At 52.8% G+C, this 286,045-nt stretch overlaps 3 protein-coding genes across 3 annotated transcripts; 2 read left to right on the top strand and 1 right to left on the bottom strand.

Moving 5' to 3' along the window:
• Positions 1 to 52,796: 52,796 nt before the first annotated feature.
• Positions 52,797 to 157,928, top strand: FAM131A (family with sequence similarity 131 member A). The gene is made up of 5 exons (XM_048506945.1): positions 52,797 to 53,210; positions 123,447 to 123,546; positions 128,609 to 128,686; positions 150,966 to 151,094; positions 153,387 to 157,928. The coding sequence occupies exons 1-5, from the start codon at positions 53,109 to 53,111 to the stop codon at positions 153,917 to 153,919; spliced, it is 942 nt and encodes a 313-aa protein (XP_048362902.1). The 5' UTR covers positions 52,797 to 53,108; the 3' UTR covers positions 153,920 to 157,928.
• A 2,878-nt stretch (positions 157,929 to 160,806) lies between these two features.
• On the top strand, positions 160,807 to 166,050 carry HSPB7 (heat shock protein family B (small) member 7). Its single transcript, XM_048505439.1, has 3 exons — positions 160,807 to 161,000; positions 163,882 to 164,036; positions 164,292 to 166,050. The coding sequence occupies exons 1-3, from the start codon at positions 160,856 to 160,858 to the stop codon at positions 164,463 to 164,465; spliced, it is 474 nt and encodes a 157-aa protein (XP_048361396.1). The 5' UTR covers positions 160,807 to 160,855; the 3' UTR covers positions 164,466 to 166,050.
• A 4,581-nt stretch (positions 166,051 to 170,631) lies between these two features.
• Positions 170,632 to 284,929, bottom strand: CLCN2 (chloride voltage-gated channel 2). Its single transcript, XM_048505440.1, is given in 23 exon segments — positions 170,632 to 172,035; positions 175,071 to 175,157; positions 176,439 to 176,543; positions 180,919 to 180,957; positions 188,876 to 188,952; positions 190,646 to 190,751; positions 192,384 to 192,565; positions 201,124 to 201,257; positions 202,095 to 202,308; positions 204,244 to 204,354; positions 207,477 to 207,546; positions 208,186 to 208,341; positions 211,409 to 211,493; positions 216,164 to 216,243; positions 216,748 to 216,863; positions 217,231 to 217,355; positions 221,417 to 221,496; positions 223,056 to 223,133; positions 223,562 to 223,695; positions 225,355 to 225,483; positions 227,564 to 227,695; positions 241,421 to 241,577; positions 284,539 to 284,929. Coding segments are annotated over 23 exon segments (2,646 nt in total). The 5' UTR covers positions 284,593 to 284,929; the 3' UTR covers positions 170,632 to 171,840.
• Positions 284,930 to 286,045: the final 1,116 nt, after the last annotated feature.

The raw sequence follows: 286,045 nt of genomic DNA, 5'->3' as shown, positions 1-286,045 counted from the left end.
AATCTGCTCTTCACAATTTGCTAGCCTTTAATTCATCCATTTTGTTGCTAAGAGATCGCGGCATTAGTAAGAAAATGCTTGGAAGTGCAGACTTGAAACTACACCTTCCCAGCTTAGTAAAAACACCAGCCCGGCGCCTCTTCCTCCTTCTATCCCTCGCTTCGTCTCAACCTCCTACCAGGAATTGTAATCCAGGGTTCTCTGTCCTAGCTGCCTCTGCCGGTATATTGTGAAGGCATATGAAATCTTCCGTAATAGCCATTTCACATTTCAGTCCAATTTGTATTAAGACTTGCCGACTATAAAACTCCTTGCTCCACGTAGCATGTTTAAAGCTAACAAAACACAGCACAAAAACACAAAACACAAAACATCCACACTACATCGAGGGAAAGCAACCAGCCGCAGCAGTTTCCCTCACAGCCATCCCTTCCTGGGGACCGGGAAGCTAAAAACCTAATGGCAGGTTGAGTTGAAGAGTTGAGACGCAGGCGTTATGGAGAGGGTTGAGGCGTTGCCAGGCTTGAGGGAACCTCCGATGAAACGGGACTTCGCTTGCCGCCTCCTCAGTTTGAAAACTCCCGGCTACTATGACTCCGCGGCTCTGGGCGCTCGCCCTCCCAAGTTTTGGAAAATGGGAGAAGGCCGCCCGTCTCTCCCACGCGGCGCACCTCTCCGTCTCTCCCAACTGGCGCCTGCCGTCTCGTCACAACCCGACCCACAGATGAGCCTTGCCTTTTTCTTACTTGAGCTTAGAAGCCCTTGAGTTTAGAAGCTTCTAGTTCGATCCCCAAAAAGGAGGAGAACGGCAAACTCCAACTCTCCGCCGCTTGCGGAGCGTCTTCCCCCACCGGAAACCCCACCGGAAGGTTGGGGAAACAAAAAGCTGGGAGGGACCTCAAGGATCATCTAGTCCAGGGGTAGGGAACCTTTAACACTCAAAGAGCCATTTGGACCCGTTTTCCACGGGAAAAGAAAACACTTGGAGCCGCAAATAATTTTTGACATTTAAAATAAAGATAACACTGTATATATTGGGTATTTTTTACCTTTTACTCCACTCATTCTGAGAAGCGCAAGGATGGGGCCAGCGGCTTAGCCTTGCTGGCCGCCGGGAAAGCGCCCGCCCCACTTGAACGGGGTGGGCGAGAGGGGAAGCCCGTGGCACTGCCCAGCCGGCCATGGGCAATTGGTGTGCCTGCCCTGCTGCCTGCAGGGCAGGCAAGGATGAAGCCGGCGGCTTGGCCTTGCTGGCCACCAGGAAAGCGCCTGCTCTGCTCCAATGGGGCGGGCGAGAGGGGAAGTCCGCGGCGCGGCCCAGACGGCCGCGGGGCAATTGGTGCGCTCGCCCTGCTGCCTGCAGGGCGGGCAAGGATGAAGCCGGAGGCTCGGCCTCGCCGTCCACTGGGAAAGCGCCCGCCCCACCCCAACGGGGCGGGCGAGAGGGGAAGCCCACGGCGCAGCCCTGCCGTCCGCGGGTAGTTGGTGCACCCACCCTGCTGCCTGCAGGGCAGGCAAGGATGAAGCCAGCGACTCAGCTCGTGGAGCCGCAGTGCAAGGGCAGAAGAGCCGCATGCGGCTCTCGAGCCGCAGGTTCCCTACCCCTGATCTAGTCCAACCTGCTTGCACAATGAAAGAAACTCACCGCTACCCACCCACCCCACTCTCCCAGTGACTCTAGGCCAGTGATGGTGAAGTTTTTCAAGACCGAGTGCCCAAATTGCAACCCAAAACCCGCTTATTTATCGCAAAGTGCCAACACGGCAATTTAACCTGAATACTGAGGTTTTAGTTTAGAAAAAACAGTTGGCTCCGAGGCGTGCGTGACTCAGTCGTAAGCTTGGTGGTAGTCGGTGGCTTTGCTTTGAAGCGACCGTGCAACTCTTCCAACGGGTGAATCACGACCCTAGGAGGGTTTACTCATAAGCAAGCCCCATCGCCAGCAACTGAGCTTACTCCCAGGTAAAGGATTGCACTTTTGTACTTTGCATGAAAATCAGTGGGGTTTAACGGCGCTTAACAGGGTTACCTACACTGCTTCCCCAAAACTAGGGCTCATTCCGCACATGCAGAATAATGCACCTTCAAACTGCTTTCAGTGCTCTTTGAAGCTGTGTGGAATAGCAAAATCCACTTGCAAACAGTTGTGAAAGTGGTTTGAAAATGCATTATTTTGCGTGTGCGGAAGGGGCCTAGGTCTTAGGTTTAATGCTAATAATCGAGCCCAGCGGCCCAGGCCGCCCTAGATGTGTGAGGGGGGGGGCACTCTGCATGTTCCCACAGAGAGGGCTCTGAGTGCCACCTCTGGCACCCGTGCCATAGGTTCGCCACCACTGCTCTAGGCCCATAAGAAGGCAAAACCCCTCCAGAGTACCTGGTCATTCTCAAAAGCTTTCAAGACATCATAAGTCTCTCCTTTTATTTCTATAATAAAAAGTTTGCAAAGTCGTGCAATGTTCTGTTTGGTATCCGGCAACCTAATCTTGTGGCTTCTCGGAGCTGCAGCCAGCTCAAAGGTAACCATTTATTTATTGTAGAAAGAGGCGCGGATTTCCAAGAGCAGAACTTGTCCATTTGGCCACCCTGAACATGGGCGAATTGTGTTTTCACAAACACAGTTCGTCAGTGCCGAATTTCCACAGGATCTGGGGCTGCCGTCACAATATAGAAACGAATTGTTGTATGAACCGCAATTCAAGAAGAACATTGTCAAGCTGGAATGGGTCCAGAGGAAGGCATCCAAAATGGTCAAAGGTCTAGAGCAGTGATGGCGAACCTTTTCGAGACCGAGTGCCCAAATTGCAACCCAAAACCCACTTATTTATTGCAAAGTGCCAACATAGCAATTTAACCTGAATGCTGAGGTTTTAGTTTAGAAAAAACAGTTGGCTCCGAGGTGCATATTACTCAGGAATAAGCTTGGTGAAGCAATCATGCAATGCTTCGAATGGGTGAATCACGACCCTAGGAGGGTTTACTTAGAAGCAAGCCCCATTGCCAGCAATTGAGCTTACTCCCAGGTAAAGGATCATGCCCAGGCCAGCCTAGATGTGTATGTGTGTGTGTGTGGGGGTGATTTTCCACCTCCCCCACGATGAACTCTGTGCGTGCGTGCTCATAGAGAGGGCTCTAAGTGCTACCTCTGACACCCGTGCCATAGGTTCGCCACCACTGGTCTAGAGTCCATGCCCTATGAAGAGAGACTTTGGGAGCTGGGGATGTTTAGTTTGGTGAAGAGAAGGTTAAGAGGTGACATGATAGCCATATTTAGATATTTGAAGGGATGTCATGTTGGTGAGGGAGCAAGCTTGTTTTCTGCTGCTCCAGAGACCAGGATCAGGAGTCATGGGTTCAAGGGGAAGGAAAAGAGACTCCACCTAAATATCAGGAAAAACTATCTGACAGCAAGGGCTGTTTGACAGTGGAATATGCTGCCTTGGAGTGTGGTGGAGTCTCCTTTTTCGGCGGTTTTTAACAGAGGCTGGAGGGCCATTTGTTTGGGAGTGCTTTGATTGTGTGTTCCTGCATTGCAGGGGGTTGGACGATGGCTCTTGTGGTCTCTTCCAACTCTTGTGGTCTCTTCCAAAAAACAAACTTGAAATTTTTGCTGCCCCCCGCCCCCCCGGTGCGTGCCCGGTGCAACGCGCACCTCCCGGCCCCCGTGTAGCTCCCGCTCCGGGTGTTGGCATTAACCTACAGGGTTTTGTATTTTTTAGTGTTTTTCAGATTTTGGCCTGCAGGGGGCGCAGTTTTTAGGCCGCTAGCAGCACCGAAATTTCAGGGATTTCTCAGGAGACTTTCCTGATGATACCACCTGAGGTAGGTGAGTTTTGGTTCAGAGGGTCCAAAGTTATGGACTCCCAAAAGGGGTGCCCCCATCCCCCATTGTTTCCAAGTCTGACTCTATGATTCTATCCTAAAACTGGCTCTACGAGATCTAAGAGCCACTTTGACTACTGTTTCTATCTTTACTAGTGGAGACCCCAATACTTGCAGAGGGGAAATCCCTCCCTCCATCACTGCTGATTCCTCACACCCAATTTCCTCCTTGCTGCTCAGTTGGGGGTGAGAGACTTGTGGGGCTGGGGGTGGGGGATGACAATGCACTGCAAAATCGGGTGTGGTTCCAGGCTCCAGTACAGCCAGAGCCCCGAACAGCTCCACTCAGTTCTGTTAAGTGCATTGTCTGCATGTGCACAGTCAACGTAAAGGGGTTTTTTTTTGGGGGGGGGGGGGGGGGGGATTTAAATCTCAGATATATTGTTTTATGGTTGATTTCAGCTTTTTCTGCAAACATGGGGAATTCCCCAAGTTGAAGAAACATCTTTTAAAGGTCAGCATAGCCCCTAGATTTAGGTATCCACAGGGGAAGGTCAAATGTTGCTATTAGATATGTAGATTTTCCCGGAGGCTATTGGGGAAGACCAGTTGGACTCAGCTGCACTATAGAGCTAAATCACTTTCCCATGCAGCAACAACCCTGTGAGACGGTGCCTACGTTTTCTGAGAGCATCCGATGCTAAGCAAGGTTTGGGTAAGAGTGCACTTTCTCTCCATGGCCACCAGATGGAAGCAAAGGCTAGTTCCTTCGGCACCGTCAATATTTACAGAAGAAGAAGAAAAAGAAGAAAAAGAAGAAGAAGAAGAAGAGTTTGGATTTATATCCCACCTTTCTCTCCTATAGGAGACTCAAAGGGACTTACAAACTCCTTGCCCTTCCCCCCCCCCCACAACAAACACCCTGTGAGGTAGGTGGGGCTGAGAGAGCTCCGAGAAGCTGTGACTAGCCCAAGGTCACCCAGCTGGCGTGTGTGGGAGTGTACAGGCTAATCTGAATTCCCCAGATAAGCCTCCACAGCCCAGGCGGCAGAGCTGGGAATCAAACCTGGTTCCTCCAGATTAGATACGCGAGCTCTTAACCTCCTACGCCACTGCTGCTCCTAGATTCTGTATTTGGTCCCCTTTCTGATTTCCTTGGACCAGAATCTACTTAAATCAGGACTCCTTTATCATCTAACTTCTTGAGCATAGATCTACTGTTGTCTTCTCCCAGGCTGACGACTTTCATTCATTCATGACAGCCCTGTTTAGATATTTGAAGGGATGTCATGTTGGTGAGGGAGCAAGCTTGTTTTCTGCTCTACCAGAGACTAGGACCAGGAGGCATGGGTTCAAGGGGAAGGAAAAGAGATTTCCCCTAAACATCAGGAAAAACTTCCTGACCATCAAGGCTGTTTGACAGTGGAATTCACTGTCTCGGAGTGTGGTGGAGTCTCCTCTCTTGGGAGGTTTTTAAAGAGATGGCCAGGAGCAGCAGTGGCGTAGGAGGTTTAGAGCTCGTGTATCTAATCTGGAGGAACCGGGTTTGATTCCCAGCTCTGCCGCCTGAGCTGTGGAGGCTTATCTGGGGAATTCAGATTAGCCTGTACACTCCCACACACGCCAGCTGGGTGACCTTGGGCTAGTCACAGCTTCTCTGAGCTCTCTCAGCCCCACCCACCTCACAGGGTGTTTGTTGTGAGGGGGGGGGAAGGGCAAGGAGATTGGAAGCCCCTATGAGTCTCCTGCAGGAGAGAAAGGGGGGATATAAATCCAAACACTTCTTCTTCTCTTCTTCATCTGTCGGGGATGCTTTGATGGTGTGTTCCTGCATGGAAGGGGGTTGGACTTGATGGCCCTTGGGGTCTCTTCCAACTCTATGATTCTATGATTGGCACTAAAGGCAATATTTTGTCAAGGTGTTTGTGGAGTCCTTGCAAGATCTGAATCTGTCATCGCAAAATTCAACAAGCGTGTCACGGCACCTTTTATTTTTGCGTTCAGCTTTTGCAAAATAGGTGCTCCATCTTTAAGATCCCCCAAGGTGGCTGTTAGATTTACATCGCAATCCTACAGAGAGTCACTCCAGTCCATTTCAATGGGCTTCAACTGAAGTAGCTCTGCATAGGATAGCGCTGTTGGTTTCTGTTAAGCAAATAGTCACAATTTCTGCCGGTGGGAAACAGCTCACTTCTCGTTATGGAAAAACGGTAACCCACCGATAACTTGTAGCTCTGTGCTCTCTTCCCGGGGAACCTGTGCTCCTGCCACGCACTGAGTCACAAATCCGACCAATTTAGAATTTAAGATCTTTGTTAGGATTTCCAAGCATCCAAGGTGAAATTCGGGTAATTGATCACACACACAATAGTTCTCGGCTGTGAAAATGCCTTGGCGAAGGCACAACAGAGCTCCCATGAGTCACGATTAATCCATCAAGAAATGAGCGAGGAGAGAAAATTCATTTTCCCCTTTAATCCCCCTGTTAACGCTTAATGGACTGTTAACAACCTCCACATAAAGTAGCGATGCTTCAGTTAAAATAGGCCTGTTAATGTTGTCACCCGGTAAGGAGCAAAATGATAATTCAAAGAGAACAGAATTTTCCCCGTCAGACTGAGGGAGATTCATCTTACCATGGTGAGCTGACTCAAGTGTGGTGCCGTGGTTTGGAACGGTGGACGCTAATCTGGAGAACCAGGTTTGATTCCCCGCTACTCCACCTGAGCAGCGGACTCTTAACTGGGGATCTGGATTTGTTTCCCCACTCCTACATCCCTGCTGGGTGATCTTGGGCTAGTCACAGTTTGCTCCAGACACTCTCAGTCCCAGTGTAGGGGTCTGTTGTGGGGAGAAGAAGAGAAGGAGTTTGTAAACCAGGGGTGGGCAATTATTTTTTCCATGGGGCCGCGTAAGAAACAGAAAATATTGTGGAGGGCCGGGCCAAAAGGCAGGGGGGCGAGGCGCTTTTGAAAGCCCCGCAGAAGCCAGCAGCCGAGTCAACCGGCTTCTGCGGGGCTTTCAAAGACACCTCACTCCCCAGCACGGCAGGGGGGCCAGTCAGGGTCATCCGGATGTGGCCCGCGGGCCGTATAATGCCCAGGTCTGTTGTAAACTGTCTCGAGTCTCCTTGCCGGAAAGAAAGGTGGGTTATAAATCCAAACTCTTCTTCAGAAGACAGCTGTTTGTTCCATTTGCTGTCCAAGTATAAGAACCTGGTATCAAAGTTTACTGCCCTTGAACACGGAGGTTTGCTATCATAGAAGCTGATTAGAACTTTGGGACACCCAATGAAGCTCAGAGGCAGCCATTTCAGAATATACATGTGCCCTTGACGTGATTTCAACTTATAAGACCAATTTTTCCTCTTGTCAAAACATAGAAATGCGGATTGAATTTTTTTAAAAAGCACATGCAATTCAGATTAACAAAGCCAGGACAAACCACCATGGGAACCTGTTACTAAAATTTTTGGATCCCACCACTGCCCAAATCCATTTACCCCTCCCCTGTTTTTTCGAGGGTTTCAATAAGAGTTGGACAATGTAAACACACATTTTAGTAACAGCTTCCCATGGTGGTTTGTCCTGGCTTTGTGTGTCCACATTGTGTGTCCACATTGTCCAACTCTTACTGAAACACTCAAGCATATTTTGTTCAACTGCCCAAAATATAAGCATCTCACGGATGCTTTATTATTACAGACAATGTTACAGACATTATTACGAACATTGTAAAACTATTGAATAGTAACGATCCTATGGTGCCGGGAAAAATACCCCAGTTTCTACTACAGGTCTTGATGGTAAGAAATATTTAACCTATTTTGTTTTGATTTGTTCATCTTTCCCTGCTGTGATTTTTGTCTTTTATTATTATAATTTAGATTATTATTGAGAAGGGAGAGATGAACTCCTTGGGCAATAAGCATCCTTTTTAAAATAGATTACCGGTACTGGCATCATAGAACTGAGAATGTCCCAGTAATAGTATGGAAACTTACCAAGTTATTTTTTTTCAGGTTTGTGCTGAAATGGAATTGTATATGATGTTGTTATGTAAAGGTTGCTAGCCGCCTGGCTTGCGCCAGAAAATGGCAGGATCGTAAATCGAATAAAATGGAACAAAATGATAAGAATACATTTTGCTCTATTTTCTTTGTTTCAGTGTGGTGGGTTCCGCAGACTTCTGCAAAATAACCCTGTTCACTTTCCAGCCAGCCGAATTATTGCAGTGAACACCTCGTCCCGACTAGAGAAGGCGGAGCCTGCAGAGAGATTCTTTTCAATTGGCTCTGTGGATCTTGATTAATTGAGATTGGTCACAGGCAAATGTAGAGGTCCCTACCTCAACGTCAGACTTTCTATAAGTGTTTAAACTGTACTTTGATTCTCGGGACACTTTTAGAGAATGAACTCTGTTCTCCTTTGGATGGTTCTTTGTGCCGACAATAAGCCTCCTATATATTTTTTTGTTTCTGAGGACTTTTTATTCTTACCTGGGCAAACAGGAAAACACCCTAAAATAGGCAATCAGGACTGAATCTGCTTAGAAGAAGAAGAATTTGGATTTATATCCTCCCTTTCTCTCCTGTAAGGAGACTCAAAGGGGCTTATAATCTCCTTTTCCTTCCTCCCCCCCCCCCACAAACACCCTGTGAGGTGGGTGGGGCTGAAAGAGGTGGGCGGGCCACTGCGAGTAGCAGAGAGCTGGACTAGATGGAGGCTGGTCTGATCCAGCTGGCTTGTTCGTATGTTCTTATGTTCTTATAGCACAAGCGAGGCCCCACTTGGTGGGATGCAACGAAGGGATGCTCGCTAATTCTAGGTAGAGGCTGAAAACGAAGCAACCAGTGCCGTTGAGAGACCGTGCCGTGCAGGCCATGCAAGGTGGCACCCGATTAAGGCAAACACAAAGGTAGTTTACCCTAAGACGGTTAGCGCTCATAATGAGCGAGAAAACCCAAGTCTTTGTTCAAGCCGAGGAAGAAAACCCAAGTCTTTGTTCAAGCCGAGGAAGCGGGGGAGGTCACGTTAACCTCGCAGAGTTATTGTGAGGACAAAAATTGGCAAGGGGTCAACGCACTGAACTCTGGGGCGGAAGGGCAATTCAAAATCGCAATAATGAGCCAGCTCTCACTTATAACTGTGTTTAGAGGCCTGCCAGAACTCATTAAAGGGCACACGTTCGCCGAACTACTAATTTTACTCAGCCCACAGTTCTTGTTGGGGGGGGGGGGGGGGCTCTGGCTCCTCCCTTCACTCTGATCATTTTCTGGCTTGCCTCTGCTTTTCACATTTGCAAATCTGGCCAGTTTGGTGGTGCCTGCTGCTAGGATTGCTCTGTGCAATACATACAGTTGCCAATCCCCAGGTGGGGGCTGGAAATCTCCCAAAATGACAGCTGATCTCCATCCCACCACCTCCAGCCCACTGTTTCACGACTCTTCCTGTAAATGTTTTCTCCTAATGTTCAGTTGGAACTTTTCTCCCTATAATATAGAGCCGTTATTGCTGCCAAAAGGAACAGCTCCCTGTTCTACCTTAAGTTACCACCCTCCAGGTGGGGCCTGGAGTTTGCCCACAATTGCGACTGATCTGTCGTCTAAGGTAAGGGGGGATGATGGCAAGGACTGTTAGACAGTGGAATAGGGTGCCTTGGAGGGTGGTGGAGTCTCCCTTCTGGAGATTTTTTAAACAGAGGATGGATGGCCATCTGTCGGGAGTACTTGGACTGTGTGTTCCTGCATGGCAGGGAGTTGGATGACTTTTGAGGTCTCTTCTATCTCTATGATTCGATGATTGTATAAACTTCTCCTCCTCCTCCTCCTCCTCCTCCTTCTCCTTCTTCTTCTTCTCCCCCTTCTCCCCCTCTTCTTCTTCTTCTTCTTCTTCTTCTTCTTCTTCTTCTTCTTCTTCTTCTTCTTCTTCTTCTTCTTCTTCTTCTTCTTCTTCTTCTTCTTCTTCTTCTTCTTCTTCTTCTTCTTCTTCTTCTTCTTCTTCTTCTTCTTCTTCTTCTTCTTCTTCTTCTTCTCCTTCTCCTTCTCCTTCTCCTTCTCCTTCTCCTTCTCCTCCTCCTCCTCCTCCTCCTCCTCCTCCTCCTCCTCCTTCATCATCAATTGTCTATCTATGCATGTTCAATTCCCAGTGCTGTGTTCCAGCTCTGCCCTTGCTTAGATAACAAAGGGATGCCAAGAGTCCAAGATAAGGCAGGAAGGTAGCAGTGATGGAAGGAGAACGGCAGGCGGCACGAAGGGGTGGCTGGACAGATTTTTGGACACGTTCCGGTGCCCAGTTCGATTCCAGCATTACCGCACAGCAGGGAGGCATTACCAAACCCCACAGCCGCGCACAAAATCCCTTAATAGCAGCATCATCTGTGTTGCCCTGAACAACAGCACAGAGCAGGTGTTAGAACCAGGGAACGCGAGCAGACGCTTGACTTTTTCAAACGTGTTCCTGATCCAATGTGGGGGTGGGGTGGGGACAAATTAAGCTGAAAGCTGGCATGTGGGGCATGAAATCTACATCGCGCCTCATTGGAGATTTTAACAGGGGAAAGAAATTGGGATCGGGGTGGGAAGAGGGCCATGCAAACTCCGTCGCATAATGAGGATTCCAGAGGAGGGCAACCAAAATGGTCAAAGGTCTGGAGTCCATGCCCTATGAGGAGAGACTGAGGGAGCTGGGGATGTTTGGTTTGGTGAAGAGAAGGTTAAGTTGGAACATGTTTAGATATTGATGTTGTGTTGGTGAGGGAGCTAGTTTGTTTTCTGCAGCTCCAGAGACTAGGACCAGGAGTCATGGGTTCAAGGGGAAGGAGAAGAGATTCCACCTAAACATCAGGAAAAACTTCCTGACAGTAAGGGCTGTACGGCAGTGGAAGGCACTACCTGGGAGTGTGGTGGAGTCTTCTCCTTTGGAGGTTTTTAAAGAGAGACTGGATGGACGCCTGTCAGGAGTGCTTTGATTGTGTGTTCGTGCATTCTTCTTCTTCTTCTTCCTCCTCTTCCTCTTCCTCTTCTTCCTCTTCCTCTTCCTCTTCTTCCTCTTCTTCTTCTTCTTCTTCCTCTTCTTCCTCTTCCTCCTCCTCCTCTTCTTCTTCTTCTTCTTTTTATTTATTTATTTATTTATTTTTCAAATTTATATCCCGCCCAACCCCCAAAGGGGGTGCCGAGCCATGTTATAATTACACACTTGTCCCTCCTACGGATGCTCAGACACCCACTGCTTCAGCCGACTGTCTGTTTGCTGCTTCTGCGACGGCCAGTTTGCTGTTTCTGAGCCAGCTTCATCGTTGTGTTACTTTTCAATCAAGAGGCAGTGTGGCGAAATGGTTAGAGTGTTGGATTCAGCTGTGGGAGACTCAGGTTCGAATCTCTACACTGCCATGGAAGGTTGCTAGGTAACCTTGGGCCAGTCATACACTCCCAACCTGACCAAGAAGAAGAAGAAGAAGAAGAAGAAGAGGAGTAGTAGTTTGGATTTATATCCCCCCTTTCTCTTCTGCAGGAGACTCAAAGGGGCTTACAATCTCCTTGCCCTTCTTTCTTTCTTTCTTTCTTTCTTTCTTTCTTTCTTTCTTTCTTTCTTTCTTTCTTTCTTTCTTTCTTTCTTTCTTTCTTTCTTTCTTTCTTTCTTTCTTTCTTTCTTTCTTTCTTTCTTTCTTTCTTTCTTTCTTTCTTTCTTTCTTCTCCTCCTCCTCCTCCTCTCCTCCTCCTCTCCTCCTCCTCCTCCTCCTCCTCCTCCTCCTCCTCCTCCTCCTCCTCCTCCTCCTCCTCCTTCTTTAGAACCACTGTGCTATAGAGAGTGTCTTAACCTACTGCATCTGTGTATGGTTCTCCAGTTGCACAGTGGCCGATAGGAAGGCGCTCCAAAGGGTGATCACTACTGCACAGAGGATTATCGGCTGCCCTCTCCGCTCCTTGGAAGAACTCTATCATTCCTGAAGCCTTAAAAAAGCCCAAAAGATTCCGAGAGACCCGTCTCACCCAGCACACTCTCTTTTTGAACTGTTACCATCCGGCAGGTGAGACAGGTCTATCAAAACTAGGACAAAGAGGCTCAGAGACAGCTTCTACTCTAGAGCTGTGGCGATGCTGAACCCCGCGGCTTGTGTTGATGTGTTTGGGGCTGTGTAGGGATGGGTGGAGGAAGGGGAAAGTGAGGATGGGGTATGAGTCTGAAATTGTGTGCATCGAGGAATGCTACTGTAAATTTCGTTGTGCGTGCACAATGACAATAAAATGCTTAGGCTTATGCTTATGCTTGCCTCCATTAAATATGTGGGAGGGATTTTGAAATCTGAAGAAGTTGAATCATAGAAGGTTATGCTTATGCTTATGCTTGTGCTTCTTCTTCTTCCTCCTCCTCATCGAATAAGCCTTTCACGGACAGCCGGGAAGATGTGCAGATCAGGACAAGAGGCCGTGCAGAGTCTGAAAGCTTAGCCAAGCAACTCTTTAGAGAAATTATGTTCTGCTGCCAATTTGGGGATGCAGCTGCTCTGCGAACAATACAGCCAAACGAGACAGAACAACCTTCTGCTGATCGCCATAATGCCAGTTTGGGGATATTTTATTCTTTTTTGCAAAGCCGCCTCCTGCTATCGATAACTTGCAGAGAGTTCTCCGCAGTGGTGACCCTCTGATTGACACAGGGGAAGATCTCTCAAGAAGTAGATCCCAGGTGCGCTCCTTCAGTGGGGGGAGGTAGGGTTGCCAGCTTTCAGGTTGGCTCTGCAGGAGATCTCCGGAAATTGCAACTGATCTTCAGACTACAGTGATCTGATCCCCTAGAGCAGTGTTTCCCAACCTTTTCGACATCACAGTACCCTTGACCTCACTCTTCAAATCTCATGGTACCCCTGCCACCCCCCACCTTCTCTCCCAGTGCCCCTGCTTGCCACCCCCCCCCACACCGTCCCCTCCCAGGGTGAAAGGACGCACGGGGGGGGGGGGGATTGGCTGCTGACCTTGCAGCAGGCCCTGCCTCCTGGGCCAGCTCCATGTCCTTGCTGGCACCGGCGGGAGACACCACAAAAGTGAGGGGAGCTGGTAGCGTTGCCGCGGCACCCCTGGGTCATGCTCACGGCACCCCAGCATACCACGGAACCCTGGTTGGCAATCGCTGCCCTAAAGCAGGGGTCTGCAACCTGCGGCTCTCCAGATGTTCATGGACTACAAATTCATGGCCATGCTGGCAGGGGCTGATGGGATTTGTAGTCCATGAACATCAGGAGAGCCGCAGGTTGCAGACCCCTGCCCTAGAGCATAGGTGTCAAACTCGCAGCCCTCCAGATGTTATGGACTACAGTTCCCAGCATCCCCTGCCAGCATCCTGCCGGCAGGGGATGATGGGAACTGAAGTCCATGACATCTGGAGGGCCACGAGTTTGACACCTGTGCCCTAGAGAAAATGGCTGCGTTGGCAGGTGGCTTTTACAGCAGGATACCCAGCCAAACCCCTCCTTCCACAGTTCTCCAGGAATCGACCAACTTGCAGCTGGCAACTCTAGTGGGGGGAGAAGGAGGATCCCAGTGGCCCTCAACTGCTGCTCCCCTTTCTGAAGCCCCAGCAAAGGGATGGGGAATATGATGGAGCCTGTGGGGGGTTTTCTTCAGCCATTTTCTCCAAGGATCTCTGTCACCGTGACTTCAGTTCAACAGAGATAAATGCAAAATACTGCCCTTAGGCAGAAAAAAATGAAATGCTCAGGTATAGGATGGGTGTCACCTGGCTTGGCAGCACTACATGCGAAAGGGATCTGGGAGTCTTAGTAGACCACAGACTGAACATGAGTCAGCAGTGTGATGCGGCGGCCAAGAAAGCCAATGCGATTCTGGGCTGTATCAATAGCAGTATAGCGTCTAGATTGAGGGATGTAATTGTCCCTTTCTATTCTGCATTGGTTAGACCTCACCTGGAATATTGGGTACCGTTCTGGGCACCGCCATTCAAGAGGGATATTGACAAGCTGGAACGGGTCCAGAGGAGGTTGGCCAAAATGGTCAAAGGTCTGGACATGTCCTATGAAGAGAGGCTTAGGGAGCTGGGGATGTTTAGTCTGGAGAAGCAAAGGTGAAGGGGGGGACATGACAGCTATGTTTAAATATTTGAAGGGATGTCATGTTGGTGAGGGAGCAAGCTTGTTTTCTGCTGCCTCACCAGCTAGGGCACAGAGTCATGGGTTCAAGGTGCAGGAAAAGAGATTTCATGTAAACATTAGGAAGAACTTCCTGACAGTCAGGGCTATTTGACAGTGGAATGCACTACGTCGGAGTGTGGTGGAGTCTCCTTCTTTGGAGGTTTTTAAAGAGAGGCTGGATGGCCAATTGTCAGGAGTGCTTTGACTGTGTGATCCTGCATTGCAGGGGGTTGGATCCCTTGGGATCTCTTCCAACTCTATGATTCAGTGGTAACAGGTGAGATCTCCAGGCGCCACCTGGAGGTTGGCAAACATGACAGGGAAAGAAAAAGGCAAGACGCTTTGCAGGAATGCTGGAAGCCAAAGGGGAGGGGGGGGGGGCAGCTGGGCTTAGAAGCTGATTACCAGCCAATGGTCTATTTATGAGCTTTCAGAAATAGAATTTTTTCCCCTTCCATGATGACTCACAAGATCGTACGTCGGAGATGGCACAGGGGCTACGCGACCAGCTTGTGCCGAGCTGCTCAAAATGTTGTTTGGACCTGGCCTTCTCTCTGCACCCGCCCAGGAATGAGTGCCGGAGGAGAAACGAAGCCTCCATTCAGTCGTCAGCTGCTCCTCTCGGAAGATTTTAGATGCTGTTCGGAGCGCCAGCGTGGGATACAGAAAACAGCCCGCCGATAGGGTTCGATCCAGTATCAGGGACGGGTTGAGCAGGCTGAGCCTTTCTTGTGCTGTGCGGAACGGACAAAAGAGACTTATATTGTTCCCCTTGTCTCCGTTTTAACCTCTCCACAAGCCTGCGGGGTAGGTCAGGCTGGAAGTGTATGGTCGCCACATCTCAAAAAGGATATCGAAGAGATAGAAAAAGTGCAGAGAAGGGCAACGAGGATGATTGAAGGATTGGAGCACCTTCCTTATGAGGAGAGGCTGCAGCGTTTGGGACTCTTTAGTTTGGAGAGGAGACGGCTGAGGGGGGATATGATTGAAGTCTATAAAATTATGCATGGGACAGAAAATGTTGACAGAGAGAAATTTTTCTCTCTTTCCCACAATACTAGAACCAGGGGGCATTCATTGAAAATGCTGGGGGGAAGAATTAGGACTAATAAAAGGAAACACTTCTTCACGCAACATGTGATTGGGGTTTGGAATATGCTGCCCCAGGAGGTGGTGATGGCCGCTAACCTGGATAGCTTTAAAAAGGGCTTGGACAGATTGATGGAGGAGAAGTCGATCTATGGCTACCAATCTTGATCCTCCTTGATCTGAGATTGCAAATGCCTTAGCAGACCAGGTGATCAGGAGCAGCCGCAGCAGAAGGCCATTGCTTTCACATCCTGCACATGAGCTCCCAAAGGCACCTGGTGGGCCACTGCTAATAGCAGAGTGCTGGACTAGATGGACTCTGGTCTGATCCAGCAGGCTAGTTCTTATGTTCTTATGACTGGCCCAAGGTTACCTAGCAACCTTCCATGGCAGTGTAGAGATTCGAGCCTGGGTCTCCCACAGCTGAATCCAACACTCTAACCATTACTCCACACTGCCTCTCGATTGAAAAGTAACACAACGAAGAAGCTGGCTCAGAAACAGCAAACTGGCCGTCGCAGAAGCAGCGAACAGACGGTCAGCTGAAGCAGTGGGTGTCTGAGCATCCGTAGGAGGGACAAAGTGTGTAATTATAACATGGCTCGGCACCTGTTGCAGATGGCTCACTTCAGATGGTGCAGTGGAATTAGCTGCCCTTCAGATGAGGCTGCCCACTGAAACTCCGGATGAGTCACTGTTCTGGACCAGACTGAAAAAAGTGCCTCACACAGATATATAGGGAAAGGGCTCTTCTGAGTGCGTAATTCTTACTCATTTTGACTCCAATATTATTCCACGAAGGATGAGGAAACTGATTTCAGTTCAGAAAAAAATGAGCCCCAGTCCAGATATTCTACTCTTTAAAATCCCTTTGTGCCAGCCTTCTGCAGGAAGCCAGACATAGGTGTCAAACTCACGGCCCTCCAGATGTTATGGACTACAGTTCCCATCATCCCCTGCCAGCATGATGGGAACTGTAGTCCATAACATCTGGAGGGCCGTGAGTTTGCCCCTGTGGTAGAGTATCAGACAAGGATGTGGGAGATTTGTGTTCAAATCCTGACTCAGCTATAGACCCTCGATGGGACGCCTTGGCCCATTTAGGCACTCTCAGCTTAACCTACCTCACAGGGTGGTCGTGAGGAGAAAATGGAGAAGAGGAGAACGATGCAAACCACTTTGAGTCCCCAACAGGAGAAAGTTTGAATAGAAATGTCAAGAATGAATCAATGAATGGCGCCTGATCCTGAGCCAATGATGTCTTAAAGCGGCCATGAGTTCAAACGGTGGCCACTGATGCCATTTTAAATAAGGATCTGACACTTCAGAAAAAGCTGTGAGGATCTCAGGTTGGGATTGGGGAAACTGCCACTCAGGTCTTCTGCAGCTACTGGCAGAGGGTGTGGAGGGAGGGTTGCTAGCTCCAGACAGGGAAATTCCTGGAACTTTAAGAAGAGTTTGGATTTATATCCCCCCTTTCTCTCCTGCAGGAGACTCAAAGGGGCTCACAATCTCCTTGCCCTTCCCCCCTCACAACAAACACCCTGTGAGGTCGGTGGGGCTGAGAGAGCTCCGAGTAGCTGTGACTAGCCCAAGGTCACCCAGCTGGCATTTGTGGGAGTGTACAGGCTAATCTGTATTCCCCAGATAAGCCTCCACAGCTCAGGCGGCAGAGCTGGGAATCAAACCTGGTTCCTCCAGATTAGATACACGAGCTCTTAACCTCCTACGCCACTGCTGCTCCTTAAGGATGGAGCCAGGGAAGTACAGGACCTTAGAATCATAGAATCATAGAGTTGGAAAAGACCCCAAGGGCCATCAAGTCCAACCGCCTGCAATGCAGGAACACCCGTTCAAAACCTCCAAAGAAAGAGGCTCCACCACACCCCGAGGTCATGCATTCCACTGTCTAACAGCCCTGACAGTCAGGAAGTTCTTCCTAATGTTTACATGAAATCTCTTTTCCTGCACCTTGAATCCATGACTCTGTGCCCTAGTCTCTGAGGCAGCAGAAAACAAGCTTGCTCCCTCACCAACATGACATCCCCTCAAATATTTAAACAGGGCTATCATCCACGTTTAACCTTCTCTTAACCTTCTCTTCACCAAACTAGACATCGCCAGCTCCCCACGTCTCTCCTCGTAGGGCATGGGTTCCAGACCTTTGACCATTTTGGTTGCCCTCCTCTGGACCCCTTCCATTATACAGTATTGAGGTATGATGCCATAGAACATAGGTGTCAAACTCGTGGCCCTCCAGATGTCGTGGACTACAGTTCCCATCATCCCCTGCCAGCATGATGCTGGCAGAGGATGTTGGGAACTGTAGTCCATGACATCTGGAGGGCCGCTAGTTTGACTCCTGTGCCATAGAAGGAGAAGGAGTAGGAGTAGGAGTAGGAAGAGTTTGGATTTATACCCCGCCTTTCTCTCCCGCAAGAAATCTCCAAGCGGCTTACAAACTCCTTTCCCTTCCTCTCCCCACAGCAGACACCTGGGGAGGTCAGTGGGGCCGAGAGAGTTCTGAGAGAACCGTGACTGGCCCAAGGTCACCCAGCAGACTTCATTGTGAAGGAGCGAGGAAACAAATCAAGTTCCCCGGGCAAGTCTGCCACACAGGGGGAGGAGCGGGGAATCCAACTCGGCTCTCCAAATTAGAGTCCACGCTTCAAGGCGCCCGTTGTCTCAGGGGGACTGACTTCTGCCGTCGGGCGATGAACTGTAATTCTGGGGGACCCCCAGAGCCCACCTGCAGAGCCACTATTGGCAGCTTTCCAAGGCCTGGCAGCTACTCATTACTGCTCCGAGGCCGCCTGCTTCCCACACCAGAAGAAGGAGAAGGAGAAGGAGAAGGAGAAGGAGAAGAAGAAGAAGAAGAAGAAGAGGAGGAGGAGGAGGAGGAGGAGGAGGAGGAGTTTGGATTTATATCCCCCCTTTCTCTCCTGCAGGAGACTCAAAGGGGCTGACAATCTCCTTGCCCTTCCTCCCTCACAACAAACACCCTGTGAGGTGGGCAGGGCTGAGAGAGCTCTGAGAAGCTGTAACTAGCCCAAGGTCACCCAGCCGGCGTGTGTGGGAGTGTACAGGCTAATCTGAATTCCCCAGATAAGCCCCCACAGCTCAGGCGGCAGAGCTGGGAATCGAACCCGGTTCCTCCAGATTAGATACTCGAGCTCTTAACCTCCTACGCCACTGCTGCTCCTACACCACACAGAAAACCTCCTTGGGCGGCCATGAGGGTGCCGCGTGGAGAGGTACTGTTTGTTCCCAAGCCTCGGGTACAAGCCTTCTGCTAATACAATCGAAAATAGCAGCGCCCTTTTCCCGTCGCAGCGTCAGTTTGTTGACTCACGTTCTGCCTGCCAGCCAGGCTTAACCCCTCCATCCTTCTCAGAGCTGTAGCTGCCGATCCAGTCGGCCCTCCGCCCCTCCGTGGCAGAGGGCCCAGAGAGGGGATCGGTTGACTCAGATGTACCTTGAACCTGAAGTCCTGCGCAAGTGTGGGAGGAGGGCGTCTGAGCCCCACGCCTCCCACCGCACGTGCTTTAGAACATGTGCTGTACACAGGTGGTCTGATTTAGGCAAGCTTAATCATGAAAGACAAAGCAAGAGGTAAATGTTATGTATACCTGTCGTGTGTTTATCCCACCAAGGAGCTCAAGGGAACGTTCATTGTTCTGTTGGTTCATGGCAAGACAGAGGTGCCTGTATTGGTGTCAAAGGCAGTTTAGGCTAAGTTGGAGGCTACATTTTAATTCTGGACTTCGATACTTCACCTGAACATGTTTCTTGCTCCCAATTGCTATGCATAGCAGCGAGCAATGTGTTCCCTGCAATTTTGACCATTGCCATGTGGATAACGATAGCCTAGCCCTGGGAAGGGTACACCTGCTCATTAGCCACAAAGGCAGAGATGGAATCCAGCAGGTTCTCACAGGTTCCCAAGAGTAAGTTACTAATACCATCAGGACCCACTACATCTCCCTCCTCCTCCTAGAGGATTAGGTTTAGGCGGGATACAACAACTGCTGTTTTTATCATAATTATGGAAGTGATTACGATGATTTTATGTGGTTTTATGTTGTACACCGCCCAGAGCCCTTCGGGGATGGGGTGGTATATCAAATTAAACAAACAAACAAACAAACAAATAAATATTTGTGTGTGCCGAGAGGGGGTTACTAATTGGTGATTTTGCCACGTGATTTTTGCCTTAGTTACGCCCAGTGGTGGGATCCAAAAATTTTAATAACAGGTTCCGATGGTGGTGGGATTCAAACAGTGGTGCCGCCGCACACCTTTACTCCCTATTGGGCAGGGAGGTTGCTTTAGTAACCCCTTCTCGGCACTCAGAAAAAATTAGTAACCTAGAGAAGTGGTGAGAACCAGTTGGATCCCACCTCTGGTTACGCCCCTCCTCTCAGCAGTAGCGCGCAGAACTTGAAGCAGTCTAGCAGGAGGTGCACCGGCGTGCGTGGCAGCCTGCGCCTGCGTGCATTCGTTTCCTGCCCGAGGACTGGCGCAGCAGCTGCGTCCTTGCCACAGCCCCGCCCAGTAATGCCCCGCCCCCGTCATGCCCCCCCCGGCCCCATTGGTGCTATGCCACAGTTTGAATCCCACCACCATGGGAACCTGTTACTAAAATTTTTGGATCCCACCACTGCGCAAGGAAATGCAAATACAGCCTTAACTCAATCAGCTTTCCTGAGTCCTTTCTTCCCTAGCTGATCCACCCTTTCTGTCCAACTACAGGAGGACGATCAAACCTCGCTCTTAACTGTTGTAAGTTCATCAACTCCAGCTAAAATCTAATCAAAACGGAATGCTCCCCAGCTCTGACTTCTGAGCCATTATCCACTGTATTGTTCTCACCTGAGAACAGGAACTCCATTTTGTGAAGGTAGATTGCCTCTCTTAGCATCACCAGAGGGTCAATTTTTCCTACATCCAATCTGCCCATACAAAGGGCCCTTGCCCCAGTGTTCTCTGAACTACCTTTGGTTCACTTACACCATGTGCCCAACATCATTCTTCCTTCTCTACATCCAATGGGTGGGTTGGATTCTGCCCCTGTGGACCTTCTTCTCCTAGATCAGGCAATTATCATCCATCCCACAATGACCTCTTCTATTCCAAACCTATCTTTAGCCTCTATCTAAATCTTAGGCCTCTTGAATCTCTTTCTCTGTATATTTTTTAATGCCAGACTGTGTGTGTAACTTTTATTATTTTGCTTTTCAATAAAATTGTTAACTTAACCAAATTCTGGTTTCCTGCAGGTTTCTAAGAGGGGAAACCCTGATATTAAATCGATGGAGATCCCATGGCCCGTCCTCTCACATCACAAGGTCTGTCCCCCACTAATCCCCCAACTCAGAGGCAAAGCAAAGAGGAAAAGTGCCCGGTGCACTGAACATAAGAACATAAGAACAAGCCAGCTGGATCAGACCAGAGTCCATCTAGTCCAGCACTCTGCTACTCGCAGTGGCCCACCAGGTGCCTTTGGGAGCTCACGTGCAGGAGGTGAAAGCAATGGCCTTCTGCTGCTGCTGCTCCTGAGCACCTGGACTGTTAAGGCATTTGCAATCTGAGATCAAGGAGGATCAAGATTGGTAGCCATAGATCGACTTCTCCTCCATAAATCTGTCCAAGCCCCTTTTAAAGCTATCCAGGTTAGCGGCCATCACCACCTCCTGTGGCAGCATATTCCAAACACCAATCGCACGTTGTGTGAAGAAGTGTTTCCTTTTATTAGTCCTAATTCTTCCCCCCAGCATTTTCAACGAATGCCCCCCTGGTTCTAGTATTGTGGGAAAGAGAGAAAAATGTCTCTCTGTCAACATTTTCTGTCCCATGCATAATTTTATAGACTTCAATCATATCCTCCCTCAGACGTCTCCTCTCCAAACGAAAGAGTCCCAAACGCTGCAACCTCTCCTCATAAGGAAGGTGCTCCAATCCTTCAATCACCCTCGTTGCCCTTCTCTGCACTTTTTCTATCTCTTCGATATCCTTTTTGAGATGTGGCGACCAGAACTGAACACAGTGCTCCAAGTGCGGTCGCGCCACGGCTTTATATAAGGGCATGACAATCCTTGCAGTTTTATTATCAGCTCCTTTCCTAATGATCCCCAGCATAGAGTTTGCCTTTTTCACAGCTGCCAGGCGTTGAGCTGACATCCCCATGGAACTATCCACTAAGACGCCCAAATCCCTTTCCTGGTCTGTGACTGATAGCATTGACCCACTGGTGCATCCTCCGCCTCCATCCTGCTTCGGAACACCCCCATCCTGCCCCTGCCATGCCCCCAGAATGCCCTCATCACACCCCCACAGGGACATGCACCCAGTGTGTCGTGCCCCTCCTGTCCCCTTGGAGCTACGCCTCTGTTCCCACCTAAAACAGGATGGACCCCACTAATTTGGGTTACCTTTATTCTACCTTCAAAGCAATCCTGTGAGTCTGGGGAGGATGCAGTTTTGTGGAGGGAGCTCAGGAGGGATGTGACTCCAAGAGTTCTCCTTTGGAGCTTCCTTTTACTCCAGAGGACCTCATGTCTGTACCGATATCAGCTGTAATTGAGGGAGAACGCAACTGAGAGATGGAAACTCGACCCAAGATGCTTGAAGCAGTGCATTTGGTTCTCCTTTCACTATGCTACCCTCACACACAACAGGCTTGCAAAGTAGGTTAGGGAGAGAGAGAGAGAGAGAGAGAGAGAGAGAGAGAGAGAGAGAGAGAGAGAGAGAGAGAGAGAGAGAGAGAGAGAGAGAGAGAGAGAGAGAGAATCGATGCCTCAAGGTTACTCAACATGGTTTATGAAAGAAGAGTGATTTGAACCCCAGTTTGACTTCAATCAATCAATCAATCAATCAGACCTTCACTGGGCATCAATAGTACAAGCTAAATAACAAACCAAAACGTTTGAACCCTATTAGTTCATTAATACATTACTTTAAAATCCAGCTACCAGCTCTATTATCTGTGCTGACCGATTGTCCAAAAGAAAAAGTACCCAAGATATTGTAGGGCAAGGGTAATATACTAGAGAAATCAGGTCTATAATCAGGAGCAGCAGTGGCATAGGAGGTTAAGAGCTCGTGTATCTAATCTGGAGGAACCGGGTTTGATTCCCAGCTCTGCCGCCTGAGCTGTGGAGGCTTATCTGGGGAATTCAGATTAGCCTGTACACTCCCACACACGCCAGCTGGGTGACCTTGGGCTAGTCACAGCTTCTCTGAGCTCTCTCAGCCCCACCCACCTCACAGGGTGTTTGTTGTGAGGGGGGAAGGGCAAGGAGATTGTAAGCCCCTTTGAGTCTCCTGCAGGAGAGAAAGGGGGGATAGAAATCCAAACTCTTCTACTCTTCTTCTATAATAAGCATGTTAGGACAAATGCATAAAATATGTTCTACAGTTTTAGGAACGTTAAAGCAGTAAGAGCAAATCCGTTCTTGAGGGGGGGGGGTAATCCTTAAAAAGCACCCATTAAGGAAGGCAGAGGGAAAGGAATTACATCTTACCCTCGTGAAAGCCCATCTTCGTTTAGGATTTATCAGTGCTTTCAAATAGCATGCCATCTGGGCTCCCCCTAAAGCAACACCATGATAAAGAAGGGTACACGAGGAGCCTGTCCGACTTTCTAGCCTAAGTGGGCTCCCCCTCATCTTAGCTCCAGCTTCTATCACTTAGATCTCCTTTCCTGCCTGCACTGTTCACAGAAATCTTATTCCTCAGGGGGATGGAGCAGGCAGGGAAAATGGGAGGGTTTTTTTTGGGGGGGGGGAGATACTGTAGCATAATCCAAGATCAGGCACAGTTTCCCACCCCCACAAGTTCTGGGCCAGCCAGGTGCCCCCAGGCAGAAGCGACACCAATTATGTGTCAAGTTGTTTGATTGTTGGATCTAATAAATCCTTCTAATTTGATTTAGGAAATGCAAATTCTCTTCGGCATCAGCAGAAGCCGGGAATCTGCTTGGTTGCTCGAGACGGTGTATCCGTGCAAGGTCAGAGCCAGGAAAGCCGCACAGCTGTGCAAACTTGTGTGATGTGTACATCCCACTGAAATCAACAGGCTTTGCCTCCCAGTCACTGTACACAGAAGCAGGAGTCAACGGAACACTAATTTACTGGGTGTTTAAAGCTTCCACATTTCCCCCCAAGAAATCGGGAAAATGGTAAATTCCCTGAAATTGGTTCCTTGGTCCAGTGCCCATGGGCACCACGGCATCCACGATACTCCGTCTCAGAAAAAGATATTAGTATGGACAGTTGAGGGGCAATGGTGGAGAAAATTGTACGCTTCTGCTTCAGAATATAATCCTGAACGAATTTGAGAATTATCATTAATGTTAATGCACTGCCTACGCCAAAACCATTATTTTGCGCTTTATTTATTTAATGTTTGTCAATATCTCATCTTTCGTGTCATTCTCCTTTCTTCCATTTTATCATCACGACAACCCTGCGAGGTAGGTTAGGTTGAGAACATGCGAAGGGCCCAAAGTCACCCAGTGAACTTCCGTGGCACGTGTAGGCATTTGAACCCAAGTCTTGCAGGTAGTAGACCAACACAAGAAGAAGAAGAAGAAGAAGGAGAAGGAGAAGGAGAAGGAGAAGGAGAAGGAGAAGGAGAAGGAGAAGGAGAAGGAGAAGGAGAAGGAGAAGGAGAAGAAAAAGAAGGAGAAGGAGAAGGAGAAGGAGAAGGAGAAGAAAAAGAAGGAGAAGGAGAAGAAGAAGGAGAAGGAGAAGAAGAAGGAGGAGAAGGAGGAGAAGAAGGAGGAGGAGGAGGAGGAGGAGAAGAAGGAGGAGGAGGAGGAGAAGAAGAAGAAGAAGGAGAAGAAGAAGGAGGAGGAGGAGGAGAAGAAGAAGAAGAAGAAGAAGAAGAAGAAGGAGAAAAAGAAGGAGGAGAAGAAGAAGAAGGAGAAGGAGAAGAAGAAGAAGTTTACACAATCATCGAATCATAGAGATAGAGTTTGGATTTATATCCCCCCTTTCTCTCCTGCAGGAGACTCCAAGGGGCTGACAATCTCCTTGCCCTTCCCCCCTCACAACAAACACCCTGTGAGGTGGGTGGGGCTGAGAGAGCTCCGAGAAGCTGTGACTAGCCCAAGGTCACCCAGCTGGCGTGTGTGGGAATGCACAGGCTAATCTGAATTCCCCAGATAAGCCTCCACAGCTCAGGTGGCAGAGCTGGGAATCAAACCCGGTTCCTCCAGATTAGATACACGAGCTCTTAACCTCCTAGCATGGTGCAAATATAATTGAGGGGGCAGAACTGGGGTGGTGGAGTTAGAAAGACTTCTCTACTAGAAGGCTGGTGCTTCCCTCCATCCAGGGGCGTATTTGCTAGAGGGAACATTTTGAGGCAGCAAACAAAATGATTTTGAGGCAGCAAACAAAATGATTCACACAAATCAGGAGCCCAGACGCAAAAAGAAGAGAAAGAATGAGAGGAACGGGAAAAGGAGAGAAGGTCTTTCAAGTGGGATGAAGGATGCCTTTGGAAAAAAATTCTCATTCAACCCACTTATAGAATAGAAGAAGAAAAAACTCTTGAAAACCTCATCCCCAAACAAGAAGCAGTTGGTTTGGGTAATAATGTACAGGATTTTGATACAGGAACGGAAAATGACAAAAAATGAATTGAGAGAAACAGAGATGCAGTCTCGAGTAGACGTGAGTTTGGAAAATGGCAATAATCTTGTAGGCCTTGACTTTAACTGCGACACCACTGAGTTTCCATCTCAAAAGAAAACAGAGAAGTGTGTTACTCATGGCCACAACTCACAACCCAAAGCATTTCTGATGGGCACCAGCAATCAAAATTTTTCCACAAAGCATACTGAAATGTTGACATGCCAACAGGGCTGGAGAGAGGGGGAACTGCGCCCGGGGAATGCATGCACCCCGCACCCCCGCCACCCCCTGTCACCCCTTCCGCCACGCCCCCACCATGCCCCCACACTGGTGCATGCACAGTGCATCATGCACCCCCCTGTCCCCTTGGCGCTACGCCACTGCGTGCCAATGGAGAGACTGGCTTGTCTGGAGTCAATGGAAACAAGCATTATATCTTGGTACATCACTAGCAGCACTGGGGGGGGTAGCCCTATCCAAAAGGGCCAAGTGGCCCCCCCGCCGTTCCCAAGGGGTCTTTCCAACACATGGGGAGGCAAAGAGCAAAAAATCCCACTCCCCACTGTCAGAAAGCCCCACTGGGCTTAATAGACTTACGCCACCAAAAAGATGGCATAAGTCTAAAGCCCCGGCCGCCAGCGTAACAGGAGCACTGGCTGGGTGAAAGCTGAATAGTGTCGGCCCCTATCCAGTCCTTCCCTCAGCCTGTCCCCACTATGCCAGTGGTGGCAGCAGGGCCGCAGGGATGCTGGTGCAGCATTCAGTACAACAACCCTGCATGGCAGATCATGGCGAAAGTGTGGATCAAGGGCACCGCGAGAGCTTCATAGCTGAGTAAGCATTTGGAGCCAGATCTCAGACTGGCACTGTAAACCTGGGATCCCCGATCTTCTTAAGTCCGCTCGCACTTCTGTGATTCTGACAAGGTGTGGTGGGCACAGCCACAAAATGGCTGTTGCAGATGACCTGTAGACACACACTGAAGATTCTCACGCCGTGGTGGTAGCTGCTGCCCAAACAGTGTTTTTAAAAAAATCTGCTTAGACAATCAAACGTCAAGTGGCCAATCAGAAACCCACCTTGCCCTGCCTTTTTTATTAAAAAAAACACTCTATGTTGAGATAGGACTTATAATTTCAAGACATTCCCTTGTATTAGCTTAATGTGTAATTTGAAGACTGTCCCAAAAGTCATGGGTTCAAGTAGGCCTTTCAGTTAGTTGAATAAGATGAAAAAAAGTTTGGCTTTATACCCCACCTTTCTTTCCTATAAGGAGACTCAAGGTGGCTGACAAGCTCCTTTCCTTTCCTCTCCCCACAACAGACACCTTGTGAGGCAGGAGGGGCTGAGAAAGTTCTGAGAGAACTGTGGCTAGCGCAAGGTCTCCCAGCAGGAATGCAGCAGTGTGGAAACACATCTGACTCACCAGATAAGCCTCTGTCGCTTGTGTGGAGGAGTGGGGAATCAAACCCGGTTCTCCAGATTAGAATCCACCTGCTTTTAACCACCTGAACCTGCATGGAGTTGCTGGAGTTGCTCCTTAGATTAAAACTTTGAACTACTCCTCATTCTTCGGGTGTCTGTTTTGGAACCCAGAAACGTTACAGGCAACAGGACAGTGTTTATTGTTGTTGTTGTTGTTGTTGTTGTTGTTATAATAATAATAATAATAATAATAATAATAATAATAATAATAATAATAATAATAATAATAATAATTTATTTATTTAATTAAATTTCTATACCGCCCTTCCTCAGGGCGGTGTCCATCATTCAAATAACAGTTAAAATCCATTTCACCCCAATCCCAGTTAAAACCACATACAAATTATAAAATTAAAAATTCAAGGATGCCACGGCGCTGTGTTGGGACCACTGTCTAGAGCAGGGGTCAGCAACCTGCGGCTCCGGAGCCGCATGCGGCTCTTTTGTCCTCGTACTGCGGCTCTGCAGCGGCGACACCAACGACGGCAAGTTGCACTTGGGACGTGGTGAGCACGCCTCCTTCCCCACCCCCTCCTTCCTTCCTTCCTCTGGCATCCTTTTCCCTCCTCCCCACATCTGGCACCTGGGAAGGAGAGGCAAGGATGCCAGAGGGAGGGAGGGAGGAAGGAGGGGACGGGGAAGGAGGCGCGCTCGCCGTGTCCCAAGTACAACTTGCCGTCGTTGGCATCGCCGCCGCTGTCTATCCCACCCGCTTGTCTGAAGGCAGGGCTTGGGGAGGCCGGGGGTGGGGGCGGGGCTTGGGGAGGCGGGGTCAAATGGCTCTTTGGGTCCTAAAGGTTGCTGACCCCTGGTCTAGAGTGGTCCACAGATTCCCTTCTCCAAAGGGTGCCTTCCCTTGCTGATTTTCAGGTGCCTGTGCCAGAAATGCGACTCCTGGAAAGGTGGGGGAGGGGGAGAGCTGGCCCTTGAAGATGGCCCCCTTTGCCGTCCTCTGCCACAGGCAAGTCAGATCAAAGTGGCGAAGAACATGTGCTTTGCAGCCGAGCTCATTTGGGGCTGAGATTTGCTCGCTCAGATGCCCTCTTATTGAAGGGAACGCCGGCACTCCAGGCCTGTTGCCTGTGAGGGTATTCCTCCATTAAGAAGAGCCATCCAATTAAAGGCCCTGTGCTGTAAAGTGGGTCCCGTTAAGTCTTCTCCTCTCAGGCTAGGCTTCTGAGGCCAGGCAAATCCGGAGAAGGGCTTTTGAAAAAAGGCGTCTTCTTTGTCTGAATTCCCCTCATCAAGGCGGGAAGAATGGGCCTGCGGGAGGAAAGTACATTTGATGGGGCAGCAGCTTATGAGCAGGGCCTGAAAGCTCAAAAGCTTTCGCCTGACAACGGCCACTTAGATGCCTTCCCTAGGGGCAAGGGCGGGAGAGGCCATAGCCTGAAATAAATGGCAGGAAGTGCGATTGCCCAATCAGCTCTCCCCAGAGCAAGGTGTCTCTTGGAGGGGGTCTTGAAAAAAGCAGAGGTCTGCAACCTGGGAAATAGCAGCAGTGGTGTAGGAGGTTAAGAGCTCGTGTATCTAATCTGGAGGAACCGGGTTTGATTCCCAACTCTGCCGCCTGAGCTGTGGAGGCTTATCTAGGGAATTCAGATTAGCCTGTACACTCCCACACACGCCAGCTGGGTGACCTTGGGCTAGTCACAGCTTCTCGGAGCTCTCTCAGCCCCACCTACCTCACAGGGTGTTTGTTGTGAGGGAGGAAGGGCAAGGAGATTGTCAGCCCCTTTGAGTCTCCTGCAGGAGAGAAAGGGGGGATATAAATCCAAACTCTTCTTCTTCTTCTTCTTCTTCTTCTTCTTCTTCTTCTTCTTCTTCTTCTTCTTCTTCTTCTTCTTCTTCTTCTTCTTCTTCTTCTTCTCCTCCTCCTCCTCCTCCTCCTCCTCCTCCTCCTCCTCCTCCTCCTCCTCCTCCTCCTCCTCCCGGGATTTTCATTTGCAAATTTCAGGGTCAGATTCTCCCTTCACGCTCTCCAGAACGTGCAACTAGGAGGGGAGTTTAATGTCAATATTCGTCATTCCCAAAACGTAGCGAAAGTTGTGTTGCTAATTGCCCGGAGTAAAAATGTCCTGTCCCCCTAATGGAGGCTTAATGGGATGTTACTGACAGGGAGGTCATCATTACCTCCACGGTCTGAAAAGCTTCGCTGCCCATTCCAAGGTATTAAGCCTCTGTAAGGCCCCTTTGGCACTTGCAGAATCATGCACTTTAAATTCACTTTCAATGCATTTTGCAGCTGGATTGTAGTGTGCGGAAGAGCAAAATGCACTTGCAAACATTTGTGGAAGTGGATTGAAAGTGCATGATTCTGCATGTGCTAAAGGGGTCTTAAATGGGCAGAACATTTTTTCCCTCCAGGTACGTTGGCAATTCTAGTAGCAACCAACGGAAGCAATATGGTGTAAGGGTCTGAGCGCTGAACCACTAACTGGCAAGACCTGCGATCGCATGTCCTTTTCAGTTGTGAAGTTTACTTTGTGCAGAGAAGGGCAACAAGGATGATTGAGGGACTGGAGCACCTTCCTTATGAGGAGAGGCTGCAGCGTTTGGGACTCTTTAGTTTGGAGAGGAGACGTCTGAGGGGGGATATTATTGAAGTCTATAAAATTATGCATGGGGTAGAAAATGTTGACAGAGAGAACCAGGGGGCACACATTGAAAATGCTGGGGGAAAGAATTAGGACTAATAAAAGGAAACACTTCTTCACGCAACGTGTGATTGGTGTTTGGAATATGCTGCCACAGGAGGTGGTGATGGCCGCTAACCTGGATAGCTTTAAAAGGGGCTTGGACAGATTTATGGAGGAGAAGTCGATCTATGGCTCCCAATCTTGATCCTCCTTGATCTGAGATTGCAAATGCCTTAGCAGACCAGGTGCTCAGGAGCAGCAGCCGCAGCAGAAGGCCATTGCTTTCACATCCTGCACGTGAGCTCCCAAAGGCACCTGGTGGGCCACTGCGAGCAGCAGAGTGCTGGACTAGATGGACTCTGGTCTGATCCAGCAGGCTAGTTCTTATGTTCTTATGTTTGTGACTCTAGACCAGTTTCTGTCTGTCTAAAGTACCTTACATGGTTTTTGTGGTGGTTAAACGGGAGTACGTGCTGCTCTTTTTAGAGGAAAGGCAGACTAAAAAAATTATTGACAGTAGCTGTTATATAGCAGGTAGCGTTTGACTGCTGACTCAGCACTGGTTTTACAACATCTATTTTTTAAAACTTATTTGTATCTGTCTTTTACAGGGCTGTCGTCTCACTAGATGGGGCTGTAACATATCTTGGTAGGACTAGTCACTAGACCATCCTCAGACAATTTCGAGGGGTAAAATACACTGGTCCATTATGCGTGGAGCATATGGACTGTGTTTACCGAGTGGTTTGTCACCGATGTCCCCTGTCGCCTACACTTTATCCCCAGCAAGCTGGGTAGTTATTTTCTCGACCTTGGAAGATTGAAGACTGAGTCTACCTTGAGCTGAGAAGAAGAAGAAGAGTTTTGATTTATATCCCCCCTTTCTCTCCTGTAGGAGACTCAAAGGGGCTTACAATCTCCTTGCCCTTCCCCCCTCACAACAAACACCCTGTGAGGTAGGTGGGGCTGAGAGAGCTCCGAGAAGCTGTGACTAGCCCAAGGTCACCCAGTTGGCGTGTGTGGGAGTGTACAGGCTAATCTGAATTCCCCAGATAAGCCTCCACAGCTCAGGTGACAGAGCTGGGAATCAAACCCGGTTCCTCCAGATTAGATACACGAGCTCTTAACCTCCTACACCACTGCTGCTCCCTGAAACTGACTACCTGAAACTGACTTCCATCAGGATCGAACTCGGGTTGTGAGCAGAGCTTTGGCTGCTGTACTGCAGCTTGCCACACTGCACCGCAGAGCTCCTGTTAAATCATTTTAGCTGTATTTTAATTGCTTTCCTGATGGCCAGCCCAAGGCAGTGCCCCCAGTGGCCAGAGGTGGCACTGCTCCCCCCCCTCCAGAGGGCTTTCTGGCAGTGCGGATAAGTGCTGCCCCTGAAAAGCCCTCAGTAGGGATTAATGGACTTATGCCACTCAAAAGGGTGGGGTAAGTCTAAAACCTGGCCGTGGCACAACTCGCTGCAAACCCGGGGTGGAAGCGAACAAGTGTTGGCTCCACCCCCAGAAACACCCAGGCCTGCCCCCATCACCAGCCAGCATCCGATTGGTATTCAAACGCAGCTGTGGGGTGGCTTGAACTTCTGGCTTTTCTACTATGGAACTGACGGGCAGTTGGTCACGGGTGCCTTCCCCCCTCTGCTGGCACAGGGGCCCTTTACGTTGGTGGAGGGGGCAAATGTGCCAGCACAGTGCCCGAGACCTCCTCAAATGAAATGGGTCCCCCCATCTGTATTGGGCTGATAGTGTTTTTATGTTTGCTACCTTGTGGACCGCAATCGGGTGGAAAGGTGATGTAAAAGTGTTTTAAATGCATAAAAGTTGTCTTGTAATTGGCTTACTGACTGGCCAAATGGCTCTATCATTCTTGTAATCTGATGAGTCACAGAAAGAAAGGCAGGCTATATATGAAAATAAAGATCTAGGGTGTTGTGGGTTTTCCAGGTTGTATGGTCGTGTTCCAGTAACATTTTCTCTTAAAGAGAAACTGCCAACCTCTGGTGAAAGTGGTTGTTTCTGGAAATTGGGTCCCATTCTTTCTTTTGGGTCCCGTTCTTTCTTTTCCTAAAGGAGAAAATGCTACTGGAACACGGTCATCCAACCCGGAAAACTCACAACACCCTTGTGATTCCAGCCATGAAAGCCTTCGACAATACATTAAAATAAAGATCACAAAGATGCTTCAAGGTTCCAAAGCTCTCTTTTTTTTGTAGAAGGGAAACATTTTGCAAAATCAGCCTGGGGCCTCCTCATGTGCAAGGAAAGGAGAAGAAATTATCATCATCATCATCATCATCATTGTCATCTTCCTTCCTTCCTTCCTTCCTTCCTTCCTTCCTTCCTTCCTTCCTTCCTTCCTTCCTTCCTTCCTTCCTTCCTTCCTTCCTTCCTTCCTTCCTTCCTTCCTTCCTTCCTTCCTTCCTTCCTTCCTTCCTTCCTTCATTTATTTAACTTAATATACCAATTTATTCCAAAGACGTTCTCTAGAGACTGTGTCAAAAGCTGCCTTCAAATCAATGAAGGCAGCATAAAGTTTGCTTCTTGGACTTTTGGAGTATTTATTAACCAAATGCATAAGAAGCATAGCATGGTCTAACGTGGATTTCCCCCTCGTGAAGCCTATTTGCTCTGGGCCAATGATGTTCTGATGAATCGTCCAGGCCTGTAGTTTGGGTAGAAGTGTCTTAGCATATATTTTCCCAATGACTGATGTCAAACTAATTGGGCGGAAGTTGGCAGGATCCGATGGGTCACCTTTTTTATAAATAGGTACAATGACTGCAGATAGCCAAGGCTTAGGAATGAGGCCTGAGTCATTGATTTGGGTGAATAGATTGGCCAAAAGGGGTGCCCACCACTCTATATGCGACTTCAGTATCTCTGGGGAAATTATATCTGGGCCAGAGGCTTTACGGGGTTTCAATTCAGTTATTAGATCCATGATTTCCTGAGTTGTAACAGGAGGCCATTTGGAGTCATCTAATGATGGAAATGGATGATAAATGTTACTGGTCTCTTCCTTTTGGAACAGCTTCGCAAAATGATCTATCCAAACCTCAGGGAGAATAGAAGAAAACGCCCTCATTTTATTGGAGTCGAGTCTGTTTGTCAAGGCCCAAAACTGTCTTGAGTCATTGGAGATTACAGCTTGATATAAGTGATCCCACTGATTCTGCGCATACTGGACCTGTTTCTCTTTCATTAAAGAATGAAGAGTAGTTTTATATTGAACTAGCTGATTGCACGACACAGGATTTCTAAATCTCTTGAATTGTTGGTAAGATGCACGAATTAGTTTGTTTAGTTCATGGCACTCTTTGTGTCAAACCAGGGGCACCTCTAGTGCTGTATGGAGGTTTCTGTTTAACGGACTTTACGAGATAGTCTGTGATATACTTGATTAATGTTTCAAAATTGCCAATTGCCACACAAGGCGAATCTGCCTTATAAAAAGCACTTAAGAGATTACCTAGATGCTGAGAATTAATTAGCTCATTGGCGGTAAGGGCCAAATGGGATGTCCAGAAAAGTGTAGGTAAATACTCTTTAGATGTATTCATAGGAACATCCACCCCCTCTTCCTGATGGAGAACAAGGTTAAGTGAGAGGTGATCTCCTAGTAGAAGGTCTCCTATCTGAAAAGACTGGACTGAAGTTCTTAATTTTGGTGACATAAAACAATAATCTATAATACTGTTTCCCAGCCAAGTGCATTTCAACAAATGTGAAATTATTAGAACAGTCGTGAGCATTTTAGACCATTGAGCCCATAACATGTTATGTTTGATAGCAAATTTGATCAGATTCCTAGCAGTGTAATTGGTCTGGGTAGCCTCAGAATGACGCTCTGATGGAAGTAAGAGTGAATAGACATAATCGTTATCATCATAACCTTCACGTTCCAAATATGAGGTTAGATTATTACCCACTCTCGCATTGAAATCCCCCAATATAGTAATTTCGGTTGAAGGATATTTTAGTTCTAGCTCCTCAACAAATGAGGATAAATTCTGCCACGGGTCATCACGAACGCTATTATTCGCACCAGGGCGGATATACGTATTAATGAATATCAGTGATGATTTGCCCCAATTAATCAGCAATGCTTGAATTAAGTGGGAGGGGGTTGATAGAATTTTTGCTGGCAGAGAGACAGAAATTAAAATGCAGAGACCACCAGAAGGACGGCCGGGCCCATTGCATTTAATTGCTGGGGAGCAGAAGGCCCTATAGCCCTCAAAATCTATGGGATGATATAGCCAAGGAATAGACAATAAACTTCTTTTTCTAATCAGGCAACTTTATACCAACACAAACTGCAGAGTTAAGTGCTCACGTGAAGGTCTCATGACTGATTCTATTTCTACCTTTAAAGGTGTGAGGCAAGGCTGTGTGTTAGCACCAACCCTTTTCAATTTATTTTTGAGTGACCTTCCATCAGCCTTATTGGAAATTAATAACCATGCCCCTAAATTAGGCTCCAGGCATATTCCAATACTTCTATATGCTGATGATACCATCCTTCTATCTCGCTCAAAAGTTGGACTTAGTCGACTGCTGAATAGATGTGGGCAGTACTGTACAGATAACGGACTAGTCATCAATTATCAAAAGACCAAGATTTTGATCTTTGCCAAACAATACAAAAAACATAACTGGGCGATTAATAAAGTGCCAGTGGAGCAGGTTAACCAATACAAATATCTTGGAATTACATTTTCTTATAACCTCTCCTGGTTACACAACAAGAAAGGTGCTATTGCAGCTGCTACCATCAGTTATTCTGCCATTGCACACTTCTTTATGGAAAGGGCCACTCCCTTGTCCCAGCAGCACTAAAAATCTTTAACTCTAAGATAGAAGCGCAGTTACTTTATGGAGTACCTATCTGGCTCCAAGCAGTTGATCGACTCTTTGAATACTGTCCAATCCAAATTTTTCCGTTAAATTATGGGCCTGCCAAATTGTGTAGCGGCCCTCTGTTTAGAACTGGGCCAAAATTCATTAGTTTATAGGGCTTGGTTGAGAGCTTTTAAATTTTGGCTTCGCCTGCATTTCGCGCATGATGAGCACTCGCTGATTCACCTACTTTTGTCTGATACTCAGGCTAATCCATGGTTCTCTCTGATCGAAAGAAAGATTGAATCACTTGGTATATCTCTCGACTCGCTTTTCCTGCTATCTAGTTCAGAATCCTACAACTTGTTAAAACAAAAAATTGTTGGAAAGCGAATGGATTAATTTATTTAGGGCTGCTATGAAAACTTGTTCACCCTTACATCTTTCAATACCCCTATATCAAAACAGGATGGCTCCCTATTTGTATTTTTTTGACTAATCCAATGCAGAGAAGAGCCCTCACACTTGCTCGCTTCAATGTTTTCCCCTCCGCTTTATTGCGTGGTAGATTTAACAACTTGGAAATGAGCGAAAGGGTATGCTCTTGTGGTGAACAACAAATTGAAACATTGGCACATCAACTGCTTTGCTGCCCTAAATCTGCTAATATCAGATCAAAATATTCCAATATTCTTTCTAGGATACCTAGTGAAATGGGAGAATCAGGTAGACTTCCTTTCCTTCTGGACAATTCTGACAATGAAACTTGTGAATTGGTTGCACAATTTTTACTGGAGGTGATGCACAATCAATAATTTATATTTTATCCTAAACCTTTGTATTTGTATACCTTTTATCTCAGGTTTTTATTGTGTTATGATTATTGTTATGCCAAATAAAGGCTTATTATTAAAACTTAATATACCGCTGTAGTCAACCCCGCAGGGTCGTCGCTAAGGAATAGGCGAGACGCGGAGGAGGTTTCATCTGGCGGAGAGCGTCAGCAACAGGAAGCGCGGGTTTTCGTGATCTTGACAACTCTGCCCTGTGCTGGTCTCTCGCACCTTTTATTAGGGTTTCATTGTGGGCGTGTAAAGGAGGTGGGTAGGGAGATGAGCGGGAGACCGGGAGACCTGGAGATCATCATGTGATGCATGATCTCACCTGGCTACGTGCGGAGAGGAGCGTAAGCGTCTGAGCCTAATCCTCACCTGGGGGCAAGACCATTGTCCCTGCGCCCGGTGACTGAGCCAGACAGTTCATGACCCGTGACTCATAGGGGGGGGATGAGGGAGTGGGGGTGCGGTCGCGACCAGCAAGGCCGCCGTAGGTCCATTGGCGTCCCAACGTTCTACCACGGTGCTGCTGGGTCAGCAGTGCAGCACTACATCTCCTCCTTTTTTACATTTTAGAAAAGGGGAGACGAAATGCTCAGGGGGCGATTTAAAGGGACGCTTGTCTCCTCCGCCATCTGGTCAAGCTGACCAAGCTGCCTGTGTAACATTAGAACTTGGCTGCGGGGTAAGGGAAATTCGAGGGGCTTCTTGCACACGTTACAGGCAATATTAGACACACATTGAACGAAACAAGATCCGATAACGAGGCACACAATTAAACCAATGCAGAGCTGTACAATAACACTCAACCATCCTCCCGGCAGCCAGCTCCAGAGGGCTGACCACCAATGGGGCAAAACATCATACTTCAGATTAGATACAACTTCTTGCAGCTCACGTACTTTCATATGAATCAATTGGGAATTATCAGAAAGATTAAAACAACACATATTATGTACATTCTCACAACCTTGGTGATGTAATAACAATAAGTAATCAATAGCGACACGATTGTCTAGGGTCGCTTGACGAAGTTCCTGCTGCTCGGAGGCCAGAGCGTCCAGAGCAATGGAGGTAGAATTGATGGGCTTCGCATAGGGCACAGGCCAGCCGGCCAATAGTCTTGGTGTTACAGGAAACAAGTCCGGGGGCTCCCACAAGGGAAGTTGCGAGGGGGACAGGCTCCGCTTTGGAGAGGGCGACCGCGTCGTTTCGACAGGAGGGATCGAAAGGCAGAGCGGAGCGGCGGCGGCGGCATCCGGGCTCCTGGGGTGGAGCCTGGGGTAGCAGAGAGTCCCGGCAGACAGACAGGCGGAAATGCAGCAATAACAAATAACATAACTTCAAAAACTAGGGCATGCAATAAATTTAAACAACAAAACATGGCTAAACGATACATAGGCTGGATGATGGGCGGAAGGAAGGCAACCCGTGGTTGCATAATTGTCCAATGCATGGCTCTTGCTGTTTGACTACCAAAGCTACAGAGCGATGACGTTAGAGTCCATGGATTTCTCAAGAGCGTAGGGAGAGCTACTGATAGTCTTTAGCATTGCAGGTTCAGTGATTCTCACACGAAAGCAAGGTTGTGAGAGAAGGCGTGTTCCAACAATTATTCAAGCGGCTGAAAACAGCGGAGAGTTCCAAGGGTTAATCTATCAGGAATGTTCCTGGCTGCAATTCCAAGTTTCAGCCAGGGGCGGCAGAGAGGGAGAGAGAATGGCGGCTGTAGATGAGGAGCAGCGACACACAGCGTCAACCTTTGAGCCATAGCTGGCCCGAATGGCAGCCTGGGTTGCGATCTCCGTGGAAGAATGGGTGTACTGGTTCCAGAGAGGTCCCTCCCATCTTGGCCCAAGCTGGAGGGTGATCGGAGAAACTCTCTCAACAGAGGCGGCGGGTCGGATCCTCCAGGGAGGCCCCGCTCCATCTCGGGATGGGGCTGGCCTGGCATGGCGAGCTGGACTCCTGTATAGAAGAGAAAAAAGAGGCGACGCGTTGCCCCCGGGGGTTTTGCGTGCTGGCTGAGTTAATTCGTTCTTATAGATGACAATGGAAAGCCCGAGCCCTGAGTGGGGGGGGGCGGGCAATTTTTGATAGAGAATAGAGAAGAGTACTTTGGATATGGTCTGCTGGATGAGACCTTGATTGGGTCAAAGGGGAGACTACTCCCTTTTTTTCGTTTGTTTGGCCAAGCTTTCGTTCGCCGCAGTCGCCCCATTCCGCCCACGCTCACCTGCAACATTCAAGGCGTTAAGAGATACAAGGCAGGAATTGCCCGAAGGCTTAGGAGAAGGGAGAGCTCCTATCCAGGTCAGATGTTTGTTTGTAAAACAATCCCAATCACCGTCTAAGGTGTGGGTTTTTTGCAAAGCAACTTGAACAATTCACAATTATAGTCATATCGTAATATAGCCGTCTATAGGAAAGATATAGAGAAGATGCAAAGAAACAGTTCCTGGGCTTGAGGTTTGATCACAGGAGCAAATTGAGAGGGGTTTGCAAACCCCTTTATCAGATCCTAGATCTAGAGGTGGGGTGCGTCAGCCCATTAGAAAGAGGGAGGGTGTGCAGAAAGGAAGGCAGGGGGGGGGGGAGGGTTTGGAAGTCAGCGCTACCTTCCCCTCCCGTAAGAGGACTTTGGCCGGGTTGAGCTCGCTTCCTACCTTCACAACGGAGTCTGGGGAAGATGGGTGTGACTCAGAGACCCCCCTTGGCACTGTGACTAGCCAGGAGCCCTCAGCAGAGAATGTGGGAGCATGAAAATGATTTTGGCTTCATATGTAAACTTGCGCCACGCCAATGTGGCAGTGTAGGCTCAGATGGACGAAGGAAAAGGTTCTCAAGGAGAGGTTTGAAGAAAAGTTTTGAAGGTTTAAACTAAGATGGAGGCGGCTTGAAGCAGGTCCCATCGGTATCCAGGGGAGCACGCACGAGCTGTGTCCCGTTTAAGGCGGATGCTGTAATGGGCGAAGCCTTTCAAGGCATTGGCACACATAATCAGAAGGAGAAAAACTTTAATTGAAGCACAAGAGCATAGCTTAGAAGCAATGGAAAAAATCCCCCCTATGAGGGGAAAACTTTAGGGGTCTCTTGAAAGGGGGCAAGACATACAGAACATACATAGGCATACAGAGCACATATAAAGTAACGAGGAGGATTGCAACTCTGATTTGAGATTTTGCTCTCTCTGAGGTGCTGACGATTTTGCTGCCACTGGGAGCTTTGAGCTTAGGGCTTTGCACAGGCTCAGAGGCTATGAGATCTGGTTTGAACCTTACAGCTGGAGAGGGCCAAGGGGGCTTCTTCTTCACGAAGGACTTTTGGCTTAAGGCCATTGTGCGAGCATCTTCCCCTTTCCATGCCTCATTGTCCTGTAGATTGGCTATGGGGCATTCTGAGGAGGGCTCAAAACGGCAGTCCTCTTCCGTCAGCATTCCTTTCTGCTGCAATTCAGTGACTGTGGACTCTGCAGAGATTTTGAAATGCGTGCCATTCTGGGGGCACTGGCGGAGGCATGGTGACTTTGGAAGTAGAAGGGGCTAGCAGAGCAGGAAGTATAGACGTAGAGGGGGAGCGAGCAACGAGATTTAGATTAGCTGAACTTAGATTAGACTCAAGTGAGAGCATAGAGGCAGGGTGTTCCGTGAACTTGGCAGTTTCTGCAGGATGTTTGTCCATACTTGGATGTGGATGGCTCCCTGGTGCATGGGGTCGATGACCCCTGGGATGATGAACAACCCCTGTTCAGCGGCGGAAGCTTTTGGCAAGACCAGCCTAATGGTCTCCGTGGGGATGGGATCACTATACTGAGCTGGAGCAGCGAAGATCTCATGGGGGAGCTCCGGGGGAGGGTTTGAGGTGCGGATCTTGGTTCCGGGCTGGGGAGATGCCGGGCGCCTGAGCCTTCCCAGCCGGGCATTGGGAGCGCCCGGCCCTAGACTTTCCTGGGGGGTCTTCGCCCTCTGGGGAGAGACCCTCCTCCGTCAGGGTTGTAGGCTCCCCCGCCGGGCAGCCTACAATTCCTCCGAAATGTCCTGGCTTGCCGCAATTGAAACACTCGTCTCGGGGCTGCCTCATGGCAGCCCGGAGAGGGCGGCGACTAGAAGGCTGGCTTGATGGGCGAAAGACCCGATATCCTGGCAAGCTTTTGAGCATGTCGGCCAGCTCGGGGTTCCTTCCCTAGGCCCGTGATCGCTGCGGCACTCAGCGGAGGCGCTTCTCCTTGGCAAGGCGCTTAAGGAGTTCGCCCTGGGCCTCCTCGTTGTCAACCTGCCTCTTGAGGGCCTCCTGGAGCCTGTTCACAAACTCAGCATAGGGCTCTTGAGGCTTCTGCCGGGTGCTAGAAAAACTTTGGGTTGGCTGTCCGGCATTGGGGACTTTCAAAAACGCCTTGTAGGCGCATTCAGAGGCGCCCGGAAGGGTGGCCACCGGCAGGACGATCTGATTGTTGGGGTTACTGAAGGCATCAAAGCCGTAAAGCTGAGCGGCTGTGTAGGCGCCGCCGGAGGCGGCTGCCCTGCTAAAGCATTGCCGGCGGAACTCGCTCTCCCAGATCACAAATTGTGCAGGGCTCAGGAGCATGCGGAAGGTGGTCTTCCAGTCGTCCGGAACCATTAAGTGATTCCTCGCGACCGCCTCTAGCATGCCTCTCTCATAGGGAGCGGTGACTCCTACGTCCCGCACCGGGCTTTGCGGAGCTCAGTGAGGATGTTATAGCTTAAAGGGCGGTACTCGACAACCCGCCGAATGACGCCACCCTCCCCCTCAGTATCTGTGAAGTGGACGGGGCACAATGCAAGAATCTCGGCATCGTCTTCCGTCAGGGTTTCTTTCTTCTGCAGATCGTGGCTAATACGTTCTGCGAGAGTTTTGAAACCCGCGCCATTACGTGGCGCTGACGGAGGTGCAGTGGCTTCGGAAAATGAAGGCGGAGCAGGAGGGGGGCGGCTGAGCCGCGGGAGAGTTTGAATTGGGTGAAGGAGCGAGGGGGGCAGAAGGAGGACAGGCGTCCAATTTAGTGGATAGAGCAAAAGCCGCGGCTGAAATTGAAGGTGAAAGATCGAAAGGAGGGCGGCCCACAGCAAGGGAGCCATAGGTCTGCAGGCTGATGGCGACAAAACATTGCCCCCCCGCCAGTAGCAGCGACATCGGAGCGCGAGGCTCTGTGCGAAGAGTGCGCCCGATGTTTTCCCAGTCCTTAAGATTCAATGTCCCCCCCCTCTGGGTACCATGGACACTGAGCTTCAATCTCCTCAACCAATTTGCGCAGCTCCCTTCTCTTTACGGGGACCCTGCCGCATTTCGCTAACGCTTTCAGGTCGTCAACGTGCTTGTCATAAGCCCTCCTTTTGCAAGCTCCCATACTCCCCGGTGTCCGGTCGGACGGGAGAGTGTCCTAGGACGCGTGTCTCTGGATGCGCCGATCCAGAGGACAGGCGATACCGAAACGGTGGTCCCTGGATGCGCCGATCCAGCGGACTTCGGTATCGCGGCCCTTCCCCAGGCGACGGTGAGCAGGGTGGAGGTTCGAGGATTCCCGGGTTTCGGCACCAGCTTGTAGTCATCCCCGCAGGGTCGTCGCTAAGGAATAGGCGAGACGCGGAGGAGGTTTCATCTGGCGGAGAGCGTCAGCAACAGGAAGCGCGGGTTTTCGTGATCTTGACAACTCTGCCCTGTGCTGGTCTCTCGCACCTTTTATTAGGGTTTCATTGTGGGCGTGTAAAGGAGGTGGGTAGGGAGATGAGCGGGAGACCGGGAGACCTGGAGATCATCATGTGATGCATGATCTCACCTGGCTACGTGCGGAGAGGAGCGTAAGCGTCTGAGCCTAATCCTCACCTGGGGGCAAGACCATTGTCCCTGCGCCCGGTGACTGAGCCAGACAGTTCATGACCCGTGACTCATAGGGGGATGAGGAGTGGGGGTGCGGTGCGACCAGCAAGGCCGTAGGTCCATTGGCGTCCCAACGTTCTACCACGGTGCTGCTGGGTCAGCAGTGCATCACTACATACCGCCCCATCCCGAAGGGGCTCTGGGCGGTGTACAACATAAAACATCATACATAAAACATCATAATATATTGGCTAGAGGAGTGAATCAAAATTATAATTAACATCCACGCTCCATCACTATAAAAACCCATTTAAAACAGCAGTTATTTCTTAGTACAGGCAGCCCACGAAACCCTTACTTAAAACCTAAAGCCTCCCAGAGAAGGGGTGGGGGGGAAGACAGTGGGTCCCGGTGATGTTAAGGGCCCCTATATGGCAGAAAGGAATAAAGGGGGGCACACTCAGCGGCTGGTCTCTCCAAAGGCCCGGTGGAACAGCTCAGTCTTACAGGCCCTGCGGAAATCGCCGAGATCCTGCAGGGCCCGGACAGCTGGAGGGAGAGCGTTCCACCAGGCCCGGGCCAGAGCCGTAAAGACCCTGACCCGAGAGGAGGCCAGCCTTATCATTGAGGGGCCGGAAATGGGAAGCCTTTCAGAGTAATCTCAAGATTCCAGCCCATAGTCAGCGGCCGGTCGGCATGCTTCACCAGTAAAGAGATGCCCTTCATTCGCACCCAGGGGTTAGCCCAGGCAGGGCATGAAAAGGCTCAGTCGCTTCCTATCGATCATCTTCCGAGCGATTGGGAATTTATGACCTGTGGCAAATAGGGGGAACTTTGTACTCATGATGAGATGCTGAACCGGCCAACAGTCGATAGCTTGTGAGGGATGGTTGTGCGTAAATCTTTGAGCTGCTGACCTCTGGAAACTGGGTACCATTCTTTCTTTTCCCTGCTGCCAACCCAATTTGCTTCCTGATGTCCACATGCATGCAAACGTACATACTCATTAGGGCAGACATTCCAGGGGTGACCATTTCTGAACCGGAGCTCCCTTTCAAAAATTTTCTTTCTCTTCTTGAGCATCAGTTTGATACAGCCAACATTTCTCTGATCTCCCGATCCTCTGTGTGTGTGTGTGTGAGAGAGAGAGAGAGAAGAAGAAGAAGAAGAAGAAGAAGAAGAAGAAGAAGAAGAAGAAGAAGAAGAAGAAGAAGAAGAAGAAGAAGAAGAAGAAGAAGAAGAAGAAGAAGAAGAAGAAGAAGAAGAAGAAGAAGAAGAAGAAGAAGAAGAAGAAGAAGAAGAAGAAGAAGAAGAAGAAGAAGAAGAAGAGGAGGAGTTTGGATTTATATCCCCCCTTTCTCTCCTGCAGGAGACTCAAAGGGGCTGACAATCTTTGCCCTTCCCCCCTCAAAACAAACACCCTGTGAGGTAGGTGGGGCTGAGAGAGCTCGGAGAAGCTGTGACTAGCCCAAGGTCACCCAGCTGGCATGTGTGGGAGTGCACAGGCTAATCTGAATTCCCCAGCTAAGCCTCCACAGCTCAGGCGGCAGAGTTGGGAATCAAACCCGGTTCCTCCAGATTAGATACACGAGCTCTTAACCTCCTACGCCACTACGCTCTCTCAAGTCGCAAAGGATTTATTTTATTTATTTATTCTTTTTTTAATCCAGCCAATCCCCCAAAGGGCTCGAGGCAGCTTACAAAACAATTAAAATATAATTCAGTAGTTTAAAAACAATACAACAATATAGAAATATAGACATCTTAAAACCAGTTTTAAACAAGATGGCAAAAAAAATTCAAAGACATGAAAAAGCAGGTGTGCAGCACCCAGTCGGAGGCCGGAGGATGATTTTAAGAAGAGGGGTGCCCGGCTGGCCCGACAGAAAAGGCCCGGCAGAACAACTCTGTCTTGCAGGCCCTGTGGAACTGAGATAACCTCTGCAGGGCCTCGATGTCATTGGGAAGTGCGTTCCACCAGGCCGGGGCTAGGGCCGTAAAAGCCCCGGCCCATGTTGATGCCAGGTGAACATCCCTGGGGCCCAGTACCACTAACAAATTCTCCTCCACAGACCGGAGGGGTCTGAGGGAAATAAGGGGAGAGGCGGAGCAGCAGTGGCGTAGTGGTTAAGAGCAGGTGTACTCTAACCTGTAGGAACCACTCTGCCGCCTGAGCTGCGGAGGCTTATCTGGGGAATTCAGATTAGCTTGTGCACTCCAACACATGCCAGCTGGGTGACCTTGGGCTAGTCACAGTTCTTCTGAACTCTCTCAGCCCCACCTACCTCACAGGGTGTTTGTTGTGAGGGGGGAAGGGAAAGGAGTTTGTAAGCCCCTTTGAGTTTCCTATAGGAGAGAAAGGGGGGATATAAATACAACAACTCCTCCTCCTCCTCCTCCTCCTCCTCCTCCTCCTCCTCCTCCTCTTCTTCTTCTTCTTCTTCTTCTTCTTCTTCTTCTTCTTCTTCTTCTTCTTCTTCTTCTTCTTCTTCTTCTTCTTCTTCTTCTTCTTCTTCTTCTTCTTCTTCTTCTTCTTCTTGCAGGTCCAAGACAGTTCATGGTCTTAAAAGTCAACACTAGGACTTTGAAGACGACCCGGTGCTCGATTGGCAGTCAGTGAAGTTCTTTTAGGACAGGTGTTATATGCTCCCGGCTAGAAGCTCCTGCTAGGAGCCTAGCAGCTGTGTGCTGTACAAACTTCAGCTTCTGGATCAACCTCATAGTAGACCAACATAGAGCAAATGACAGTAGTCTAATCTAGAGGTGACTGTTCCATGGATTATCATGGCTAAATCTGCTCAAGAAAGGTAGGATTCTCAAAGGAGCAGATGTTCGGTTTTGCCACAACTTGCCTCCATGTAGGCTGGGAGAATTCTGAGAGAACTGTCGCTGGCCCAGATCACCCAGCAGGATTGATGCAGAAGAATGAGGAAACAAACCCAGTTCACCCGATGACAGTCTACTGCTCATGTGGAGGAGTGCGGAATCAAACCCGGCACTCCAGACTAGACTCTGCCACTACAATTCAAGAAGGATATTGATAAGCTGGAGTATGTCCAGAGGAGGGGCAGCCAAAATGATGAAATGTCTGCAATCCATGCCCTATGAGAAGAGATGAGCTGGGTATGATTAGTCTGGAGAAGAGAAGGTTAAGGGGTGACATGGTAGCCATTTTTAAACATTTGAAGGGATATCATGTCGAAAAGGGAGCAAGCTTGTTTTCTGCTGCTCCAGAGACTAGGACCAGGAGTAATGGGTTCAAGGTGAAGGAAAAGAGATTCCACCTAAACATCAGGAAGAACTTCCTGACAGTAAGGGCTGTCCGACAATGGAATGCACTGCCTCGGAGGGTGGTGGAGTCTCTTTCTTTGGAAGTTTTTAAACAGAGACTGGATGCTTTGATTGTGTATTTCTGCATTGCAGGGGCTTGGACCTGGAATTATGTAATCTTTGGATTCTTAGAAGCCCCTTAAGTTTATATCTGGATTCACTGTATTTTTATGGATTCATTTGCATTCAATAAATTTTGCCTTCCTCATTAGGACTGCAGGCAGATTACACAATGCAAGTCAGTGTAATCGATAGAACGAGAGATCTGATAAGTGGATAAGGATTGCAGAAATCTGTAAACGACGCATAAGTGTTAAATGAGATATGTTAACAATGCCAAAAGGTGGAATTTCAGAGGTAGATAAGAATGTAGTGAGATCAAGATAATACATGCAGCAAATAGATAATATATGCTCTATACCAGTGGTTCTCAACCTGGGGGTCGGGACCCCTTTGGGGGTTGAATGACCCTTTCACAGGGGTCACCTAAGACTCTCTGCATCAGTGTTCTCCATCTGTAAAATGGATAAATGTTAGGGTTGGGGGTCACCACAACATGAGGAACTGTATTAAAGGGTCACGGCATTAGGAAGGTTGAGAACCACTGCTCTATTCCACAATACAGCATCCTAACCCTTAGTCCTCTGCTGCCTTGAACCACTGCATCATAATCTAGTCCTACTCCTAAACAATTCTGTTTCCCATTGTTTGCAGAATGCTGGAAGTGTGGGAATCTTCCTGACCTGCTCAGGTAAGTCATTTTGCAAGTGTGGAATGCATGTGGAAAATACATGTGTGTGGGAAGGTGTATAGTGTAGTGGTTCAGAGTAGTTGACTCTGATCTGGAGAATGGGGTTTGATTCCCCACACCTCATGAGTGGCGGACTCTTATCTGATGAACTGGATTTGTTTCCCCGCTCCCACACATGAAGCCTGTTGAGTGACCTTGGGTTGGTCATAGTTCTCTCTGAACTCTCTCAGCCTCACCGGCGTCACAAGGCATCTGTTGTGGTTGTTGTTCTCCTCCCACTCTTTAATTTATACGATTGGTTTATGCCTACTCCTGTGTGTCGCATGGGGCTGGAAAGAAAAGGTGGAAGTGGTCGTGGTGGGTTTTCCGGGCTGTGTGGCCGTGGTCTGGTGGATCTTGTTCCTAACTTTTTTCCTGCATCTATGGCTGGCATCTTCAGAAAGTATATCACAGAGGGAAGTCTGTTACACACTGTGGGCTGTGTGGAATAGCTAAAGTGTACAGTGTGTAACAGACAGTGTTGCACCGTGTGTAACAGTCTTCCCTCTGTGATACACCTCTGAAGATGCCGGCCACAGATGCAGGCAAAACATTAGGAACAAGATTCACCAGACCACGGCCACACAGCCTGGAAAACCCATCACAACCAGTTGAATCCGGCCGTGAAAGCCTTCGACAAAAGGTGGAAGGATAATCTCTATTATAATGTTCAGAAGCATGATTTTTTGTCCTCTCAAAAGTGCCAGGCCAAGAACAGCCATTGCCTGAATAGTATACTGTTGAAGTGCCACGTTCATGACAGGGTTTGTCTAATAGGAGGATGCTATATATTGGCCCGAACGTCATAACAACAACAACAAACGTAATAGACGGGGGTGAAATAGAGCGAGACAGCGGGACGGCGGCTCGAGATACCTGGACTTTCCCGTGCCTCTTCTTGTGCTTCTGCCCCCCCCCCCTCGACTTCTTTTGCCTCCCCTTCTCTCGCCTCCCTCATTGCTTCCTTTGTGGTGCCTGCTTCTCCGGATTTGGGTTGACGAGTCGGGACGGAGCGGCTGGGTGGCTGTGAGGCTGGGGCTGCGAGGCCGGGGGCTGGTGGCAGAAGCCCCCGCCAGCGTTCTAGCCTGGACCCTATTACATCGAGGGCCCTGCAGCCGGAGAGCACTGGGTGTGGCTTCCGAGGCTTCCGAGGCTGGAGCTGGGAGATCGCAACATCGGGGGTCGGTGGCAGAGATTTCCCTTTGTTCTTTGGCTTTGACTTTGCCGCCTCGGGAACCCTGCTGGAGGAAAGACCTGGGCGTGGCGGCTGCACTGGGGCCTGCTGTGAGAGTCAGTGAGGCGGCTGGCCCTGCAGGTGGCGCTGCGGAGGCCGCGCCTATGACGCGACCATCTTTCCAACGAATACGGCTGAGAGGATCTGCCCTGGTGCAGCAAAGGCCATGCCTATACACCCATAAGCAGCAGAAGGGAGAACTGGGGATAGATCGGGAGATTGGATGCCCCCGACAAGACTCACTTGAGAAATTGATCGAGCGGGGAGGAGTTGTGGGGGAACCGGAATTGGCACTTGATGACATCACCGCCGGCCTTATGTCGGGCAAGTCAGCCGTGAGAGGGCTGAATGAACCACGCTTTGGCAGACGACCTCTGAACACGGAGTTCTTTACCCGAGAGCTGATTGGGGTGGCCGGTGGCAGAGGTACCCCGGCTGCTATTCGAGTTGTATCCTCGTACTGCTGCCCCCTAGGGACCCGTCTTTCCAACTCAGACGTCCTGCACATGAACAGTTGGGTTGGGTGGTGTGAGCCCCATACCCACTGCTGGTGCAGTAGAAACTATTTTATTGCTTCATTGACTCTACCGGCAGACCAAAAAAATAATAACACCATTATTTCCACAGAGGGCACGGAGATCTGGTGGCAGCAGCTCCATTTTGCCATCTAGTGCCCCCTGTTGGCTTATTTTCTTCCTAACTCCTTGATTGCATTTATAATCTAGACGAGTGTAGTAAAAGGGTTGTATAGTGGAAGTGTAGTAGTTTACTTGTTTAGGTTGTATTGATTGTATAATTTGTTTTGAGTTGTGGGAAAGTTATCCAGTTATTTAACACTATACTGGACATATTTAGTAGCCCGGCCTGGCTGTAGCTTAGGTGTAGCTTAGGTTAGTAGAATACTTTTAGTTGAGTGTGTTGTTCTCGTTGGTGGGGGTTTAGTCAGGCTCTGGGTGGAGGGAGTTGACAGAGTTATGGGGGGGCATAACGTTGGGGCTGGGGATCCCTGTGCTTATGGGGCCAGGGGTAGGTATTGCGGTAGGCGGTGGCCATATGATAGAAGACGCACGAGATACAGTTATGCTCGTCCGCCTTCTGACCTCCGACCTATCCCGAGGGACGATGGTGGCTGGGACCAGGGATACTCTGCTTCGTCTTTGGTGTTGATTAACGCCAGGTCCATCAATAATAAGACCAGGGTGCTCCAGGATTTTTTTGGAGCCCAGCAGGTGGACCTGGCGTGTGTCACCGAAACCTGGGTGCGCGAAGGGGAGACCGTCGCTTTGTGCGAGGTCGCGCCGCCGGGGTTTGCGTGCCTCCACCGATCGCGAACACAGGGCCAGGGGGGTGGAGTGGCTGTGTTCATCCGTGAGTCTATTCCCTTCAGGGCGGTCCCCGTCCCGGAGATCGCCGGCATAGAATGTGTCGGCCTCGAGTGGTTGGCCTTGGAGAGACTGGCCGTTCTTCTGGTGGCCCGGTGCGCCTAGCGCGCCGGGAGACGGCCTGCCGCGGCTGCTGGAGGTGGTGTCAGACTGGGCGTTGCGGTTCCCCAGACTTATCGTCTTGGGTGACTTCAACGTCCATGTCGATGCCGCCTCATGCTCGGCGGCCACGGAGCTGGTGTCATCCATGGCGACACTAGGCCTCTCCTTAGTAAACTCTGGCCCCACTCATGAGGCCGGGCATACGCTGGATTTGGTCTTCGGGTCGGGGGTGAATTTGGTCGTATCCTCTGTTAACAGAGTGCCATGGTCCGACCATTATGCCCTGAAGGTCCGGGTGGACTCGCCTCAACACCCCTGTCTAGGCGACGGGCTAATTTATGCCCGCCCGCGGAGACTTATGGATCCACTTGGTTTCCTGAATGCTCTGCGGGACCCTGAACCCGCCGGCACACTCGATGAGCAGGTGGAGGACTGGAATTCCCGGCTCTCCGATGCCATCGAGATTGTTGCCCCAGTCCTCGCCCCGTTCTCGGCGCTCTCCATGGTATACAGAGGAGCTGCGCCGTATGAAACGGGTGCTTAGACGTCTAGAGCGAGTGTGGAGGAAATCTCGTGACGAGGCTGCGCGAACATCTTATAGGACGTTTATGAGAAGCCTATGAGGTGGCGCACGAAGGAGGCCAGAAGAGGGTTTCTTCTCCTCTTCTCTCGCAGAGATCCGGGCTTAGCTCCCGCCCAGCACAATTATTTACATTATAATTAGGTTCCTTAACCTCTCCCTGTCGGAGAGGTCCACAAATTCACAATTCGAGTATTAGCTGTGAGGCTTTTATGAGCTTCTTTGCGGATAAGGGATTCGCGATAAGCGCCTTCCGCCAGGACCTTCCCTCCACGTTGACAACAATTCAGTGAACCTAGAGGGCTCCCTTGCCGCTCTTCGGGCCCTTGTTTGGCCCAGTTTTTTCCCTGCTCTCCGAAGCCGCTTTCGTTAGGACAAGGACCTTGGCTGCTGTTAGACCTACTACCTGTCCTTCTGGATCCGTTACCCCTCACTGGCTAGTAAAAAAAAAAAAAACTTGCAGAGGCTGGAGACTACGACCCCCCATCTGTTGGAAGGTATCCATCAATGGCTCCCTTGAGCAAGGAGTGCTTCCCAGATGGAGTTGAAGGAGGCTGATGAGGTCCGCCCACTCTAAAAAAGACCATCGTTAGATCCGAGAGATCTGGCCAATTACCGCCCGTTTGGCGAATCTTTCGATTCTCTGGGGAAGGTAATGTTGAGAGAGTGATGCTGGAAGGCAGCTTCAAGGCTTTCTGGATGGCGCGCCGGCTTTTACGACCCCTTCCAGTCCGGCTTTCGTGCTGGACATGGGGATCGAGAGACTGTTCTCGTCGCCGTCACAGATACACTTCCGATATTCAGCTTGACTGAGGCGGATCGGCGCTGCTGGTATTGTTAGATCTTACCGCAGCGTTTGACGTGAGTGCGATCATGACCTTTGACTCCACCGCATACTGCGCCTCCGGGGTGCGCGGGGCACCCGTCCCTTCGAGTGGATGAAAGCCACGTTTCTCCGGGGTCAAGCTCAGCAAGTGAGGTGTGGGGATCAGGCCTCCAGGGAAGTGCCCGCTTGACTGCGGTGTACCCCAGGGGGCCTTTACTATCCTGGCGCTGCTATTTAATAATTCTATATCGCGATCCCTTGCTCCAACTGGAGTGCGGAGTTTTTGGGCTGACTTGTCACCAGTACTGGATGATGACATCTCAGCTCATTCTGTTGATGGAGGGGGGATGCGGTCGCCCGCCGCTCTGCGGCTCTCCAGCATTGTTTGGAGGCGGTTTGGCTGGTTGGATTCGCTTGGCAGAGCAGGTTAAAACTGGAACCCATCGAAGACGGAGATCCTTTTGGCTTGGCCGCGGGGGGGAGGACAGGATTTTCCACGCCGCCGGTGTGGGAGGGGGTCACGTGGCGCCCGACCCCTCCGATCGCGCCGAGGACACCTGGGGGTCCCACCTGGATTCATGGCTATTCTCTTTCAATGGAGACCCAGGTGGCCCATACTAACCCAGGTTGCTTTCTTCCATCTCCGCCAGGCCCGACGGGTTGGCTCACTTTTCCTCTCCCGAGGCGGACCTAGCCACTGCTGATCCCATGCAACGGTCACCTCCAGGTTAGACTAATTGTAACTCGGCTCTACGCGGGCAGCTTCCACTTGCGTCTGATTCGGAGGACTAAAACTGGTTCAGCATGCAGCTGCGCGTTTGCTCACAGGGCATGCCGATGCCATTTATGGATCATATTCCAGCCTGTGCTTACGCATGCAGCCTGCATTTTCTACGGCTCCCAGTAAGGAGGTCTCGAATCATTTTCAAGTGTGCTTGGTGCTGACCCAGCTATTCAAAGGCCTTACGCGGCCTGGGACCCCTGCGTATCTTCGGGAGACCGCATCACCCCATCTGTCCCTGCACAGCCTCTCCACGTTCTGTGGAGGCCAATTCTATTAGTGGGTCCCTGGCCCCTCAATGATGCGGCTGGCCTCCACACGGGCCAGGGCTTTTACGGCTCTGGCCCCGGCCTGGTGGAACACTCTCCCTCCGGCTGTCAGGGCCCTGCGGGACCTCAATGAGTTCCGCCATGGGGGCCTGGTAAAAGGCACGAGCTGTTCCGCCGGGCCTTTGGAAGGACCAGCCGGGCTGAATAGGCCCCCCCCCAGTTGGGCCCTTTTACATCTGGGCCTGTCATCTTGGGACCTGTCCTCCTCCTCCGGGGGGGATTTTTTTTTAAAAAATGGGGTTAGTCGGACGCCTCTATTATTATTGTTCTTATTGTTGTTACCGCTGTTTTAATGGTTTTAGTTATTTATTTGTATTAATATTGTATTCATACTGTACACCGCCCAGAGCCCTTCGGGGATGGGGCGGTATAAAAATTTAAACAATAAATAAATAAATAAATAAAATAATTTGGCCCTGAATTGGATGACCCAAGCTTGGAAGCTAAGCAGGTTTGACTCTGGTTGGTACTTGAATGGGAGACCAGCAAGGAAGGCTGGGGTTGCTATGCAGAGGAAGGCAGTGGCTGTTGGGGGGCACAGCGCCTGGGAGGCTCCTGAGTACGGCAGCCATTCTGCTTGGAAAGGGGTCTCACAAGCTTCCGAGGAGGGCTCTCTTTGAAAGTATGGCAGCACCTTTGCTGTAGCGAAAAGGACCCCCCAACATCCAGAGGGGTTGTGCCTGAGTACAGCAATAGACTGCTTGGAAAAAGGCCTCTCACACGCAACTGACCTTTCCTTCCCAAAGGTGGTTTCGAAGAAAACTGCTGACATCGCAGACTCTCTGGCCCCAATATGTGTACGTGCAAATACTTAATTCTCTACTCTAACCCCCGTGCTCTTTGCTCTCTCCATTGTGCCTGCCCGCCCTGTTTGTTTTTCCACCTGTAACTGTCAATAAAAGGGCTGGGAGAAAACAGGACGGCAGAGTTGCCCCCTGCATCTCTCACTGGCTGAAACGACATGCTGCCTCAGTTGCTGTAAGACAACAAGTGGCAAACGCCCTCTGAACTTCTCTTGCCTTGAAAAATCCTCCAGGGTTGCTGTAAGTCAACTGTGACTGGACAACACTTTCCCCTGACCAGGCTAGCCTGACCTTGTTAGATCTTGGAAGCCAAGGAGGGTCGGCCTTGGATGGGGAACCACCTGAAGATCAGGGCTGCTGTGTAGAGGCAAGCAATAGCAAACCACCTCTGTTTATTTTTTGGCCTTGGAAACCCTGTTGGTACTTGGCACACACACTGGCTCCCTAAGTGGAAATCACTGGCATGCCGTGAGCCACAGAATCAGGGAGGTGAGAAATAGCTGCCAGCACCAATATTATTTTAATATTCCGCCAACACTGCCTGACTTGCAAAACCTCATCGCCATGCAAATGGAAGAGTCCAATAGATTAAGCTTTCGACCTGACGCTCTGCGGAGTCAGCTGCTTGGCTTCAGGTGTGAACAGCCTGTGGGGGACTGTCTCGGCCTGGTGATCTTTCTGACTGATGTCATTTTCATTGAAAGCTTGGCCCCGGGTAAAGAAAGAGAACAGAAGAGAGACGATAGGATTGCCAGACTATTTACTAGATGCTGTAGGAATCCTGAGGTGCCTTTATATAAGCTCATGCTTACACCATTGCACCATTCGTGCCATATATTTCTTGTCTGAATGGGAGCCACATCGTATACAACTAGGATGTAAGATTACAGATGAGTCTGCCAAATGAGTAAAAAAAAAAGGATGCAGGAATTCCAGCAGAAAAGGTATGAGTCATAGGCTTGGAGGTAAAGGTTGCTCGGGAGCTCAGAGGGTACTGTTAAGCCTGTTGCGTATCCTTAACACCTTCCTGTGGGCTAATCTGTCATCTTCAAGGAATTTTGGACCTGCATTTCCTCCACAAAAGAAGAGTTTGGATTTATATCCTGCTTTTTTCTATCTTTTTTATTTTAATTTTTTAATTTGACTTAATACCCTGCCCTCTCCGGCTAAAGGCTATGCTTTAAGAAGTCTCAAAGCAGTTTATAAACTCCTTCTTTTCCTCTCCCCACAACAGACACCTCATCAGGTAGAATTGGGCCGAGAGTTTGAAGCTTGCAATGAGAAGAACTGCATGATCAGGGCCCTGCCAAGACTTTCACGAGTAGCAGGCTCTCTCACGTGGAAGAGCGGGGCAACAAACTAGTATCATTGAAGGCTTTCACAGCCGGATTCAACTGGTTGTTGTTCCCTTCTCACTGGAGACAGTGTGTAACAAACTTCTCTCTGTGATGCACCTCTGAAGATGCCAGCCACAGATACAGGCGAAACGTTAAGAAAAAGATCTACCAGACCACGGCCACACAGTCTGAAAAACCCACAACCAATTGGTACACTAGATTAGAGTCTGTCATTCATGTGGAAGAGTGGGGCATCAAGCCCGGTTCTCCAGATCAGAGTCCACCTACTCTTTTCCGCTGTCAATGATAACATAAAGGGGAGTTTAAATTTCCCATGTCCATGTGGCATTTGTAATTTGTCATACATATGCAGGATGGCAACCCGAGTCCTGCAAACTATCATTTTTTTGCATCCATAGAAACCTGGTTCCAAAATCTGGTTGGGTTCAAACTTGGGTGGGTGGCTCCCCGCACCCACCCAAACTGCTGCTGTCCATGGTGCTGAAATGGGCAACCAGTCCACTCGAAAGCTGCTGTCCATGGTGCTGAGATAGGACCCACACCATGAAAAACTGTTGCTGCTCATGGCGCTGAAATGGGCCACACCCCCCCATGCTGCTACTGTCCGTGGTGCTGAAATGCGCCCCATCCTGGGCTGCTGCCGCCCATTGTGCTGAAGCAGACCCCGCACCCTATTCCTGACTGCTGCTGTCCGTGGTGCTGAAATGGGCCCCACCCCCATCCCAGGCTGCTGCGGTCCGTGGTGCTATAATGGACTCAGCGCCCAATCCTAGGCTGCTGCCCCTGGTGCTGAATTGGACCCTGCGCCCTATCCCAGACTGCTGCTGTCGGTGGTGCAGAAATGGGCCCTGCGCCCCATCCCAAGCTGCTGCTGACCGCGGTGCTGAAACCAGAGTGCTGTCCTCGGTGCTGAAGCCAGCCGCCTGTCTGCCTTTCTCTCTCCCTCTCCCTCTCTCAATTCTCCGCCAGCAGCAGTGACGTAGGCGAACGTGCAAACGGTTCAGCCCCATGTCCCTGAGACACTCGCTTCTCCAGGGGCCAGAAACTGAGAAGGAGGGGAAAGGCAGCTAGAGCGGCTGCCTGAGACCGGCTTTGGGTGTTTGGGATTTTTTCCCCACCTCCTCTTTCAGTTATTTATTTATTTTTAATTATCCTCCTTCTTCATCTTCCCTGTGTGCGCCGTCAGCTCCGCTCTGGGGACCAGAGAGAGGGCGTCTCGCTTGTGCATCGCCTGTCTGCCCGCCAGCTCGCAGCCCATGAGGTACTGTGGCAATGTGTGCGGTCTGGAGGAACGGTTTGGTGCCATCCTAAATTGCCCCCGTCGATTATGGGCTGTATTGGCTCCAAAACCACCATCGGTAAGCCTGGGGTGGGGAGAGGCAGGGACTGCTTGTGGATGGGGCGGGAGGGGGGGGAGGTAAGGAGCGTTGCTGCACTCCCGAGGTGCCGGGAGCAGCCAGCATATAGGCAGATGTAGGTCCTCGGAGGCCTCCCAGAGAAAGAGGGAGGGGGTGTTGAGGTCCCCCCTTTGAGTTGTTTGTGCATTTTTGTGCTTGGGGGAGGAGATGCGGGCAGCAGGGAGCGCGATCCTGCAGACGTCGGAAGGAAGAGGGTGTGTGGATGCATGTTTGTGTGGTGGGGTGGGGGAGGCGATGTGCTCGGCCAAGCAGGGGATGGGGGGGGGAAGCATCCACTTGCGGAGAGGAAGGGCGAGCCCCGGCGCCGCGGCTGGCTTGGCATGGAAATCACGGCCGAGGTGCGCCCATGGCTCGGTTGGGCTCACGGGGGGTGCGCTCGGCGCCGCAGCCCTCCAGCAGTCCTCGGGTTGTTTTTCCTCCAGAGCTTGGAAACATCCCCCCCCCTTTCTCTTCGCTCTCCCGCCCGCACCCCGCGCCGCCAGCCACGGCCGGAGCCCGGCGCAATTAGCATGCGAGGGCAGACGCTCGGTTGCCAAGGAACCACTCTCCTTAGCAGACCTTCAGCCTCCCCCTCCCTCCCTCCCCCCCCCCACCCGCCGCCCCAATCCCAATTCCCACCGCAGAAACAGGACCAGAGGGGGGGCAGTCAGGATTGCCTGGGACAAGAAGGCGGTTACTTCTATCTGTTCTGGATGGAGGGCGGCCAGGGGTGGGGGAGGAAAGGCTGTGGATCCATGCGCCTGTGCCCGAGATCGGTTTGTGCTCGGGGTTCTGCCCACCCGGCTCTGCAGAGAGCTGGAGAGAGTCAGGAGTCGGAGGTCGGTTCATCACCAAGTCAGCAGGGGGGCCAGGAAGCCTAGTGCAGCATGCGGGGAATGTACTTGGGGCCCTTGTTTGGGGTTTTCAGAAGTGGAGGTGGGGCTAGAGAAAGGACCGGCCGTGGGTCCCAAGCTGGGAGGGTTAGAGGCGGTTTCTGATCAGCTTCCTCGTTGGGTCTCCAGGCTAAACTCAACTCTAGATATCAGGGCTTGTGAGGCCACCTCTTGGAATGAAGCCAACTGCAGGGAATCCAATGCTGGTTGGGGACCAGCGGAAAGTTTTCCGGATGGCAGCTCAGGAGACCTGTAACCTAGCAGAGTGCTGTGTCTTGCTCGGTGCAATCCTATGCAGAGTTGCTTGAAATGAATGGGTTTGGACTGGAGTGTCTCTACTTAGGATTGCACTGTCTGCGTATCTGAAAGAGAAAGCGTCTGATCCAGACAGCATCACTGGTGTGGCAATAAACAAGGGGTGAGTTTCAGACGAATTCCCTGGGTCCTTTTCTTAAGATCTCCCCCACCGTAATTCAGCCGCCTGATCTTAAGACTTGCACAGAAACATAGGAAGGTGTCTTAAGCAGACTCTTGGTTCCCCAGGGCCAACATTGCCGGTTCAGAATGGCAGAAACTCTCCTGGGGTCTTTTACATCTTCGACTGCCTGGTCCTTTCAACTGGGTACTGGTCAAGGGACCTTCTGCATGTGGACCAGGTGCTCTGCCACAGAGCCGTGCCCCCCTCCCCAGAAACATATACCAAAACATATACCTATATAGTGTCAAAGGCTTTAACGGCCAGAATCACGAAAGTGTTGTGGTTTTTCTGGGTTGAATGTCATTTTCTCCTGACGTTTCACCTTCGTCTGTGGCTGGCATCCTTGGAGGATCTGAATCCTCTGAAGATGATCCTCTGAAGATGCCAGCCACAGATGCAGGCGAAGCGTCAGGAGAAAATGCGACTGGGACATGGCCATACAACCCTGAAAACCCACAACACTCACATACCTACACTTATACTGGATCAGACCTCTAGTCCTCAAGGTCAGCACCATCCCCCTCAGACTGGTGTTCCCAGTCAAGATCTTTCCCATGAGCCGATCCTTAACTGGAGATGGGTTGAGTCTGGGGCCATCTGCAAGCCAAGAAGAGGCCCTTCCACTGAGCCACAAAGTTTCCTGCCTTCCTGGACCATGCCAGGTTCTGCAAAATGTTCTGAAGCGGGTTCCAGGTTCGAAAGAAAGCAGATGTCTGAATAGCAGGCATCGTGCACAAGCGGCCAAGTGAGAGAGCTGTGGTCCCTATGCTTGGATAGCATGTTGGTGGCCACTGGCAGAGGCGTACTGCCTAGGGGGACATACGGGGGTCAAATGTCCCTGGGCTGTGGCCATTTAGTAATGTGGGGTGCAGAAAATCACCCCATGCCCCCTCCTCCTTCCCCCAGGGTCCGTACACTGACCGGTGCAAAAAAAGTTGTTTGGTCTTGGTGGGGGAGGGTGGCTGCCCGTATGGGAAGGTGGGGTGGAAAACTCAGGTTTTGCACAAGGCTACATTTTCCCTAGATCAGCGATGGCGAACCTTTTCGAGACCGAGTGCCCAAACTGCAACCCAAAACCCACTTATTTATCGCAAAGGGCCAACCCGGCAATTTAACCCGAATGCTGAGGTTTTAGTTTAGGAAAAATGGTGGGCTCCGAGGCGTGCGTCACTCGGGAGTAGGCTTGGTGGTAGTCGGTGGCTTTGCTTTGAAGCAACCGTGCAACTCTTCCAACGGGTGAATCACGACCCTAGGAGGGTTCACTCAGAAGCAAGCCCCGTTGCCAGCAACCGAGCTTACTCCCAGGTAAAGGATCGCGCTTTAGTTCTTCGCATGAAAATCAGTGGGGTTTAACAGCGCTTAACAGCACTTAACACTGCTTCCCCAAAACTGGGTCTTAGGTTTAATGCTAATAATCGAGCCCAGTAGCCCAGGCCAGCCTAGATGTGGGGGGCGGGGGGTGACTCTGTTTGTGCGTGCCCACAGAGAGGGCTCTGAGTGCCACCTCCGGCACCCGTGCCATAGGTTCGCCATCACTGCCCTAGATACACCTCTGGCCAGTGGTAAGGGAAAGAGGGCTGAACTAAGATGGAGCGGACCCAGCATGGTCATTCTTGGGATCTTGTCTGAGATCCTTGCAGGCCAACGCGGTGAGCCGTCTTTGTTGGCGCTCAAGGCTGGGACTTCCTGTAGGGTCTGTTTGGATCCTCGTGCGCAGCTTTTCCTTGTGCGCAGCTTAGAGTCCTGTGTCCAGTTCTGGTCGCCGCATCTCAAAAAGGATATTGAGGAGATAGAAAAAGGGCAGAGAAGGGCAACAAAGATGATTGAGGGACTGGAGCACCTTCCCTATGAGGAGAGGCTGCAGCGTTTGGGACTCTTTAGTTTGGAGAGGAGGCGGCTGAGGGGGGATATGATTGAAGTCTATAAAATTATGCATGGGGTAGAAAATGTTGACAGAGAGAAATTTTTCTCTCTTTCTCACAATACTAGAACCAGGGGGCATTCATTGAAAATGCTCTGGGGGAAGAATTAGGACTAATAAAAGGAAAACACTCCTCTTTCACGCGAACGTGTGATTGAGTGTTTGGAATATGTTGCCACAGGAGGGTGCAGTGATAGCCCACTCTACCTGGATGATAGCTTTCAAAGGGGCTTGGACAGATTGATGGAGGAGAAGTCGATTTATGGCTACCAATCTTGATCCTCTTGGATCTGAGATTGCAAATGCCTTAACAGACCAGGTGCTCGGGAGCAACAGCCGCAGAAGGCCATTGCTTTCACATCCTGCACGTGAGCTCCCAAAGGCACCTGGTGGGCGAGTAGCAGAGTGCTGGACTAGATGGACTCTGGTCTGATCCAGCTGGCTTGTTCTTATGTTCTTATGTTCTTATGTTCTTATGTTCCTTGCATACCTGGTGGTGAATACTCCAAACAGCCCTCCCTTTAGCAGCTGCATGATCCCCGGGGCTGCTAACATTTTTGTCTTGCTCCACTGTGCGGTCTTCTGTGCCACCTGCCAGGTTGAGTTCTGGAGTCTGTAGCGCCTGAAATTATATTTACTCAACTGGTTGGGGTGGGCTTTCCAAGGTGTGTGGCCGTGGTCTGGTAGATCTCATTCCTAACGTTTCGCCCACATCGGTGGCTGGCATCTTCAGAGGTGTATCACAGAGAGAGGCTTGAGTCTGGCCATGAAAGCCTTCAACAATACATTTATTTTGTCGAAGGCTTTCACGGCCGGAATCACTGGGGTGCTGTGTGGTTTCCAGGCGGTATGGCCGTGTTCTAGCAGCATTCTCTCCTGACGTTTCGCCTGCATCTGTGGCTGGCATCTTCAGAGGATCTATCAGACTATCAGATCGAGATGTCTGAACTTGATGGCTGACATCACAGATGCAGGCGAAACGTTAGGAGAGAATGCAAGCCAGAACACGGCCATACAGCCCGGAAACCACACAGCACCCCAATACATTTATTTACTCAGTTGGAGTAAATAAAAAAGAAGGATTTGGGGGTAGGGCGGTTTCTACCAAATCCAGATAAATAGGCAAAATAAATAAAAATAGAGGCAGAGGCGTATCTGGTGAAAATGTGAGCCTGGGGGGCAAAATCTGAATTTTCAGCTCTCCTTCCCCCCCCCCGCAGGCTGTGGGATACTGCTTTGGGGTTGGCGCCAGATCTCCTCTTGGGAGCCAGTGAGTACAGCCCAGGCCGGCACCCCATGTGATTAGATGAGGTGTGGCATACAGGGACATGTGATACCTCATGTCCTCTATTAAATCAGCCCCTGGATGGAGGGAAGCACCAGTCTCTTCTAGTAGAAGTCTTTCTACCTCCACCACCCCAGTTCTGCCCCCTCAATTATATTTGCACCATGCTCTCTTTCCATGGTGCTCAAAGGTAATATTTATTGGATCCTCTCAGGAAGGTGTTTATGACCAGTCTGAGCAGCAGTGGCGCAGGAGGTTAAGAGCTCGTGTATCTAATCTGGAGGAACCAGGTTTGATTCCCAGCTCTGCCGCTTGAGTTGTGGAGGCTTATCTGGGGAATTCAGATTAGCCTGTGCAACTCCCACACACGCCAGCTGGGTGACCTTGGGCTAGTCTGCAGCTCGGAACTCTTCAGCTCCCCACCCACCTCTACAGGGGTGTTTGGCTTGTGAGGGGAAGGGCAAGGAGATTGTCAGCTCCTTTGAGTCTCCTGCAGGAGAGAAAGGGGGGATATAAATCCAAACTCCTCCTCCTCCTCCTCCTCCTCCTCCTCCTCCTCCTCTCAGGAAGGTGTTTGTGACCAGTCTGAAATTACTTCTGAGGCCTGATTATTGATTGTTATTGGGTGGCAAGATAAATGCACTCTGTACCCTCTCAGAGGCACTCTAACCTATTATTGGCCCATGTGTTTCGGAGCTGACTCCCAACCAGTTGTTCGGATGGGCGAGTTTTAGAAAGAAGCCCAAGTCCCATAAAAACTGTAGCCCAGTTTCTCTGTGCCAATTGCTGGATGTAGGGTGGGTAAGAGAGATAGCAGGACCCATATAAGCTGTGGCAGCGCCCCAGTTTCCGACCCTTTAAGATCTTAACATTTTGGATATGGGAAGGATGCAGTGGAAGCATCTTGTACAAATTCTTCATCCTGCACTCGGAGTATTCTCCAGCGATACTCACTCCCCTATTTCTTGAAGGCTGAGGTCGTATCTATGCCAGGGGCATGCAGTCCCCGAACATGCCTATTCAGAAGTTAGAGCCCGTCAGTTTCTAATGTATGTTGGATTGCAACCATTAATTGGTTTCAGAGGGCAGCTGTGTGTGTCCGAAGGTGAAGAGTTAGCATCAAGACCATTCGCGTCTTAGAGAACAATCAGATTTGAAGGCTCCATAACGCAGGAAATTTGATTCTTGAACGCCTCGGACCGGAAGGAAGTGTATCAGTCTCGAAGGTGCTGCTGCGCTCAAAGCTGGCTCTGTTAATTGGGTCTGTGGTCCTCCCCGTCCCCAGAGAATCCTGAGAACTGTACTGTGTGACGACCAGGATCTTCAACAGAGAATTCTCAATGACTTCCCGCCTGCCCCATGCATGCAATTACAATCTCTAGGATTCGGGGGGCGGCGGGGGGGGGGGGAGAGTATGGCTGGCACAAGTTTACAGAGTAGAGAAGAACACTTGAGAATGCTTCCTTATTTCTAGAGGTGAGGTAAACATTGCCTGCATATCCTGTCCTTTGGATTTGAATGATCATAAGAACATAAGAACATAACAACTAGCCTGCTGGATCAGACCAGAGTCCATCTAGTCCAGCACTCTGCTACTGCGAGGGCTCCACCAGGTGCCTTTGGGAGCTCATGTGCAGGAGGTGAAAGCAATGGCCTTCTTGCCAGCTGTTGCTCCAGAGCACCTGGTCTGCTGAAGGCATTTGGCAATCTGAGATCAAGGAGGATCAAGATTGGTAGCCATAGATCGACTTCTCTCCTCCTAAAATCCCATCCAAGCCCTTTTAGCTAACCAGGTTAGTGGCCATCACCACCTCCTGTGGCAGCATATTCCTGGATTTATGAAAGAGATACGTAGTTTCTTGTATCTCGATTATTATGCATTGTATTCAGATTTAATTCAGTTGCCCCTGCCTGTTTTACAAAGATCATGGGGTTGTCACACGACTGCCAGTTCATCCTTTCCTGCCGGTGGCTTCCAGGGGTTGACTTGCATGTGTGAATGATCAGACTGTTCCCTACAGGCCGAACGGCGATGTCACCCGACATCAACTCAGAATACAGTCTGGGGACAGCTAGGCCAAATTCCCACTGGAAACTTAATCTAGATACAACCAAGGCCTTTTCCGTTTACATAAGAAATAATGCATTTCAAACCACTTCCTGGCGCTGCTTTTAAGTAGCTTTTGCTATTCCGACTTTTAACTTCAAAGAACACTGAAAACAGTTTGAAAGTGCATTGTGCTACGTCTAGAATAGGCCAGTTCAAAGACTGGCACCTTTTCATCAGGTTCCAACATTCTCCTGCATGTTTCTAGTGAAGATGTCTGGGCCTGCCCTTGCAAGGTGCCTGCTGTCGGGAACAGCTTCATTTAAGCTGGCAGCACCAAAGGCTCAGAGTATCTTTAGGAGACCCTCAGTGATACCACCCAGGTTTAGTGAGAAGTTTAGTTCATGAGAGACCCAAGTTATGCACCCTCAAATGTAGCCCCATCTCTATTAACTCCATTGGAGGGTTTTTTTTTTTTCCAAGGTGCATATACAAGCAGGTCCAGGAAAATCCCGTGATGCGGGGGTGGGGTGAGGGGGGGGGGACAGAAACGGGACTGATCTGTGTTGTGCAGTTTGGCAGTGGGGAGATTGCGAGGAAACCTGGATATTTATTTTGTTGCTTTATTATTTAAATGTAAACCACCCCATCCCAGGAGCTCTGGTGATGCACAACAATATCGAGTATGTATACAATGTGTCACAAGGGTCACAATAGTGACCATGTTTACTAAAATCCATTAAAAACCATTAAAAATCATTTAAAACAGCAGTCAAAACAATAATAACAGTCCCATAGCCAATTCATTAAAACCTCCCAGATGGAGGAAACGGCGGACTCCTCCCTAAAAGGATAACAAATATACATACATGAATGGAATTGTAAAAAAAAAAATAAGGGGCAAAAGGAGCAGAACTGGAGGGCTATCCAGAGTTAATGCATGAATTAAGAGCCTTAACCCGGACAACTCATCCAGAGGAGGCCAACTCTACGCACTCTTTTTTAATTAGCCATTTCACCTTTCTCTAAGGAGCTCGGATTAAATTCTCACAACAACAGTGTGGGTTAACTCAGGTTAAAAGGTCATCTGGTGCCTATCCGGTGGGGAATGGGGAACCAGGTCCTTACACAAGTTCTGAAACCCGAGATGAAAAGAATCAAGGCTCATGCAAGAGTGAACCAGAAAAGCAGCCAAAACCAATACAGGTCTCGAGGCATCACAAAGACAAATAGATTTATCGACGTGTCAGCTTTTGTGGGCTCAGACCCATTGGGTCAGCTGCTGGCACCGAATTGCAGGTGTATGTGTGTAAATATATTGACATTATCACAACCAGTTGCTGCAGATCAAACAGCTAAAGGCAGAGCTGTAGTGAACGGGCCGAATTTGGCATCACTTTCCGCATGGCAGTGACTGGTGACAGACGCCAGAGGAAAAATGTCACCTTTGACAGGGATTTTGGCTTCCCTCAAGTCCCCCTTTCGGAGATTTTTAGAGCCCTCGGGACAGTTGTTGTGCTTTCTCATCAGCTCACCAGCCCTGTGCCGAGCCCAAGAGTGACTTTTGCCTGCCAGATATAGCCTGGTGTACTCCAAACTGTGTTCACTTGGGAGCACATCCTATCGATCGGAACGGGGCTTGCTTACATCAGAGGGAGCGTGCTCGGGCGTGGATCTGATCTGGGCAGCCCAGCCTCTGCCAATTGAAGAACAAGCCCGAGCATTTTCAAAGGCAGCTCTCCGGAGTGTCCGAATACTTTGTCAGCCTTCATTCAGTTGTTGGTGTTGTGTAGTTAAGTGTCAGACTATCTGGGGAGCCCAGGTTCGAATCCTCACTGTGCCATGGAAGCTCGCTGGGTGGTCCTGAGCCGGTCACACACTTTCTGTGTTTGAGAGCCAGCGTGGTGTAGTGGTTAAGAGCAGGTGCACACTAATCTGGGGAACTGGGTTGGATTCCCCGCTCTGCCACTTGAGCTGTGGGGGCTTATCTGGGGAACTAGGTGAAGCTTGTGCACTCCATTTTATGCCAGCTGGGTGACCTTGGGCTAGTCTCAGTTCTTTAGATTTGTTTGTTGTGGGGGGGGGGGGGGGGGGGGAGGGAAGGAGGGTGTAAACCCCTTTGAATCTCCTTACAGGAGAGAAAGGGGGGATATAAATCCAAACTCCTCCTCCTCCTCCTCCTCCTCCTCCTCCTCCTCCTCCTCCTCCTTCTCATTAGAAGAAACCACCCAGTTTCTGGGGCGAGAACAAATACTCTGTTTTTCAAGTTCTGTTCTTTGGTTTTTGCTGCAGTAACTTCTGGGGCAATCAGAAAACCTTTTTGGAAGCAAGGCCCTTTGAATAGAGATGAGTAGGATCCCAAGCAGATCCATTTAGGATTGCTCTCTTGCAGCACAATCCTATGCAGAGTAACTCCAGTCTAAGTACATTGAAATGAATGGGCTTAGATTGAAGTAACTCTCTTTAGGATTCCACTGCTAGAGACCTTCATATCTCTTATAGATGCATAAGAGGGCTTTGAGGAATCTCTAACCCATTTCTTTCTTGGCTGCGAAGAGTCTGACGAGAGAATTCCTGCATTAAACATGTTAGGAAAGCGGATTCCTGTCTGTGCCTTTTCAAAATGGTTAGTTTTTACTTTCATCATAGAAAGTATCCCATAACGGTATAACAGGAGAAGTTTTCAGCAAGCATATCGAGTTATAAAGGGAGAGAACTACATGCTCTATAAACACTGTAAAGCCACAGTAATGCCAAGAGCCAGTGTGGTACAGTGGTTAGAGCATTTGACTAGGAGTTGGGGGGATTTTGAGTTCGAATCCCTGCTCTGTCATAAACACTTTGGGGGTGACCTTGGGCCAGTCACATGCTCTCAGCCAGGGAAAGGAGAATATTCAAAGCTAACATACAGAGGTGGGATCCAGCAGGTTCTCACAGGTTCCCAAGAGTAGGTTACTAATTATTTGTGTGTACCAAAAGGTTGTGGTGGTGATTTTTTGCCATGTGATTTTACTTTAGTTATACCCCTCATCCGGCTCCTCAGCAGAAGTGTGGCATGGGAACCCCAAACAGTCCTAGCAGGAGGTGCACTGGCATGCGTGTATTACCACCCTGCATTACATTAGTTTTCTACTTAGGGACTGCCTGGCTCGTCATACACAGCCCGCCCAGCAATGCCGCCCGAATGCCCTGTCATGCCCGTCATGCCCTTAGCCCATTCGTATGCCACTGTTTGAATCCCACCACCATGGGAACCTGTTACTAAAATTTTTGGATTCCATCACTGCTAACGTATTATCGAAGACTTTCATGGCCGGAATCATTGGAGTGTTGTGGGGTTTCCGGGCTGTATGGCCGTATTCCAGTAGCATTTTCTCTTGACTTTTCACCTGCATCTGTGGCTGGCATCTTCAGGGATCCTCTGAACATGGCCATACAACCCGAAAACCCCACAACACTCCATATTCAAAGCTAGTTTGGATCTTCAGTGGGGAAGGAGGTGGGCTATAAATGAAGTAAAAAATGGATAAATAAATAGACGGTGGCAAAAATATCTTCCATGTGAAAAACAAGTTTACAACAGTAACTGTAGCTATATCCTTCTAAGTCAAAGAGGCTTCAGAAAGGTGTAATTGCTTCGGATGGGGCACGTTAAACTGCTAATATATGCGTCTTACTATTCTCACTGACAGGATTCCAGTTTTTTCTAGAAACAAGGAGTCAGTTTGTCTCAAATTAGAAAAATGGAATGTGTGGTGTCGTGATGGCAGGTGAGATTTATGCCAACAAGGGATGAGTTATTTCGCTAATACAGGCAACCACTCTAGGAATGTCTCCCTTTCGGTATTTAGAATTCTCTCTGCCTCCATGAGGACTAGAAACTTGCTTAAAGATTAGGAAACAACCCCCTGCTAGCACCCTATGCTACCAAGACTGTAGGCTGAGAGAAGAGTTTGAATTTACGCTCCACTTTTCTCAGCTGGAAGGAGTCTCAAAGATCTTACGTTCGATCCCCAGCAACTTACACACTTCTTCCCTTCCTCTCCCCACAACAGACACCTTGGGAGGCAGGAGGGGCTGAGAGAGTTTGGAGAACTGTGACTAGCCCAAGGTCACCCAGCAGGCTTCATGTGCAGGAGCGGAGGGAAACAAACCTGGTTCACCACAGTAGAATCTGTTGTTATGTGGACAAGTGGGGAATCAGACTGGATTAGAGTCTACTGCTCTTAACCACTGTACGACATTGGTACGACCCTCCATTGGTCCATAACTGACAGTTTGCCAAGTCTTTTAAAGTTCTGAGATCTTCTGTGATGTAGCAGTTTGTGTCTGAGTAGCAAATGGGAATCCCAAGTTGAGGAATCCTCCCTCCCCCAGAAAAACCTCTGCATAAAGCTTGATAGGTAAAATTTGAGCCAGTTGAGATCTCTCTCTCTCCCTCTCTCTCCCCTCTCCCCCTCTCCCCCTCTCCCTCTCTCTCTCCCTCCCCTCTCCCTCTCTCTCTCCCCTCTCCCCCTCTCTCTCCCTCTCGTCCCCTAACCTACCTCACAATGTTGTTGTGCATGCCAGGCGCCTGAGTAGCTTGGGTGGAATGAAAATGAGCTAAATCAATACATCAAGGCAGATGGATGGGATGTTGGAAGCATGCTAAGATTACCCAAATGGGGGTGGGGGGTGGGGTGGAGGAGGACCGTCTGCGCACATTTCACAGCACAGAAGCTGCTGGTGCATTGCTGGGCGTCGGAATTGTTTGTTTGTTGTTCCAATAAATGCAGTTCTACACCCCCCCCATCCTCCCCCCCCAATATTTCTATTTGGGAGGAAAGAAACTAGAAAACCAGTCCCAATTTTTCTGCGATAAAAGTCCAGGGAGTCTGACAGTGCAGCCTTAAGCAGCGCTACTCAGAAGTAAGTCCTGGTTTATTGAATGGGACTTCCTCCCAGAAAGGTATTCTTGGGCGTGCTGGGGTTTCTGGAACACACGAATTCCGTGTAGCGTGTGTTGTTTGCCTCTTGGGTGGAGTGTGAAAATCTCATGAGCTAATGAGTTTGTGAACACCCTAGTGGATGACTAGTTTTCTGTGGGTTGGTCACTTTGAACAGGGAATGGGGTGGGTGGGCAGGGCACGAAGCTAGGGGAGGCACCATGGCTCAGTGGAAGAGCATGTGCTTGGCATGCAGAAGGCCCCAGGTTCTATTCCTGGTATCTCCAGTTAAAAGGATCAGGCAGTAGATGATATGAAAGGTGTCTATTTGAGCCCCCGTTGGGCTACTGCCCATCTGATTGACAATGCAGGCTTTACAGCCAGAGGCTCCTTGACGGAATCACTGGGTGCTGTGTGGTTTCAGGGCTGTATGGCCGTGTTCATGCTCTCCTGGCCTTTATATACCATCTGTGGCTGGCATCTTCAGGATCTGAGGATCACTAGATCCTCTGAAGTCTCCAACCATCCTGACTTAACATCCTTGACTCCCTCAATGACTGATGGAATATGGTCTGATTTAGAATAACAAAGAATCATGGAATCATAGAGTTGGAAGAGACCCCGTAGCCAGTCCAACCCCCTGCCATGCAGAACACAGAATCAAAGCACCTCCTGACAGATGGCCATCCCAGCCTCTTTCAAAACCTCCTAAAGGAGACTCCACTTGCCTCTGAGGTGGTGCATTCCACTGTCCGAACAGCCCACCTGACTGTCAGGAAGTTTTTCCAGATGTCGGGGCAATCTGCACTCCCTTCTGTGAACCCATCACTCCTGGTCCTAGGTCTCTGGGCGGCAGAGAAAACAAGCTTGCTCCCTCGTAATATGACATCCCTTCCATTATCAAACATGGCTATTGTGTCACCTCTAGACCCCTCTCTTCACCAAACTAGCGTCCCCAGCTCTCTTCTGCGTGGGGCATGGATTCCCAGACTTTGACATTTTGTTTCCCTCGTCTGGACATTCAACTTGTCAAAATCCTTCTTGAATTGCGGTGCCCAGAGCTGTACACAATGGCTAGGTGAGGTCTGTCAAATGCCGAATAGAGAGGTACAATAACATCTCTCGATCTAGACACTATACCAGTGGTGACGAACCTTTTTGAGACCGAGTGCCCAAATTGCAACCCAAAACCCACGTTTTTATCGCAAAGTGCCAACACGGCAATTTAACCTGAATACTGAGGTTTAAGTTAGAAAAAACAATGAAGTTGTGGCTCGGTGCGTTACTTCGGGGAGTAAGCAGTGGTAGTCGGTGGCTGTGAAACCATGCAACTCTTCAGGTGAATCAACCCTAGGAGGGTTTTGCTCAGAAGCAAGCCCCATTGCCAGCGGAAACACTCCCCAGGTAAAGGATCGCACTTTGGTTCTTCGCCTGAAATCAGTGGTAACAGAGGCTAACAGGGTTACCTACACTGCTTACCCGAGGAAACTAGGTCTTAGGTTTAATGTAATAATGCGACCCCAATGACTCAGGCCAGCCTAGATGTGTGTGTGTGGGGTGGGGGGGGGGGGTGGGGGGGACTCTATTTCGCGTGTGCCCAGAGAAGGAGAAATACAGGTGCCACCTCTGGCACCACGTGCCCATAGGTTCGCCACCACTGCACTATACTATTGACACAGCCCAGAATCGCATTGGGTTTCTTGGCTGCAAGTTTCACCTGCATTCTGACAGGATCGCCATTCTCCTAAACCAGCATCGAACCTTGCGGGGCAGAAGGCAGAAAGGGGCATGAGAGTAGAACAGTGGGAAGCGTGCTCGGAGCCTACAGGTGGGTACAGCAGGTACAAAGGTAGGACAGACCCGATGTTGTACACAGTGGAGCATTCCCCTTCTGTTCCTGGGGGCTCTTGTCTGCATCTGTGTGGGTGGGCAGCCCGCTGTTTCCCGGGCGGCCCAGCCCTCGCGGTAGGCCAGCCCTGCCTGAAAGCCACTCCTGAAAAGGCCTTCAGGCCAACCCCTGTCAGAACGTGCCTGGCTCAACCCCTTAATCGTGGGGGAGTCGAAACAGCCCCTTTTCCCCCTCCCCCCCCCTTCAACACCCATTCTCTCGCCAGCGGAGCCGGGAAGCTCGGCCTCCCTATCAAATCCCAGCCCCTCTGGCCTTTTGTCCTTCTGCAGAGCCGGCATGCCGGGAAGGGTCGCCTCCCCTCTCCTCCGCTCTTGGCTTCACTTGTTGCACCTGGTGGGAAATCACTGGCTTCTTTTAAGGAGGGAATTGGCGCATTTGCGTGCGTGTGTGTGTGTGTGGGTTGTGTATTTCCCTCTTGGGCAATCGGAGTTCTCAGGACGATGGGAGCACTAACAGCGATGCAGAAACCTGGCCTCAAGAGGCCGAGGGTTTCCTCTTTGCCAAGAGCTGGTTTCCCATCCCTTGACCTTCCTCACCAGGCAAGAGGCAATCCATCCCTCGCCCACTTCCATTTTGATTTTTTTAAAAATTCCCCTTGGACCAAGGAGCCGGTTCTGCTGACTTCCTCTCCCCTTTTGCCAAGATTTTCAGCTGAGTCTCTGCTCCCCCCCCCCCAGCTGCTGCCCCCCCTGCGTGACATTGTCTTTGGGCTCAGTTCAGCTGCTGCCCAGCTTTCCCCCCCATGGAGTGGTGCCCGTATCTTTCTAGGCTCGTGTGCTAATGGAAAGCGATGGGAGCCGCCGAGCTGACAGTGTTGCCAGCCCCAGTTTGGGAAATACCTGGAGACTGAAGCTGTATGATATTATACCTTGCTGAGATTTCTCTCCTCCCCAGACTCCATTTCCCAAAGCCAGGGGCGTACTGCCTAGGGCCGTGGTGGCGAACCTTTGGCACTCCAGATGTTATGGATCACAATTCCCATCAGCACCTGCCAATTGGCCATGCTGGCAGGGGCTGATGGGAATTGTAGTCCATAACATCTGGAGTGCCAAAGGTTCGCCCCCACTGGCCTAGGGGGACATATGGGGTCAAATGTACCCGGGCTGCAGCCATTTAGTCACGTGGGGAGCAGAAAACCTCCCCCCCCCTCTCCCAGGTCTATGCACTGACTTCAAGACCTGGTGCAAAAAAAGTTGTTGGGTCGTGGGGAGAGGTGGGGAGGGCGGCTGCCCATGCGGGGGAAGGGGGGGGGGCTCAGATTTTGCACTGGGCGACATTTTCTGTAGATATGCCTCTGTCCAAAACTCTGTCCCAACCCAGTGTTGGGAATGTGGGAGTGTCCTGCATCCTCCTTATCAGCTCACAAATCCACGACGGCCCAGCTATTGGGCCCCCTTGCCTTTTTCCAAAGGCAGGCCTTGAAGATTATTTGGGGGTGCCCCTCAGGGGCATACCAGCCAGGGGGACATATGGGGTCAAAAGTCCCCAGGCTGCGGCCATTTAGTCATGTGGGGGACAGAAAATCACCCCCAGCAGTGGCGTAGGAGGTTAAGAGCTCGTGTATCTAATCTGGAGGAACCGGGTTTGATTCCCAGCTCTGCCGCCTGAGCTGTGGAGGCTTATTTGGGGAATTCAGATTAGCCTGTGCACTCCCACACATGCCAGCTGGGTGACCTTGGGCTAGTCACCATTCTTCTGAGCTCTCTCAGCCCCACCTACCTCATAGGGTGTTTGTTGTGAGGGGGGAAGGGCAAGGAGATTGTAAGCCCCTTTGAGACTCCTGCAGGAGAGAAAGGGGGGATATAAATCCAAACTCCTCCTCCTCCTCCTCCTCCTCCTCCTCCTCTTCTTCTCCTTCTCCTTCTTCTCCTTCTCCTTCTCCTTCCCCTTCTCCTTCTCCTTCTCCTTCTCCTTCTTCTTCTCCTTCTTCTTCTCCTTCTTCTTCTCCTTCTTCTTCTTCTTCTTCTTCTTCTACTTCTTCTTCTTCTTCTTCTTCTTCTTCTTCTTCTCCCCCCCCCCCCCCGGTCCATACACTGACTTCAAGACCTGGTGCAAAAAAATTGTTTAGTCTGGGTGGGGGAGGGCGGTGGCCCATACGGGGGAGGGGGGTGCAGAAAACTCAGATTTTGCACCAGGCTACATTTTCCCTAGATATTTATTTATTTATTTATTGATTGATTGATTGATTGATTGTTTGAATTTGTAGACCGCCCCATCCCCGAAGGGCTCTGGTTGCCCCATGACACCCCCCCCCTCCACCTTGAGGCTGGTTTCTGAACCACCCATGTAAAACTTTGACCTCTGTTAAAAAAAATTGAAATATTAAGGAGGGCGAGAGAGAGGGATTGCGATAGTGCGGCAGAAGCTGCAGGGGACGGCAGCAGCGCTCAAGAAAATTAATGGCTCCTGCGTTCGGAACGCTGTGTCCCTCGCCCGGGAGGGGGCTCGTTCTGCCGGATGCCGTGTCTTCTTGGAAGGAAATCCTGGCGAGAGCCGCATTTCCTTCCCTTCTTCTTGTCTGCCCCTCCCTTCATCCCCACCAGCCCAGAACCCGTGGAGATTTTCATAGCATCCTCGGACCAGGAAAGACCAAGAGGAAAAAAGAAAGAAATGGGGGGAAGCTATACCTGTCGTGACTGCAGACAACAAACTCATGTGTTGGAATTCAGTCACATTTGGCAGATGGCTTTTCGAAGGCAGGAATCGGGAGGAGGAAGGGTTGCCAACCACCAAGTTGGGCCTGGATATCTCTAGGAATTACAGTTCATCTTCAGAGGACGGAGAGGAAGAAGAGTTAGGATTTATACCCTGCCTTTCTCTCTTTTAAGGAGTCTCGAGGCATCTTATAAACCCTCAGCAGTGGCGTAGGAGGTTAAAAGCTTGTGTATCTAATCTGGAGGAAGTGGGTTTGATTCCCAGCTCTGCCGCCTGAGCTGTGGGGGCTTATCTGGGGAATTCAGATTAGGCTGTACACTCCCACACATGCCAGATGGGCGACCTTGGGCTAGTCACAGCTTCTCGGAGCTCTCTCAGCCCCACCGACCTCACAGGGTGTTTGTTGTGAGGGGGGAAGGGCAAGGAGATTGTAAGCCCCTTTGAGTCTCCTGCAGGAGAGAAAGGGGGGATATAAATCCAAACTCCTCCTTCTCCTCCTCCTCCTCCTCCTCCTCCTCCTCCTCCTCCTCCTCCTCCTCCTCCTCCTCCTTCTTCTTCTTCTTCTTCTTCTTCTTCTTCTTCTTCTTCTTCTTCTTCTTCTTCTTCTTCTTCTTCTTCTTCTTCTTCTTCTTCCTTTCGCCACAACAGACACCTTGTGAGGCAGGTGGGGATGAGAGAGTGAGGAGAGCACTGTGACTAGCTGAAGATCACCCAGCAGGCTTCATATGGAGGAGCAGGGAAACAAATTCAGTACAGCAGATACGAGTCTGCTGCTCAGGTGGAGAAGTGGGGAATCCAACCCAGTTCTCCAGAACAGAGTCCACCACTCTTAACCACTTCAGCCCGCTGGTTCTCTGGCTCAGCGTCCTCCAAAAATGTCTTATCGTTTAGATATTTGGGGATGGTTTATAGAAATTTACATGTAGATCCGCCACCAATGTTATATTTTTTGTCATTACTTTATGAATAGTTTTTATCATTACTTTACGAATAGTTTTTTTTGTCATTACTTTATGAATAGTTTTTAAAATGTTTTTTTTCTTCTTTTTCTGTTTTTTTTAATATAAAAGGGGGACAAAGTTAAAAACAACCATAATTTATTCCAGCATACTTTTTTTTTTTGGTGAGCCAGAAGTCACTTCATCAGATGTCTAGGGCACCCGTCCAAAATTATGCTTTGGATTTCAAGGACGGAAAAGGCAGGGGAGAGGAAGAAGAGTTGGTTTCCTATACTTTGCTTTTCTCCATCTTTAAGGAGTCTCAAAGCAGCTTACAAACCCCTTCCCTTCTCCTACCTTCAACAGGCACCTTGTGAGGTGAGAACTGTGACTGACCCAAGATCACCCAACAGGTTTCACTTGGAGGGGTGGGGAAACAAATCTAGTTCACCAGATAAGAGTCCACCCAGAGGTGGGATCCAGCAGGTTCTCACAGGTTCCCGAGAGTAGGTTACTAATTATTTGTGTGTGCCGAGAGGGGGTGACTAATTGGTGATTTTTGCCTTAGTTACGCCCTTCCTCTCAGCAGTAGCGCGCAGAACTTGAAGCAGTCTAGCAGGAGGTGCACTGGCGTGCATGGCAGCCTGTGCCTGCGTGCATTCGTTTCCCACCCAAGGACTGGCGCAGCGGCTGCATCCTTGCCACAGCCCCGCCCAGGAATGCCCCGCCCTGGAATGCCTGGCCACGCCCCTGGAATGCCCCGCCCAGCCCCATTGGCGCTACGCCACAGTTTGAATCCTACCACCATGGGAACCTGTTACTAACATTTTTGGATCCCACCACTGAGTCCACCTCTCATGTGGAGGAGTGGGAATCAAACCCGATTCTCCAGATCAGAGTCCACTGCTGTAACCACTACACCACACTGGCTCTTTCAGTTTCCCTGGAGAAAGTAACTGCTTTGAACAGTGGATAGTTTGTCATTACATATTCTTAAGGTGCATCCCCAACCCAAACCCTGCCCTTCTAGGCCTCACCCCAAATCTCCAGGAATTTCCTTACCTGGATGGGCACACCTAAGGGTAGCAGAAAAGGGCCATAGTTCAGGGTCAGAGCGCGAGCCATAAGTTTCCTATCAAAGCAACTTCAGATTTTAAGGGGAGAATGTGAGGATCCTCCCTCTTTTTCTGTATCCTTAAATGTGAAGCAAGCATTCCTGCAGTCTACAGTGGCCCTGGGGCTTGTCTGGAGAAAGGACAGGAGGTTCAACACTTTAATCTTAACCCATTTCTGATATATGACATAGGGGCTTGCCCAGTGGTGGGATCCAAAATTTTTAGTAACAGGTTCCCATCGTGGTGGGATTCAAACAGTGGCGTAGCGCCAATGGGGCTGGGCGGGGCACAACGGGGGCGTGGCCAGGCATTCCAGGGCGGGGCATTGTTGGGCGGGGCTGTGGCAAGGACACAGCCGCTCATGCCGCGAGAATCCTTGAAGTGAGAATGAATGCACGCAGGCGCAGGCTGCCACGCACACCGGTGCACCTCCTGCTAGACTGCTTCAAGTTCTGCGTGCTACTGCTGAGGAGCGGAGGAGGGGCGTAACTAAGGCAAAAATCACGTGGCAAAATCACCAATTAGTCACCCCCTCTCGGCACACACAAATAATTAGTAACCTACTCTCGGGAACCTGTGAGAACCTGCTGGATCCCACCTCTGGGCTTGCCTCATTAGCACTGAAAGGGCAGGGAACGTGCGCTTTCAAAGGGCGCCTCTTTCCCCCATAAAAACACTAACAGCAAAGTCGGGAGTTGTGGTTTAGAATGGCAAAACCAAGCGGGAGTTGAAGAGTTAAACGCCTTTGCTCTATTCCCTGCACAGCCCCAGGGCAAATTGAGGCGTGCTTGAGACTGCAGGTTACATTTTATGGCTGGAACTATATGGACATTGCTCTCTATCTGAATTCTCACTCGAATATTCGGAAACTATCTGAATTCTCACTCGAATATCTGAATTCTCTATCTGAATTCTCACTCGAATATTAGGAAACCTTGGGTGTATGTTTTTTTGTTTAATGTAGAGGAGCATGCAAATATGCTCCTCCCTCTCCCAAGCGGTGTGAAGAGGCATGGACCTGGTCTACTAAAATGAGCCCACTGCATAACTGTTGATAATGTTCAACAGTTTTAAATCTCTATGGTTTTTGACCCCTGAAAGTGATTTGAAGCAGATTTTGCTTCCCATGGTGCTCACGCTCTGTTCTTCAGGACTATTGTCTCATTTGGTCAAATAGGCTTTTGGAACAAAACCTGTCACACCTGTTTAATTAGAGGTAAAATGGAACAGGAATACAAATCTGTCAGTCACAAGCTGCAAACCCCTTTACAATAGGCTCTCTGGGTTCAGGGGGCGGCTTGTTTCCATCATAAGGTAGAGTGCTGGGAGCAAACTGAAATTGGTAGCGGATTGGTTGCGTCTGTAGATTTATTGCCTGTTGTGGTTGTTACGTTGCTGGCGTAGGGTTTCCGTGCTCCTGCTGTAATGGAAAGTTCGCCGGGTGACATTGGGTTGCTCTCTGCCCACCTACCCTGTAAGATTGTTGTGAATATAAAATGAAAGAGAGGAGAATGATGTGTAAGAAGAAGAAGAAGAAGAGTTTGGATTTATATCCCCCTTTCTCTCCTGTAGGAGACTCAAAGGGGCTTACAATCTCCTTGCCCCTCCCCCCTCACAACAAACACCTTGTGAGGTAGGTGGGGCTGAGAGAGCTCAGAAGAACGGTGACTAGCCCAAGGTCACCCAGCTGGCGTGTGTGGGAGTGTACAGGCTAATCTGAATTCCCCAGATAAGCCTCCACAGCTCAGGCGGCAGAGCTGGGAATCAAACCCAGTTCCTCCAGATTAGATACGCAAGCTCTTAACCTCCTACGCCACTGCTGCCAGCGTGGGTCCCCACTGGAAAGAAAAGAGGGGTTCAAATAAGAAAGAAATATTGATGAGATTCATATAATAGGAACAGGGAAGGGCTAAGATCTCAAATAGGCGGGTGGGAATGAGTGAAGAAGAGGGAGGGAGGCAGGTGGTCCGATGCCAAGAAGAAGAAGAATTGGTTTTTATCCCTTTCTGTCCTCTACCTTTAAAGCAGGGGTCTGCAACCTGCAGCTCTCCAGATGTTCGTGGACTACAATTCCCATCAGTCCCCGCCACAGTGGCCAATTGGTCCGTGAACATCTGGAGAGTCACAGGTTGCAGACCCCTGTCTTAGAGTCTCAGAGTGGCTTATAATCACCTTCCCTTCCTCGAATCACAGCAGTCAACTTGTGGGGCACGTGGGGCTGACACAGAGCTCAGAGAACTGTGACTGGCCAAGGTCACCCGGCAGGCTTCAAGCACAGGAGGTGGGGAATCAAACCTGGTTTTCCAGATCGGAGCCTGCCGCTGGCGGGGAGGAGTGGGGAATCAAACGTGGCTCTCCAGATTGGAGTTCGCCGCTCGTAACCCCATGCGACGCTCCGCCCCTATGCTGCTCGCGATACCTGCCGGAATGCTGGGGAACAGCGGTCACTTTGAGCTAGGTGTTGCATTCCGGTTGGCGAATCTAACAGGCATCCAGCGGGAAAGCGGCGAAGAGGTTATTATTATTTGCGGAACGGGGCACAACGCAGCAGCTACAGGGACATTTATCTTACGGAACGCTTGGAGCAGTGCAGCTCCGCGGATGCTGACGGCTGCAAAATTCCATATACTCTGGGAGCCAGGAAATGTATGCCGTTCCCCGCATGCGGCAATGTCCTTACATTTTATTATTCATGCGATTGAGCCCTCCTCGCAACCCCCAGGTGGTTCCGCTGCTGTAATTAACGGGGGGAGCTGCCCCTAGGAGTAACAAGCCGATAGAGAAACCTGCCCCCCAAAATCTCACTGCACTAATGTGTCAGCTATCTATCTATATATAAAATCTAACAGTGTGTTTGTTCATGATGGTCTCCCTCAGAAGCTGCTGGACAGATGGCCCCCAAATTTTCACAGGACGTCCTTCCCTGTTGCGGGTAGGCAACTGGACCTTCAAATCGCTAAAAGTCCATACCTGAGCTAGGTAAAACGTCTTTTTCCTGGCGCACCAGGCCATGAAGCTGGCTGTGTTTAACTGTCACCCTTAGAATGTTCGTGCAGCCTGTCTGTCTGTGGCCTGAGGGCTTGGGATGAGGGCTTAGGATGTTCGCGCAGATGGGCAGAGATGAGCAGTGAAAACGGTAAATAGGTAATACTGGTAGGTAATACGAGTGGAAGTGAAACACATACACACTTTGCCGTGAGAGACGTCAGGTGGGGTTCCCCTCCCCCTCACATGCAGGTAACTTTCACTCTCTGTGCCTCACCCACTGCTACCTCACAATGCACATCCAGCTCATCCTCACACACCTCACTCTGCCCTCCCTCACATCCAACCACCACTTACCCATATTCGCCACAGCTCCCTTTTACTAAAAGCGAGCTGGAGTTTGCCTTTTTCTTCTAAGAAAATCCGCGAGGTGAGGGCGAACCAACACTACCGGCTCTACTTCTTTTGCACATGGCCCTTTAAGAACCCAGGGAGCTGGCCTCGATCTGAGCGCCTCACCCCCCTGCCTCTGCTGCCTGACTGGGATAGCCTCCTTGCCCCAGTTCTGCCTTCCCCAAGCCAGGACTGTGCGTGTCAACCAGCCTCATGGACAGCGGGATTCACACTCTGGACAGTTCCGTTGTGGAATGGAAAGGGTTACCTTATACTAAAAAAAACAAGACAGCACCATATAACGATGTGCATTGAAAAGGGAAAGAGGGATTCCATTTGACCACCCCAAAAGGCTACATTGGGGACCTGCATGGACATCTGTGTGGCTTGCGGACTGTGATGACAAGGACAATTGCCACAGCAACGCGTGGCTGGGCCCGCTAGTATGACTAATAAGCATAGACAATGAACAGAGGTATGTTCTACACTTGAATTCGCGGCCCTCCAGATGTGATGCCAGCATGCTGCTGGCAGGGGATGATGGGAACTGTAGTCCATCACATCTGGAGGGCCACGAGTTTGACACCTATGTTTAATGTCCGCATGCTCTTCAACCACGTTGCAAATGGCTCAGAACAATACGTTTTGATAGAAATAAGCCGTATCGTCTAACATTTTTTTTACATGTGTGCCAACAAATAATTTGATGGAGCGCAGTCACGAAGACGTGTTATACATACAACAGAAATTATACGATCCCGGAGAATCAGGCTCAACTGTAATTAGGCCCAATTAGTGCTAAAAATAAAATTCTTAAGAAGTACGTTGCGGGCAATCAGATTGAGTTTGGTTTGATGTCGGGCAGCTTCCAAGCGGCATTTGTGCAAAAAGCACACGTATAGTTATAGGGTTGGCACACGAGTGCGGAGAGATTTTGGGGGACAGATTTTTGTTTTGGCTTTTTAACCTCCAGGCTGGAATTCTCTCGCTGTCGCAACTGTTGGCCTAGTGCACAGCGGAAGGACTAGGTGCCAACTCACCCTTGCTAGAACAGGAGGTAACTGCTTGCAGTATAAGAAAAAGAAACACTCAGACAGTAGATTTAGTTCCAACAGGAATACTTTATCTCTTGTTTCTCAAAGGAACAAAAATAACAATAACTATCCACTCTCTACTCTGACAACAAAAAAATCTGGAGCCAGACCGCAGAAGGTGAAGGGAGGTTACTGAGTGGGTATGCAGTCTTCTTATATAGTTTTTGTCCAGCAAATCATTGTAGATGATCTAATCATCCTGGCCTGTGACCTTTTCACTTCTGCTGACTGTTACATGCCAATCACTGCAATTGACAGAGGCTTGACCTTTACAATTCTGCTGACTGTTACATTCCAGTCATTCCTATGAACCAGCATATGACCACCTTGCAATTTTCAATATCCTGACACTTGCTCTGTATCTGGTTGGAATGTTGCTGTTCATAATATTTACAAACAAAATAATTACAAACAAAAGATCATTTCACGGTATTTACCTCATTACATAGTTGGTACATAGTCAATTTTTACAGGTTATGGCTATACTTTGTACAAGAGTCCTTAAATTGTACATCTGTAAACCCAAACCAAACACCAAGTCATTATGTTTTTTGTGCTTGGTAATGAAAACTTTGTTAAGATAGGCTATGTTGCAGATGATTCACAGTGCACAACAATCATATTTGACTGTATCAGTTGTTTTACATTTGGAATTTCACAGCTACATGTTTAGTCACGACTTTTAAGGTTTTGCGTTCTCTGCCATGGCTATACATGTCTGTGAGTCTTCAAAACTGTTATAGGTTGTTCACATTTCTCACCCAGGTCTTTTAGCAACTACGCAAACCATTGTAGCTCATTGCATGCCTCATTAAAGAACCGCATGCTCTTCTCGAAAGCAGTTGAAGTGGCAACCGTTGTTTGTTTCGAGATCTCAACAAATGGGATGGCTGCCATATTGCATGTAATAACCACTCACTGACTTACATCCACAGGTCCTCTTGATGACTGTCCGCATACGCCACTAAGTCCTTAATGTTTTGGTTAGAAAGAAGTGTAAACCATGGTTAGCAGTTCCCTTCAAGTAACGAATTACTCTTTTAAGCCTGCCAGTCTTTCTCAGTAGGTTTTGCAACTGTTCTCTTAATAAACCTACGGCAAAGCTATGTCTGGTCTTGTAGTTAACCCAATGTGCAGCAGGCTGCCAATGAGAGCGATATAGGTCTTGCCTTTCAAATGCTGTTATCTTGCTTACAAAATCAATACACCATTGGGGTTTTGTGCCACTTTGGCATCTTGCGAATACAACTTTTGTACTTGGCCCGCCCTCTATCTTTGTTTTGTGTCGAAACACATCCCCTTCTTCCAGCAGATTTACTGGCTTGAATACCCAGGTATTTGCTTTAGATACCCAAGTCTTTTCAGCAAGTGTTTTTCAACTCAGTGTAAAGTTGTTTGATTTGGATTTGTCTGTTTTTGCAACCACACAGAGATCATCAACATAAATCATCAAAATGATACATTCATCACCAGTACCTCTGGTATATATACCGTTAGTACACTTTGGTCAAATTTCATTTCACATAATGCTTTGTGTATGCACCTGTTCAACTTATCTGGCTGACTGTTTCAGCCGATACCAGAAACTTTGTTGAGCTTATAAACTTATCAACTTGTTCATGCTCATAACCTGGTGCTTGCTTCGTAATATATGGTCTCTTGCAAATCTGCATTTAAATAAGCTGTTTCAAAATTAAAGTGCATCTTTTTAAAGTCTCTTTGCTCAGCTAGAGCAATGACTAATCTCATGGATTCTGTCTTTGCAGTAGATTGTAAGTCTGATCATAACTGTCAAACTTTGTTTGAGAGAAGCCTTAATCTTGACTAATCTTACTTTATATTTACCAAGTCCCTTCAGAATATGGGGTTTACACCTGTATACCATCTTGCACCTAATTATTATCAGTAGGTTTATCAGCTTAATGTTAAACACTTTTAAGTTCACCGGGATTCAAACTCATTGTCCATAGCCTGATTCCATTTTCCTGTTCCTCAGGTGGACATTTCCAACATATCATGGAAACCTTGTGGTTCTGTCCCCTAATTAGCACACTCACTTCTTGTACCCTTAAACCTTTTGTGGTATGCCTTTATTTGCTCTTTCTGATCTCTTTGTTGGTATAGCTTCTATTTCTCCAGTTTGCTCAACCCCCCCTCCTCCCTGGCTTCCCTTCCTGATCACTATCACTGTTCTGTTGTTTGCTTAAGGCTCGGAGCCAGATGTGTGACCTTGAACAGAATTGGGAGTTGTGTCTTTAATCTCACTAGGTACTGTGTCTGGCTTACTGGTGGTAAGAACACTTCTGAAGTTTTGATGCCACATGTTCCCCAGCCTGTATGCTTTTCAAAGTTGGCACTCTTGTGAATAGCATTCTTCCATGACCCAATGAAAATCATAGCCTTTGGGTATTCTGCTTATCCTACAAAGCGGTCTCTTTCTTTGTCCTTTTCGTTGCTGTCTGGGAATGAGGGGCCGTTAGCAAAACTCCCAAATATTCTAAGTTGTTTCGGGGAAGGGCCTTGCCAAACATTCTGAAAAATGGTGTTTCATTGATAGCAGAACTCCACAACCTGTTTATTACATGTGTGTGGCAGCTAAAGACAATACTCTCCCCAAATGGAATGGAACCAGCATCATTTATCATACAATCCGCATTGTTTGAAGAATGCCGTCTCCTCTCCCAGGCCGCTCCACAATTTTCAACCCGGGCTGAAGCCAGTTCTCCTGTGGCTATTACCTTTCTGTAGTCAGCCATGTTTGGAATTTGTTCCCATGAACTCACCGCCTCATCAGATTGCAGGCAAACCACTTGTGAGGAACCTCAGATTTCAATCAGTAGAGACCCATTCCTTAAACCTTGGCAGAAGCTTCATCCCTTGAATTTCAACAGCAAGCAGTAAGAATATCTGCTATAATCAATGTTAATCAGCAGAAATATATGCTCCGTGCACCCCCCTTAAGCTTGATTGAAAGGACAAACAGTCTGCATGGACTAGTTCAAATGGTCTTTCCATTTGTCTCAACAACTCTTTTGGGGATTGGATGATTCCCTGCAACCCCACTACAGACTGAACAGTCTAGGAGATGCTTTGCAGGCTTTACACTCCAAATCCATACTTTATAGCTTCCTTGATGGTGGCAAAAACTTGCATCTAGGACTCTCATGTGAAGATAGTGCACACAATCATCATTACTTAGGCTTGCTGGAACTTGAAACATTCTATTTACATTTCATTTTGCCTTTATCGAGTCTTAACTTATACATTTTTGTCGCAGAGTGTACCTTTGCACACTCTATGTCATTCTGCCATACTGTACAACCTGTCATCAAATATAGTTTGTACCCTTGTTCAGCTAAACTTGAGACTCAACAATAAAAATCCAGTCAGGAACACACAACACATTTACAGCTTTTTACCTAGGCATGGGTATGTAGGCAGTTCCTTTGGCGTAACAGCAGCTTCAGTCCATCGACCAAGCCTGACGCTTCGCTTGCCTTGGACTCTCAGTCAATAGGTGATGAGCATTTACGACATGCTCTGAGCAGGCAGAGTCAAGAGCCAGATGGGTTGGTTTCGGACATCGGTTCAGCAATGCGATCAAGTAGTGCTCCCTTCTTTCCTCTTCCCGTTGTCCTTCTTTGGCCTTCTTCTCCCCTTCTGTGGGCATTCTCGGAGAAGATGATTGGTAGAACCACAACGAAACAACGGAACTGCATATGACCTTGGACAGTTCAGGAAGCTGGGTTCACTTTTGCCTCTGGAAACAACGAACTTCTCTTATTTTTTTTTTTTTTTTTGTGGCTTCAGGCAAAACTCTCTTGTTTGGAGCTCAAGCCCGTTAAGTCATAGTGAGTCAAATCATCTTCCTTTGCTCCATACTATAGACAAATTGTCCCAGCTATCATCTAGGGAAGATAGTACAATATAGGCCCTATGCTGTTCAGTGAAAGTCATGCCTCCTGTCTTCCAGCTCGGCGAATGGGTATGCATGGCTGTTGGACATGGTTATTACATTTCACCTCCTTTCAGCTTCAAATTGTATAAGCGTCTGGTCAAGATTTGCGCGGGCAACAGTCTGCGTCTAATTGGGTCCTTCAACACCTTCCAGCAGTCAAGCCTTCTCAGCCCAGCCCGTAGATAGATGGGCTGGAGTTTTCCACAGCCAACATTATGGGCATGGCTCTGGCATCTAACCCTCTGCTCTGCTGCTGTGCCTGGAAGTTGGTGGGTCTGACTACAGCCCTTCAATCTTCCATTATGAAAGCTCTGCATTTTCACCTCCATGCTGAGTAGTTCCCTGCAGTCAGCCGTTCAAAAGGCTAACTGCATGGTGGATGTCATCGTGTCACACTGCTCTCGACACTCTCTAGCTTCAGTGGATTTGGGATACTGGGTATAACCAAAATTGTTGGCCCTGAGTGCAGCGGAAGGACAAGTGCCAACTCACCCTTGCTAGAACAGGAGGTAACTGCTTGCAATTATAAGAAAAAAAGAAAACACTCAGACAATGATTTAGTTCCAACAGGAATACTTTATCTCTTGTTTCTCAAAGGAACAAAATAACAATAACTATCCACTCTCTGACAACAATCTGAGCTTGAACCTGAAGGTGAGAGGGTACTAATTGGGTATGCAGTCTTCTTATATAGTTTTGTCCAGCAAATCATTAGCTAGATGATCTAATCATCCTGGCCTGTGACCTTTTCACTTCTGCTGACTGTTACATGCCAATCACTGCAGACCCAGACAGAGAGGCTCCGACCTTTACAATTCTGCTGACTGTTACATTCCAGTCATTCTAGACCAGCATATGACCACCTTGCAATTTTCAATATCCTGACAGCAACTGAGCTCCAGGTGACAGAAATCAGTTAACCTGTTTTGAAAGGTGGGCTGTATGACATTGTACCCCTTTGACGTCCCTCCCCTTCCAAGTTCCCCAAGTTCTTTCCAGACCCTGGGGTATTTCCCAACCTGGAGCTGGCAACCCTACGGATCAGCAAGGGGCCTGCCCCACAAAAAGTCTGTGCTGCTTCTGCTAGACACCCCTCTCTATTCTAACAGTCTGGATGTTGCTACAGGTGATTGTGCGATGGTTGCTCTAAAGCCCGGGACACTGGGGTATTTGACCACACATCACGCTGTCTTATGTTGAACTAGCGGGGCCCAGCCACTCGTTGCTGTGGCAATTGTCCTTCTCATCACAGTCCACAACCCGCACAGATGTCCATGCAGGTCCAATGATCCGCAGCATAGCCTTTTGGGGTGGTCAAATGGAATCCCTCTTTCCCTTTTCAATTCACATTGTTATATGGTGCTGTCTTGTTTTTTTAGTATAAGGTAACTTTTTCCATTCCATAGCGGAACTGTCCAGAGTGCGAATCCCGCTGTCCATGAGGCTGGTTGACACGCAAAGTCCTGGCTTGGGGAAGGCAGAACTGGGGCAAGGAGGCTATCCCAGTCAGGCAGCAGAGGCAGGGTGATGAGGCGCTCAGATCGAGGCCAGCTCCCTGGGTTCTTAAAGGGCCATGTGCAAAAGAAGCGGAGCCGGTAGTGTTGGTTCGCCCCCACCCCGCGGATTTTCTTAAAAGAAAAAGGCAAACTCCAGCTCACTTTTAGTAAAAGAGAGCTGTGGCGAATATGGGTGAGGAAGTGGGTAAGTGGCGGTTGGATGTGAGGGAGGGCAGAGTGAGATGTGTGAGGATGAGTTGGATGTGTATGAGAGTATGTGTGTTGTGTGGTAGCAGTGGGTGAGGCACAGAGAGTGAAAGTTACCTGCGTGTAAGGGGGGGACCCCACCTGACATCTCACATGGCAAAGTGTGTATGTGTTTCACTTCCACTCGTATTACCTACCAGTATTACCTATTTACTGTTTTCACTGCTCATCTCTGCCCATCTGCACGAACATTCTAAGCCCTCAGGCCACAGACAGACAGGCTGCACGGACATTCTAAGGGTGACAGTTAAACACAGCCAGCTCCATGGCCTGGTGCGCCAGAAAAAGATGTTTTACCTGGCTCAGGTATGGACTTTTGGCGATTTGAAGGTCTGATTACCTGCCCACAACAGGGAGGGACGTCATGTGAAAATTTGGGGGCGATCCATCCAGCCGTTTCGGCGTGAGGGCATGTCTAACAAAGTCACTGTTAGCTTTATATATATAGATAGATAGATAAGACTGTTGATCCCTCAAAGTTATTATTGTCTACTCAGACTGGCGGTGGATCCCCAATGTCTTGGACTGAAATCTTTGACATCACCTAGCCAGCCTGGCATAGTGGTTAAGAGCAGGTGGATTCTAATCTGGAAAACCGGGTTTGATTCGCCACTCCTCCACATGAGTGGCAGAGGCCTATCTGGTGAACCAGATGTGTTTCCGCACTCCTACATTCCTGCTGGGTGACCTTGGGCTAGTCACAGTTCTCTGTGAACTCTCCTCAGCCCCACCTGCCTCACAAGGTGCCTGTTGTGGGGAGAGGAAGGGAAAGGAGCCTGTAAGCCACCTTGAGTCTCCTTACAGGAGAGAAAGGGGGGATATAAATCCAAACTCCTACTCCTGCTCCTTCTAGTGCCAGTTTCTTTACCTGTTGGGGATTGAACCCGGCCCCTTCCGCATGCCAGACAGATGATCTACCACTGAGCTATGACTCCTTTCTTCAATATTGTCTGCTCAGGCCAGACAGTGGTTCTCCAGGATCTATGACCAAGATTTTTGACATCATCTGCTGCCTAGTCACTTGAACTGGAGGGTGTCGAGGTTCGAACTTGGGACTTTCTGCAGGCCAATCAGATACTCTGGCACTGAGCCACGGCCCCTCCTTGTATTCCTCTTCCATTCCATCTCCCTATCTTCCTCCACGTCTTCTCCGACCCATTAGAACTGCCTTTCCGGATTAAACAAAACGTTCACTGAAGTACCCCTTGTGCCTCCAGGGAAGCCGAGGAGCAGCGCATGGAACTGACAGCCGCCCTCCCCGGGGTCTCCAGTTGCCACCTGTCAGAAACGGACTGCCTCTGTCCATGGAGGCTCGGTCCCCACGATCCCGTTAGCAAGGCCGGCTGCTGCAGGCAAGAGACCTCTGGAGCAGACAGACGTTTTGAGCTGATGAAACCGGGCAGCTTTCATGTTCCGCAATAAGAGCCGATGAATCATTCGGCAGGGCCCAATCAATGGCCACTCTGCCGGGCGCCCGTAGCCAGACCGGATGCCTCGGAGGTGTTCACAATCAGGGGGCGATCGGAGCTCGTTCCTCCTGTCAATAGCCTATTTTTCTGCAAAACGGAACATAATTTGGGCCACTGGCAAGCTGTGTCCAGCAACAGCCTTCTCTTTTATAGAAGAAGAGGAGTTTGGATTTATATCCCCCCTTTCTCTCCTGTAAAGAGACTCAAAGGGGTTTACAATCTCCTTTCCCTTTCCCTTCCCCCTCACAACAAACACCCTATGAAGTGGGTGGGGCTGAGAGAGCTCCAAAGCACCGTGACTCGCCCAAGGTCGCCCAGCTGGCATGTGTTGGACTGCACAAGCTAATCTGGTTCCCCAGATAAGCCTCCACTGCTCAAGTGGCAGAGTGGGGGATCAGCTGGCGTGTGTTGGACTGCACAAGCTAATCTGGTTCCCCAGATAAGCCTCCACAGCTCAAGTGGCAGAGCGGGGAGTCAAACCCGGTTCTCCCGATTAGAGTGCACCTGCTCTTAACCACTATGCCACACTGTCTTTATTTGTTAATTGAGCTTCACAAATGCTTTTTGAAATCTGTGTAAGACAGTGGCAGGGTTCCAACCCTGAAGTGCAGACTGGAGATCTCTCAAAATTGCAAGAATAAGAGTTGGATTGATGCCCCATTTTTCTCAACCTCAAGAAGTCTCCAACAGGCTTTTAACTCATTCCCTTCCTCTCCCCACAACAGGCCTCTTGTGAGGTAGGTGGGGCTGAGAGAGGGTTTGAAGAGACTAGTCCAAGCAGGCTTCATGTGGAGGAGCAGGGAATCAACCTGGTTTTCCAGATCAGAGTCAACTGCTTTTAAGCATGATGCCACTCTAGCTCTCAACTGATTTCCACAGAGATTAGTTGCCCTGGAGCACAGGTGTCAAACTCGCGCCCCTCCAGATGTTAGGGACTACAGTTCCCATCATCCCCTGCCAGCGTGATGCTGGCAGGGGATGATGGGAGCTGTAGTCCATAACATCTGGAGGGCCACGAGTTTGACACCTCTGCTCCAAAGCATCCGAATGCCACTGAATCCAGGGGTATCCAGCTCTGGCGCCCCAGATGTTCATGGACTATGATTCCCATCAGTCCCTGGAGGACTGGAGTTGGACACCCCTGCTCTAAACCATCTCTTTTCTCCAGGGGGGGGGGACTAACCTTTGCAGTCTGGAGGTGAGTCGTGATTCCAGGGGACCCCCACGTCCCCTCTGGAGGCTGGTGTCTCACACCTCAGAGATTTGGGGAGCATGAACTCTCAAGAGTTGTATCTGATGAAGGGAGCTCAAAAGTTCATACCCTGAAAACCTTGTCGGTCACTATGGTGTCACTGGACTCAGAGAAATGGCTGCTCCAAAGGGGGATCTCAATGGTGTTATAATGCACCGAGAGCCCTCTCAAACCTCACGTTGCCCAGGCTCCAACCCCAAATCGGCCGCAATTTTCCAACCCAGAGGTGGCAGCCCTAGAACCGGCTCTCATGTCGCCATGCAGGCGGCGGCTGAGTGATAATAATTTGGGTTGCCAGTCTCCAGGTGGGCCCTGGAGATCTGCTGCTATTACAACTGCTCTCCAGACAACAGAGACCAGTTGTAGGAGGAAATGGCTGCTTTGGAGGGTAGATTCTGCGGAATTAAACCCTGAGATCCTAACCCTTCTCAAACTGGGCCCTCCCCAAGCTCTGCCCCCCCCCCCAAATATCCAGGTACTTCCACTTGACGCCCAGCGGCTAGCGGTACAAACATCCCGGATAATCTCTGAAATAAACCAAACTCATTCTTGACACAAACCGTGCCTTCCAACCTCAATTTTCATTTAAACCAAGTACAAGCTATTGCTCTAAATTATTCACTCCAGGTCCTTGACGCAAACCGTGCCTTGCAATCTCAGCGAAGTCTAAACTTGTGCTTGAAACGAGTCCACGTATATGGGGTTTTCTTTTTAATGCTCAGTGCTTCAGGCTAATCGGCCGCTGGCTTAAGACCTGACCTCAGTGCCTTCTTGGCTCTCCGCCTCTACATGGAGAAAAACTTTTCCCACACCACTATGTTTACGTAGTTTCATCTGGGATGGCATTTGGGCTGCGTCCCTCACCAAACCTGCTCATGTCCTTATCGCGGTTGAGTGAAAAGTGGTTGGTTTCCAAGGCTCCAGGTGATGGCTGGAGATCCCAGAATGACAACTGGTCTCTGGCTACGAGAGAATGGGGATGCTTTGGGAAGGGGCCTCTAAGGTCGAATCCCCACTACCGTCTTAGCCAGGTTTCAGAACACAAACTCCCCACCCCCCCCCCCCCCCCCCCCCCCCCCCCCACCCCCCCCCCCCCCCTGCCCCACCCCCCCCCACCCCCCCCCCCCCACACCCCCCCCCCCCCCCACACCCCCCCCCCCCCACCGCCCCCCCCCCCCACCCCCCCCCCCCCCCACCCCCCCCCCCCCCCACCCCCCCCCCCCCCCACCCCCCCCCCCCCCCACCCCCCCCCCCCCCCACCCCCCCCCCCCCCCACCCCCCCCCCCCCCCACCCCCCCCCCCCCCCACCCCCCCCCCCCCCCACCCCCCCCCCCCCCCACCCCCCCCCCCCCCCACCCCCCCCCCCCCCCACCCCCCCCCCCCCCCACCCCCCCCCCCCCCCACCCCCCCCCCCCCCCACCCCCCCCCCCCCCCACCCCCCCCCCCCCCCACCCCCCCCCCCCCCCACCCCCCCCCCCCCCCACCCCCCCCCCCCCCCACCCCCCCCCCCCCCCACCCCCCCCCCCCCCCACCCCCCCCCCCCCCCACCCCCCCCCCCCCCCACCCCCCCCCCCCCCCACCCCCCCCCCCCCCCACCCCCCCCCCCCCCCACCCCCCCCCCCCCCCACCCCCCCCCCCCCCCACCCCCCCCCCCCCCCACCCCCCCCCCCCCCCACCCCCCCCCCCCCCCACCCCCCCCCCCCCCCACCCCCCCCCCCCCCCACCCCCCCCCCCCCCCACCCCCCCCCCCCCCCACCCCCCCCCCCCCCCACCCCCCCCCCCCCCCACCCCCCCCCCCCCCCACCCCCCCCCCCCCCCACCCCCCCCCCCCCCCACCCCCCCCCCCCCCCACCCCCCCCCCCCCCCACCCCCCCCCCCCCCCACCCCCCCCCCCCCCCACCCCCCCCCCCCCCCACCCCCCCCCCCCCCCACCCCCCCCCCCCCCCACCCCCCCCCCCCCCCACCCCCCCCCCCCCCCACCCCCCCCCCCCCCCACCCCCCCCCCCCCCCACCCCCCCCCCCCCCCACCCCCCCCCCCCCCCACCCCCCCCCCCCCCCACCCCCCCCCCCCCCCACCCCCCCCCCCCCCCACCCCCCCCCCCCCCCACCCCCCCCCCCCCCCACCCCCCCCCCCCCCCACCCCCCCCCCCCCCCACCCCCCCCCCCCCCCACCCCCCCCCCCCCCCACCCCCCCCCCCCCCCACCCCCCCCCCCCCCCACCCCCCCCCCCCCCCACCCCCCCCCCCCCCCACCCCCCCCCCCCCCCACCCCCCCCCCCCCCCACCCCCCCCCCCCCCCACCCCCCCCCCCCCCCACCCCCCCCCCCCCCCACCCCCCCCCCCCCCCACCCCCCCCCCCCCCCACCCCCCCCCCCCCCCACCCCCCCCCCCCCCCACCCCCCCCCCCCCCCACCCCCCCCCCCCCCCACCCCCCCCCCCCCCCACCCCCCCCCCCCCCCACCCCCCCCCCCCCCCACCCCCCCCCCCCCCCACCCCCCCCCCCCCCCACCCCCCCCCCCCCCCACCCCCCCCCCCCCCCACCCCCCCCCCCCCCCACCCCCCCCCCCCCCCACCCCCCCCCCCCCCCACCCCCCCCCCCCCCCACCCCCCCCCCCCCCCACCCCCCCCCCCCCCCACCCCCCCCCCCCCCCACCCCCCCCCCCCCCCACCCCCCCCCCCCCCCACCCCCCCCCCCCCCCACCCCCCCCCCCCCCCACCCCCCCCCCCCCCCACCCCCCCCCCCCCCCACCCCCCCCCCCCCCCACCCCCCCCCCCCCCCACCCCCCCCCCCCCCCACCCCCCCCCCCCCCCACCCCCCCCCCCCCCCACCCCCCCCCCCCCCCACCCCCCCCCCCCCCCACCCCCCCCCCCCCCCACCCCCCCCCCCCCCCACCCCCCCCCCCCCCCACCCCCCCCCCCCCCCACCCCCCCCCCCCCCCACCCCCCCCCCCCCCCACCCCCCCCCCCCCCCACCCCCCCCCCCCCCCACCCCCCCCCCCCCCCACCCCCCCCCCCCCCCACCCCCCCCCCCCCCCACCCCCCCCCCCCCCCACCCCCCCCCCCCCCCACCCCCCCCCCCCCCCACCCCCCCCCCCCCCCACCCCCCCCCCCCCCCACCCCCCCCCCCCCCCACCCCCCCCCCCCCCCACCCCCCCCCCCCCCCACCCCCCCCCCCCCCCACCCCCCCCCCCCCCCACCCCCCCCCCCCCCCACCCCCCCCCCCCCCCACCCCCCCCCCCCCCCACCCCCCCCCCCCCCCACCCCCCCCCCCCCCCACCCCCCCCCCCCCCCACCCCCCCCCCCCCCCACCCCCCCCCCCCCCCACCCCCCCCCCCCCCCACCCCCCCCCCCCCCCACCCCCCCCCCCCCCCACCCCCCCCCCCCCCCACCCCCCCCCCCCCCCACCCCCCCCCCCCCCCACCCCCCCCCCCCCCCACCCCCCCCCCCCCCCACCCCCCCCCCCCCCCACCCCCCCCCCCCCCCACCCCCCCCCCCCCCCACCCCCCCCCCCCCCCACCCCCCCCCCCCCCCACCCCCCCCCCCCCCCACCCCCCCCCCCCCCCACCCCCCCCCCCCCCCACCCCCCCCCCCCCCCACCCCCCCCCCCCCCCACCCCCCCCCCCCCCCACCCCCCCCCCCCCCCACCCCCCCCCCCCCCCACCCCCCCCCCCCCCCACCCCCCCCCCCCCCCACCCCCCCCCCCCCCCACCCCCCCCCCCCCCCACCCCCCCCCCCCCCCACCCCCCCCCCCCCCCACCCCCCCCCCCCCCCACCCCCCCCCCCCCCCACCCCCCCCCCCCCCCACCCCCCCCCCCCCCCACCCCCCCCCCCCCCCACCCCCCCCCCCCCCCACCCCCCCCCCCCCCCACCCCCCCCCCCCCCCACCCCCCCCCCCCCCCACCCCCCCCCCCCCCCACCCCCCCCCCCCCCCACCCCCCCCCCCCCCCACCCCCCCCCCCCCCCACCCCCCCCCCCCCCCACCCCCCCCCCCCCCCACCCCCCCCCCCCCCCACCCCCCCCCCCCCCCACCCCCCCCCCCCCCCACCCCCCCCCCCCCCCACCCCCCCCCCCCCCCACCCCCCCCCCCCCCCACCCCCCCCCCCCCCCACCCCCCCCCCCCCCCACCCCCCCCCCCCCCCACCCCCCCCCCCCCCCACCCCCCCCCCCCCCCACCCCCCCCCCCCCCCACCCCCCCCCCCCCCCACCCCCCCCCCCCCCCACCCCCCCCCCCCCCCACCCCCCCCCCCCCCCACCCCCCCCCCCCCCCACCCCCCCCCCCCCCCACCCCCCCCCCCCCCCACCCCCCCCCCCCCCCACCCCCCCCCCCCCCCACCCCCCCCCCCCCCCACCCCCCCCCCCCCCCACCCCCCCCCCCCCCCACCCCCCCCCCCCCCCACCCCCCCCCCCCCCCACCCCCCCCCCCCCCCACCCCCCCCCCCCCCCACCCCCCCCCCCCCCCACCCCCCCCCCCCCCCACCCCCCCCCCCCCCCACCCCCCCCCCCCCCCACCCCCCCCCCCCCCCACCCCCCCCCCCCCCCACCCCCCCCCCCCCCCACCCCCCCCCCCCCCCACCCCCCCCCCCCCCCACCCCCCCCCCCCCCCACCCCCCCCCCCCCCCACCCCCCCCCCCCCCCACCCCCCCCCCCCCCCACCCCCCCCCCCCCCCACCCCCCCCCCCCCCCACCCCCCCCCCCCCCCACCCCCCCCCCCCCCCACCCCCCCCCCCCCCCACCCCCCCCCCCCCCCACCCCCCCCCCCCCCCACCCCCCCCCCCCCCCACCCCCCCCCCCCCCCACCCCCCCCCCCCCCCACCCCCCCCCCCCCCCACCCCCCCCCCCCCCCACCCCCCCCCCCCCCCACCCCCCCCCCCCCCCACCCCCCCCCCCCCCCACCCCCCCCCCCCCCCACCCCCCCCCCCCCCCACCCCCCCCCCCCCCCACCCCCCCCCCCCCCCACCCCCCCCCCCCCCCACCCCCCCCCCCCCCCACCCCCCCCCCCCCCCACCCCCCCCCCCCCCCACCCCCCCCCCCCCCCACCCCCCCCCCCCCCCACCCCCCCCCCCCCCCACCCCCCCCCCCCCCCACCCCCCCCCCCCCCCACCCCCCCCCCCCCCCACCCCCCCCCCCCCCCACCCCCCCCCCCCCCCACCCCCCCCCCCCCCCACCCCCCCCCCCCCCCACCCCCCCCCCCCCCCACCCCCCCCCCCCCCCACCCCCCCCCCCCCCCACCCCCCCCCCCCCCCACCCCCCCCCCCCCCCACCCCCCCCCCCCCCCACCCCCCCCCCCCCCCACCCCCCCCCCCCCCCACCCCCCCCCCCCCCCACCCCCCCCCCCCCCCACCCCCCCCCCCCCCCACCCCCCCCCCCCCCCACCCCCCCCCCCCCCCACCCCCCCCCCCCCCCACCCCCCCCCCCCCCCACCCCCCCCCCCCCCCACCCCCCCCCCCCCCCACCCCCCCCCCCCCCCACCCCCCCCCCCCCCCACCCCCCCCCCCCCCCACCCCCCCCCCCCCCCACCCCCCCCCCCCCCCACCCCCCCCCCCCCCCACCCCCCCCCCCCCCCACCCCCCCCCCCCCCCACCCCCCCCCCCCCCCACCCCCCCCCCCCCCCACCCCCCCCCCCCCCCACCCCCCCCCCCCCCCACCCCCCCCCCCCCCCACCCCCCCCCCCCCCCACCCCCCCCCCCCCCCACCCCCCCCCCCCCCCACCCCCCCCCCCCCCCACCCCCCCCCCCCCCCACCCCCCCCCCCCCCCACCCCCCCCCCCCCCCACCCCCCCCCCCCCCCACCCCCCCCCCCCCCCACCCCCCCCCCCCCCCACCCCCCCCCCCCCCCACCCCCCCCCCCCCCCACCCCCCCCCCCCCCCACCCCCCCCCCCCCCCACCCCCCCCCCCCCCCACCCCCCCCCCCCCCCACCCCCCCCCCCCCCCACCCCCCCCCCCCCCCACCCCCCCCCCCCCCCACCCCCCCCCCCCCCCACCCCCCCCCCCCCCCACCCCCCCCCCCCCCCACCCCCCCCCCCCCCCCCCCCCCCCCCCCACAAAGAAGAAGAAGAAGAAGAAGAAGAAGAAGAAGAAGAAGAAGAAGAGCAGGAGTTTGGATTTATATCCCTTTCTCTCCTGCAGGAGACTCAAAGGGGCTTACAATCTCCTTACCCTTCCCACCTCACAACAAACACCCTGTGAGGTAGGTGGGGCTGAGAGAGCTCCGAGAAGCTGTGACTAGCCCAAGGTCACCCAGCTGGCGTGTGTGGGAGTGCACAGGCTAATCTGAATTCCCCAGATAAGCCTCCACAGCTCAGGCGGCAGAGCTGGGAATCAAACCCGGTTCCTCCAGATTAGAATGCACCTGCTCTTAACCACTATGCCACTGATTAACATATTTCTACACCACGCTCCCAACTCAGTTCTCCAGGTGCGTTTCCCAGGGATAAACTACATCAGAGCAAGAGATGTAGCGAAAAAGCAATCCGGCCAAAGGCAGCCTTCAAATCGATTTAAAACAGTAACCATGAAAATAGTTCTCGAAAGTAGCTGCAATTTTAAAAAAGGAAGGGGAAAACCCTCACAGTAAATACCCCAAAAAATAAGATAAAGCAAAGCACAAAAACATAGCCAAATAAATGATGCCAAAATTTGTCATCTTCAAATGCTTGGACAGTTTTGGCCAGGTGGGTAAGTCTTCCCAAGGTAAGGAGCCACTACAGAAAAGGCCCTGCCTTTTGAAATTACCCTACCCACCTCACATCCAAAAACAGGAGAAGAAGGTTTTTATACCCCACCTTTTCGCAACCTTTAAGGATTCCCAAAGCGGTTTACAATCGACATCCCTTCCCCTTCCTATACAGATCTGGGATCTTCACAGACATATGGGAGCGGATAAATCTTGAGACACACCCAGAGGTGGGATCCAGCAGATTCTCACAGGTTCCCGAGAGTAGATTACTAATTCTTTGTGTGTGCCGTGCCGAGAGGGGGTGACTAATTGGTGATTTTGCCACGTGATTTTTGCCCGAGTTACGCCCCTCCTCTCAGCAGTAGCGTGCAGAACTTGAAGCAGTCTAGCAGGAGGTGCACCGGTGTGTGTGGCAGCCTGCGCCTGCGTGCATTCGTTTCCCGCCCAAGGACTGGCGCAGCGGCTGCGTCCTTGCCACAGCCCCGCCCAGGAACGCCCCACCCCTGGAATGCCCAGCCACACCCCCGTCGTGCCCCGCCCAGCCCCATTGGTGCTACGCCACAGTTTGAATCCCACCACCATGGGAACCTGTTACTAAAATTTTTGGATCCCACCACTGGATACACCCAGATCACAATTTCAGTGCAGCACGAAACTGTCGAAACCACTGGGTTTAGTGGAGAAACTCTGCCAGACTTTGGAGGCTTTGAAAGGCAAAATGCAGTGTTTTGAATGGAGCCCACAAACGAACACTTAACCAGCTAAACTCCGGGGTGTAGCAATCGTGCCTGATTTCTGTCACAATGTAATCCACCATTGGTCCAGTCGGGACTGCTCTCCTTCTGAGAACTACCTAAAATGTCTAGCTTTTGGGAGAACTCCCGTTCCGTGAAAAGATACTGAGGAGAAGAGAAATGAACCAGCCGCAATTTCTGTCCTTGCTGCACCTGGAAAAACACCATCTCGGAACATTCTGCCATCCACTCAACTCCAAAGACACTGGAAAGGTCCAGAAATAGTATCTCTACGCCAGAGGATTCTCATTCAGATAAAGATGACTAAGGGCAGGCATAATTGTGGTTCATAAAATGACTCGTGTTCAGTGGCGTAGCGAAGGGGGATGCAGGGGGATGGAGCTCTGGGCGCCACTGCCTGGGGATGCACTGCAGGGCCGTCCCCCACCCCTCGCAACTGTGCCCTGGACAGAGAGAAATATCTCTCTAATGTCTAGAGCTCAATGTCATCCATTGAATTCGGTTTGGCAGAAGAGACAGGCCAGGACAAACCCCGGGCTTCTCATAGAGAGTTCTTTAGAGGTCTTCTAGTCCAGCCCTCTGGCCAATGCAGGATATTCTTTAGTTGAGCATTCCTGACAGATGTTCAAGCTACGCTTGATGACATCTTGTGATGGAACTCAGTCACGCTGTTCCCCCCCCCTCCTCAATTAGCTACATTTAAAAATGTCTTTAAATAATAATAATAAGGAACTTCTCCCCACATTCAGGTAAAAACTCCCTGCCAGTGTATTGTCGAAGGCTTTCACTGAAATGAATGGGCTTAGGCAGTGTTGGGATCCAAAGATTTTAGTAACAGGTTCCCATGGTGGTGGGATTCAAACTGTGGCGTAGCGCCAATGGGTCTGGGCGGGGCACAACGGGGGTGTGGCCGGGCATTCCGGGGGCGGGGCATTCCTGGGCAGGGCTGTGGCAAGGACACAGCCGCTGCGCCAGTCCTTGGGCGGGAAACGAATGCACGCAGGCGCAGGCTGCCACGCACGCCGGTGCACCTCCTGCTAGGCTGCTTCAAGTTCTGTGGGCTACTGCTGAGAGGAGGGGCGTAACTGAGGCAAAAAATCACGTGGCAAAATCACCAATTAGTAGCCCCCTCTCGGCACAGACAAATAATTAGTAGCCTACTCTCGGGAACCTATGAGAACCAGCTGGATCCCACCTCTGGACTTAGGCCAGAGTAAGTCTCTTTAGGATACTGGCCGTTGTGGGTTTTCTGGGTTGCGTGGCTGTGGTTTACCAGTGTGGTTTAGTGGTTAACAGCAGCTACAAAAGCAGCTGGGCTCTAATCTGGTGAACAGGTTTCGATTTCCTGGATTGCGTGGTTTTCTGGATTGCGTGGCTGTGGTTTACCAGCGTGGTGTAGTGGATAAGAGCAGGTGGGTTCTCATCTGGAGAACCGGGTTTGATTCCCCACTCCTCCACCTGAGTGGCAGAGGCTTATCTGGTGAACCAGATGTGCTTCCGCACTCCTACATCCCTGCTGGATGACCTGGGGCCAGTCACAGTTCTCTCTGAACTCTCTGAGCCCCACCTGCCTCACAAGGTGTCTGTTGTGGGGAGAGGAAGGGAAAGGAGTTTGTCAGCCACCTTGAGTCTCCTTACAGGAGAGAGAGATGGGGTATAAATTCAAACTCTTCTTTGTATTACACCTGCTGGGTGACCTTGGCCGTTTCCCCACTTTTAAAATGACGTCGCTATCGTCTGGTCCAGGACCTTTTTAGCGCGAGGGTCGTGTTCCCGGGCTTCCGCACTGCCTCGCGCTCCGCGTGGGGTCATCGAAAGGTATCATTTTGAGCAGCGTCAGAATGACCCACGCTGAGGGGGCGCAAGAGCAGCAGAGTCGGGGCGGCTGCGTTGTTGCCGCCCCTGTAGTGGAGAGTGCAGGTGGACCCCACACTACTCGGGGAGATTAGCGCGCAGCAAACAGTGAGTGGGGAAAGGGCCCTTGGGGCAGTCACAGTCCTCTTGAAACTCTCTCAGCCCCACCTACCCACAAGGTGTCTGTTAGGGGAAAGGAAGGGGAAAGGAGTTCGTAAGCCGACTCCTTATGACTGAGAAAAGCGGGGTATAAATCCAAACTCTTCCCTTCTTGATCCCGGCCGCGAAAGCCTTGGACAACGCATCTCTTTAGGAAAACTGTGTGTCTTTTAGTCAGGATGTGTGGTGTAGCGACACCCTCCCACCCCACGCCACCTGGGGCTCGGTAATTGCATTAATCCTCGCTTTTGAAAGAAGGCCTCCCTGGAGCGTGGCGAATGCGAGCCGCAGGAGAGGACGGAGGGCGGGAAACTGTCTGTCTGGGCTGGGCTGAAGCGGAGCAGCCTTTCGCCTTGGGATGGCACCTTGCCTTTTCAAATCAGAAATGCAACTGGTGTGCTGCCTTCCCCCCTCCCCCCCCCCCGATGTGGGCTAGGCAGAACGTGCGCCTGGCGCGCCGCCAGCACGGCTGTGCCGCTGCAAATGGGCACAGAGCCGACGTCAGCAACGTCATCCTAGGCCCTGGCGTTGTCAGCCTGTCCATCCCGGGGCGGTTGCCGCGGCAACTGGGACGTGCTCCTGCCTTCCCTGGCTTTACGCACAAGGCCTTGTTGCTGCGCCGGGAGCATGAAAGCCACCTTAACGTCTCCCGAAACAACAGAGATCCAGCAAGCGGGCAAGGCGTTTTGGATGCTGGGAGAGAACCCCCCTGGCACACTTTCCCCCATAGATTGAGCTTCCTGTGGGTCGGAAACTTTGGATTCACCCTATGGGGCGTGCTCTAAATTACAGCAGCTGCTCCAGACTGACGATTTCTTTGGTGCTCTGCGGCACATCGGCTCACGATGCGCCAAGAGGCAGTGTACACCGCTGGTCCCCACTTTCTGACCTCTCCCTCCAAAACCTGCGACTGCTTATTAGAATGGACAGCCAGCACTGTGCAGCCCCTGGTCCTATTAGCCACAGGTTCAAAACTTCACGCAGCCGCTGGGTGATCGGGAATCGTTATCGTTGTCTGGCCCTACCTTGCAGGGTTGTGGTGAGGAGAAACAGGGGCAGAAACGTGAGCTCCTTAGAGGAAGAGTGGAATTCAAATTTATAAAGAGGTTATAATTAGATTATAGTTAGGGCCTTAGACAAGACCTGTTAGGGCAGTGATGGCGAACCTTTTCAAGACCGAGTGCCCAAACTACAACCCAAAACCCACTTATTTATCGCAAAGGGCCAACGCGGCAATTTAACCTGAATACTGAGGTTTTAGTATAGAAGGCATTAGACTGAATCTGGCCAATGTTAAAGCTCTTCTTAATTTAGGGTTGGTGATCCACTGTAAATAATTGGCCATGTGTCCTTGTTCAATTGGAATAAGCAGGGTCAGGGGGGAACACGTTTTCCTCGCAGCTGTTATCATATCCCGATACTCTTGTTCTAATAGCTTAGTTTTCAAGCAGCTATATGCTTCTGATAGGGAAAGAGGGACTAACGACTCTAATGAAAAGCCAAGAGTGTTGATTTTTCCCTCAACTAGTTTCAGCCACCTAGAATTTGCATAGTCGGAAAGCATGAGGTGTAACAAACTGGAGTGATCCTGCAAATAGTGGATACGTAGCCAGTACCTGACAGTTCTCAGCCAGGCCATCGTGGCATATGATATTTGCCCGAGTTCTAAACATAGGGCTGCATATGAAGCACAATTTGGTAAGCCCATAATTTTGTGGAAGAAACGGGACTGGGCTGTGTTTATATTTTTGTTTATAGCTCCGATCCAAATAGGTGCTCCATAGAGGAGCTGAGAGCCGCATTTAGCATTGAACACCTTCAATGCGGATGGTATATACTGGTGGCCCACAGTGAAAAAGAAACGCTGAATTGCTAGGGCACTTCAGGTTTTAGTATAGAAAAAACAGTTGGCTCCAAGGCGCGCGTTACTCGGGAGTAAGCTTGGTGGTAGTCGGTGGCTTTGCTTTGAAGCAACTGTGCAACGCTTTGAACGGGTGAATCACGACCGTAGGAGGGTTTACTCAGAAGCAAGCCCCATTGCCAGCAATCAAGCTTGCTCCCAGGTAAGGGAGCTTTAGTTTTTCCCATGAAAATCAGTGGGGTTTAACAGCGCTTAACAGGGTTACCTACACTGCTTTCCCAAAATGAGGTCTTCGGTTTAATGCTAATAATCTCCCTGAAATAATTGCACTATTATCACATGACGAACTCTGTGCACGCGCGCCTACAGAGAGGGCTCTGAGTGCCACCTCTGGCACCCGTGCCATAGGTTTGCCACCACTGTGTTAGGGTAATTTCTCTCCTCCTCTCCCCCCCCCCCCGCACCCCCTCCCCCCGCACACACACACCCTCCACACACCTCCACTGTGCGATCTGCAACATATAAAGAACAATGCATTTCTAAATAGAGACAAATTATATCAAAACTGCCAAGACACTGCCTGGCCTATCTGACCCTCCTGCCATTGATCCCAGATTTGGAGCGGGGGGGAGAGGTTAGGGCCGCTGTGATATAGTAGACACCAAGACCCACTCTGCCCATGCTCAAAGGCTTTCTTTTTCAAGGGCCTTTCATAAATTCTGAACAGTGGTATTCAAAACAAGACGTTTCAGGTGCATTTTGCTGACGCCCCAGCCTCAAAAGCAACCCCCCCCCCCCCCGATTAATGGCTTGAGCTGTGCTCTGGCATCCAAAGGAATCGCAGCTGAACAAACGTGGTGCAATCCTCCATCTTAAAGGTTCTCAGTCCTGGACGCAAAGTCAGTTGGACCACTGGCGTAATGCCCATTGGGCAAGGTGGGCAGCTGCCCAGGGCATCACCTTGTGGGGGGCATCAAAATGCTGGGTTCGTTTTTGGGTATTTTTAGTGGTTTTCCATTTTTGGCCTGCAGCGGGCGCAGTGTTTAGGCTAGCGGCACCAAAATTTCAGCGTATCCTCAGGGGAGTGTCCTTATGCTACCCCCCAGGTTTGGTGAGGTTTGGTTCAGGGAGTCCAAAGTTATGGACTCCCAAAGGGGATGCCCCTATCCCCCATTGTTTCCAATTGGAGCTAATAGGAGATTGGGGGCTACAGTTTTAAGGGTCCATAACTTTGGCCCCCCATGAACCAAACTGCACCAAACTTGGGGGGTATCATTAGGGCAGCCTCCTGATGAGACCCTGAAAGTTTTGAGACTGTGCCTTCAGAAATGTGTCCCCCACAGCCTGCAACCCCCATTGACCGAAATGCAGAAACTCAATGCAGAACAAAGATTCTTGGGCAAATTTCTAGGATGTTCCTGCAGGGGGTGCATTTTTGGATGTATCAGCACCAAAATTTCAGGGTATCATCTGGAGATGATGGCACCCCCCAAGTTTGGTGCAGTTTGGTTCAGGGGGGCCAAAGTTATGGACCCTCAAAGGGTAGCCCCCATCTCCTTAGCAAAGAATGGGGGATGGGGCACCCCCTTTGAGGGTCCATAACTTTGGACTCCCTAAACCAAACTGCACCAAACTTTGGGGGTACCATAAGGACAGTTTCCAGATGATACCCTAAAATTTTGGTGACGATACAACCAAAAATGCGCCCCCTGCAGGAACATCCCAGAAATTTGCCCAAGAATCTTTGTTCTGCACTGAGTTTTCTGTATTGCTGTCCATGGGGGTTGCAGGCTGGGTGGGGGACACATTTCTGAAGGCACAGTCTCAAAACTTTCAGGGTCTCATCAGGAGTTTGGTGCAGTTTGGTTCAGGGGGGCCAAAGTTATGGACCCTCAAAGGTGTAGCCCCCATCTCCTATTAGCTCCCATTGGAAACAATGGGGGACAGGGGCACCCCCTTTGGGAGTCCATAACTTTGGACTCCCTGAACCAAACCTCACCAAACTTGGGGGGGTAGCATAAGGACAGTCTCCTGGTGATATACTGAAATTTTGGTGCTGATATGTCTAAAAATGCACACCCTGTGGGCACCAATGTCCTGGTGCAAAAAAATTGGTTGTGGTGGAGTGGCTGCCCATGGCGGGGTGGGCATCCAACTCAGGTTTTGCCCAGGGCTGCAGTTTGCCCAGGGCTGCCTCGTTACGCCCCTGAGTTGGACCCTCTGGTCCATGGGATTTGGTTCAAGAAGCAGAAATTCAGCTGAGCATCATTTTGGCGAAGCGGCTTCTCCTTCGCCTCCCCACCCCCAGGGTTGACAACTTCGGGCTGGGAAATTCTGGGAGATTTGGAGGTGGAGCCGGGGCAGGGCAGGCCTGAAGAGGGGAAGGATCTCGCAAGCCACAAAGCCATAAGAACATAAGAACATGTCTGCTGGATCAGAGTCCATCTAGTCCAGCACTCTGCTACTCGCAGTGGCCCACCAGGTGCCTTTGGGAGCTCACGTGCAGGAGGTGAAAGCAATGGCCTTCTGCTGCTGCTGCTCCCGAGCACCTGGACTGTTAAGGCATTTCCAATCTCAGATCAGGGAGGATCAAGATTGGTAGCCAGAGATCGACTTCTCCTCTTCCATAAATCTGTCCAAGCCCTTTTTAAAGCTATCCTGGTTAGTGGCCATCACCACCTCCTGTGGCAGCATATTCCAAACACCAATCACACGTTGCGTGAAGAAGTGTTTCCTTTTATTAGTCCTAATTCTTCCCCCCAGCATTTTCAATGATTGCCCCCTGGTTCTAGTATTGTGAGAAAGAGAGAAAAATTTCTCTCTGTCAACATTTTCTACCCCATGCATCATTTTATAGACTTCAATCATATCCCCTCTCAGATGTCTCCTCTCCAAGCCATAGAGTCTGCCCTCCAAAGAATCCATTTTCTCAGGGGAAATGTTTCCTGGAGATGTACTTCCAGGAGATCTCCAGTCCCCGCCTGGAGGTTGGGAACCGTTGCTGGTCCCTGGGCCACTCTGTTTGCAATCCCATCATGCACCAGCCTGCCCATCGTTGAGGGTCACCAGCCTCCAGCCTCATACCCAAATGGGCTTGTGCCAGGAGCCTCGTGGCAAAAGGGTTTTTTGCATTTTGATTTCTGCCCAGTGACGGACGCCTTGCGTGAATTTTTCAGTTGGGATGATTAAGAACTTTACGTTGCAAGGAGAAGCGACATCCTATATTTGCCTTTGATATAGAATGTACAAAAAAAGTATTGAAAGGCTGTTTCCAGAATACTCAGCACCTTAAGAACATAAGAACATAAGAACTAGCCTGCTGGATCAGACCAGAGTCCATCTACTCCAGCATTCTGCTACTCGCAGTGGCCCACCAGGTGCCTTTGGGAGCTCACGTGCAGGAGGTGAAAGCAATGGCCTTCTGCTGCTGCTCCTCCTGAGCACCTGGTCTGCTAAGGCATTTGCAATCTGAGATCAAGGAGGCTCAAGATTGGTAGCCATAGATGGACTTCTCCTCTTCCATAAATCTGTCCAAGCCCTTTTTAAAGCTATCCAGGTGAGTGGCCATCACCACCTCCTATGGCAGCATATTCCAAACACCAATCACACGTTGCGTGAAGAAGTGTTTCCTTTTATTAGTCCTAATTCTTCCCCCCAGCATTTTCAGTGAATGCCCCCTGGTTCTAGTATTGTGAGAAAGAGAGGAAAATTTCTCTCTGTCCACATTTTCTACCCCATGCATAATTTTATAGACTTCAATCATATCCCCCCTCAGACGTCTCCTCTCCAAACTAAAGAGTCCCAAACACTGCAACCTCTCCTCATAAGGAAAGTCAGTCAGTCAAATATTTATTGTTTGAGCCATTGGCTATAACAATACAAAAAAACATGCAAAGGAAAGTGCTCCAATCCTTCAATCATCCTTGTTGCCCTTAATAGGTCTAAAACGCATTATTCGGGTACTGTAATCTTTTTGGGGCAGAGTTTCTTGATTTCACCACCTCCAGGGGTTGGCTGGCAACCTCTTGAAATGACAACCAATCTCCAGGGTCCCTTCCGCACATGCAGAATAACGCACTTTTAACCCACTTTCACCATTGTTTGCAAGTGGATTTTGAATTTTCTGCACAGTGAAATCCAGTTGCAAAGTGCATTGAAAGTGGATTGAAAGTGGATTGAAAGTGCGTTATTCTGCACGCGCCCAGGCCAAAGTCATCGGTTCACCTGGAGAAAATGGCCGCTTTGGAAGATGCCCCCTCCCTGGCTTTATACCTCACCGAAGCCCCTCCCCTCCCCAAACCCCACCTTCTTCAGGCCCCGCCCACCAAAAGCTCCAGATGTTTCCCAACCTGGAGCCAGCAACCCTACGTAGCTCCCGTGTGTGGGTCCGCAGACCCAGAAGCAGAGTGAGCAAAACAGGCACCTCGAGAAAGTCCTGGCTGTCCACAGAGCTTTGGCGCACCGGCCTGCGCACCAGTGAGGTCCGGGTGTGGCCCAGGGGGGAGAGGGCTGGCAAGGGCTTCACCTCGTTCCACTCCACGTGCAGAGTAGTGGTGTCCACAGCCACTGCGGGGGGAGAGCAGACAGCGAGATCATCAGGAAAGGAGCGAGTAAGCGGGGAAGGGGGCTCCCTGCCGCCTAGGGTTGCCAACTCCGGGTGGGAAATTCCTGGAGGTTTGGGGAAGCAGGATTCAGGGAGGGGAAGGGCTTCAGTGGGGTATTTTGCCATAAAGTCCATGCTCTGAAGCAGCCATGTTCTCCAGGGGGCCATATCTCAATAGTCTGGAGATCCACTGGAATTCTGGGATAACTCCAGAACCCATCTGGAAGTTGGCAAGCCTACTTCCACCCACTCAAGACAGATCTCTTCTCTCCCCCCGCTTTTTAAAATTTATTTATTTATTTAGTTATAATTTATTTTCTAGGCCACCCATCCTTTTAACGAACTTATAACAATAACTTCACAGATTAAAATATGCAACAGTATATTATAAAAAGAAGCGTTTGGATTTATATCCCACTTTTCTCTCCCTAATAATAATAATAATAATTGTAATGAAGGCCAACAACCAGCTAAAGATCTGGCAGCTGTGAAATCTACAATAATAATAATAATAATAATAATAATAATAATAATAATAATAATAATAATAATAATAATAATAATAATAATAATAATAATAATAATAATAATAATAATAATAATAATAAGCCCTTAGCGGATGGGGCGGTATATAAATACGATAATAAAATAAATAAATAAATAAATAAATAAATAAATAAATAATAATAATAATAATAATAATAATAATAATAATAATAATAATAAGAAGAAGAAGAAGAAGAAGAAGAAGAAGAAGAAGAAGAAGAAGAATTTGAATATATACCCCATCTTTTTCTCCTGTAAGGAGACGCAAGATGCTTACAAGCTCCTTTTCCTTCTTCTCCCCACAACAGACACCTTGTGAGGCAGGTGGGGCTGAGAGTGTTCTGAGAGACCTGTGACTAGCCTGGGGTCACCCAGCAGGAATGTAGGAGTGCCAAAGCGAATCTGGTTCACCAGATTAGCCTCTGCCACTCATGTGGAGGAGTGGGGAATCAAACCCGGTTCTCCAGATTAGAATCCACGTGCTCTTAATCACTACACCATGCTGGCTCTCTTAAGGAGATTCAAAGGGGCTTACAATCACCTTTCCTTCCCCTTCCTGCAACCGACACCGTGTGAAGTAGGTGGGGCCGAGAGAGGTCTGAGAGAACTGTGACTAGCCCATGGTCACCCAGCAGGCTTCATGTGTAGGAGCAGGGGAAACAAACCCGGTTCACCAGATTAGAGTCCACATGCTCTTAACCATTATACCAGATTGTCTCCTGTCATCGGCTTAACGACTACGCCATGCTGGCTCTCAAGGCCCTGTTCAATCCCTCACTAGCAAGGGGAATGAATTAAAGGAAAAGGGGAAGAAAAGAAGAAACGGGAAGAGGGCAAAATGGAGGTCAGTTTTCTAAAAAACGTATATTTATGTGGATTTTTAGCCTGCCCTATACCTGAAGGTCTCCGGCAGGTTACAACACGGGCATGGGAAGAAGGGCAAAACCCAGCATCTGAAAAATCCCACAGGAAACACTGACTTATACCACCCTGTTGGGCGGTGTAAATTGGCTGCTGGTGTAGGGGGCGTTCCCGGACCGAAAGTCCTTTGGGTGCCAACTGAAATCAGCTTCACCCCTGGGAATTCCCCCACCCCTCCATGCAAGCGGAGAGCTGAATGTCCACGTTTGGACATTACGGTGGCCAGCCACTGAGGCGAGCCCCTTCGCGCCAACACGCGTGCCACTTCGCATGGCATTGGTGGCACAAGCAGAGGTGCCACCCTTCTGCAGCTTCAGCCCCCCCCCCCTTTGGACTGCACAGTTAATCAATGGCAAACTCCTGGTGTCCTTTTACCGCTGTGCTATAGAGAGTGTCTTCACCTACTGCATCTGTGTATGGTTCTCCAGTTGCACAGTGGCAGATAGGAAGGCACTCCAAAGGGTGATCACTACTGCACAGGGGATTATCGTCGACGCCTCTCCCCTCCGCCGGGAAGAATACCACAATTTCCCGAAGCCTAAAAGAAGCCCAAACTACCTTCTGAGACCCGTCTCATCCAGCACACTCCCTTTTTGAACTATTTTTTATCTGGCAGACGATACCGGGTCCTATCAAAGCCGGACAAAGAGGCTCCAGAAGCAGCTTCTGCTCTGGAGCTGTGGCTATGCTGGCGAACTCAGCGTGACCATTAAGGGGATGTGTTTGGGGCTGTGTAGGGATGGGTGGAGGAAGGGGAAAGTGAGGATGGGGTATGAGTTCTGAAATTGTTGTGCGTGAGGAGGCAGCTGCTGTAAAATTTCGTTGTGCTGGCGACGTAGAAAATAAATGCCATATGCATGCTTAAAAATCCTCCTGGAGGGACAGAATATTGAAAGCCGCTAAAAGAAAAATATGGCATGCAGAAAGGAAAAAAAAACATTCACAGCCCGGTGACCTTAAAAACTGTGGTTCTTTCACAGATCGTAATGAACATATCCAAAAGAAAACATCCAGGAGAGGGAGAGAGAGAGAGAGCTCAGTATCTTTGCTCCAGGGACCGATGAGTAAGGAAAGTTTGAGATCTGGCGACATTTATCACCGCACGCAGCGAGGCAACGCCTTTCTTCCCCAACTGGCACAATATAAAATGTCCTAGGCTTTGCCTCTGAGCCTCCCGAGTCTGAGATTTGGAGCCTTTGGCAACTCCAGCCCAGATGTGAGCGATGAAGGCTCCTAAATACTCCACGCAGTCATCAAATCGCCCGTCCATCACTGGCTGGCTTTTTGCCGCATCACATGGACCAAGGTTTCCAGAGACAAAATGAATGTATGGCAGCGGGGCACGGGGAGCCGCACTTAGATCCATTTGGTGCTCCTTCCCCTCCAGGTGATTAGTATGAGTGCAGAGGTCCAGAGCAGCAGGAGGAGGAGGAGGAGGAGGAGGAGGAAGAAGAAGAAGAAGAAGAAGAAGAAGAAGAAGAAGAAGAAGAAGAAGAAGAAGAAGAAGAAGAAGAAGAAGAAGAGGAAGAGGAGGAGGAGGAGGAGGAGGAGGAGGAGGAGGAGGAGGAGCTTGGATTTATATCCCCCCTTTCTCTCCTGCAGGAGACTGAAAGGGGCTGACAATCTCCTTGCCCTTTCCCCTCCTGGCTCGCTTACCCTGTATGAGGTAGAGTGCGATTTCGAGAGAGGCTTTCGAAGCTGTGACCAACCGGGGAGTGCTAACTGGCGTGTGTGGGAGTGCACAGGCTAATCTGAATTCCCCAGCTAAGCCTCCACAGCTCAGGCGGCAGAGCTGGGAATCAAACCCGGTTCCTCCAGATTAGATACACGAGCTCTTAACCTCCTACGCCACTGCTGCTCCTTTTTAGGGGGACTCCGATAAAATCTCAATCGGAGGCCTTCTTAGGCCAACGCTCAGGAAAATTGTCCCTAATAATTATGAAAGGTAAATGGAACCTCCATATTCAGAGTCACTATACCTTTGGCTATCCTAGCAAGAGGGGAGGGCTGTCAGCCTTACATCCAGTGTGTGGCCGGCTGCCAGCTAAATGAACCCTGGTCTGATTCAGCAAGACAAACCTTAAGTGCTTCTCTTTCTGTGGAGCCTGTAAGACGGGGATCTCTCTCCTCTGGTTGCTCCCGTGGGGCGTAGGGAGAGGAGAGAGGCCCAGCTTTCGGTTCTCCGTTTTTGTGGATGTCCCAAACCCCTTGCTTCTAGCAGATGCTAAGATTGAGCAGAAGAAGCAAGAGGAGGAGGAGGAGGAGGAGGAGGAGGAGGAGGAGGAGGAGGAGGAGGAGGAGGAAAACTTATATCCCCCCTTTCTCTCCTGTAAGGAGACTCAAAGGGGCTTGCAAGCTCCTTTCCTTTCCTCTCCCCGCAACCGGCACCTTGTGAGGTAGGCGAGGCTGAGAGAGTTCTGAAGAACTGTGACTAGCCCAAGGTCACCCAGCAGGTATGTAGGAGTGTGGAAACACATCTGGTTTACCAGATAAGCCTCTGTCACTCAGGTGGAGGAGTGAGGACTCAAACCCGGTTCTCTAGATTAGAATCCAGCTGCTCTTAAACCACCACTCTGAAGATTCCTCTGCCTCTCATTCTTCCTCCATGGCCTTCTGTCCCCCCCCCTTTTCCTCTGGCACACAAATGGCTCTGTGTCTTATCTCCAAAGACATAGCAGCCGCCCGTCTGTCACTGCTCCCATTTACTGTCAATCCTGAGGCTCAAGAGTCTACAAGCCGGAGGGCTCTTCACTACCCAAACTAAATAGCTGTTAGGGATTCTTTCAAAATCAGTACTACCGATCTGCTTTCCCTCGAGATAAAAGAATCAAGTCACACACACACACAAACACACACAAACACACACACACACACACACACACGCACCAGCTGGAGGTTTAAAACAAAGAGAAGAACTTGGCACACAGATCGCAATTAAAGTTTCCAGCTCTGGGCTGGGGAAATACCTGCAGATTTTGGACATGGAGCCTGAGAAAGGCAGGGTTTGGGGAGGGGAGAGACCTCAATGAGTATAATGCCTTAAAACCGTGGTGGCGAACCTTTGGCACTCCAGATGTTATGGACTACAATTCCCATCAGCCCCTGCCAGCATGGCCAATTGACCATGCTGGCAGGGGCTGATGGGAATTGTAGTCCATAACATCTGGAGTGCCAAAGGTTCGCCACCACAGCACTAGGGCATTTCTGGAGCAGAGCCGTTTTCCTCATGCCACCTTGAGCTCTGAATGGTTTGGCTGGAGGACTGACCCTGTGCTTATATAAGGCCATAAAAACTTTACAGTATTACTGTCCTTGCTAGAGAGACAGAAGCACAGCGAACTATTCCTCACCACCAGGAAGATGAAAAGCTAACATTCCCCAGAGAGTAGACAGAGAGGGGAAGGGGACTGCTGGAAGAACTGAGGGTGGGAAAGGATGCAATTGAACGTGGTCTGTACAGCTGAGACGGGAAACAGATTCGTGTGCCCAAATAAACAGCCTGCCAGTCCAGACAGGAGAGGAGGTTTGTGCCACCTGGCGCGCAGGTAGAAAGCCAGGTGATATATCAGCGGAGCTGTCGGTCCCCAGGGCAGGGCGGCTGCGAGGCACCAAGCGCGAAACATGGCGCCATAATTTTAATCAAGGCCCGCAAACAACGCAAGCAAAATCGGCTCTGCTGCGTGTGGCAAAAAACGATCGGAGAACCGGCAGGGGGGAAAACGGAAAGTGCAATAATGGGTAAACGCTTTAGTCATTAAAGGATCATAACAAACAGCCACCGCTACCCCGGCAATCTCCCATGCAGCCCGGCATCTGGTTTCCAGAAAGCACCTCCCGCAAGCTCCAACCGGTCTGAGACCAGCGAACCTATGGGACTGTCTTTCTTGGTATATGTTATGGCAGACCCGTCACCACCCGCCCCCCCCCAGAACCCCAGGAGCAAATCAGGAGGAGACTGCGTGCTAGCAGAGGCGACGCAGTAGCAGGTTAGCAGCCATGGGGCGAGCTGACTTGGATGCTAAGTCTTTACAAGAGCGAGACTTAAGTAACCCCGCTGCAAGAGGTTATTGCACTAGGGAGTGGGCGGCTGGCTATAAAAGACAGGTTGCGGCTGAGCTAGCTTGTGGCAGGAACGTTGTGTTTCAGTTTGCAGGTTCACTGTTCCTAGCCTTGGATACTCAATAAACAGCGGCACTCACTGAATCACTGTGTCCGGACTGTCTGTTGGTTCCTGAAGGCCTGTCTACGACAGCATCCTCCCCCCTGCCCCCCCCCCAAGCATTGCAGTCTGTAAATGAAAGCCTGTCTGGCTCGAAAGATGTTTGGGTAGCCTCCACCAGAGACAGGGCTTTTTTGAGCCTGGCCCCATTCCGGAGGAATATTCTGTCTAGTGAGACCGGGCCCTGCAGGACCTGATGCAGTTCTGAAGGCCCTGTGAGACAGGCGTAGGGTTGAGATAGCTAGGGTTTTGATTGGTTTGGTCCTCCCCGCCCGCCCCTTTACATGATGCAATTATTGGGGCCATCTGACCTGGAATGTTTTCACTTCTATTTATGTTGGTTTTGTATGTTATTGAATATGTTGTGAGACACAGTAACAATAACAACTACAACACGAGATGGTCACTAAACACGATTTGGAAAATCGAGATTCAGCGACTACGGCACAAACCAGCTCAGGTTGTCCCAGAGGTGGGATCCAGCAGGTTCTCACAGGTTCCCGAGAGTAGGTTACTAATTATTTGTGTGTGCCGAGAGGGGGTGACTAATTGGTGATTTTGCCACGTGATTTTTGCCTTAGTTACGCCCCTCCTCTCAGCAGTAGCACGCAGAACTTGAAGCAGTCTAGCAGGAGGTGCATTGGCGTGTATTGCAGCCTGCGCCTGCGTGCATTCGTTTCCCGCCGAAGGACGGGCGCAGTGGCTGCGTCCTTGCCACAGCCCCTCCCAGGAATGCCCTGCCCCCGGAATGCCCGGTCACGCCCCCGTCGTGCCCTGCCCAGCCCCATTGGCGCTACGCCACTGTTTGAATCCCACCACCATGGGAACCTGTTACTAAAATTTTTGGATCCCACCGCTGGGTTGTCCCAATGGTAATCAGCACCCTGGGTGCGATCAGGAAACACTAAGGCAGCACTTGAAACGTTTTCAAATTGGCAATACCGACCTCTGTCAGATTCAGATGGCAGGCCTGCTGGGATCCGCACAAACACTACGTCGATACATTACAACATCCTAGGCCACGGGGTGGGGTTTGAATTGTAATGAAAGGCCACCAAACAGCTAAAGAATTGGCAGCTGCGATATTAGACAAAATTAAATAATAATAACAACAACAACAACTGGACGGAAGTGAAGGCAAATGGCTCGAGGGTGCGTGTATGAAAAGTGACTCAGCCTTCCCCGGCAGAATGAAACTTTCTAGCCCCAGAGTTTGCATAGTAGCCAAACAAAATATCTAAGGAGAAGATTCTCTGTGAGAACCAGCAGGGTGTAGTAGTTAAGAGTGGTGAAGTCTAATCTGGAGAACTGGGTTGGTTTCCCCACTCCTGCACATGAAGCCAGCTGGGTGACCTTGGACCAATCACAGTTCTCTCCAAAAGATCTCAGCCCCACCTACCTCACAAGGGGTCTGTTGTGGGGAGAGAACGAGAAAGGAGTTTGTAAGCCGCCTTGAGGCTCATATGAGTTTGGGGAAAGCAGGTGTGTATCGCTTGTAGGTCCCAAAAGGGCCTTAGCATTTGGGGGGCCATTGCTAGGAGATGGGATAATTTTGGCTGCTTTGCCACATGGATGGGAAGGGAAGGAGTTTGTAAACCACTTTGAAAAAGAAGAAGAAGAAGAAGAAGAGTTTGGATTTATATCCCCCTTTCTCTCCTGCAGGAGACTCAAAGGGGCTTACAATCTCCTTGCCCTTCCCCCCTCACAACAAACACCCTGTGAGGTAGGTGGGGCTGAGAGAGCTCCGAGAAGCTGTGACTAGCCCAAGGTCACCCAGCTGGGGTGTGTGGGAGTGCACAGGCTAATCTGAATGCCCCAGATAAGCCTCCACAGCTCAGGCGGCAGAGAAAGGGAATCAAACCCAGTTCCTCCAGATTAGATACACGAGCTCTTCACCTCCTACCGCCACTGCTGCTCCTTTGAGACTCTTTACGATTGAGAAAAGGGGTGTATAAACCCAATCTTCCCTCTTCTGGGCAGAACGGGACACAAATGCAGGAGTATTGGAGGGGGAGGGGGGGGGAGGTTCCAGACAGACAGAACAGGGGGGTGTCATTATCCAGAAATCTGACCCTGAGTCACATGCTGGTGTATCCAACCGACAGAACCCCATCATGAATCAATGCAAACAGATGAAACTGTGAGACACGTTTGACAGGGGATCCCTTTCTGGGTCCTGATTCCCAGGGTGCCTGCAGCACATAGTCTCACCCTCTGCCCCTTCCCACAGCGCCTGCCTTTTCCTGCATCACTTCCGAGGCGTTTGGCTCAGTGTCCCCGAGTGCTTTGTCAACTCCCTTCCCATATCTTAACCATCAGGCATTGGGATGTCGAGCTAAGGATCAGACCTTTCCCTGGCCGCGAGTGGGGAAGGACTTGAACCCAGGTCTGTCACACACCCTAACCCAGTGATGGCGAACCTTTTCACGGCCGAGAGCCCAAACTGCAACCCAAAACCCACTTATTTATCACAGAGGGCCAACACGGCAATTTAACCTGAATACTGAGGTTTTAGTTTAGAAAAACCGGTTGGCTCCGAGGCGTGCGTTACTCGGGAGTAAGCTTGGTGGTAGTCGGTGGCTTTGCTTTGAAGCAACCGTGCAACTCTTCCAATGGGTGAATCACGACCCTAGGAGGGTTTACTCAGAAGCAAGCCCCATTGCCAGCAACCGAGCTTACTCCCAGGTAAAGGATTGCGCTTTATTTATTTATTTTATTTATACTTTGGGCTTCTATACCGCCCCGTCCCCGAAGGGCTTTAGTTCTTTGCATGAAAATCAGTGGGGTTTAACAGCGCTTAACAGGGTTACCTACACTGCTTCCCCAAAACTAGGTCTTAGGTTTAATGCTAATAATCGAGCCCAGCGGCCCAGGCCAGCCTAGATGTGGGGGGGGGGGCACTCTGCGCATGCCCACAGAGAAGGCTCTGAGTGCCACCTCTGGCACCCATGCCATAGGTTTGCCACCACTGCCCTCACCCTTCCACATCGCAGAACAAAGATGAGCATTTGCTCCCGGCACAAAGCATCTTTCTGACACATCACAACTTTGGAGCATCCGTGGAGGCGTGGGTGACCGATTTTGTGCACGGACAGCACAGGTCACCAAAGGGGTCACGTGGAACCCTCTGCCACCAGCCACGGAGGCAGCAAGAAAGAAAAGGGGGAGGCCGAACCTTTCCCAGAGTCGCACACGCCGCATGTTGATTTGGTTGCTGGGAGATCTCTCCCCACCCCTCCAGACTGCTGTGCAGCAGAAGGCGTTTGGAGACAGGCTCCAGCAAGCAGCAAAGGTTACAGTGACCCCCCCACACCCTGCACCCCTTTCCTACCTGGCCCGCTGGGTGGCTTCTCCCTGCCGGGCACAGCGGCCCCGGCAACAGCTGGCAGCGAGGGGCTTCTTTGGCAGCGGTTCTGGACTTGTGGCTTGCAACAAGGTGTATTGCCATGGCAACCAGTCACCATGGACTGATTTCTCCCAGGATACAGGCCTGGCTTGGTGCTGACGTCAGAGCAACACGGGAGGCGCTTTAACTGGGGAATCAGGGAGGCCTTGGAAGAGAGGGCGGAGGCAACGGCAAGGGACCCCAGAGAGGCCTCGATCTCAGTCAGGCAGCTCCGTTTGCATCGAGGCCCCATTACTTCAGACAACAACAGGGGTTTGCAGAAAAAAATTACAAACCTGTCCCCGAATGCAGAAATCTAGCTTCTCAGGGTCCAAGGTAGACTAGACGTCCTGACATACCACGTTTCTATGTGCAGGAATCTAGCTTCTCAAGGACAAGGGCAAGTGAGGCCCCAAGCGCTCTCCTTTTCTATGTGCAGAAATCTAGTTTCTTAGGGAAAGGGGTAGCCTAAACTTTTGACTTGCTACATTTCTACATGCAGGAATCTAGCTTTTCAGACACAAGGGTAGGTGAGGTCCTAGACATGCTATTTTTCCATGTGCAGAAATCTAGCTTCTCAAGGACAAGGGCAAGTGAGGCCCCAAGCACTCTCCTTTTCTATGTGCAGAAATCTAGTTTCTTAGGGAAAGGGGTAGCCTAAACTTTTGACTTGCTGCATTTCTACATGCAGGAATCTAGCTTCTCAGACACAAGGGTAGGTGAGGTCCTAGACATGCTACTTTTCCATGTGCAGAAATCTAGCTTCTCAAGGACAACAGCAAGTGAGGCCCCAAGCACTCTCCTTTTCTATGTGCAGAAATCTAATTTCTTAGGGAAAGGGGTAGCCTAAACTTTTGACTTGCTACATTTCTACATGCAGGAATCTAGCTTCTCAGAGACAAGGATAGGTGAGGTCCTAGACATTCTACTTTTCCATGTGCAGAAATCTAGCTTCTCAGTGAAAGGGGTAGCCTAACTTCTGACTTGCTACATTTCTACGTGCAGGAATCAAGCTTCTCAGGGATAAGGGTAGATGAGGTCCCAGACATGCTACTTTCCCATGTGCAGAAATCTAGCTCCTCAGGGGCAGGGGTAGCCTAGTCCTAGACTTTCGGACTTGCTATAGTTCTATGGGCAGAAATCTAGCCTCTCAGGGACAGGGGTAGCTTAGACCCCTGACATGTTACTTTTCTATGGGCAGGGTTTTGGGGAGGCATGATGGAGCATGTCATTTAAAGACCCACCTTTAGTTTGCAAGTTTCCCATTTTAGGAAGAACCAAGCCTAACTCTAGCTTGGGAATTGGTGTTGCCAACCAGAAGAGCACATTATGAGCACGGGACACATGATGCTGCCCAATAGTGAATCAGAAAACTGGTCTATCAAGGTCAATATTGTCTACTCACACTGGCAGTGGGTCCCTAGGGTGCAGGGTAAAGGTCTGTCCCATCACCTACTGCCTGATCCTTAACTGGAGATGCTGGGGATCAAACCTGGGACCTTCTGCGTGCCAGACAGATGCTCTGTCCCTGAGCCACAGACCCTCTCCCAGAGAGAAGGTCGAGCTGCTAAAAATCAGCTTCAGAGATGCTTGGATTCTCTGCTGAGAAGAAGAAGAGTTTGGATTTATATCCCCCCTTTCTCTCCTGCAGGAGACTCAAAGGGGCTGACAATCTCCTTGCCCTTCCCCCTTCACAACAAACACCCTGTGAGGTAGGTGGGGCTGAGAGAGCTCCGAGAAGCTGTGACTAGCCCAAGGTCACCCAGCTGGCGTGTGTGGGAGTGTACAGGCCAATCTGAATTCCCCGGATAAGCCTCCAGAGCTCAGGCGGCAGAGCTGGGAATCAAACCCAGTTCCTCCAGATTAGATACACGAGCTCTTAACCTCCTGCGCCACTGCTGCTCCTGAGGGCTGGCTACTGGCCTGGAGAAAAGCCTCCTGCCCCTTTGAGAAAGGCTTTTAACACGGGAAAACAGACAGCTCGATTTTTTTGAAGCCACTGAGCTAAATGGCATCACCTCGTAAATAACATCCCCATAAACTTGGACTAAATGTTTCCATGCCAGTTGGCAACTCTGTCCTCATCCAGACCGTACCCTTCTGTTCAGAAGCATGGGGGGGGGGGGAATGGCACCGGGGCAACACCTGCTCTGGCAGCACCCCCTTCCCACACCCCACTTCCCTTAGCCTGGCTGGGCTGCTGCCAGGTTGCTCCTCTGGCCGAAGGAGCAGCCTGGTGGGGGGGGGCAGGGCTGAGGGGAAGAAGAAGAAGAAGAAGAAGAAGAAGAAGAAGAAGAAGAAGAAGAAGAAGAAGAAGAAGAAGAAGAAGAAGAAGAAGAAGAAAGAGGAGGAGGAGGAGGAGGAGGAGGAGGAGGAGGAGGAGGAGGAGGAGGAGGAGGAGGAGTTTGGATTTATATCCCCCCTTTCTCTCCCGCAGTAGACTCAAAGGGGCTTACAATCTCCTTGCCCTTCCCCCCTCACAACAAACACCCTGTGAGGTGGGTGGGGCTGAGAGAACTCCGAGGAACTGTGACTAGCCCAAGGTCACCCAGCTGGCGTGTGTGGGAGTGACAAGCTAATCTGGTTCACCAGATAATAATAATAATAATAATAATAATAATAATAATAATAATAATAATAATAATAATAATAATAATGTTGTTATGTGTATAATAATAAGAATAATAAGAATAAGAATAATAATAATAATAAGAAGAAGAAGAAGAAGAAGAGGAGGAGGAGGAGGAGGAATTTGGATTTATATCCCCTCTTTCTCTCCTGCAGGAGACTCAAAGGGGCTTACAATCTCCTTTCCCTTCCCCCCTCACAACAAACACCCTGTGAGGTAGGTGGGGCTGAGAGAGCTCCGAGGAGCTGTGACTAGCCCAAGGTCACCCAGCTGGCGTGTGTGGGAGTGCACAGGCTAATCTGAATTCCCCAGATAAGCCTCCACAGCTCAGGCGGCAGAGCTGGGAACCAAACCCGGTTCCTCCAGATTAGATACACGAGCTCTTAACCTCCTACGCCACTGCTGGGAGGGGTGTGGGATTAGGGTGTACACCTCTGAAGTTGCCAGCCACAGATGCAGGCGAAACGTTAGGAACAAGATCCACCAGACCACGGCCACACAGCCCGGAAAACCCATCAGAACCAGTTGAATCCGGCCGAGAAAGCCTTCGACGACACAGTACTATGAGACTCGCTTCCAAGCTTTAAAACGACTTGCCTAACTGCGTGGTAATGGGAGCATTTATTTGAGGACTTTCATTTGGATCCAGGAAGTCCAATGCTTGGAGCAGCATCTTTTATTTCAAAAAGGCTGGCCCGAACACTGGAAGCCGGGCTGCCGAGCAAAGGCAGGGGGCAGAGTCCCTCCTCTAGAGCACAGATTAAAAATGTGACTACGCTCTAACACAGGGGGATGTGACGGGCGGCTTTGGCAGGGAAAACGAAGGGAATATGAACATGAGCACTATTCATAAGAACATAAGAACTAGCCTGCTGGATCAGACCAGAGTCCATCTAGTCCAGCTCTCTGCTACTCGCAGTGGCCCACCAAGTGCCTTTGGGAGCTCACGTGCAGGATGTGAAAGCAAGGGCCTTCTGCTGCTGCTGCTGCTCCTGAGCACCTGGTCTGCTGAGGCATTTGCAATCTGAGATCAAGGAGGATCAAGATTGGTAGCCATAGATCGACTTCTCCTCCATAAATCTGTCCAAGCCCCTTTGAAAGCTATCCAGGTTAGTGGCCATCACCACCTCCTGTGGCAGCATATTTCAAACACCAATCACACGTTGCGTGAAGAAGTGTTTCCTTTTATCCGTCCTAATTCTTCCCCCCAGCATTTTCAATGGATGCCCCCTGGTTCTAGTATTGTGAGAAAGAGAGAAAAATTTCTCTCTGTCAACATTTTCTATCCCATGCATCATTTTATAGACTTCAATCATATCCCCCCCTCAGACGCCTCCTCTCCAAACTAAAGAGTCCCAAACGCTGCAGCCTCTCCTCATAAGGAAGGTGCTCCAGTCCCTCAATCATCCTTGTTTCCTTCTCTGCTCAATTGCAGAAGAGCAGCAAGAGGACAAGTTTGGATTTATACCCACTTTTCTCAGCTGTAAGGAGTCTCAAAGCAGCGTATAACTCCTTTCCCTTCCTCTGCACACAATAGACAGCTGGTGAGGTAAGATGGGGCTGAGAGAGTTCTAAGAGAACTGGGATCGGCCCAAGGTCACGCAGCAGGCTCCACGCGTACGAGCAAAGGCACAAATCCAGTTCAGCAGATGGAAGTCTGCTGCTTGTGTGGAGGAGCAGGGAATGAACCCCAGTTCTCCAGATTAGAGTCCACTGCTCTGAACCACGCTACCACAGCTCTGCCTTCCTGACTTTCTGGGCAGGACAGAACCCTGGGCCAGAAGGCTGTAAGGGTTGCAAACAGGTGCATTCTGCCGGCTGTTTTCTAAGAAGGGGCGTTAGAATCGAGCTCAACGACCTTACGGCGCATTACATTTGCATTTGTGTATTTATCTCCCACGGTTCTTTCCAACTGGGTATTCAAAGCAGTTCAGAGCTTCAATCTCCCCCTCCTCCATTTTCTCACAACCACCTTGCGATGTAGGTGAAGATGAGATACTGTGATGGGCCCAAGGTCTCTCAGCCAGTTGTCACAATAGAAGTGGGGATTCGAATCCAGGTTCCCTAGGGTCCTCGCCTGCCACTCTGTCTAGTACAGAGGCAGAGGTGGGATCCAACAGGTTCTCACAGGTTCCCGAGAGTAGGTTACTAATTATTTGTGTGTGCCGAGAGGGGGTGACTAATGGGTGATTTTGTCACGTGATTTTTGCCTCAGTTACGCCCCTCCTCTCAGCAGTAGCGCGTGCACCGGCGTGCGTGACAGCCTGTGCCTGCGTGCATTCGTTTCCTGCCCAAGGACCGGCGCAGGGGCTGCGTCCTTGCCACAGCCCCGCCCAGGAATGCCCCACCCCTGGAATGCCCGGCCAGGCCCCCATCGTACCCCACCCAGCCCCATTGGCGCTACGCCACAGTTTGAACCCCACCACCATGGGAACCTGTTACTAAAATTTTTGGATCCCACCACTGTACAGAGGTCTGCAACCTGTGGCTCTCCAGATGTTCATGGACTACAAATCCCATCAGCCCCTGCCAGCATGGTCAATTGTAGTTCATGAACATCTGGAGAGCCACAGGTTTATTTTATTTTATTTATTTATATATTGGATTTTAAACCGCCCACCCCCGAAGGGCTCTGCAGACCCCTGGTCTAGTACATCACGCTGTGTCGGCTATGCAGTTCTATCATTCGCACTCGGTGAAAATTACAATGCCGATGGCCACTAAAAAACACAACTCCGGCTTTACACAAAACGTTCTGGTAATTGGCACAAAATAAAGGGAGAAACAGTCTGGGCTATGGAGGTGTGTTTTTTTCCTGGACAACCTCTCCTGCTGGCCTGCCTGAGCCGCCGGCTGGCTCGAAAAATTAACCAACCTGGCTTGCTCCTGCGCCATTAATAGAGCTTCACGACAAAGCTGTCCGCAGGTGAAATTTCCCTGGCATGGCGATCCTAGCTCTTTGCTGCCCAGCAAAGTATCCTAGATGAGACAGCTGGTTAAAAGACCCGGTAGCCATTTGGATTATGTCAGGATTAACTCTTCCGCACGGCATGCCGTCGCTCCGTGCGCTGAATCCGAACAAAAAAACCGCTCTGGGACGCGACGTGATTCCCTCCAGCCCTTCCAAAAGCCCAAAGAGGCCCTTTCTGCAGAGCGGCCTGACTTTACTACCTCCCTGCGAAGCGGCCAAACGAAAACAGTCCTTTGCCAATTGCGCAAAATCCCAACTCGGCACTTGCTTTGGCGATTCACGGGAGTTCGGGGAGGATTTCAATCCTCTCGCAAAACTCTGGCTGACCGCAGACGGTTCGCAGCCGCTGGAAACCAAGGGCAGACAGAACGCCGCGCTCTGATTTCATAACACCCTGCCGGACGGCTTGCTGGAAAACCACTCGGCGGAACAGGTGTTGTTGGCTGGCAGGAGCGGAAGGCGCGGGGAGGCCGGTAATGTGGATGCCACCCACCTAGCCTGGTATTTTGCAAACAGCTGGGCCATTTCAGTCGCTTAAGCCGATAACCGAGCCACTGAATGGGGGAGGATAATCTCTGGTAGGTGTGTGTACACAAGGTTGATGGGCTCATATTATACTCCCGGTGTCGTCTGCAAATCTCACGCACCCCTGCCTGCAGAAGCCGTGTCCGTTGCCAGGGGAAAAAAGACAACCGCACATAGAGATTGGTTAAAGCAGCCATTTTCGGGCATGCGGCATCTGCAGGTGTTTGCCTTGGTTGCTGCCAGCGCCCAAAGTTGCCAAGAATGGACTATGAGACCCAGGCCCTGCAGAACCTAACACAGCTCAGTAGGGCCTGCCAGACAGGCCTGTAGTTGAGGGCAGCAACGGCACTTCAACACAAGAAGAAGAAGAAGAAGAAGAAGAAGAAGAAGAAGAAGAAGAAGAAGACGACCCCCCCCCCCCCCCCCCCCCCCCCACCCCCCCCCCCCCCCCCCCCCCCCCCCCCCCCCCCCCCACCCCCCCCACCCCCCCCCACCCCCCACACCCCCCCCCCCACCACCCCCCCCCCCCCCAAACCCCCCAGGCCCCCTCCACCCCCCCCCCCCCCCCCCCCCCACCCCTTCCCCCCCCCCCCCCCCCCCCCCCCCCCCCCCCCCCCCCTCCACCCCCCCCGCCCCCCCCCCCCTCCCCCCCCCCCCCCCCCCACCCCCCCCCCCCCCCACCCCCCCACCCCCCCCACCCCCACCCCCCCCCCACCCCACCCCCCCCCCCCCCCCCCCCCCTCCCCCCCCCCCCCCCCCCACCCCCCCCCCCCTCCCCCCCCCCCCCCCCCCACCCCCCCCCCCACAATTGGCCATGCTGGCAGGGGCTGATGGGAATTGTAGTCCATAACATCTGGAATGCCAAAGGTTCGCCACCACTGCCCTAGTGAGTCATTAGCACCATGGGAGGATACCAGCGGTGGGATCCAAAATTTTTAATAACAGGTTCTGATGGTGGTCGGATTCAAACAGTGGCGCCACCGCACACACGCACCTCCAGTCCCTATTGGGCAGGGAGGTTGCTTTAGCAACCCCTTCTCGGCACTCAGAAAAACTACTTCTAGAGAAGTGGTGAGAACTGGTTGGATCCCACCTCTGGAGGATACTAATATTCCCTCCTGGACTTGTGGAGTCGGTGCCCCGATCCAAGCTGAGAGCCAGCATGGTGTAGTTGTTAACCGCAGGTGGATTCTAATTTGGAGAACTGGGTTTGATTCCCCACTCCTCCACCTGAATGGCGGAGGCTTATCTGGTGAACCAGATGTGTTTCTGCATGCCTACATTGCTGCTGGGTGACCTTGGGCTTGTCACAGTTCTCTCAGAACTCTCTCGGCCCCACCTAACCTCGCAAGGTGTTCGTTGTGAGCAGTGGAAGGGAAAGGAGTTTGTAAGCCACCTTGAGTCTCCTTAGAGAGAAAGGTGGGGTATAAATCTAAACTCTCCTCCTCCTCCTCCTCCTCCTCCTCCTTCCCCGCTGCGGCAAACAGGTGTCTGGCTAGTGGCAGAGAAGTCCATGAACCAGCCCAGTGTATGTGTGCACACACATGTACATGTGATTCTTTTGTGTCTTGAACTTGCTGGATTTCCAAGGGGTGCGTTTGTGCACACATACGCTCGCTTCTTTGGTGCTACAGGGGTCAGTGCTATCAGTCACAGACCAGGAAAGGGATTTGGGCGTCTTAGTTGATAGTTCCATGGGAATGTCAACTGAACGCATGGCAGCTGTGAAAAAGGCAAACTCTATGCTGGGGATAATTAGGAAAGGAGTTGAGAATAAAACTGCAAGGATTGTCATGCCCTTATATAAAGCCGTGGTGCGACCGCACTTGGAGTACTGCGTTCAGTTCTGGTCGCCACATCTCAAAAAGGAGATCGAAGAGATAGAAAGAGTGCAGAGAAGGGCAACGAGGGTGATTGAAGGACTGGAGCACCTTCCTTATGAGGAGAGGCTGCAGCGTTTGGGACTCTTTAGTTTGGAGAGGAGACGTCTGAGGGGGGATATGATTGAAGTCTATAAAATTATGCATGGGGTAGAAAATGTTGCCAGAGAGACATTTTTCTCTCTTTCTCGCAATCCTAGAAGCAGGGGGCACACATTGAAAATGCTGGGGGGAAGAATTAGGACTAATAAAAGGAAATACTTCTTCACGCAACATGTGATTGGTGTTTGGAATATGCTGCCACAGGAGGTGGTGATGGCCACTAACCTGGATAGCTTTAAAAGGGGCTTGGACAGATTAATGGAGGAGAAGTCGATCGATGGCTACCAATCTTGATCCTCCTTGATCTCAGATTGCAAATGCCTTAGCAGACTAGGTGCTCGGGAGCAGCAGCAGCAGCAGGCCCTTGCTTTCACATCCTGCCTGTGAGCTCCCAAAGGCACCTGGTGGGCCACTGCGAGTAGCAGAGTGCTGGACTAGATGGACTCTGGTCTGATCCAGCAGGCTAGTTCTTATGTTCTTATGTTCTTATGCTGCAGGAAGAATGTGAATCACACGCCCGTAGGGTTTTAACTGAGCAAAGCCAATCCGTCCTGTCTCTGGGTGCTCCCTGTTTTATTCCAACCCGTGTCTTGCTGCGGGTTGTCATCTAGTTTTATGAGGTCATGTATTTCCCCAGCAGGCTAACTGCGAGCAAGAGCTGTCCCGGCTGCCGGGCAAAGCCTTTCCAAGGCACGGCTGGTCTGGAGAAGAAAAACCTCGTTGCCTTTGAGGCATATAAGAAAAGAAAGAGAATAAAAGAAAGAGAAGGAATGGGAAGAGTAGGCATTACCCTGGAAGGTGGTTCCTCGGGCACAGAAAGGCAGGAAGGAGGTAGAGACACAACTGCGGTATTCTAGCTCGGCGGGATGGATAGGCATGTGGTGTGGACCAGGGCGAAAAACAAATCTTAAAATTCTTGTTGCAATATTTGCTGTTATTGAAATAGTGTTAAACGTTGTCCCGGTTTTCATTCCTGGTCTAAATAATAAAACGCCTTCCTGCCTAGGTGGTGGCTAAAACGCAACTGTTAGCGGTCGAGGAGGCTTAGTGTGGGCAGCAGGTCAGGGGCAATATTCTTGCACTCAGAGCCACTGAGCCTTACGTAGCTACAGAATAGCTGGGAGAGGAGGGGAGGCAGGGGTTGAGCTGGATGGCCCGTTGCGGTCTGTGGCTTTGCCAGTTACAAGGACCTCCGGGGGTGATTCCGCACACAAGTAAAATAGGTTCGACCCAGTTCCCTGAGAAGGGTACTAACCTAGGTCGAAGCCATTGTTGTTTCCCACTGCAACCAGTTTGATCCCAGCTCGGAGGGCGGAATCATCCTGTGCCTCTTCGCCGCTCCGTTCCGATTGGCTCCTGTTCTACGGCCATGTTCTGTCTAACCCCACACACGTTATAAAAAAACTGACACAGGAATGGAGGGACGAAGGTGGCGTTTTTTGATTGGCCAGCTGTACGCATGCCCGAAATACTCAGCTGTGATTGGCTGAATGGGGGACTCCTGGCACCAGAGATTCCGCACTTTACTGGAATTGAGCTGAGTTTGAGCGTGGTTCCCTGAAAAAGTAGTAGTTCCCAACTGGAGTCGGAAATTTGACCATTACACGGGGCGAAACTGGTACAAAACCACGTCGATCCCAGTGGTTGTGCGGAGCACTTAGGTCGAACGCAGCTTGAACGTAGGTGGATAACCCAAGTGCGGAATCGACCCAGGAGAGCTTTCGCCAGGCAGAGTGGACAGCCCACAGACTGAGTGGATCTAAGTTGGCCTAAGCCAGCTACATATGTTCATGGGTAACACTAGTGACTCACAGCTGGCTAGACAGTTGGAAATAGCAAGCCTTTGGCAGCACAACCTCATCACTCGTTTACTGGATACCAGCGGGTGCCCCAAAAGCTCTTGACTCAATTTTATTAATCATTCTCCTCTGGAGACATCCAGGGGTACTTGTCATGCTGCACTGTTGCAGCGTGGGTGTTGAGAGCCAGCGTGATGTCGTGGTTAAGAGCAGGCGCACTCTCATCTGGAGAACTGGGTTTGATTCCCCACTCTGCCACTTGAGTTGAGGAGGCTTATCTGGTGAACCGGATTAGCGTGTGCGCTCCAAAACATGCCAGCGGGGTGGCCTGGGGCTAGTCACAGTTCTTCACTCTCAGCCCCACCCACCTCACAGGGTGTCTGTTGTGGGGAGAGGAAGGGAAAGGAGCTTGTAAGCCACCTTGAGTCCCCTTACAGGAGAGAAAGGTGGGGTATAAACCCAAACTCCTCCTCCTCCTCCTCCTCCTTCTTCTTTATGGATTTGAAGTCAGGTCTCCCAAGACCTAGTTCAGCACTGCAATATTATAGTAGCTCAGGCTAGTCTAATGAAAATATTACATGTTACAGTGATCTAATCTGGACATCACGTGGGTGCCGCCTTACAGCGAGATCTCTCCTGTCTAGGGAAGGACGTGGATGGAATAACAACCAAATCTGGTTTCTCTAAGAGTGAAAAAGCTAGATTCCAGTTCCATAGCACCTTAGAGATCAAATAGATTTTTTTTTGGGGGGGGTATGTGGTTTCAGGAGTCACATCCCCCCACCCAATCTCTAAGGGGCTACTGAACTGGAATCTGGTAGCCAAAACTTGACTTCTAGGCCAAGAAACTAGTTTGGCCCACCTGGGTCTTTCAGTGTTTGTTCTATAGAATACGTGTCCTGACTTGGATAGCTTGTCCACTTTCAGAAGCTAATTACGGAACGAGATCAGCACAAAGAAGTGCTGCTCATAAAACAATGTACTGTACAGAACAATACAAAAACGATACCTTTCTTAACCTAAAGACTAACGAACACATCCCAGCCTATAATTGTCTGAGTTTCGAACGTCTGATGACGAACCCTCAGAAAATCGTCGTGCAGGGCTCATTTGCGGCCGAGCCCTGTGAGTGCTGCGCAGCGATTGGCCAACTCTCCCGTGCCAGTAAAAGTCTTGTTTTGCAGAGAAACTTCCCAGGGAACTTCTGCATCTGTCTGGGGTGGGGGTGGGGGTAGGGGTGCGTGTGCAAAGAGGGAGGTGCAGTGGGGGGCTGTTGGAAGATGGTTTCCCTCCCTCCAGTTCTTTCCAAAGCGATCTCACTTCTCTTGCTGGAGGGAGCGGAGGGGGTCCCGGCTTTGTCTGTGCCGTGCCGCAGTTGTCTAATCTGGATTTGGAAAGACCAATTCAAGCAGGGCTGGGAAACAGGTACCTGGGCAGGGCGAAGGTGGGAGAAAGAAAGGGTTTGTGCCAAGTAGGAGAGGTGCTGGGCGGCCATGCCTAATCCAGCTGACTTGGTGGGGCAGCGCCAGTGGTGGGATCCAAAAATTTTAGTAACAGGTTCCCATGGTGGTGGGATTCAAACTGTGGTGTAGCGCCAATGGGACTGGGTGGGGCACGACAGGGGCGTGGCCGGGCATTCCTGGGGCGGGGCATTCCTGGGCGGGGCTGTGGCAAGGACACAGCCGCTGCTCTGGTCCTTGGGCGGGAAACGAATGCACGCAGGCGCAGGCTGCCACGCACGCCGGTGCACCTCCTGCTAGACTGCTTCAAGTTCTGCGCGCTCCTGCTGAGAGGAGGGGCGTAACTAAGGCAAAAATCACGTGGCAAAATCACCCATTAGTAACCCCCTCTCGGCACACACAAATAATTAGTAACCTACTCTCGGGAACCTGTGAGAACCTGCTGGATCCCACCTCTAGGCAGCGCCCGCCCACAGTTACGCATGGACACGTTGGAGTAAGTGTGAGCCCCCCAGGGTGCTGGTTTTGTGCGATTGCTTTGGGAAGGGCACTCTTCTGGGTTCTTGCTGAGCTGGGGGGGGGGGCTGTTTCCTCCCCCCAGTTCTGAATGTAAAATGTCCCTCTGAGTAGAGGGAGGAAGGGAGGGGACTCCCACTCGGTTTTGTAGGGATTCTTCTGCAGTAGCTCTGGACGAAGGTGACCAGAAATCAGTTTGAGCCAGTGTGCGGAGTAGTGATTAAAGGGTCACCTTGGGATCTGGGAAGCCTGGAATCGAATCCTCACTGTTCCGTGAAAGCCTTGAGCCAGTCATGTGCTCTTGCACTAGCCTACCTTGCAGGGCTCTTAGGAGGACTGACGTGGAGGAGAGGAGGATACTGGTGTTTTGGGATTCCCCTTTGGGAGAAATGCAGGGTGTAAAAAAAAGCAGATGATTCTAATAATAATTGGAAGAGGGCAGTGGTGGGATCCAAAATTTTTAGTAACAGGTTCCCATGGTGGTGGGATTCAAACTGTGGCGTAGCGCCAATGGGGCTGGGCAGGGCACAACAGGGGCGGGGCATTCCTGGGCGGGGCTGTGGCAAGGATGCAGCTGCTGCGCCGGTCCTTGGGTGGGAAACGAATGCACGTAGGCGCAGGCTGCCACGCACGCCGATGCACCTCCTGCTAGACTGCTTCAAGTTCTGCACGCTACTGCTGAGAGGTGGGGTGTAACTCAGGCAAAAATCACGTGACAAAATCGCCAATTAGTAACCCCCTCACGGCACACACAAATAATTAGTAACCTACTCTCGGGAACCTGTGAGAACCTGCTGGATCCCACCTCTGGAAGAGGGTGTGGTTGTCTCTCTTACATGACAAGCATGTTCAGAGCTCAGGCCAGCATGGGTTAATTTCTCAAACCAGAGTCTGACTGTGTCCTCTATTTGGACTCTGTTTCCTTGCAATTCCGTTGAGACTTGATTACTCAAATACCATGGATCTTAAACGTCGGAGATGTTGCTGTCTCCAGCCTTCCCCAGGCACCTGAGAACTGAACAGACTGTGAAACAAAAGGACGACAAGCTAATAAAGAAACTGTAGTGCTTTGCCTCTCGAGGGCTTCTTAGAGAGACAGGGTCTAACTAAGGTCCCCTCCTACAGAATAGTGTACAAAATCAATTAAGCCCATTCTATCTAAGGGTATAACTGAGGCTTAAATAAATAAAATAACGAGGGTGTCTCTGGGGTCGTGACATGCACTAAGTTTGGCAGGTTGCCCAAGGAGAGGTGGACCAGCTCAGGTTGGAGCAGGTAACCCCCCCCCCATGCTGAAAATTAATGGGATCACACCTGGGAATAGCTGCTGCAGCGTAACCTAAGCAAGACCGCAAGACCCTGACTCTTAAAAGGGGGGGGGGGCGGGAAACTGTTGCATAATACACCACACAAGAAAATTGGAAGCGGAATTGGATGTGTGATGCATTAATACACATGAAAACACCTGCATCGGAAGGCTTGAATAAAAGGTGTTTTATAGGGCTGCTGTTTAGGAAGCAATTTGGGTTGTTACTGATGCTGTCTGGCCAGCCATTGTGAAGGTAATCATTTGCTAATGGGCTGCCTTGATTGGCTGATAAATTTCTCAGCGGGTCGTCCAGGTTGAACAAAAGAACCCCAGAGGCGCTTAATCAGCAGGGAGCGTTTCTCCGCCTGCCGCATTACTCCAAAGTAGGAGGGGAGAGCCAAAGTAGGAGGGGAGAGGCCGAGTGGCAGAGGAAGAGGCAACGAGCCAACATTGCTAACCTGAAGGGATCAGTCGGTCAGTCGGTCAATTTATTTTGATGTCAAATCAGATACCTTCGTTGGGACCTAGAAAAATGCAAGGGTCAACCAGTGTTTGATGGTATCATTATAATCCAGTCTTATTAACTTTCTGCTTACAGATGATACTCGCTCTCAGCCACAATTTTGCCCCATTGCGAGTTATTTCCAAGGAAAGATCAGAAAGAAGAGGGGAGTTATAGGACTGATCTGATCTTCCCAAGGCGTTTGCTAGTGCTGGCATAATATATTGTGAGCGAATGCTCGTGAAACGAGAGCAGTGCTGTAGCAGCCGCAGCGTAGTGGTTAAGAGCAGGTGTACTCTGATCTGGAGGAACCAGGTTTCATTCCCTGCTCTGCCGCTTGAGTTGTGGAGGCTTTCTGTATTTTACTCTAGGCCAAGATAAAGCTTCTGCTTCATAGCTCTAGTGGCAACACTCCCGTGACTCTACATTTTTGTTCTCTTTTGCAGGTAAATGTTGAGGATACTGTCGAAATGCTACCCAAGTCCCGGCGAGCCCTCACCATCCAAGAAATTGCAGCCCTCGCACGTTCCTCTTTGCATGGTAAGTGACAGGGAGCCCGGTGTCTGCGTCTCTGTTTATGAAGGCTGTGCATCAGCAAATGACCTTTAAAAATAGCTGTGGGGCTCTTTGGTGATACCATAATAGGGGCTCCAATATTAGGGCACCGCAGAAAGCCTGATGAGATCCTAAGTTCCCAGACGCAATACCCCACCTGACCACCTGGAGTGATGGCGCTGTAGAGTCAGAGAGATGAAACTTATCAGTTTCTCTGCTCACAAAATGTTCACTGTGGTGCAGGGAAGGGCTCTGCAGAATTTATATGGGCTTTCAAGTGCCTTGCATTTGCTTACCAAGGCTCACATGAGAGAATTTATTCCATGACTTGCCAAACAGCCTCAGATTAAGTGGCCCCATGCTTTGGGATCTGGAAGGGAGAAGGCTGTTATGTACCTCCTGCAAAGAGCAAAAGAGCTCCTTGCTATTGACTGTGGTTGGTGGTTCTGCTTAGTTTCAAGTAGTCTGTAAGCAGCACAGGGTGAAGATCCAGGCCAGGCTGATCAGTCATCAAAGTCCAGATGGGGTCCTATTGGCTCCCGATCCCCACTAGGTGGAAAGCTTGCAATACCCCCACTGACCATTTTAGTGGTGGCGCTGTAGAGCCACAGAGATCAAGCTAGGGCAGGGGTGGGCAATTATTTTTTCCATGGGGCCGCATAAGAAACAGAAAATATTGTGGAGGGCCGGGCCAAAAGGGTGAACTCAATTCTGCATAATATTTATTGTATTTCTTTATATAAAAAAGCAGTAAATAGCATTGTTTTGACAAGCGGGCCAGACTAGTATATGTTAAAGGTATGCAATGAAAAAGTGAGGTTGCCTTCCAAAAAATGTAATTTATTCACACAAATTTCTCAAAACAATGGTAGACAAAATGTTAAACATTTTTTACTATTTGTGACTCATACGGGCCAGTCAGGGTCATCCGGCGGGCCGGATGTGGCCCGCGGGCCGTATAATGCCCAGGTCTGAGCTAGGGTTGGTTCCCTGCTCCATCCTCCTTCCTAGTCAAAATAGCCCTAGACTCGGGATGTAAGAAAGTGCCTTGCCCAGCCTGGGCTCCTTTTTCACAGAAGTTCCAGGCTGAGACGAGATTTTCATGAGTTGGGGGGGCTGGGGGGGGGCTCCTGACTTGAATTCCCTCCATTTCTCCTCTGAGGCTATTTCAGAAATAAACGTGGGTCGAAATCTTCTCTGAAAAGACGAACAGCTCTGTTCCCTAAAAATAGGAAGAAGTCAACGAGATGCAAAATTAAATCTGAACCCGAGCCCACCTGACTGTCAACATCTGCAGGGGAGGAATGCAAATTGGAATGGGCGTGAGAAGGGAGAGGTGGACCCCTGCTTCATTTCCCCTCCTCCATCTGCACTTGCGAAGAAGGGAGGGTCTTTGCCCCCCCTGCCAGTGACAAATGTCAATCAATCGCGCATTTGACCAGGCGGCTTCTAGCTGATCAGGGCTGATAGCTCAGCATGTTCGTTTTTAAGGAGCCGGGAGAATTTTTTTTGTTTTATTGTTTGGGGCAGCAATTTGAGCAGCTGCCGTTCTGGAATTCATCAACCTCAATTCAGCAGGCAGCCCTCGGCTGGCTGATTTCCCAGCCTGCCGATGGATTTCGTTGGCTTCTTAACAGCATGGTGGGTCCTTGGCGCTTGAGAACAGATTGGCGGGCCGTTGGCAGGGCGGTTCGAGTTTTATGGAAACGCTCTTTTATTAAGATCGGTTCATCCGTCTTCCTGCCTTCCCGGAACCCGTTCTTTCTGGGCGCCGATTTGTCTACTGAAGAAGAAGAAGAAGAAGAAGAAGAAGAAGAAGAAGAAGAAGAAGAAGAAGAAGAAGAAGAAGAAGAAGAAGAAGAAGAGGAGGAGCGATGACAGAGGAGTGATGAGGAGGAGGAGTTTGGATTTATATCCCCCCTTTCTCTCCGGTGCAGGAGACTTAAGGAGCTTACAATCTTCTTTAGGTGCCCTTTCCTTCTCACAAACAAACAATCTCTGTGAGGCAGGAAATATGGTTGAGAGAGCTCCGAGAAGCTGTGACTAGCCCAAGGTCACCCAGCTGGCGTGTGTGGGAGTGTACAGGCTAATCTGAATTCCCCAGATAAGCCTCCACAGCTCAGGCGGCAGAGCTGGGAAACAAACCCGGTTCCTCCAGACAGATGACGAGCTTCCAACCTCCTACCACCACTCGTTGCTCCAAAGCGACCCGGCATGTCTTCCATCAGATTCTGCCTCTATTGGCATGGCACTTGGGGGGCATGCTCTTGAGCGGGCTTTTTCTCCCTGTCCCAAAATACTAGCACTCGAGGCCGTGCGGAGAAGCTGATGGACAGCACATTCAGGATGGATAAAATGAAATCGTTACACAGATAGCGCATTAAAAATGCGGATTATGTGGTCAGAGTGACGCAGTGATGGTCACAAACATTGATGGCTTAGGGCAGGTTTGATAAACCTATGGCGCTCCAGATGTTCATGGACTAAAATTCCCATCAGCCCCTGCCAATTGGCCATGCTGGCAGGGGTTGATAGGAATTGTAGTCCCTGAACATCTGGAGCGCCATAAGTTGGCCACCCCTGGCTTAGGGGATTAGATAGACTCATGGAGGAGTGGTCTGTCTGTGGCTACTAGCCATGGTGGCTAAAGGGAATGTCCACACTCAGAGGCAGTCGATCTCTGAATCCCAGTGCCAGGAGGCCACATCAGGAGAAGGCCTTAATCTTTGTCCTCCAGAGGAACTGGTTGGCCACTGTGGACTAGATGGACCACTGGTCTGATCCAGCAGGGCTCTTCTGATGTTCTTATCAAGGGCTTGGCTTCTATACCCTGTTGATGGTCCTCCGGAGAAACTGGCTTCTTATGCACCCAAAGACTGTCAATTCAGTGCTGTGTAGTGGGTTAGGATGGTGAACCAGCTCACTTTCCAATCCTCACTTTGCCATGAAGTTCCCTAGGGCCCCTTCCGAACACACGAGGCGACTCAGGTTCGACTCGTGTCGGCGGAATCGTACCTCAGCTCGAGTCCTCCCATTTCTCCGCACAGCAGCTGACTCGTGTCTCCGGAGCCGAGCTCAGAGGGCGGGACCACCTCCCTGTGCTGCGTTCCGATTGGTTGCTGAGTCCTTCGTTCTGCGCATGCCCAAAGCTTTTCGCCGCTGCCACAAGTCTCCCCTTCTGCGCATGGGCGAAATACTGAGCTGTGATTGGCTAGATGGCAGAGTCCGCCAGTCGACTCGACCCGCCAGTCGAGCTCAGAAATTCAATGGCGAGAAGGGGGGTGAGTCGAGTCAGACACGAGTCCGACGCTACGTCTGTGTGGAGGACTCAGGTCGGACTCAAGTCGATCTAAGGTTGACTCCTACAATGCAGAAGGGGCCTAGGTGACCTTTGGTCCATCCCTTTCCATCAGCCTCACCTATTTCTATTGTGAGGACAAAATGGGGAGGGTGAAGCACATCTGCCACCTTTAGCTCCTTGAGCAAAGGACGAAGATGGGAGATTGTGGTGGCGGCTCCTTTGACATCCCAGGGGCCTCTGGGGTGATCTCCTGTTCCTTTTGGTCCATCTCTGGTCCACTGTCAGACCTCCTTCCAGCCCTGCAGCCTTCGCCAATGCGAACCCTGGCCACCAATCCTCATCTTCACAGCTCTTGATAAACTTTCAAATGGCTCAGGATCCTGGGGAATGGCTGTTTCCAAACTAGAGCCATGCTGGCAGGGGCTGATGGGAATTGTAGTCCACAACATCTGGAGTGCCAAAGGTTCGCCACCACGGAACTAGAGGATTAAATAACTGCAAGTGTATTCAACCACTGCATTGTAAGGTTTCCAGATTTCATCTGCTCTTAACCACCACAACACGCTGGCTCTCTGATAGGATTAGGTTTATTAAGATGACAGATTGCTTTATTTAAAAGAAAGACGGTGTGGGAGAGAAAACGAGTTTGGGGAGCATCTCAACTTTCCTATCCCTTGCCATCTCTCTACAGGGAAAAGTCACGCTCAAGTTGCTTTTAACTCCATTGGGGGGAGATGTGGGCAATTTAGGATTGCACGCGTCGTTTGCAAAAGAGAAAAAAACTCTTTAAAATAAACACGGAAGGAATTGTAACGTACACGTTATAATTTCCGCTGTTTCAGGAGAATGGCCGTGTCAGTCGGCAGTAGAAGAGCTAGATTCAGCGCCAGTAGCTCTGTAGAGACTCACAAGATGTTCAGGATCTAAGCCCTCGAGAATTAAGGTTCCCTTCAACAGATACCTGGAGGATAGAAGAGCAAGATTCGACTCCAGTAGCACCTTCAAGATCTACAAGCTTTCAAGGATACAACCTTTCAAGAGACAAAGCTCCATCGGATACAAAGAGCAATGATCATCCACATTTCTACCTTGAAGATCTTGCTGGGTCTCGATGGTGCCGCTGGACTCAAACTGGTTTCTTCTGTGCAGGGATGTAGCTACCTGAAAAAGCACCTAGGGTACAGGTGTCAAACTTGCGGTCCTCCAGATGTTGTGGACTACAGTTCCCATCATCCCCTGGCAGGGGATAATGGGAACTGTAGTCCATAACATCTGGAGGGCCGCAAGTTTGACATCTGTGCCCTAGGGCAAGCACAATGGCTGGCTCGTGGCCAGGGACCACTTGAACCAGTCAATAGGGGAACATTGTGTGAGCCACCCCTGCCTTACAACTGTGCCCCACCCCTGAACTTCACGTGGCGTTCGGGGGCAGGCGTGCAGTTGAACCAGCCAGCATTTATCTGGGCTGCAAGTTTCGAGCCTGCAGTTTAAAACTCGACCAGGCCAAGCTGAGCCTAGTATTGAACTAATCAGTCAGACTGACTGGCTCCATCTTTGTACTGTTGGCTCCGCCCCCCCAAGCTTCACCTCCAACTCCCTACATGACCCTCCCAAGTGGTGCCCAGGGCTTCAGCCCCCTCCTGTCCCTCCCTAGTTACACCACTGCTTCTGTTTTTGTGTGTGTGTGTGGAGTCGAAACCCATACGTGACATTCTTTGTTGAAGGACAAGGGCCTTCTCCTCTCTCTTCTAGCCCACCCACTACCCTTGCACAGTGCTGTACCAGGACCAAACTGCACCCGGGGGCATGACCTCCGGGTCATGACCCTGGGTGCAGCAGTGGCGTAGGAGGTTAAGAGCAGTGGCGCAGGAGCAGCAGTGGCATAGGAGGTTAAGAGCTCGTGTATCTAATCTGGAGGAACTGGGTTTGATTCCCAGCTCTGCCGCCTGAGCTGTGGAGGCTGATCTGGGGAATTCAGATTAGCCTGTACACTCCCACACACGCCAACTGGGTGACCTTGGGCTAGTCACAGCTTCTCGGAGCTCTCTCAGCCCCACCTACCTCACAGGGTGTTTGTTGAGAGGGGGGAAGGGCAAGGAGATTGTCAGCCCGTTTGAGTCTCCTGCAGGAGAGAAAGGGGAGATATAAATCCAAACTCTTCTTCTTCTCCTCCCCATACCCCCCTGTCTGGCTCCCCATGCCCCCCACCCCACTTACAGGAGCCAGGGAGCCAGCAGAGAGGGTGGGGAGGGTGGGACTCGAATATGGGGCTTGGACTGGTGCTGTAGCAACCCCTAAGCCTCCCTGCTGGCCGGCTCCTGCCATCCCCAGGGTCTGAAGAGGGCAAAAGCCAACCTGCAGGGAGGCTGGGGGCGGGGGGGGACAGGGCTCGGCTGCGTGCAGCCAGGGACATGGGATAGCCCATGTCCCCATTAGCAGTACGCCACTGCTCTTGCGCCTTTTGGAACTGAAAGGAGTCTGCAATTAGAGCCATCAGCATGGGCCTGGAACGATCCGTTTTGACGATCTGGAGACTTGTTGCAGAGAATGTGTGTAACTCAGCTCTCTGTTTGTTGAATGTCTGTCAGTAGGCAAGCTCTCGCTTTAGATGATTTCTGGTGATCATTAAAGTTCTGGCTCAGAAACCGCCACGTGGGAAGCTGCTATAATCGGTCATGGTAGATCACTGCCTCTCTGTGCACTCGATAATGACCCAACCATGGGACACCTGCCAGGAAGGTGACAGGCCAACTGTGGCTTATCTATCACCTGTTACATGATAACCTGTCACTTGAACCAACTGTGCGACTCCCCCAGGGCAAATGCTTTCTAGGGAAGCGAAGTCTGAAGAGTTGTGCAAGGTCAGGTTTTCATGTTCAGGGATTTGTTAAATTAGCCCCCCCCCAACCCCCTCCCCCCCCTTTTCCCCCCCCCCCCCCCCCCCCCCCCCCTCCCCCCCCCCCCCCCCCCCCCCCCCCCCCCCCCCCCCCCCACCCCCCCCCCCCCCCCCCCCCCCCCCCCCCCACCCCCCCCCCCCCCCACACCCCCCCCCCACCTCCCCTCCCCCCCCCCACCCCCCCCCCCCCCCACCCCCCCCCCCCCCCACCCCCCCCCCCCCCCACCCCCCCCCCCCCCCACCCCCCCCCCCCCCCACCCCCCCCCCCCCCCACCCCCCCCCCCCCCCACCCCCCCCCCCCCCCACCCCCCCCCCCCCCCACCCCCCCCCCCCCCCACCCCCCCCCCCCCCCACCCCCCCCCCCCCCCACCCCCCCCCCCCCCCACCCCCCCCCCCCCCCACCCCCCCCCCCCCCCACCCCCCCCCCCCCCCACCCCCCCCCCCCCCCACCCCCCCCCCCCCCCACCCCCCCCCCCCCCCACCCCCCCCCCCCCCCACCCCCCCCCCCCCCCACCCCCCCCCCCCCCCACCCCCCCCCCCCCCCACCCCCCCCCCCCCCCACCCCCCCCCCCCCCCACCCCCCCCCCCCCCCACCCCCCCCCCCCCCCACCCCCCCCCCCCCCCACCCCCCCCCCCCCCCACCCCCCCCCCCCCCCACCCCCCCCCCCCCCCACCCCCCCCCCCCCCCACCCCCCCCCCCCCCCACCCCCCCCCCCCCCCACCCCCCCCCCCCCCCACCCCCCCCCCCCCCCACCCCCCCCCCCCCCCACCCCCCCCCCCCCCCACCCCCCCCCCCCCCCACCCCCCCCCCCCCCCACCCCCCCCCCCCCCCACCCCCCCCCCCCCCCACCCCCCCCCCCCCCCACCCCCCCCCCCCCCCACCCCCCCCCCCCCCCACCCCCCCCCCCCCCCACCCCCCCCCCCCCCCACCCCCCCCCCCCCCCACCCCCCCCCCCCCCCACCCCCCCCCCCCCCCACCCCCCCCCCCCCCCACCCCCCCCCCCCCCCACCCCCCCCCCCCCCCACCCCCCCCCCCCCCCACCCCCCCCCCCCCCCACCCCCCCCCCCCCCCACCCCCCCCCCCCCCCACCCCCCCCCCCCCCCACCCCCCCCCCCCCCCACCCCCCCCCCCCCCCACCCCCCCCCCCCCCCACCCCCCCCCCCCCCCACCCCCCCCCCCCCCCACCCCCCCCCCCCCCCACCCCCCCCCCCCCCCACCCCCCCCCCCCCCCACCCCCCCCCCCCCCCACCCCCCCCCCCCCCCACCCCCCCCCCCCCCCACCCCCCCCCCCCCCCACCCCCCCCCCCCCCCACCCCCCCCCCCCCCCACCCCCCCCCCCCCCCACCCCCCCCCCCCCCCACCCCCCCCCCCCCCCACCCCCCCCCCCCCCCACCCCCCCCCCCCCCCACCCCCCCCCCCCCCCACCCCCCCCCCCCCCCACCCCCCCCCCCCCCCACCCCCCCCCCCCCCCACCCCCCCCCCCCCCCACCCCCCCCCCCCCCCACCCCCCCCCCCCCCCACCCCCCCCCCCCCCCACCCCCCCCCCCCCCCACCCCCCCCCCCCCCCACCCCCCCCCCCCCCCACCCCCCCCCCCCCCCACCCCCCCCCCCCCCCACCCCCCCCCCCCCCCACCCCCCCCCCCCCCCACCCCCCCCCCCCCCCACCCCCCCCCCCCCCCACCCCCCCCCCCCCCCACCCCCCCCCCCCCCCACCCCCCCCCCCCCCCACCCCCCCCCCCCCCCACCCCCCCCCCCCCCCACCCCCCCCCCCCCCCACCCCCCCCCCCCCCCACCCCCCCCCCCCCCCACCCCCCCCCCCCCCCACCCCCCCCCCCCCCCACCCCCCCCCCCCCCCACCCCCCCCCCCCCCCACCCCCCCCCCCCCCCACCCCCCCCCCCCCCCACCCCCCCCCCCCCCCACCCCCCCCCCCCCCCACCCCCCCCCCCCCCCACCCCCCCCCCCCCCCACCCCCCCCCCCCCCCACCCCCCCCCCCCCCCACCCCCCCCCCCCCCCACCCCCCCCCCCCCCCACCCCCCCCCCCCCCCACCCCCCCCCCCCCCCACCCCCCCCCCCCCCCACCCCCCCCCCCCCCCACCCCCCCCCCCCCCCACCCCCCCCCCCCCCCACCCCCCCCCCCCCCCACCCCCCCCCCCCCCCACCCCCCCCCCCCCCCACCCCCCCCCCCCCCCACCCCCCCCCCCCCCCACCCCCCCCCCCCCCCACCCCCCCCCCCCCCCACCCCCCCCCCCCCCCACCCCCCCCCCCCCCCACCCCCCCCCCCCCCCACCCCCCCCCCCCCCCACCCCCCCCCCCCCCCACCCCCCCCCCCCCCCACCCCCCCCCCCCCCCACCCCCCCCCCCCCCCACCCCCCCCCCCCCCCACCCCCCCCCCCCCCCACCCCCCCCCCCCCCCACCCCCCCCCCCCCCCACCCCCCCCCCCCCCCACCCCCCCCCCCCCCCACCCCCCCCCCCCCCCACCCCCCCCCCCCCCCACCCCCCCCCCCCCCCACCCCCCCCCCCCCCCACCCCCCCCCCCCCCCACCCCCCCCCCCCCCCACCCCCCCCCCCCCCCACCCCCCCCCCCCCCCACCCCCCCCCCCCCCCACCCCCCCCCCCCCCCACCCCCCCCCCCCCCCACCCCCCCCCCCCCCCACCCCCCCCCCCCCCCACCCCCCCCCCCCCCCACCCCCCCCCCCCCCCACCCCCCCCCCCCCCCACCCCCCCCCCCCCCCACCCCCCCCCCCCCCCACCCCCCCCCCCCCCCACCCCCCCCCCCCCCCACCCCCCCCCCCCCCCACCCCCCCCCCCCCCCACCCCCCCCCCCCCCCACCCCCCCCCCCCCCCACCCCCCCCCCCCCCCACCCCCCCCCCCCCCCACCCCCCCCCCCCCCCACCCCCCCCCCCCCCCACCCCCCCCCCCCCCCACCCCCCCCCCCCCCCACCCCCCCCCCCCCCCACCCCCCCCCCCCCCCACCCCCCCCCCCCCCCACCCCCCCCCCCCCCCACCCCCCCCCCCCCCCACCCCCCCCCCCCCCCACCCCCCCCCCCCCCCACCCCCCCCCCCCCCCACCCCCCCCCCCCCCCACCCCCCCCCCCCCCCACCCCCCCCCCCCCCCACCCCCCCCCCCCCCCACCCCCCCCCCCCCCCACCCCCCCCCCCCCCCACCCCCCCCCCCCCCCACCCCCCCCCCCCCCCACCCCCCCCCCCCCCCACCCCCCCCCCCCCCCACCCCCCCCCCCCCCCACCCCCCCCCCCCCCCACCCCCCCCCCCCCCCACCCCCCCCCCCCCCCACCCCCCCCCCCCCCCACCCCCCCCCCCCCCCACCCCCCCCCCCCCCCACCCCCCCCCCCCCCCACCCCCCCCCCCCCCCACCCCCCCCCCCCCCCACCCCCCCCCCCCCCCACCCCCCCCCCCCCCCACCCCCCCCCCCCCCCACCCCCCCCCCCCCCCACCCCCCCCCCCCCCCACCCCCCCCCCCCCCCACCCCCCCCCCCCCCCACCCCCCCCCCCCCCCACCCCCCCCCCCCCCCACCCCCCCCCCCCCCCACCCCCCCCCCCCCCCACCCCCCCCCCCCCCCACCCCCCCCCCCCCCCACCCCCCCCCCCCCCCACCCCCCCCCCCCCCCACCCCCCCCCCCCCCCACCCCCCCCCCCCCCCACCCCCCCCCCCCCCCACCCCCCCCCCCCCCCACCCCCCCCCCCCCCCACCCCCCCCCCCCCCCACCCCCCCCCCCCCCCACCCCCCCCCCCCCCCACCCCCCCCCCCCCCCACCCCCCCCCCCCCCCACCCCCCCCCCCCCCCACCCCCCCCCCCCCCCACCCCCCCCCCCCCCCACCCCCCCCCCCCCCCACCCCCCCCCCCCCCCACCCCCCCCCCCCCCCACCCCCCCCCCCCCCCACCCCCCCCCCCCCCCACCCCCCCCCCCCCCCACCCCCCCCCCCCCCCACCCCCCCCCCCCCCCACCCCCCCCCCCCCCCACCCCCCCCCCCCCCCACCCCCCCCCCCCCCCACCCCCCCCCCCCCCCACCCCCCCCCCCCCCCACCCCCCCCCCCCCCCACCCCCCCCCCCCCCCACCCCCCCCCCCCCCCACCCCCCCCCCCCCCCACCCCCCCCCCCCCCCACCCCCCCCCCCCCCCACCCCCCCCCCCCCCCACCCCCCCCCCCCCCCACCCCCCCCCCCCCCCACCCCCCCCCCCCCCCACCCCCCCCCCCCCCCACCCCCCCCCCCCCCCACCCCCCCCCCCCCCCACCCCCCCCCCCCCCCACCCCCCCCCCCCCCCACCCCCCCCCCCCCCCACCCCCCCCCCCCCCCACCCCCCCCCCCCCCCACCCCCCCCCCCCCCCACCCCCCCCCCCCCCCACCCCCCCCCCCCCCCACCCCCCCCCCCCCCCACCCCCCCCCCCCCCCACCCCCCCCCCCCCCCACCCCCCCCCCCCCCCACCCCCCCCCCCCCCCACCCCCCCCCCCCCCCACCCCCCCCCCCCCCCACCCCCCCCCCCCCCCACCCCCCCCCCCCCCCACCCCCCCCCCCCCCCACCCCCCCCCCCCCCCACCCCCCCCCCCCCCCACCCCCCCCCCCCCCCACCCCCCCCCCCCCCCACCCCCCCCCCCCCCCACCCCCCCCCCCCCCCACCCCCCCCCCCCCCCACCCCCCCCCCCCCCCACCCCCCCCCCCCCCCACCCCCCCCCCCCCCCACCCCCCCCCCCCCCCACCCCCCCCCCCCCCCACCCCCCCCCCCCCCCACCCCCCCCCCCCCCCACCCCCCCCCCCCCCCACCCCCCCCCCCCCCCACCCCCCCCCCCCCCCACCCCCCCCCCCCCCCACCCCCCCCCCCCCCCACCCCCCCCCCCCCCCACCCCCCCCCCCCCCCACCCCCCCCCCCCCCCACCCCCCCCCCCCCCCACCCCCCCCCCCCCCCACCCCCCCCCCCCCCCACCCCCCCCCCCCCCCACCCCCCCCCCCCCCCACCCCCCCCCCCCCCCACCCCCCCCCCCCCCCACCCCCCCCCCCCCCCACCCCCCCCCCCCCCCACCCCCCCCCCCCCCCACCCCCCCCCCCCCCCACCCCCCCCCCCCCCCACCCCCCCCCCCCCCCACCCCCCCCCCCCCCCACCCCCCCCCCCCCCCACCCCCCCCCCCCCCCACCCCCCCCCCCCCCCACCCCCCCCCCCCCCCACCCCCCCCCCCCCCCACCCCCCCCCCCCCCCACCCCCCCCCCCCCCCACCCCCCCCCCCCCCCACCCCCCCCCCCCCCCACCCCCCCCCCCCCCCACCCCCCCCCCCCCCCACCCCCCCCCCCCCCCACCCCCCCCCCCCCCCACCCCCCCCCCCCCCCACCCCCCCCCCCCCCCACCCCCCCCCCCCCCCACCCCCCCCCCCCCCCACCCCCCCCCCCCCCCACCCCCCCCCCCCCCCACCCCCCCCCCCCCCCACCCCCCCCCCCCCCCACCCCCCCCCCCCCCCACCCCCCCCCCCCCCCACCCCCCCCCCCCCCCACCCCCCCCCCCCCCCACCCCCCCCCCCCCCCACCCCCCCCCCCCCCCACCCCCCCCCCCCCCCACCCCCCCCCCCCCCCACCCCCCCCCCCCCCCACCCCCCCCCCCCCCCACCCCCCCCCCCCCCCACCCCCCCCCCCCCCCACCCCCCCCCCCCCCCACCCCCCCCCCCCCCCACCCCCCCCCCCCCCCACCCCCCCCCCCCCCCACCCCCCCCCCCCCCCACCCCCCCCCCCCCCCACCCCCCCCCCCCCCCACCCCCCCCCCCCCCCACCCCCCCCCCCCCCCACCCCCCCCCCCCCCCACCCCCCCCCCCCCCCACCCCCCCCCCCCCCCACCCCCCCCCCCCCCCACCCCCCCCCCCCCCCACCCCCCCCCCCCCCCACCCCCCCCCCCCCCCACCCCCCCCCCCCCCCACCCCCCCCCCCCCCCACCCCCCCCCCCCCCCACCCCCCCCCCCCCCCACCCCCCCCCCCCCCCACCCCCCCCCCCCCCCACCCCCCCCCCCCCCCACCCCCCCCCCCCCCCACCCCCCCCCCCCCCCACCCCCCCCCCCCCCCACCCCCCCCCCCCCCCACCCCCCCCCCCCCCCACCCCCCCCCCCCCCCACCCCCCCCCCCCCCCACCCCCCCCCCCCCCCACCCCCCCCCCCCCCCACCCCCCCCCCCCCCCACCCCCCCCCCCCCCCACCCCCCCCCCCCCCCACCCCCCCCCCCCCCCACCCCCCCCCCCCCCCACCCCCCCCCCCCCCCACCCCCCCCCCCCCCCACCCCCCCCCCCCCCCACCCCCCCCCCCCCCCACCCCCCCCCCCCCCCACCCCCCCCCCCCCCCACCCCCCCCCCCCCCCACCCCCCCCCCCCCCCACCCCCCCCCCCCCCCACCCCCCCCCCCCCCCACCCCCCCCCCCCCCCACCCCCCCCCCCCCCCACCCCCCCCCCCCCCCACCCCCCCCCCCCCCCACCCCCCCCCCCCCCCACCCCCCCCCCCCCCCACCCCCCCCCCCCCCCACCCCCCCCCCCCCCCACCCCCCCCCCCCCCCACCCCCCCCCCCCCCCACCCCCCCCCCCCCCCACCCCCCCCCCCCCCCACCCCCCCCCCCCCCCACCCCCCCCCCCCCCCACCCCCCCCCCCCCCCACCCCCCCCCCCCCCCACCCCCCCCCCCCCCCACCCCCCCCCCCCCCCACCCCCCCCCCCCCCCACCCCCCCCCCCCCCCACCCCCCCCCCCCCCCACCCCCCCCCCCCCCCACCCCCCCCCCCCCCCACCCCCCCCCCCCCCCACCCCCCCCCCCCCCCACCCCCCCCCCCCCCCACCCCCCCCCCCCCCCACCCCCCCCCCCCCCCACCCCCCCCCCCCCCCACCCCCCCCCCCCCCCACCCCCCCCCCCCCCCACCCCCCCCCCCCCCCACCCCCCCCCCCCCCCACCCCCCCCCCCCCCCACCCCCCCCCCCCCCCACCCCCCCCCCCCCCCACCCCCCCCCCCCCCCACCCCCCCCCCCCCCCACCCCCCCCCCCCCCCACCCCCCCCCCCCCCCACCCCCCCCCCCCCCCACCCCCCCCCCCCCCCACCCCCCCCCCCCCCCACCCCCCCCCCCCCCCACCCCCCCCCCCCCCCACCCCCCCCCCCCCCCACCCCCCCCCCCCCCCACCCCCCCCCCCCCCCACCCCCCCCCCCCCCCACCCCCCCCCCCCCCCACCCCCCCCCCCCCCCACCCCCCCCCCCCCCCACCCCCCCCCCCCCCCACCCCCCCCCCCCCCCACCCCCCCCCCCCCCCACCCCCCCCCCCCCCCACCCCCCCCCCCCCCCACCCCCCCCCCCCCCCACCCCCCCCCCCCCCCACCCCCCCCCCCCCCCACCCCCCCCCCCCCCCACCCCCCCCCCCCCCCACCCCCCCCCCCCCCCACCCCCCCCCCCCCCCACCCCCCCCCCCCCCCACCCCCCCCCCCCCCCACCCCCCCCCCCCCCCACCCCCCCCCCCCCCCACCCCCCCCCCCCCCCACCCCCCCCCCCCCCCACCCCCCCCCCCCCCCACCCCCCCCCCCCCCCACCCCCCCCCCCCCCCACCCCCCCCCCCCCCCACCCCCCCCCCCCCCCACCCCCCCCCCCCCCCACCCCCCCCCCCCCCCACCCCCCCCCCCCCCCACCCCCCCCCCCCCCCACCCCCCCCCCCCCCCACCCCCCCCCCCCCCCACCCCCCCCCCCCCCCACCCCCCCCCCCCCCCACCCCCCCCCCCCCCCACCCCCCCCCCCCCCCACCCCCCCCCCCCCCCACCCCCCCCCCCCCCCACCCCCCCCCCCCCCCACCCCCCCCCCCCCCCACCCCCCCCCCCCCCCACCCCCCCCCCCCCCCACCCCCCCCCCCCCCCACCCCCCCCCCCCCCCACCCCCCCCCCCCCCCACCCCCCCCCCCCCCCACCCCCCCCCCCCCCCACCCCCCCCCCCCCCCACCCCCCCCCCCCCCCACCCCCCCCCCCCCCCACCCCCCCCCCCCCCCACCCCCCCCCCCCCCCACCCCCCCCCCCCCCCACCCCCCCCCCCCCCCACCCCCCCCCCCCCCCACCCCCCCCCCCCCCCACCCCCCCCCCCCCCCACCCCCCCCCCCCCCCACCCCCCCCCCCCCCCACCCCCCCCCCCCCCCACCCCCCCCCCCCCCCACCCCCCCCCCCCCCCACCCCCCCCCCCCCCCACCCCCCCCCCCCCCCACCCCCCCCCCCCCCCACCCCCCCCCCCCCCCACCCCCCCCCCCCCCCACCCCCCCCCCCCCCCACCCCCCCCCCCCCCCACCCCCCCCCCCCCCCACCCCCCCCCCCCCCCACCCCCCCCCCCCCCCACCCCCCCCCCCCCCCACCCCCCCCCCCCCCCACCCCCCCCCCCCCCCACCCCCCCCCCCCCCCACCCCCCCCCCCCCCCACCCCCCCCCCCCCCCACCCCCCCCCCCCCCCACCCCCCCCCCCCCCCACCCCCCCCCCCCCCCACCCCCCCCCCCCCCCACCCCCCCCCCCCCCCACCCCCCCCCCCCCCCACCCCCCCCCCCCCCCACCCCCCCCCCCCCCCACCCCCCCCCCCCCCCACCCCCCCCCCCCCCCACCCCCCCCCCCCCCCACCCCCCCCCCCCCCCACCCCCCCCCCCCCCCACCCCCCCCCCCCCCCACCCCCCCCCCCCCCCACCCCCCCCCCCCCCCACCCCCCCCCCCCCCCACCCCCCCCCCCCCCCACCCCCCCCCCCCCCCACCCCCCCCCCCCCCCACCCCCCCCCCCCCCCACCCCCCCCCCCCCCCACCCCCCCCCCCCCCCACCCCCCCCCCCCCCCACCCCCCCCCCCCCCCACCCCCCCCCCCCCCCACCCCCCCCCCCCCCCACCCCCCCCCCCCCCCACCCCCCCCCCCCCCCACCCCCCCCCCCCCCCACCCCCCCCCCCCCCCACCCCCCCCCCCCCCCACCCCCCCCCCCCCCCACCCCCCCCCCCCCCCACCCCCCCCCCCCCCCACCCCCCCCCCCCCCCACCCCCCCCCCCCCCCACCCCCCCCCCCCCCCACCCCCCCCCCCCCCCACCCCCCCCCCCCCCCACCCCCCCCCCCCCCCACCCCCCCCCCCCCCCACCCCCCCCCCCCCCCACCCCCCCCCCCCCCCACCCCCCCCCCCCCCCACCCCCCCCCCCCCCCACCCCCCCCCCCCCCCACCCCCCCCCCCCCCCACCCCCCCCCCCCCCCACCCCCCCCCCCCCCCACCCCCCCCCCCCCCCACCCCCCCCCCCCCCCACCCCCCCCCCCCCCCACCCCCCCCCCCCCCCACCCCCCCCCCCCCCCACCCCCCCCCCCCCCCACCCCCCCCCCCCCCCACCCCCCCCCCCCCCCACCCCCCCCCCCCCCCACCCCCCCCCCCCCCCACCCCCCCCCCCCCCCACCCCCCCCCCCCCCCACCCCCCCCCCCCCCCACCCCCCCCCCCCCCCACCCCCCCCCCCCCCCACCCCCCCCCCCCCCCACCCCCCCCCCCCCCCACCCCCCCCCCCCCCCACCCCCCCCCCCCCCCACCCCCCCCCCCCCCCACCCCCCCCCCCCCCCACCCCCCCCCCCCCCCACCCCCCCCCCCCCCCACCCCCCCCCCCCCCCACCCCCCCCCCCCCCCACCCCCCCCCCCCCCCACCCCCCCCCCCCCCCACCCCCCCCCCCCCCCACCCCCCCCCCCCCCCACCCCCCCCCCCCCCCACCCCCCCCCCCCCCCACCCCCCCCCCCCCCCACCCCCCCCCCCCCCCACCCCCCCCCCCCCCCACCCCCCCCCCCCCCCACCCCCCCCCCCCCCCACCCCCCCCCCCCCCCACCCCCCCCCCCCCCCACCCCCCCCCCCCCCCACCCCCCCCCCCCCCCACCCCCCCCCCCCCCCACCCCCCCCCCCCCCCACCCCCCCCCCCCCCCACCCCCCCCCCCCCCCACCCCCCCCCCCCCCCACCCCCCCCCCCCCCCACCCCCCCCCCCCCCCACCCCCCCCCCCCCCCACCCCCCCCCCCCCCCACCCCCCCCCCCCCCCACCCCCCCCCCCCCCCACCCCCCCCCCCCCCCACCCCCCCCCCCCCCCACCCCCCCCCCCCCCCACCCCCCCCCCCCCCCACCCCCCCCCCCCCCCACCCCCCCCCCCCCCCACCCCCCCCCCCCCCCACCCCCCCCCCCCCCCACCCCCCCCCCCCCCCACCCCCCCCCCCCCCCACCCCCCCCCCCCCCCACCCCCCCCCCCCCCCACCCCCCCCCCCCCCCACCCCCCCCCCCCCCCACCCCCCCCCCCCCCCACCCCCCCCCCCCCCCACCCCCCCCCCCCCCCACCCCCCCCCCCCCCCACCCCCCCCCCCCCCCACCCCCCCCCCCCCCCACCCCCCCCCCCCCCCACCCCCCCCCCCCCCCACCCCCCCCCCCCCCCACCCCCCCCCCCCCCCACCCCCCCCCCCCCCCACCCCCCCCCCCCCCCACCCCCCCCCCCCCCCACCCCCCCCCCCCCCCACCCCCCCCCCCCCCCACCCCCCCCCCCCCCCACCCCCCCCCCCCCCCACCCCCCCCCCCCCCCACCCCCCCCCCCCCCCACCCCCCCCCCCCCCCACCCCCCCCCCCCCCCACCCCCCCCCCCCCCCACCCCCCCCCCCCCCCACCCCCCCCCCCCCCCACCCCCCCCCCCCCCCACCCCCCCCCCCCCCCACCCCCCCCCCCCCCCACCCCCCCCCCCCCCCACCCCCCCCCCCCCCCACCCCCCCCCCCCCCCACCCCCCCCCCCCCCCACCCCCCCCCCCCCCCACCCCCCCCCCCCCCCACCCCCCCCCCCCCCCACCCCCCCCCCCCCCCACCCCCCCCCCCCCCCACCCCCCCCCCCCCCCACCCCCCCCCCCCCCCACCCCCCCCCCCCCCCACCCCCCCCCCCCCCCACCCCCCCCCCCCCCCACCCCCCCCCCCCCCCACCCCCCCCCCCCCCCACCCCCCCCCCCCCCCACCCCCCCCCCCCCCCACCCCCCCCCCCCCCCACCCCCCCCCCCCCCCACCCCCCCCCCCCCCCACCCCCCCCCCCCCCCACCCCCCCCCCCCCCCACCCCCCCCCCCCCCCACCCCCCCCCCCCCCCACCCCCCCCCCCCCCCACCCCCCCCCCCCCCCACCCCCCCCCCCCCCCACCCCCCCCCCCCCCCACCCCCCCCCCCCCCCACCCCCCCCCCCCCCCACCCCCCCCCCCCCCCACCCCCCCCCCCCCCCACCCCCCCCCCCCCCCACCCCCCCCCCCCCCCACCCCCCCCCCCCCCCACCCCCCCCCCCCCCCACCCCCCCCCCCCCCCACCCCCCCCCCCCCCCACCCCCCCCCCCCCCCACCCCCCCCCCCCCCCACCCCCCCCCCCCCCCACCCCCCCCCCCCCCCACCCCCCCCCCCCCCCACCCCCCCCCCCCCCCACCCCCCCCCCCCCCCACCCCCCCCCCCCCCCACCCCCCCCCCCCCCCACCCCCCCCCCCCCCCACCCCCCCCCCCCCCCACCCCCCCCCCCCCCCACCCCCCCCCCCCCCCACCCCCCCCCCCCCCCACCCCCCCCCCCCCCCACCCCCCCCCCCCCCCACCCCCCCCCCCCCCCACCCCCCCCCCCCCCCACCCCCCCCCCCCCCCACCCCCCCCCCCCCCCACCCCCCCCCCCCCCCACCCCCCCCCCCCCCCACCCCCCCCCCCCCCCACCCCCCCCCCCCCCCACCCCCCCCCCCCCCCACCCCCCCCCCCCCCCACCCCCCCCCCCCCCCACCCCCCCCCCCCCCCACCCCCCCCCCCCCCCACCCCCCCCCCCCCCCACCCCCCCCCCCCCCCACCCCCCCCCCCCCCCACCCCCCCCCCCCCCCACCCCCCCCCCCCCCCACCCCCCCCCCCCCCCACCCCCCCCCCCCCCCACCCCCCCCCCCCCCCACCCCCCCCCCCCCCCACCCCCCCCCCCCCCCACCCCCCCCCCCCCCCACCCCCCCCCCCCCCCACCCCCCCCCCCCCCCACCCCCCCCCCCCCCCACCCCCCCCCCCCCCCACCCCCCCCCCCCCCCACCCCCCCCCCCCCCCACCCCCCCCCCCCCCCACCCCCCCCCCCCCCCACCCCCCCCCCCCCCCACCCCCCCCCCCCCCCACCCCCCCCCCCCCCCACCCCCCCCCCCCCCCACCCCCCCCCCCCCCCACCCCCCCCCCCCCCCACCCCCCCCCCCCCCCACCCCCCCCCCCCCCCACCCCCCCCCCCCCCCACCCCCCCCCCCCCCCACCCCCCCCCCCCCCCACCCCCCCCCCCCCCCACCCCCCCCCCCCCCCACCCCCCCCCCCCCCCACCCCCCCCCCCCCCCACCCCCCCCCCCCCCCACCCCCCCCCCCCCCCACCCCCCCCCCCCCCCACCCCCCCCCCCCCCCACCCCCCCCCCCCCCCACCCCCCCCCCCCCCCACCCCCCCCCCCCCCCACCCCCCCCCCCCCCCACCCCCCCCCCCCCCCACCCCCCCCCCCCCCCACCCCCCCCCCCCCCCACCCCCCCCCCCCCCCACCCCCCCCCCCCCCCACCCCCCCCCCCCCCCACCCCCCCCCCCCCCCACCCCCCCCCCCCCCCACCCCCCCCCCCCCCCACCCCCCCCCCCCCCCACCCCCCCCCCCCCCCACCCCCCCCCCCCCCCACCCCCCCCCCCCCCCACCCCCCCCCCCCCCCACCCCCCCCCCCCCCCACCCCCCCCCCCCCCCACCCCCCCCCCCCCCCACCCCCCCCCCCCCCCACCCCCCCCCCCCCCCACCCCCCCCCCCCCCCACCCCCCCCCCCCCCCACCCCCCCCCCCCCCCACCCCCCCCCCCCCCCACCCCCCCCCCCCCCCACCCCCCCCCCCCCCCACCCCCCCCCCCCCCCACCCCCCCCCCCCCCCACCCCCCCCCCCCCCCACCCCCCCCCCCCCCCACCCCCCCCCCCCCCCACCCCCCCCCCCCCCCACCCCCCCCCCCCCCCACCCCCCCCCCCCCCCACCCCCCCCCCCCCCCACCCCCCCCCCCCCCCACCCCCCCCCCCCCCCACCCCCCCCCCCCCCCACCCCCCCCCCCCCCCACCCCCCCCCCCCCCCACCCCCCCCCCCCCCCACCCCCCCCCCCCCCCACCCCCCCCCCCCCCCACCCCCCCCCCCCCCCACCCCCCCCCCCCCCCACCCCCCCCCCCCCCCACCCCCCCCCCCCCCCACCCCCCCCCCCCCCCACCCCCCCCCCCCCCCACCCCCCCCCCCCCCCACCCCCCCCCCCCCCCACCCCCCCCCCCCCCCACCCCCCCCCCCCCCCACCCCCCCCCCCCCCCACCCCCCCCCCCCCCCACCCCCCCCCCCCCCCACCCCCCCCCCCCCCCACCCCCCCCCCCCCCCACCCCCCCCCCCCCCCACCCCCCCCCCCCCCCACCCCCCCCCCCCCCCACCCCCCCCCCCCCCCACCCCCCCCCCCCCCCACCCCCCCCCCCCCCCACCCCCCCCCCCCCCCACCCCCCCCCCCCCCCACCCCCCCCCCCCCCCACCCCCCCCCCCCCCCACCCCCCCCCCCCCCCACCCCCCCCCCCCCCCACCCCCCCCCCCCCCCACCCCCCCCCCCCCCCACCCCCCCCCCCCCCCACCCCCCCCCCCCCCCACCCCCCCCCCCCCCCACCCCCCCCCCCCCCCACCCCCCCCCCCCCCCACCCCCCCCCCCCCCCACCCCCCCCCCCCCCCACCCCCCCCCCCCCCCACCCCCCCCCCCCCCCACCCCCCCCCCCCCCCACCCCCCCCCCCCCCCACCCCCCCCCCCCCCCACCCCCCCCCCCCCCCACCCCCCCCCCCCCCCACCCCCCCCCCCCCCCACCCCCCCCCCCCCCCACCCCCCCCCCCCCCCACCCCCCCCCCCCCCCACCCCCCCCCCCCCCCACCCCCCCCCCCCCCCACCCCCCCCCCCCCCCACCCCCCCCCCCCCCCACCCCCCCCCCCCCCCACCCCCCCCCCCCCCCACCCCCCCCCCCCCCCACCCCCCCCCCCCCCCACCCCCCCCCCCCCCCACCCCCCCCCCCCCCCACCCCCCCCCCCCCCCACCCCCCCCCCCCCCCACCCCCCCCCCCCCCCACCCCCCCCCCCCCCCACCCCCCCCCCCCCCCACCCCCCCCCCCCCCCACCCCCCCCCCCCCCCACCCCCCCCCCCCCCCACCCCCCCCCCCCCCCACCCCCCCCCCCCCCCACCCCCCCCCCCCCCCACCCCCCCCCCCCCCCACCCCCCCCCCCCCCCACCCCCCCCCCCCCCCACCCCCCCCCCCCCCCACCCCCCCCCCCCCCCACCCCCCCCCCCCCCCACCCCCCCCCCCCCCCACCCCCCCCCCCCCCCACCCCCCCCCCCCCCCACCCCCCCCCCCCCCCACCCCCCCCCCCCCCCACCCCCCCCCCCCCCCACCCCCCCCCCCCCCCACCCCCCCCCCCCCCCACCCCCCCCCCCCCCCACCCCCCCCCCCCCCCACCCCCCCCCCCCCCCACCCCCCCCCCCCCCCACCCCCCCCCCCCCCCACCCCCCCCCCCCCCCACCCCCCCCCCCCCCCACCCCCCCCCCCCCCCACCCCCCCCCCCCCCCACCCCCCCCCCCCCCCACCCCCCCCCCCCCCCACCCCCCCCCCCCCCCACCCCCCCCCCCCCCCACCCCCCCCCCCCCCCACCCCCCCCCCCCCCCACCCCCCCCCCCCCCCACCCCCCCCCCCCCCCACCCCCCCCCCCCCCCACCCCCCCCCCCCCCCACCCCCCCCCCCCCCCACCCCCCCCCCCCCCCACCCCCCCCCCCCCCCACCCCCCCCCCCCCCCACCCCCCCCCCCCCCCACCCCCCCCCCCCCCCACCCCCCCCCCCCCCCACCCCCCCCCCCCCCCACCCCCCCCCCCCCCCACCCCCCCCCCCCCCCACCCCCCCCCCCCCCCACCCCCCCCCCCCCCCACCCCCCCCCCCCCCCACCCCCCCCCCCCCCCACCCCCCCCCCCCCCCACCCCCCCCCCCCCCATGTTATGGACTACAGTTCCCATGATGCTGGCAGGGGATGATGGGAACTGTAGTCCATAACATCTGGAGGGCCGCGAGTTTGACACCTATGCATTACAACATCCTAGCCCTCTGAGTGAGGCTTGAATTGTAATGAAAGGCCAACAAAACTAGTTAAAGAACTGGCAGCCGTGATATCAAACAAAATTAAATAAGGATAATAATAACAAAGATGCCGCCGGTAAACAGGCCTTCACCATTAAAACAAACCATTAAGCAAGTCATTAAAAAAGCTCAGGCATAACAGCATACAAGAAATATGCGAGAGAAATTAATCCCCCCAGCAATACAAGCCAAAAACACCTCTCAGTGGAAAGAACCAACTTCCTTTTCTTCTGTTGATGACTCTGTACTTAGTGGCTCTGTTGCTAAATTTCTCTCACTGATTCTAAAAATGAAGTCCTGCTAAAAACGTGGAATTGGATAAAGGGTTCATTTACTGAATTTGCTCCCCGCTTTTAACCTTGTCATTTTAATGTGTATGGATCGTAACTTATTTTTTGTATGCTGATAAAAATACTTGTATTTGTGTAACAACATACAATACGCATCCTGTAGTCAGTGGTGGGATCCAAAAATTTTAGCAACAGGTTCCCATGGTGGTGGGATTTAAACTGTGGTGTAGCGCCAATGGGGCTGGGCGAGACACGACCGGGGCGTGGCCAGGCATTCTGGGGGCGGGGCATTGCTGGGCAGGGCTGTGGCAAGGACGCAGCCGCTGCGCCGGTCCTTGGGCGGGAAACGAATGCACGCAGGCGCAGGCTGCCACGCACGCCAGTGCACCTCCTGCTAGACTGCTTCAAGTTCTGCGCGCTACTGCTGAGAGGAGGGGCGTAACTAAGGCAAAAATCACGTGGCAAAATCACCCATTAGTAACCCCCTCTCGGCACACACAAATAATTAGTAACCTACTCTCGGGAACCTGTGAGAACCTGCTGGATCCCACCTCTGCCTGTAGTCCCTTTAGGTTAGAAGCAGATTATGAAACGTTTAAAGGGATAAAACTCATGGTTAGAAACCTGGCACCTAAATGGCTGATTTTTCACAGTAAAAATGCCCCGTTGCTAGCACAGAGAATAGTCCAGGGCAGCTCTGGGTGCTGCAGCGTGTCTGCCATGTCGTTGCCCTGGCACTGCCCTGCGGCCTTGGCTTTCCTCTGCAAATTTCCAGAACCGCAAAGGTTGAGGTTCTTTTGAAATATCCCTTTGTTGCTCCGGGGCTGCCGCTGCTGTGCAAAACTCCTCAGCAGCAGAAACATTTTTCCCGCCTCGCTTTTGTGGCCTGCCCCACCAATGGACAGGTGCTGAGAATTGGTGCCTCCCCCGCCCCTGCAGTGGAAAAAAACCCCAGAGGGCATAACCTTGGTTTTTAGACAGAAAAGTGGTGTGGGCAGGTGCCGCAAATGGGAGGGTGGCGATTTTCTGGCACACATAAGGATTTTAGACCGAGGGGGGGGGCTGATTCTCAGTACCTGTTTTGTGTTCAGAGTTACTTAAAACTAAAATAGTGAAAGTGAGTGGGGGGGGAAAGGGGGGGAGATTCAGCCAATCAGAACGTGGGAAACACAGGTTGTCCACCACGCATGGTGGAAGACATTACGGAAGAGCTCGCGGTGCAAACGGGGAAGAGCCAGGCTCATGAAGAAACAGTTGGGGCATAACCAGAGGTGGGATCCAGCAGGTTCTCACAGGTTCCCGAGAGTAGGTGACTAATTATTTGTGTGTGCCGAGAGGGGGTGACTCATTGGTGATTTTGCCACGTGGTTTTGGCCTGAGTGACGCCCCTCCTCTCAGCAGCAGCGCGCAGAACTTGAAGCAGTCTAGCAGGAGGTGCCCCGGCGTGCGTGGCAGCCTGCGCCTGCGTGCGTTCGTTTCCCGCCCCAGGACCGGCGCAGCGGCTGCGTCCTTGCCACAGCCCCACCCAGGAATGCCCTGCCCCCGGAATGCCCGGCCACGCCCCCGCCGTGCCCTGCCCAGCCCCATTGGCGCTACGCCACAGTTTGAATCCCACCACCATGGGCACCTGTTACTAAAATTTTTGGACCCCACCACTGGGCAGAACACACTGGCTCTGCCTCGAAACCCACGAAGGAGCAGTGAGGAGTCAAAAGCAGGGCAAAAAACGCCTCAGCGAAGACGCTCCTGGATCTGCCACAAGGCATTTTGACCGTGAAAAAAATCAGCCAAAGAAAGCGGGGGTGTTCCAAAAAGAGCTACACATCTCCAGGTGGGATTGGGAGGTCTCTCAGACTTACAGCTGATCTCCAGACGACAAGAATTGGTTTCCTTGGAGAAAAAGTCTGCTTTGGAGGGTGTTTGTGGCGTTATACCGTACTGAGGTTCCGCCCCAGGCTTAAAACCCCCATCTCCAGGAATTTCCCAAGCCAGAGTTAACAACTCTAATTCCAAAGGCAAGAGCCGGCGTGGTGGTGAACTGGTGGAGAACTGGGCTGGATTCCCCCCTCCTCCATATGAGTGGCAGACTTCAATCTGGGGGTCCAGGTTTGTTTCCCCGTTCCTCCACATGCAGCCTGCTGGGTGACCTGGGGCTAGCCAATGTTCTCTTTTAACACGATTGTCGATGTTTGCTGTTTATATTGGGTGACCTTGGGCTAGTCACAGCTTCTCAGAGCTCTCTCAGCCCCACCTACCTCACAGGGTGTTTGTTGTGAGGGGGGAAGGGCAAGGAGATTGTCAGCCCCTTTGAGTCTCCTGCAGGAGAGAAAGGGGGATATACATCCAAACTCTTCTTCTGCTATATTTATGGATGTTTTGTAGTTTGATGTTATGGTTATTGATGTTTGCTGTTATGCTGTTGTTGTTCGCCACCCTGAGCCCTTCGGGGGAGGGCGGTATACAAATTGAACCATACAATACAACACAACTCTCTCAGCCCCACCTGTCTTTAGCTTTAAAAGGGGCTTGGACAGATTTATGGAGGAGAAGTCAATCTATGGCTACCCATCTTGATCCTCCTTGATCTGAGATTGCAAATGCCTTAGCAGACCAGGTGCTCAGGAGCAGCAGCAGCAGCAGAAGGCCCTTGCTTTCACCTCCTGCCTGTGAGCTCCCAAAGGCACCTGGTGGGCCACTGCGAGTAGCAGAGTGCTGGACTAGATGGACTCTGGTCTGATCCAGCAGGCTAGTTCTTATGTTCTTATGTCTCACAAATCCCTTCCGCGCATGCAGAATAATTAGTCCACTTTCACCATTGTTTGCAAGTGAATTCTTCTATTCCTCCCAGGGAAATCCAGCTGCAAAGTGCATTGAAAGTGGATTGAAAGTGTATTATTCTGCAGGTGCGGAAAGGGCCAAAGTATTTCCTGTGGGGAGAGGAAGGGAAGGCAATTGTAAGCTGCTTTGAGACTTCTTAAAGTTAGAGAAAAGAGGGGTATAAAAACCAACTCTTCAACTGAAAAAACCTGGTCTCTGGTTGTCCCCTGCCCCAATTTAAGAGACAGGGACTTTGGGCCTTTCCCCACTTACCTTAAGCCCCGTGCTACTCCCCTCAAGTAGCGCGGGGTCCCCCTGCACTCCCCACGACAGGGGCGGCAACATCGCAGCCGCTCCAACGCTGCCACTGTCGCGTCCCCTCAGTGCTCGGCATCCCTGGCGCTGGAGAAAACGGCGCCCTTTGATGTCTCTGCGCAGAGCGCGGGGTTGTGGGGACGCCCAGGCATGCGGCATAGGGGGGATCCTTGTGAGTGGGGAAACGCCCAAAGAAAGCAGGGTTTGAGTGTCAGATCTTGGCTGGTGGGTTGTCGAAGGCTTTCATGGCCGGATTCAACTGGTTCTGGTGGGTTTTCCGGGCCACACAGCCTGGAAAACCCACCAGAATCACTTGGCTTTGGAGAATATACGAGGAGCCGCTGGCCCCAAGCCGTTTAAAGCTTTAAAGGTAAGAACCCAGGGCTTGGAATTGGCCCCAAAGCCGATGAACTGCCAGCGCCCACGGACCTTTGATCCAATCCAGCAAATAATCTCGGCTTTTCTCCAATGATTGTGGCTTCAGGGTGGGAGAGAGAGAGAGACCGTGAAGTCATGCATGAAATTTGAGAAATGGTGTCTGTGCCCTATCTCTGTTCCCCCACCCCGCTCCATCTACACTTCCTCTCTTCCTGGGAAGCACAGAAACATCTTTCTTTCTCCAAGCCTGTGATGTTATCCAAAAAAAATCCCCGTTCCCCAATAATATATGCAAATGAGGTGGCATCATGCTAATTTTCTTAATTTGCACATCTTTATCTCGCTAGTTGAATTTGGGCGATGGGACTTTTTCCCTTGCCTTGCTGTTGTTATATTTCTACTTGGCCCAAGGCAGGGAGTCATTTTTAATTTGCATATATATTTTGAATCTGTGAGTGTGTGTAGAACTAACAGTGGCTTATGGTGATATCTTTACTGGGGCCCACCAAGTGCTTTTAGGGAGCAGGCGGGGGTAGGCGGGGTTTCTGCTCAGAAGGACTTCTGATTGGCTGTGCAGATTAAAAGGTACTGTCACAAATAGGCCTTTTCCAGGGCCCGTTTTGATGCTTTTCCATCAGCCAATCTAATGGGCAGATTTCAAAAAATTCCACGACATAGGAGACTATGTGTTTGCAACTCAGGGGAAGTGGACTCTGTATTACATATTTTATTGCATTGTGAACTCCATAAAGGGGAAAGGGAGGCTTTAATTCATCCATTGTTTATCCAGTACAGAAATTTAACTAGAGTTAATTCCGATTCAGTTCTTGTGAGAATTTTGCTGGAAGACCGAGTTTCTCTTATATCTCAGCAGGTAGCTAAATTTTGTATGGTGGCATATAGTAAGAGAAGAATCATGTTGGGACCAAGAGCCAGACCACATGAGGGTGACCGTAATAATGCTACAAGCTGATGATATTCTTTGTGTGGATTTCTGTATTGTGGATTTCTGTACAAATTCGGTTTTTTCTTTTGTTTATTGTTCTTCCTTTTTCTTGTTCTCCCTTTTCTTTTCTCTTATTCTTTTTGCTGGCCTAATGGGTCGCATTGAATAAAACTGACTGATTGTCAAGGCCAAATATCATACAATCCATGTAAAATCTAACTCACTAGGTGAGTATCATTTCAACATTATCTTACAATCATAAATATACAAGAAATTTTTTTTTTGTAAATCAGTACGCCGTCAGGTATGGCTATAGCTCGATTAGGTTTTTATTTCGGCAGTCCTTTGTCAAGCCAATAATTGTTGTACAAAGTATTCTTTTTCCTTACTCCTCTAGGAGCACAACTGTTTTTTCGTACACTAGATCTCACATGAGATCCTGATATCCAGAGAGAAGGACTATTTAAAGAAGAGCCATTCAAGTGAAATTTGAATTCAGTTTGGAAACTATCTAGTATAAGAAAAAACAGTTGTGCTCCTAGAGGAATAAGGAAAAAGAATACTTTGTACAACAATCATTGGCTTGACAAAGGACTGCCGAAATAAAAACCTAATCTAGAGGTTTTATAGCCATACCTGATGGTGTACTGACTTACAAAAAAAATTTCTTGTATATTTATGATTGTAAGATAATGTTGAAATGATACTCACCTAGTGAGTTGGAGTACGCATGGGTGTAATATTTGTGACAGTACCTGTTGTACACCTGCCTTGATTATTAATGTGCAGATTAAAAGGCATCCTGTCAAACAAAACTCATCCTTGAAATGTTGAAGAGCGACTACTGGAGTTATTATATGTCCTCACTTTCTAACCTTTTGTGGTAGCTCCACCTACTGTGGCAGCCATTTTGTGATTGGGGCTGCCTCTTGGGGAAGCCATTTTGTGGTTGTACCCAGAATTCCAAAGGTGCCCTCCAGGTCGAAAAGATTGGGGATACCAATTGAAGGCATCTGTCAGGAATGGAGCTGGCGTCAGGAACTGCCAATGAACAACTTGGCGTGGATACTGGATGTTTTCCCTGGAGATGGAGAAAGCAGCAGCCAAGTCTTCCATCCTCCCCCCACATTTAGATCCAGCCCAGTTTCTGTCATTTTAATAGTCATTTGTAATTTTTTGTTATCAATGTGAGCCAATTTAGATTTCCATTTTGGCTATAATCAACAAACCCTTGTTCGGGATGTGATCTTGTGACCCATTCTTTTCTTTGGGCCCTGCCTCTCTGCCCACGATTGACAGCTGTTGTTCCTTCTCAGGGGTCGCTGAACAGTTTGCCATCGCTGAAGCCAAACTGCGGGCCTGGTCCTCCGTGGACGGGGATGATTCAAACGACGAATCCTATGACGAGGACTTTGCCACCCCTACTGAGTCCACCCAACCGGCCGGTAGGTCAGCAGACGGTGTATCCGGTGGCGGCCAGCAGGGGGCGCCTCAAGCAGATCTCTCCTTTCTTCACGGCAGGGCGAGTCCTGCTGGCCGGTGTTCAATGTGCCTCTGCCTTGAACTCCACATTGAGTTTGGAGGCGGGGCACAGTTACAAGGGTGCAGGGCAGAGGCGTATTGGGGAAAATGGCGCATGGAGACAACAATTTCTCTGGGTGCCTCCTGCACTTGGGCAGGGGCCTCGGGGACATGGCTCGAGGGGCCGAGCCCTGCCCACAGCCTCCATGCAAGCCGGTTTTTGCCCTCACCATCTGGGGTGGGGGGCGGAGCTTGGCAGCGGCAGGCGGCCCAGAGCGGTGCTGCAGCCACCTGTAGCTGAGTCCTGCCCCCGCCTCCACTTTCTTTCTTTCTTTCTTTCTTTCTTTCTTTCTTTCTTTCTTTCTTTCTTTATTTATTTATTTATTTATTTATTTATTTATTTATTTATAATAAGTTTTCTATACTGCCCCTCCCCAGAAGGGCTCTGGGCGGTGAACAACATAACAACAAACAATCACATTAAAACCCAATTAAAACAGCGGATTAAACAAGATTACAGCGGCATCCAGCATAAAAACTTTGTAAAACTGCAGGGAGGCAGTGGGGCTCAGTGGCACTGGTCTGGAGCACATGCCATTCGGTCATGTGTGGGGGGCACCGGGTGGCCAAAAGGCATGCATCCGTGGCTGTACACCTCTGGTGCGGGGCACAGCTGTGGGGGGGGGGGCGAAACCCAGGTGAGGCCCGGGCATCATTGTACACCGCCACGGCCCTGCTCTACAGGATCAGTTCTTCTGCGGAAAAAAAATGGCGGCTTGGGGGTGTGGGTTGCGTGGGGTCACGCAGCTGCTGAACTTCCTTCCCTCTCCAAACGTTGCCTTCCCCAGGCTCTGAGAAATGGCCTTTGTGGACAGCGCATTCCAAGGGTCTAAGACCGTGGTGGCGAACCTTTGGCACGCCAGATGTTATGGACTACAATTCCCATCTGCCCCTGCCAATTGGCCATGCTGGCAGGGGCTGATGGGAATTGTAGTCCATAACATCTGGAGTGCCAAAGGTTCACCACCACTGGTCTAAGACCTTGTGCCATCCACCAAATGTTGCCGATTTCGGACATGGGCTGCGTCTACCCTTTCTCTCCCAGGGACATCTCTTCCCCCGTGACTTACCATAGGTCACGCTGGCCCTTCAGAAGGTTTTGCCCAGAGCGAGCCAAACAGCTGGCGAGCAAGGACTGGCGAAGTGTGCAATCTTTCTCCTTCTGTGCAAAGGAAAGCTCCTTTCTCTCTCCCCCCCCCCAATTAATTGCTGACAAATCTGGGTCTATTTACATATCAAAGAAAGTCAGCAGCGATCTGCTGGTGTGGAATGGAAGGAAAGTTCTAATTATTCTTCTGTATAATTAGAATGAGTGGGCAATAGAACGGAGGAGGAGGCATGGGTGGGAACGCTGCCCCCTTCTGGCCAGTAGGAGACTTACATCATAGGGCCCACAGCTGTGGCAGAAAGCCACGGACCCACCACCAGGAGGTTTACAGGATCTGTGGCTGGTATCTTCAGAGGTGTATCACAGAGAGAAGTGTGCTACACACTGGGTCCAGTATAGCACACTTCTCTCTGTGATACACCTCTGAAGATGCCAGCCACAGATAGAATCATAGAGTTGGAAGATACCCCAAGGGCCATCAAGTCCAACCCCCTGCAACGCAGGAACAGACAATTGAAGCACTCCTGACATATGCTGATCCAGCCTTTGTTTAAAAACCTCCAAAGGAGGAGACTCCCCAACTCTCCGAGGCAGTGAATCCCCCTGTTGAACAGCCCTGATGCAGGCGAAATGTTTGGAACGAGATCTACCAGACCACGGCCACATAGCTCAGAAAACCTTGCTGCGGTTGTACGCCCACACGCCATCCGGTTCTTTGCTGAGCAAAATCCCGTAGCCAATCTTACTCCGAGTCCTCGCACAGTCTCGCTCCGGTTGTCCAGGTTTAGTTGTCCGAGGCAGAAGCCATTTCCTTGAGGTAGGTCATAAAATATACTGACAGATTGTTCGTACACGGTATAGAGGCGTCCCACTCGAGTCCGGTGCTCCCAGTAGGCGACGCTGCACCAGTGGCTTCGTTTAATCGCGTCTGGTGATATGCTCAGAAAACCTGTTGAATCTGGCCCCGAAAGCCTTCGACGATACGAACCCGTCTTCTTTGTCCCGGCCTTTCCTGATGCTAACGGCCCTTCTTTTTGTTGTCTTGCAGACGCTGCCAACCAGCTCCCGCCCAGCACTTTGCTGAGGGGCTTCCTGCGCAGCCGCCTGTGTCAGCTGAACGCCCGGCAAGGCTCTTGCGACCCGGAGAGCGACTCCTCCCAGACCACCATCTCTCCGGAGACTTTGTGTTCCAGCCTCTGCAGTCTGGAGGACAGCCTGTTCCTCAAGGAGCTGGGCTCGCCTTCCGAACTGGCCGTCAAGCTGCTGGGCTCCCTGTCCAGCGGGGAGGAGATGCTCCCCTCCAAGTTGCCTACACAGACAGCCGGAGAATGTGCCTTCCGGAGCCTGGCGCAGCTCGAGTGCCAGGACTCTATGTACTCCATGTCCTTCACCGAGTCCTGCCTCTCCCCCACGGAGGACGAGGGGATCCCGTGCAAGGACTACCAGGGGGGCTGCAAAATCCACGGGGACAGCTGCCAGGTCCGGAGGAAAGTGTCCGACGTGGCCTCCTCCGGCGTGGTGTCGCTCGACGACAACGAGGAGGACGAGGAAGAGCAAGAGGAGGACACTGGGGAACAGTGAATTCCTGCGCCCTCCATGGCATGCTGCACCTGCCATCTTGTCTCACTCTGTGGCATTCTTCCGTGACCCTGCTCCGTGGCCCATCGTTCTCTTGACAGGAGGGTTCCGTCCCGAACTCCCCGGGCTGCGTCCTGGGCCTGCGTCGGGCAAAGGAAGGCTGGTTCGAAGCAAACCGACGACCGACTCGCCCGCCCCTGTCCTGTGCCCCATTCACCTCCACTGTGCCATCTGATTCCAACCATGTAATCCGGAGGGGCCTTTCACGTGGCTTCGTGGATTTTGCCTGCTGCATTTTCTCTCTCTCTCTTTCGTGGCCTGTTTTGTTTTTCTTGCATGAGAATGTCTTGGAAAGGGGTGGGAAGAAAAGCCCCAAGCGAAATACTGAACCCCGGGGCGGCGCAGGCTGGACTCGCCACCGTCTGGGCCGGTTCAGAGCATGCTGCGTGCCCCGGGCCCCCTGGCGGAGCGGCGCCTTGTGGCTGTCCAGGTGGCATGGCTAAACGCTTGCGAAGCAGACCTGTAACGTTTTCCGAAGACAATTGAAAAACTATTTACCGCCCTGTACGGCCCCTTCCAGACTCCTCCGGCTGAGGGCCCAGGGCTGAAGCGGAATGTGGAATGCAATGGATGCTTAACATGTTTATGCCTTTTTAAAAACAAACAAAAGAAACATACAAAAACTGTTGTCTGGGCCCAGACGGGCCACTTCTTGGCTTTTACGGTGTTGAATTTTATACTGTGGCTTCCCCGGAAGAAACAGGCGAGGCAGGGGGTGAGGGACGCGCTAGTGGGCTACGCCTCGAAGCACGGGGCGCTGTGGGGTCCTCCTCTCCCCCACGCCCGCCCCTACTCCCTCAGGAGAAGGCAGGAGCATGATCGAAGGCCACAGGGGGTGGCCCGTCCTTTCGCCCCAGATCTTTTCTATATTTTTGTATGTGCGTCTCCGTGTAGCTGTTGTTAGGGGCGCCGGTGCCCTGGCCAATCAGAGCGGGCGATACTGTGATCCTCATCCCAGCCTGTCCCCTGTTAATAGGACCTGTGTGACACTTGGCTAGCAAGGGCTCCCGGTCCTCCCCTATGAAGCAGCTCCTCGAGAGAGTGGTACTCATGCGCCAGGCTGGGCCCAGGAAAGCAATGGGTTGGCGGTGGGGAAAAGTGCCCGGTCTGAGCATTTGTGCAACGCATGTGTCTCTTTTTTGCCAGGGTAACGGTCAAGACCGCTCCCAAAGGATCCTGGGAATTTTAGAGCCTTCTGGGTCAAAGGTCCTTCACCTTCACTTCCCCACGCTACTTGGAACAGTTAAGTTTCCCGGAGAGAGGGGAACATCTAGGAAACAAGCTCTCGGTACAGCCAGAGATACATGCCTGCACCCCCCCCCCCGTTAGCTTGCCTTCCTTCCCAGGCACACATGTACATGAATGTATCCATGCGCGCGCACATCAATAGGGTCATCAACCTCTGGTTGGGCCTAGAGGTCTCCCCGGATAATGAGAGGTCTTCGAATCACAAAAAATTGACAGTTTTAGAGTGGACTCTATGGTATGCCATTGGGCAGGGGTGTCGAACATGTGACCCAGGGTCTGTGAGCCAGCTGAGACAACCCCCCCTTACTCCTGATCGGGAGTGAAGGGGGGGTCACCACAGCTGGCTCCTGGGCTTGAGAACTCCTCTCAAGGCAGCCATCCCACCCCGCTGTGGGCTTGCCAGTCCAGCACCCACCCCCCCATCCGTGCCTGGTCCGACCAAGTCACATTCATGTCCTATCTCCGTGGTGGCAAACCTTCGGCACTCCAGATGTTATGGACAACAATACCTATCAGCCCCTGCGAGCTGGCAGGGGCTGATGGGAATTGTAGTCCATAACATCTGGAGTGCCAAAGGTTCGCCACCACTGTCCTATCTGGTCCTCCTGGTAAATGAGTCTGACACCTCTGCTGTAGTGTCTGGAGCTGCGGAAGTCGAGCGCCATCCAGGAATTTCCCAGCCCTGATTTTTTTTCCGTGACGTGACCTTGTTTTCTATTTTTAGCACAACGGCTCAAGACACAAAAGCCGTATCCTGCCCTCCCCCCGCCCAGTCCCTTTGTCAGGTAAATGAGCCTACAAAGAGATATCCCTGCAAATGCATAGGAAGGGAAACACACCCTGTGTCCAAGACAGGTGGCGGAGCCTCCGGCCCCAAACGCATGCAACTCAAGCATGAGTATTGAAGCACATGAATGCAGACCTAAACTCCCATCGGGTACATTCCTCTGAGCCTTGCCGTCCATTCTCCTTTTAAGCAGGCGCTCGGGGATATGCAGGATGTGGTCTCGGGCGTAGAATTTGGCAGCTGCTACAGAATCTCAACCTGTTTTGCTGGGTGTCTGTTTTGGGTAAGGGGCGAGGGAGACTCTTCCGCACACGCAGAATAATACACTTTCAATCCGCTTTCACAATTGTTTGCAAGTGGATTTGGCTCTTCCGCACAGCAAAATGCCGCTGCAAAGTGCATTGAAAGTGGATTGAAAGTGCGTTATTCTGCATGTGCGGAAGGGGCCTAAAGGTTGGACTGGGTTGGGACAAATTTTCGAACAGCAAAGGTATAGCTGCTTAGTGACCCAACTCAGATCTGGGCGGTATGGGGGAACATGGGTTTTTAACCCTTCTACCCAGCCTGGTTGGTTTGGCTGGTGAAAAAACTACCACCGTCTTTCCCAGTGCTGTTCTTAGGTCTTTAAAAGAAAAGAAAGAGAGAGGTGTCTTGGGAGCTCTCATGGGGTCAGGAAAAACCAATATTGTGGTTAATTTTGAGGAACCAGAGAAGGTTTCCTGTCCCCTGGGAGGGAACGGGGTCATTCAGTTCTTGTTTCTGTTCTGTCACCCTCTCTCTCGTTGTGTCCCAGACCTAGGGTTAGGGTTGCCAACTCCAGATCAGGAAATACCCTGGAGAATTTGGGTTGGAATCCGAGGAGGGCAGGATTTGGGAGGAGAGGGATGTCAATAGGGTATAACTGCAGAGTCCACCTTCCAAACTGTCCGTTTCCCCCAGGGGGAACTGGTCTCTGACTCCTGGAGATCAGTGGTAACAGCCAGAGATCTCCAGCCTCCACTTGGAAGTGGGCAACCCTGCCTGAGCCACCCTCTCTGTAGGATGGGAGCCCTCCCTATCAAAAAGACCATGCAAAAAGTCCCGTGGGGGTGTGTGTTTCATCAAGAAAGGGGTGGGCTTCGGAAGAGTTCAGGGGTGCAAAGAATCGGGGGGAGGGTTGAGACCTGGGGGAGGGGGCCAACGTGCCTGGCTCTGCCTTCTGGAAAAAGTAGGGTGCATTTTTATAACACTCACCCCACTCCTTGGGCGACCGTGTTTGCACTAGGGAACGGTCGGATTCTTTCGTTTTAACGCTGCTGGCTGGAGGCTTTTAGGGGTAACGTAAAAGGGTGCCTCGAGCGTGATTCCTGGAGGCCAGAAGGGTAGACAGACGAGGTAGGAGAACCACTATGAGGCTCAAAACCAGGGTCCTCCAGTATTGGGACACAGGAGAGCGTTATCGCTTTCTTGGGTTGCTGACTATGAACAAGAGAGATAATTTCCCCTGGAGAAAACGGCTTCTCTGCAGGGCGGACTTGATGACGTTATACCCTACTGTTCCCAGCCTGTGCCCCAAATTGCCAGGAGTTTCCAGGCTCGGCCACCCTATTCGACTCTCCCCTACCCAAACTCTGTTTTGGGTGCAATCCTGTGACCCCCACCCCCCTCCCCACTGCCCAATTCTGGGGGCAGCCCCATCCTCACCAATTGCCCTCGATGCCTGTGCAGAGCTGTGTTCCAAAGCCTATGCATTCTCCCACCCACCCCACCCCCACGCTCTCTGTCCCTTGCACTCTCCCCCTAACCAATGCACAATATTGTACCCCGTCTGACCCTCTTTCTGCCCTTCTCCCGGAGTACGCCCCTGGCTGGTATGAGTGTCTATTTTGTTCTGTTTGTATCTGTAATTCATTAAAAGGGTGGTTTTGCCCGACCGGTCTCTTGTCTCTGTGAATGTGGAATGCCCCCTCCCTTCTTTGCTCACCCCCCCCCCCGTCCCTCCAGTAATCGTGACACATCGTCTGTACCAGGGTGTCCCCCAGAGGTGGGATCCCGCAGGTTCTCGCAGGTTCCCGAGAGTAGGTTGCTAATTATTTGTGTGGGCCGAGAGGGGGTTACTAATGGGTGATTTTGCCACGTGATTTTTGCCTTAGTGACACCCCTCCTCTCAGCAGTAGCGCGCAGAACTTGAAGCAGTCTAGCAGGAGGTGCCCCGGCGTGCGTAGGTGCTCCGCGCCAGATTTATCTGCTTCCTCACTTTGAGGACTGGCACATGCTACGCTGCGTCCTTGCCACAGCCCCGCCCAGGAATGCCCCGCCCCTGGAATGCCCGGCCACGCCCCCGGAATGCCCCGCCCAGCCCCATTGGCGCTACGCCACAGTTTGAATCCCACCACCATGGGAACCTGTTACTAAAATTTTTGGATCCCACCACTGGTGTCCCCCATGTAGTGCCCGCCGACGACCTTTCCTGTGCCCACCAAGTGTTTCTCGGAAGCGGCTGGGGCCCTGTCAAGCTTTTGCCTAGAAAGGCCTCCGATCGCCTATTGGCGATTTATTAATTTTACAAACAGATTTTTTTCTAAAATGTTATGCTGGCTACTGTATCGCCACGACACGGTGATCCCCCCTACCGTGTGGTGAGGAGGTTAAACTTTAGCCAACGGTTGGCGGCTGGCTCCTTCGCCCGCAGGCAGCATTTTGTTTGAGCCTGTTTAGCGAGAGGGGTGGCCTATGCGTCAAACTATAAATAAAGAAAAAATGGTTGTGGCGCCCGCTGTGTTGTGTCGGAATCCCAGATACGCCTGCAGGCTCAAAAGGGTTGGGGACCCTGGCCGTCCGCATATTTTAGGGACCTGGCTGGTAACCCTTTCCAGACGGATGACTGAGGAGGAACTCTGTGTGGTATGAAAGGTTCCGGGCTGGTTCTTGAAGGAGGAGAAGCGTTTGGATTTCTCTCCTGTAAGGAATCTCAAAGAGGCTTACAAACTCCTTTCCCTTCCTCTCCCTGCAACAGACACCTTGTGAGGTAGGTGGGGCTGAGAGAGTTCGGAGAGAGCTGTGACTGGCCAAGGTCTCCCAGTAGGTTTCATGCGGAGGAACAGGGAAACAAACCCAGTTTACCAGATAAGAGTCTGCTGCTCATGTGGGAGGAGTGGGGAATCAAACCGTGTTCTCCGGGTTTGGGTTCACTGCTCTCAAGCGCTACACCACACTGGCTCTCGGGAGAATCGGCTGGCATGGAATGGATGCCTTCCCTGAACATCGCTGGGGAATGGGTGGGGGGTGGAGCTCCCCAATTTCCGGGAAGCCTGTCCTATCCCAATGGGGATTCCCTGCTCTGCTTCCAGGACGTCCTCACAAGAATGTCTGAAAACTACTGGCTCCGTTTGGAGAACATGGGCTGGTTGGGATACCTGCACATGGTGCAGTTTTTCTCAGTACAAGTTAGCGGGAGGCCCTCAACACAGAGTCCCGCTCCTGTCGGCATTCGGAAATGGTGCCATCCAGGCAGGTATGTACCGTACATGGATAGGGTTGCCAAACTCCAGGGGTCGGCGGGAGATGCCCTGGCATTACGAGTGGTCTCTAAGCAACTAAGATCAGTTCGCCTGGAGGATATGGCTGCTTCGGAAGAAGAAGAAGAGTTGGATTTGCCACCTTTCTCTCCTGTAAGGAAGCTCAAAGGGACTTACAATCTCCTTGCCCTTCCCCCCCTCCACAACAAACACCCTGTGAAGTAGGTGGGGCTGAGAGAGTTCCAAAGAACTGTGACAAGCCCAAGGTCACCAAGGTCGATTCCGCACCTAAGTTTGAGCTGCGTTCGACCTAAGTGCTCCGCACAGACACTGGGATCGATGTGGTTTTATACCTGCTTCGCCCCGTGTAACGGTCAAATTTCCGACTCCAGCTGGGAACGACTACTTTTTCAGGGAACCACGCTCGAACTCAGCTTGATTCCAGTAAAGTGCAGAATCTCTGGTGCCAGGAGTCCCCCATTCAGCCAATCACAGCTGAGTGTTTCAGGCATGTGTACAGCTGGCCAATCAAAAAACGCCACCTTTGTCCCTCCATTCCTGTGGCAGTTTTTTTATAACGTGTGTGGGGATAGACGGAACATGGCCGTAGAACAATAGCCAATCGGAACGGAGCGGTGGAGAGGCACAGGATGATTCCGCCCTCCGAGCTGGGATCAAGCTGGTTGCAGTGTGGAACAACAATGGCTTCGACCTAGGTCAGTACCCTTCTCAGGGAACTGGGTCGAACCTATTTTACTCATATGCGGAATTGCCCCAAGATGGCATGTGTTGGACTGCACAGGTGAATCTAGTTCACCAGATAAGCTTCCACAGCTCAAGTGGCAGAGTGGGGAATCAAACCCGGTTCTCCAGATTAGAGTGCACCTGCTCTTAACCACTACACCCTGCTGGTGGCCTCTATAATGTTATTCCTGGCAGGGGTCCTTCCCAACCCTGGATGCTGACCCTGCCCTCCCCCCTGCTCCACCTCCAAAATCTCCAGGAATTTAAAAACCTTGAGTTGGCAACTCTCTCTCAGCCTCGGTTGTCACGGACAACAGCAGCTTCCAGGTAACCACGGAGCCGAACTGGTGTCTTTTGGTGGGGGCTGCGTGGCCTGCTCCTTTCCCTGTCCCCTCTCCCTCCCAGCGACCGACTGCTATCAGAGAATGCAGCTCCTTATCTAGCATTCCAGGGCCTGGGACTCAGAGGGCACGGCGGCTCAGCTAATTATGGGCATCTCTCGACTCCTTCCCTGGCCCGACCCCCTCGCCCCATCGCCAGGAATCCGAACGCTCTATCCCCTTGACCCGTCCCAGTTTGGAGCTGCCACCGTAGCCGGAGGCCATGACTTCGGTCAGCTCCTCGTCCACCTTTCGCTCAGAGCGCATCAGCACCTACAGCCCGGCAGAGACCTGTTTCGAACCCCGGCTGGACCCAGCGCACGGGATCTTCAGCCCAGGGCGGGCACGGGAGTCCTACGGATACGCAGGTGAGCGCTGAATAGGGTTGGGCCTGAGTCTCCTTTCCAGCTTTTGGAATGGAAGTCAGTAGGGTTGCCAATCTCCAGGGGAGCCCTGGGAATCTCCCTGAATTACAGCCCATTTCCAGGCAATAAAGGTCAGTTTGCCTGAAGAAATGGCTGCTTTCGAGGGCGGAGTCCATGACATTGTATCCTGTTGTGGTCCCTCCCCTCCGCAAACCCCGCCCTCTTCGGGCTCCACCCCCCAAAATCTCCAATAAGTGTTTCAATGTATACCCCGCTTTTCTCTACATCGAAGGAGTTTCAAAGTGGCATACAAGATCCTTCCCTTCCCCTCCCCACATTAGAAACTTTGGGAGGTAAATGGGTCTGAGAGAGTTCTGAGACAACTGTGACTAGTTTATGGCCATCCAGCAGGCTTCATGCAGAGGAGAGGGGAATCAAACCCAGAGGAGAGGGGAATCAAACCCAGGAGCAGCAGTGGCGTAGGAGGTTAAGAGCTCGTGTTTCTAATCTGGAGGAACCAGGTTTGATTCCCTGCTCTGCCGCCTGAGCTGTGGAGGCTTATCTGGGGAATTCAGATTAGCCTGTACACTCCCACACACACCAGCTGGGTGACCTTGGGCTAGTCACAGCTTCTCGGAGCTCTCTCAGCCCCACCTACCTCACAGGGTATTTGTTAAGAGGGGGGAAGGGCAAGGAGATTGTCAGCCCCTTTGAGTCTTCTGCAGGAGAGAAAGGGGGGATATAAATCCAAACTCCTCTTCTTCTTCTCCAGGTTAGAGGCCACTGCTCTTAACTTATTCCCAACTTAGAGTTGGCAACCTTGAAGCCGGGGTTGATCCGGTGTTGCCCAGGCAAAAGTTTGCTGCACCTCTTGGGTCTCCTCGTGGAGTACTGTGTTCAGTGCTGGTCGCCACATCTCAAAAGGGATATCGTAAAGATAGAAAAAGTGCAGAGAAGGGCAACGAGGATGATTGAGGGACTGGAGCACCTTCCTTATGAGGAGAGGCTGCAGCGTTTGGGGCTCTTTAGTTTGGAGAGGAGACGTCTGAGGGAGGATATGATTGAAGTCTATAAAATTATGCATGGGGTAGAAAATGTTGACAGAGAGACATTTTTCTCTCTTTCTCACAATACTAGAACCAGGGGGCACACATTGAAAATGCTGGGGGGAAGAATTAGGACAAATAAAAGGAAACATTTCTGCACACAACGTGTGATTGGTGTTTGGAATATGCTGCCACAGGAGGTGGTGATGGCCACTAACCTGGATAGCTTTAAAAGGGGCTTGGACAGATTTATGGAGGAGGATCTATGGCTACTAACCTTGATCCTCCTTGATCTCAGATTGCAAATGCCTTAGCAGACCAGGTGCTCAGGAGCAGCAGCAGCGGCAGCAGCAGCGGCAGCAGGCCATTGCTTTCACCTCCTGCATGTGAGCTCCAAAGGCACCTGGTGGGCCACTGCGAGTAGCAGAGTGCTGGACTAGATGGACTCAGGTCTGATCCAGCAGGCTCTTTCTCGTGTTCTTATTGAGAGGCATTCCCAAAGTAATGAAGCAGCTGGAAAACAGCTGGAGCCTTCCTGGAATTGCAACTGAAAGGCAACTTTGGAGGGTGCGCTTTGCAGTACCCCATCTCTGCCGAGCTTCTTCTGCTCTCCAAACTGCCCCCCACCCCCCGGTAATATCCAGCCATTTCCTAAGCTGGAGTTGGCAACTCAAGGGTGAGATGGGAGGGGAAGGGAGGGGGTTTGGGGAGGGGAAGGATGGCCACATGAATCCACCCTTCATTTAGGGTTGCCCGGTTCCTGCTGTCCACAACAGATGACATGTACATATTTGTCTGATTGTCTTTGAAGGCTACCAAAGGTAGCATTCACCACTGTGGAGACACTCCCCTTTGTAAGGATGCAACGTGTCATAATAGGGTAGGGAAAGATGCCTTTGAGGAGAAATTGCTTTCTGTGCAGGTATTCAAGGGGTGGGATTCTATACCCTTTGAACAACAATGCCAAGCAGATATCAATCAAGAGTTTCTTATCAATTGCGCTACGCCCACATTGTTAGTGTAATACATATAGTGTAACCAGTGGAAAGTGCAAAAACATCAGAGCCTCAACTCTTATTATTGGTTGAGCATCAATATCACTAGGCAGTTGTCAGTCAAGGTGACTAAATGATGTCATCTTCACTCGGTCCTATATCCTATATCTTTGTCCATATAGGTGCTTGGACGGGACCTCTTCTTAGGAGATAATCAATCACTTATCAGAATATGCAGCTATTGATAAGTGATTGATTATCTCCTAAGAAGAGGTCCCGTCCAAGCACCTATACGGACGAAGATACAGGATATAGGACCGAGTGAAGACGACATCGTTTAGTCACCTTGACTATGTTGTATAGTGATGTGATATGTGCAGTATTGTAAGAGTCCAGGCTCTGATGTTTTTGCACTTTTCACTGGTTGCACTTTATGTATGGCACTTTATGTGGGCGTGGCGCAATTGATAAAATAGCGGTTGATGCAGCGCGTTTGTTGTTGGTGGAGTTGTTAACGTTGCATCCATTGAGAAATTTATACATTCTATACCCTTTGCCCAGCATAGGCCCGGGATACTAGGGCAGCCAGCATTAAATTGGGCCAATCCTGAGAGATCTGGGGTGGAATCCAGGGAGGGTGGAGTTTGGGGGGAGGGATGGACCTCCGTGGGATACAATGTCACAGAGTCCCCCCTCCAAATCAGCCATTTCTTCCAGCGGAGCTGATCTCCATAGTGTAAAGATCAATTGTAATTCCAGAAGTTCTCCAGGTTCCACCTGGAGGTTGGCAGCCCTAATTTTCCCCCAGTGTCTCCTTTACCCCTCTGCCTCTCCCCGTCGCAGGCTCACCTCCTTCTGGGCATCCCTCCACCCTGGGGAGCAGCAACGTGGTAGCCAGTGGGGACAAATACCAGGTCCTGGCCGACGTCAGCCAGTTCGAGCCCCACGACATTGTGGTGACCACCTACAACTGCTGCATTGTCATCCAGGCGGAGAAGGTGAGAAGGCCCAGGCAGAGCTGTGTGGGTTTTTTATTTAGAGAAATCTGGCCACCATGGTCTGGTAATTTTTTCTCCTAACATTTTGCCCGCATCCACATTACCGGGACATGAAGATGCCAGCCACAGATGTGGGCAAAACAATAGGAACAATAACTACTGGAGCATGGCCACAAAGTGCAGAAAACCTGCAACACTCAGCAAAACAAAACAAGGTTTGCAAAAATTATATACTTGTGTTTGCTTGCCCTGCAGGTGGCAGAAGATGGCACCGTCTCCAACACCTTCACCCATAAGTGCCAGCTCCCAGCAGACATGGATCCCTTGTCTATAAGCTGTGCTCTGAATGACTCTGGCATGTTGGTCATCACCGCCAAACGGCGAGTCCTGACTCCACCCCCTGTCTACCGCAGTGAAGTCAAACTGTAAGCTGCCCCCACTGCTCACACACACCAAACACTTTAATACCCCCTATTAGTTCTTCCTAATGTTTACCCAAAAACATTTTTGATTTAATTTCAACCCATTCTAGCCCGACCTTCTGAGGTTGTGCTGCTGAGATGGAGGCAGTTGCATTAAATAGACTTGGGACTGGTTCAAAGCAGGTTGCCACTCCAAGAGAGATACATCCATCATTTGCTGGGCCCGTAACCCATCTGGCAGTGTCATAGACTCAGCTGGTGACACATAGGCTCAACACCACCTGTGCTGCTGGCGGTTGCAAGTGATCTGAGCCCCAAAGATGGATTGGCATCATCTTCTTCATACCCAACTAGCTGTAAATTTGGCCTACTGATTTATCTAAATAATTTGTCCCCATCTTTTCTGTTCAGTCGGGGCTCAAAGCACTTTATTTATTCTGTCCTTCTCTTCAGTAGTCCCTCCATCAGATCTTTAAGGAGAGCTTTTCCCAGGGTCTGACACACTTACAAGAATGGCACAGATACAGACAAGCAGCAAGGTGTCACCACAATGGTTAGTGTCAGATCCAGGTTCCAATCCATACTTTGCCATGGTGACTGTTTGGTGACAGGGCCAAGGATGCCCACCCATGGCAGAGAAGGGGTTCAAACCCAGATCTAAATCCAGCATTCTTACACATGGCCCACAGACTTTTTGAACCTATGGGCATCTTTGGAATTCTGACACTGGGTGGGAACAACCACAAAATGGCTGCCTTGAGAGCCAGAGCCAATCTCAAAATGGCCACCGTGGGAGACAGAGTCACAGGAAGCCAAAGTGCAGAAGATAGGTGTATATATACTGGGAAAGAGAAGGGTAAGGGAGAATAAAACCAATTTTGTGTTGGCAGTTGCCACCAAAACAATGTTATTTTAATATGTACAGGCAATCAGATCTCCCACCTGGCTCCCCCATTTCCTAATAGCACTCTGCTGGGGACCCCCGCTGTAACCACTACACTATATCCCACTGCCTGTCTACACACACGACGTTCTTTTAAGTGTATCAGGCCCCGGGGAAAGCTTTTCGTAAGATCTCAGTTAACGTTGGCAGTCGAGGAGGCGGCCTTTGGCTAAGCACCTCTTCGGATCCCACCTGTGGAGACGCCAGCTGCTCCTTCTGTTCTCTGGCCCGAACTAGCCTATGCCAGCACGGTTTTCCATTTTCTCCCCCCCCCCTTCCTATCCACAGGATTCCAGCCATCTCTCTCACAGCAGAGAACCGCAGAAAAGAAAATTAGAGCCCTGAAAACAAGACTAGGATAATAAGGTGTAAAATCAGGGCTGGAGGATGTGATCTTGGCTTCTGGCAATGCTGTTTAATTTTTTTTTTTTAAAGTAGGCCACATACCACAGTACTCTGTAAGCAGCATGGAACTAGAACAGAATTTGGCTTCAGGGTGAGGATCTAGTTTTTACTTTGAATGGGATATTACCTGGAGCAGCAGTGGCGTAGTGGCTAAGATCAGGTGCATGCTGATCTGGAGGAACCGGGTTTGATTCCCAGCTCTGCCGCTCGAGTTGTGGAGGCTTATCTGGGGAATTCAGATTAGCCTGCGCACTCCCACACACGCCAGCTGGGTGACCTTGGGCTAGTCACAGCTTTCCAGAGCTCTCTCAGGCCCACCTACCTCACAGGGTGTTTGTTGTGAGGGGGGAAGGGCAAGGAGATTGTAAGCCCCTTTGAGTCTCCTACAGGAGAGAAAGGGCGGATATAAATCCAAACTCCTCCTCCTCCTCTTCTTCTTCAATTCATGCCCCCCCCCTTTGTAATGGTGTCTCTTTCCATCCCGCCAACCTTTGGGGTACCTGGCAGTGCCATGGCAAAATTAGGATCCGGGTCTCCGCATTGGCTAGTGTATCCACAAGGACACAGTAAAATCTTGTCTGGAGTAACGCTTGCCCAATATCTGCCTTGCAAAATACGTGCCTAAAGGGATTATGAGAGAACAATGCTCCCGCATGGGAAAGTGTTCCCATCCCCAGCCCTGGACTATCCACCCTGTGAAGACCAAGGATTTGTTAGTTTGCCCCAAGTGTTCCTGCCAGTATTGTATTAACCCAAACATTCTTCCTTTGACTAATGTCTCTCTAACAACCACCTTATTTGCCATTGTTTTATAGTTATGATTGACTCAGCACTCTGCCCACCTCTGGGCACTTCCAGCTTAGCCCATCAGGCTAAGCACTCAAACCATTAGATTAATGACTCAACACTTAATATTGATGCCTGCCTGTTGTCTTTCCTGGAAAGGCAAGACTCTCCTTGTCCTGGAAGATTAAGGGCTGCTCTGCATAACCCCGAGGGTCCCTTTTCCCCTATAGGAAGCCCCTTCTCGCAGCAGCCAGTGTTCAATATCTCTGGACACCTGTCATTGATATTGTCCCCAGCGCGTTGTTCTTTCGTCTATTAGAGCTAAGCATGGGTCACTAAGCTCTGTAAATTTGACCTTTCCACTCCAAGATTAGGTGACTATAACCCTTACTTCCCAAATTCCCTTCATTGATTCCAAACATATCCTCTCAACACTACTTATATCCTAGGACGGTGTCCGTGTTCTGCTGCAGTGATTATTGTGTACTTGTGTACCCCTATTATTGTGTACTTCTAAATGAATTTGTTAAACTTTATTTGCTCTCCTGTGGATTTCTTGCAAAACCTTGGTAACAAAGATCTCAAGCTTGCCCGACTATGGCAACAAAGATTTCAAGCTTGCCTGACCTTTTGCTAAACAAAAGAATCTGCTCTCGCTAGTTCCTGCACTCCAAAAGGGGTGGGCTCTCACCATTTTGGGTAACAGGGAAGCATGCCTCCACAGTGGAAGAGAATTTTTTTTTTTTTGCAATAGCATGGTTGGCTTAGGAAACTCTAGAGATTAAGTCACATGTTTCAGCTGGGTCTTCCCATTCCAGAGACAGAAAGACTCAAACTGTGGGGCAGAACAGCTGACCTTCTGATCTGCTGTTTTAGGGAATGCCCTGTCATGGATTCTCACTATTCCTGGGAGCCACCAAAGCCCACTTCCCCACCTTAATGCCTCCCATCCCATAATATGTGTAGGGGCAAAGATCAGGTTACCGACTGCAATCTGGCATAACTTGATCTTTGTTCAAAAGGATTCATGATAAGCTAGGCCACAGTAGCTGGACCAGTGGGAATGAAAACTGTGTTGAAAACGTGTCCCGAGCGTCATTCCAAAATCTCTGTGTTGCAAGCAAGCCACGAGAATGCTGAATGGGCCATCCAGAGCAAAAGATTCCAACCGTTTGGAAAAAAATGAACCATCTGTGTTTAAAAGCTACGGGGCCATGAAGGACTGCAGTTGGAGAGGTTGTGGGGAACTCTCCAAAATTGGCCATAGAAGGCGCAACTAAAACGATTGGAAGCAACAAGACTGGATGCACAGCGTATCTGAGCATGCACAGAGTGTTTTGTTTCCACTGAATCAGCATATGTGGAATGTTGGGAGGGTTCTCAGTTCCACCAGACAGGCCTCTTTCGACACTGACAGCTTCAACCTAGTGTTGCCTGCATCCTTTCAAAGGGGCTATTCTAATACACATGGCTCATAATTCCAGGTAAGGTTGACAACTCTTCAGGGAAATTCCTGAAGATTTGGGCATGAAACCCAGGCAGAACAGAGTTCAGAGAGGGGAGGGATCTCAATGAGGCAGAATGTCATAGAATCCATTCTCCCAAGAGAGCCAGCATGGTGTAGTGGTTAAGAGCAGGTGGACTCTAATCTGGAGAACCGGGTTTGATTCCCCACTCCTCCACCTGAGTGGCAGAGGCTTATCTGGTGAACTAGATGTGTTTCTGCACTCCTACATTCCTGCTGGGTGATCTTGTGTTCATCACAGTTCTCTCAGAACTCTCTCAGCCTCACAAGGTGTCTGTTGTGGGGAGAGGAAGGGAAAGGAGTTTGTAAGCCACCTTGAGTCTCCTTACAGGAGAGAAAGGGGGATATAAATCCAAACTCCTCCTCCTCCTTATTCTCTTCCTTCTTCTCCTTCTACTTCTCCTTCTTCGCCATTTGCTCCATGCGAACTGACCTCTGTCATATGGAGATCAGGAATAGCTGCAGTAGATCTACTCTTTTTGATTTAAGATCACCTGTCCCATTGATTCTAGATTTCTTTCTGTGACCCATGGGGCAAAGATTCCCCAATCCCTCTAGTCCAGGGCCAATTGGCCATGCTGACTGGGGCTGATGGGAATTGTAGTTCCTGAACATCTGGAGAGCCGCAGGTTCCCTACCCCTGCTCTAGTCACTCGCAGTCCCCGTTTTCCTTCTTCTACAGCATGCAGGGAACGTGCCCGGCACGCTCGCCCATTAACCTTCAGGGGCTTCTATCCATCTGCCTCTTTCTCTCCCTCCTGCCATTCACTGCTCATTAAGTGGCAAAGTCACCGCAAAGTCCTTCCTGGGGGTCATGCCCAGCTCTGCACAGCAGGTATGGCCAGGGGAGGGGGGCGAGGGGGGGGGAGAAAAGGAGCGGAGAGCCCCAAGGGCAAGCGGGGTCAGAGTTGCCAGCCGGTTGGCAAACTGCAGCTCTGCAGGTTAATGATCGCAGGGGATGCTGCCAGCGCCTGCCAGCGCTCCTGGCGCCGCCAAGAGCTCTTCAGCCTGAGGGAGAGATTCACCTTCATGGGCATGTTGGTCGAAAAGAAGCGGTTAGAAGGTCCCGAGGGGAGAAAGGAGACAGCGTCAGCATCTGGACAGGCCCGACAAAGATCCGTCGGTGGAGGAGTTTGCTGCAGCCAAAAGTGGGTGAAGGAGGCGGCAAACGGGCCGCAGAGAAGGCGTCTGCCGCAGCAGAGATTCTGTCGGAGCAAAATGCTAGCGAGACAGACGCCCTTCACAAACCCATTCCTCCTCACTCGCGAGGTCCTCCGAGCCTGTTTTTTCCCCATCATACGCTTCACACCACCTGACAGATGACTGCCGTTAGCAATCCACGTTGCGGCGACCACCTGGCCAAGCCGGAAGCCAGGAGATGGATTCCTTCAAGGCAGGATCGAGAACGTCTCGCGACGAGGAGCCAGTGTCCAAGATCTCGCGACTTGACTCGCTAGATTTATTTTTTGACAAAAACGCCTGATCTTTTAGAAACGCATGCGCAGGTGCTCCTGCGAGTGTTTCTCGAGCTAAGAAGGGACAGTGCCGAGCAATGGTTATTAAAACATCCGCTGCTAGACGCCCACTGGGATTAAAGAAGGCCAGTCTCGAATCGGAAAGTCAGATCCAGCTCTCTGGACTCCAACCCCAATCGCACGACTCGCTCGGTTGCCAGAGTTCAGGTGTGGTCCGGAGTACTCCCAGAATTACACCTTATGTCCTGATGGCAGCAACCAGTTCCCTTAGAGCAGTGATGGCGAACCCTTTTGAGACCGAGTGCCCAAACGGCAACCCAAAACCCACTTATTCATCACAAAGTGCCAACATGGCAATTTAACCTGAATACTGAGGTTTTAGTTTAGAAAAAATGGTTTGCTCTGAGGCGTGTGTTACTCGGGAGTAAGCTTGGTGGTAGAAGGTGGCTTTGTTTTGAAGCAACCATGCAACTCTTGGGACGGGTAAATCACGACCCTAAGAGGGTTTACTCAGAAGCAAGCCCCGTTGCCAGCAACCGAGCTTACTCCCAGGTAAAGGATCACGCCTTACTTCTTTGCATGAAAATCAGTGGGGTTTAACAATGCTTAACAGGGCTACCTACACTGTTTCCCCAAAACTAGGTCTTAGGTTTAATGCTAATAATTGAGCCCAGCGGCCCAGGCCAGCCTAGATGTGTGTGTGTGTGTGTGGGGGGGGGAGATTCCCCCCCCACATGATGAACCTGTTTGTGCGTGCCCACAGAGAGGGTTCTGAGTGCCACCTCTGGCACCCGTGCCATAGGTTCGCCATCACTGCCTTAGAGAAAACGACTGCTTGGAATGGTGGGCACTAGGCTATTATACCTCAACGAGAGTAGAATGTTTTCCCTCCCCAAAGCCTGCCTCCCCCAAGCTCCCCCCTCCCTCCAAATTTCTAGGAATTTCCCAACCCAGAGCTGGTGGCCCGGTTTGCTATGCCCAGTTTTGGGTAACATGAACTGTGCAGACACTTGGCGTGAGCGATTCAAGAGCCTGCTTGTTTTAGAGCTCTATTTTATTAAATTAATATAAAAAAAACGCAATCTCTTTTATATACATCTCAGGGCCCAGCTTCCCTGTCCCCGTCCCCTCTCCCTGGGATCCGAAGGAGGCTCTGGGAAGAGGGGGGCGGGCGGAAGACTGCAGAGAGGAGTCCTTGGGTGGGGAGGGGCTGGGTGGGGAAGGAATGTTTCCCTGGAACTCAACGGCTCAGGGATCCAGTGTCCTCTCGCTTCTGCCTCCGTGCAGAAGACCGGGAAGTAGACAATCCTTCAAAACAGGTCCCTTTAAACCAGAGGTCTGTGACCCCAGCTGACCCCAACCCGTTCCAAGGCATTTGCACTCAACTGACGGTCTCCCGTTACAAGACAGAGGGAGGTTATTGGAAAGGGAAGTTGAGAGACGAGAGCGGTGGCAGAGGCGGGACTGAACACCTCTTCTCCAAGGGAGGTCACAGGGCCAGTGTCAACATAACCTAAGGGGAGGCACCTCCCAGGGTTTAGAGTTTCTAACAAGGCTCGCTGCCGCAGCCCTCCCCAACCGCATGGAGCCAGGGAAGGACATGCATTTGATAAGCAATGGAGGCAGTCTTGCCGGAGACCACAGTGATGTCCTGATCTGCATATCCCACCCATCAGGCTAGAGCGAGGGCACACAGCCAGCAGGAAGCCTCAGAAACAGTTGCAGGAAAGAAACAAGACGGGGAGGGGGGGTGATGGGGGTGGGGGTTGGAAGAAAGGCATGGGGGGGGGGTCTTGGCGGAGCTCAGAGGAGGAGAAGGGGGCCCTCCACCCCTGCCCAAACCTGAAACCGGCCCTGCATATGTGCAAACCCAGAGCCATGCTAGAGTCCAAGGTAGGGGAAAGGTGCACAGCAAAGAGGCAACAACTAGATCTCACAATCGAGAGGAAAGTCGTGGCGGAGACCGGGAGTTGCCTCGTTCCAGGGGATGGGGTCGAGCGGGTCGGGGCTCTCTCTCAGCCGGGACCAGGAGTTCTTTCACATTATCCCATCCCCCAGAATCAGGCCAGGTGTCAGCAGCTGCGCCTTAAACCTTGTGGATTTCTAGGGGATCCTCACATCCGGTCCGTTGCGCTGCCATACCGGCAAGCAGGCAGGTGGAGTGAAGTCCCCCCAGCTGGAGGCTTTGGCCGGAAGGGCAGCTGCTGTGTCACGTCCAAGAGAGCAGTCTGTGGTAGTCCACCTTGCGTCATTGGCATTTGTCGTCGCTCTCGGAAGGGCTAGACTCGCGGGGGATGGAGTGCCGGTGCCGCCGGTCCCACAGCTGGTGGATCTCCGTGGCCTCCGTCTCGCTGCTGCTGGTCGTGCTCTCCCGGAAGCTGGCCAGCGGGGGCCGGACCTTCACCCCTTTGGCAGTGACCGAGCCTTCGATTGCTTTCCGCAGCTGGAGGAAGAGAAGGAAAAAGACTGCGTGAATGGACCGTGCGGGCTCATCTGCGGCAGCAGAAAACGTGCACGCTTGAAGAAGAAGAGGAAGAAGAAGAAGGAGAAGGAGAAGAAGAAGAAGAAGAAGAAGAAGAGGAGGAGGAGGAGGAGTTTGGATTTATATCCCCCCTTTCTCTCCTGCAGGAGACTCAAAGGGGCTTACAATCTCCTTAAGCAAGCCCTCACAACAAAATGACCCTCGTAGAGGTAGGTGGGGCTGAGAGAGCTCCGAGAAGCTGTGACTAGCCCAAGGTCACCCAGCTGGCGTGTGTGGGAGTGCACCGGCTAATCTGAATTCCCCAGAGAAGCCTCCACAGCTCAGGCGGCAGAGCAGAGAATCAAACCCGGTTCCTCCACATTAGATACACGAGCTCTTAACCTCCTACGCCACTGCTGCTCCTTGGGCTTTCATTCACGCACGTGCAAGTGCATGCATGTATATTTTGTTGGGAAATCACTAGGGTTAAGGAGGATGCTTCTTTTGCAGGCTGGGGTGGGGGGGATTTGACCCTTTCACACTGGCATAGGCCCCTTGATTGAAACACACACACTGGGTTCACTGTGCCTGCCGTTACAGTTGGGCTGGACAGAAACTGGAGGTGCAAAACCAAATGTTCATCAACATGGGAAAAAAAAAGTAGTGGCGCAGCAACTATAGAGATACTAATATCACTCTGCAGTCATACAGTACTTGACTGTTCAAAGCATTTCCTGAAGTGATCAGATTGTAAACTGTACAACCACCCTGAGAGGAAGAGAACTTTCCTTCCTCCCCGGTTGCAAATGGGTGCTGAGAGACACTTTTCCTGCGACTTTGGTTATTATTTATTTAGTTTCACAAACACGCGTGGCACGTAGGCGCTGGCTCAAGCCATTTATATTACCTGTTAGTTACTTGTAAAGTATGCCAAATTGTTGGCTATTAGACAACCTTCTCTCAAGTCCATAACCATGTATTTGTTAAAACCATTTTAACAAGCCACCAATCCAGGATTTTCATTAATTGTTATGAACTTGTATTACAGTCACAACGGGTGACACTGACGCAATAATATTGACAAGATTACGGACATTGTTGGTTTAACAAATACATGATTATGGACTTGAGAGAAGGTTGTCTTGTAATAAATTTCTTTGCTTTGCTCCTTGGCTCTCTTGCTCCCTGTTTTTTATAATTTGTTTTTGTATATTTATTGTTAATTTTAGGGAGGAGTTCGGTCGCTCCCTTCTTTTTGGAGTGGCTTTAAAGGAATTGGGTTACGGGATGCCATTATTATTATTGTTACTGTTTTTGACCGCTGTTTACATGGTTTTAATGGGTTTTTAATAGATTTTAGTATATATATAAGGGTCACTATTGTGACCCTTATATATTGTATATAGACCAGTGTTGGCAAACCTTTTCGAGACCGAGTGCCCAAATAGCAACCCAAAACCCACTTGTTTATTGCAACGTGCCAACACGGCAATTTAACCTTGATACTGAGGTTTTAGTTTAGAAAAAACAGTTGGCTCCAAGGCGTGTGTTGCTCAGGAGTAAGCTTGGTGGTAGTCGGTGGCTTTGCTTTGAAGCAATCGTGCAACTCTTCCAACAGTTGAATCATAAACCCTAGGAGGGTTTACTCAGTTTTGCCAGCAACCAAGCTTACTCCCAGATAAAGGATAGCGCTTTAGTTCTTCGCATGAAAATCAGTGGGGTTTAACAGCGCTTAACAGGGTTACCTACACTGCGTCCCCAAAACTAGGTCTTAGGTTTAATGCTAATAATCGAGCCCAGCGGCCCAGGCCAGCCTAGATGTGTGGGGGTGGGGGCAACTCTGTGCGTGCCCATAGAGAGGGCTCTGAGTGCCACCTCTGGCACCCGTGCCATAGGTTCGCCACCACTGATATAGACAGTGTTGTGCACTGCCCAGAGCCCCTTGGGGCTTAAATAATAAAAGGGCCCAGAGCCCCTTGGGGCTTAAATAATAAATAAATAAATAAAAATTGTTGCATGAATTGGATTTAAAGTGGAGATATATATATGTTATGGAGATATAATAGTTTGATAAGTCTAATAGCCAACAATTTGGCATACTTTACAAGTAACTAACAGGTAATATAAATGGTGTGAGCCAGCGCCTCTATGTCACGGGTGTTTGTGAATCTTATATTGTTTTGGACGTAGCATATTATTTATTTAGGCCAGGATAACCCGCTTTGCTCCCCAATGGGGAGATGCCAAACAGCTTGTGACGTTATTCCCCCTCTCTTCCAATGCAGCCTCATGACAACCCTGTGAGGTAGGACAGGCCATGAGAACGTGACAGACTCAAGGACTTCCAGTGGGCTTCCATGGCAGGGTAGGGTTAGGGTCTCCCAGACCCTAGTTCAATAATGTTACCCTGCTGCCACGAATAGGGTGTGCCACATTTGAACCAGGGTTTGCCTGATGTGTGGCTACTGCCACCATTTCCCACTGACTCACCTTGACTGCATTTTTGTGTTGAGGCTGGACGGAGGACTTGGGGAAAGTTCCTCCCATGGAGGAAGGCAGGTGCGGGAGGTACAGTCTCCGAGTCTATTTTCTGACCCCAAAGCAAGTGGGTCACCTCTGATCTCAGACATTGGGGTTGCCCCTCAGCCCCTCTCCTCTCTGAGCAGTGTGTCTGCATGCTGGGATCGAAGAAGAGGCCAGTAGAGCAGCAGTGGTGTAGGAGGCTAAGAGCTCGTGTATCTAATCTGGAGGAACCGGGTTTGATTCCCAGCTCTTCTGCCTGAGCTGTGGAGGCTTATCTGGGGAATTCAGATTAGCCTGTACACTCCCACATAGGCCAGCTGGGTGACCTTGGGCTAGTCACAGCTTCTCGGAGCTCTCTCAGCCCCACCTACCTCACAGGGTGTTTGTTGTGAGGGGGGAAGGGCAAGGAGATTGTAAGCCCCTTTGAGTCTCCTGCAGGAGAGAAAGGGGGGATATAAATCCAAACTCTTCTTCTTCTCTTCTAATACACTCACCTCCTTGAGAGACACCATGCCAATTAAGCGCCCGATGCTGGTGACGTAAGCGTGGTCCACCCCCAGAAGTGAAAAGATGGTGTGTGTCTAGGAAAGATCAAGGCTCCGCGTCAAACTCCTGACCTTTGCAAGCGTGGAAGTTCCTCTCTGCTGCCCCCGCCCCGCTGCCCCCGGCCAAGTAACAATACATATCTTTTGGATCAGTGGGCAAAGATGCACCACCACCCCCACACCGCTCCCCGCCAAAGTCACCTGGCTCACTCTCCAAATAACAAGGTCTGATAACATTACATTGTTTCCTCTGGTATTATATTGCACAATTAAAAAAAAAGGTATCAGTGTAAATTATGGCTCAGTGACCCAGCAACTGCTCAGCATTCAGAAAGTCCCAGGTTTGATTCCCAGCATCTCCAGTTGAAAAGACGAGCTGGTAAGTGATGTGAAAGGCCTCCGCTTAAGATCTTGGGAGAGCTGCGGCTGGTTTGGACAGGCCTATAAAGGCAACTTCTGGTCGTCACCCTTATATTTTTTCCTGCTTTAGCTGGTCACAGGAAGAACAGTTGTGCCTGTATATACTGCCTTTCACCTCTCTTCACCTACCCAAAATTTTAGAAGAGGAAGAGTAGTTTGGATTCATATCACACCTTTCTCTCCTGTAAGGAGACTCAAAGGTGGCTTACTTGCTCCTTTCCCTTCCTCTCCCCACAACAGACACCTTGTGAGGCAGGTGTGGCCGAGAGAGTTCGGAGAGAACTGTGACTAGCCACCTGCTTCACCAGATAAGCCTCTGCCACTCAGGTGGAGGAGTGGGGAATCAAACCGGGCTCAGGATGCCAGCAGATTCTAGAGTCAACTCTAGTGCAGGGTTCCCCTGGTACCCACTAGTACTTCCTGCCAAGCATTTCAGAAAGCAGGTGGGGCCAATGAAAAGAAGGCCTTTGTTGTTGGATTCCCCCATTCAAATGAACAGGTTTTCCGCTGGAGGCTGAGGAAGACGGGTAAACCTCTGGGCTTTCTTTAGTCAGTGGATAGTCCCATTTCCCCTTCAGGATTTCTTTCTTCCCAAGATTCTGTCTGTCTCCACCTTGTGTGTCAGCCATTTTGGGTTTGACTTCATCTCCTGTGTCAGACATTTTGGGTTTGGCTCCACCTCCTGCAGCAGCCATTTTGGGCTTGGCTCCACATCCTGCGGCAGCCATTTTGGGCTTGGCTCCGCCTCCTGTGGTGCTCAGTACTTTCTCTCAAAATTCCAAAGGTGCTTGCAGTCTCAAAAAAGGTTGGGAACGTCTGCGTCGAGCATGTGTGGGGCACTTAACGGGGAACTGTGGGACACACGCAGCCCTTTTGATGTCCCCCCCCCCTTCCTACCTTGTGCAAAGAAGTGCGTTCCACCAGCTGGAAAGGGGCAGGGTCAATCTTGCTGTTGTTGAAGTTGACAAAGTGATCGAGCTGTTGCTCTTCCCATTCCACGATCTGAAAGGAGAGAAACACCCACTTGGTAGGGGCAGCGCCCAGGGGCATAACGAGGCAGCCCTGTGCAAACTGTAGCCCTGGGCAAAACCTGAGTTGGAGGACCCCCCCCCCCCATGGGCGGCCACTCCACCACGACCAAATTTTTTTTGCACCAGGACATTGGTGCCTGCAGGGGGTGCATTTTTAGACATATCAGCACCACAATTTCAGCATATCATAAGGAGACTGTCCTTATGCTACTCCCCAAGTTTGGTGAGGTTTGGCTCAAGGAGTCCAAAGTTATGGACTCCCAAAGAGGTGCCCCATCCCCCATTGTTTCCAATGGGAGCTAATAGGAGATGGGGGCTACAGTTTTGAGAGTCCATAACTTTGCCCCCCCTGAACCAAACTGCACCAAACTTGGGGGGTGCCATCATCTCCAGATGATACCCTGAAATTTTGGTGCCGATACATCCAAAAATGCGCCCCCTGCAGGAACATCCTAGAAATTTGCCCAAGAATCTTTGTTCTGCATTGAGTTTTCTGCATTGCTATCAATGGGGGTTGCAGGCTGTGGGGGGGCACATTTCTGAAGGCACAGTCTCAAAACTTTCAGGATCTCATCAGGAGACTGCCCTAATGATACCCCCCAAGTTTGGTGCAGTTTGGAGGGTAGCATAAGAACAGTCTCCTGATGATACCCCCCAAGTTTGGTGCCGCTAGCCTAAAAACTGCGCCCCCTGCAGGCCAAAAATGGAAAACCACTAAAATACCCAAAAACGAACCCAGCATTTTGATGCCCTCCACAAGGTGATGCCCTGGGCAGCTGCCCACCTTGCCCAATGGGCATTACGCCAGTGGCAGCGCCTTCCCCCTTGAGAGTGAGGGCTAGACTGAAGGACAGGGAGATCCCAGGTCGAATACAGCAGACTCCGCCCTTCCCCTCTGTAACTTCAGGCCGTGACCTTTCATGATAATGACCTGTCTTGATAAATAGAAACTGAAATGGCTTACTGGGCTTGGATCCTGTGGATCTGTTTCCCCCCTGACTCCTTCCTCCAGTGCAAAAAGTTCTGTGCAGGGGCCCGGGGCTCGATGGTTGAGCATCTGGCAGGCAGAAGATGCCAGGTTCAATTCCTGGCATCTCCACTTAAGAGGATTGGGCAGTACTACTATAGTGGCAGGAGAAGGGGCTTACAATCTTCTTTCCCTTCTCTCCCCCCTCCCCCCACAAACACCCTGTGAGGTGGGTGAGGCTGAGAGAGCTCTGAAGAGCTGTGACTAGCCCAAGGTCACCCAGCTGACATGTGTTGAAGTGCACAGGCTAATCTAGTTCACCAGATAAGCCTCCACACCCCAGGTGGCAGAACATGGAATCAAACCTGGTTCTCCAGATTAGAGTGTACCTGCTCTTAAAGAGCACTTCTTGGTACTCTTTAAGAGGTATATAACCAGAGGTGGGATCTAGCAGGTTCTCACCAGTTCCCGAGAGTGGGTTACTAATTATTTGTGTGTGCCGAGAGGGGGTTACTAATTGGGTCTGCTTTTCCGTTTGAAATTCCATTAGGTCCAAAAATCATAAAGTCCTGTTGTTTCCTATGTGGCTGGTTAGCGAAGATAGAAAATGGAATAATTATCCTTGTTGGGCTGTTTTAAAAACATGTTTTAGAAATATGGTAAAGTTCCTTGTTTAAGGAAAGTATCCTTCTGTTGATTTCTAGAAACAAAACTAAGTATTTGAAAGTATTAAGTATTTGACAGGCAGTCAATTACAGGAGCAGTAGTTGTTTCTGTTGGCAGTAGACGATAGGACTCGCTATAATGAGTTTAAATTATTGACAGAAAGATACCAGCTGGAAATTAGGAACTTTTTTTTTACAGTAAGAGTTTTTTACAGGAACAGAGAAATTATTAATGCCCCGCCCCCGGAATGCCCAGCCATGCCCCCGTCGTGCCCCGCCCAGCCCCATTGGTGCTACGCCACTGTTTGAATCCCACCACCATGGGAACCTGTTACTAAAATTTTTGGATCCCACCACTGTATATAAGTAGTGTGAACACTGCATTAGCCTTGTTTTTAAAATGATGGTTTGGTGCATTGATTTTTTATGATTTTGTGTATGCAACATTTCTAATCAAATACCTTTTAAAAAAAGTCCCCCACCAGCTTTTTGCCATGAGGCATGCGGCACTTACAAATGGCCACTGCTGTTTCCACGCCGTGGGACTCAAGACTGCATTTATCCCAACACTTGAGGACCAGACTTCCCCATGTGGCAAATGTAAAGGCTTGGCTGAAATGTGAGGCACAAAAGCCATCCCTGCGTGACTCTGTATGAGCTGGGGGGTCTCTCATTTAAACTGCGCCGCAGTTGGTGCAAATCTTAGCGCAACGGCCAAAGAACCGTAGTCTGCCCAACTGTTGTGCTGACGTGCAAACTACGCATGCATCGCTGCTTGGCATGAAAACCCGACACAGTTCAAATGAGGCAGACACAAAAGGGGGGAACAAGCTAAGCCCTACAAAACTAGAATTAAGTGGCTAAAAGGTCGAGAAATTGTTTAATGGGTCACTAAATATAAAATTATTAAATAGCAAAAACACACATGTGTTTATTATTATAAATTAATCATCCACGCTTCTAAAGGTCCATAATAGCTGGCCACATACATCCCAGAATAGTACTGTATATACTAGCGTATAAGCCGAGTTTGCCCCCTCGAGAAATGCCCCCTCGGCTTGTACATGAGTCACCGCTTATCAGCGGGCTCTTCAGGCTATTGCCGAGGCTGGGGGTGTGGCCGGGACGACCTCCCTGTGGCCGCACAAGCTGCTTGTTGCTGCCCTCCTTGGAGGGTGAACGGGGAACCCAGAGGCACCCTGGCTGGCTGGGCTTCCTCAAACCCAGCCAGCAGGCAGAGGGAGCTCCTTATTTGGGCAGTGACTCCCCCTGATGTAACTGCCGAAATAAGGAGCTCCCTCTGCCTCCCGGTTTCCCACCCTCCGCTTATACGGGAGTCAATAAGTTTTCCCAGGTTTGGGCAGTAAAATTAGGTGCCTCGGCTTATACACGAGTATATACGGTAGTTCTGCAGGATGTTTGAGACAGAGATGTCTCTGAGCCCTGGGGAGGGCAAGATATGAATGAATGAATGAATGAATGAATGAATGAATGAATGAATGAATGAATGAATGAATGTCCCACCAGGTTGAGGTCACCACTGTCCCTATACCATCTTGCTGTCTTCCCAACCACCAAGTATAGTCCAGCCATTCACCGGTGAAAAGGGAAACCGAGACCAACTAACAGACTGTTTTTGGCTCCTCTGTATCCCTCTCTGTTTGTTTTTAATTGGTATCTGGCCTGCAGTCCCTTTTATCCCCAGAATACAGATTTTGGAACATTGGGGATTATATCTGCAGGCTGGATGTAACGATTACAATTTCTGCCATCCTGAGATGGATGTTTTCATTTTAATGTTTTAATCTTCATTGCGAATTTATTTATACGTGTTATTTTTCTACACTGGAAGCCACCCTGAGCCTGAGTGTGGTCGGGAATGGGTGGGGTACAAATACAATTAATTGATTAATTAATTATTAATAGACAGACAGACAGATATCACAATTACAATTTATAGAAGGGTCCCATGGGACACTTTTTTGACCCATAAAAACAGACATGTTTTGGCCAACTGAACCCAATTTATTTGTTCCAGACTAGAAGAATTTCTTATGACTGAGGCAATATAAGATTTTGCCCCAGCACAACTGGGCATGATTGGCACACTGTATTACACTCTTTTAGAGACGTGACTTTATGGGGAAGACTGGGTGCTAATTTAAACAACTCTTCAACAGTTAAAGCTTTATCATTGCAACGTGTAATTTGGTAGCTGAGGCGAAGCTCCTCCATTCCCTTGTTCGTTGTTAGTGGTGGCAGTATCTTTGCACTTCCAGAGGATTGGTTCATCAAGCTCTTCTGACAGCATGGCCAATTGGCCATGCTGTCAGGGGCTGATGGGAATTGTAGTCCATAACATCAGGAGTGCCAAAGGTTCACCACCACGGGGCTAAACCAACCCTCCTTCCCCTCCTCAGGTATTGTTGGACCTGGGTTGTGCCCCCGACTCCAGTCTGTACAGTCTATTTATAGTAACTTCCTCCTGTTCTTGGACCATAAAACCAAAACAATTCAATTGTCCATAACAAAATTCCAATTAGGCACAAGTCTTGGAGACCATCTATAGATAGGCTTCTCTCTTCTCTCCATCTGAGCGTCTAAAACGGGATCATTCCACGTTTTCCAAAAAGCAATCGTCATTCCCCAACTTCTCTATCCTTCATGGTTTTTTTGTATGTTCAATTGTTGCAAAAACAAGGGCAGCCACTTACCTCTGCTGGAGTCATCTCAGTGATCACTTCGAATTCCTCCTGCGAGGGAAAGAAAGAGACGGGACGTGATTCCCACACCTGTGCAGCAGGGGGCGTGAAGGAGGGGCTGAGCTGGGCAAAAGAAAAATGCGACTGACGGGAAAGAGGCAGGGAGCGTCCCACGGATGGGCAATAAACGGCAAGGTCGGAATAACTTGTTTTTCAACCAAGGGTCGGCAGGCCCGAAACAAATAAGGGAACGGAAATTGAACGAAGGCTTGCATGCTCCAAGTTTGAGGGCAATTAAAAAAAAAGGGCGATCGATGGCTTGTGCACAAACTGTTCACACGTTACTTTCTTGGCATGTTCAGGGCAGCCCTTCGTCATTTTTACCTTGCTGACGCTGCCTGGTGCATACAGATTGCCCAAATGTGCCCTCGTGTGGCAAAAGCTGGTATATAAGAATATAAGAACGTAAGAACTAGCCTGCTGGATCAGACCAGAGTCCATCTAGTCCAGCACTCTGCTACTCGCAGTGGCCCACCAGGTGCCTTGGGGAGCTCATGTGCAGGAGGTGAAAGCAATGGCTCTCTGCTGCTTGCTGCTCCCGAAGCTAACTGGTCTGCTAAGGGCATTTTGCAATCTGGAGATCAAGGAGAATCGCGGTGGTGGTAGCTATAGATCGTGACTCCTCCTCCATAAATCTGTCCAAGCCTTTCTTTAAAGCTATCCAGGTTAGTGGCCATCACCACCTCCTCTGTGGCAGCATATTCCGCAAACACCAATCACACGTTGTGTGAAGAAGTGTTTCCTTTTATGAGTCCTAATTCTTCCCCCCAGCATTTTCAATGGATGCCCCCCTGGTTCTAGTATTGTGAGAAAGAGAGAAAAATTTCTCTCTGTCAACATTTTCTACCCCATGCAGAATTTTGTAGACTTCAATCATATCCCCTCAGTCTTCCTCTCCAAACTAAGAGCAGAGTCCTAAACGCTGCAGCCCTCTCCTCATATAGGAAGGTGCTCCAGTCCCTCAATCATCCTTGTGCGTTGCCCTTTCTCAGCGTACTTCCTTTTTCTATCATTTCCGACATATCCTTGGATGATGCATTCAGAACTTGGCACACAGGACTCCGGGCACGGTCTCTACTCACTGCTTTATAAGGGCATGACAATCTTTTGCAGTTTTATTATTATCAATTCCTTTTCTAATGAGATCCCCTGCATAGAGTTTGCCTTTTTTTAGCAGCCGCTTGCCAGGGCATTGAGTTGGACATTCCCATGGAACTATCAACTAAAAGACGCTCTAAATCCCTGGTGCTATTTCAAGTCCCAATTTTCTCCCCTCAGCATTTTCAATGGATGCCTCCTGTTCTAGGTATCAGGAGAAAGAGAGAAAAAATTCTCTCTGTCAACATTTTCTACCCCAAGCATAATTTTATAGACTCTCCTCAACCAAACCAGTCTCTAGGAGTTTACTCCAGCTTGGAAAATAGGCAAGCAGCATCGAGGGCACTTTCCTGCAATGGCACATTTGGAAGCTAATTTCCCACTGTGTCAGGACTGCAACTCCCAGCATGTACCGGTTCCCGCCTTTTCCCACAAAGAGCGGGAAAACAAACTGGGAAGCTACATCCCACCGGAGCTTCAGAACCAATGAGAGCCAGGGAGCCGAGAGGAGAGGGAAAAGCTGATTGTTGTTGCCTGTTTTTTTGTAAATAGTCAAGATACCGGAAACCGGAGTGACTAAGAATCTCAAAGTCTCGCCCCCGTATTAGGCTTACATAATTCAAGCCAAAGCTCCTTCTTAAAAGTTAGCTATTCGCATGTACCTCAGCCTTTTACACACTGATGCTCTCAAAGAGGTGGGTTTCTATTTAGGCCTTGCAAGAGCTGCTTGTTTAAGGAGCTTGCTCGGAGGTACCTGGATCTCAAACCTTGCTACTCACTACCGGGAAGTAAACTGCCGTCTGCCCATGCAGTGCATTTTCCCATTGGGAGCTGCAGCCAATTCAGGCTCTCCAAAGGGAACATATATAAGAACATAAGAACATGCCAGCTGGATCAGACCAGAGTCCATCAGCTCTCTGCTACTGCAGTGGCCCACCAGGTGCTCTTTTGGGAGCTCTACGCACGGTGATGAAAGCAATGGCCTTCTGCTGCTGCTGCTCCTGAGCACCTGGTCTGCTAAGGCATTTGCAATCTAAGATCAAAGAGGATCAAGATTGGTAGCCATAGATCGACTTCTCCTCCATAAACCTGTCCAAGCCCCTTTTAAAGCTATCCAGGTTAGTGGCCATCACCACCTCCTGTGGCAGCATATTACAAACACCAATCACACGTTGTGTGAAGAAGTGTTTCCTTTATTAGTCCCAATTCCTTCCCCAGCATTTTCATAATGGATGCCCCCGGTTCTAGTGAGTTAGAGAAAGAGAGAAAATTTCTTGCCCATTTTCTACCCCATGCATAATTTTATAATTTGTCTTGTGCGTGTGTTCAGTGCCACCAAATCGCTTCCAACTGATGGCGACCCTGTGAATCCATGACCCCCAAAACACTGCTTGGGATGCCCAGTGCTGCTGGACACAACCACAAATCCTGAAACTCTTTGGACGAAGGCTGGACCGCTGAGGCACTGTGGCACGGGCCCAATTTTTTTGAGCAGTTTTCAACCACAGTCCTTATGACACCCTTCTTGAGGCTGGGTTCCCATGCGAGCAGAGTAAAGTTGCTCATCCACAGATTTAATTGCAAAGCTGTTTCACAAAACCACGTAGATAAATTATTAGGCACTGGGGTCTGTATTAGAAGAGAAGACGAGTTTGGATTTATGATGGCATCCCTCTTTCTCCTGTAAGGAGTAGACTTATGTGGCTTTTACAAGCTCCTTTTCCCCTTCCCTCCCCAGCAACAGACACCTGTGGGCTGAGAGAGTTCAGAGAGAACTGTGACTCAGCTCCTGTCACCTAGTAGGAATGCAGGAGTGCAGAAAACACATCTGGTTCACCAGATGCTTCTTGCCACACTCAGCGTGGAAAAGTGGGGAATCAAACCCGGTTCTCCAGATTAGAATCCACCGACTCTTAACCACTACACTACGCCAATTCCTATTAATAATTATACTTTGCTGTAGTTTTGTTTGGAGACTTCTGGTTGGTTCTATAACCCTAATTCCTATGCATTGTTCCCTGAATGTCCCTACCGACTGAATTGACTCGGGTTGTGTAATCCGCCTTAAGCCGTAATGAGAAAGGCAAACTATAAATAACATAAAAATAAAAATAAATATTCCCATTGCCTCAGAAGCAAAACGAACTCCAGTACACCGATTCTTAATGAAACACAGTCAAACACAGTTTCTCTTGAATCACTGGTTGGGGACAAAAGGAACGGGAGAAACCGAATGAGGGCTGATTCCACACGAAGGGCGCCACTACCCTGTGGCGGTCATGCGCGGCTGCAACGATTCTGCATGATTTGAACTCGCAGTAGAGATTCCACACCGCACAACATAATCTGCTTTTTTATGTTTCTAAGATGTAATTTCAATCAATCACACCGCACCTCGCCACGCATTGCCCCCAAAGATCCTCTTTTTAAAATAGTTTTTGCTGCATCGGCTGCTCCAGAATAACACAATTTAATTGTGTGGTAAGGAAGAATAATTGTGGTCAATGAATTGTCGGAGGCTTTAATCGCTCAGCGAATCAGTTGTCAGGTCAGTTCCAGTAGCTTTTCCTGACGTCACCGGGCTCATGATTCGCGCCGGCATCATTCAGAGATCCTCTGAATCTGCCAGCCAGAGATGCGGGCGAAATGTCAGCAAAAAATGCTACTGGAACACGGCCATACAGCCCGGAAACCCCACGACACCCCATAATTGTGGTCCACTGCACTGAAAAAAACTAATCGGCCCCTTGCTGCTTGGAGAAAGGAGAGAGACCACTTCAGGAATTTTCAAACGCTAATCGAAACAGCAGAGAATTTTAACAATTATTATTTATTATTTACATGTATAGTCCTGCCTTTCTCCTTTCAGTGGGATTGAAAACACTTTACGCCATTCTCCCTCTTTGGGAATAATTAAAAAAACCTTTCTGTTTCAATGGATTCAGCAAGGACAACTCTGAAAATGCAGGAAAAAAAGGGGTTTTCTTCCATTCAAACAGATGGCAGGGCCACGGCTCATAAGAACATAAGAACAAGCCAGCTGGATCAGACCAGAGTCCATTCTAGTCCAGCTCTTCTGCTACTCGCAGTGGCCCACCAGGTGCCTTTGGGGAAGCCTACATGGTGGGATGTGAATGCAATGGCCTTCTGGTGGCTGTTGCTCCGGATCACCTGGTCTGTTGAGGCATTTGCAATCTCAGATCAAGGAGGATCAAGCATTGGTGCAGCTATGCAACGATTCTCTCCTCCATAAATCTGTCCAAGCCCCTTTTAAAGCTATCCAGGTTAGTGGCCATCACCCCTCCTGTGGCAGCATTATTCCAAACACCAATCACACGCTATGGAAGAAGTGTTTCCTTTATTAGTCCTAATTCTTCCCCCAGCATTTTCAGCAATGAATGCCCCCCTGGTTCTAGTGACAGAGAAAGAGAGAAAAATGCCTCTCTCGTTCTAGACATTTTCTAAATTTACGCAGAATTTTGTAGACTTCAATCATATCCCCCCTTAGACTTCCTTCCAACTTACGAAGTATCCCAAACGCTGCAGCCTCTCCCTCATAGGAAGGTGCTCCAGTCCCTCAATCATCCTTGTTGCCCTTCTGCACTTTTCTATCTCCTCAACATCCTTTTTTGAGATGCGGCCAATTGCAACTGGACACTAGTACTCAAGCGCGTCGCATCTCACCGCTTTATATAAGGGCATGACAATCTTTGCAGTTTTATTATCAATTCCTTTTCTAATGATCCCCAGCATAGAGTTTGCCTTTTTTACAGCTGCCATGCATTGAGTTGACATTCCCATGGAACTATCAATTAAGACGCCTAAATCCCTTTCCTGGTCTGTGACTGATAGCACTGACCCCTGTAGCGTGTATGTGAAGTTTGGATTTTTTGCCCCTATGTGCATCACTTTACATTTTGCTACATTGAACTGCATTTGCCATTTCTGAGCCCACTCACCTAATTTATCAAGGTCCGCTTGGAGCTCTTCGCAATCCTTTGTGGTTCTCACCATCCTACATAATTTGGTATCATCTGCAAACTTGGCTCAGTGGTAGAACCTCCGCTTGGCATGCAGAACTTTCCAGGTTCAAAACCCAGCCCCTCCAGTTGAAAGGACCTACTAGTAGGGGACGTGATATACGTACTACTGAGATCCCAGAGAGTTACTGCCAGTCTGAATAGCCAATCAGATATGGATGGGACCCAGGCTCGCAGTCAGCAGAGGGCCGCTCCCTATATTATCATCTTTAAAAAGCGAAGCTTCAAGCAACTCGAAATGCTGAAATGGAGAGAAACCTCTGTGTGGAATCAGCTTAGGAAAGAGAATCCACTGCGGTGTGAACCAGTTTCGACCCCAGCCGAATCCTCCCCCTTCCTTCACACCAACAGAGAAATAAGGAAACCAATCCCCCAGAGATGCCGCAAAAGTTTTCATTTCGTATTGGGGAAAATCAGTTAAAGTCAAGGGTGAGGAGGTGGGGACAGCGAAAGGTTGGAAGGTTTCTGATTGGCTGTTCCAAAAGAGATCACTTTTATCATTGGTTAGTTCATCAGACGGGGGGAAGGTCTTTTTTCAACTCCCACTAAAGAAATATTAATCAAACATGAGGCTGAAGAGTGCTGAAGGTTTGGAGGTTGCCCCACCTCGGCACCTGACGGGATTGCACACCAAGCCACTATGGCATCCATCGTGGTCTCCGTCCGCCATTATGGGGCACTCGGGGAACCTTGCTGTGCTCTCCCAGGCCAAAGCTGCTTCTCGTTTTCCCCAAAAAGCTATTCTGCCGAATCAGAACCACAATGCCGGCCGGCCGTTGCCAGCAGTGACTGAGCAAAGGCTTCTGGGAAAATCAGGAGCAAGGCAAGAAGGCCAACGCCGCCATCGTTATCTCTCTCCAGTTTTCTGACACTCTCTACATCTAATTTCTGATCTAACTTGGTTCCTTAATCCTTTTGAAAGGCAACCCTTATATTTGCTACACATTTATTTATGTTACTTACAACGACAATGTTGGTTACATCAACTATTTGCTACTGGTATACAGTGCCTACTTCTGCCAGTAACCTGTGGGTTCGTGGTCATCCAAAGTCAAATAACCTGGGGGTGATTCATAGAGAGATGTCGTAATTTTGTTATCGATTGCCAGATGATGTGACAATTGAAGGCTGTGGCAACCTATTGGAGTCAGATCAATTGTTCGCCCATTTCCTTGTTCCCTATCCCTTGTTATAGTGGAGTGTTGATACTGTATGTTGTTGTGAGGCCTCGGTTCTGTTGGTGGGTCTTCAGTCTGGTCTGTGGAGAGGTGTATGGGAATGGCACTTTTGATGAGTTCATTTGGACTACACTAGTGATAAGACTCTGAATGTTTGTTGTATTTATCTGTCTTTTATGGACAATTGTTTGATTGTAATTTGGTATGCCAATAAAGGCTTGATTATTATATATTTATGTTACTTGCAGGAGGGAAGGTTAACGTCTTTAACGTTAGCAACCATGGCCCCCAATGTGTGGCGATAAGTCCCACAAGAATATTGTAGGCTGTGTGAAAGAACACTTCCCTTTGTCTCTTCTAAACCACTGTACGATTTCCAGTTCCGGGAGAGTCGAAGTTGTGTTGGTCTGTAGGAGGAGAGCGAGATTCAAGTCCAGTAGCACCCGAGGGGCCAAAAAGATTTTGGAGGTTGAAACTTTGACTCAAAATATTATGTCCTGGACATTTGGCTGGTCTTGAAGGGGTTTGTGGGTAGCGGAAAAGTCACAGCTGACTTATGGTGGCTTTCAAGGCAAAAAAATGTTCACAGGTAGTTTGCCATTGCCTGCCTCTGCAACCAGGACTTCCTTGGTGGTCTCCCATCCAAGTATCAATCATGGCCGACCCTCCCTGGGAGAGCCAGGTGGTGTAGTGATTAAGAGCAGATGCACTCTAATCTGGAGAACTGGGTTTGATTCCCTGCTCTGCCACTTGAGCTGTGGAGGCTTATCTGGTGAACTAGATTAGCTTATGCACTCCAACACATGCCGGCTGGGTGACCTTGGGCTAGTCACAGTTCTTTGGAGCTCTCTCAGCCCCACCCACCTCACAGGGTGTTTGTTGTGAGGGGGGAAGGGAAAGGAGGTTGTAAGCCCCTTTGAGTCTCCTTACAGGAGAGAAAGAGGGGATATAAATTCAACTCTTCTTCTCCTCCTCCTCCTCGCTCTCGAGATTTGAAAAGATCAGCTTTTCCTGAGCCATTCAGGTCAGAGTCAGTTTAAGGTGCTACTGGACTCAATTTTTTCTCTCTTTTGAAGTTTCTTCTGCGACTTTCCTGTCAATAAGGAATGCACAAAAGTTCCAACCTAATTTAATGAGTTGTGTGTGTGCATGGGGGGCGGGGGGAGGGGGGGAGGTCTCATTTGGACTTTCTACCTCAGGAACCCAAGGTTGGTTCTGGCACTGTAAAAACCTTCAGCACTGTCCTAGGCCTCCCCAAATCAGATACAGATTCAAACTTCCTGTCTCCGCGATTGTCCTCAGCAGGAGTGAGAGGAAAGCTCGCATGCGGGACCGCCATCTTTATCACACGGAAATGCGGACGCGCTTCGACTTCCGCTTTTCGGATTGGCCCGAATTCTCCTCCTTTTTTGTTTTTAAATGTAAGTTTTACCAGGAGGAAAAAAAAACAATAAGGAAGAGAGAATTATGGGAGACGTGCGCTTGCCATCACAGTGAGGAACGAATGGGGCATTCACTGGAGGGGTTTTCCCCAGGAAACATCCCCGACAACGGAGGGTGGGCTGGCGTGGGAGGAAAGAAAGGGGGCCTCACCTCACTATGATCTGCCGTTGTGCTGTTGCCACAGAAGAGACTCCTCAGGGCAATGCCAGGTGGTTCCACGGTCCCAGCTGCCCACAAAGAGAAACATAAATCGAATTCAGACACGGCAACAACCTGAGGTTTGTTTAAATGGGCAGCTTTGTGCAAAAAAACCCCTTAGTTAGTCTTGTAGACTTGGGTAACAAATTCCAGTTTGTGCATCTGCCCTTCTGCGTCAGGTGCTCATTCCGTCTCGGTAAGAAGAGGGAACACGGCCACTAAGGAGGCTAGACTTTATGGCCGTGGTGGCGAACCTATGGCACTCCAGATGTCCATGGACTACAATTCCCATCTGCCCCTGCCAGCATGGCCAATTGGACTTTCTACCTCAGGAACCCTAGGTTGGTTCCGGCACTGTAAAAACCTTCAGCACTGTCCTAGGCCTTAACAGATAGATTGGCCATACTGGCAGGGGCTGATGGGAATTGTAGTCTGGCGGACATCTGAGTGCCGGGCAGGGGGTGCCCACCACCGCCTCCATAGAAACGGCGGACTTCTGGCTGGCAAGCCGGTAGGGGCTGGGAATTGTAGTTCATGGACATCTGGAGTGCCATAGGTTCGCCACCACTGCTCTATGGTATACCATAGACTGGCCATGCTGGCAGGGGCTGATGGGAATTGTAGTCCATGGACATCTGGAGTGCCATAGGTTTGCCACCACTGCTCTATGGTATACCATAGACTGGCCATGTTGGCAGGGGCTGTTGGGAATTGTAGTCCATGGACATCTGGAGTGCCATAGGTTTGCCACCACTGCTCTATGGTATACCATAGACTGGCCATGCTGGCAGGGGCTGTTGGGAATTGTAGTCCACGGACATCTGGAGTGCCATAGGTTCGGTAGATTGGCCATGCTGGCAGGGGCTGATGGGAATTGGCCATGCTGGCAGGGGCTGATGGGAATTGCAGTCCATGGGCATCTGGAGTGCCATAGGTTCGGTAGATTGGCCATGCTGGCAGGGGCTGATGGGAATTGGCCATGCTGGCAGGGGCTGATGGGAATTGTAGTCCATGAACATCTGGAGTGCCATAGGTTCGCCACCACTGCTCTATGGTATACCATAGATTCTAGGTGAAATCCCAAATTCCCCCCTTCACAGGCACTGCCATCCCCACACTTCTGACTCTGTAGCCAGAGAGCCACCAGGGATGGCAAAACTCAACAAACTGATTTGACAATGCAGCAGCCTCAGCAAACCACAATGGGTACAAACTGCAGACCACACTGGGGGCTGTAAGGTTGTGATGTGTCTGGGGAGTTCGACCTTGGAAAGGTTCCCACCGGAGGCTTTTGGCTCAACGCCCGGGAAGGGGAATTTCAATGCTTTGGTTATCTTTCACTTGCTTGCTAGCCTTGTGTGAAACTCTGTGTGAAATCCTGCCTTGTTTATACTCTTTTGGCGGGAGCCTGTCTGTTGCCCTGTATAAGCGTTTGATCGAGATCTGGGGTTCAGTTCTCTCATTGCCTGTCTCTGACTAAGAATGCCAGCTCAATAAAGAACTTAATACGGTTGCTTTTGACTGGACTTTACTGGTTCGTTACAGGGGCCAATTGTGGGGTTTGTGGCCTATCAAGAAGCTCTCGTTCAATTTATGGGTAGAGTTTGCGCATCACGACCGACTGGGATTCGGTTAATCCGCTGCTTATGGCGACGTCTCAATGCAGCTCCAATCGAACCTTGTCTGAATGGCCCAGAGGGAGAAAGGGGTCAGCAGACTTACTTGTGGGGGTCTCGGATAAACTGCTGGAGGTTCGCTTCAGAGCTGGCTTGAGGGGTTTGCGGGCCTCGCTTCGTGGCGGAACGAACGAAGACTCCTCTGTGCAGATCTGGATTGGGAGAAAGAAAAGAGGGAAGAGGCTTCATACAGGAGAGGATACCTTTAAATCCAATGATGGAAATTGAGATTTTTCATGTATTAATTGGACTGCGGCTGGCAGTGGCATGTCTGCCAAAGTGACGGGGGGAGGGGTCAACTGATCCCTGGTGCTACCCATTAGATCACGTGGGGGGTGCAAAATAGCTCCCACACCCCTCCTGTGGAGGGATGCCCCCACCCAGACCTGGTGCCTGGTGCCTGCCACGGGCTCGCAAGGTGCCCCTCAGCCTGGCCCACCAGGCCTGGTCCTACCAGGCTGCCTGGGACCATTGCCGCCCTCCTCTGTTGGCTGAGGTAAATGGGTCATGAGAAGAAGAAGAGTTTGGATTTATATCCCCCCTTTCTCTCCTGCAGGAGACTCAAAGGGGCTGACAATCTCCTTGCCCTTCCCCCTCACAACAAACATCCTGTGAGGTGGGTGGGGCTGAGAGAGCTCTGAGAAGCTGTGACTAGCCCAAGGTCACCCAGCTGGCGTGTGTGGGAGTGCACAGGCTAATCTGAATTCCCCCGATAAGCCTCCACAGCTCAGGCGGCAGAGCTGGGAATCAAACCCGGTTCCTCCAGATTAGATACACGAGCTCTTAACCTCCTACGCCACTGCTGCTCCTGAGGGGGCGCGGGGGCATGGGGGGTGCTGGGAGGGTGCCCTGAGCAGGTGTTGCTCTGAGAACCATTTTCCCCCAGTATGCCTCTGGTGGTGGGGTAATGTGCTGTCAAGTCAGAACCAACTTAGGGTGACCCCGTAGAGTCTTCAAGGCAAGAGATACTCAGAGGTGGTTTGCCATTGCTTGCCTTGGCACTGCGACCCTGTGCTTCCCTGGTGGCCTCCCATCGAAATACAAACTAGGTCCTCTGATAAGACTGGGCTATCCTGGGCTATCCAGGCCAGGTAATTAATTAGACATTTCAAAGATAAAAGCGCATGTTAAAAAGTTGTGATCTCCACTATCCTTTCCTGCAATATTTCCCTTCATGATTGAGAAAACGATATACAGACACACATGGTCGATTTCCACACCCTCCAAAACAGAGTCTCGTTGAAGATCCTGCGTCCTCAAAAACCTCCGTAGATGTGATCTAAATGCCCACGATCTTCAGCTGAGATTCATAAGACTGAGAAAACTGCAGAGATCAGCAACTACCAGGCATCAAACAGAAGAAGAAAGGCATGGATTTATACCCCACCTTTCTCTCCTGTAAGGAGTCTCAAAGTGGCCGACAAGCTCCTTTCCCTTCATCCCCCCACAGCAGGCATCTTGTGAGGTAGGTGGGGCTGAGAGAGTTCTGGGAGAACTGTGACTAGCCCAAGGTCACCCGGCAGGAATGTAGGAGTGTGGAAACACATCTGGTTCACCAGATAAGCCTAGTCCACTCAGGTGGAGGAGTGGGGAGTCAAACCCGGTTCTCCAGATTAGGACCCACCTGCTCTTAACCACTACAGCACAATGGGGGTGTATTTACACGTGCTCTTTCTTTGATGCCCCAACCAGCTCTTCTCTTTCACTCTCCATATTATTCCACGCTCCTATCCCTGATCTCCTGGCCTCCAGACAACGATCATTCATGGCTTCAACCTCCTCACCTGGAAGTGCACTCCCATGTCAGGTGGGATCTGCCCTTCGTTTTCCGGGTTCTTCTCGGCCTCTTTGCGCCCCGCCTGGGCCTTCTCCCGCATGTACTGCAGGCGGCGGGCGAAGCTCAGCTGCTCACTCAGGAGAGCCACAATTTGGGCTCGCTCAATGGACCCCAGGAGGATCATGGATTCTGCCGAGAAAGAGAGGGGAAGGAGTCAGACTCGTCTGCAAGGACGTGGCTCTAACGTGGCTGAAGCCACGGAGGTTTATACCAGGAGGAGAAATTGGGATTTTTGACAGAACTAGCTCAATGGACTCCCAGGCAGGAAAGGTCTATAGCCGTGGTGGTGAACCTTTGGCACTCCAGATGTTATGGACTACAATTCTCATCAGCCCCTTCCAGCATGGCCAGTTGGCCATGCTAGCAGGGGCTGATGGGAATTGTAGTCCATAACATCTGGAGTGCCAAAGGTTCGCCACCACTGGTCTATAGCCATGGTTTCCAGTGGCCTCCATGTATGGCTTGGAATCTCCTGGGATTAAACTGATATCCAGACTACAGGGCTCAGTTCCCTTAGAAAATGACAGCTTTGGAATCTATGGCACTATACCCCACTTCTCATGCCCCCAGAGACACCCTTACCATTTTCTTTATTTAAGCCTCAGTTGTACCTTAGGTAGAATGGGCTTAGTCATTTTTTGTACATCATTCTGTGGGAGGGAACCTTACTTAGACCCTGTCCCTTTAAGAAGCCCTCAAGAGGCAAGAGCACTATAGAATACTAATTAGTTAGCAGTTCCTGTTTTACAGTCTGTTCAGTTCAGGTATCCCGGAAAGGCTGGAGGCAGCAATATCTCAGATGTTTAAGGTGTTATAGATCTATAGTATTTGAGCAATCAAGTTTCAATAGAGTTGCAATGAAACAGAGTCCAAGTAGAGGACACCGGGAGATTTCAGAAGTGGCAAAGCAGCACAGACTTCCTTAGAAGCAGTTAAGGAAAGAGTTGGTGTCTGCAAGTTCTTCAACCCCTCTCCAATCGGTTCCAGCATCGCAAGTATTCATGATAAGTTAGACTTCACGGGAGGAGTCAGAGTTCTAAACTTTCAATATTATTAAACCGTTTTTGAACGGTTACTTATTTGTCTGTGGGCCTTACACTCTGTACTGGCCTAGTGCAAGGCACCTGATTTTAGTTTGCTTGGGGAACAGAACTCCACTGATGTTCTTCCCGTACTCATTCCCTGTTCTGCCTACGCTCCATGCGCAAGTCTCCAAAAATTTCCTCTGCATAATGATCCTGGTGTTCCCTGGAGGTCTCCCATCTAAATACAACCCGGGGCGGACCGTGTTTAGCTTCCAAGATCTGATGAGATTGAACAGGCCTGGGTTAGGAGTTCTTTTAGTGCTACAGCCAAAGGCCATTGAAAAACAAGGTTACAATAACTGTTGAAAAAGAACATCACTAGAAGAGGAGGAGGAGGAGGAGGAGGAGGAGGAGTAGTTTGGTTTTATACCCCTCCTTTCTCTCCTGTTAAGGGGACTCAAGGTGGCTCACAAGCTCCTTTCCCTTCCTCTCCCCACAACAGACACCTTGTGAGAGAGTTCCGAAGAACTGTGACTTAGGCCAAAGTCACCCAGCAGGAATGTAGGAGTGCGGAAACACATCTGGTTCACCAGATAAGCCTCTGCCACTCAGGTGGAGGAGTGGGGAATGAAACCCGGTTCTCCAGATTAGAATCCACCAGCTCTTAGCCACGACACCACGCTGGCTCTCACGCTAATTAATAACACAAGCTAATTAATAACATTCAAAATCGCGGGCGTTAAATCCATACTAGAGCCATCGTTCGCATTACACCCACTACATCTGTAAGAACATAAGGACATAAGAACTAGCCTGCGGGATCAGACCAGAGTCCATCTAGTCCAGCACTCTGCTACTCGCAGTGGCCCACCAGGTGCCTTTGGGAGCTAGAGGCATCGCTCACATTAAAATAAAAGCAGCATTTTGGAGACCTCCAAAATTTCCTTCCACATTTGGCTAGCATTTTCTTTGAGGCCGTCGCAAATAAAGTATCCTGATAAGGCCTACTTTAATCTTTATCACACAACAGATTAGCCATTTCATCCTGTGGTTACCAACTAATACATCAAGGAAGATGAAAAGGGAGCCGCGTATAGTCAGTTACTGCAAAACAAAAGGTTGTGGTCTTTGGAAAGAGATCTAAGAAATATAAACGAGGAAGAATGATAATGAGAGGCCACATAATGTTGTGGATACAGTGTTGGAACTGTTTAATTTCCACGTGGCCTATACGTGGCTGAATTGTTTAGATTGGCTTTTGGCATGTGATTCACGGGTCTGGGTTGTTTGGTTAGTGGCATGGTGCTAGCTACATATTTTAAGAGTATAACATTTTCATGTTAAATATTTTGTACTTGTTATCGGCCTCCTGTGTTGCTTAACTCATTTATTCTGTTTTAATGTCTTAAGTCACCGCAGGATCTTTTTGGTGAGTGGCAACTAAAAAAAAATCTAATAAATCTATATATATAACAAGCTAACAGTGTGTTTGTTGATGACAGTATACCTTAGTAACTGCTGGGCCAATTCCTATGAAAATTCCCAGCCACTATAGTCAGCCAGGCGAGAGTGTTTTTAGATGTTCACATTCCTGAAATTTCACACCTGGCCCAGGTAAAACGCCTTTTTCCTGGCGGTGCGCTCCCATGGTGAAGCGGAATCATGCAGCTGCCTGTGTGTAACTGTCACCCTTTAGAATGTTTGTGCTAGCTTAGGAATGTTCAACAGATGGCCAAATATGAAGCAGTGGAAACAGTAACATAGGGCAGTAACCCCGAAAGTGGAAGTAGGAAACACATACATACACACAATATTGGCACATCGGAGGGAGAGGGAAGCGGAGGGGAGGGAGGGAGGGGTGGCATGCAAGGGAAGAGAGGGAGGGAGAGGAAAGGGACGGAGGGGGAGGGGGAGGCATGCAAGGGAAGAAGCAAGTGAGAGAGGGGAGACAGTGAGGGGTGGCATGCGAAGGGAGGGGAGGCAGGGGCCCAGCTCTCTTGATATGACTCCACCCAACCCTGAAGGCTGGGAGGGAAAGGGAAGGGAGGGAAGGGTGGCATGCAAGGGAAGGGAGGGAGGGAGGGGCCAGGCACCCTAGATTCCCTGAATAATGCGGTTACAGTTAAGAAAACCAGGCACGCATTACTCAGGAGTAAGCTCGGTATAGCAACTGTGACATACTTTGAATGGCTGCGTCGCGCCCCTCAGAGGGTTTCCTCAGAAGCGACACCCATTGCCACCAACCAAACTTACTCCCAGGTAAAGGATCATGACCAGCCAGCCTAGATGTGTGGGAGGGGTGCCTTCCATTCCCCCCCCCCCAAGGAATGTGGGCACACACATCACTGACATCGCACAGTATCAGGCTGCGTGTTTGCATGAGCATGTACTGCTGGCCTCTGCAATTGATTTGCTGCTACTGTTCCTTTCCCATTTCACCACAATAAGCCACAGCAACGCGTGGCCGGGCCCCGCTAGTAAGTAAGTAAATAAATAAGTCAGCAAGTCTGAAAGATCCCACTCTACAGACATAAAGAGTCACAGCCAACTGTGGATCCTCTCTGGCTAACACTATCAGACCTGGTGGAAATGAAGGTTTCACAATAAAAGGTGCAAAGCCTGAAAAGAAATGAAGGCTTAATTTCGAGTGTGTCTCTCTGTGTGTGCATTTGTACAACTGAACTTTGAATACAACAAGGATTGTACTATTATGCCAATGCTAGAGAACAGTGACTTAAACACATATGTGCATAGTTTTTGATCCTGGGGACTAGAAACCTGGAGAAAGAAACACTATGCTAAGAGCTCTAAGAGTTATGCTGAGATCTGAAGTTGCTGATTAAACAGTCGCTGGTTCTTAACAATTCTTTCTGGAGGATAAGTCTAGCAGTTCCCATGATGAATACAGGGAACCTCCATATCCACAAGCTGTCTACCTCTGAACAACAGTGCCAAGAGGCAACACCGGGGGAAGGTCTCGGCCTCTACGTCCTGTTGTTGGACTTCCAGAGGATCTTGTTGGCCACTGTGTGAGGGACACTGTGTATCGATTCTTAATTCTATGTTTTGTGCCCTGCAAAAGCATGAAATGCCTAGAAGTCTTCAAGAATCCCTTTTGAGAACTGGGTGTGCCAAAAGTATAGCAACTAGAAGAAGAGTTTGGAAGTGTCTGGATTTATATCCCCACCCCCCTTTCTCTCCTGTAAGGAGACTCGAAGCGGCTGACAATCTCCTTTCCCTTCCTCACCCTCCCCCCACACGACAAACACCTAAGAGAGCTCTGAAGAACTGTGAATCGCCCAAGGTCACCCAGCTGGCATGCGTTGGAGTGCACAAGCTAGTCTAGTTCACAAGATAAGCCTCCACAGCTCAGGTGGTAGAGCGGGGAATCAAACCCGGTTTTCCAGATTAGTGCGCCTGCTCTTAACCACTACACCACACTGGCTCTAAAAGGTTAACAGCTGCCCCCCCACACACATTAACCCTAACCCTAACCCTAACCCCTAATCCTAACCCCACCCCCCGCCCCTTAAACTCTCCCAACCTTAAACTTTTTGCCTCAATCTTGGATACATATATATATATGTATACATATATATATATATACACACACATACACACACACACACACACACATATATACATATACATATACATATATGCATATATGCATATATACATATATATATACATACATACATACATACATACATACATACATACATACATACATATATATATATATACATACATACATATATATATATATATATACACATATACATATAGATATATAGATATAGATGATATAGATATAGATATAGATGATAGATAGATAGATAGATAGATAGATAGATAGATAGATAGATAGATAGATAGAGATAGAGATAGATATATATAGATAGAGATAGATAGATAGATAGATAGATAGATAGATATATACACATATATACATACATATACATATACGTATACATATACATACATATATATATACATATATACATATACATATACACACACACACATACATACATATACATATACATACACACACACACACACACACACACACACACACACACACACACACACACACACACACACCTTTGATCTCACAAAATGAATTTGGTAAATATCTCAGGTTTGGCTCCATTGCAAATCCAGATCTGATTGTTTGGGCCCAATTATATCGGTGACTCATCAAACTGATCAGCAGGGGAGACAAGCCAATTTAGTCAGCTCGGCTTTGCAAGAGGCATCGGGACGGGAGGGTCTAAATCGGTCACTGTGGCGCTGCCATCAAATAATCCATAAGCCGCTTTTGCAAGGTTTAACAGTCGAAGCCTTTGTCCCCACTCATTGCTAAGGATTTCCAAAGTAACAAAGAAGAAACTGATCCCCTTCGGCGAATCTCACACTGCTGTGCCAGGCTAGTAGGTTCATCTCAGTTGAAGAGTTAGCAATTGATTCTTGGAGAATTCCCCATCCAATGCATCTTACCTCGCCCAGGTTAGCAGAAATTTCTGTTCTGGCGAGTGGCAGAATTTGCAAGTTCCAGAACAGAGGGTCAATGTGTCCATTTTGTGGAGAATTCAAATCCCCATCTGTACTGCCAAAACTTAAGCAGGAGACCCTGGGAGTAACCTGTTTGCATCAGAGCAAGGTTCACCCTAACCAGTTTCCTGTTTCCAACAAGGACCAACCATATAGAATCACAGAATTACAGAGCTGGAAGAGACCTCAAGGGCCATCAAGTCCAACCCCCTGCCATGCAGAAACACACAATCAAAACACTCCTGACAGATGGCCATCCAGCCTCTTTAAAAACCTCCAAAGATGGAAACTCCACGGCTCTCCAAGGCAGTGCATTCCACTGTCGAACAGCCCTTACTGTCAGGAAGTTCTTCCTAATGTTTAGGTGGAATCTCTTTTCCTTCACCTTGAATCCATTACCCCATATCCTAGTCTCTGAGGCAGCAGAAAACAAGCTCACTCCCTCTTTGACATGACATCCCTTCAAATATTTAAACATAGTTATCATGTTTCCCCTTAACCTTCGCTTCTCCAGACTAAACATCCCCAGCTTCCCAAGTCTCTCTTTGTAGGGCATGGATTCCAGATCGTTAACCATTTTGGTTGCCCTCCTCTGGACACATACATATCAGTGGCTAGTCCAGACAGGGTCAGCCTGGTTAGTACTCAGGAGACCATAAAGGAAGTCCAGGGACACTAGATAGAGGCAGACAACAAGAAACTGTTCTCTTGCCTTGAAAACCCTAGCAGGGTGCCACAACTTGGCTGTAACCTGTTACCCAGCTTTCACAGGTTGTGAACTTATTTTTAAGGAATCTCCACCAGCTGCTAAGAGTGTAACAGCACACAACTATTTTAAGTAGCAATGGGGAAAATAACTCGGCTTTGGCAATGCAGTGGCAGGCTGGGTAGGGATCTTTTTAGACTATGTATACCAGAAATGGCTTGAAACGTGTCTGCAGAGAATTCACAAAAGACCAAACTGCAGTTTTAACAAACCTAACAACAGTTTCCACCACTACCATTATATGGTTGCCATGCAATTTCTATCTGATTTAATCTTCACTGTTTATATACTTGTTTTATACTGAATCTATATTGTTGGTATCTGCTTCGGGTCCTGAGATACTCAGGAGCAAAACATAAATAGCTTCAATAGATAAATAAAAAAATGTCTTGGGGAAGCCCACCGGCAAGGCATGATGCCAACAGCTCTGCTCTTGAGAGCCAGTGTGGTGTAGTGGTTAAGAGCAGGTGCACTCTAATCTGGAGAACTGGGTTTGATTCCCTGCTCCGCCACTTGAGCTGTGGAGGCTTATCTGGTGAACTAGATTAGCCTGTGTACTCCAACGCATGCCAGCTGAGTGACCCTGGGCTAGTCACAGTTCTTTGGAGCTCTCTCAGGCCCACCTACCTCACAGGGTGTTTGTTGTTGGGAGAGGGAAAGGAAAGGAGATAGTAAGCCCCTTTGAGTCTCCAAACAGGAGGAAAAGAGGAGATATAAATCCAACTCTTCTTCTTTTTCTTCTTCAAATTTCCCCTAGCAACCAGCATTCTGATGAACTGCCTCTGAACACGGAGGCTCCATTTATCCCTCATGGCAAATAACCGGTCATCCAATGCTGGCAAAAATCCTGGTTCTGTTCCTTCCACTGCATCATAACAGAACAAGCGCTAGCTGCAGGATTCAGAATCACGTGCATCTCAGTTTGCATTTCAACAAAAACCTTCCAAGCGCTCAACGCTGCAGAGTTGCGAGGAACGAAAGTCTGCGATCGATTTCTGAGGAAATTTCAGCAAGTAGGGCACAGATCTCTACAGGGTTTTTAGTGACGAGGGAGTCAAATCCCAGAGCTCTGTAAAGCTAGTGCCTTCTTCCCTTGATTGCTGGCTGCAGAATGCATTATGCAATGAACCTTAAAGTATTGATCGGTTTCCGGAAGGCAAATTAAGGAATGGATGGAAAGACTCCTTCTCCAGGGAGAAAGGCAGGGCTGCAGATAAGAGAGGCTCCCCCCCCCCGAAATATTCTGCATCTTTTCTCCAAATATTCACTTTTTCTTTGGGAAATTAGCCACTTTTTAGGCCTTTCAGGGAGCCCCAAGGGGCAGACTAGAATCATAGAATCATAGAGTTGGAAGAGACCTCAAGGACTACTAGCTTCCAGTTAATTCACTCATGGACATAGGCAGATAATTTGCTCATGGACATGGGCAGATAATTATTCGCTCATAGATATGGGCAGATAATTCGCTCATGCACATACATAGATAATTCGCTCATGGACATAGGCAGATAATTATTTTCTCATAGATATGGGCAGATAATTCGCTCATGCACATATGTATATAATTCGCTCATGCACATACATAGATAATTCGCTCATGGACATAGGGAGATAATTCACTCATAAACATAGGCAGATAATTCGCTCATGCACATACATAGATAATTCGCTCATGGACATAGGAAGATAATTCACTCATGCAGTAAATAATTCGCTCATAGATATAGGCAAATAATTTGCTCATGGACATAGGCAGATAATTCGCTCATGGACATAGGCAGATAATTCGCTCATGCAGTAGATAATTCGCTCGTGCACATACAAAGATAATTCGCTCATGCACATAGGCAGATAATTCACTCATAGATATAGGCAAATAATTCTCCCATTAACATAGGCAGATAATTCGCTCATGCACATACATAGATAATTTGCTCATGGACACAGGCAGATAATTCGCTCATGTAGTAGATAATTCGCTCATGCACATACATAGATAATTCACGAGCACATACATAGATAATTCGCTAACACAGGCAGATAATTCGCCTGTGTCATAGGCAGATAAAGGCAGATAATTTGCTGATGCAAATAGGCAGATAAAGGCAGATAATTTGCTTATGCACATAGGCAGATAATTCGCTCATGGATTTCGCTCATGGACATAGGCAGATAATTCGCTCATGGACATAGGCAGATTCCTGGGGTTACCCCGATTGGCACTGTGCAAATAGGGGTATGCATCATGCAATAAAAACAGCAACATCTGGGTGGGTTTGGCCATCTCCCCTGGCCCTAAAAGTTTGTGCTCAGGTGTTATTGTTCAGCCTTTCTCTTACCAGCAGATTCCACCAGAGCCAGGCTCTTCATCTTGGTACTGTGAAGCACTTCATGAAGGTCTCGGTATCGACAGTTGAGGGTTACGTAGCGCACCTCTCTCACCATGATGTCTTCCACGCGAACGTTGTACTTCCTGCAAGCATGACACACGTTCAGAAGTCCTCTCCCCGAGGCCACACATGTACAACCCATATTTAAGAGGCCATTTGATGTCCCTAGGAAATTCCAGAGGAAGCTTTTTTGGGTCTTCAACAGGTGACTTTGGCCAGTCACACTTTCACTTTGACCTACCTCACAGGGTTGTAGTGAGGATAAAATGGAGGAGGAAAAAAACATGTTCAGTGCCCTGAGACTCTGGGAGAAATGGTAGGACAGAGATCACCTGCGAGGTACAGTGGGCAACTAGCCCATCGCCGCTGAGTCAGTTTCATTTGAACCTGAACCTCGCAGGTCTCGGTACCACGTTGGCACACAACTACACTACACTAGTTGTCAATGGAACAGACATCTTGCAACAGGCACCCCCTGCTTTCCAACATTAGGCATTCAGCCTGTGATGTTCCAGTATTCATTTCTACTCCAGATGGGGTTCCCAGTTGCCTGCTGACACTCAGCTGATTGGCAAGTGGAAACTTGGGGCGGGGTAAGGGGGCTTGATTGTCCTGGGAAGAAAAATGAGAAACAATGAAAAACAAGATCTTGTCTAATTACAGGATGTTTTGACCACAGAGTTCCCAGTGATTCCTAGAGTTACCCTTGCCAATTCCGGTAGCTCCAGCCAGGAAATCTATGGTTAGAACTCCTTGAAAATAGACAAGGTCTCTCCCCCCCCAGGACTCTCCGTCTCCTCCAACTGCTAGATAACCCTAATGCCAGAAGCGCACCTGGCAGCACCTTAGCAGAGGGAGAGGAGGAAGAAGTGGTCAGTATGCGCATGCATACACACAAATGTGGGTACAAGCACACTTACTCCTGATGGCCCCAGCCCAGCTCGGGCAAGTAGGGCAGCTTCTTGATCCGGATGATGCTGTCATACAGTGAGGGTTGCAAGCTCTGGGCTACAGCATTGGCCAGGATTACCGCGATCATGACTGGCAGGATGTGTGAAATCTGGCCGGTTAGTTCGAAGACGATGACAGCCGTGGAGACCGTGTGGGTTACGGCACCGGAGAGAGCAGCTGCACCTGGTGATAATGAAGGGGATGAACTGGGTCACAGAAATGCCGTACTGGGTGCCCTGACAGAGACAGGGAAGAACATAAGAACAAGCCTGCTGGATCAGACCAGAGTCCATCTAGTCCAGCTCTCTGCTATTTGCAGTGGCCCACCAAGTGCCTTTGGGAGCTCACATGCAGGATGTGAAAGCAATAGCCTTCTGCTGCTGCTGCTCCTGAGCACCTGGTCTGCTAAGGCATTTGCAGTCTCAGATCAAGGAGGATCAAGATTGGTAGCCATAGATCGACTTCATAAATCTGTCCAAGCCCTTTTTAAAGCTATCCAGGTTAGTGGCCATCACCACCTCCTGTGGCAGCAGAGAAGAGGAGGAGGAGGAGGAGGAGGAGGAGGAGGAGGAGGAGGAGAGGAGTAGTAGTTTGGATTTATATCCTGCCTTTCTCTCCTGTAAGGAGTCTCAAGGCAGCTTACAAACTCCTTTCCCTTCCTCTCCCCTCAACAAACACCTTGTGAGGCAGGTGGGGCTGAGAGAGTTCTGAAAGAACTGTGACTGGTGGAAGGTCACCCAGCAGGTTTCACGCGTAGGAGCAGGGAAACAAATCCAGTTCACCGGATAAGAGTCTGCCACTCATGGGGAGGAGTGGGGAATTGAACACGATTCACCAGATTGGAGTCCACCACTTTTAACCACTTTACCACACTGGCTCTCAGATCTCCTGGAAGAGAGACCGGTGAGCCCCTGTATAATCATCAGTCTTCCTACAAAGCAAGGAATGTCCAAACAGAAGGGCCTATCTAATAAGCCAAACTCAGGCCAGCCCTCAGGACTGATCAAACCATACAAGCTGAAGGTGTAAAGCAGCACAGGCTCCCAAAGTATCAAAGAAGAGAAGCAAAACACTATACTTATAAGCTACACAGAAACATATCATACTGTATTAACATATGTGTACTTATAAGCTACACAGAAACATATCATACTGTATTAACATACCGTGTTTCCCCGAAAATAAGACAGTGTCTTATATTAATTTTTGCTCCCAATTGTTGATATGGATTGTTGATCGTAAATGTATTATTCATAATTTAATAAAAATTTAATTATCAAAAAAAATTTTTTTTGCTCCCAAAGATACGCTATGTCTTATTTTCAGGGGATGTCTTATTTTTCTGTGTTCTGTTCGTTGGGCATGCTTCCAAACAAAAACTTTGCTACGTCTTATTTTCAGGGGATGTCTTATATTCGGGGGAAACGGTATGTGTACTTATAAGCTACACAGAAACATATCATACTGTATTAACATACGTGTACTTATAAGCTACACAGAAACATATCATACTGTATTAACATACGTGTACTTATAAGCTACACAGAAACATATCATACTGTATTAACATACGTGTACTTATAAGCTACACAGAAACATATCATTCTGTATTAACATATGTGTCTATGTAGCTTATAAGTATAAGCGTTTTTCTTGCCTTTTTTGATACTTTGGTTGTTACACTATACTGCTTTACATGTGATTTTTGCTTGTTCCATAATTTGCTACAGCCCAGTCTCTCGTCCACCTCACTAAGGGCCAGGAAAGCCCCCGAGATCACAGGCCCACTGGGACTTCTCCCAGAGATCTTAATGGATAATCCACCCCACTAACAATCCTCTGCTAAATAGAGGGGGTTCTTTGCAAGAGAAGACAGTGCTGAGAAAGTTCTCTGTGGGTTGAAAGCTGGAAAACTTCGGCTCGCAGCGGGTTGCAACCACTCTGATTTTTCCTCTCGTCCCAGTGACATGTGGGTCACCCAAGTATTGGGCTGTGATCTGGGTAGGGGGATATTCTTATAACGCTGCCTGGAATCGGTTCCTTCTGCCATGACAGGGCTGACTACCCCCTCCGCACATCCCAGGGTTTGGAAATAATACGAGAAAGGCTGCCTCTTACCCACCACTGCGTACCCCCCAGGCACGATGCGGTAGACGTTGCTGTCGGTGTGGATGCCATCGGGGAACCAAGCGGCCATGCTTTCCCCCACCAGCCGCCCGAATGCTGCTCCTGAATGGGGGAAAAGGGTCAGAAGCTCCAAAGTGGGCAAGAAAAAGCAGAGATGTGTGCCACAGTTCTCAAGAGGAAGCCTGCCTCAACTCTTTCCCCGCATGAGGGGAGTCACAACCAAACATTAGATAACCCAACTCTTTCCCCGCATGAGGGAGTCACAACTTGCAGTAAAGGAGGCTCTATGAGCATCTCTGTTAAAGGTGAAAAACAATCTAGGTGCTGAAGTAGCCGTTGGCACGGAAACATTTGGGCCTGGCAGTGGTGAAGCGCCAACATGGAGGGGAGGGGCGCGACCAGTGGTGGGATCCAAAAATTTTAGTAACAGGTTCCCATGGTGGGGGGATTCAAACAGTGGCGTAGAGCCAATGGGGCTGGGCGGGGCACGATGGGGGCGGGGGCAGGCATTCCGGGGGCGGGGCATTAATAATTTCTCTGTTACTGTAAAAACTCTTACTGTAAAAAAAAGTTCCTAATTTCCAGCTGGTATCTTTCTGTCCATAATTTAAACTCATTATAGCAAGTCCTATCGTCTACTGCCAACAGAAACAGCTACTTCTCCTCTAATTGACTGCCTGTCAAATACTTAATACTTTCAAATACTTAATTTTGTTTCTAGAAATCAAAAGAAGGATACTTTCCTTAAACAAGGAACTTTACCATATTGCTAAAACATGTTTTTAAAACAGCCCAACAGGGAGAATTATCCCGTTTTCTACCTTCGCTAACCTGCCACGTAGGAAACAACAGGACTTTATGATTTTTGGACCGAATGGAATTTCTAACGGAAAAGCAGACCCAATTAGTAACCCCCTCTCGGCACACACAAATAATTAGTAACCTACTCTCGGGAACTGGTGAGAACCTGCTGGATCCCACCTCTGGGCGCGCCCCCCCGGGGTGCACGCCTTGGCAGGGACATGGCAGGGGCGTGGCGTTCCGGGGGCAGGGCAGGATGGGCAGTGCCGTGGCAGGGGCGCAGGGCCTCGGCCGCAGTTCTTCCTCACTCTGCCCCTGGGGCCTGGCAACAGAATCCAGGAAGTGAAACTCTGCCCACTCTTAGCTCCGGAGTTTTGCAAAAACAGCGGTGACGGAATGATAATTGTGCCGGGGGATACAAATTTAATTTTTAAAAAAATTAAGAACTTTGCAGACAAGAGACCCGGGCAAAATACAAACACGAAATGCTGAATACGAAATGTCAAACATTAGATAGCCCACTCAACCGAATAAAATGATAACATTCAACCCATAAACATCTGAGCGTTAAAAACAATTAGTGTCCAAAGGTACTTGATTCTTTCTCCAAAACGCCTTGGCGAAAACTTTTTGCTGCTGCCAACATGATATGAGGATTCTCACCCTCTAAAAAAAAAAAGTCTTGCTAGCCTGTACAGAATTTACGCTTAACCTTGTCAGTAATGGAGGAATCCATCTATGTCACTCACATACATAGCAATTACCAGATATCTTTCGTTGATCAATTTATGCTTTCACACAACACTATCTATGGCAGACCTGGGCATTATACGGCCCGCGGGCCACATCCGGCCCACTGGATGACCCTGACTGGCCCCCCTGCCGTGCTGGGGAGCGAGGCGTCTTTGAAAGCCCTGCAGAAGCTGGTTGCCTTGACTGCCGGCTTCTGCGGGGCTTTCAAAAGCGCCTCGCCCCCCTGCCTTGCTGGGGAGCGAGGTGCCTTTGAAAGCCCCGCAGAAGCCGGTTGCCTTGGCTGCCAGCTTTTGGGGCTTTCAAAAGCACCTCGCCCCCCTGCCTTGCTGGGGAGCGAGGCGCCTTTGAAAGCCCCGCAGAAGCCGGTTGCCTTGGCTGCCGGCTTCTGCGAGGCTTTCAAAAGTGCCTCGCCCCCCTGCCTTTTGGCCCGGCCCTCCACAATATTTTCTGTTTCTTATGCGGCCCCATGGAAAAAAATAATTGCCCACCCCTGATCTATGGGCTCTCTCTCTACATTCAGAACTTTACATTCTCTACATTCTTTGTTTCTATTTTTTTAGGCTGTTTAACTGCTTTTATATTGCTCTTCTGTTATCGTGAAAAATTAAAAAACAGCAAAAAAAATTGCATCTCGGCTTTTCATGGTGTTGGTTCCAAGGACCAAAGAAGGCAAGGGATCAAAATAGGGATTTGTGCAGAGTTTAAGAGTGTGGTTACAGTCACAGAAAGAATATAAGTCCAGCTCCTGTTGCATGAAAAAAATTAGGGGTCATTCTTTTTTATTTTATTCATGTATTATTTTAAAACATTTTATGTTGCCTTTCCACCAAATCAGGGTTTACAAGGCGGTGAGTGAACCCGCCCCCCCCCCAATAAAACATTTTAAGAATCAAAAATTGTAAGGTTGTGACTTTGTTATAGTTGGTAGTTTGACCTTGGAGGAGATTCCTTCGCCACGTTGGGCTGACTGCCCAATACGTCTGTTATCGCTTGCTTAACCTTGCTTTCTGTCTGTGTGATATAGCCCTGTGTGAAACTGCTTTTGGTTTGTTAGGTGGGAACTGTTAATTGTTTGTGTTCAGCTCTTGGCGGGAATAGAGGCCCATAAAAGCGGCTGCCCGACAAGGGGAGGGTTTAGAATCTGCATTGCCTGTAGACGATCATGAAAGCCAGCTCAATAAAGAACTATTAAGGTTGCTTTTGGACTGGACCTTGCTGATTTCTTACAAAAATAAGGTTAAACTGATAAAATTATTAAACAAAATACACATAAAGAAACAGCACTAGATGGAGAGCCAATAATCATTATTGATGGGTATGCCAGATGAAACAGAAAAAGGTATCCACCTGTTGGCGAAAGGCACCAATAGAAGGAGGCAGATAAATCATCCTGGGAGGCAATTTGCAAAATTTTGGTGCCACAACAGAGAAGGCCCTGTCTTGGATCGTCAGCCACCTGGTTTCAGATGGTGGGAACAAGAAAAGGACAGTTTCCAAGGATGACTGGAAGGAGCAGGTACAGGTGCTACTTGAGGTATCCCGGTCCCAGGCAATACAGGGCTAATCTCTGGGGTTAGCCAATAGCTGCTTGACAGAGTAAGTTATGCTGCTTAGTTGCGGGCAGGATTCACCCCCAAAACAGGGAAAGGGAGCACGGGATGTGTACTCACCAATAACAAAGACAGGCATGAAGGCTCCGCAGGGCACGGGGATCGTGGTGGCCAGGGCCGACATCCAGAACTGGGGAAAGGGAACACAGACAATATTCCAGGTGAGGTGTAACCAATGCAGAATAACGAGGTACAATTACATCCCTCGATCCGGACTCTAGACTCCTATTGATACAGCCCAGAATCGCATTGGCTTTCTTGGCCGCAGCAAGACACTGAGAGAGTGAAACTGTTTCCTGGACAGCCCTGGCTCTGGGAGAGAAGAAGAAGAAGAAGAAGAAGAAGAAGAAGAAGAAGAAGAAGAAGAAGAAGAAGAAGAAGAAGAGTAGTAGTAGTAGTAGTAGTAGTAGTAGTAGTAGTAGTAGTAGTAGTAGTAGTAGTAGTAGTAGTTTGGATTTATATCCCCCCTTTCTCTCCTGTAGGAGACTCAAAGGGGCTTACAATCTCCTTGCCCTTCCCCCCTCACAACAAACACCATGTGAGGTAGGTGGGGCTGAGAGAGCTCCGAGAAGCTGTGACTAGCCCAAGGTCACCCAGCTGGCCTGTGTGGGAGTGTACAGGCTAATCTGAATTCCCCAGATAAGCCTCCACAGCTCAGGCAGAAGAGCTGGGAATCAAACCCGGTTCCTCCAGATTAGATACACGAGCTCTTAACCTCCTACGCCACTGCTGCTCTCATTCAGGGAAGCATTCAGGGAGCCTCCTCTACCTTCATGATGATGAAGACGACCAGGGTGATGAAGACGTTGGCGTGCGGGTGCTTCCAGGCCTCGGAGACGCTGCCATATTCGAATTCCTCGGCCAGGCCCTGCTTGGCCCAGGTGCGGTTGTCGAATAAAGTCACCAGAGTCTCTTTCTGTGTAAGCTGGCAGGGAAAAGAGAAGCAAATCAGAGACAGCAGCATCTACCCTCATGCTGCCACTGGCTGGGTTTGCACGTAACGTAAGCTCTACTCCGGCTTGTGTTGGATCCAGATTCATCCGATCCAGCGTTCTGCTTCCAACAGCAGGTATCTAGGGGGCTCTGGCAAGCACACAAGCAGGGGCGTACTGCCCAGAGGAACTTAGGGGGTCAAATGTCCGGGGCTGTGGCCATTTAGTCACGTGGGGGGGGGGGGGGGGGAAAATCACCCCCCACACCCCTCCTCCTTCCGCTCGGGTCCATACACTGAATTCAAGACCTGGTGCAAAAAAAGTTGCTTGGTGGTGGTGGGAGAGGGCAGCCACCCATATGGGGGTGGGTGGGTTGGGGGCGAAAAACTCAGATTTTGCACCAGGCTACATTTTCCCTAGACACACCTCTACACACGAGCAAGCAGCAAAAGCAACAGCCCTCCCTGGTTCTCTGTCCCTGAACCAAAGGAACATTAAGAACATAAGAACTAGCCTGCTGGATCAGACCAGAGTCCATCTAGTCCAGCACTCTGCTACTCACAGTGGCCCACCAGGTGCCTTTGGGAGCTCACAGGCAGGATGTGAAAGCAATAGCCTTAAGAACAGAAGAAAGAGCCTGCTGGATCAGACCAGAGTCCATCTAGTCCAGCACTCTGCTACTCACAGTGGCCCACCAAGTGCCTTTGGGAGCTCACAGGCAGGAGGTGAAAGCAATGGCCTTCTGCTGCTGCTACTCCTGAGCACCTGGTCTGCTAAGGTATTTGCAACCTCAGATCAAAGAGGATCAAGATTGGGAGCCATAAATCTATCCAAGCCCCTTTTAAAGCTCTCCAGGTTAGTGGCCATCACCACCTCCTGTGGCAGCGTATTCCAAACACCAATCACACGTTGCGTGAAGAAGTGTTTCCTTTTATTAGTCCTAATTCTTCCCGCCAGCATTTTCAATGTATGCCCCCTGGTACTAGTATTGTGAGAAAGAGAGAAAAATTTCTCTCTGTCCACATTTTCTACCCCATGCATAATTTTATAGACTTCAATCATATCCCCCTCAGACGTCTCCTCTCCAAACTGAAGAGTCCCAAACGCTGCAGCCTCTCCCCATAAGGAAGGTGCTCCAGTTGCCTCTGTACACGGAGGTTCCACTTGCCCATTTAGTAGAAGGAAGAAAGTGCAGGGATTTATTACACATGTAGGGAATCTTGGATTGGGCATGCTCAATGCTTAGCAGCAGGATTGAGTGAGTTCAGAAGGAGAAGAAACTATTTGATCTACATCCTGACCATCCTCCAAGTAATTCTGGCTAGGATATACAGTTCAACCCTGCAGTGTTACCTTCACAACAGTCCTGTGGGGTACATCAGGCTGAGAGCAAGCAACTAGTCCAAGCTTCCCACAGTGAGCTTTGCGGCCAAGTTAGTGTTTGTACTGATCCCCCCTTTTGTGGTAGCCAGACACTCTAACTGCTAGGCCAGGGATCTGCAACTTGTGGCTCTCCAGATGTTCATGCCAGGGGCTGATGGGAATTGTAGTCCATGAACATCTGGAGAGCCACAGGTTGCAGACCCCTGTGCTAGGCAATACTGTTCAGAGTAGGACAAGAATATCTCCATGGTAGCATGCCCCAGAATCCCTTGCAGTCATGCTAGCAATGCTGGAGAGAACCTTGAATCCATACAAGGAACAGAGCTTGCAAGAATGTAGAAATAATTCCACACCCACCCATTTCTTCCAGAATAGCGGGTACCACGAGTGCCAGATCACAGCCTGCAACCGTTGGGAGTATTTGGGGTGAAGCCGAAAGTGACATTATAATGGGGGAGGAATTCTGGGAGTTTCTGTGAATCCTAGTGTGGACCCATGTCATGAAGTCACTGCCGAATGCAACCTCACGGTAATGGTAAAAACCAGAGAAAAGAGATACTGCATGTGGGCTAAATGAATACGTGTCGTATTACTTACAATCTTATTGTGAGTCACTTCAATAAAGAAAAAACCTCAAGCAAATCTTGCTTCATTGTTCATTTCAAGTTGTGATGTTAAATATCTATATCTATACCTAAATCTATATATATATAAATGGTGGCGAACCTATGGCACAGGTGCCAGAAGTGGCACTCAGAGCCCTCTCTGTGGACATGAACAAACAGAGGGCCTCACCCCCCCCCCCCACATCTAGGCTGGCCTGGGCTGCTGGGCTCAATTATTAGCATTGAACCTAAGACCTAGTTTTGGGGAAGCAGTGTAGGTAACCCTGTCAAGTGCTGTTAAAACCCACTGATTTTCATGGGAAGAACTAAAGTGTGATCCTTTACCTGGGAGTAAGCTCGGTTGCTGGCAATGGGGCTTGCTTCTGAGTAAACCCTCCTAGGGTCGTGATTCACTCGTTCAAAGAGTTGCCCGGTTGCTTCAAAGCAAAGCCACCGACTACCACCAAGCTTACTCCTGAGTAATGCATGCCTCGGAGCCAACCGTTTTTTCTAAACTTAAACCTCAGTATTCAGGTTAAATTGCTGTGTTGGCACTTTGCGATAAATAAGTGGGTTTTGGGTTGCAGTTTGGGCACTCGGTCTCGAAAAGGTTTGCCATCGTTGATATATATATATATATATGTGTGTGTGTGTGTGTGTGTGTGTGTATGTGTATATATGTGTATATATATATGTATATATGTGTGTGTGTATATATATGTGTGTGTGTATGTGTGTGTGTGTGTAGATATATGTGTGCATATATATGTGTGTGTGTGTGTGTGTGCGTGCGTGCGTGTCAAAATAGACTTTATTAGTTTGAAAGGACAAGCTTAAAACTACACACAGTAAGTCTGTAAGTAACATGGCACATATTCATTTAGCCCACACAGTTTCTCTTTTCTCTGGTTATGACGTCACTTCTGACATCAGCATTCCAGTGTTATGTCAGTGTGGACGTCCATTTCCCCCCAACCCCATCAGAGTTTTAGGTGCCAGAGGGCAATCGTTAGGTAGGGCAACCCTATAGGAACCTCGCAAACTCTGTACAGGTGACTCCTGGGCAACTTACCTGGCCAGCCATGAACTGCCCGAAGCCTGGTGGGAAGGTCAGCGTTGCTATGAGGAGTGTGACCAGGGCAGGGAAGAGCAGGCGTCTGAAAAGGACACAAACAAAAAATCAGAGTCCAATTGCACCCACCCTGGACAGCAAATGCTGTCACTCACGGTCCACCCTTCAACGCGCTCACTACCGTTTGCTTGCGGAAATGACTACAGCATGTCCCACAGTGGGTTAGTAGGCCTGGAAAAGCCCCACAGCTGGGGGGGGGGGGATTTTTATTTATTTATTTTCTTCCTCGATGCTTTGCCTTTCTCCTCAATGTGCCCCCAAAACGGCTTATGTTATTCTCCTCTCTTCCATCTCATCCTCGCGACAACCCTGCGAGGTAGGCGAGGCCCGGCCCAAGATCACCTAGCAAGCTTCCATGGCAGAGTGGGGATTTTAAGGTGGGTCTTCCAGAGCCCCACCCCACACTCTAACCACTACACCATGCTGGCTACACCTTGCAACTGCACCCTGGGACCACCGCCATTCAAAGTTTGGAGGGGGTGCGTGCAGAAGTTAGCATCCTGAGAATCACATCCCTCCCAGCGTGGTGTAGTGGTTAGGAGCATGTGAATTCTAATCTGGAGAACCTGGTTTGATTCCCCACTCCTCCACCTGAGTGGCGGAGGCTGATCTGATGAACCGGATGTGTTTCCCCACTCCTACATTTCTGCTGGGTGGCCTTGGGCTAGTTCTGTCCGAACTCTCTCAGCCCCACCTACCTCACAAGGTGTCTCTTGTGGGGAGAGGAAGGTAAAGGAGCTTGTAAGCCACCTTGAGTCTCCTTTCAGGAGAGAAAGGTGGGATATAAATCCAAAAAAACCCCTCCCCCCCCGGCCCCGGCATTCTTTCTGGCCGAGACTCTTAAATGGACAGTGCAGGGTAAAACCTCAAAAGCGGCTGGGAAAAAATTTCTCAGAATACAATAAAATGGGACCTGGCAGGAATCATGAATATATATTTTCCTCTTGTGTAGGACATGCAGAAGCAGAATAAATGACACGCAGCTCCATAATTTATCCCAGCCTCCAAGTTAATCTTTTCAGAAGGCGGAAGTTTGATTTTTCTAAAGCAGCCCAGCTGCCCACTCCTTCGCATCAAAAGGAAATACGGATCCTTTTCCGATCTTAATGACTGAGATAAAATGCAAAATTTCGGCTCTAAGTGGTTCAACCTGTTTCATTATGTTCCGGAATATAGTGAAAGGATCCGGGCAACGGCCTTCCCCTCTGTAGTTGAAAGAGGGTACTTCTATCTGATGCTATATTTGGAAATCGCTTGTCTCACTGCACACAGGATTGTGTTCGGTTATTTGTGGTCAGCTTATCTCACCATTTATATGAATATATTATAATGTCAGTATTTGTTAAAAGAATGAAGAAGATAAAGATGACAGGCAGGGAATGACTGGAAAAAGGAGGCAGCCGCTGCTGCGTCTCCCGGAACAACACATCAAAGGGGTATTTTCCTCTCTGTGACATTTGTTTTCCGTCTCCATTTCCAATTTCCAGCTTGCACATTTATTGTGACCTCCTTCGCCTCTTTCCCCCAACCAGGACTTTTTAAAAAGGGGGGATTAAGCCAGGATGAGAGATGGTATAGTCCAGGGGTCTTCAAACTATGGCCCTCCAGATGTTCATGGACTACAATTCCCATCAGCCCTGCCACTTGGCCATGCTGACAGGGGCTGATGGGAATTGTAGTCCATGAACATCTGGAAAATTATGAACCTCTGGTATCCTAACTCATATGGGTAAGAACCTGCGGCTCCAGATGTTCAGGAACTACAATTCCCATCAGCCTCTACCAGCATGGCCAATTGGCCATGCTGACAGAGGCTGATGGGAATTGTAGTTCCTGAACATCTGAAACACGACCTCGAGAACAGGGGACTCCTACTGAATAATCATCTATGACCGATTATAGATGGGGCTCCAGAGGGCACACACAAGGAGCCAGAGGCGGTGCTACCAGGGGGTTGGGGTGTGCACATTACACAGGGTGCGTGCCTGGGGGGCGGAAAATCGTGGGGTGGGGCGGCCGGTACTCGGCGCCTGGCACTTGCAGCCGTCGAGCAATTTTGGGCTGGAGAAGCAGCCTGTAATGGCCTGGTGGGAACTACACTTCCCAGGAGACCTTGCAAGCCCCAGGGTCTCATGGAAAGTGTAGTTCCCACCAGGCCATTTTCAGCCTGAAGGGAACAGGCCGCTTCTCCAGCCTGCACTAAGGTAAGGGGGTGGGAGGGGGGGCAGGGCGCCACTGAGGAGAGGGGGTCGGAAAACACCGAGTGCACACTGGGCGCACTCTGGCCCAGCTACGCCTCTGCAGGGAGCTGAAGCACACTGAGGCAAGATTCTTGTCCCGATGCACTTCCTTTTGCCCTGCTGATGCTTTTCACTTTCCCTGCGGAAAGCGAGAGCACTTCTAGCATTACTTTTCAAGTGGGGAAACAGCTGGCTGTGGGTAATTGGCTAAAGTGTATTTAATTTCAAAACTAATTTATTTGATACCAGAATTTTAATGTTTTAAATTTGCGTAAGCCACCCTGAGCCCGGCTTTGGCCGAGATGGTTGGGGTATAAATATAATATAATAAAATAATTGTGTCTGGTGGCCAGACAGTGGCCATCTTGGTATGCTTTACTTATCATATTGCCCCCAGAGCGCACTTTGTTCTGCGGATAGTAACCTCCCAGTGGTCTTTGGCCTCCAAAGATGTCCTGCTAGCCACAACCAGGACCAGTTCGAACTCCCTATCATCTGGCATCAGGGCCCTGTGGGATCTCAATCACTAAAGTAGGGCCTGTAAGATGGAGACGGTCCAAAGGCAATCACGGTCCTTTCCAACTTGCCGTCCTCCCCATCTGTCCCCCCTCTCTCTGCGCCGTTGCTATAAATTAAATTACAACAGGGTGGCCAATGAAAGAATTTTCAAGCTATGTCAGGACCCTTATTAGTATCCTATTAGTAACCTATATGTATTAGTTACCAACACTGTGATTTAGTTTTATTGCTTAATATTGTCGGTATTTCTTTGAATTTGACATTGGTTTGTTGCTCAGAGGAGCAGCAGTGGCGTAGGAGGTTAAGAACTCGTGTATCTAATCTGGAGGAACCGGGTTTGATTCCCAGCTCTGCCGCCTGAGCTGTGGAGGCTTATCTGGGGAATTCAGATTAGTCTGTGCACTCCCATACACGCCAGCTGGGTGACCTTGGGCTAGTCACAGCTTCTCGGAGCTCTCTCAGCCCCACCCACCTCACAGGGTGTTTGTGGTGAGGGGGGAAGGGCAAGGAGATTGTCAGCCCCTTTGAGTCTCCTGCAGGAGAGAAAGGGGGGATATAAATCCAAACCCCTCCTCCTCCTCCTCCTCCTCTTCTCCTTCTCCTTCTCCTTCTTTATAATGTGGATCCCCTGAGCCTGGCCTTTGGCTGGGAAAGGGCTGGGCTAGTAAATCTAATTAAACGAATACATTAAATTAAAGAGGCCCTCGACATTTTTGAGCCTGTGGGCACTTTTGGAATCCTGACACAAGGGGTGGGAGCAAACACAAAATGGCGGCTGCATGAGGGGAAGCCAGGCACAACCAGAGGAAGTTCCAAGTGCAGGGAAAAGAGGGGTAATTTTAAAAATGCAATGGGAGAGAGGAAGGAGATGGAGAGTAAAACTAATTAGAATTGGCCCAGCCACTCTCTAAAAACACCTGGCAGGCATTAGGTAAGGCCTGGTAGCAGTGGTGGGATCCAAAAATTTTAGTAACAGGTTCCCATGGTGGTGGGATTCAAACAGTGGCATAGCGCCAATGGGGCTGGGCGTGGCACGCCGGGGGCGTGGCCGAGGATTCCAGGGGCGGGGCATTAATAATTTCTCTGTTACTGTAAAAAACACTTACTGTAAAAAAAAGTTCCTAATTTCCAGCTTGTATCTTTCTGTCCATAATTTAAACTCATTATAGCAAGTCCTATCGTCTACTGCCAACAGAAACAACTACTTCTCCTCTAATTGACTGCCTGTCAAATACTTAATACTTTCAAATACTTAGTTTTGTTTCTAGAAATCAAAAGAAGGATACTTTCTCTTGAACAAGGAACTTTACCATATTTCTAAAAACATGTTTTAAAACAGCCCAGCAAGGAATTATTTATCCCGTTTTCTACCTTAAGTAACCACATCCACATAGGGAAACAACAAGGACTCTTTATGATTTTTGTGACCCAATGGAATTTCCTAACGTGGAAAAAGGCGGACCCAATTAGTAACCCCCTCTCGGCACACACAAATAATTAGTAACCCACTCTCGGGAACTGGTGAGAACCTGCTGGATCCCACCTCTGCCTGGTAGTATGTGGCCCAGGAACTGGATTCGGCCCATTAAGGGGGCCCTTATGGTCTGCCAGTCAATTGAGGTAACCGCCCCCTCGCTCCCAATCTGGCCTGAGGGCTCGCTAGTCCAGTCCCCCACTCCACTCCACTCCACTCCCGATTTGGCTCGGTGAGCCTTATGTGGGCTTAGCAGCTGTGGTAGTCACCCCTCATCCAGTGCCAATCTCGGCGGTCAAGTCCGCTACGGGTTTGTCAGCTTGAGACAGCCCCCCCACCTCCGGGCCCAGCCTGACCGAGTTCCATTTATGTCATATCTGGTCCTTATAACAAATGAGTTCGACATCCCCGAGGAAAGGTATTAATAGGCCCGTGGGCACCAGGTTGGGGATCCCGTCTTACTTTTTCATCAAGAAACGATTAATGGTCTTTTGCTTCCGCATGAACTGCACAATCTTAGGATTTGAAGTAAATGCTTGAAGCTCGGGCCGCTTGAGAAAACGCTGGCAATCCTGAATGGAGAGAGGGCATCAATCAGAGGGAGATAGGCAGTGGTGGGATTCAAATAATGTAACAACCTGTTCCGGTGGCGGGATTCAAATTATTTAACAACTGGTTGTTTACAAGCACCGTTTTAACAACCGGTTCTGTCGAAGTGGTGCGGACCTGCTGAATCTCACCGCTGGAGATAGGTACAATTTCTAGAAATGGCAAAGCAATGCAAAATACAATTTCTCCCCCCAAGAAAAAAATACAGAATATTTGGGGAGGACATTGAAAAATATGCAATAGTTACTTTCCCACCAAACCTAAACTTCTTTGACCGGTTGCAGATAAAATGCATCTGGCTGTTGTGAGTTTTCCGGTGTACGCAGAAGTCGTCTGGTGTTTTAGCTCCTAATGTTTCACGCACATTTGTGCTTAGCATCTCCAAAGCATGCCAGCCAAAGATTCCTGTGGGAATATATTCATATCCATTGGTGTGCACCGAATCCTGAGACTCACTTAATAGCCGCCAAAGAAGCCGGCAGTCCTCCTGGAAGAAGATCAAAAAAAAGGGAAATCCAATGTGGGCGGGTTTTGAAAAGAGCCGTGATGGTCTCTAAAGGGGACACGGAGAGGGAATGAATGAATGAATGAATGAATGAATGAATGAAACCAAGGAATTAATTGTTGAATCAATGAATCAGCTGCTGGGGAGGTGGAGAGCCACCCCTCACTGGCAGTCTTTAAGCAGCGGCTGGACAAACACGTGTCTCGGGTGCTCTTGGCCGAACCTGTATTGAGCAGGGGGTTGGACTAGATGTCCTCTATGACCCCTTCCAACTCTATGATTCTATGAATGAATGCACAAATGACTTAGCAATTCTACATTTGGCTCATTGCCCCACCCCTGAGCAGCCCTGGTTAAGGGACAGACCTGGAGAACATGCTTTGTTGGATAGGAAGGGGGGAAACAGGGACGGTACCTTCATCCTTGTTCCACACGGCAAGAACCCGGAAGATGAAAGCACTGAACGTTGCTGCGAAGAAGCCGCGCCAGTAGTTGCGGACGGCGAAGAAGGTTGAGGTGACTTCGATGCTGAAGAGGACATACCACAAAGGAGAGGGGAGGCGACAGAGAGGAGGGGAGGGTGAGGCCGCCATTGGCTACGTGGACCACAAAGCTACCTTCTACTGCGATCAGTGAATCTTGGGGCCCTTCCGCACATGCAGAATGATGCACTTTCAATCCACTTTGCAGCTGGATTTTACTGTGCGGAATAGCCAAATCCACTTGCAAACAATTGAGAAAGTGGATTGAGAGTGCATTATTCTGCATGTGCGGAAGGGGCCTCGGTCTATCAAGGGCAGCATTTCCGATTCTGGCTTTAGCTCTCCAGGGTCTCAGGGGATACCTTTCACATCACCTAATCTTTTTGAAGGGAGATGTGAGGCCTGAAATGGGGACCCCTCCCCATTGCCTTAATTAAGACAGAAACACAGCACTGAAAACACTGTCACAAAGAGAGGACAAACACAGATCTAGAACCTCCACCTGGGGATCTGAAACCCACCCGAGGTCCCCAAATCAAGGCTCTCTGCTCTGTGGGGAACCTGTCTACCAAGCTATTCAGAAACAGAGAGGAGGGGAGGGTGGTATCTGTTTTTTCTTGGCGTTAAATAAATGTATGGTGTAAGAAAAGATATCCAGGTGAGAGAATATTATTTCTGTTGGGTCTAATATTTAATTTATATTTTTAATGTAATTGAATTTATGATATATTAATATAATTTTTTAAAAGTTTAATTTATCTTGATAGATAGATAGATAGATAGATAGATAGATAGATAGATAGATAGATAGATAGATGAATGGTAGGAAGACAGAACGAATAGATAGTAAAAGGCAAAAGATTTATACGATCTGAAGAGAAACCAGAATATGGGTTTTTAGTCAGGTCTGTGGAGAGGTGTATAGGAATGGCACTTTTGACAAATCCATTTGGACTAAATTATTGATGAGACTCTGAATGGCTGCTGTAACTATCTGTCTTTTATGGACAATTGTTTTATTGTATTTATTGTATTTATTGTTTTATTGTATTTATTGTATTTTGGAATGCCAATAAAGGCTATCATGAATGAATGAATGAATGAATGAATGAATGAATGAATGAATGAATGAATGAATGAATGAATGATAGATAGATAGATAGATAGATAGATAGATAGATAGATAGATAGATAGATAGATAGATAGATAGATAGATAGATAGATAGATAGATAGATAGATAGATAGATAGATAGGTAGGTGGATAGATGGATGGATGGATGGATGGATGGATGGATGGGTGGATGGATGGATGGATGGATGGATGGATGGATGGGTGGGTGGGTGGGTGTGTGGGTGTGTGGGTGCGAGGTAGGTAGGTAGGTAGGTAGGTAGATTAGATGGATAGATGGATAGATGGATAGATGGATGGATGGATGGATGGATGGATGGATGGATGGATGGATGGATGGATGGATGGATGGATGGATGGATGGATGGATGGATGGATGGATGGATGGATGGATAGATAGATAGATAGATAGATAGATAGATAGATAGATAGATAGATAGATAGATAGATAGATAGATAGATAGATAGATAGATAGATAGATAGATAGATAGATAGATAGATAGATAGATCGATCTTGTCTGGTGCCCAGGGAGAGAGGAAAATATTGGAGTCTGTGGGGGTAGTTTGGCAGGAGATTATTTCTAAATTGGTCTTAAGATATTTAATTTTTAAAATAAATCTTTTTGTATTTTTTTAAATATATTTTCTGGGAAAATGGGGAGGGAGAAATAAGGGGAATGTAAAAGGGGATGAACATAATTATGGAAGTCAGATTCAGTAGAACTGGCTTCTTAAAGTTGGGTGTTTGATGGCTCTCAATAGGTTGGTTTTTTTAAAAAATAAAGTACGGCATTTTAATTAATATCTTCTAATGTCTTGGTTTTGATTATTTTTATTTTGTAAGCAACTTCAGGCAGGTTTGTTAAGAGGTCGCAATCTCCCCCCCTTAAATAAACAAATAAACATGGACAACCAGAAAAATACCCTTTTGCTGGCTTCCTTCTGAAGGGCGACTCTCAGTTCTTCCCCGAAACAGTACCTGAGGCAGGGGGAATTATTTGCTTGCATGCCCCAAAGATGCCATTTCAGGGAGGAAAAACTGTGCTATGAGGACAGCAGGATCCCTTCTTCCCACTACTTCCCTGTTGGAAACTCTCTTTTCAAAATGGCGGCATGACCCAAGGAAGCCCACCTTGGCCTTTTCCGCATATGCCATTTGCAACATTTTCAGGCTCGAAATAAATGTTTCTTCCGTGGAGTTCCACATTGTTTCCCCCCTTTTGGTTTTGAAAACATTTCTACAACACTTTTTCTTTGTTGTATCTCAAAATACTTTTACAGCATTTCTTTTCGTGAAATGTTTCCGAGCCGGTTCCCCTCACAGGGCGATCCTACTGAAACGTTTCATTTTTTTCCTGCCAAAACGATGGACCATTTTCCACATCCCCCGTGAGGTAACCAAACCAAACATTTCAGCATTTGCTCTGCCATTTTTTTTTTGGTCCCTCACCTCACAGCTTCACCCCCTTCCTCTTAAAATTTATTATTTCTGGTATTTTTCTCCCTTTGACCTGTTTTTGGTATCAAGAAATGAGCAATGCTATGAAGAATTGCCACAGCGCATGTGTGGGAAAACCTTTGTAACCAAAAAAACAACACTTGGAGAAGGGAAGTGCGGACAAACTTCATGAACGTGAGGATCGAAAACGTCTTCGAAATGACGTGTGCAGAAAAGACCAAGAGCTCAGTTATAATCCACCTGTAGCAATGTTTTATTTCCACGGTGCCTGCCCATCAGTAGACTCCCAATTTTACATTCTGCTTCATCTTAGTGTGAATTTACTGGAAGGTGTGAGAAACTGATTTAGCTCACCCTGACATTTTCTTTGGAAAAGCGAACAAGACCGTGACCAGTCGGGGAAAAGACACACGCCACAAGGGTGAGACAGAGGCGAGACGGGGGGAGACTTTGCTCAGCACAAAGGTCCACAAGCAAACACAGTTAGATGCGTCACCAACCTAGGAGCGCGAGGCGGCGACAGAGTCAGGCTGCGCGGAAGGCCTGCCTGGCGGAGCGTGTAGCGGGGGGAAAGGAGGAGACGACGTTATGGTGGCAGCGTGGCAGAACGTTCACTCAAATCCTGTCCCCTGACCCATGTAGCATTCAAAACTCACAATACCCAGAATGGCATGGCAAGAGAGAGGCAACACAACATGGTGGTAGGCTCCACAGAGCCAGGGCTAACCATGGCCATCTAATAAAGGGAGCAGGAGCTTCACGGCAGATTTCAAGAGGGCTTTCATGCACAAGTAAATAGGACTGTACAGTCATAAAATGCTTCCAAAAGTTGCATCGGTAAAGGGGCAGAGGGAATGTGGCCTAGATTACTATATAGCTACAATAACACTATAACAGCCAGCGTGGTGTAGTGGTTAAGGGCAGGTGGATTCTAATCTGGAGAATCGGGTTTGATTCCCCACTCCTCCACCTGAGTGGCAGAGGCTTATCTGGTGAACCAGATGTGTTTCCGCACTCCTACGTTCCTGCGGGGTGACCTTGGGCTAGTCACAGTTCTCTCTGAACTATCTTAGCCTTACCTACCTCACAAGGTGTCTGTTGTGGGGAGAGGAAGGATTCCCCACTCCTCCGCCTGAGTGGCAGAGGTTTATCTGGTGAACCGGATGTGTTTCCGCACTCCTACATTCCTGCTGGGTGACCTTGGGCTAATCACAGTTTTCTCTGAACTCTCTCAGCCCCACCTCTCCTCACAAGGTTGTGGGGAGAGGAAGGGAAAGGAGCTTGTCAGCCACCTTGAGTTTCCTTACAGGAGCAAAAGCTGGGGTATAAATCCAAACTCCTCCTCCTCCTCCTCCTCCTCCTCCTCTTCTTCTTCTAAGTATGCTCCAGCCTAGGTAGTTTCTACATCAATTAATGTTTCATGTTTAAAAGCATAAGCTTTGCATTGTCGAAGGCTTTCACAGCTGGAATCACTAAGATGTTGGGGGGCGGGGGTGTATCCCCAAGAGCAGGCTCTGGATGGGGCCTACCTCCAATGGGAGCCGCAAAACAACATCCGACTCCGACTGCACATGCAGCCGCCAGCATCTCAGTGTTGCGAGATTCATTCTGCAGGGGAAATAAGAAGGCGTGAAAGGCATGAGTGGTATCTAGAATTACTTGCGGGGGGGCATGTGGCATTGGGGAGCACTGAGAAAGGAAGAGACCCCTCCCCCTTCTAGGGGAAGAGTCCAGAAAGCCAGGACACGGGAGCACCACCAGCAACGGTGTGATGTCATTTCCAGGAAGGAAAAAGACAGACGTGCCATCAGTCCTTTCTAGGATTCAATGGAAACCCAATCAGGAAACTGGAGTTCCCCCTCCCCTGAAGCGGTCAAGTCTCTCTAGGAATTGCTACACATTCTATGGTTTTTCCATAGAGTTTCTGGCAATTCCTAGGAAGGACAGGAGTCACCTCTGGGTTTTTTATGGAAGTGACATCACACTGCCGCCAACAGTGATTTTTAACTTTTTTTCTCCCACCAGCTGGTGAAGGTAGGAAATCTGCCCCCAGTAGGCCCATGGCAACCCCACCCTTATATTTTTATATTATTTATTGTATTTTTTTATGCACTTTTATTTGTGAGCCGCCCTGAGTCCTTCAGGAGATTGGCAGGATAAAAATACAACAAACAAACAAACAAACCCGTTTGAACAAGCCATTTAAAGCAGAGTAAAAGTGATCTTTGAACAGACGGTTAGCATAAATAAACTAGGCCCATTTTGAATTGGTCCTGCTGGTCTCCAGATGTAAAGGTTGCATTTAAACATATGAGTTGGAAACAAGAAAATATAGCCATGAGTTTATGTTGTATCTATGGCCCTTTCCTCATGGGCCAAATACAGCGCCCTAAGGACGGCAAAAATTCTGTCCCCAGGGAGCTGTTCGCATGGGGGGTGCAGCTGCTTCGCAGCCGCGCTGCCCTCACGCCTCCCCAGCAGCGTGAAGCCGCCATTTTCCCACCTCGCTCCCCGAGGCGCCATCCCTCCCCCCTTTGCCCGATTGCCCTACCTTCTCTGTGACTGTCCGGCGCATTGCCGAGGCCTGGGGACACGCCCCCCCTTGCCCTGCGACTCCGGAGCGGTCGCACAGGGCGGGAGGGGTGTCCCCTGGCCTCGGCAACGCGCCAGACGGTCGCACAGAAGGTAGGGCGATTGGGCGACGGCGCTCTGCGGCGCCGTCTTCCCTTTCGTACCGGGACCGTTCGCACGATCGGGGGGGTTGGGTTGGAGTCATGTACGCCGACCCAGCCCCCAGTGTGGCCGTGCAGAAACGGCCTATGTTACATTGAGTTTATTGACCTTTATTGAAAGAATGTGGGAAATGCAGGCTGCCATTCAGCCGGTTTAGCCACTAGGTGCAGATTTTTGGTGATTATGGACTCCAGATGAAACCAGAGAGCCCTCGCAGCTGCCATCCACCAACTCAGAGCCCTCTCTTCTTCTTCACTCTCCAAACATGGCAAGACATGTAGCTGGGCCAGATCTAGGGCGGCTATAGAAGAAGCTCCCTGCATACACAGTAGCCTCCGGGCCGGCTACCTTGAAGCACCTCCACGCTCAGCTCCGCCAGCCACTGGCCATCTCCCTGGCTTGGTAGCCCGCAGCCACTCAAACGGGTTTCTCACCTCGTAGATGCCGCCGAAAAGCGAAAGGAACTTGCTGAGGAGTGCGGCACACATGCTGGCGATGTGGACGAAGGGGCCCTTAAGGGAAAAAGAGAGCAGGGGGAGTCAGCAAGTCAGGAGACAAGACCCCCACCCCCAGCTACCAGAACCTAGAGCAAACATCCAGGGAGACAGGGAACAGACGTATCACCCCAGCTCTTCCCTGGGCTGGTTCTAGGTTTTCTGGGGCCCTGGACAGATAGGATCCAAGGTCACCAAACAAGGTCACCAAACAGGTTTCATGTGGAGGAGCAGGGAATTGAACCTGGTTCTCCAGATGAGAGTCAGCCGCTCTTCACCACTACACTATGCAGGCTCTCCATGGCAGTGGGCCCCATGAGACTCCATGGGCCCTGGCAGCTGCCCCGAATCAGGGTTTCCCGATGCCACCCCTGGCTGCTCCACCCAGAAGCTCTCCAGCCTGGATGACTCATCTTGTGGTCTGAAGTTGGCAACGCCCCCCTCACCTCTTTGCCCAGAGGCATCCCACTGCCAAGGGCACACGTCAGCCCGAGCACCTTGGCCACAAAGGTCTTGAGGGTCAGGTATTCCTTCAGCACGACGCCCCGCAGAATGGTCTTCATTTCGGGGATGCCCGACCCTGGCGAGAAAGGAACAGCAGGGGAGATGGGTGAACTGGGAGGGAGAGATCCTTGCTGTGATAAATGCCTCCCGTTCCCAGTCTCCCTCTATTGATAAATGTCAGCTTTGGAAGACCTGGTGAAACTTCAGGGAAGCGGGGAGAATTCAAGGAAAGCGCCTCCCTCGCTAAGGACAGACTCCGCGCAAAACAGACAAGGGAGTAAGAACAGAAGAAGAAGAAGAAGAAGAAGAAGAAGAAGAAGAAGAAGAAGAAGAAGAAGAAGAAGAAGAAGAAGAAGAAGAAGAAGAAGAAGAAGAAGAAGAAGAAGAGGAGGAGGAGGAGGAGGAGGAAGAAGAGGAAGAGGAAGAGGAAGAGGAAGAGGAAGAGGAAGAAGAAGAGGAAGAGGAAGAGGAAGAAGAAGAAGAAGAGGGAGGAAGGGAGGAGGAGGAAGAGGAGGGAGGGAGGAGGAGGAAGAGGAAGAGGGAGAAGAAGAAAGAAGGAGGAGAGGGAGGAGGAAGAAGAAGAGGAAGAAGAGGAAGAGGAGGAGGAAGAAGAAGAGGAAGAAGGAAGGAAAAAGAAGAAGAGGAAGAGGAAGAAGGAGGAAAGAAGAAGGATGAGAAGATGAAGAGGAAGAAGAAGAGAAAAAAGAAGAGGAAAAAAAGAGGGAAGAAGGAAGAGGAGAAGAAGAAGAAGAGGAAGGAAGAAGAAGAAGAAGGAAAGAAGAAGAAGGAGGAAAAAGAGGAAGAGGAGAAGGAAGAAAGAAGAAAGAAGAAGGAGGGAGGAGGAAGAAAGAGGAAGAAAGAGGAAGAAAAAAGAAAGAAGAGGAAGAGAGAAGGAAGAGGAGAGAAGGAAGAGGAAGAGGAAGAAAGAGGGAAGAGGAAGAAGAAGAAAGAGAGAAAGAGGAGGGAGGGAGGAAAGAAGAAGAGGAAGAAGGAGGAAGAGGAAGAAAGAAAGAAAGAAGGAAGAACAGGAAGAAGAAGAGGAGGAGGAGGAGGAGGAGTTTGGATTTATATCCCCCCTTTCTCTCCTGCAGGAGACTCAAAGAGGATTACAATCTCCTTGCCCTTCCCCCCTCACAACAAACACCCTGTGAGGTGGGTGGGGCTGAGAGAGCTCCGAGAAGCTGTGACTAGCCCAAGGTCACCCAGCTGGCGTGTGTGGGAGTGTACAGGCTAATCTGAATGCCCCAGATAAGCCTCCACAGCTCAGGTGGCAGAGCTGGGAATCAAACCCGGTTCCTCCAGATTAGATATACGAGCTCTTAACCTCCTACGCCACTGCTATTCATCAGATCCAGAATGCTAGTCTAGCATTCTGCTCCTTGGGCTATGGATGCCAGCCCTGTATCTGATTCTCAATACAGTGTTCATGCAGAATAGAACAAGAGAGTTCCTGCTGATGCAGCCCAGAATTGCATTGGCTTTCTTGGCTGCTGCATTACACTGCTGGCTCCATGTGCTTCTGGTGTCTCAGCACAGCCTCAGGTAGCTTGGCAGTGCCACGAGGATTCATCCAGGTGTATCCTCACAACTCCTAGGAAGAAGTGGGTGTCTGGCACGCCTTCCCTCCACATCTTCCAACGCACGATAAATCTCCTCCAGGATTTCCCCCAGAGAGGCTGAGAAGGAAGCGACTTGAATTCCTCCCGTTGTGGCCGCCTGTCTCCCCAGGACTCACCGACCGCTTGCGGAGCCAGGATCTGTGTGAAGCCAGCTGAGAACGTGATGAGCACCACAGGGTAAGTGACCCAGGCCATGTATTGTAAGAGGATGTTGGTGTCCAGCCCCCCATACATCCACTTCTGGGCTGCACAGAAACAGAAAAACACAAGTGGGCATGTACGACCCGCCAGATTTGTATCTTGACCTTCCTCCGAAGGCGGGAATTGCGACTGGCCCAAGGTAATTCAGCAGGCTTCATGTGGAGGAGTGTGGAATCAAACGTGGCCCTCCAGATTAAAGTCTGTGGCTCTTAACCACAACACCACACTGGTCATGGTGTTGGACTAGGACTTGGGAAAAATCCAAGTTCAAATTGAGCTGTGATTTGATGGCAAAAAGAAGAAGAGTTTGGATTTATACCTTACCTATCTGTCCTGTAGGGAGACTCAAGGTGGCTTAAAAGCTCCTTTCCCTTCCTCGCCCCACAATAGACACCTTGTGAGGGAGGGGGGGCTGAGAGAATTCTGAGAGAACTGTGACTAGTCCGAGGTCACCCAGCAGGAATGCAGGAGTGCGGAAACACATCTGGTTCACCAGATAAGCCTCTGCCTCTCAGGTAAAGGAGTGGGGAATCAAACCCAGTTCTCCACATTAGAGTCCACCTGCTCTTAACCACTGTACCCTTTAAAGACCAAGATTTCCAGAGTGAAAACTACCGGCACTGTCCCACATAGCAAAGAAGAAGAAGAGTTTGGATTTATACCCCATCTTTCTCTCCTGCAAGGAGACCCAAGATGGCTTACAAGCTCCTTTCCCTTCCTCCCCCCTCAACAGACCCCTTGTGAGGCAGGCGGGGCTGAGAGAATTCTGAGAGAACTGTGACTAGTCCAAGGTCACCCAGCAGGAATGTATGAGTGCGGAAACACATCTGGTTCACCAGATAAGCCTCTGCCTCTCAGGTAAAAGAGTGGGGAATCAAACCCAGTTCTCCACATTAGGATCCACCTGCTCTTAACCACTACATCCTTTAAAGGCCAAGATTTCCAGAGCGAAACGATCAAGTGTCCCATCCTGACCTCAGATCTCAGAAGTTAAGCTGGGTCAGTCCAGGTTTGGACTTGGATGGTGGCTAGATTTAACATCATGCCATCTCCGCTACATAGAGGAAGACTTAAAAGGTCTTCCAAGCGACAAGAGGTTTTGTCCCTGTAGCATAGGACAGCTGGATTCCATCCCCCACATTCTCCTGAACTGCTTATTACACCGAGAACTCCGATCCAGTTTGTTATCCCAAGTTATAGACTCCATGATTGATTATACTGAATCAGATAAAGTAGTCCTGCTTTTAAATTTTCAGGATTTTCATTGTTGCCTTATAGTGGCAAAGTTTGTGTCAGAAGCTTGTAAGCTGAATGTATGACAAACGCGAAGTCTTTTACTTTTCACCTTTTTAACTGGAATTGTATTATTATACTATCGTGATATATGCCAATAAAGGCTTATTGAAATTGAAATTGACTTGGATGGGAGACCACCAAAGAAGTCCAAGGTCATGACGCAGAGGTAGCCAATGGCAAACCACCTCTTCTGTCTCTTGCCTTGAAAGCCCCGGGGGGGGTGGTGGTGGTGGTTTGCAACCGGTTGCCACTTTCTACACCAGTGATGGCGAACCTTTTCAAAACCGAGTGCCCAAACTGCAACCCAAAACCCACTTATTCATCGCAAAGGGCCAACACGGCAATTTAATCTGAATACTGAGGTTTTAGTTTAGAAAAAATGGTTGGCTCCGAGGCATGTGTTACTCGGGAGTAAGCTTGGTGGTAGTTGTTGGCTTTGCTTTGAAGCAACCATGGAACTCTTCAAGCGGGTGAATCACGACCCTAGGAGGGTTTACTCAGAAGCAAGTTCCATTGCCAGCAACCGAGCTTATTCCCAGGTAAAGGATCACGCTTTAGTTCTTCAGTGGGGTTTAACAGCGCTTAACAGGGTTACCTACACTGCTTCTCCAAAACTAGGTCTTAAGTTTAATGCTAATAATCGAGCCCAGCAGCCCAGGCCAGCCTAGATGTGTGAATTGCCCCCCCCCCCCCACATGACGAACTCTGTTTGCGCGTGCCCACAGAGAGGGCTCTGAGTGCCACCTCTGGCACCCGTGCCATAGGTTCGCCATCACTGTTCTACACACAATCTACAGTCTCTAACCATTAGCCGTCCGCCCTCCTTACCTTGCAGGCAGGTTGCGATGGTGAAGTCCATGACCCAGCTCACCAAGGCCATCACCAAGCCCAAGAGGATGAGGAAGATCCAGTCTTCACCCACCTTGGAGATGAGAAACTTCTGGCAGCGCACAGTACAGACTGGGGAGAGAACCGGGGCATCATTAGGGATGGAATCTGGGACTTGCAAATAGGTGCCCGCACAGCAAAGTAGGGGTTGGAAGTAGCAGAGAAAGAAGGAGGAGGAGGAGGAGCAGGAGAGGAGGAAAAATTTGGATTTATATCCCACCTTTCTCTCCTAGGAGCAGCAGTGGTGTAGGAGGTTAAGAGCTCGTGTATCTAATCTGGAGGAACCAGGTTTGATTCCCAGCTCTTCCACCTGAGCTGTGGAGGCTGATCTGGGGAATTCAGATTAGCCTGTGCACTCCCACACATGCCAGCTGGGTGACCTTGGGCTAGTCACAGCTTCTCAGAGCTCTCTCAGCCTCACCCACCTCACAGGGTGTTTGTTGTGAGGGGGGAAGGGCAAGGAGATTGTAAGCTCCTTTGAGTCTCCTACAGGAGAGAAAGGGGGGATATAAATCCAAACTCTTCTTCTCTTCTTCTGTAAGGAGACTCAAAGTGGGTTACAAGCTTCTTTCCCTTCCTCTCCCCACAACTGACACCTTGTGAAGAAAGTGGGGCTGAGAGAGTTCTGAGAGGACTGTGACTGACCCAAGGTCTCCCAGCAGGAACGTAGGAGTGCGGAAACACATCTGGTTCACCAGATAAGCCTCTGCCACTCAGGCGGAGTGGGGAATCAAACCCGGTTCTCCAGATTAAAAGCCACCTGCTCTTAACCACTACACCACGCCGGCTCTGAGGCAGTGTCTTATGCAAAACTTTAGATCTGCCCAAGAAAAGAGCCACTGCCGGTCTGAACAGACAACAATTATCTTGACTGATTACGGGCAGATTCTGCATGCCTCACGGATTCAAAGATGCGGCCTTGTGTGACTATGTAGTCCAGCCGGTGCAGCACACTTTGAACGAAAAAGCAGTTGCTCAAGCCGGCATCAATAAACGCATCTGTACCTTCTTCTGCATGCAACCTTGACTGTCAAAGGAGGCTCACTGCATCACATGGGGTAAATCAGACATACGATTCTAGGCACCAAGGCGAGGCTGTCTCTCCAGGATGGTTCACAATACATCAAGAGTCAACAGCTCATTCTGCCGTGAAGAGCCTGGGTGTGATCCTGGAGCCCTCCCAATTTATGGAGGTCCAGGTCGTACGTATCACCAGGACGGCCTTTTCCCATCTTCCTCAGGCCAGGTAGTTGGCTTTCTATCTGTCCCGTACAGACTTGGCCACAGAGATCCATGCAACGGTCACCTCCAGGCAGTGGCGGGATCCAAAAATGTTAGTAACAGGTTCCCATGGTGGTGGGATTCAAACTGTGGCGTAGCACCAATGGGGCTGGGTGGGGCACGATGGGGGCGTGGCCGGGCATTCAGCAGGGGGAGCATTCCTGGGCGGCGCTGTGGCAAGGACACAGCCACTGCGCCGGTCCTTGGGCGGGAAACGAATGCACACAGGCGCAGGCTGCCACGCACGCCGGTGCACCTCCTGCTAGACTGCTTCAAGTTCTGCGTGCTACTGCTGAGAGGAGGGGCGTAACTAAGACAAAAATCACGTGGCAAAATCACCCATTAGTAACCCCCTCTCGACACACACAAATAATTAGTAAGCTACTCTCGGGAACCTGTGAGAACCTGCTGGATCCCACCTCTGCCTCCAGGCTAGATTACCGTAACTCGCTCTACGCCGGCCTACCCTTGAGACTGCTCCGGACACTGCAGCTGCTCCAGATCACGGCTGCAAAAGTACTCACTGGGACACCAGTTGGGGATAACATGAGACCAGTGCTCTAGTGGTTGCCAGTTGAATTCCAGATTGATTTCAAGATCTTGGAATTAACCTTGAGGGCCTTGAGCGGCCTGGGATAGTCGTATCTTCGTGATCGCATCTCCTCAGACTGCCCACAGAGCCAACCCTCTGACAGTAATCTACTGGTGGTTCCCAGCCGCAGGAATGTTCAGCTGAGTTCAACTAGAGCTAGAGCCTTTTCGGCTCTAACTGCAGTCTGGTGGAATTCACTCCCAGCGGAATATAAATCAATTTGGCAGGGCCCGTGAGACTGAAATGTTCCCCTAGGCTTACCAGTGAAGTTGCCGGTCCTAAACCGCAATGTCTTGGCCCCTGAGTTTACACACCCCGCCCCCTTCTCACATCCATTAATATTTATAACTGGGGTGCGAACAGGATTAAAATTGCGGGGGGAAATTTTTAAATCGTCATCAGTATATTTACTGTATATCGGAGTGTTTCGATTTACTGATTTATTAACATGGATTAAAATGACTGTTTTAAACACGTATCTGAGTCGCCCTGAGACCGGCCTTGGCTGGGGAGAGATAAATAAAAGATAAATAAAATAAAATACATATTTTGGTTGTGCAGAAAGGGCTTCTGTGCGTGTGGGTGGGGGAGATAAAATCTTTAATAAGGAAGAGGAATTGGAAGTGGGGCAGAGAAGTCGGGGGAAATGTGGGAAGGATTTGTGCAGAGACGACACAACGAGTATTCACAAGATTTTCTAGCGGGCTGAACTTCTTGTCCATTCATAATCCGTTACCGATGTGATTGATCGCTACTTTCCCTTTCCGCACTGCAGCCGAGGCTAGCGGGAAAACTCAGCACCCATTATTTAACCTTTGCTTGAATTAATGTATTGGGGGGGGGGGGAGTTATGGCTTGCTGGCACGTCCCACAAAAAGAAGGCATGCGCCACAGAGAAATGGTTGCATCAGGAACTAGAAGAAGAAGAAGAAGAAGAAGAAGAAGAAGAAGAAGAAGAAGAAGAAGAAGAAGAAGAAGAAGAAGAAGAAGAGGAGGAGGAGGAGGAGGAGGAGGAGGAGGAGGAGGAAGAGGAGGAGGAGTTTGGATTTATATCCCCCCCTTTCTCTCCTGCAGCAGACTCAAAGGGGCTTACAATCTCCTTGCCCTTCCCCCCTCACAACAAACACCCTGTGAGGTGGGTGGGGCTGAGAGAGCTCCGAGAAGCTGTGACTAGCCCAAGGTCACCCAGCTGGCGTGTGTGGGAGTGCACAGGCTAATCTGAATTCCCCAGATGAGCCTCCACAGCTCAGGTGGCAAGAGCTGGGAATCAAACCCAGTTCCTCCAGATTAGATACACGAGCTCTTAACCTCCTACGCCACTGCTGGTAGGAGTTCTTCCCGATCGAGGGGTACCAACCAAGACGCGTGCGGGGTCTCCCATCTGCCCGTGAGGCTCTGAAGGAGCCTAGCTTTCCTGTTCTGTTTTATTTGTGCAGCAACCACACACAAAGGGCAGAAGGCTGCACACGGAACAGTCATGGATGCTCCAGAGATTTATTGGGGCTCTGAACACATGCAACAGTCACGGCCAAACGGCATCCGTTTCCAAGGTTTCAGGAAAAGATCCCACCCCCACCCCCCCCAAAAGTCAAGATCTTGACCAAGAAATGCCAGGGACTGAATGTGCCGCCCTAGGTATGCAAGCCACGGGCTCCGTCCCAACGGCACGGGCTCTGTTCTAACGTAAGAAGGCTGTGCGATAAAGCCGATTAAAATGCTTTGCAGAGGCCGCCCCAAATTTTGTGCCAAGGCCAGCTGAATCCTGCAGCTGCCCTAAAATATGCAAATTATACCCATCTGCCTACATGGAGCAGCAGTGGCGTAGGAGGTTAAGAGCTCGTGTATCTAATCTGGAGGAACCGGGTTTGATTCCCAGCTCTGCCACCTGAGCTGTGGAGGCTTATCTGGGGAATTCAGATTAGCCTGTACACTCCCACACACGCCAGCTGGGTGACCTTGGGCTAGTCACAGCTTCCCGGAGCTCTCTCAGCCCCACCTACCTCACAGGGTGTTTGTTGTGAGAGGGGGGAGGGCAAGGAGATTGTAAGCCCCTTTGAGTCTCCTGCAGGAGAGAAAGGGGGGATATAAATCCAAACTCTTCTTCTTCTTCTACATTTTGTCCTTGTGCATAATTTCTTGGGCGATTAACTTTTTCTCTCTGCTATTTTGCAGAATTTCTAGTCCTCATGCACGCTGATATTGTTGCCGTTTTAATATTATGTGTGGAGGTATACTGAGCGCAGGTTTCCACTTCCTAAGTTCTCGCCAAGTTTTTGGGTTCGCGGCTATGAAAAAGCCAGCCATCTTTTCAGAGCCGGAATGGAAGAAACTTGCTGGATTTCTGCAACCAATGCCCCAGCGCGCACTCTGCGCTTTCCCAGATGAATTGCAGTGCATACATAGCTCCGGGTGGTGAAGGGCAGAGCCAGCCTAGGCACAATCAAGGGATATTGAATCCGGCCAGAGCAAAGTGATAACTAAAGGGAACCTCCACATTTAGGGGCAGTCAACCTCTGAATCTCAATGTCACAAGACAACATCAGGGAAAGTGTTCTATGCCCTGTTGTTGAAACACCATAGTAACTGGTTCGCCACTATGAGACATAAGCAGTGGCGTACCAGGGGTAAATGGTGCCCAGAGACAAATGGTCTCCAGGACGCCCCCCAGGCTCTGCTGCCCACCACCCCAGCTCCGCTCCCCTGATGCCCCCAGGGTCCACCCCCCACTCCTTGACCCGCCCATGTCACCATGGACACGGACATGGGCAAGGTCTAGGGTGCTTGGAGTCAGCAGGAAGTCCTGCTGCCTCATCATTTTTGCGTGCCTCGGATGGGGTCAAGGGTACCCCTTGTCTCTAGGCAGACACGCCACTGGAGATAAGATGCTGGATTAGGTGGAACACTGGTCTGATTCTTATGTTCTTAGGAAGGCCTCATAGCGGTTAAGAGCGGGTGGATTCTAATCTGGAGAACCGGGTTTGATTCCCCACTCCTCCCCATGAGTGGCAGAGGCTTATCTAGCGAACCAGATGTGTTTCCGCACTCCTGCATTCCTGCTGGGTGACCTTGGGCTAGTCACTGTTCTTCGGAACTCTCTCAGCCCCACCTAACCTCACAAGGTGTCTGTTGTGAGGAGAGGAAGGGAAAGGAGCTTTTATGACACCTTGAGTCTCCCTACAGGGGAGAAAGGTGGGGTATAAATCCAAAATCATCGCCATCTTCATCTTCTCCTTCTTCTCTATACCCTGTTTCTTGGCCCAGTTGAAATGACACGACTAGTGGTGCACAGTTCCATAAAATCACAACCAATTTATGGCAATCCCACAGGATTTTCAAGCCAAGTAACATTTAGAGGTGGTTTCCCATAGTGTGCCTCCGTGTAGCATTCCTGACTTCCTCTGTGGGCCTCCATCCAAGTCCCAACTGGGCCTGGCCCCGCCTAGCTTCTGAGATCAAATGAGATCTGACTTGCCTGAAGAGGAAGAGTAGAAGACTTTGGGATTTATACCCCACCTTTCTCTCCAGTAAGAAGTCTCAATTCGGCTGACAAATTCCTTTCCTTTCATCACAACAGACCCCTTGTGAGGTAGGTGGGGCTGAGAGGGTTCTGGCAGAGAACGACGACTAGCCCAAGGTCGCGCAGCAGGCCTCATGGGCAGGAACAGGGAAAACAACAGCGGATCACCAGATAAGAGGCGACCGCTCACGTAGAAGAGAGGAGAATCAAACCCAGTTCTCCAGATTAGAGTCCGCCCCTCTTAAACTCTATACCACTCTGGCTGTCCGGGTCGGGGCAATAACACAATCGGCACATGATACATTTTGGCTAGCTGAGCTAGCAAAGCTTTCAGCTGGTCCCACGTAACAGCTCAAGGACTGAATGTGCTGTCATCTGGACATGGCCCACCCACCCTAGCAGATGGAGAGGGAGGGGAGAAAGGGGTGGCATGCAAGGGAAGGAGAGGGAGGGAGGGAGTAAGGGGTGGCATGCAAGGGAGGGGGAGGTATCTGAACATGGCCCACCCACCCTAGAGGAGGGGGGCATGCAAGGGAAGGGGAGGGAGGGAAGGGAGAGAGTGAGGGGTGGCATGCAAGGGAGGGGAGGGAGGGGGCCCAGCAACTGGACATGGCCCACCCACCCTAGCAGATGGAGAGGGAGGGGAGAGAGGGGTGGCATGCAAGGGAAGGGGGGAGGGGAGGGAATAAGGGGTGGCATGCAAGGGAGGGGGTGGTATCTGAACATGGCCCACCCACCCTGGAGGAGGGGGAGGGGGGCATGCAAGGTAAGGGGAGGGAGGGGAGAGAGTGAGGGGTGGCATGCAAGGCAGGGGAGGGAGGGAGGGGAGAGAGTGAGGGGTGGCATGCAAGGTAAGGGGAGGGAGGGAGGGGAGAGAATGAGGGGTGGCATGCAAGGGAGGGGAGGGAGGGGTTCCGGCATCTGGACATGGCTCACCCACCCTAGTGGAGGGAGGGGAAGGGGAGGGAGGGTGGAATGCAAGGGTGGGGGAGGGAGTGAGGGGTGGCATGCAAGGTAAGGGGAGGAAAGGGGAGTGCTTAGTTAGGGTGCTTAGTTAGGGGTCAGCTCCAAACCTCTCTACAGCTATGCCATACTCTGTGAGTAGCCCCAGAAGATATTCTAGGTGCCCACGTATGCATGTCTTCCAGTCTCTCTCTGCCAAACATACCTCGACAAGGTTGCTCGGAAGATAAACAAGATCAGAAACCATAAAATATTCTGCGCCTTCGAAAGAAATGATTAAACCTGATGACATTGACGGCGAGAATGCTTGCCCTGCCTGATTGCCAGATAAAAGAAGATTGCTGTTCAGTTAACTGCTAGGATTTCAGATTTCACTGTCCTCAAATCAAGCACTGCAGGAAGAAGAGGGCAACAGGTTCTTACAAAGAGGGAAACTGGAGGCATTTCCCTGCCTCTTGCATCCATGCCTAACCTCTCCAGAAACCTTGCTCTCCCTTGAAGGCGCCACACATATTCCAAAGCGTCGGGGCCTTCTCCGCTGTGGCACCCACAATGTGGATCGCCCTTCCTGCATCCCTTCCTGCTCTGCCGCTCAGGATCTCCCGAAGTTCCCAGAATCTCTTTAGATCTGCAGCCGCAGAAGTAAGCCCAGGGGTTGGGGTCAGGGAGCCGACTGGTGTGGTCTGCGCCGTTGGGGAAAAATGTGATTGAAAAAGGAAGGTTGGTGGGGAACATCTGAATGCGCCCCAGGGCAGGGAAGAGGCACAAGCTACACCCACAGAAAGTGTGTACGAGGGAGGCTCAAGCAATCTAAATAGCTAACAGTGTGGGGTAGTGGTTAAGAGCAGGTGGATTCTAACCTGGAGAACCGGGTTTGATTCCCCACTCCTCCACCTGAGTGGCAGAGGCTTATCTGGTGAACCAGATATGTTTCCACACTCCTACATTTCTGCTGCGTGACCTTGGGTGCTATCAGACCAGGAAAGGGATTTGGGCATATTAGTAGAGAGTTCCATGGGAATGTCAACCCAATGCCTGGCAGCTGTGAAAAAGGCAAACTCTATGCTGGGGATCATTAGGAAAGGAGTTGATAATAAAACTGCAAGGATTGTCATGCCCTTATATAAAGCTGTGGTGCGACCGCACTTGGAGTCCTGTGTTCAGTTCTGGTCGCCACATCTCAAAAAGGATATCGGAGAGACAGAAAAAGTGCAGAGAAGGGCAACGAGGATGATTGAGGGACTGGAGCACCTTCCTTATGAGGAGAGGCTGCAGAGTTTGGGACTCTTTAGTTTGGAGAGGAGACGTCTGAGTTTATATGATTGAAGTCTATAAAATTATGCATGAGGTAGAAAATGTTGACAGAGAGACATTTTTCTCTCTTTCTCACAATACTAGAACCAGGGGGCATCCATTGAAAATGCTGGGGGGAAGAATTAGGACTAATAAAAGGAAACACTTCTTCACACAACGTGTGATTGGTGTTTGGAATATGCTGCTACAGGAGGTGGTGATGGCCACTAACCTGGATAGCTTTAAAAAGGGCTTGGACAGATTTATGGAGGAGAAGTCCATCTATGGCTACCAATCTTGATCTGCCTTGATCTGAGATTGCAAATGCCTTAGCAGACCAGGTGCTCAGGAGCAGCAGCAGCAGAAGGCCATTGCTTTCACATCCTGCCTGTGAGCTCCCAAAGGCACCTGGTGGGCCACTGCGAGTAGCAGAGAGCTGGACTAGATGGACTCTGGTCTGATCCAGCAGGCTAGTTCTTATGTTCTTATGTTGGGCCAATCACAGTTCTCTCAGAACTCTCTCAGCCCCACCTGCCTCACAAGGTGTCTGTTGAGGGGGGAGGAAGGGGAAGGAGCTTGTAAGCCATCTTGAGTCTCCTTGCAGGAGAGAAAGATGGGGTATAAATCCAAACTCTTCTTCTTTGCTACGCGGGACAGAGCCGGGAAGAAAAAGGTCATTTGTCAAGCTGGGCTCCTGGCACTCTATTCCAAGACCACGAAGGAAGGGGATTTCTGCTGACCAGCTTGCTCTTTTGACATGTGAACAGCTGTAGGAACAAAGCAAGGGCAATCTCCTTCGAGCCGGAGTCCTCCGCCTGGGGTGAGAAGCAGGGCCCGCCCTACGAGCCGGCTTTGTAAGGCGGCCTCGCTGCCTGCCGCCCCGCTGCCCTGTTGCTATCTTAGCTGCGTGCGGCCAACAGCTGGGCCCAAAGGAGGAGCCGCGAGGGACGGAGGCCGGCCGAGCTAGGAAAACATGTTGTCACATTAGAGCAACACTCTCCGCCGCCTCCGTCAGCGCAGGGCAGCGACCCGAGGAGGTGGGAAGATGGACGCCCTGCCCGGGGCCACGCGGGGACAGCGGCTCTGGCTCGCACGCCTGCCCCAGGGAGCTGGCGACATTTAACAAGGCCATTTGCCTTGAGAACAATGCAAGCCGAGGTCTCTGCAGTTGCTAGGGGAACTATTTTAAGGCTTCGGGAACAGCCAGATCCCATGCAGGGGCTGGGGGGGGGAGTTCCTCTGCAGAGAATTGGGGCCGTCTGGGCAACACAGCGATCGGATTATTAAGGAGCCCAAAGGGTCTTGCAGCAGAAGGCACTCTGGTGGAGAGAGATGCCGTCACAAAAGCAGACAGCGGCTTGTCCGACGCTCCTTTGCGCAGCGCCGGATCAACTGGGGGAAAAAAGCTACGTTTTCATGAAGGCATTGTCTCTGAGTGCCATGTGGAACATGGCACGTTGCAGCACGAGGGAGAGCCGGGTTCGATTCTTCACTCCTCCCCACGAGCGGCCGACTCTAGTCTGGTGAACTGGATTTGTTTTCCCGTTCCTCCATTCTCTCCTATAAGGAGACTCTAAGGGCTTACAATCTCCTTTCCCTTCCCCCTCTCACAACAAACGCCCTGTGAGGTGGGTGGGGCTGAGAGAGCGCCGAAGAACTGTGACTAGCCCAAGGTCACCCAGCTGGCGTGTGTTGGAGTGCACAGGCTAATCTGAATTCCCCAGATAAGCCGCCGCAGCTCAAGTGGCAGAGCAGGGAATCAAACCCGGTTCCTCCAGATTAGAGTCCACCTGCTCTTAACCTCTATGCCACTGCTGGCATAGAAGAAAAACTCAGCAGTTCATAAAGCGTTCTTGCTGGATGGTTTCCCTTAGGCAATTATCACTCCTTGCATGCAGTGGAGCAAGTTATTCTTTATGCCCATGGCCTGGAAAACTTTCTGGGACAAAAGTTTTAGTGTTCCAAGAGGAACTCCTAAGAACTGTGACTAGTGTTTTAGTGTTCCAAGAGGAGTTTTAGTGTTCCAAGAGGAGCTCCGAAGAACTGTGACTAGCCCAAGGTCACCCAGTTGGCCTGTGTCGGAGTGCACAAGCTAATCTGGTTCACCAGATAAGCCTCCACAGCTCAAGTAGCAGAGCAGGGTATCAAACCCGGTTCTCCAGATTAGAGTGCACCTGGTCTTAACCACTAGCTGGAAGAGAGGCGATATCACTTTCACCTGACCGACCAGCCTACCCCAAAGTAGACAAGCCACAGAAAAAGCCTCCCTGTGGTTTCAGGTCAATCTAGTAGAGAACCTCCGAGAAACAAATCGGGAAGAACGGAGGGGACAGATGTGTTGCCAGGGACAGGCAGTTCTGGGCCATGAAAGACTTCTGAACTCAGACTTCTCCAACACCCCGGCAACCGATGAAGCTCATTACCTAACACATCTTTATCCTTCCCTTCCTCCAAGGGCTCAGGGGAGGCCCTCGTGGCTCCGAAAAGGTTGAGAAGTCTAACCCCGATCCATTAAAATATATTAAATATCTATTTGATGGCACCGTGCTGTATCCTTTGCAATAAAACGCTACACATAAACATCTGAATTGAAAATATACATCCGTGTCTAAGAACAGGTAGAACGTCGCCATGTTACAAAACGTAGCACAAACAACCACGAAGCCTCAGTTGTAAAGATGAACTACACAATGTCTCAGAATGTTAACATAAAATGGACCTAAAAACACCCGACGCGTTTCGATCTCACTGGGTCTTCTTCCGTGGTCAATAAACCATCCACACAGAGAACTACGATCGATCAAGGCAACCTAATTTACAGCCAAGTATGTTTTATACAGGTCAAAAGACAGCAAATGGTGTTTCCATAGGTATCTGTTGTTTACAGTGTAAATCAGGGGTGTCCAATTCTGGCGCTTCAGATGTTCATGGACTACACTTCCCATCAGCCCCTGCTGATGGCCAATTGGCCGTGCCAGCAGGGACTGATGGGAATTGTAGTCTACGAACATCTGAAGCCCCAGAATCGGACATCTCTGGTGTAAATCTTACAAGGTTCCTATTCTAATATTTGGCACACCTTTATCCTTGCCTTCCTCAAAGGACTTGGGGAGGCACACACACCTCTCCATTCCTCTTTTTAGCCTCACAACAGCCCTATGAGGTAGCTCAGGCTGAATGAGTGAGAAAGTGAGAGACTGATTGGCACAGGCTAGCCAATGTGTTTAAAGGATGGATGAGGTTTGGAACCTGGGTACCCCAGACTACGATCCAACACTCTGACTCTCACATGACCAAGGTTCCTACAGCTGGTCGGCAAGCGGGCTGCTGCCTTTGGTACTGACTGAAGTGTCTGGAACATCTTCAAGGGCAGCCCCATAAAGAGAGCACTGTAGCAATCTAGCCTGCGGGGTTCCCAAGCAGGGACGAATCTCTGTCATTTGGAGATCAGTTGTAATACCAGAAGACATCCAGGCCCCATCTGAGCTACAGTGAGGAAGGTGAGGCTGAGAACGTGTAACTCCCCCAAGGTTACCTAGAGAGCTCTCTGTCGCAGAACGGGATTCGAACTCGAGTCCAACAGGTAAGTCTGCACACTGAGGGGCTTACTAAAATGTGATGTGGAGAGAGGCGACAAAAGGATAAGAGGAAGACAAAGATGAGGGTAAATTTGCCATTTTCCCCAGTTCTTCAAGGAAAACTGAAACATCTGGTTTGAGCATTTCTTGCCATTCTGGAAGATCTCCAGCCGTCCCCTGGCAGTTGACAACCCCAGCCTACCCTCATAATTTGTACAGCCACTATGTGTACAGATGCACCTGACAGCACACCTGTATAGCTGTCATATGCTTTCCAGGGTACATGGCGTAATTGGCCTGGATTGCACAGGAGGATGAGCCGGAAGCTCTCCTCCCGGTGACTTCTCCCTCAACAACTTGACAGCTCTCTTGGGGTGGGAATCAGCTGGCTGATGGACACTTGGACACTTGCTATCTTCTCTATCTAAGCTGACGCACAAGGTTGCTGTAAAGCTGCAACGGAGGGTGGGTGATTCACAGAATTCCTGGGTGGACAAGAAGGATAACAACCCCCTAAAATAAAATACAGGAAGAATTAAAAAAACCCTAAAATAAAATACAGGAAGAATAAAAACAACCCAAAAATAAAGAAGAAGAAGAAGAAGAAGAAGAAGAAGAAGAAGAAGAAGAAGAAGAAGAAGAAGAAGAAGAAGAAGAAGAAGAAGAAGAAGAAGAGTTTGGATTTATATCCCCCCTTTCTCTCCTGCAGGAGACTCAAAGGGGCTGACAATCTCCTTGCCCTTCCCCCCTCACAACAAACACCCTGTGAGGTGAGTGGGGTTGAGAGAGCTCCGAGAAGCTGTGACTAGCCCAAGGTCACCCAGCTGGCGTGTGTGGGAGTGCACAGGCTAATCTGAATTCCCCAGAGAAGCCTCCACAGCTCAGGCGGCAGAGCTGGGAATCAAACCCGGTTCCTCCAGATTAGATACACGAGCCCTTAACCTCCTACGCCACTGCTGTATAAAATACAGGACGAATTTTAAAAAATCCCCTAAAATAAAATACAGGAATGATTTAAAAAACACCCTGAAATAAAATACGCTTTTCTAAAATTCTCCTGCAGATATAAACAACCGCACACGGCTCTTGCCCGGGGTTTTTCTCGGGGAGCTTCAGTCCAGGAGAGACCGTGAAGAGCTCTCTGACCTTGCACGCCGCCGACTACCCAATAATAAGTGGCATGAAACGTTATCTCCGAAGCTTTCGCTCCACCCGCGCATACGCCAGTGATGCAGCCGGAGGCCCTGATCTGGTCAGGCTGAGGTCACGAATACTCTGCCTATTGTTAGAGGCCCCGGGGAGCTCTCTTGATCCAGAAGACAGAGATAGTTGGCCAGAGACACAGATATGCTGATGGAGACAGAAAGGAGGAGGAGGAGAGAGAAAGGAGAGGCCTAGACGGGTGGGATTTGGGGGGAGGGGGTGGCCTTCCAACACTGTGCAAGGAAATAATCCAAGTTTGCATGGGGAGCGCCACAAGAGCGGCAGAACCTGCAACCACGGTGGCGCCACATAAATCACCACACCCGCAAACGTCTGAGAAAAACCACGTCTGATTCAAGCGAACTAAAAACGGTTGCCGGGGAAAGTTTGAATGCAGAGTGGGCTTAAAAATGCACACCTGTAGAAGAGTTTGGATTTATACCCCACTTTTCTCTCCCGTAAGGAGTCCCCAAGCAGCTTACAAACTCCTTCAGTGCCACATTCCACAACAGAAACCTTGTGAGGTAGGTTGGGCTGAGAGAGTTCAGAAGAAGAAGAGTTTGGATTGATACCCCTCTTTCTCTCCTAAAAAGACTCAAAGGGGCTTTCAATCTCCTTGCCCTTTCCCCCCGAACCACGACAAACACCCTGTGAGGTAGGTGGGGCTGAGAGAGCTCAGAAGAACTGTGACTTGCCCAAGGTCACCCAGCTGGAGTGTGTTGGAGTGCACAAGCGAATCCGGTTCCCCAGATAAGCCTCCACAGCACAAGGGGCAGAGCAGGGAATCAAACCCAGCTCTCCAGATTACAGAGCACCTGCTCTTAACTACTACAACTCACTGGTTCTCCTAGACCCGTGGTGGCGAACCTTTGGCACTCCAGATGTTATGGACTACAATTCCCATCAGCCCCTGCCAATTGGCCATGCTGGCAGGGGCTGATGGGAATTGTAGTCCATAACATCTGGAGTGCCAAAGGTTCGCCACCACGGTCCTAGACACTTTCGCCCTCAGAGAGAATCGTGACTCGCCCAAACCAGCATGTCTCATATATAGGAGTGGGGAATCAAACCGAGTTCACCAGATAAGAGTCCACCACTCATGCGAAGGAGTGGGGAATCGAACCCAGTTCTCTAGATCAGAGTCTGCTGTTCTTAACCATTGCACATCGCTGGCTTTGTATGCTTGCAGACTGCGCACGTCTTCAGGCATGCAAAGGCTGAAAATTATTTGCACACACGAGAAACTGAGCATTGCGCCGCCTCGCGTTTTCCACGCAAGCAAAGGCCGAGCCTGCATTTGCACTGGGTGTGTTAAGCTGCACCAAACGGCTTTGGGACCCCACCCCCCAAACAAACGGCAAACTCCTTACTTCGGCACCGAGCACAGCGGCTCTGGTCGTACTCCAGCAGTTCTGACGGGCGCAGCTGCTCCTTCGGGGACCCTTTCCAGCGCTCCTGCTGCCGCCGGATGCGGGCCGCTTCGTCTTTGGCGAAGGCTCCCAGGTCCTGGGTATAGCGGCCATACATCTAACAGGGGAATAGAAAGCCAAGGGTCAAGGGGATGGCTTGGCACATAGAGACGAGGAATTGACCTGGCACCAAGGCACAGCATCTTCTCCTTAAGATTCATGGGGCACTTTCGTTCTGAAAGGTGGGACCCTCCGCCAGCCAACCAAGAGAAGAGAAGAGGAAGAAGAGTTGGGATTTATACCCCCATTTTCTCTCCTATAAGGACACTCAAAGGGGCTTACAATCTCCTTTCCCACCCCCACCCCCCCGGCCCACAACAAACACCCTGTGAGCTGGGTGGGGCTGAGAGAGCTCCGAAGAACTGTGACTAGCCCAAGGTCACCCAGCTGGCCTGTGTTGGAGTGCACAGGCTAATCTGGTTCCCCAGATAAGCCTCCACAGCTCAAGTGGTGGAGTGGGGAATCAAACCCGGTTTTCCAGATTAGAGTGCATCTGTTCTTAACCATGACACCATGCTGGCTCTCAACCAACCAATCAATCACTTTATTGCTTCAGCACAGCCATAGCTATCACCAGAAGGTGAAGGTAGTCCAGCATTATTAGGGTAAACTGGGATGTCAGATCCCTTTGGCCACTGGCAGGAATTACGGGGGAGCATAAGCAGTGGTGGGATCCAAAAATTTTAGTAACAGGTTCCCATGGTGGTGGGATTCAAACAGTGGCATAACACCAATGGGGCTGGGCGGGGCGTAACGGGGGTGTGGCTGGGCATTCCAGGGGCGGGGCATTAATAATTTCTCTGTTCCTGTAAAAAACTCTTACTGTAAAAAAAAAAGTTCCTAATTTCCAGCTGGTATCTTTCTGTCCATAATTTAAACTCATTATAGCAAGTCCGATCACCTACTGCCAACAGAAACAACTACTTCTCCTCCAATTGACTGCCTGTCAAATACTTAATACTTTCAAATACTTAATTTTGTTTCTAGAAATCAAAAGGAGGATACTTTCCTTAAACAAGGAACTTTACCATATTACTAAAACATGTTTCTAAAACAGCCCAACAGGGAGAATTATCCGGTTTTCTACCTTCGCTAACCGGCCACATAGGAAACAACAGGACTTTATGATTTCTGGACCTAATGGAATTTCTAACGGAAAAGCGGACCCAATTAGCAGCCCCCTCTCGGCACACGCAAATAATTAGTAACCCACTCTCGGGAACTGGTGAGAACCTGCTGGATCCCACCTCTGAGCGTAAGGGTTGCCAGATCCAGGTTGAGAAACTCCAGGAGATTTGGAGATGGAGGCTGGGGAGGACAGGAATCCCGGAGGAGAATAACGCTGTAGCATTTGCCATCCAAAAGCTGCCATTTTCTCCAAGGAAATTGATTTCTGTAGTCTGGGGAATGAGCTGTAATTCCAGGGGAATCTCCAGGACTCACCTGGAGGCTGGCATCCTTAGGGGGAACACTTCAGTCAGTATTGGGGGGGGGGTGAAGATGGGGGTGAGAAAACCAGTGATCGGAAGGTCTGCCCTAGACACTTTCGCCCTCTGAAATCTGGTGCTGAATGGGATGTCAGCATCCCCGCGGCCCCGGTTGCACGGGCGGCTGAGAGGTACGGCTAGGGCAGAGGCCAACGATAGTCGGCTTTCGCTGGACTGTTGCCTTCCGGGACTTTGGACCTGCGCCACCTCTTCAGGGGTGTTGTGAATGAAGCCCGAGGGGACCTTTTTCGTGGCAGGGAAGCATTTTTGTGTTCTGTGTCTCCACACTATGTCAGAAAGCCTCCTTGGAAACGGCAGGACGGTACAGCTGCGGCCCGGTCCTTTGAACGGGGCTGCCCGTTTATGGAGCGGTTTGCCCCCAAGTCTCTACACTTTACCCCCAGCAATTTGGGTACTCATTTCCCCAACCGCTTGGGAGGATGAGTCACCCTTGAGTCGGCTCCCTGAAACCAGCGTCCGTCGGGATTGAATTCAGAACGTGAACAGAGCTGTCGGCTGCAGCACTGCAGTTTACCCCTTATGCCCCACGGGCAGTGGTGGGATCCAAAAATGTTAGCAACAGGTTCCCATGGTGGTGGGATTCAAACTGTGGTGTAGAGCCAATGGGGCTGGGCGGGGCACGACAGGGGCGTGGCCGGGCATTCCGGGGGCGGGGCATTCCTGGGCGGGGCTGTGGCAAGGGTTGGTCCTTGGGTGGAAAACGAATGTACGCAGGCACAGGCTGCCATGCACGCTGGTGCACCTCCTGCTAGACTGATTCAAGTTCTGCGCGCTACTGCTGAGAGGAGGGGCGTAACTGAGGCAAAAATCACGTGGCAAAATCACCAATGAGTAACCCCCTCTCGGCACACGCAAATAATTAGTAACCTACTCTCGGGAACCTGTGAGAACCTGCTGGATCCCACCTCTGCCCCCGGGGCTCCCTGAAAGGACTGGGGCCTGGTTTATTCCCCAAAGCAAAGCTGAAAATTCGGAGAAAGGTTGCCGAATATCTCTGAGCCTCCCAGAGATATTCTGCCTGCTTTCTCTGAATTTTCTTCCCGGGGAAAGGACAGATGCCCCCATCCTTTCTCTAATCTGCCTTCTTGAAAACCAGTCAATACTTCAAGGCTGACTCAGGGCGAAGGAAGCCCAGTGCCACAACACAGAGGCCTTGGCTCCGTCGGAAACATTCCAGCCCCGAACAATGCCAGGCAGATAAGGAGGCCGCGATCAATACCCATTGTTTCCACAGTGCTTTGCTTCTCCCAGCACCGGCGCCGGAAATGGGCCGGCGCTCCCAGCTGGGACTGGCTGGCACTGGCGAGAGGCGCCGCCCCGCCGCCCCGACGTCACCCACGGACGTACGGCCCGGCGTGACACAGCCGGGTCAGGCTGGGCCAGACTGGGAACAGATGCAGTGTAGCAGCCGAGAGTGTCAAACCGGCTGACCCCGGTTCAAATCTCACCTGTCACCAACTCATTCGGCAAGTGACATTCACGCCTTTGCTCACCCCCTGGGCACACAGCGGCGCTGACCTACCTCACTTAATCACAGCATTGTAGAGTTGGAAGGGTGCTCTAGAGGCCATCTAATCCACCCCTCCTCAATGCACAATTGGCGTAGAGCAGTAGTTTCCAACCTTTTTAACTTGCGTACCAGTTCTCTAAGACTGTAGGCATTTTAGCAAACCCATTATGTAATTTTTTTTCACACACCCCCAAACACTCTGGCATGTACTCTTGGGGTACCCCAGACTGGGAACCACCAGTTTAGAGAATAATTGACACGTGTTTGTCCAGCTGCTGTTGAAAAACTGCCAGTGAATGGGAACCAGCATGGCGTAGTGCTTGAGAACAGGTGGATTCTGATCTGGAGAACCAGGTTTGATTCCCCATTCCTCCACCTGAGGGGTGGAGAGTTATCTGATGAACCAGATGTGTTTCCACACTCCTACATTCCTGCTGGGTGACCTTTGGTTCTCTCTTCCCCATGTTACCCTCACAACAACCCTGTAAAGTTGGTTCAACAGAAAGAGGGGACCCTGTCTCATCAGCTTCAGGACTGTGGGTCTCCCAGGTTCTACTCTGACACTCTAGCCACTATGTGACACTGTCCCCCCCCCCAGGAGGCTACAACCCTGTCAGACTATGATCCTTCCATTGAACTGAATTTATTTATTTAAAATATTAATTAGCCACCTTTCTTCTCGACAGAGCTCAAAGCAGCTTCTGATATTAATAAAAAATGTAAAACAGACTACCAAAAAATTATATTATTTATTGAAAATATTTAGGCCTACTTTGGAGCTAAAGGCCTGCTTGCAGTACTTCTGTTTTTCTGGTGCACAGGAAAGGCATCTGTGGCCCCTTCCACACACACAAAATAATGCATTTTCAAACCACTTTCACAACTGTTTGCAAGTGGATTTTGCTATTCCACACAGCTTCAAAGATCACTGAAAGCAGTTTGAAAGTGCATTATTCTGCATGTGCGGAATGAGCCTATGTCTGGTCATGCATCTGTTTATTCAATGGTTCTAACTACTGAAATGGTCGCTCTTTCATTATGTGGCCGAATCTTGGAACAACTTTGGGGACGGAGGATCTGTTCTCAGTTGGGGGCAGGACTGGATGGCCTCCAGGTATCCTTGCCCTCCTTTAGGATCTCTGGCGGGAGCCTCCAACCGGGAAAGAAGCACTGCAGGGTCAGCGGGGGGGAATTCATCCTGCTCTTTTAGGCCCTGCCAAGGATTTAACTGCCTGGCCTCGGTCCCTTAACTCTCACCCCTACCCCTGACCCAGAATATCAAAGAGCCAGGAGAATTTAGCCTGGGGCAGGATAGAGAAGGCAAACACAACAGGAGGCTGAGTGGACAAAGGTCTCATGAGGAGGAGGAGGAGGAGGAGGAGGAGGAGGAAGAGAGGCACGGAGGAGGAGGAGTTTGGATTTATACCAAACTTTTCTCTCCCATAAGAAGACTCAATGTGGCTGACAAGCTCCTTTCTCTTCCTCTTCCCACAACAGACACCTTGTGAAGTCGGTGGAGCTGAGAGAGTTCTGCGAGAACTGTGACTAGCCTAAGGTCACCCCCAGGCATGTAGGAGTGGTTATTTGATTCACCAGTTAAGCCTCTGCCACTCAGGTGGAGGAGCGGGGAATCAAACCCAGTCCTCCAGATTGGAATCCACCTGCTCTTAACCGCCACGCCACGCTGCAAGGTAGGTTAGATGAAGGGCAACTGACTGGCCGGGCAATCTTCCAAGGCGGAGCAGGGATTCGAACCTGGCTCCTCTACATCCTAGTCCAGCGGTGGCGAACCTTTGGCACTCCAGATGTTATGGACTACAATTCCCATCAGCCCCTGCCAGCATGGCCAGTGCTGGCAGGGGCTAATGGGAATTGTAGTCCATACCACCTGGAGTGCCAAAGGTTCGCCACCACTGTCCTAGTCCAACACTCTAACCTCCGCCTTTGGGTTCGATGGACTTTGTTCGAAACCAGCAAGGCCGTTCTTATCTCCCTCGCTCGCCCAGAGCCCAAGACTTCACAACAATGCTCACAGCCTCTGCAAAATGATTCCAGCAGCCCTGCGCACTCTCCTGCGTACCCCAACAGAACTCCCAGTGGGCATCTGGTGCAGCTTTGTAGGGGAAAACAGGTTTGCAGCAAGAGACCACCGAAAAACAAACAGCAGCCTGTCTTGAACTAAGGGCAAAGCCAGCTAAACAAGCGCAGCCTGGGGTAAGGCATGCCACGTGTGAGGGGGGTGCGTGTCCCTCCTCTGCGGGGGCCTTTCCATTTAGCCAGAAGCAGCACGGTTTCTGCATGTGCACTAACCCAAACCTGAGAACAAGATAGAGTTCCCATTATGGAAACCCAAACATTGATCTCCAGATGTTTATCATCAGTTCCCCTGGAGAAAATGGTGGCTTTGGAGGGTGGACAGAAGAAGGAGAAGGCGAAGGAGGAGGAGGAGGAGGAGAAGGAGAAGGAGGAGAAGGAGAAGGAGGAGGAGGAGAAAAGGAGAAGGAGGAGGAGGAGGAGAAGGAGGAGGAGGAGGAGGAGGAGGAGGAGAAGCAGGAGGAGAAGGAGGAGGAGGAGAAGCAGGAGGAGAAGGAGGAGGAGAAGGAGGAGAAGGAGAAGAAGGAGAAGGAGAAGAAGGAGAAGGAGAAGAAGGAGGAGGAGAAGGAGTAGGAGAAGAAGAAAGAGAAGGAGGAGAAGGAGGAGAAGGAGGAGGAGAAGGAGGAGGAGGAGAAAAGGAGAAGGAGAAGGAGAAGGAGGAGAAGGAGAAGGAGAAGGAGAAGGAGAAGAAGAAGAAGAAGAAGAAGAAGAAGAAGAAGAAGAAGAAGAAGAAGAAGAAGAAGAAGAAGAAGAAGAAGAAGAAGAAGAAGAAGAAGAAGAAGAAGAGCAGCAGCAGGAGCAGGAGGAGTTTGGATTTATATCCCCACCTTTCTCAAAGGGCTTACAATCTCCTTTCCCTTCTCCCCACACAACAAACACCCTGTGAGGTGGGTGGGTCTGAGAGAGCTTCAAAGAACTGTGACTAGGCCAAGGTCACCCAGCTGGCATGTGTTGGAGTCCACAAGCTAATCTGGTTCCCCAGATAAGCCTCCACAGCTCAAGTGGCAGAGTGGGGAATCAAACCCGGTTCTCCAGATTAGAGTGCACCTGCTCTTAACCACGACACCACACTGGCTTATGTCTTCAAACCCTACGGAGGTCCCCCTCCTCTCCCCAGACTTCACCCCAAATATCTCCAGATATTTCTCAACCCAGAGCTGGATCGTGCTCTTGTGAGAATGGAGGAGATGCCCCCACCTCAGAAAAATTTAGTAAGGTAAAGGAAATTCCCTGCGCATGCACCAGTTCATTACTGACCCATGGGTTACAGCACATTGTGGCATTTACTAGGCAAACTATGTTGACAGGGTGGTTTGCCACTGGCTTCCCCAGTTGGCTACACTCTACCCCCAGCAAGCTGTGCACTCAGAGGTGGGATCCAGCAGGTTCTCACAGGTTCCTGAGAGTAGGTTACTAATTATTTGTGTGTGCCGAGAGGGGGTTACTAATGGGTGATTTTGCCACGTAATTTTAGTTACGCCCCTCCTCTCTGCAGTAGTTACGCCTTAGTTACACCCCTCCTCTCAGCAGTAGCGCGCAGAACTTGAAGCAGTCTAGCACAGGGGTAGGGAACCTGCGGCTCTCCAGATGTTCAGGAACTACAATTCCCATCAGCCCCTACCAGCATGGCCAATTGGCCAATTGGCCATGCTGACAGAGGCTGATGGGAATTGTAGTTCCTGAACATCTGGAGGGCCGCATGTTCCCTACCCCTGGTCTAGCAAGAGGTGCACCGGTGTGTGTGGCAGCCTGCGCCTGCGTGCATTTGTTTCCCGCCCAAGGACCGGTGCAGCGGCTGCGCCCTTGCCACAGCCCCGCCCTGGAATGCCCCGCCCCTGGAATGCCCAGCCACGCCCCCGTTGTGCCTCGCTCAGCATCATTGGCGCTACGCCACTGTTTGAATCCCACCACCATGGGAACCTGTTACTAAAATTTTTGGATCCCACCACTGTGCACTCCTTCTACTGACCTCAGCAGGATAGGAGGTTGAGTCACCCTTGAGGCAGCTACCCGACTAGTGGCGTAGCACAGGGGGGATAGGGGGAGCAAGACGCCTGGGGAGGCCACTTCTTTGGGGTGCATTAAAGGCCACGCCCCTCCCACGAGTGTGCCCCAGATCCAAACTCCCCGTGATTGCCAGCCAACGGGGCTCGCCCCACCCCTGAACTCCACGTGGAGCTCAGGAGTGGGGCCAGCTGGCTAGGCCCACCCCCAACTGTGGAGTTCGGGAGCAACGTGGACCCATTTGATGCTACCCTCAGCTAGCCCCGGCCTAGCTTCAAACTGCAGGCTCCCAATCTCACTGAAGCCGGGGTCAGACTGAGCCCTGGGGGCTAGCCAGCTCTCCCTTTGTGCCGTTGGATCCTATTGCATAATTTTGCCTCGTCTGATGTGTTATGTTAACACTTATGGTTTGCTTCAGTTCTGGGGTGAGGGGGCGGGGGGCGGATTTCTGGTTGGCCCGACAACCCAAATCCTATTTCATTGTTTACTGAATGCCCGCTCCTGTTGCTTGAATCGACTCTCTTTATGTAATCCATCTTGATTCCTAACGAGAAAGGCATTCTATAAATAAACCGCTCAACCACGGTGGCTTTCATGGAGCCAAGTGCTGGAATTACTGGGCGGCCGGGGGGTGGGGGGATGGGAAGCATCAGTAGGAGCACCCTAAGTTAAACCAAACAACCACAGGTGAGTTCCTCAAAGCGGGAAACCATCCAGAGAAACCAAAAACTTGAACTGCATTTGCATGCCGTGTGAGTTTTGATTTCTCTTGACAGTTTCACCCTAAATGAAATCTACATGTTCCACTGAAACCAAAATGGTAAAAAGTCTGGAATCCCTGCTCCCATTTAATTTAGCTTACCTAATTTACTAATTTTACCTATCATCTATATCGACCGACGACGACGGCGGCGAGCGACGCATCTAATTAATTTAATTTAATGCACTAATGCACGACGGCTAATGACGGCATCGGCTCTAATGAAGAAGAAGAAGAAGAAGAAGAGGAGGAGGAGGAGGAGGAGGAAGAGGAAGAGGAAGAGGAAGAGGAGGAGGAAGAGGAAGAGGAGGAAGAGGAAGAGGAGGAAGAGGAAGAGGAGTTTGGATTTATATCCCCCTTTCTCTCCTGCAGGAGACTCAAAGGGGCTTACAATCTCCTTGCCCTTCCCCCCTCACAACAAACACCCTGTGAGATAGGTGGGGCTGAGAGAGCTCCGAGAAGCTGTGACTAGCCCAAGGTCACCCAGCTGGCATGTGTGGGAGTGTACAGGCTAATCTGAATTACCCAGATAAGCCTCCACAACACAGGTGGCAGAGCTGGGAATCAAACCCGGTTCCTCCAGATTAGATACATGAGCTCTTAACCTCCTACGCCACTGCTGCTCCAAAGAGAGACTTAGGGAGCTGGGGATGTTTAGTTTGGTGAAGAGAAGGTTAAGAGGTGACCTGATAAGCCATGTTTAGATATTTGAAGGGATGCCATGTTGGTGAGGGAGCAAGCTTGTTTTCTGCAGCTCCAGAGACCAGGAGTCATGGGTTCAAGGTGAAGGAGAAGAGATTCCACCTAAACATCAGAAAAAACTTCCTGACAGTCAGGGCTGTTCGACAGTGGATTGAACTACCTCGGAGTGTGGTGGAGTCTCCTTCTTTGAGGCTTTTAAAGAGAGGCTGGATGGCCATCTGCCAGGAGTGCTTTGATTGTGGCGTAGTGGTTAAGAGCAGGTGCATTCTAATCTGGAGGTACCGGGTTTGATTCTCCGCTCTGCCACTTGAGCCGCGGAGACTTATTTGGGGAATTCAGATTAGCCTGTGCACTCCCAACACATGCCAGCTGGGTGACCTTGGGCTAGTCACGGTTCTTCGGAGCTCTCTCAGCCCCACCCACCTCACAGGGTGTTTGTTGTGAGGGGGGAAGGGCAAAGAGATTGTCAGCCCCTTTGAGTCTCCTTACAGGAGAGAAAAGGGGGATATAAATCCAAACTCTTCTTCTTCTTCCTCTTCCTGCATTGCAGGGGGTTGGACTTGATGGCCCTTGGGGTCTCTTTCAACTCTATGATTCACCCTCTTTTGAAAAAAGGACACATCAATCGTCCCCCCCACACCCCACCATAGCCTTCTGAAAACAATTAGGTTGATAAATGGGGTGGGCTGTCTTCAAGAGCTGTCGGGATTAGCTGCTAAGAAAGAACTCGCTGTGAGGAGCAAATCTAGCTCCAACTTGGTTCCAAACGTCCTAGCACCCAAATACTGCCAAAGCCTGTTACAGGTGCTAATAGTTACTGGGGAATCTGGTTATGTATTGATACCTGCTGCCGCCCCTGGGGGGTTCGCACGGCCTGCAAGATTCTATAACCCTGTACCATGGAAGGAAGTGCAGCGGGTTTCCGTGGCCCTGATTCTGCCACAGCTGTCCTGTGATGAGTAGAGAGGACCAGCCACCAATGCAGCAGCCGTTCCGGGAGCAGGAGCAGAGGGGTACGTGGATGACCCCCCCTCACCTATGTGCCTTATACTGTGTGTCCGACAAACAAATCTGCAGACCACAGGACTACAGGATATGAACAGTCACTTAGCAGTCACCAAACAGCCGATCAAAAGACTGGTGCAGTGATTAAGAGCAGGTGCACTCTAATCTGGAGGAACCAAGTTTGATTCCCTGCTCTGCTGCTTGAGCTGTGGAGGCTTATCTGGGGAACCGGGTTAAGTTGTGCACTCCAGCAGTGGTGTAGGAGGTTAAGAGCTCGTGTATCTAATCTGAAAGAACCGGGTTTGATCCCCAGCTCTGCCACCTGAGTTGTGGAGGCTTATCTGGGGAATATAAATCCAAACTCCTCCTCCTCCTCCTCCTCCTTCTTCAATACAATGCCAGCTGGGCGACCTTGGGTGAATCACAGTTCTTTGGAGCTCTCTGAGCCCCGCCCACCTCACAGGGTGTCTGTTGTGAGGGGTGTGGGAAGGGTTGGAAAGGAGATTGCGAGCCCCTTTGATTCTCCTTACAGGAGAGAAAGGGGGATATAAATCCAACTCTCCTCCTCCTCCTCCTCCTAAGAGCAGGTGCCAGTTGTTTTCGCATTAAGACCAGCCACGTTATTTGAGACAGGGAAGCCCACTAGTGCGTTCGCACATACGCATAAAGTGGCTTTATGCTGAGTCAGAACACCAGTGGTGGCTTTCCAGTATCTTGGGAAAAAGGCCTTCCGCCTCAGCTCCCAGGCGACCCTTTTAACTGGAGATGCCAAGAATTGAACCGGCGACCTTCTCCACGTCGAACAGATGCGCCGCTGCAGATCCACAGACCTTTTCCTTGACTAAATTAAACAGAAGCCTCCAGGGCGCTCTTAAAATTTTACAAAAAAAATCATCGCGGCGGAAGCAGCCGTGACTCAGAGCTCCCTTCCTCTGACTCGATCAAACCGTGACTCATAAACGCTTCGACCGGCATCAGTTTTAGAGTCCGGCTACCGGGCCGCTCTTCAATCTGGCCGCAACTGTAATGCCGACCTGCCCCTGTGTGGAACTCTCTTCCGCCTTCGTCCCTTTGTTAGGGACTGGCAAGGGGCTGTCAGGCGAGGGAGGTTAAGAGCCTGTCGTATCTAATCTGGAGGAACCGGTTTGATTCCCCTCTGCCGTCACTGAGCTGTGGAGGCTTATCTGGGGAATTCAGATTGGGGCCTGGCACTCCCACACACGCCAGTCGGGTGACCTTAAGCTAGTCACAGCTTTCTCGAGCTCTCTCAGCTCCCAATTCCACTTTCACAGGGTGTTTGTTGTGAGGGGGGGGAAGGACAAGGAGATTGTAAGCCCCTTTGAGTCTCCTGCCGGAGAGAAAGGGGGGATATAAATCCAAACTACTCCTCCTCCTCCTCCTTCTTCTTCAATACAATGCCATTGGCTACGACCTTGGGTGAATCATTGTTCTTTGGAGCTTCCTTGAGTCTCCGCTTTCCACCACAGTGGGTGTCTGCTGTGAGGGTGGGAAGGGTTGGAAAGGAGATTGCGAGCCCCTTTGATTCTCCTTACAGGAGAGAAAGGGGGATATAAATCCAACTCTCCTCCTCCTCCTCCTCCTAAGAGCAGGTGCCAGTTGTTTTCGCATTAAGACCAGCCACGTTATTTGAGACAGGGAAGCCCACTAGTGCGTTCGCACATACGCATGAAGCGTTTTATGCTTAAGTCAGAAATTAACAGTGGTGGCTTTCCAGTATCTTAGAAAAAATTTTCCGCTTTCAGCTCCTGGTAGGCTGCACCTCTTTAACTGGAGATGCCATTTGAATTGAACCGGGCGCACCTTTCTCCACGCTTCAAATAACAGATGCGCCACAGATCCACAGACCTTTTCCTTGACTAAATTAAACAGAAGCCTCCAGGGCGCTCTTAAAATTTTACAAAAAAAATCATCGCGGCGGAAGCAGCCGTGACTCAGAGCTCCCTTCCTCTGACTCGATCAAACCGTGACTCATAAACGCTTCGACCGGCATCAGTTTTGTGAGTCCTGGCTGCTTCGGGTGGGCCGCTTCTTCAATCTGGATGCAAACTGTACTGGACCTCGCTGCCCCAGTGTGTGAATCTTCTTCTTCCCAGCTTCTGTCCCTTTGTTAGGGGACTGGCAGCAGGGTTGGGCTGTATGTAGGGAGGTTGAAAGAGCTCATGGTATCTAATCTGGAGGAACCGGGTTTGATTCCTTTTTTTCAGCCGCTGGAGCTGGGTGGAGGCTTATCTGGGGAATTCGACAGATGCATTAGCCTTGGGCACGCTAAAGCCGCCAGCCGGGTGACCTTGGGCTAGTCACAGCTTCTCGGAGCTCTCTAGTTCCCACCTACCTCACAGGGTGTTTGTTGTGGGGGGAAGGTCAAGGAGATTGTAAGCCCCTTTGAGTCTCCTGCCGGAGAGAAAGGGGGGATATAAATCCAAACTCTTCTCTTCTTCTGTGCCCTCAGAGAAGGGGTGGCCACGTGCATCCGCCCGAGGGCTTGCCTTATCGCCCTTGGGCGTTGCGACCCATTTAAATGCGGCACGTCAATTATCAGCGCAAGGTGGGGGCCTTGGGCTGCTACGTCCCCACACATTCCTAGAGCGAGAGAGACATTCTCAGACCTCGTCCCACATTTTTGGAATTCCTTTCCTCGGGACAGGGTCAGAAGCGTGAGTGCCAACACGGCACTTCCCCAAATGTCAGTGTGTGGGGTGGAGGATTTCTCACATGCATTCCCCCCTTAGCAAAAAGAGAGCCAAGAACAATGGGCAGACATCTTCATTACATCTATAGGAAGGGCTGGCTAACAAGGCCTGCATCCTGTAGTCCCTTTTTAACCATTAATTTGGGGACACTGGTGATATATTTATCAATATTTTATTATGCTATATAGAAGAAGAAGAAGAGGAGTTTGGATTTATATCCCCCCTTTCTCTCCTGCAGGAGACTCAAAGGGGCTGACAATCTCCTTGCCCTTCCCCCCCTCACAACAAACACCCTGTGAGGTAGGTGGGGCTGAGAGAGCTCCGAGAAGCTGTGACTAGCCCAAGGTCACCCAGCTGGATGCGGTGTGGGAGTGTACAGGCTAGTCTGAATTCCCCAGATCAGCCTCCACAGCTCAGGCGGCAGAGCTGGGAATCAAACCCGGTTCCTCCAGATTAGATACACGAGCTCTTAACCTCCTACGCTACTGCTGCTCCTATAATTGCCGTATTATATTTGTATTAACAGACACCTATGTATGAGCCTAGCTTTACCAGATGAAGTAAAAATTACGAAAACGTCTTATCGTGAATGGCGTTTTTCCTTGACGGCTTCTTGTGGTTGTCAACTATCCGGGAAATTAATTTCTCCACAGATCTTTAATGTGGTTGTTCTATGTGGTTGGGCTAGTCACGGTTCTCACAGAACTCTCTGAGTCCCACCTACCTCACAGGGTGTCTGTTGTGGGGAGAGGAAGGGAAAGGAGCGTGTAGGCCACCTTGAGTCTCCTTAAAGGAAAGAAAGGTGGGCTCCAAACTCTTCTTCTTCTACAGGAGAGAAAGAAATCCAAACTCTTCTTCTTGCCAACTACCCAGAAGAGTAATTGCGCTTCTGACCTGTAGAAGACTGGATCCTTTAGTCTTCCACTTATAAGTGTGGTAGTGTAACCCCCATGCTCAGAATGGGTTGACCCAGAAAAGGGTGGAGACTCAAAGCAGCAGGAGGCTGCAGAGCTCATGTAGTTTGGAGTAGACAAGGCTACCAGATTCGGACCTTGATTTGTATAAGTTTGGAGGAGACAAGGCTACCAGACTCAGACCTTGATTTGTATAAGTTTGGAGGAGACAAGGCTACCAGACTCGGACCTTGGATTTGTATAAGTTTGGGAGGAGACAAGGCTACTCAGGACTGACCTTGATTTGTATAAGTTTGGAGGAGACACAAGGCTACTACAGACTCCGGACCTTGGATTTGTATAAGTTTGGAGGAGACAAGGCTACCAGACTCAGACCTTGATTTGTATAAGTTTGGAGGAGACAAGGCTACCAGACTCGGACCTTGATTTGTATAAGTTTGGAGGAGACAAGGCTACCAGACTCGGACCTTGATTTGTATAAGTTTGGAGGAGACACAAGGCTACCAGGACTCCGTGGGACCTTGATTTGTATAAGCTTTGAGGAGACATACCAGACTCGACCTTGATTTGTATAAGTTTGGAGGAGACAAGGCTACCAGACTCGGACCTTGATTTGTATAAGTTTAAAGGAGACAAGGCTACCAGACTCGGACCTTGATTTGTATAAGTTTGGAGGAGACAAGGCTACCAGACTCGGACCTTGATTTGTATAAGTTTAAAGGAGACAAGGCTACCAGACTCGGACCTTGATTTGTATAAGTTTGGAGGAGACAAGTCTACCAGACTCAGACCTTGATTTGTGGCATGTTTGAGGAGACAAGGCTACCAGACTCGACCTTGATTTGTATAAGTTTGGGAGGAGACAAGGCTACCAGACTCGGACCTTGATTTGTATAAGTTTAAAGGAGACAAGGCTACTCAGACCTGACCTTGATTTGTATATAAAGTTTGGAGGAGACAAGCCCATTCGGACTCATCATAAGCTTGGAGGAGACAAGGCCATCAGACTCGACCTTGGATTTGTATAAGCTGGGAGAGACAAGGCTACCAGACTCCTTCCAGACCTTGATTTGTATAAGTTTGGAGGAGACACTACCAGACTGACCTTGATTTGTATATATTGGAGTGAGACAAGGCCACTGGTGACCTCGACCTTGATTTGTATAAGTTTGGAGGAGACAAGGCTACCAGACTCGGACCTTGATTTGTATAAGTTTGTATGAGACAAGGCTACCAGACTCGACTGACCTTGATTTTGCATAAGTTTAAAGGAGACAAGGCTACCAGACTCGACCTTGATTTGTATAAGCTTGAGGAGACAAGGCTACCAGATTCCTCGACCTTGGATTTGTGGTTAAGCTTTGAGGAGACAAGGCTACTACAGACTCGACCTTGATTTGTATAAGTTTGGAGGAGACAAGGCTACTCAGACTTGACCTGATTTGGTATAAGTTTGAGGAGCATGGTACACACCAGACTCCTGACCTTGATTTGTATAAGTTTGGAGGAGACAAGGCTACCAGATCTCCATCTTGATTTGTATAAGTTTGGAGGAGACAAGGCTGACTGGACCTTGATTTGTATAGGCTTGAGGAGACAGCTACCAGACTCCTCGACCTTGATTTGTATAAGTTTGAGGGAGACATACTCAGACTCGGACCTTGATTTGTATAAGCTTGGAGGAGACAAGGCTACCAGACTCGACCTTGATTTGTATAAGCTAAAGGAGACAAGGCTACTCAGACCTCGACTCTTGATTTGCTAAGTTTGGAGGAGACAAGGCTACCAGACCGGACCTTGATTTGTATAAGCTTGGGAGGAGACAATTCTACTAGACTCGGACCTTTATTTGTATAAGTTTAAAGGAGACAAGGCTACCAGACTGGACCTTGATTTGTATATTTGGAGTTGATATAATGGCCACTAGACTCAGACCTTGATTTGTATAAGTTTGGAGGAGACAAGCATACCAGACTCGACCTTGATTTTGTATAAGTTTGGAGGAGACAAGGCTACCAGACTGACCTTCCATAAGTTTAAAGGAGACAAGGCAACAGACTGACCTTGATTTGTATAAGTTTGGAGGAGACAAGAAGCTACCAGATTCGACCCTTGATTTGTATAAGTTTGGAGGAGACAAGGCTACTCAGACTCCTCGATCCTTGATTTGTATAAGTTTGGAGGAGACAAGGCTACCACAGACTCAGACCTTGATTTGTATAAGTTTGGAGGAGACAAGGCTACCAGACTCGGACCTTGATTTGTATATAGTTGGAGGAGACAAGGCTACAACAGACTCCGACCTTGATTTGTATAAGTTTCTGAGGAGACAAGGCTACTCAGGACTCGGACCTTGATTTGTATAAGTTTAAAGGAGACAAGGCTAACAGACTCGACCTTGATTTGCATAAGTTTGGAGGAGACAAGGCTACAATGACTCGACCTTGATTTTGTATAAGGCTTGGAGGAGACAAGGCTACTAGACTCTATCTCGGATTTGTATAAGTTTGGAGGAGACAAGGCTACCAGACTTCGACCTTGATTTGTATAAGTTTGGAGAACAAGGCTACCAGACTTGGACCTTGATTTGTATAAGTTTAGGAGGAGACAAGGCTACCAGACCTCGGACCTTGATTTGTATAAGTTTGGAGGAGACAAGGCTACCAGACCTGACCTTGATTTGTATAGGATTTAGGATATACGCGGCCACCAGACTGGGACCTTGATTTGTATAAAGCTTGGAGGAGACACTGCGACACCAGACTCGGATCTTGATTTGTATAAGTTTGGAGGAGACAAGGCTACCAGATCTCGACCTTGATTTGTATAAGTTTGGAGGAGACAAGGCTACCAGATTCGGACCTTGATTTGTATAAGTTTAAAGGAGACAAGGCTACCAGACTTCGGACCTTGATTTGTATATAAGTTTGGAGGAGACAAGCACTCAGACTTCGGACCTTGATTTGTATAAGTTTGGAGGAGACAAGGCTACCAGACTCAGACCTTGATTTGTATAAGTTTGGAGGAGACAAGGCTACCAGACTCCTGACCCCTTGATTTGCATAAGTTTGGAGGAGACAAGGGCCACCAGACTCGGACCTTGATTTGCATAAGCTTAAAGGAGACAAGGCTACCACAGACTTCCGGACCTTGATTTGTCATAAGTTTGGAGAGAGCATTATACACCAGATTCGACCTTGATTTGTATAAGTTTGGAGGAGACAAGGCTACAATGACTCGGACCTTGATTTGTATAAGTTTGGAGGAGACAAGGCTACCAGACTCGGACCTTGATTTGTATAAGTTTGGAGGAGACATAGGCTACAGACTCGGACCCTTGATTTGTATAAGGTTGGAGGAGTACAAGGCTACCAGACTCCTCGACCTTGGATTTGTATAAGTTTGGAGGAGACAAGGCTACCAGACCTCGGAATCTTGATTTGTATAAGTTTAAAGGGAGACAAGGCTACCAGACTTCGGACCTTGATTTGCATAAGTTTGGAGGACCACCATAAGGCTACCAGACTGACCTTGATTTGTATAAGTTTGGAGGAGACATGGCCATCCAGAGACTCGACCTTGATTTGTATAAGTTTAAGGAGTGGAGACAAGGCTACCAGATTCGGACCTTGATTTGTATAAGTTTGGAGGAGACAAAGGCTACCAGACTTGGACCTTGATTTGTATAAGCTTGAGGAGAGCAAGAGGCTACTCAGACTCGGACCTTGGATTTTGTATAAGTTTGGAGGAGACAAGGCTACTAGACTTCGACCTTGGATTTGTGCTAAGTTTACTTGGAGGAGACAAGGCTACTCAGACTGGACTCCCTTGATTTGTATAAGTTTGGAGGAGACAAGGCTACCAGACTCCTGACCTTGATTTGTATATAAGTTTGGAGGAGACAAGGCTACTCAGACTTCGGACCTGGACTGTATAAGTTTGGAGGAGACAAGGCTACTCAGACTCGGACCTTGATTTGTATGTAAGTTTAAAGGAGACAAGGCTACCAGACTCGGACCTTGGATTTGTATAAGGTTGGAGGAGACAAGGCTACCAGACTCCTCGGACCTTGATTTGTATAAGTTTGGAGGAGACAAGGCTACTACCAGACTCGGACCTTGATTTGTATAAGTTTGAGGAGAACAAGGCTACCAGATTCGGACCTTGATTTGTATAAGGTTTAGGAGACAAGGCTACCAGATTCTCGACCTTGATTTGTATAAGTTTAAAGGGAGACAAGGCTACCAGACTCGGACCTTGATTTGTATAAGTTTGAGGAGAACAAGGCTACCAGACTTCGGACCTTGATTTGTATAAGTTTGGAGGAGACAAGGCTACCAGACTCGGACCTTGATTTGTATAAGGTTGGAGGAGACAAAGGCTACCAGACTCGACCTTGATTTGTATAAGTTTGGAGGAGACAAGGCATAACAAGGACTCGGACCTTGATTTGTATAAGGTTGGAGGAGACAAGGCTACCAGACTCGGACCTGGATTTGTATAAGCTTGGAGGAGACAAGGCTACACAGACTCGGACCTTGATTTGTATAAGTTTAAAGGAGACAGGCTACCAGACTCCGGACCTTGATTTGTATAAGTTTGGAGGAGACAAGGCTACCACAGATTCCGGACCAACGATTTGTATAAGTTTGGAGGGAGACAAGGCTACCAGACTCGGACCCTGATTTGTATAAGTTTAGGAGGAGACAAGGCCAACAGACTGGGACCTTGATTTTGTATAAGGTTGGAGAAGACAAGGCTACCCGACTCGGACCATGATTTGTATAAGCTTGGCGGAGAGAAGGCTACCAGATTCGGACCTTGATTTGTATAAGTTTAAAGGAGACAAGGCTACCAGACTCGGACCTTGATTTGTATAAGTTTGGAGGAGACAAGGCTACCAGACCTCTCGACCTTGATTTGTATAAGTTTGGAGGAGACAAGGCTACCAGACTCGGACCTTGATTTGTATAAGTTTGGAGGAGACAAGGCTACCAGACTCGGACCTTGATTTGTATAAGTTTGGAGGAGACAAGGCTACCAGACTCGGACCTTGATTTGTATAAGTTTGGAGGAGACAAGGCTACCACAGACTCGGACCTTGATTTGTGTATAAGTTTGGAGGAGACAAGGCTACCAGACTCGGACCTTGATTTGTATAAGTTTGGAGGAGACAAGGCTACCAGACTCGGACCTTGATTTGTTTTTTGTGTGTGTTTGTAATGGGTGGGAGTTCTCCTGGGAACCTTCATCATGTCGAATCCTGTTCACCAAGCCCTTGGAGTCTTCAGGAGCCAACCCACTTGCAGGAAGAATTGGACTTGGCAATATCAGAAGACTGTAACTAGAAGGACCTTAAATGAAACCTGAACAGGATCTTGAAGTGTGAAGTTAAATGTTGATGTTTGATGTTATATGTTAAGAAAGTAAACCATTTTGGTTTTTTAAAAATTTGTTGTTGCAAACTCATTCCAAGTTCCGCCCCACAGAACCCACAGAAAGAGGTTACAGTAGCACCAACATTTCAAGTATTATATGCCATTGGAGGGCTAGATATGCTTGTGAACTGTTTAAGACACAGGTGTCAAACTCGCGGCCCTCCAGACGTTATGGACTACAGTTCCCATCATCCCCCGCCAGCATGATAATGATGATGGTAGGGGATGATGGGAACTGTAGTCCATAACATCTGGAGGGCCACGGGTGTGACACCTGTGGTTTAAGACATACATCAGTACCCGTTTCAGTATTTATAAGAAGTGGACTTTGAGACATAGTATATTACTGGCTGTCAGCTTGTTGCTGACATAGAGATCCAGCTGCTATTGTGCTTCGTCTAAATATATACACGCTATTGCGTTCTGCATTTCTGATCGCTATTTGCACTTTTTATCTTTCTGCATTAAAACACACTGTTATCTTGAATATGTGTCTGAGTAGCTGTCATACAGTGGTTCCTATTGCGCTCTACAGTTTGTACACCTTATCTATCAGGGGCTGGTCGGTTTGTAGCTCTGCTTCGGCAGGTGGACTCTACGGCACTACATCAAGTTGAGGTCCCTACATTATATCCCCTGCCAAAGATTCCCCCTCCAACAGCTCCATGTGTTTCCCAACTCCAAGCTGCCAACCCGATTCTGAGTTAGCCGCTGTGGAGACAAGGAAGAGACGGTGTTCCACACTGCCCTCAAAAGAAGGCCACGACAGTGGTGGGATCCAAAAATTTTAATAACAGATTCCGATGGCGGTGGGATTCAAACAGTGGCGCCGCCGCACACACGCACCTCCAGTCCCTATTGGGCAGGGAGGTTGTTTTAGTAACCCCTTCTCGGCACTCAGAAAAAAATTAGTAACCACTTCTAGAGAAGTGGTGAGAACTGGTTGGATCCCACCTCTGGGCCAAGTCCTAGCTGCGGTCCTCTTGGCTGCTTTGAGGCCCCTTCCGCGCACACAAAATAATGTACTTTCAATCCACTTGCGCAATTGTTTGCAAGTGGATTTTGCTATTCCGCACAGCTGCAAAGTGCATGGAAAGTGGATTGAAAGTGCATTATTCCGCATGTGCAGAAGGGGCCAGAATGGCCCTTCAGCTATCGAACAAGTTTTATTTTATTCATTGAAACATTTACATACAACCTTTCCTTGTGGCTCAAGGTGGTTTACAGCTCAAGCAGTGCAGCAGTGGCGTAGGGAGTTAAGAGCTTGTGTATCTAATCTGGAGCAACCGGGTTTGATTCCCTGCTCTGCCACTTGAACTGTGGAGGCTTATCTGGGGAACTAGATTAGTTAAATGCACTCCAACACATGCCAGCTGGGTGACCTTGGGCTAGTCACAGTTCTTTGGAGCTCTCTCAGCCCCACCCACCTCACAGGGTGTTTGTTGTGAGGGGGGAAGGGCAAGGAGATTGTAAGCCCCTTTGAGTCTCCTGCAAGAGAGAAAGGGGGGGGGATATAAATCCAAACTCTTCTTCTTCTACCTCACAGGGTGTTTGTTCTGGAGGGGAGAAGGGCAAGGAGATTGTCCGCCCCTTTGAGTCTCCTTACAGGAGATAAAGGGGGGATATAAATCCAAACTCTTCTTCTTCTACCTCACAGGGTGTTTGTTGTGAGGGGGGAAGGGCAAGGAGATTGTCAGCCCCTTTGAGTCTCCTGCAGGAGAGAAAGGGGGGATATAAATCCAAACTCCTCCTCCTCCTCCTCCTTCTCTTCTTCTTCTTCTATGTAACACTGTCCCCCCCAGGAGGCTACAACCCTGCTGTCAGACTATGATCCTTCCAATGAACTAAATTTATTTCTTCCTCCTCCTCCTCCTCCTCCTCCTCCTCCTCCTCCTCCTCCTCCAGGGGAGGTGGAAGTGGTGGCCTTCTAGATATCCAGTTGGCCCATGCTCTCGACAAACTGGTTCAGGGCCAGAGGAAAAACACCTGTGGGCCAGACGGGGCTCCCAGGCCAAAGTTTCACCCTTAAGACTCAAAATGGCGGCCAGAGTGGGCTACGGTGCCAACCACAGGTCGGGAAACTCCAGGAGATTTGTGGGTAAAAAGACCTCAACCGGAGTACAGTGCCGGAAAGTCAACTTTCAAAGCATCCATCTTCTCTAGGAGAACCGATCTCTATGGTCCGGAGATCCGTTGTAATCCTGGGAGATCTCTATGCTCCACGTGCAGGCTGGTGACCCAAGTGGTAGGCCAGGGCACGAGGCCAAGCAGACGTTCCTGCTGCCTAAATTATCGGAGGATTGCGGGGTCCCACAGCCGCTGTGCAAAGATGGAACGTGAGCCCCAAACAAGCCAAAAGAAATAAAATGCAGGTTTGCATAACCGGCTGCCGTTGAGCCTCTTTCACAGTGTCCCAAAGCTGAGAATATATGCACACACCCCAGGTGGTAGTGGAAGTGGAAGTGGAAGTGGAAGTGGAAGAGGAAGAGGAAGAAGAAGAAGAAGAAGAAGAAGAAGAAGAAGAAGAAGAAGAAGAAGAAGAAGAAGAAGAAGAAGAAGAAGAAGAAGAAGAAGAAGAAGAAGAAGAAGAGCAGGAGGAGTATGGATTTATATCCCCCCTTTCTCTCCTGCAGGAGACTCAAAGGGGCTGACAATCTCCTTGCCCTTCCCCCCTCACAACAAACACCCTGTGAGGTAGGTGGGGCTGAGAGAGCTCCGAGAAGCTGTGACTAGCCCAAGGTCACCCAGCTGGCGTGTGTGGGAGTGCACAGGCTAATCTGAATCCCCCAGATAAGCCTCCACAGCTCAGGCGGCAGAGCTGGGAATCAAACCTGGTTCCTCCAGATTAGATACACGAGCTCTTAACCTCCTACGCCACTGCTGCTGTCGGAACTCGAATTGCCTGTCATGCTAGAGACCACAGGAGAAGCTTTAGGGACAATTTTACGGGGGCTGGGGGTGGGGGACGGGAGGCACTCAGAGGTGTGCGTGAAGACAAATTTGCGGCAAGCCAGATTCTGAAGTGCTGCCAAGGTAGATTTCAGAACTGCCGGGGAGCCGGGCTGCCCTCTTTCTAGGTTGCCGGATGGGGGAAGAGAATTTCCTTTCTTCTGTCTGGCACAGTTTCCCGGCCTGTCCCTGCCCCGGGTGCCAAGAGCAGCAGATACAAAGGGAACAGCGGCCGAAAATCTGTGTCACGCCGAATTTATTCAACAAATCTCTCCCCAGCCGGCTCTAATCAGTCCCGATCGGCTGCACGGGGGAACAACGGGAGCTTGTGAAGTCTAATCCCCGAGGACCGTCTCGCTGGAAGAGAGGCAGCGAAAGCGGTTCCGCGAAGGGGAGGTTTCGCAGCCCGGTGGCAGAGGTTTTGACGCTCCGGGTCGTCGTTGAAAATCCCATGCATCATATCACCTGCCAAAGTGGCAATCTCTTTCCTACAGAGCCTCTGCATGTTGCAGAAACTTTTGGGAGCGGGAGCGAAGGATTCTGGGGCAACGTGAACACTCAGCCCATGCGGGGCTCCGGCCAGATTCCCCGGGTTTGTTTTAGGGTGCATTCTCAAGTCACACCAAGGAGCAGCAGTGGCGTAGGAGGTTAAGAGCTCGTGTATCTAATCTGGAGGAACCGGGTTTGATTCCCCGCTCTGTCGCCTGAGCTGTGGAGGCTTATCTGGGGAATTCAAATTAGCCTGTACACTCCCACACACGCCAGCTGGGTGACCTTGGGCTAGTCACAGCTTCTCGGAGCTCTCTCAGCCCCACCCACCTCACAGGGTGTTTGTTGTGAGGGGGGAAGGGCAAGAAGATTGTAAGCCCCTTTGAGTCTCCTACAGGAGAGAAAGGGGGATATAAATCCAAACTCTTCTTCTTCTCTTTAGGGGAGCAGCAGTGGCGTAGTAGTTAAGAGCAGATGCACTCTAATCTGGAGAACTGGGTTTGATTCTCCACTCTGCCACTTGAGCTGTGGAGGCTTCTCTGGGGAACCAGATTAGCCTGTGCACTCCAACGCATGCCAGTTGGGTGACCTTGGGCTAGTTACTCACAGCTCTACGGAGCTCTCTCAGCCCCACCAACCCCACATGATGTGTGTGTGTGGGGGGGGGGGGGAAGGGAAAGGAGTTTGTAAGCCCCTTTGAGTCTCCTATAGGAGAGAAAGGGGAATATAAATCCAAACTCTTCTTCTTTCATGGCTGTCCCTTGGAAGAGAGCATCGGCTGCAGGAAGAAAGCTTATCTGTCATGACCCGGGTTGTTCTTTATTGAAACGTCTCTGGGGTTGGCCTGAACACAGTCTGGAAACCAAGTGGTGTCTGAGAAAGGCTCTTGAAAGCTTATGCCCTGGAAATCTTGCTGGACTTTAAAGTGCTCCTGGAGTCTGGTTCTGGAAACCAACAGTGTCCCCAGTCTGTCTGTCTGTCTGTCTGTCTGTCTGTCTGTCTGTCTGTTATTAATTAATTTCGATAGCCACCACAAGCCGGAGTACTGGGCTAAATTGAATATTAAGCTTTGAAGTCAGCAGAACTATAAAGGTGAATAAGGTTTATTCCCACATAAGCTTGTGTTAAGTCAGAGATCGCTTTCTCAGACGCCACCAAGGATCTATCCAAAGCGGCTCAATTCATACTTGATGAAAGTTCAAGGAACAGGAAAATTGAGACAGAGTAGGGGAAAAGTTAAGAAGGAGGGGCCAGCGAAAACCAAAAGCCCATAAAAAAATAATTGATCCATTCAGAGCAGACGAGAACCACCCTCACCTGTTGACAGATCGGCAGGATAGGGTTGACATACAACCTAACGGTGGGTGCACAGTGTGAGATATGCCCAGCTGATTCAATAAGGCAGTGTGGAGATTGTAGATAATGGTACAGCTCAACAACAGTTCCAATAAATGCTGTTAAGCCTCTTGAAGAGTACTAATCCAGCCCTCTCCTGGAGCATTCGACACTTCGGAGCTGGGTGGCCATGCAAAAAATCCAAACTTCCAAACGGAAAGCAGGCCCCGGAGCAGGCCCAGGAGACGACGCCATCTCTTTGGGGGCACGACAGAGGGTGGGAGGGCGGTGAGACTCCGCCCACTGCCAGGGTGGGCAGGATTGGGGCCTCATAACGGCCGCAGCCCCGACACCTAAAAGAGTTCGCTTTTAATTTTGGGCCTCGAGCTGACCAGTGTCAGGCAGTTCTGGGGTCAGTGCTAACAGTCACAGACCAGGAAAGGGATTTGGGCGTCTTAGTTGATAGTTCCATGGGAATGTCGACTCAACGCATGGCAGCTGTGAAAAAGGCAAACTCTATGCTGGGGATCATTAGGAAAGGAGTTGATAATAAAACTGCAAGGATTGTCATGCCCTTATATAAAGCCGTGGTGCGACTGCACTTGGAGTCCTGTGTTCAGTTCTGGTCGCCACATCTCAAAAAGGATATCGAAGAGATAGAAAAAGTGCAGAGAAGGGCAACGAGGATGATTGAAGGATTGGAGCACCTTCCTTATGAGGAGAGGCTGCAGCGTTTGGGACTCTTTAGTTTGGAGAGGAGACGTCTGAGGGGGGATATGATTGAAGTCTATAAAATTATGCATGGGGTAGAAAATGTTAACAGAGAGAAATTTTTCTCTCTTTCTCACAATACTAGAACCAGGGGGCATTCATTGAAAATGCTGGGGGAAGAATTAGGACTAATAAAAAGGAAACACTTCTTCACGCAACGTGTGATTGGTGTTTGGAATATGCTGCCACAGGAGGGGGTGATGGCCACTAACCTGGATAGCTTTAAAAAGGGCTTGGACAGGTTTATGGAGGAGAAGTCGATCTATGGCTACCAATCTTGATCCTCCTTGATCTCAGATTGCAAATGCCTTAGCAGACCAGGTGCTCAGGAGCAGCAGCAGCAGCAGAAGGCCACTGCTTTCACATCCTGCATGTGAGCTCCCAAAGGCACCTGGTGGGCCACTGCGAGTAGCAGAATGCTGGACTAGATGGACTCTGGTCTGATCCAGCAGGCTAGTTCTCATGTTCTTATGCTCTGAGAAAGGGCTGAATTCGGATTCACCAGGACGTTTACCACCACTCTCCAGGTTCGGACCTTGGGGTTGCTCACTGGCTGAAGGTGTTAATATCACAGCATGATCCACCTTCTACAGGTGGTTCGGCTGCACCTGTATCAAGGGTCTCTGCACTGCCTCCCTGAGTCCTGCTGACACTGAATTTTCCATAATCAGATGCAACATTAATCATCCTCGTCCTTTCTTATCAGCTCGGGAGCGGCTGTCATTTGCTCGGGGATGGACAGATCCCTCGTTGATTAGGACTCGCTTTCCACCAGCCGCTCTACTAATTCACGGAGACCTAATCTGGAGAACCACGTTAGATTTCCCACACTCTTCCACATGAATGGCAGACTCTACCAGGTTTATGTTCCCACTTGAAGCTTGCCGGGTGACCCTGGGCCAGTCACAGTTCTCTCTGAACTCTCTCAACCCTACCTCCCCCACAAGGTGCCTATTGTGGGGCAGGGAACATGATTGTTAGCTGCTTTGAGACTCCTTCAAGATAGAGAAGAACATAAGAAAGAACATAAGAACAAGCCAGCTGGATCAGACCAGAGTCCATCTAGTCCAGCTCTCTGCTACTCGCAGTGGCCCACCAGGTGCCTTTGGGAGCTCACATGCAGGATGTGAAAGCAAGGCCCTTCTGCGGGGTTATAGAAACCAGTTATAGAAACCAGAGAAAAGCGGGGTTATAGAAACCAGTTCAGGAGCAGCAGTGGCGTAGGAGGTTAAGAGCTCGTGTATCCAATCTGGAGGAACCGGGTTTGATTCCCTTGGGCATCAGTTTTGTGAGTCCGAAGGCGCCGGTGGGCCGTTCTTCAATCTGGACGCAACTGTACTGACCCGGCTCCCTGTGTGGAACTCTTTCCCGCCTGTCCCTTTGTTAGGGGGACTGGCAAGGTGGGGCTGTGGCGTAGGAGGTTAAGAGCTCGTGTATCTAATCTGGAGGAACCGGGTTTGATTCCCTTTCTCTGCCGCCTGAGCTGTGGAGGCTTATCTGGGGAATTCAGATTAGCCTGGGCACTCCCACACACGCCAGCCGGGTGACCTTGGGCTAGTCACAGCTTCTCGGAGCTCTCTCAGCCCCACCTACCTCACAGGGTGTTTGTTGTGAGGGGGAAAGGGAAAGGAGTTTGTAAGCCCCTTTGAGTCTCCTTACAGGAGAAAAAGAGGAGATATAAATCCAACTCTTCTTCTTCTTCAGTTGGTTTTAGGGTTTCCAAAAACCACTGTTTGGGTTATTGCAGTTGATCATTCAAAACTGTTTATCACAATAGTCCACCAAAGTAGACAATATCTTTCTTCGGCCAGATTTTGTAAGAGATGAGATGGCCACGTCATCCTCATAAAGTCAGGTGGTTATCTTCTGCTCCATGGGTATGAGGGAAAAGGAATTAGTCTACAGAATTCATTACTTGAATGATATCATTACTATAAAAACCCTTGGTATACTCGCTCGGTGCTAGCGTGATCGATTACATCTTAATATCCCCCTATCTACACCAGTGTGTCACATCTTTTAGCGTTGGGGACTTATTGCTAAGTGATCATCTTCCACTCAATGTAACTTTTTCATTTGAGGTAAAGACTAATACAGAGGACCCCACCAACTTTAGGCATCAGAAAATAACATGGTCACCTCAGGTGGCAGCTGCTACAGAAACACTACTTAGCTCTTTTACATTTAATAAATTAAAAGAGAATATATTACAGGCTGACACACCAGAACGTGGAATACATCACTTTGAACAACTAGTTTCAAATTTAGCAGGGGAACTTCAAGCCGTCTCCTCGACCAAATCTAAGGCTGTAAACGGTCATAGAGAATGGTTTGATCGCTACTGTATTGAATTTAACAACTTAATACGATCATTATATAGAAGTTACCGCAGCACAGGTGAGGGGGAAAGGGCAAGGAGATTGCAAGTCCCTTTGAGTCTCCTGCAGGAGAGAAAGGGGGGATATAAATCCAAACTCTTCTTATTATTATTCTCCACCCCTTCCCCTGCTTTTCTGTCCTTGTAACGCAAAGCATATTATTGGATGGATCTGATGAAGTGACTTCTGGTTCACGAAAAAGTATGCCGGAATAAATTTACCTTTTGGAGGGTAAAATGAGGGAGGAAAAAAATGTACTTAAACATTCATACTTTTGAGAAAGGAAATTCTCCCAACATATGCTGGGGTGGGCAAGTCCTAAATATTATTAGGAAGAACTTCCTGACAGTAACGGCTGTTCAACAGTAATAAAATGCTGCCTTTGGAGGTTTTCAAAGAGAGGCTGGATGGCCATCTGTCAGGGTGCTTTGATAGTGTCTTCTTGTATGGCAGGGGGTTGGACTGGATGACCCTTTGTGGCCTCTTCCTACTCTATGATTCTAAAGTCCTGGAAAACTAAATCAATATAGCATGCAATAGGAAGAAGAAGAAGAAGAAGAAGAAGAAGAAGAAGAAGAAGAAGAAGAAGAAGAAGAAGAAGAAGAAGAAGAAGAAGAAGAAGAAGAAGAAGAAGAAGAAGAGGAGGAGGAGGAGGAGGAGGAGGAGGAGTTTGGATTTATATCCCCCCTTTCTCTCCTGCAGGAGACTCAAAGGGGCTTGCAATCTCCTTGCCCTTCCCCCCCTCACAACAAACACCCTGTGAGGTAGGTGGGGCTGAGACAGCTCCGAGAAGCTGTGACTAGCCCAAGGTCACCCAGCTGGCATGTGGGAGTGTACAGGCTAATCTGAATTCCCCAGAGAAGCCTCCACAGCTCAGGCGGCAGAGCTGGGAATCAAACCCGGTTCCTCTAGATTAGATACACGAGCTCTTAACCTGCTACGCCACTGCAAGATAATGATTAGCATGTAACAGGCGTATATTTCCCCACCGCAGCGAGTTCCAGCATTACAAACTTTCTCCACTTCCTGTTATAGTGCAAAGTTGGCCCTATAAAAAACTCTGCGGCAAGGCTTCACATAAATGTAAATATTTATTACGTGTTACGGCCTGAGGCCTTCACAACACCTCATAAAAGCGTTATCAATAAAAGAGTTACAATCAAATTAAAAAAATACACAACAAGATAAAACACGATAATCAATTTCATAGAGAATAACAGGTCTAAAGGTCGCATCCAAAGGGGGGGGGGGTGCGAATCCGCCTGTGGGTGCAGTCCACGGCTTGGGGGCACCTGCTCCAGCAGAGGGGAGAATCCACCGGGATGCAGCTACCACAGCCCTCGCTGGTGGTGGGACGTGGCAGGGAGGGGTGTGGCCAGGGGAGGAGCCAATGACAGTCAGCTTCCTTTTGGCCATTCGTCGCCTTATGTCAGCGGCCGGTTCTTTAGACTTAGAAGAAGAAGAGAAGAGTTTGGATTTATATTCCCCCTTTCTCTCCTGCAGGAGACTCAAAGGGGCTGACAATCTCCTTGCCCTTCCCCCCTCACAACAAACACCCTGTGGGGTGGGTGGGGCCGAGAGAGCTCCGAGAAGCTGTGACTAGCCCAAGGTCACCCAGCTGGCGTGTGTGGGAGTGCACAGGCTAATCTGAATGCCCCAGAGAAGCCTCCACAGCTCAGGCGGCAGAGCTGGGAATCAAACCCGGTTCCTCCAGATTAGATACACGAGCTCTTAACCTCCTACTGAGTCCCATAGGGGCTTCTTGGTGGCGGGGAGGCTTTTTCACTTTGCATGCCTCCACACCTGCCGGGAAGCATCTATGGAAGCAGCGATTGCAGCACACTCAGGTGTTGCTGCCAGCTTGGGTGGGGCTGTAACAGATTTATTTTCAAGGGTTGGCAAGCACAATCCTTTCCCTCGATTTAACTGATAAGCACAGGGAAGAGGCAACCCTAAATGTAATCACTGGGTTTACATTCACCCAAGCAAAACAGATCAGATCCTCAGCTGACTCTAAAGACTGTGGATTAACTTGGCTCAATCTAGATAGAATATTGACATATAATGGATGGATAGAAGAAAAAAGAAGAAGAAGAAAAAGGAGAAGGAGAAAGAGAAAAAGAAAAAGAAAAAGAAGGAGAAGGAGAAGGAGAAGAAGAAGAAGAAGAAGGAGAAGAAAGAGAAGAAGGAGGAGAAGAAGGAGGAGGAGAAGGAGAAGAAGAAGAAGAAGAAGAAGAAGAAGAAGAAGAAGAAGAAGAAGAAGAAGAAGAAGAAGAAGAAGAAGGAGAAGAAGAAGAAGAAGGAGGAGGAGGAGAAGGAGAAGGAGGAGAAGAAGGAGGAGGAGGAGAAGGAGGAGGAGAAGGAGGAGAAGGAGAAGGAGAAGGAGGAGAAGGAGGAGAAGGAGAAGGAGGAGAAGAAGAAGGAGAAGAAGGAAATAAAGGAGAAGAAGGAGAAGAAGGAGAAGAAGGAGAAGGAGAAGAAGAAGGAGGAGGAGAAGAAGAAGAACGAGAAGGAGGAGGAGGAGAAGAAGGAGGAGAAGAAGAAGAAGAACGAGAAGGAGGAGGAGGAGAAGGAGAAGAAGAAGAAGAGGGGGAGTAGTAGTAGTAGTAGTAGTAGTAGTAGTAGTAGTAGTAGTAGTAGTAGTAGTAGTATTTTGGATTTATACCCCACCTTTCTCTCCTGTAAGGTGACTCAAGGTGCTTTACAAGCTCCTTTCCCTTCTTCTTCCCACAACAGACACCTTGTAAGGTAGGTGGGGCTGAGAGAGTTCTGAGAGGACTGTGACTAGCCTAAGATCAACTAACAGAGAAGTAGGAGTGTGGAAACACATCTAGATCACCAGATAAGCCTCTGCCATTCAGGTGGAGGAGTGGGGGAATCAAACCCGGTTCTCCAAATCAGAATCCACCTGCTCTTAACCACTAACCATGCTGGCTCTGTGACGGACAAGATCTTCTACTCCAGGGGTAGGGAACCTGCGGCTCTCCAGATGTTCAGGAACTACAATTCCCATCAGCCTCTGTCAGCATGGCCAATTGGCCATGCTGGAAGGGGCTGATGGGAATTGTAGTTCCTGAACATCTGGAGAGCCGCAGGTTCCCTACCCCTGTTCTACTCGGTTAGAGGCTCATGGGCAGAAACGGAGATCAGGGTAGATTTTACTATATCTGCCTTGAATGTAAGCCGAGGACGTTGTCTGAAACTGAGAGCTTGCAAACACTCTTCTTGGTGACGCATCTGTAGGCTCAGGTAAATATCGTGAGAATTCTGAAACCGGCTTAAAATAAGAATGCCATCTCTGGCATGCTTCCTTGTCATCTACCCATTCACAAATGTTATTATAGTGAAGTCCCAGGTTTTCATAGACTTGAGGTAAATCATAAAGGTGTAGAACAGGAGTCAAGACCTCGAACCAACAGTTTTGCCTCAGGTAAAAGTGATATCCATGTGAGGCCAGCGGTATGCGAGGAACAAAATCCAATCTGAGGTAAAATCGCAATAGCTTTAGATCACAGGCGTCAAACTCGCAGCCCTCCAGATGTTATGGACTACAGTTCCCATCATCCCCTGCCAGCATCATGCTGGCAGGGGATGATGGGAACTGTAGTCCATAACATCTGGAGGGCCGCGAGTTTGACACCTGTGCTTTAGATGAACGCAGACCTGCCTTGATGGGTAGGTGAAGGAGTTCTAAGATTTTCCCCACTAAGGTATTTTGGATGGTGTCCAATTGATCCAACCTTTTTGGGTTCCTTTCCCAGAACTAAACCCCATATATTAACTGGGGAACTACCTTACCATTTATGCCAGTAAAGGCTGACTTGACTTGACTTGACCTACCTTACCTAAGAAAGTCTTAAGGACAACAAAGTATCCTCTTTTAGTATAAATTTTTTTGATGGTAACTCCATATGTGTGTCGGGCGGACGTAAGAGTGGGATTTAACTGTGCCCACCTGGACACGGAGGATTTAAAAGTAATGCCGAAGTATTTAAAGGATAGACATAGTCCAGTTGGAGAGTCAGCGTGGTGTAGTGGTTAAGAGCAGGTGCACTCTAATCTGGAGAACCGGGTTTGATTCCCCACTCTGCCACTTGAGCTGTGGAGGCTTGTCTGGAGAACTAGATTAGCTTGTGCACTCCAACACATGCCATCAGGGTGACCTTGGGCTCATCACAGTTCTTCGGAGCTCTCTCAGCCCCACCTACCTCACAGGGTGTTTGTTGTGAGGGGGAAAGGGAAAGGAGTTTGTAAGCCCCTTTGAGTCTCCTTACAGGAGAAAAAGAGGAGATATAAATCCAACTCTTCTTCTTCTTCAGTTGGTTTTAGGGTTTCCAAAAACCACTGTTTGGGTTATTGCAGTTGATCATTCGAAACTGTTTATCACAATAGTCCACCAAAGTAGACAATATCTTTCTTCGGCCAGATTTTGTAAGAGATGAGATGGCCACGTCATCCTCATAAAGTCAGGTGGTTATCTTCTGCTCCATGGGTATGAGGGAAAAGGAATTAGTCTACAGAATTCATTACTTGAATGATATCATTACTATAAAAACTGAATTAAAGAAGTGAGGCTCCACATAAGGAACTGCGGCGCTACGGTTTCCGACCCTGGTTGGAAAATTCCTGGCGACATGGGGCCAGAGCCTAGGGAGAGTGGAGTTTAGGAAGGAAGAGGAGCTCAGCAGGGAGGGCACTCTAGGACTTCCATTTCTCCTAGACTCTATAGCATACCATAGAACTCCGCTCTTCCGAGCTGTCATTTCCTCCAAGAAAATGGAGTTTTGTAGTTGGAGATCACTCGTCATTCTAAAAGAACTCCAAGGCCCACCTGGAGTTAGAAACCTTCACAGCAGCCTTTGATCCCTGCTTGGGATTTCACTCTGCCCCGTTGCCTTCAGCTCCAACCCTGTGGCTGGCATTCATGGGGGGGGGGGGGGGGGGGGGGCGGGAAGAGTCCCAAAGTTGCTGTTCTGTGGAAAATATTGCACAATTCTGGCAATCAGGCGGGCTTATTGACTGCGGAGAGCATAAAACCCTGTTGTAAAAAGAGATTGGGTTGTAGATTGCTTGGGGGAGATAAGGTGGCCAAGTGGGGAAAGATCAAGGCTAGCAAGGGGCAAACCTGGGCCGGGCAAGAAGATCTGGGCAGACTTAAGAACATAAGAACATAAGAACTAGCCTGCTGGATCAGACCAGAGTCCATCTAGTCCAGCACTCTGCTACTCGCAGGGGCCCACCAGGTGCCTTTGGGAGCTCACATGCAGGAGGTGAAAGCAATGGCCTTAAGAACACAAGAAAGAGCCTGCTGGATCAGACCGGAGTCCATCTAGTCCAGCACTCTGCTACTCGCAGTGGCCCACCAGGTGCCTTTGGGAGCTCACATGCAGGAGGTGAAAGCAACGGCCTTCTGCTGCTGCTGCTCCCGAGCACCTGGTCTGCTATGGCATTTGCAACCTCAGATCAAGGAGGATCAAGTTTGTTAGCCATCAATCAACTTCTCCTCCATAAATCTGTCCAAGCCCCTTTTAAAGCTATCCAGGTTAGTGGCCATCACCACCTCCTGTGGCAGCATATTCCAAACACCAATCGCACATTGTGTGAAGAAGTGTTTCCTTTTATTAGTCCTATTTATTAGACTTGCATGGAGGGTGGGTGTCACAAAGGGGCAGAAGGAAAAGGAAGCAGGCAAGGACCTGGTTGAGGCAAGAGAGAGAGAATCTGGGGGCGGAGGGTGAGGAAAAAGCGCTTTTGACATCTTTGCCACGCTTGCAAAGATGCCACGGCTCGCCCGCTTGTTTCTGGGTGCTATTTTTAGCAAGGAAACGCACCATGGACCCGGGGACTTGCCTCTTGGCCCCTGCACAACTTTGACATAATCTCGCCTCGGGCGTGTCGTGGGACCAGTTTCAACACGACACCAGAAAAGCAAAAGAGGTTCCAGCCGTGGGACATCGGGGTTGCACTGAGTTTTCTCAAAATTGGGCTGCCGGTCACCCCAAGCGAGTGCGTGGCTTCCAACAGGAGGCATCCTAATTGCGTGGAATTTCCAGGTCCCGTGCGTGAAACCTTCCCACGTTACTATTTCGATCCAGCCCTTTCCACTCCCTCCCCACCCCCCCTCACGACAGATATGACCCATGAGATCATAGAGTTGGAAGGGCCACACAGGCCCAGCTAATCCAGCCCCCTGCTCAATCAACTGACCTAAACCATTGATGGCAAACCTTTTCGAGACAGAGTGCCCAAATTGCAACCAAAAACCCACTTATTTATTGCAAAGTGCCAACATGGAAATTTAACCTGAATACTGAGGTTTTAGCTTAGAAAAAACAGTTGGCTCCGAGGCGTGTGTTACTCGGGAGTAAGCTTGGTGGTAGTCATTGGCTTTGCTTTGAAGCAACTATGCAACTCTCCGAACGGGTGAATCATGACCCAAGGAGGGTTTACTCAGAAGCAAGCCCCATTGCCAGCCAGCAAGCTTACTCCCAGGTAAAGGATCACACTTTAGTTCTTTGAATGAAAATCAGTGGGGTTTAACAGCACTTAACAGGGTTGCCTACACTACTTCCCCAAAACTAAGTCTTAGGTTTAAGGCTAATAATTGAGCCCAGCGACCCAGACCAGCCTAGAGAGGGGGCATTCCCCCCCCCCCCCATGATTAACTCTGTTTGCGCGAGTCCATAGAGAGGGCTCTGAGTGCCACCTCTGGCACCTGTGCCATAGATTCGCCACCACTGACCTAAACCATGAGGTGCTTTAATTGACGTCTCCTGTCCACAGGAACCTCAAAAGAGGGTTGGATGCCAACGTCCAGGAGATGACTGGAGATCCTGCTATTACAATGGATCTCCAGGCAACAGAATTTAGTACAGTGGTCAATTTGGAAAATGGACTCTATGACATTATGTGCCACTGAATTCCTTCCTGTCCCCAAACAAGCTCCAGCGCCAAAATCCCCTGGTACGTGAGCCAGCGTGGTGTAGTGATTAAGCGCAGGTGCACTCTAATCTGGAGAACCAGGTTTGATTCCCCGCTCTGCCACTTGAGCTGTGGAGGCTTACCTGGTGAACCAGATTAGCTTGTGCACTCCAGCACATGCCAGCTGGGTGACCTTGAGCTAGTCACAATTCTTCGGAGCTCTCTCAGCCCCACCTACCTCACAGGGTGTTTGTTGTGAGGGGGGGGGGGAAGAGAAAGGAGTTTATAAACCCCTTTGAGTCTCCTTATAGGAGAGAAAGGGGGGATATAAATGCAAACTCTTCTTCTACTTCCTAACCCAGAGTTGGCAACCCTCTAAATTTGAGTCTACAAAGAGCAGATGCAGGAAGAGAATTCCTATATCCAAACGGGTGGCTCAATCCATTCCAAAGGCCGCGTTATGATAGCTTAAAAATAGACTTATATATCAGTGGGCTCTCAGCCAGCTAAATGTGTTTACCTTGATTGATGCTTGACTTCTATGAATTACTCAATTAAACACCGGTCATGTTTTAAGGAAGTTTCAAAAGGCCCCAAGGAAAACAACCGCTGTCTCTTATATGAGAAATAATTTCCAACTTCCTACACTTTGGGACGCAAATCAGCTGCGGATACAAATCACGAGGTGAAATATGGAAAGGTTAATTATTTCCCAACCCACTCCGCACAAAGTCTGCACAATGGCGGAACCCTCAAGAATGTCAGGGGAAATAACAGGAAATTGTATGCTTGTGGGTTACTTGTGCTGATGGATCGATAAAATGTTGACATCCCAATACAAAGAAACTGATTAAAAACAGGAGTATCCAGGACTGATCATTGATCTTCTTAACAAAAGCAAGATGGTCATGGACTCAGTGAAGTATCTCAAAAGAGATGTCCCCTGACCGGGCCGGATAGGGCAGCGTGCCAGGCAGTCAGCTTGGCACCGTGCTGGAACCGGGTTCGAACCCCCCACACAGCCATGATGCAAACTGGCTGATCTTGGGCTATTCATTCTCTCTTGTCCTGTATTACAAAATAGTTTGTGCGTAGAGGGGAACCATATACACAATCCTTAGTACCCAGCTTGCTGGGGGTAAGGTATAGATGACTGGGGAAAGCAATTGCAAATTGCCCTATAAACATAGTCTGCCTAGTAAACGTGACATGATGTCTCTCCGTGGTTCAGTAATGAGCGGGTGCTTGCACAAGGGACTACTTTATTTTTTAAGCTCCTTTGAGGAAGGGCGAGATAAAACTGGATGGATGGATAGACAAACCAAGGGCCGAAGGCTTTCACGGCCGGATTCAACTGGTTCTGGTGGGTTTTCCGGGCTGCGTGGCCGTGGTCTGGTGGATCTGGTCTGGTGGCCACACAGCCCGGAAAACCCACCAGAACCAAACCAAGGGCCCTTCCACACAAGCAGAATAATGCACTTTCAATCCACTTGCACAATTGTTTGCAAGTGGATTTTGCTCTTCCGCACAGCTGCAAAGTGCATTGAAAATGGATTGAAAGTGCATTATTCTGCATGTGCGGAAGGGGCCCGATTCCTTATTCCCCTTTATGCTGAAGTCAGGGATATAAGAAGCTATTTAAGTCAGATCCTATCATTGGTCTCACATTGGTCTTTCTCACAATACTAGAACCAGGGGGCATTCATTGAAAATGCTGGGGGGAAGAATTAGGACTAATAAGAGGAAACACTTCTTCACGCAATGTGTGATTGGTGTTTGGAATATGCTGCCACAGGAGGTGGTGATGGCCACTAACCTGGATAGCTTTCAAAGGGGCTTGGACAGATTTATGGAGGAGAAGTCGATCTCTGGCTACCAATCTTGATCCGCCTTGATCTCAGATTGCAAATGCCTTAGCAGACCAGGTGCTCAGGAGCAGCAGCAGCAGTAGAAGGCCATTGCTTTCACCTCCTGCACGTGAGCTCCCAAAGGCACCTGGTGGGCCACTGCGAGTAGCAGAGTGCTGGACTAGATGGACTCTGGTCTGATCCAGCAGGCTAGTTCTTATGTTCTTATGTTCTTATGGTCCACCTTGTCTCCTCAAAACTGGGTCTTGGACAGCGGCACCCCCTGGATCTGCTGCCAGAGGTCCATTCACGGTAGAGGCAGAACCCCAAACCTGCATTCCAAAGCCCATTCGCTCTGCTACTGAGCTTCGGGAAACCAGGAACCAACCAGCCGGCTAGACCTTGTTGCCCGTTCCCTGCGAACAGCAAGACATCAGAACAAAGATCAGTTTTCTCCTGGAACCGGCTGGATCGAGCTCTGGCGGGAATTGCTGCCCAGTGTGAGAAATCGCCCCCCACCCCAGCTCTGCCCCCACAAAAGCCGGTCTGTTGGGCCCCTTTGAAGATGGCCTTTGAGCTGGGATTGACAGGGCAGAAAATAGAAGAGGCGGCAGGGAGAAGATCTGAAAAGGGAGAAGTATCGTTTAGGGTGGCCGGAAAAACCGTAGCTGGCGGGGAGGGGAGGGGGAGCCTGGGAGCAGCTGCTCCGTTTCGCCGCGATCGAGTCCTATGAGAAAGCACCCGCAGGGTGGACAGGAAACATGCCTTCCACACAATTATCTTCCCTAGATTAAGCAGATCTTGAAAGAGGGCAACAGCCGAAATCAGGAAGATGGGCGCTCCCTTCCTTAGGATGAAATAGATGCGTCTTTTGTATTCACAATAAGGAGAGTTTAGATAAAATCATGAATCGGGGGACGAGGGGGCAACGACAGAATTTATCATCCTCTCCAATTAGCTTTGTGACTAAGTGGGGATGACTCTATTTAGCAGACCAGGTGCTCGGGAGCAACAGCCGCAGAAGGCCATTGCTTTCACATCCTGCACGTGAGCTCCCAAAGGCACCTGGTGGGCCACTGCGAGTAGCAGAGTGCTGGGCTAGATCAGAGGTCTGCAACCTGCAGCTCTCCAGATGTTCATGGATTACAAATCCCATCAGCCCCTGTCAGCATGGCCAATTGGGCAGGGGCTAATGGGATTTGTAGTCCATGAACATCTGGAGAGCCGCAGGTTGCAGACCCCTGGACTAGATGGACTCCGGTCTGATCCAGCAGGCTCTTTCTGGGGCTTTCCCCACTGACAGAGTTGAACTGGTTTCTACCTAGGTTCGCCTCAGTGAATCCCCACTGCCACCGAGCTCAACATTGTTTTGTCTCAGGCCCCCCCCCCCCTCAGAACTGCGACATCCTTGTCGCAGTTATGAACTACACGTTTCTGCCGGAACAAGGTCGATACCACTTCGAAGTGGGGAAGCATCGAAACGACACCTCATCCGTTCAACCAATCACAAGCCACTTTTGTGGCAGGCGCAGAACGGGAGAGCCATTGGCGGAGCGAAGAAAGCACATGTAACCTGTAAACTGTAAAACTAGTAAAAAAAAAGCGCCTCCCGTTTCCCGCTGTAACACAAGCGCCAATCCACGATAGAAGGGAAGCCCGAAACAGGCACCAAGATGATCCCGCCCACTTAGCTCGGTTCCAGGGGGCCAACTCAGTTGCTGTGGGGACAGCCTGGAATTGCCCTCCACTGAAGGGAACAGAGTCGACCTTAGCTCCCTTCTGTAGTGGGGAAAGCCTCTCTTATGTTCTTATGACATAAGCGAGGTAGGTTAGGCTGAAAGGGTATGACTGGCCCAAGGTTACCCAGCCAGCTCCCACAGCGCAGAAAAAAGATTCGATACCAGGTCTCCAGATCCTAATCTAGCACTTTGACCACTACACCACACTGGCTGTCTGCTCCGCAGGCCTGATTTCAGTTTCAGTTCACCTTTGGTAACCAGACAAGCGGCTCTTTGCAAACATGGACGTAAACATCTGAACGTGACTCGCTAGATGAAGGTGTTGAACGATGAGGATGAACTTCCTGATCTCGGCTGTTGCCCTCTTTCAAGATCTGCTTAATCCAGGGAAGATAATTGCGTGGACGGCATGTTTCCTGTCCACCCGGCGGTGCTTTCTCACAGGACTCCATTGCGGCGAAATGGAGCAGCTGCTCCCGGGCTCCCCCTCCCCTCCAGCTACAGCTTTGCCGGCCACCCTAACAGATACCCTTTCCGGATCTTCTCCCTGCCGCCTCTTCCATTTTCTGCCCTGTCAATCCCAGCTCAGAGGCCGCCTTCAAAACCTGTGAGCCACTACATTAGCAGAATGTGCACCAGACACCAATCTGTAAGCGCCGTAGCAGGCAATCCTCGACCAGCTGGGACAGACCTGTCTGCTCCCACCCAGGAGCCAGCAGTGTGATGCGGCGGCCAAGAAAGCCAATGCGATTCTGGGCTGTATCAATAGGAGTACAGTGTCTAGATTAAGGAATGTAATTGTACTTCTCTATTCTGCATTGGTTAGACCTCACCTGGAATACTGTGCCCAGTTCTGGGCACCACAATTCAAGAGGGATATTGACAAGCTGGAAGGGGTTCAGAGGAGGGCAACCAAAATGGTCAAAGGTCTGGAGTCCAAGCCCTACGAGGAGAGACTTAGGGAGCTGGGAATGTTTAGTTTGGGGAAGAGAAGGTTAAGAGGTGACATGATAGCCACGTTTAGATATCTGAAGGTATGTCATGTTGGTGAGGGAGCAAGCTTGTTTTCTGCTGCTCCAGACACTAGGACCAGCAGAAATGGGTTCAAAAGGTGAAGAGATTCCACCTAAACATCAGGAAAAACTTCCTGACAGTCAGGGCTGTTCGACAGTGGAATGCACTACCTCAGAGTGTGATGGAGTCTCTTTCTTTGGAGGGTTTTAAAGAGAGGCTTGGTGGCCATCTGTCAGAAGTGTTTTGATTGTGTCTTCCTACATGGCAGGGGGGGGACGTTGCCCCTCGTTGGAGACCCTTCCTTCACTTCAAAAGGTCCCTTTCCCTAACAGTAACCCCACACACAAGCAAGCAAGACAACCATGTCTTTATTATTTCACTTGTAATCCATTTCCCCCCCCCAACAGAACCCAAAAAGGCTTCCATCGTTCTTGTTTTCTCCATTTTGTCCTCACGACGACGCTGCGAGGTAGGCTCGAGAACAGGTCACCAGCTCAAGGTCACCTAGCTAGTTTCCCTGGCAGAGAGAGGAGTCTCAGGTCCCCAATTCCTGTTCTGAGTCTCCGACCGGTACACAATAATCCCGAAAAGCCCCCCCCCCCCTCAATCTGCGCATGACTGCAGTCGGTTTGGGGAGGGGTTCATCTTAGTTCACACAGATCTCTTGGAGCCCAAAACAGAGTTCCTGGTGGCCTGCTCAAGAAGCCGCAGGCAAAATACTGTTTGGGGGGGGGGGATCCTTTTAGGACAGGGGTCTGCAACCTGTGGCTCTCCAGATGTTCATGGTCTACAATTGGCCATGCTGGCAGGGACCGATGGGAATTGTAGTCCATGAACATCTGGAGAGCCACAGGTTGCAGACCCCTGTTTTAGGAGCAACCCAGGTGCCTTCCTTGAATGCTGAACCGCTCTCATTTTAACCTGTGTCGTGTCCATTTAGCGACAAGGCGTCTCCGGACGTAAATGGACTTAGGGCAGTGGTGGCGAACCTATGGCACAGGTATCAGAGGTGGCACTCAGAGCCCTCTCTGTGGGCATGCGCAGAGTCCCCCCCACACACACACATCTAGGTTGGCTTGGGCTGCTGGGCTCGATTAATAGCATTAAACCGAAGACCTAGTTTTGGGGAAGCAGTGCAGGTAACCCTGTTAAGCGCTGTTAAACCCCACTGATTTTCATGCGAAGAACAAAAGTGCAACCCTTTACCTGGGAGTAAGCTCAGTTGCTGGCAACGGGGCTTGCTTCTGAGTAAACCCTCCTAGAGTCGTGATTCACCCGTTGCAAGAGATGCACGGTTGCTTCAAAGCCAAGCCACCGACAACCACCAAGCTTACTCCCGAGTAACGCACTCCTCAGAGCCAACCGTTTTTTTCTAAACTAAAACCTCAGTATTCAGGTTAAATTGCCGTGTTGGCCCTTTGCGATGAATAAGTGGGTTTTGGGTTGCAGTTTGGGCACTCGGTCTCGAAAAGGTTCGCCATCACGGACTTAGGACAAATTCTCCCTAAGGGCTCAGAAGGTCTCCGCTTTCAGGTCGAGGATCCAGAAGAGCAACGCGCTTCTGGAGGGGAGGGGTCAACATTTTAACAGTCATTTTGCCGCGTGCAAAGCAACGAACCTCACACACACCAGGCAACATACTTCTCTTCCAAAGGCCGGCCCCAACCCACCCCCAAAGTTCCCAGTCTGCAACTCTGTGCCGAGTTCCAAAAGGTCTCTTTGACCTGATGTTCACGCACCGCAACACAGGACAGAGGGACTTCGGGTCAGCATCGGCCTACCCTCCGGAAGCACTAGATTCAAACAAGGCACTGATCCACAAAGGTGTCCCTGCATTTCGTTATGGGGTCGGTGTCCTTTCCGGGTCGTAGGAGATGAAGATACTGTATTTGCGATCTTCATAGGAGCCTAGTGGGTTCCCCGAAGGCACAATTCACCACCGGGCTGCAAGATGCTCCCTTTTGCCTCCGCAACCTGTCTGGTTTATATTGTTTATCGCCCGTCCTGTGGTTGTCACCATTTGTGAATTGCAGGAACGTCTGGACATTTTGACGTCTCATTTGTTGTCGTATCACCGTGTGGAATGTCGTGAGCCGCCCCAAGCCCGAAAGGGGAGGGGCGGCATATTAAACATAGTATACCGGGCGCCGCAATTTAAGAAGGATATTGACAAGATGGAACAGGTCCAGAGGAGGGCAACCAAAATGGTCAAAGGTCTGGAATTCATCCCCTACGAAAAGAGACTTGGGGATCTGGGGATGTTTAGTCTGGAGAAGCGAAGGTTAAGGGGGGTCATGGTAGCCATGTTTAGATATTTGAAGGGATGCCATGTCGAAGAGGGAGCAAGCTTGTTTTCTGCTGCTCCACAGACTAGGACCAGGAGTCATGGGTTCAAGGGGAAGGAAAAGAGATCCCACCTAAACATTAGGAAGAACTTCCTGACTGTCAGGGCTGTTCGACCGTGGAATTCACTGCCTCGGAGAGTGGTGGAGTCTCCTTCTTTGGAGGTTTTTAAACAGAGGCTGGATGAATGTTATGTCAGGAGGGCTCCGATTGTGTGTTCCTCCATGGAAGGGGGTTGGACTGGATGGCCCTTGGGGTCTCTTCCAGCTCTATGATTCTATGCAACAAACCATAACTGTACACCGTATTTATCCGGAGCTGTTCTGGGCAGCTCAGGCTGAGCCGATTTGGCAGATCTCAGAAGTCAAAAAGGGTCAGCCCTGGTTAGCATTCGGATGGGAGACCCCCCAAGGAAGTCCAGGGGGGCTGTGCAGAGTCCAGCAATGGCAAACCACTTCCAAAGTGGTTTTTCACACCTTTTAAGGGGTCCCCCTAAGTCAGTCACGACTTGGTAGCAAAAACAAACGAGAAATGTCTACCCTGCCCTTCGTTCGAGAGCTCCCATAAATCCCACCTCCATTTTATCCTCACAACCCTGCAAGGTAGCTTATTTCACAAGTGGGGCCGGTCCCTGGAGAGGCGTCATGAAGACAGGTTCTAAATAAATCGACAGTTTAGGCCAGCGATGGCGAACCTTTTCGAGACCCGGTGCTCAAATGGCAACCCAAAACCCACTTATTTATCGCAAAGTGCCAACACAGCAATTTAACCTGAATACTGAGGTTTTAGTTTAGGGAAAACGGTTGGCTCCGAGGCGCGTGTTACTTGGGAGTAAACTTGGTGAAGCAACCACGCGATGCTTTGAATGGATGAATCACGACCCTAGGAGGGTTTACTCAGAAGCAAGCCCCATTGCCAGCAACTGAGCTTACTCCCAGGTAAAGGATCATGCTTTAGTTCTTCCCATGAAAATCAATGGGGTTTTCCGTCCCCCCCGCCACGACAAACTCTATGTGCGTGTGCCCACAGAGAGGGCTCTGAGTGCCACCTCTGGCACCCGTGCCATAGGTTCGCCACTACTGGTTTAGGCTGAGGGAGGGTGGCTGACCCCCGGCCACCCAGCGTGTCGACATTTGAACCCAGAGCGCCGCTGTCCCCAGACCACCCAGCGAGTGGAGATCTCAGGCCTCCCAGATTCCAGTCTGACACTCGAACTGCCCCAGTTTTGTTTACAAACCCTTTCGTTGTAAGCCTTCGCTGTTCCACAGGTTGCCAACTCCAGGGCAGGAAATTCCTGGAGATTTTTTTTCAAAGTGTAGGGATTTTAGCAGGGTATAATGCCAAAGGGTTCTCCAAAGGGACAGATTTCTGTAATCTGGAGAGCAGTTGTAATTCGGGGAGACCTCCGTGCCCCACCTGGAGATTGGCAACCCTACCAGTGCCACAATGTGACCCGAAACCAGAGACCCTCTAGGGGCCGGGCCAGCCTTCCAGAAAGCAGCAACAGTCAATTGCCAGGCGTCTTTCTCGAGCACTCCTCTGCCCAGACATACTCCAAGTTTCTCGTCTTCATTGGGGCACAACCTGTACCAGTTGCTCCAAGCTGGCACACATAGGAAACGCCAGGGCCACCAGGAGGCTCCGCTCTGTGCCCTTTTCAAATGAACACCTTCGACACCCCCTCCCACGAGTGGTATTTCCAGGGTGAGCGGCTCCCCCTCTCCCTTCGCGTCAGCAGTGAAAAAAGACACTACACATGCTCAGAGGCACTCCTGGGATGATGGCCAAGGGGAGCCGCAAAAGCCAGCCTCACTTGTGTGGATGGCAACGGGGAATACAGCAAAGGCACTCCACACATGAGCAGAGACACAGTCAGGACAACTTGGGGAAGGTGGGAAAGGCACTCTGCACATGACCCAAGGCACTAATGCGTGTAGCCTGCGGGTGGGTGAGAAAGGCACTCTGCACTTGGACAAAGGCACTGTCACATGCAGTCTAAGGAAGGTTAGAACAGACCCCAGCACATGAGCAGAGGCACTGATGCACTCTGCACACGAGCAAAGGCACAGTTGCATACAGCTTGAGGAAGGCAGGAAAAGAACTCTGCACATGGCCCAAGGCACTGCTGCGTGCAGCTTGAGAGGGCAGAAAAAGCACACTGCACATAACCCAAGGCACTGCTGCGTGCAGCCTGAGAAGCCAGGTAAAGCACTCTGCCCATGGTCCAAGGCACTGCCGCGTTCAGCTTGAGAGGGCAGGAAAAGCACTCTGCACATGACCCAAGGCACTGTTGCGCGCAGCTTGAAAAGGTACGGAAAGCACTCTGCCCATGGCCCAAGGCACTGCTGCGCACAGCTTGAAAAGGCAGGGAAAGCACTCTGCATATGACCCAAGGCACTGCCGCTTGCAGCCTGAGGAAGGCGAAAAAAAGCCCTTTGCACAAGAGCAGAGGCGTCCCGGCTGCAACGAAGCCCGGTCGGGTGCAGAGGGAGGGAAGGAAGAAGGAGGGAAAGAGGGAAGGAAGAAGGAGGGAAGGAAGGAGGGAAGGTCCGCCCCGTCGGGCTCCCCGGTGGGCGGCGGGACTCACCAAGGTCTGCTCGTACTGCAGCGCCCGCTGCTCCAGGCCGCCGTCGGCCGCCATCCCGGCCGGCAGTGCCCGAAGCAGCCCCGCTCCGCTCCCTCCGCTCCTGCGGCTGCTCCCCCGGCGCCGGCCCGGCCTCTGCTGCTCTCCGGGGCGCCTGCCCGCGCCTCCTGCCCGGGGCGGGACGGGGCAGGCCGGGGAGGAGGGCCCGGGACGGCCGCGCTCCGCCTCCGCGGGGAAGGGGGAGGCGAAGGCGAAGGCGAAGGCAGCCGCTGGCTCTGCGGCAGAGAGGGGAGGGCGAGGGGGGGAGCCGGCCCAAGGGGTGGCCGGATCGCCGCGGGGGGCGGGGGGAGGCGGCCGGACCCCCGGGGTGGCGGCAGCAGCCACATCAGCACTTTCAGACGGCCGCAGAGCCAATCGGGAGCCTCGCTGGGCGAAAGCCTTACCTGGGCCCGCCCACTTTCTAAAAAAACACTTGGGGGGGCGCGAGGCGGGGCTGGGGTGCCCGGGGGGGGGGGGCCCGCCACGTTGGGGACCCCCGACGTCGATGCTGATGCAGCGAAGGCTAAAGACCACCTTGATGTTTGAGGGCGTCAATAACCGCAGCTTCTTGTTATCCTAAGGATGGGGGCTTCACCAATGGCCACGCAAGCTCAGCCGAGCATCTCTTGAATCCAGAGCCTTGGGCTATCACCCAGTTTGTGGTGCAACAGTTAAGTGCAGCGGACTCCAAATCTGGAGGACCGGGTTCGATTCCCCGCACCTCCGCATGAGCCGCAGACTCTTACCTGGTGAACTGGATTTGCTTCCCCCTTCCTGCACATGAAGCCCGCTGCGTGACCTCGGCCTAGTCACGGCTCTCTCCGACCTCTCTCAGTCTCACCTGCCTCACCAGGTGTCTGTTCTGCAGAGGTTCTGCAAGGTGATTGTAAGCGGCTTTGAGACTCCTTAAAGGAGGAGAAAGGTGGGATATAAGTCCTTATAAGTCCGAACTTTTCTCATGCTCCTAATAAAGACCCCCGGCTTGCCATAGGCAGATATTTTTTCTGGAAGGACCCATTGAACTGGGTCAGAGCCTAGCGGTCTCTCGGCAGCTTTGAAGTGAGATGAATGCCTTCTTTAAAAAGCCGTATCTCTGCCATTAATGTATAGCTGCATCTAAAGACCAAGGAAGTGCCGGGGGCAGACGCGCTTGTGAAGACTCTCTTTCTCGCACGCGGCGGCCGTGCGACATATCCTCCCATTTATGAAATGGCCGTCTTTGGGCAAGGCCGGGAAAATGGCGGAACGGGACGTCGCGCTGATCTTAATCCAGCCTTGGCCAATCGTCTCCTTTCATGTGGCTCAGAAGAAACTAGCGATCTCCGTCTCCCCTGTAGCAGCATCCTGTAATAATCTTTCCGTATGAGACCCGGCATTCGTGAATGAATGATTTTTTTTCAGTTTTTTCAAAAGCGCTCATTAATTCCAACAGTGGAGTGTTGTGGGGTTTCCGGCCTGCATGGCCGTGTTC

This window comes from Sphaerodactylus townsendi, linkage group LG08, assembly GCF_021028975.2.
Source record: "Sphaerodactylus townsendi isolate TG3544 linkage group LG08, MPM_Stown_v2.3, whole genome shotgun sequence".
Classification (NCBI taxonomy): Eukaryota; Metazoa; Chordata; class Lepidosauria; order Squamata; family Sphaerodactylidae; genus Sphaerodactylus; species Sphaerodactylus townsendi.
The sequence above is the reverse complement of the archived record's forward strand: the minus strand, read 5'-3'. Positions and strand labels throughout refer to the sequence as shown.

Bases quoted from the DNA above. Each gene is read 5' to 3' on its own strand.
- FAM131A (XM_048506945.1), top strand. From the start codon at position 53,109: ATGAGGTACTGTGGCAATGTGTGCGGTCTGGAGGAACGGTTTGGTGCC. The intron at 128,687-150,965 runs GTGCAGCAGTGG...GTTCCTTCTCAG, and splicing joins CCTCCGGGTCATGACCCTGG to GGGTCGCTGAACAGTTTGCC. The intron at 151,095-153,386 runs GTAGGTCAGCAG...GTTGTCTTGCAG, and splicing joins TGAGTCCACCCAACCGGCCG to ACGCTGCCAACCAGCTCCCG.
- HSPB7 (XM_048505439.1), top strand. From the start codon at position 160,856: ATGACTTCGGTCAGCTCCTCGTCCACCTTTCGCTCAGAGCGCATCAGC. The intron at 161,001-163,881 runs GTGAGCGCTGAA...TCCCCGTCGCAG, and splicing joins GGAGTCCTACGGATACGCAG to GCTCACCTCCTTCTGGGCAT. The intron at 164,037-164,291 runs GTGAGAAGGCCC...CTTGCCCTGCAG, and splicing joins TTGTCATCCAGGCGGAGAAG to GTGGCAGAAGATGGCACCGT.